Source organism: Lepeophtheirus salmonis, chromosome 14 (assembly GCF_016086655.4).
Source record: "Lepeophtheirus salmonis chromosome 14, UVic_Lsal_1.4, whole genome shotgun sequence".
NCBI lineage: Eukaryota > Metazoa > Arthropoda > Copepoda > Siphonostomatoida > Caligidae > Lepeophtheirus > Lepeophtheirus salmonis.
Genome location: NC_052144.2, coordinates 4175845 through 4464202, shown reverse-complemented (window position 1 = coordinate 4464202; position 288358 = coordinate 4175845). Strand labels below are relative to the sequence as shown.

Genomic DNA, 288358 nt, shown 5'->3' with positions numbered 1-288358 from the left:
ACCTTGGTCCCTAGAAAATTTAATAGCCTCTTACTGTGACCATAAATAATCTTTGAACCAAGTTTCATAAAAATCAATTTCTTACTTTCGTAGTTATCCTAATAACTAACAAAACAGAAGCCGAAACATAGCCTCCGTTCAACTTTGTTGCGGGGTAAAAAACCCTCAATCACATCATGAGGGATCGATTTTACTTTTTTCAAATACTGACAAGTGAGACGAGACTGTACAAAATCGGACCGGACTGGAACTAGGTCCTCGTCCATAAATAAGGATCGAAACAACATTTACCTAAAGTCCACAGGATGTGGGCTGGAAGGGCTATATCCCCCCTCCCTAATATCCAAATTTCCAAATAATTAATTTCTTCCAAAGGAATTTTCTATAAAATTAAATGATACAATTTTTTTCTACAATATTTAATTTGTTTAAAACAGCTCTGGACTTTTTGAATACTTTTCCAAAAAATTTAATTTTTTGTCAATAACTGTGGATTTAAAAAAAAAAACTTAACTATGTTTCCTCTATATTTGAAATTTAATTTCTGGTATTTTCTTCAAAAAAAATAACTTTTGAAATTTTTTGTGAAAAGGTATGGATTTAACAATTTTTTTGTAAAAAGCTATGGGTTTTTGAAATTTTTTTTGAAAAGTTACGCATTTTAAATTTTTTTATAATTTTTTTTTAAATCAAGCCAAGCCCCACTCAAAATATAATCATGTGGACGAACAATGAAGTAACAAGTATAATTAGTTAATTTAGACTGTGCAAAATCGTAATAATATTAGTATGCATAAATTTGACGTAAAAAGTTCAATTTAAAGTGGCCTACTTCTCTTCCTCCCAAACATAATTCTAATTTTCCTAGCTATCCTGTTAGCTTTTAGGTTTTTTTCTTAGATACCAAACATTTCTTAAGCTTTTACTACATCAACTATCCAGTATCGATTAAAGCCATCTTGCTAGATCATGCAGTGTTATCTTTAAACTCATAATAAATTTTGTATTTATAAATAAATTGTATATTTAAAAAATGATGGTTTTTTTCCTCAATACACAAGACTATATTTAAACTTATTTTCTTACTCACAGTCGTCTAATGCGGAACGATATTTTTTAACAATATATACAAATTATATGTATGAATAAATATTTGCAATTTTAACGTCGTAATACTCTAAATCTACACTTAGTTCAATTAAATCAAATATTACATAAAGTAAAGCATCATTGATGTATAAATTGAAAATATACTCTGTAAAAAAATCGGCCAGGTTGACGTCATAGGCATGTAAATATTCTATGATATCATCACGTTTGTTAGAAGACATGTTTTATACAATGTGGTAAAAAAAAATTATGGGAAGGGATATTGTTTCATACGAAATTAAATTCAAAACTTTAAAAAATTGAATATTTCTTTCCAATTTTCCTACTGACATCAGTTTCCTACTGGGGGAGGGGCTACTATAAAGCACGACTTCATGCCCGTTATTAATAATTATGGTTTCTGCAGACAAACGAGACCTAAAACAAAAATAAACGAGCTTTGATTTTTTCCAAAGTCTCTACATATAAAAATGTCGGAGCAACAACATAAAAAGGCAACGCGTGCTCAATCTCTTTCACGCCGTTGTCAATGCCAAGAAGGCTGACAAGACCTTTGGCATTAACATCTGTACTGCCTACAACATCAAAAAGCCTATACAGCCAAGAATAACCAAAACTTGTGCACCATAAATATGGCTGCCTCCATATGGCTCCTGACCTCAACCCTCTAAAGTTTGGTTTGTCGTCCAGAAAAATGTCTGCCGCGCCTTTCATCAAAATTTGGATTCGCTCTGAGCTGCCATCATGAGAGCGGAGTACGGCATGAATACAACCTTCATCATCAAGTGCTGCCAATCTGTTGGACGGCATGTCCAGCTGTTAGTAGGACATATTGAATATATAATATAGCTAAACCTCGTACTTAAATATATCAAGACCTGATTTTGAGTTGTATTTTCTTGACTCCATAAAAATCACTTTTTTCGTAATTTAGTGATGCTGTTGTAAGTTTTGGGTCCCTATTCTGTAGAAATAAAGTATGTTTATTTTTTCAAAAGGCCCTCTTAAAAAAAAAATTAAGTCACTCCATAAATAATCGAAAATTTTCGAAAATTTCCAAATTATATCCTATTTTTTCCGACTCGAATAGTCGATGGAGGTACCCTCCCCCCCCGTGGAACCAGTCCGGCTTACATAGTAGGGCTGCGGAGTCGAAGTTGGAGACATTTTCGGTGGAGTTGGAATCAGGAGCCGGAAAATTTGTACCGACTCCGGCTACCAAAAATATTATAATTTATATAAACAAACCTTATATTGAGTATTCGTAAATTTATTTTCTAAATGGTTATAATTTTTAGGTATTAAGTACTATTAGTTTATGAAACTTATTAAGTGACTTTATTTTTAAGTTTATTTGACAAATTTTAAACGTGCTCTATAGGCAATGCAATCACAATTCCCAAACCCTTCAATAGTCTAAATTATTATATAGTGAAGAACTTAGGTACTAGTTCATTACTTAGTCTTGTGAATAGTCAATGTCATCAGAGAAAAGTCTAATGTTGTGTATATTGTCGTTCTAAAGTTACGAGAACATAAATTATTTTTCGAAACTTATGAATGTATTATCAATAGATAGATTTTGATCCATTTCCTTTCTTGTTCCTCTAGTTAAATATCTTATACTCAAAATATTTTCTTTATACATAGTACAATTATTTACAACATTAACTAATAACTACCTATAGCTATAAATTAAATCTATATCTAAAGAATATAGACTTAAATGACTCAATAGTACTTATATTGGCTATAAAACATACTATTTAAAAATAATAATGGTTGTTGGATTTGGAATCGGTGACATTCAAAATACTGGAGTGGGAATGGAGACAGGCATTTTATGTACCGACTCCGCAGCCCTGGTTCTAAGTCAGGCTCAAGACCAGAGTACTTGATCTCGGAACAGTACAATTAAATACTATTTTAAGTACTATTAAATCTATCTTGCTTGTGATCAAAATTGACAGATTAAAAACCAAATAAGAATTTCGTTTGCTTAACCCTTAAAATATGGGACAAAATACTGCACTTATAATATCCCCTGGGTCTGTTACATAATTATTTACACAATATGGGTTTTATTACGAGGTGTTTTTCTTAGCAAAATATGATCGACTATATATAAGATAACATACAGAGTACGGCTACATAACTTCCTTTCTTATAATGCGTGGTAACCAGACTGTAGAAATAATAACGGCGTGGCCGTGTTTTCATTCTAGACACAATATTTTAAAGTTTTTTTGGAAACAGATTTAGTTGCTATAGCAGTAATGAGAAACGTGTATTTGCTGTCGAAAAAAAAAATATTGCAAAATAAAAAAAGGAACTGAAGGAGAATATAAATCGCTCCTGAGTTTTTATGGAAATCTGTTAATTGCTTCACCTTCTAGAGAGTTGATCTTATCAAGTGGTACACTTAATTTAAATTTTAATAATCGGTTTAAACTTCGTATAACGTCATTGTACTTGAAAAAACATATGATGTCATGTTATAAGCAATTTATCTATAAAATATGTACATAGATACTGTTTAAATCTACTGGACATAATAATACATTACAGTTTGATATCAGCTACATGTTATATGATTTAGGGGAGAACATTTAATACTGCTATACAGAGAAGAACATTATACACTTAAAAATAGAATTAGTGCAGGGAAAAGAATGTAATTATGTATATGTAAATTTATATATACTTATTTCATTATTCATATTTAAAACAATTTATAGCAAAAATACGTGAGAATGCTTACTTCAGAGGGAAGAGACTTAGTCCCCCTTATTCTTCTCTTTTCAGAAGGGAGAGACGGCATAATTAAACTGGCTGCGTGTCTGGAGGAACATGTAGCAGCTTATAATTTTAAGTATAACTAAAATACTAAACTTTAGTAAAATAAAGTTCAATACGGTAGCTTAAACAATGAAATTATTTGTTTAAAACTTTATTTGTACAGATAATTGTAAGAAAACTTCACTATTATTCTTATTTGAATCCCTTATTTGTGTTTCTTCACATATTTACCTTTATTCTATCTTACAACCTTTTTTTCTAAAATGAAATAGAGAAAAATAGGCCAAAAATCCTTTAGTAGTTAGACTATTCTTCCCAACTTTGGAACCGTTATTTGATAATTGTTGGGAACAGTTCAATGTTCACAACTTAATAAGGATTAATACTAAATCGAATTCGACCAATCCACGTTTGGAACACTGATAAGTAGAAAGGAAGCTAAAAAAATTGACAGAGCACAAAAAAAATTGCTATATTGTATGTTTTTATGTTTATAATAAACATTTTGCACGAGCATTTTCAACAGAATATCAAATTTTTGGTATTGATGCGTCCATAATATCTATGATCTATTTGAAATGTACATAGTACGTACGTAGGTATAGAAGAGAGGGTTTTGAAATTGCAAGCACTAAAGCTCTCTGTTTCTTTGGTTCGGCTAATTCTTTAGAAAGTCATTTATGACCTTAGATGTTTGTGGGGCATCAAGTAAATTCCCACTTGCAGCCAAAGAATCTCTTTTGGAGGTGAGAGTGGCCTTGCAGTCCTTGTCAAGCTTTGCAGTCAGGGCTCAGCTTCCTATATGCATATTGGCTATTTCTAACATTGAACTTTAATTTAATAACATCCCATGCCTCTCTAAAGCATGTTCGGCCTCTGCTTTTATACCATAGATATGATCAGGTTCCGGTTTAAACTCAGAGGATATTGTTGGAACAGCATCGGCTTTACATAGTTTTTGGCCCTTGGAATGATGTCCTTGATAGAGTAAATATATAATATCTTCTTATTATATTGCATTATCATGAAAACCAGGATTTTTTTTTTTTCAAGATATGTGCGATTTTCTAAATATACATCCCATTTATTTTAATTGGCTTAATAAACCATTGACATATTTAGGAAAAATTTCATGGACTCACTTTAGAGACTAAGAGTCCTAAGGACCGATAAAACCGGCCCTAAAACGGGACTGGACTAGACTGAATAACTAAGGACCGACAGAACACTGTGTACCAAATGTAAACATAACAATTAGTCAATAAATATTTTTTCATTATTGAATTTTGACGAAGAGGTTTTGTTACAAAAAAAACTTATATCCAAAACACAAAACTGTTTTTTGCAGCTCAAAGAGACTAGATAAGGGGGTTGAACTATAGATCAAAAAGTGATAGGCGGTTCAAATATCAACAATACGATTAAGTATGTTTTCTACATTCATTGAAAATAAAGAAAGTTAAGGGCAATTAAAGAAATCGGTGAAAATTGAAATTTCTTTTTTTTCAGGTGCAAAAAAAAAAAGAGCTTCAAATGAAATGTTGGATTAGTAAATAAAATAAATTTTTGTAGAAATTTTTCTGGATATTCCTTTGCATATAATATGACTCTTAAAAATTGATGTTTGACTGAAGTATCTGTCATTTTCTCAAGAATTTTTTAATATTTTTTTCATCAAACGTCAATTTTGAATTTTTTTAAAAGAAATTCCACAAAACTAAACATTTTAGACATAATTTTTGATTCAAACTATACATTATAGTATTTTTAATTTACGGAACATTCTATTAAATAATTTTTGCAATGTTTGCTCAAATGAACCAGTAATCGAGGTTTATTTTTTTAGACAATATTATTCTTGCAAAAGCAAAAAAAAATATTGGTAGATTCGTGTTCCCCTTTACAATTCCAAAATGCTATTTACAACTTTTTTTTTTGCAAAATTAGTACTTTTTTTTTGCAAAATTAGTACTTGTTTTTTCCTGCAAATTTCTACTTGGGAATTGTTTGAAGTAAATAAACAATAGACTTCTTATTTATAACATTTTTTATGCATATATGTTGGTATGTTATTTGAAGTTTATAACACAATATATACTTTTCTTAAATTCATAATAATACTACTAAGGTTACAAAAGCTAATAATAAGAGTTGTCAGAACACATATGGATTGATATAAATATTGAGTGATTACGTGTGAATGTGCTAATGAAAAAAGGAGAATTTATTAGACAGTTATCTTCTATATCAGCGTTTCCGAAACTTTTTCAGACTGACAACCTCTTGGCTTCAATATAATAAACTTCTAGCACCCCCAATAAACATATAAAAGTTTTTCAACTAAATATGATGAATGAAGAATAGTTATAAAATAATATATATTTTTACTTTATTTCATAATAATGAATAGAGGTCAGATAATTTTTTTGTAGGCAGAAAATCTTGGTATGATATCCTTTGGGCTAAGTTCAATGAAGCTTTTGGGTACATCATATAAGTTTGCCTACACGTTATCCTTATTCAAAATAGGAGAAAGTTACTGCACGGATAGTCTAAAATCAATTATTGCTGCCTTTTAATAATAATGATATATCTTTGAAACGAAGAATATATGATTAAGTCCATTAAGTACTTGTTTGATGTTTTAGGGTACATAATTTGGGTTTTAGTTTATGGATTTTACTTTTTTATAATTCCACGTTTTTAACTTAAGTATAAGTATTTATTCTAAAGTAGTCTGTATTTGAGAGTAATAATATACTGAGAATGAGATAAAATATAATGGCATCATTAATAAAGTACAATAGTAAGATCTCGATATAACGTACTTCTATCCTATCCACCAGATAATATTCATTGCTGCTACCATGTAATCACATTTTTTTAATTTTGTAGATCTAATTTTTGTTTTATGTAATCACCACTGTTTTGCTCTACCGCCCCCAATCGTTCCTTTTTGCATTACCCCCCCTCCCCAACATGGGTTGGTATCGCCCACTTTAGGAAACGCTGTTCTATATTATTAAAGCAAAGTTTGTCTATTAAAGGACGACTAATTAGTCTCTGTAATGTCGGGTCCTACCGCAAATTATTATTTCAATCTCTTATTGATTTTTTCGATAATAGAATTGAAAGCAAATCAATATGGCGGCTAGGACTAAACCTTCTCAACGTAATTTTTTTTAAAGAATAAAACGAAAATTATTTACGCTTCAAAAATAAATAAACAGTTTACTTTTTACCATTATATTTTATACTCTTGAATTAATAATCAAAAATTGTCATTCGAGAAAATCATACTCAATTTTTTACACTACTTTTTTGATATTCTACACTGCTATCGATGAAGATAACTACAATTCTTGTATTCCAAGTAAGAGTTTCTAATAGTAAAAGTTGTGAATGGTAGTATTTCGCCCTCTTGTAACTTTTGCCACACGATATAATTGCCGAATTTTATGTTGTTATATTATGGATGTGTACTTTACCTTCAGTCTTTATTGTTGTATCTCAGCAACTCAAAGCGTTACCTCGATCAATACCCTATAAGAAGAGTTACGTCACGAAATTTCAGCACCCCCTTGTGACAGATATCAAATGGCCCAAAAAGAACTTAATACAATAAATGAATACTAAAAAAATAAGAGGAGCTGGAGCAACATAGTATTGCAAGAAAAAATACAATTAAAATCACACCCCAAACTCATTGAGTTTACAATTTTTTTTTTTGAAATGATTTTCATAAGTTTTGCATTAAGTCTCTTTTTGCAAATTGATCCAAACAGTTCTTGGCGCAATAGATTAATTGGACAACATATAGCTCCTCAACGAATCTGAACTGAGGTGAATTCTCAATGGTTTTATTAGACCTAAGGCGGTTTTTGGAATGTGAAGACTTGCAACTTAAAATTTTGATATGTTTTGAATTAAATACCGAAGAGAGGCGTATTTTTAAATACTTAAAACTTTGATACTACGTCCCATATTTTGGTATCTTTCTCCTTCAACTTCTTCTTTAATTCCTTTATTTCTGCTTCATGGATTAGATTTGTATGCTGGCATTTATTTCATTTGGATGTTTTACCTCAGGAGAAATATCTGTAATACAACATACAATTATTATTTTCTAACGATAAAGAGATTAATGCAAAAAAAAAATATATATCACTATAAGACGTTTATTCTTCTATTGTTGATGAAATGCCAACTAAGTCTATTTCTCTATTTTCAGAAGTACGAGGTTCCAAATAAGGAGTGAAGTATGTATGATCCTGAAATTGTGGAGATCTTTTTTTGACCTGAAATTAGAAATAAAAAGTTGCTAGAGATTTCCTTCATTATTAAATTTTAACAAAATATACCTCCCTTGTAGAGTTCTTCACCTAAAATATAGTATTACATTTTGAATGTTTTGGACCGTGACTCAAACACATGAGGAAGTCAGCTATCGTCAAAGCGGATAGCCCGATGACAAAACTCCACTTATAGGGCTCTGACCTCGATAAAACCAAGATACAATATGTCTTAAGTATCTTGGATAAAACAAAAATACTCTATGAATTTTGTTGTCAGCTGTCTATTCTCTCCTCTGACTTGATACGTCATGGTTATTTCTTCATTTATTATTTTTGGTAAATAAACGAGGTAATAAGTTATTTTAAACCTATGCTCCTTTTCCAAAAGGACAGGAATACAATTTCTTGTTGATCCCTTGTCGCATATAAAGAGACTATAAGGGAAAGAGGAGTCATATATATGAATCAAGAATGTTTTTTCTGATTCGTCTAAAATTTAGTATATGCGCTTTGAACTTCTTTTGCGTTCCGGATAAGCTTATGTATTTTTCTTTAGAATCAACCAGAAGCATAAGCTATTAATTAAACCCATAGTTCATAGTATCTGAATAATAATTATGCTCTAAAAAATATCTAAGTTATTTTAAAACAAAAATACATAACCCTAATCATCTACGAAGGGGATTTGTATTCTACATTTTTTGAACGAGGTTACGTGAATCCTGAACATAGTTCATATAAATAGTTTTTGATTACTTTTTATTTCCACCGTCTTGTCTCCTCTTTCCTTTTTAGTCGCATATATATAACTATATTGGCCATTTTATTATTTCTATGAAGAAATGTTGACTATCATATAAAAATACAAATTACGCTTTTAATAAAGTATTAAAAAACAATATTGTAATACAGTATTGAATAAAATACTATGTCGGATTTTAATATTATGAAATATATAATATATGTCATTAAAAGTTCATTAAAAATAAGTTAAAATACCAGTTGGTATGATTGACTTATTTCTCTTTATACCATATGATTTTGGGCCTTTTTTTCTATATCTTTTGGGGGAAAGGTTGCGTGATGCGATGTACGTCGTTATCTTTCTTTTATCACACAACCTTTCAGACGAAATCCCTTTTGGGTTACCCAATTCTGGTCCAATTGTTCGTAACTATGAAATTATTATTTTAATTAAGTCCTCCTTTTAATTCAATGAATCAATATAAACATCCCTAGACGACGACGACCTTATTTATTTAAAATGAAGTGTTTCATGAATATTTTTGATACAAGATAAGGGGAAAATATTAGACCTATATGTTTTATTTTGATCTAATTTCAAGAAGATGTTCTCATAAAAATGCCTGGAAGGGAGAGAGAAAAAACCATGACCATGACTGAGTGGTGGTTCAATAACTTAGATATGTATAAGAAAATACGTACACGTTTCATTATTATTTCCATCTGGGATGCAAAGAATTTTAGGTGCTTGTCTGATTGTAAAAGTTATCTTCCACTCTCCCCTACCTGTTTTCATTCAAGAAGAATAGAAAATCTTCTTCCCCTAGTCAAAGATTTCATTCATATTTGCCTCCCCTTCTTTACAAGGCATCGAAACATCAAACATCCGTTGACACCTACCTTCCTCCCCTCTCCCTTATAATAAGACGTCTCTTATGTACATACTTATTTTTTTCTCCCTTTTTTCTCTTCACCGTTCCTTCCCTTTTAAATGGAATAGTCCACCTCAGTAGAGTAACATACATTTATATTTAAACTACTTAGCAAAGTGACCATCGTGACAGTCTCTACTAGTTATAACTTATACATAATGGATGAAGCTTAATTAATTGAATAATGACTACAACTTACTAACAACATTAATCCAAAATATTGGATATGCTATTGCAAAAAAACTTTTGTCAAAGGGACCAAAGTAACAATTGGGTCCAGAAAATGTCGAGGCTGCACTAGAATATCTTGATTCCCCTAGACTGTGATAGGCATCACATGCCACATGGGACAACCCTATGACAGAAGCAGAACACATGAAGCTTTGGGGGGCAAGTTGGATATTCTTGTGTCCAATGAGGCAGTCAACCCCAGACTGGATACCTCTCAAGATGCATGGGATAAAATTATGGTTATAAATGTAAAGATGCCATTTTGTATTGGCGAAAGAAAAGGTACTGTCATTGAACAATTCCCCTGACCCTTCCATAATATTCATCTCCTCCATTTCTGGATATGTCCTCATGCCCGTGAGATCGTTTATCCTATTCTTGAATATAGTTATTGATTCTTGTATTAACAGATGCTAGGAAACTACTCCATTAGTAAGACGTCTCTTATTTTCTCTGAGCAAAACTCTCAGCAACGAGTTGGTACCTCAAGGAATCAGAGTTAATTGTGTTGCGTTTCTAGCATCTAAGGATGCTTCATATATGACTCGAGAAACTATTGTTGTTTCCGGTGGAATGCATTCAAAAATATGATTACTTACTCATTAATAACCTATTACAATCAAGAATAAATGATCGCACAGGTGCTGGATGGGCCTTAACACAACATGATACTTTATTGGGGAATGCTCATTAAGACTTGATTATACAAACACAGTACTCCAAGCTGAAGTTGAGCCTATAAAAAATCCAGCAAGTAATTTACCATTTGACAAAACGAATGGCAAGAGGATATTAATATTCTCTGATAGCCTGTCTGCTATTGAAAGCTTATATATAAAACCAGGGAGCATGTTAAGAAAAGAAATGTCTTGGTGTTAAAATGCCTTCAAGAATTTCAAGTGGGATATCACAGTTGGATGAATCAAGGGTCATAATAATAGCACAGGGAACGAGTTTGCTGATGCCTTGTGTACGGAGGGTGCAGAAGGTGGTACCCCAATCTCACTCCCCAATTCCGTTACCAGGCTACGAAAGCTATCGGAAAAGCCACTTTAAAGGAGTGGTGAACTATTTGAAAATAGTTTGTATAGCTGCCGCCAATCTAAGCAGTTTATCGTCGGGCCATACATGGGAACTAAAGTTTACAAATACAAGAGAATCAAATCTCAAGTATAGTCGGTATGGTTAGTGGCCACATACGACTTAATAGTCATATTTTTAAAATGGGTAAAAACCTGAGTCCGATCTGTCGACTCTGTGAAGAAGATGAGAAAACACAATTTCATCTTATCTATGACTGTGGCTGAACAATGCAGGAAATAACTGAACTTGCTATGGAGTATGTGGAAAAGAAAATATCAATGGAGGAGCAACTTTTGAGGATTTTTAATATGTTGTGTAATTATAATTTATTATTATATAATAATAAAGTTGGAAACTCATAGATGAACCTCTACCGGCTGATACCAGATTGAGTTCCAATGTGGTGGGGTGTATCTAGGAACTAAACAAACAAAGAGCTAATTACAAAATACATAAATATATTACGTCTCTCTAATCTAATTGAATTAATTATAAGATTGATTTTTTTTTACTATCAACTAATATGTTTAAAAAGGCAGTTACTTTTTCCGACTTAATTTGTTTCTAGAGGATGTAGTATAAACTGGTCTGAAGTATCTCCTTTCGGCGTTCCTTTCTTTCTCAAATGGATTCCAGGAGAGGATGAAGCTTCGTGTTTTAATCGAGGAGAAGAGCGACGAAAAGTTTCAGTTGAGGGAGATAGAGACTTAGCCTCAATAAGAGGGGATTTACGTGAAATGGAAGAGTCCCGAGGTGAAGACTTATTATTATGGGGTCCATTTCGAAGAGACTCAATTCTTGTAAGTTTGAGGACAGGTATTTGATTTTTTGTAATTGCATTAATCCTTTCCTCAGGAGAAGATTTTTTTTGGCTGTCTTCCGATACAGGTGATTCTAATCTATTGGATCTTGTACTTATCTTTTTTACGGAACTTATGGTTTCTTTTTCACTACTCAACTCCTCAATTGGTGAAGATTTTTTCTTTCGTAGAAATTTTTCAGGTGTAGCAGTGGTTCTTGTTTTTTTGTTCGAAGACCTTACAGAAAACTCCTCTTCAGAAGAGCGATTGTCAAAGGATTTATTGAAAGAAATCTGGATACTTGAGTTCGTTCTTATGATGCTACTTTTATTTTTGTTCGGAATAGAGGAGGAGGATTGATTATTATCCTCTTCTGAATCATCAGAAGAGTCTTTCGTGTTTTTAGCTGTGAGTCTCTTTTTTCTGAGAGACTTGAATTTAGTTAAAAAGCCTGGAGTTAGACTTGGATCATAGTTTACAGTTTTTCTCCTATTTTATTAGCATTTTCTTTGTCGTTTTTACTGAGGCTCACTTTGGGCAGACTACGAGGATGAAAAGAAACTTCATCATCACTATCTAACAAGCCATCTCTTTTTTTGTGTTTTACCGAATTTCTAGGTGTAGGAATAACCCTTTCCATGTTCGTTATCCTGATCATTGTTTCTTCTTCTTGATGATCTTATTTCATTAGACAGCATATTGCATCTTACAATGGAGGAGCAATGCCCATTTTCTTTGTAATTAGAATGTCTCCCATTCACCCCAGAAGAATGATCTGTATTATTCAAAGAGGTGTCATCATTAGATTATTCTTCGTCTAGTTCTTCATTGGGTTTACCAGCTTTTGCCCTATTAGCTCTTTCATTTGCAATGTGGTCTTCTAATCCTCTCTCATGGGTCTCTTCAATTTTTCCTTCGAACTCTTCGATAATAATTGTAGTTTCGTTTTTAACAGTCTTTTTGGCAAGCACTAGAATGGAAGTTAGAGAATCATAGACGTCTTGAATGTAAAGTTTATCAATATAACAATTGAAATTATCACTGAGCTTTTTAACTACTTTATCATTAAAACTGAAGGAACAGAGGCAGTATGACAAATCTCTCCATTGTCTATCTGTTTTAGTGACTCTGAACCGGTGACACATTTTTTCAACAAGAGACTCTAAATGTTTATCCTTCTCAATTAGACATATAATAAATTTCATTATTTCCCTAAATTCTTCTTCGGGAACTCCAACTTCAGGGCTGGAGAGTCGTGAGACGATATCAGGCATAACATTATATAGAGAATTTCCTTTTCTAGCCAATTCAGTAAAAAATAACTTAGCCATGCAAGAAATTCGATCCACCTTGTCAATAATACATAGAGCCATATCTGATATTTGCCCCTTTACTTTTATCATATCATTTAAAATGAGATGAGTAAGAACAGTTAATGTGTTACTCCTGACAAGAGAGGATTCATCTCGTAATCTAGCATACATCCTGGGAGTCCAAGGTTCTAACGTATTAGGAAACCGAACGGAAAGATCTCCTGCTGCTATTATCATATTCGCACGAGTAGTTTCATTCTTACTTTTCTCCAAAAGAGTAAAAAAAAGACGAAGATGTTGATCACAAAATTCATTTGAAACTAGCATGAATTTGGATAAAGTTAAAGCTGCTACCGTTTTTAGAGAATCGTCATGCTCTTGAGAAGAGCAGAGACTTACGATAAATGGAACAAAGTGTGATAGCAGATTCCCTCCAGTGACAGTTTCATTTTCACAAATATTTCTGATGAACTCCGCTTCTGCATCATCTCCTTCGGCTCCAACAAGTTCATCATCATCATTATTACCATTTCTTGGAGTTTCACTTGCACTGTTAGGAATATTAGCAACGGACTTGCGTTTCCGTTTCTTTTCTTTTCATCTCTCTCAAATGGTTTCGCCTCTTCATTTCACAAAAAATGGAGATATCTAAATGCTTGAGTTGGCACACGGCAATTTGTCCTGCAACATATACTAATCTCTTTATTTCCGTCATATTAATGTTATTATCGTCGCAGACTGCACAAATTAAGTCTAATGCTATTTGTGCCATACGCCGATCTGGATGTTCAGAAAACTCGTAGATAACAGTTACAGCGACTTTCACCATGGGAATATAATTCTGACTCTCACAACGGGTTATACCCTCGACAATGATTTTATGTAGAGATTCGAAAAGTTTATCATCAGAATCGTATCTAAATGGAGTTTCAAGATCATCCGATTTATGTCGGGGAACAATTTTTAAAAGAGATTTACATGCTTCACAAACCAGTTGAAAATTATTTAGGCCTCGTTCTCCAAAAGCATGCTCAATAATGATACTAACATTACTAGACACAACAGAGGGCTCTTTGAGACCAATCATTCCAAGTATCATTATAGCATCACATGATGATTCCTCATTAGAATCTGGCATAACGAGTGTAAATATTTGCCAAAGAATCTGAAAACACTCCTTTCCTATATCTTTCGTCTCAACTAACATACCCACTAGAGCTTCAAGTGATGTACATTCGCCCAAAGTGGATCCCCTTACAAGAGCAATAATATTCTTGACTATTTGAGAAGCTCCTCCAGATCTAGTGCCAACATCAATATAGAGACGCCTGTATGCCTTGACAACAGCCTCCTTCACAACTGATTCATTCGACCAGATAAGAGACAACATTTTTCTAACGCCCATCATAGCATTTAAAATACCAAATTCAAATGCTGTAACGAAGAAATCAATAGCTTCGAGAATATCAGTGGATTGCTTTGATCCTAAAAGTTGGCACATAATAGGAAGTGAGTCATTCATAAGTTTTCCAAAAGAGACCGAATCTTTGAGATAAGCAACAAGAATTCTTTGTTTAGTCAAAGCTTCTTCATCGGGTTGATCATACATAGATGCAGAAAAATATATATCTTTAAGGCTGGATATTGTTTCCGATTCAGCCGAAAATTCATCGGGAAACTTGATCCTAGCATCCATTAAGAGAGCAATTGCATTGATATAAGTTTTACGTGTTATAAGGTGCTTAATTCTTCTCGAAACTTCACCATGAACCGCTCCATCCCAAACAACTTCTTTAGGAAGATTTTCTTTGTCATAATCATCACTTTCTAATATTTCTTTCAAATGCAACTCAATATCTTCATCATCCCATTTTTTTTGTTCTTTGTCTATCAATCCTTCCAAATCTTGCAATTTCTTAGATTCGGCATTTAGTTGAGACTCAAGTTCTTCAATAGGAAGGGAAAACGTATAAGGATTACACTGAAGCAAGGAAGTAAGAAGTTGAACGGCTTGTTTACGAACAATCGAAGATTTGTCGAGTAGCCGACCCATAGTTAACTTTAGTACACTATATTGACGACCCAATGGTATCGACATAGCCACACATAATTTACTCCATATTGAAAGTACTGACGATCTTACGTGGGCGTTAATGTCATGAATATGATCTTCCAAATATTCTAAGAATTGATTGCGATTGTCTTTACTTTTTTCATCGAGATCTTCTTTAGATAGAACTTTAATTACAATCTCTCCAAGTATGCCCAATATACTTTTACGCATCATGTAAGAATCCCCGTCCAAATGAACGATTTATAGACTTAATGAAGGTCTTACATACTCGGGGAGTTTTTCAGTGAGTTCAAATAAGAAAAGTGAATAGGATCTCGTAGCAGAAGTATCTCTATTTAGCTCCTTCATATCTAACCTCGAAATTTCTTGAATGATTTCCATGACGATAGACTTGCAATTGAACTCTTTGACAAAGACTTCAACCGCCTCTGCGAGAGGAGAGACCATATGTTCAAAAAGTTTCAATTCTTGAACTAGTTTAAAACTACATGATAAGGAGTAATCGAAGCGCGAGTTTAATGAACTTAATACTTGAATCACGGACATACGCACACTTCGATTTCGCTGATGGGCCATTACAGGATTTTCCAAAATTCTGAAACCCGCATTAGCAAAGCAATTAATAAAGTCCTCCTCTGCTACAGGTGGAGTAAAGAGTCTATTGACATTGAGTTGTAGAATTTTATACATAAAGTTAATAGCACTCATTCGGGAAGACTCCCAATTCATTCCTGCCCAGTCATATCCGCTCGTAGAGTTTTTCTTTCTTCCCCTTCCCGGAAGGGATGCAGCGGATATCTGAGATGATTTTTCAACAGTTTCCCGTTCAATGAGTTCCGTGAGTTGGGTTATAAGATAAAAAATCATTTTCATATCATTGAGGCATTCTAATTTCGCTTCCGGATCTGAAGAAAAAAAAATAGGATTAATTCAAAGCTATTAGCGTATTCATGGGACGTCAAGCATTTTAGAGGCACTAATTATCAAGTTTTATAAAAATAAAATCCCTCTTTGATTAGTAGTAAGGACAACACTGAACTATTAGATGTTGAATTGAAAGTATGAACTCTAAAGTGAAGAGGCTCTAGAAGAAAGGTTGAGGCACCTGGATCTTGTTCATTGAGGATGGAGTCCACCCGTTGAAGCAGTTGATCTCCTGCGTTGAGAAGACAATCATGGGCTATTGCTTTGATATTCGTGGGCAGCTCCTCGTGAAATCGGGAAATGACGGAATAGAATGAGTCAAGCCAATCCTTATGTCCAAAGCAAGATCCATCGTTACGAATATCAAACTCAATTTCCTATGATTATTATTGCAAAAAATGAAACGTCAAACTCCTTTACGAATTCGGATGAACAAACCTTCATTCGGGGCTTCAGTTCACAAACATTCAAAATATTTAAAACAGCATATTGGTCCAGAGATTCTGCTTTGAGGAGATCCTCCCTCTCCAATGGTATAACTAATGATCGTCATTTTAGACGATTCCAAATTTCACTCACTTATTTCGGAATTTGCCACCTTTTTTTTTCTCTTTCTCTCTCTCTTCCTCTTTTTCTTTCTTTCCTTCCCTCCAGATAAATAAACATCGTCTATGAGTAAAATAAGTCTTAGGACTTTGGGCACCATGATACTTGTATGTCTTTTAGAAAACAACTGCTCTATGTTAATTTACCTAAAAATCATTTGTTTGGGAAGAATCTAAAAATTATTTCGAATATTTTTTTATCATGTTTTATTAAAATATGATGTAAAATAAATCGAATTTATTTGAATATTATTGAATTTTGAAGTCTTAACCCTGTCTTCTTATCACTTGATGTTATAAATAATACTAATAGTAATATCGTATTCTGTAGTGTATGCCCAGAGAATTCTTAGATATTCATTGGTATACCTAAAGCATAAGAAGATTGAGGAAATCGAAGGAAGATACTTCTAACATGATAATCGATCTCAAGAGATGTTTGAATTGCGAATTTCATGAGGTACGACGGGATGAAAATTCATCTGAGGAAAACTACTAGGCTTCATAGGGGAGTAGAGTGGACTCCTTCCCTGGACAGAGATTCCAGCCCTCGAAAATTTCAGCTGCATTATATTTCTCAATATATTATGCTAATGGGTGTTCGGCAATACATGGGTAACGGGAGAATTAAGTGATTAGCATTTCTTCCATTCGAATTGGTATCGTTTGTTTTTATATTTCTTAGTATAAATTACATTGGGGATAGGTATTATATCAGTTTAAAAGAGTCTTGCCATTTTTTCCTAAAATTGTATTTGAGATATTCTTGTGTTCATATGATAGATTTTTCTAAGCAAATAATTCAAAATATAGCTGCTACCGAAGATTTACAATGTAATTAATCTTATTTTTCTATTAATTAAGCAAATATACACTCCAGAATATTTATAATAATTACACTCTTGCTTCCTCCAATCTAAAAGGATGTTCCATTAAGGAAATTAGGTCATTTCATTATGTAACCATTAATACAATTTGAGTATTCAGTGAGTTGAATCATCTTGACTGAATTGAGTGAAACATTTGTTCTTTCGCAAAAAATCTTGTTAATTGTTGAAAAAAAGTATTTAAAAAAATGTAACATTGATTCAAGTTAAGATCTATCTTGCGAGTAAAAAATAATGTATGTTTGTCTGTATGAAAAGAAGTGAGCGGAAACACTGTAATTATAGTGATCCCTAATGTATATCATATAACCAATACAGTACAAAAAAGGGTAGGCAACCTTTGAGACATGGAGTGCCAACCCCTGGAATTTATAATACAGAGAGAGCACTGTGTAAAGGGTATATAAAAAGTGAAGTACCATATATAAAATTGAAAAAAAAGAAAGGGACTTCAGATGAGGTTTATGAACTCTCTCCCTCAACAAATCAAATTATTATTTTTTTTTTTAAATTCTTGTCAAAATAATGGAAAACTGAGTTGACTTCTCAAGAATTAATTAATAATGATAACTGTCAAGGAAAAAAAAACATTCTTCAGATTACCAATTCCAAAAAAACGGGCGAGTTAAAAAATTCACAAGGTTTATATCAATAGATATGGCATAACAAATTACATAATATAGCTTAGCATTGTTTATTAACAAAAAATGATGAAGAAAAGACAAACACAAACACGTTATCTTAAACATAGCGAATGAAAAATTAAAAAGTTTTTATTTATATTTAGCTGATTTATGTTAAATTCTTTACTCAAACGATTTACTGTAAATTATAGTTATACAATAGGTAAATTTATATTGTAAAACCTCCTTCTATACAACATTCTTTGTTGTTTCTGTCCATTTGATGTAAATACAATCAAATCAGCATCACCTTTTGGCACTCTTGAAAATGCAGTATATAATTGAACTTGTTAAAATACTGATTTTGGTAAATATAAAGCAATTTTTCAAATGTTTGACCCTGTGATTTATTCATTGCCATTGCTAACTTGCCATGTTTCAACATTCAACCATAATTAAGATTGAAGATACATACTAAGATCAACTCGCTCATCCTCTTCCTAAATCTCTTTTTTAATTCGTATTTAATATACGTTCTCCCTTTTTCTGTTATACAATCATTCGTTTTTTGTATTCATTTTTCTTGTATATTTTCGAATCGACAACCTTAAAAAAAAACTTTGAGACACGGGGAATCAATCTTGTTTTATAAAAAAAAATTCAACTTATTAGCAAAAAGTCAAACTTGCCCTCCAGAGCCCAGGAATCTGGTCTAATCAGAAGTAAATCATAATTCTAAACAACTTATATTTTATGTCTAAAGTCTGTATCTGTCTCCGTATTCCAAATAAATGCGTTTTTATCATATTCATTGTTCTTCTAAGCGGGACGTACATCACACCCATAAATTATTTTAAGACCATGTAGGATCAATAAATAACAGAACGTTCCATTAGTAGGGGAGTGAGGTTGTATGTTCTTTTCTCTTCCTTTTTATAAAGAAAAAAATTGGACTCTTCCAAAGTAGGGAAGGAATCAATAGTCTTATTTTATTGTAGTCACTAAGGAAAGAGGAAAAAAAAAGAGAAGGGAAAAAGATAATAAGATCTACACACATGAATTAACAGGAGATGAAAACGGATCAATGTGGGATGTATTATATAAGATGTGTATAAGAAGATTTATTTATATTCATTCATAGAGTTAAAAATCCCTTGGAGATCTTTAGCATGGATTATCATAAATACTTAAATCCGGATTATTTAAAGCGTTAGATTTATTTTATCTTTTAATTTATAGAAAAGATTTACTCAAAGTAAGGGATAATGCAAAGTGGATTTTAGACAATTTTTGAGTCTTAAGCGATACTTAACTTGGATTCCTATAGATTATTTCGTGTGTCATGTCTTAATATGATAATGGAATGTTCCTTTTCCTTTCTCACTTACTGAGTGCTATAGATGAAAAAAGAAACGCTAATATATCCAGTAAAATCTTTATTAGAAATTAAGAACTAACTAGGGGGGCTCCAAGTGTATATATTTACATTATTCAGGTCTTCCCCTTTGACCGGACATATCTTGCTTTATAGTCTGACCGGTAAATCCAAGAAATTTCCGAGCTGATGAGTTTTAGTAAGATCCCAAATATATTTTCTTAAAGAAACCCGGAACTCCACCACCTCTGTACTCCTCGACATATTCAGAGTTAGACACAAAATGGCGAGAAAACTTTGCAATAAATCTCAGACAAAACATCGAAACTCACTTTTTTTTTTATAGTTCGTACCTTGGTCACTTGTATATAGTTGTCGTTGGTTGGAAAATGATTTCGGTACTCCACTCTATCGATTCTAGACGCTCCTTCCGAAACGAATTAATGTCGTGTTCCCGGATTTTATTAACTCTTTTTTCAAAATAAACCAATATAAAAAAATATCCCTTCCAGAAAAAGAAATCAAGAGTCAAAACTTATCAACTTTTAACTGGGCTGATCAATATATTATTTAAATGCTGTGTATTTTTTAGCTTCCCCTTTTTGTGGAATTGGTAATCTGAAGAATGAATTTTCTTTTGCCCAGCTGTTGTATTTATTATTTAACACCTGAGTAGTGAATTTCTAATACATTTAATCATATTCAAAACCTGATTGAACATTCGTGTGTGCTTATGACTGACGGAGAGTAGTAACCTTGATGATTTATTGCAGAGTTATAATTGTAAGTCCTTGTTGATATAATTTAGGATCGACACCGGAGTAATTCTTGCCAATGTCCTTGTATATTCCTTTCCCCTTCTTCACGCCGTTATCTTTATTATATTGCGCAACCATTCCTCCAAAAAGAAACAGAAAAGAAGCCGGAAATCATCTTGTAGTTAGCCAAATAAGTCAATCATCCCAGCCGCTATTTAACTCGTTTTAAAATAAATTAGACTTATTAAAATTTACATAGTATATTATTCCATACTGTCCTATAATATTGCTTAGTAATATTTTATTAAAAGTGTAGTTATGAGTAGTTCTTATATTATTTCTATGAAGAAATAGCCAAAATTTCTTCATAGAAGTAATAAAATGGCCAATATATATATGATATGATATAAACGACGAGGGATCAACAATAAATAGTACTCCTGTTCTTTTGGAAACTGGGTATAAGTAGCAGTCTGACTTGATTTTTTCCCGTCAATAACTTACTACTTTGTGTATTTATCAAAAAGAATACATTATGAAATAGCCATGACGCATCAAGGGAGAAGAGGGAATCGACAGCTAACAAAAAAATACATGGGGGATTTTTGTGTTAGCGAGGTAACACCGTGCCCTCCCTAATCCCAGTTTATTGTAGCTGATCGAAAGCATTAAGCAAGGTGATCTAATGAAACTTCATCACAGCTAAGCTTCTCTCATCCAAAACATTTTTCAAATTGTCAGTGTGACCATGCTGATTTTTGGTTGCTTTTTTTTTTTTCTAACATGTCTAAATACACACTATCAATATATACTTATAACTTCAAGTCATTAGACATAAGATTGTATCCAGAGTAGGGTTGGACCTGTTAATCCTTTTTCCGTTCATTTTCTGAAAGAGGTTCTGATCGTGGTTCATTCGTCCATTTTTTAACTGTGAAAAAAATAAAGGAAAATAAAGTTTTGTGGGGACGATAAATACTAATGTACTACGACAATGCAACAAATCCTGCAACCTCAACCTTTTAACTGATTTTGGTCCCAAGTTGTTTTTTTTATCAGCCTATATAAACTAATAGTTAATACAATTTATTATATAAATAGTATTTTCTATCTATTTTTTACATTAGGGAAAACTTGAATGAAATTAGTCAACCCAAGTATATAGGTTCTACTCAAACTAATGGTTTTTTTTTTCTTCTCGGAAATAGGGTTATTTGTTGGGTTGCCTTATTCTCCCGATACTCTCCAGAAACCACATAGTATAATTTTTTTAAATCATTAGTAATATAAATGGGAGACTGAAGGAAATATATATTTTTTAACTGGTTAGTTATGTCCACTGCTGAAGTTTCTTTTAACAGTAACAGTGTATAAACTCTCTCCAGAAATATCAGTCCCCTTTGTTAAACTTTCAAAGTTGGGTTAGGTTTTGAGAAGTGCAATAGAAATTGACAATCTAACCAAATTAATAATACAATTTTCTCACGAAGTTGATCATATAAATTATTAAGTAACATCCATCTATAATGATATAGCTGAGAAATTTTACCTCAACAAATTTTGGGCAGGAGAAAACGTGGAGATAAGTCCACATGAACTTGACGATAAATCACTTACAGACATAGAAAGATCTTAATCCTAAAGTTAATCAAATGAGTCATAATTATAACAGAGCATTAGCTATGTGGAAAAAGGTTCTGACTAAAGTTAAATCAGAACATCTATCATTAGTAAATGATACTTAAAATGACTTTATTAAAAACGGAATTGCGGGGAAAATTTCAACGCAATTACAAGAAAGAACGTATCACCAACCTACATTTTGTTTATTATCACAAATTGTACAATTAATTTCACATTCAAAAATGCACAAGTTTATTGCAACAATATATATACCAAAAATGTTTATATCCATACGAATAAAATAAAAAAGAATCACATATGGATATGTTAAAATTTCTTTTTAGAAACTTTAATTATGTATAGAAATAATAAGTATCATAAATAATAATTGAGAGTTTCCGATCCCTATCACTTTCAGCTATTACTCCGAACCTCCTTATTCATGGTCGTCAAAAGGGTGAAATAAACACTCCAAATGAATCAATCTTGTCCACTTTACTCTACGGTAATATGTGGTTGTCAAGGAAAATTTTCGTGAAATGTTTTTGGACAAGATGGAGACAAGAATATTTTAATGTTTAAGTAATAGCAGAAAATGGTTGAAGTCTTATACCAACTCAATCAAAAAGGGTCATACAATAATCCTAAAACCTGAATCAAGGAAGAAAAATTCATGGAAGTTAGCAAGGATTCCTGAAGTCCATAAAAACCAGGACAACGTTGTTACTTCAGCAACACTAAGCTTAACAAATAGCAGAATAATTTTACGCTCAATAAGACAAATTTCTTTATTAAAGTCTAACGTTGCTGAAAATGAAACGGCGGAATCTAAATTGATCAATCAATGTGGACGTGCTGGAAATCAAGAGCAGACGTTGATGGTATCTGAGTTGAGTGTACAATCAACTCAATCCCCTTAATCCTAGGAAATTAGATTATGCATTATTATAAATATTCATTGTATTTTAGATATCATGCCTAAGGTTGAACAATCAGGATGGCTAAGTATATATTTTAATTGAAATTTTTATACATTTTAGTATTAAAATTTTGATGGTGCATAGAACTCATAATTACTTTCCGATTCGTACTTGAAAGTTTTATTGCTCAACAACTGCTCCGAACAACCATAACATTAATTTATTACTTTGCCCCTCTATCATTTACTAACTGTACTGTAAACAATTTTTGTGGATTTAAAGTGCTACCCAAAATGGAAAAAGAGTAAAATAAAATAATGTGATGTTTATATAAACCTACAACAATGACAAACAATTACACTTTTATCATTGGGCAAAGATCGTATGAGTTAACCAACAGGAATATTATAAAAATGATGTTTTTCACCATAAGAGGCTGTGTGATTGGAGCTTCTGCTCCTTTTGGTAGTATTAAAACTCATTTATTATAAAATATAATTTATTATCACGGAACTTTAGAAGAATATCACTTAACCTCGTTAAATTAAATTTTAATTCGTATTCGTGTTTTATAACCAATTATTCTCGGAAATAAAAAAAATGATGCTCAAAACCAAATAACATTATTGCAAACAGTGTGGCATGTCCTACATTGTACTCAAATTTTTTTTGTTGATTTGCGTAATTTATTATCAAACTTTACTTATTTCTGTAGTCTATGCAGCCTCAAAAATTTTATTCTACTTTTATTTTATTTCCCTTATAAAACCTTTATTTTGTTTAAGATACATATAGGATGTTCAAATAAAGTCAATTAATTTATCATTCTTTAATTCTGATGACAACTTTCGCTACTATAAGAGTGTTGGCTCATATTAAGGAGTTTGACGCAACTCCTTTGTTAGATGTTTAAAGTCAACATCATCGTCTTTCGGGCCTCCGCTCTAATTTCAACTGCCTCAGTCACTGATAAAAAAAAAATACAATAGGCTATTATTTTTTTACTGTTTCGGCCAACATGAGATCAAACAATCTTAAACTGTCGCCAGTTCTTAACTGAGTTTTATAAACTTGTCATAGGAATTAAAATATGTACATATAAGCAAGTGTTCGTGTTTTTATTAATGGACCCGGGATAAATATGGATAACAGGAACTCGAATCAGAATGTATGGACTCGACTTCAGTTCTATTATAAACATAATATAATGTACCCAGCCTGAAAAACAATATTATTTAAGAAACATACAAAAACGAAATATTTATTGAAAAAGTTACTGATTGCCTTCAGAGTAAACCACACAATTTAACTCGTACCGTTGGGTACTTTTTAAACTACTCATGATACCATTAAAATGTATTATTTTTAAATTGTTACTATCAAGTTCAACTCCTGTACCAGCCTGTAAATTGTATAATCTACTGAAATAACTATCGATAAATTATAGTCAATTTGAGCGCAAATGCTTTTATGATATGCTTCTTGACTGCAAGGTTCTTATAATATTTTGATAATGAATTCGTTATTTGGTACCAAATCCAATTTTCAAAGAACTATTAGATATGCTAAAGATTTTCTTATAACAAAAAAAAAACAACAACTTTAAAATGAGGAACTTTCACAATTTATGATTAATATGTTGTCCATTCTGTTGTTATGAAAATATAAATGTGTATGTTTTAATTTATTACAATGTTTCATAACTTTGACGGACAAGATCGAATAAAAATCATCTATCTTTATAAATCTATATTCTATCTGCCTCAACTCCAATTATATTATTATATTGATTTATATATATTAATTTATCAATAGTTGATGTAATGTCGAATATACGAGAAAGAAGTTTGCTTATGTCATAAAAGTATATGGTATTTTAATGAAATATTAAGTATAGGACTTGATGACTATTTTAGAGCCAAAATTTAGTAATTTTTGCCTTGGATAATAATATAGGTGTAACACTCTAAATAAATATTCCCTTGACTCTCGTATAAATATATTCCTCTCTTGAGGCCTTTATTTCAACTCCGCCCGAAAAAGGGACATGTAAATAGAACGCCTCGTTATGTAAAGGGAGCCGAACCGGTTCGAAGCTTTCGAACCACATGCCCCCGTGATCTCAATATCAAAAATCAAATTTACAAATACTATAATAATAACAAGAAATAATTAAACTAATAATACACAAACAAGCAGAAAGTATCAAGCACCGAAAATAACATGTCATAGTACAAAATCCTTGAAATGACTACGCAATCTTCGATTGTGGCTGGGCCTACATTCAAAGGCATTATTTGGGCCCCTCTGCCCAATCTTGTCCACTTCTTTGGCACCTTGGGATTGAGGTGATGACTCAACTACCTTCCGCACGTCGTAAATGTGCCTTGGTACGCCATTCACGTCTACACTGAATTTAGAATTAATTTTTGTTATTACCCCCTCTATTCCATTTAGTCGAACATCGAGGTCTAGGAGGCTTAACCAATACCTCATCCCCTATCGAATAGATGTTATAGGGTGCTCGTTCACCGGTTCTGTGACTACTTTTCTCCCAGTTATTCCGCCATTTCATCTTAAATAGGCGTTCCGCTGGTGTTCTCCGTTCCATCACTGGTTCATATTGTACCAAAGCAGACACTCCTCAATTGATTATGTTTTCATGATCGATGGTGCCCCAAGAATGAATACATACATGTTCCTATTAAATTACATCGTTGCCTTATTCTTCCATGTCTCCTCTCTCCTCATTTCTCCCGGTTGTCCTGGATTCCTTTATTTAATACTTTGTGTCTCTTCAACCTCGTCAAGGCCCAACATTAATCTTATAATATAAATGGCCATCATCTTCGGCGGATTTGAACCCGTTGGACTTTGCTGTGTGGGGCATTTTAGAGAGGGAGGCTAACCGGACATCTCACCCTAACATGGACTCCCTGAAGGCCGCCATTGTGAAGGAGTGGAACAACTTGTCCGAGAATTTCACCATTATCTCCTGCAAGGCTTTCCGCCGCCGTGTGGATGCTGTGATTGCTTCTGAGGGAGGTCATATTGAGTGAACATGTTCGCAATGGTTGTGTCTCAAAGTTTTGTTAAAGAATTTCAAAATTATTGATATTTTCATAAAATCAGTCATTCAGTCCACGTTTTGCTTCCGAACCCTGTATATATATAAGTATCAATTCAAAAGGCATTATAAATATCCATTAATTACAATTTCAATTTACGTATAAGTATGTACGTAAACAAATCAGAGGGCGCCATTTATAAATAATATCTTACACTACTTTTGTGTACTTTAATTATATTTATTACTAGCAGATGGTGGTCTCGTTGCAGGCTAAATGAAGCATTGTTTTATTCAAGAAAGACTACATCTTATTATGAGAGAGAAGAAGAGAGTGAGGATACGAAAAATTTGTATTGGGTAAGTTTGTCATGGGATTACTGGCACTGGGAAAATTCGTATAGGATCAAGCTCGCCTTCCTTTATTAAATGTAAATAATAATCTCACTTAGTTATGTAATACTAATGACTTAGGTTGATAATTTTGTTAAGAATACAAAAGCGTCTGAGGAGAAAGGAAGAAATACTTATGGCATCATTGATGAAATAATAAACTGTATACATCTTCTTCTATTATGAACGTTATCATTCCCAGCCTTTATTATTCAATATTAATATAATTTTAGATGCTGATAGTCGATAGAGAACTGAATATAATGCCTAAAATAACGTCACCTTCTGTCTGGATTTCTGAAAATGGAGGCCCAGGAATTTGGAAATACTTATAAAACAGATGGCTTGTCGTTAATGATGAATACATCATTTTCCTCATCGCCAGACATGGATATTCATTTGATCTCACAAAGATGATTATTGCATGTAATATAGCCTTATCCATTGCTAATCATCCTACATTCAAAAAATTTATGGAGAACTACACAAGTAAATTCTTCCCTTCCCGAGGAACCATCATTAATTAATGGAGGACGTTGGTAATTATGTCATTTATAGAAATACCCCCATTGTAAATTGTGAAGTTAAGATAATTTTCAGCATGTTTATAGTCATCCACACCAAATTACGAAATGGAACTCTGAATTTTGTACCATCTAACAGTAAGTATTCATTTTTTTTTTTAAAATGTAATCATAAAATATGATTCTATTTTGCTAAAATTATTAAGAATTATGATACATAACTCATTAAATGGCAAAAACAATGGTCACAACAACGGGGGTTGTAGCTTTGGATGGTTCGCAACTAGTTTGTCTCACATTAGTAGATTGAAAATCAAATTTGATTAATGAAATTTATGTTTAATAGCGGCCCCTCCCTAATACATTTAGAGATATATATTTATTAGTTATCATTCCTCTATATTAATGTAGTCGTATGTCTATTGGTCTGAGTACGACTTTTGAGTGTGTTCTTAATAAACAGCGTAATTCCGAACGATGTCGATTACTATCGCTTGGTTAAAAAATTGAACAAAGATTACTTTTCAAACGAACTTGAATTAAATGTACACGTTGCACAAAAGTCAACATGTTTCTACTAAGTGTTGTCTGTGGAAAATTCTAAATTTCACAGAGAACCATTTTCTTGATAACTTAAAATAAGATAAACAAATTAAATTCTTACACATTGTTATGAAATTACCAACGTCCCTAACTTTTTTTATGTCTTTCTTAGAACAGCTCACCAGAACTTCACGATTTACCAATAACAATCGAGTCAATATTTTATTCTAAATTATATTACAATGATAGACCCCCGACGAGAACACGGACTCAATACTGTATACTATTATTAAATCATGTTATATTAAATGGACTCATTTAAAATACATCAAATTTGCTTTGAGATCAACTTTAAGAGTATGTGTTAAATATTCTCAGTTGTTAAGAGGCAGTCAAGTTCTTTTCATCACTTATATCTGAGTGAAGGGTATGCTTCTCAAGACTTTTTCTTCTGTCCGCTCTCTTTAGAGAGGTCTCTTAATAAAATCAAGTTCAATTCAAATAATTTTTTACTGGGCCTTCCCAATGTCAAGTCAAGGAAGTGAGATCCATATATATATTTTTTCCTCTTTAATTTAGTTTATTTTCTGAAGTGTTTTTTTCCCCCTGGCCTTTCCGTTCCGGGATTTTTATCGAGAGAGTGAGACATCTTTCTGTAGTAATAGCGACTCAACAACAAAGTTATATGAAATACACCGTTGTATTTGGGTTTAAAACTCAATACGTCATCCGTTGTACTAGAAAAACTATTAATTTGGGTATTTGTAGAAAATGAAAAGAAAAAAGGAAGAACTTCATTGTCCTCCTTTTATATATTCCTGGGCCTTCCAACATTATAAGAAAAATATGTTTAGTAGGATCATCAGAACATGAATCATGAGTTATTATCTTAAGATTTAAATATTCAGACTAAAACATTCAAGTAGATGGTTCTCTCGTCTCAGTATTACTTCCACAAGCTGAGAATTTTGCCAAAATGTAAATTTCCCCGAATTTCCCAAATCATTTTCATTGTGTTCTTGAATTGGAAAATAAATACCTACTTGTTCCAATTAAGCTTTCAATTTCTGAAATTCTTTAAATATTCAATGCCATATAAATACTTTATTGATATTTATTTAAATTATATTCTGGATAATAATGATATGCATAAATATACTGCGTTTGGATACATTATAGCACATCAAAATTAAGATGCAATTATGTTTGAAACCCTTATTTACAAATTATGTTAATATATATTTAAATTATACGTTATAGGTAAATGTGATAATAATGATATACATTGATAAAGCAGTGGATGAATATAAAATAGCAATTCAAAATTAAGATGCAGTATTGTATGAAAAACTTATTTGCAAATTATGTACATAGAGAGAGAGTTAGTTAGCGAAACCTGAGAAGGGCTGTGAATGAACAAGGCTGAGCACAACATTCATCCGTGACACTCTTGCTCGTTTCCTCATGTGAACACATAGTTACAATCTTTGACAAGTCGATTCAAATTCAATTTTTGGACAAAACTAACCGTTATAATCTTTATTCAAACTGTAGCAGAAGATGTATCAGTCATTGAAGCAAAAACATACAAATATCCTTAATAAAGGAGTCATATATAAAGCTAGGCTGTTTGGTCAAATAAATTACTGTTTTGAAATTAGAAAAGGTAAACAGTTGGTAGAATTTCCTTTTTTCATATTTATTCATTTTTTATCGAATTATTGTTGTGCTAACATCTCCTCAAAAGGGGTCTTAGATTCAAATGGCGTACTAATAGTGTGTCTAACATCGGTTTCTTCATGTTAAGACTATGATAAGTTATTATTGATGTATTTAATTATTCAAAAATTAATTAAACAAATACTTCTTCAAATTTAGAATTAGCATATAGCTACATGTTCACATTCTCCAAGACAAGGTGTTAGAGAACTACAGTAATATGGTCAAGAACAACATCATGAATGGCGTCAAAAGGGGTCTTAGCTTCAAATGGCGGGCAAATAGTTTGTCTAACATCAGTTTCTTCGGGCTAAGAATTGGGTATGTTCCATGGATTCCAACATGTTGAAGTACAATTTATTTAAGATAAGTATAAGTCGTTTTAAATACTGAAAAATGAGGATTCTACATGGAATTTGAAGAATGATAGGGAAAAGACGGATTTAATTTCTACTCATAATTAGTACATTTTTTTTCTGAATAAAAATGTCTCATTATTTTTGTGTATTTATAATTTACATTTGTCTCTAATAATTTGTTGAATCCATTCGTAATATTTAATTTAAATAACTTCAAGTTCGTTTCATTTGTCCCTAATAATTTGTTGAATCTATTTGCAATATACAGTGTCGTTTGTTATTATTAATTTGTTTTACTTTCTGTGTATAGCTACTATTAAAATTTCTAATAAATTCTTTTCGTTATAATTGATCGTTTTTTATTTTACCCATACTTATTTAACTTAATATTACAAATATGAGTTATACTACTTTAATTTATGGATTTACTAGTAATTAATTAAAAAAAATAGTTATTGCTACGCTTCATATTAAACATACAATCAGTACGGGCACATGTAAAAATAACTTGACCTGTTTTTTAAACTTTAACGATAGTTTGCCGGATTAGGTATCTTACTGCAGTCCGTCCTGAAGGTGTTCTAGGGATGATACATTGTTTAGCCAACCCATGATATCAAAATTCATTAAAAAAACTGGAGAGGCTGGAGAAAGAATAAAAACAATTTTTTTTTTACTTAATTCTCTCGTCTTTAACATAAGGGAAATACTTTTTTTTCAAATTATACCATTGTATCTTTCAACTTGACCGTTTCCTTGGGGATGAGATGGAGTTCTTTTACTCATTACAATTCCTTTTTCTAGTAAAAATTGTTTTATCTTTATAGACATGAACGATGCACCTTGGTCATTATTAATGTAGGACGGCATTTTAAACAACGAATATCATTCGGTAAGACAATTAATCACCATGGATGAGGTCATTTCTCGACATGTAAAAACAAATGGGAAGCGGGAATATTCATCTATGATTGTTCAAAATGTATCTTTTTGAATATCTGGAAATATGTAAAGGATCCTTAAAATTGATTCTAATCCACTACATAGGTTGACTTGTTTTAACTAATGTCGAACTATTATTACCTTTATAAAATATTGGTTTAAGTTCTAGACATACTTTATATCTATTTACTACTTCTCTTATCTCTTCTAAGGAATAGGGTAGATTCTTAGACCGAACAAAATGAGCTAATCTATTGATTCTAGGATGAGCTGGACTTTCATGTAAGATTTTGAGATCATCAATTGTTTGAGTTGAAATACATATTCTGGAAAATAAGTCTGCTGCAGGGTTCTTCTAGCTTGATCTAATGTGTAATCTGTAATATCACATGAAAACACGAAAGCTCGAGTCTCTAGCGAAGAATTTTATCATTTTTTATTCTACTTGAGTGTTATGGTTTCAACATAAAAGAGACGGCTTTTTGATCAGTAATTAACGTAAATTATTTTCTTATCAGAACATGACCCCACTTACGATTAGCCTTTACGATGGGATAAGCGTCTTTTTCTATAGATGAATGTCTAATTTCCCTTTTATTTTAAGTTCGTGAATAGAAGGCTTCAGGTCTTCCTTTTTGATTTAGAGCCGCTCGAATTTGAACTTTGATTAACTCTTCTGAGTCTACTTCAGCAAGAATTGAATTTGCAATTTATTTTTTTATTGTATTAAAGGCTTCATAGGCTTCTTTTTCCATTGGAAAACGACCGATATTTATAAGTGGGCTTAGCTTTTCAGAAAAATTATGTACCCATTTAGAATAGTGAGCAATCATTCCTAGTACTCGTCTTAATGTTGAAATATTTTCAATAACAGACGTATTCTATCGCGATCCGGCAGAATAGACTGATTTTCTATTAAATATCCCAGCAGAGTTATTTTCGATATGTTATATTAACTTTTTTTCTCCATTAATGACCAGACAATACTTTTCAACGGCTTGTTTAAATTTTATTTAGTTATTTTCATGTTCTTCTTCACAATTTCCAAGTACAGGAATATCATCTATGTATGCAAATGTGCATTCTAATTTTTTACTAGAAATGATATAATCTATAACCTTTTAGAAATCAAACACTCCATAAGTAACGCCTAAACGAATTTTTTGTGAATGAATAGTTTCCCACAAGCTTCAAAAGCTGTGTAAATCTTCTCTTTTTTTTCAATGGCTATCTGACGATAGGCGCTTTTCAAGTCAATTGTCCTGAAGTCCGAATGTTTGGCAATCTTAACAGGTCATCAATCCTTGGGAGTGGGTAAGTATCTAATAAAGTATATTTATAAATAATTTGAGAATAATATATCACAAGTAGTTTTTTTAATGATCGTTGGTAGTAACAAGGACCTGAGCCCTCAATGGGGATTTCCATTCTTCGACAATATCTACCTGTAACATTATTTCAATTTTTGAGTCCTTAATTTTTGATAAAGTTCTGAAAATCGCTGTGATTTGATAGTTTTTGGTCAAATATCAGGAGTTAAGTTTCCGAAGAGAGTTTGAAACGGGCCTTTCATAGTTGAAAGAGAATATATCTTTAACAATTTCTGGGCCCTCCGAATGAAATTTCAATTTTAGAATTTTCTCGGAGTATATTATGTCTGAGAATACTTTCACAGCAGAGCTTTGGCAATACCAAGAATTCAACTCTATCATTATGTTGATAACAACCATTGATAATTCACAAACTCCAACAACGACAGTTTGGAAAGAAGAAGAGGTTTTCTCTTTATTGACAACTTGCTAGCCCTTGAATAACGGCCTCTTTTATTACAGTTTTTACATACTGTATTTCTCGCTGGGTATTCTTCACGAGAATGTCTGGTGTACCCACAGTAATAGCAACTCTCCAGAGATGTGGATACTATATTATAATCTATTTCTTCAGTCTCCGAGTATTCTTTAATAATCTTCTTTCCAGGATCCCTGGTAACAGCATTAACCAAGGAAGAAACGTATGTTTGAGAATATGAACGAGTATGACTCTCTGCCGCTTCTAAATTCCTAGCTTGCTCGTACACTTTTTGCAAGCTAAGTGTTTCATTTTCCAAAATTATTTGTCTTGTATGTGAAGAACTAAATCAATTCATGGAGCCATGTCTTATATAATTTTTTTTTACTTCTTCAGTACTTACAGACTTGAATATACAATCTTCGCGTAGAAGTTTGAGGGCATGTAGAAGGTTATCCATTTTAAGATTCATTAAATTTTTAGTTGAATAAATTGTTATAACCGAATTTTGGTTTAATTCAACTATATCTACAATCTATAATGATTTAATAATAATAAAACTTAATTAATATAAATATGTACAACCTATATTTCATATCTAGCACATAGTCCACCGATGTTTACTACTCTTTTTTTATCTAGGTAACAACATTATATATGTATATTATAAATAACAAACGGAACAATTACAATATTTATCACAATCATATAAGGGATAAGTTTGGTCAATACTTGAAGATTAGGGTAATGAAAATTTGATTTATATAGATCAACATTAAGATCATCAATTAACAAGAGAGGACAAAAGTCACTTTTGCAGACGTTAATGATTGCCTGAGAGAAGGCAAATCATTTAATCTCGGACTACATGAATATAAGTGCTAAGTAATTTTATTTTCTCTCGGGTGAGGCTTACACGAACCGGCATACACTTTTGTACCTATGATTCCTCCTTCTTTTTCCTCTCCTCTGTTATTGTTTACTGCAATTTTAAGAGTTTTATTTGTTAATCGGCTTCCTCCCTGTAATCCTTGAACAAGGTCCCTTCTTTCACTTCAGGCAACCACTATTATGAAAAAACCAGAGGGTCTAACTTTTCACAGGTAACAAACTATTGAAAATTATCAAATATTTTAAGTATCGACATCCTCATTATAGATTTCCTCATAATCCAAATTTAAGAAAAACTTAAATTAAAGCAATCGAAGGAGCAAGAAAAAATTAGAAATATCCATCAAATTTTCCGTCAATTTGCTCACTTCATTTTCATTGAAATTGTGATTCCTCGACTCGGAGGAATAAGAAAAAAGGGAGACTCAAGTGATTCAACAATGGAGATTGAAAAAAGGGTAAATTCCATATATATATTCCCAAATGTACCTTTCTACTTCAGCTGAACTCTTCCTACAACTCGAGGAAGGAATAGTCTCTCCCAAAATTGAAAAGGATAATTGACCAATACCTGTAGTCTGTTCATGCTTTCAATTTTTGATGTTGAACAGCATTAGTAAATGCATCGATCGACGACTATAGTCAAGAAAATTATTGAAATTTGCCTAGAATAACCAATAAATTTTAAAACTCTTCCATATGCTCTTCCGAAGATATCTTGGTGGTGATAGAGCTAATTTTTCCCGATCTAAATGAGGAATTCACACGATTTTTACGGAATATTGCATTTCCAAATGTATATAAAAAGCAATTCAATGGTTATAAAGCCTCTAAACCCAATGGTGTGGGTGGAAGGATTTTTACCCAAGGCGTGGATGAGGTAGTTCCCTACTTAGTCCAACTGGGAAAGTCCATGCAAATCCATGGTAAACTTCCAAAATCAGTTACCAAATGCCGGATTGATCTTATCCCTAAGAAAGGTGTGGCGACAGACATTAATAATTGGAGACAGATGACATTGATCAATGAGAACTGAGAATTCTTTCTGGTGTTCTTGCAACTGAAATTGAACCCATTTTAAGTTCAAAAATAGGAAGTGATCAAAAAGACTTCTTCAAGGGAAGAAAGATTTCTGACATTTCAAGGAATGTATAATCTGCCATTGAAATTGTGCAAAAAAGGGAATTTTTTGGAGCTATAATTGCGGTTGACTTCATCAAGGCTTTTGATTCAATTCTACATGGTAGTAGAAAAACTCATTAATCACCCATAAATACTTTAATCCTTTCAGCGTTCTTTTTTTCAATAGAACATCAGTTATCTCTATAAGTAATAGGAAGAGTGATTTTATAGCTTTGAAAAAGAGTTGTCAGTAAGGCTGTCCTTCAGGTTCCTTACTATTTGTTGCTGTGCTCATCCATCTTGCAGGTTTTATTTTAAAGAAATTTACGGGTCTTGGAGTAGATTTTGTGAACTCAAAACATTTAATTGATATGTACGCCGATGAGCTCACGTTCATGTTAAAGGCTAATTCTGAAAGACAATTTACTAACCGGATGGAGATTGTAATGGCTACTGCCAAAATTTTGAAAGGAGATCCGGTTTAAAAATCAACAATAAAAAAAACACGATTCTTCCTTTTGGTAAATGGAATCCTGATAAAGATTCTCAAATTGCAGATTGTGCTGTGGGGGAAGCAATTGAAATTCTTGGGATTGGATGGGAGTGAAAAGGTACCCCTTTTTCGAAGTGGACGTTTCGGGATAAATATGTTAATTCAGCAATCTCCTCTTCAATCAACCTTCAGAAGAGAATCGATATGTATAACTTCTTAATAATTCCTAGTACAATTTACAAAGCAACAGCTATTCCATGGCTGGCCGGGCAAGCAATTAGAATGGAGTCTACCTGGCTTAATCGATTGTTTAATAGATTATATTTACCCTCAATAAAAAGACCCACATCTTCATTGGAGGAGGACTATCTCTAATCGCCAGAATAATCCCTAAAATATACCAAAAAAATTTAATTGATCTTACTCGACATCCGAACATTGAGGGGTGATCCACTATCCCATCAAGTCCGTGTTACACTTGGCTTATCCTTGGAACAGATTTAATAAATAATCAGATAGAGAATTTTGCTCTATCTTTAGCAGCAATTTAAAGGACTTTATGGGAAGGAACACTGTCCTTTTCATCCTCCTCGACCATTGACGTGGTGAGACAAAATTGTTATAGTAAGTTTGATTTTAAAAACCTTGTCGAACCCAAAAAAATGGAATGGTTGAATTTATCAAATAATATTGTTTGATTCACGATTTAAGCAAATTTTTAAGGAAGATGCTGAAGAAATATGCAACAAGTTTTTAAAAGTTTTAAACCTACCGATATCATTGAAAAAGAGAATTAATAGCTCAATTGCGAAAATTAATAATATAAAAGGTTTTATTTCGCAATTTCAAATCTCTGCAGGATGTCTATTTTTGAATGCTCCTTGCAAAGATTGTTGGGAATTATTTAATATAGCAATACATGCCTTTGCTGACTGCCTTGCTCTTTGCATTATGGAGGAATTCATTTTCCTTAACATATCTGGACCACGGGATAAGTTCGTAACTCCTCTGTTATTACTCGGGGTAACATCAAATGTCGTCAAAGGTCCAAAAAAAGACAAGAACCTTGGAGTTTGGTCTCTCGAGCTGTAAAAGTAGATCACATGGATGTTAACTGAAGGCAAACCAGTCAGAAAAGAAGAACTGAGAGCTATTTTTATTAGGACTGTTGCAAGGTATTCAGCATTCACCATCAAAACCCCTGATCCATAGAAAGTTTAAAAAGTTCTGCGCCTCAAAACATCAATAGTTGTCTTTGTTTCTCTTTTTTTAATTGTTAATATTTTAATATGAATTCTTAGGATTCTTTTAATGTTTGTTTTATACCTATGGACATATTTGATTCATATTTGAGAGAAAACGCATGTAATAATGTACATTTTCTGGTAACCATGTTTATAGTAATCAAGTCTTTTTAGTTTAGGGATTTAATTATTAACTATAATGTTTATTTGTATATTTTTGCCGTATGAAACTTCCCAAGACCAAGAAAAAGGCAAGAAAAAAAATCAATATCGGCTGTTTTTTATAAATTTGATGCCTATTTTAAGTTCAATATGTATTAATAAAAATGTGATTATAAAAAATAACCAGCACGATACTCAGTCTTCTCATTGAGGATTCCTAATTTGTTGGGGCATAAATGGCAATATGGAGTAGATTTGGTACGATACTACCCTTAAATATCAGCAAAATATTTGACTACTTTTACAAGAATTATTAGGTTTTATGACACTTTTGGGAAGTCATTGTATTCAATGTGAATTTTAGACTCATGTCTCGGTTTTTAGTTGCTGCTTTTTTAAAAAAAAAGTTTTATTCTTTGTGCACGTTTTACTCGCCCTATTCTATTTTTATTTGTTTTACTACATCTAATCATGGTTTATTAATCGCCCGAATTTTTTTATTGCCAAGTATCAGCACGTACTGAAAGGTTCTTTGGAAGGAAAATAATTATAAACTAAAATATTTATTTATGTTACCTAATATTTTATATTATAATATAAATGTTCATATCCCTTAATAAATAAAAAATAACATTTTGACTTCCTTTCAGACCATTAAATGATAAAAAATGCCTTAGGTGTTACGGATCCTTCTTTTGAATGTGAGATTTCAAATTAGGGTTTGTCATTTCAAAAATATCGGGTGGCAAATTAAAATTAAAATATAATTTGTCACACCATTTTGAATTTAAAAAAAATATTATTTTATTAATTTTGTGTCTATAAATGTTCATTTAGCCAAAAAGTCACACCCCTGCCTATGTCGTTTTATGTACCTAACTATAGGTGTGTATTTATGATAAGTACATTTTGATATTCTCTTCTACTTATTTAAGTACGTTTCTTTTTGTTATGACGGCTATTCATGTAGTCCAAGCATTTAATATTTGGTCCATATGCGTTGACTAAATAGAAACCACCACTTACTGTTGAACTAAAAATCTTACGGACTTGGGGGTTATTGATAGTTTTTGAGACCAAAAAAAGTATTCCCCGATGTGTCCCATCTCCTGTGAAAAAGTGAAGATAGTTTTTTGGAATACAAAACTGACACTTAAGTGAGCAAGACTTGGAAGCATCTTAGAAGCAAATAATATCAAGTTTTTCATAGAGTTGACTTTACATAAGAGAATGTAGAACAATTTGTTCTCTTCCAACTTAGGTTCTAAGCCGCTCTCTACCGCTTCTCTTAGATAATAATAAAAATATATTTAATGGACCGTAACAAAACTACAGAGAAACCATCCTTAGGTCCTTATGGACGATTCGATTCCTCGAAGCCTTTGATACGTTGATCTCCTTAGCCATTTTTGCCATTGATCTGTTGGGGTTTCTGTATATTTTTAATTTAACTTTCCGGACGTTATTCGGGTTCCGAGTGGACCTTGGGCGTCCACTTTTTCGTTTACATCAACGTTTCCAGTCTTTCGAATCTTTTTACGTTATATTTAACAGAACTGAGACTGATTGAAGGTCTAAAAAACCTATAAATTTGAAGGGATTATTTGCCAGCAGGATGAAGACTCTCTATCGCTTTTCTTAGATGATGCATTTTGACTAATAAAAATATATTTAATGGTCCTCTTTTTATGTCAGAAGAGAGGGATTGAACTCAGATTGCATAACAACGAATGAGATTGCAGGTAGTATATTTTACCACGAAAATATATATTTTATATATTCAAATATATTTTTTAAACTATATAAATTTAAATTTCTCTATGATAGCCAAAGTTTCTTCATAGGAATAATAAAATGGCCAATATAAGTATATTATATAAACGACGAGGGATCAACAAGAAATTGTATTCCTGTTCTTTGGAAACGGAGAATAAGAATAGAATAACTTATTACTTTTGTATTTATGAAAACGAATACAGTATGAAATAGCCATGACGTATCAAACGAGATATTAGATACGTTCTATTCCGTTAAATTAAAATAACAACGGAATACTTACCTCAACTCGGATATATTAAACGAAATCTTATCAAAATATCAGAGTGTTAAAGCTGAATAAGCCGGATACGTCTATATGAATAACCTGTTCATCAAGTCTAAAGCATCTACAGAAGTGCTTTTCTTGTTCAGTTGTGGAAAAAAGTAGAAATAACTTGGAATTTGCAAAGAGCGTACAAATAGACGAATTAGTTGAAAATTTTCAACCCGTCTCAAATATTAATATATTGATCATTTTCCTATGAAAAAAAAAAGTTTCAAAAATGGAAAATATAAGAAACTCCACCTCAATAGAGGAATCTTCGGAGAACTGGGAACAACTAATCCCAACTCACGAACAGGAAGTGGCAGTGGAACAAGAACTAAAAACCCTCTTCCCGTTATGGAAAACATTCTTCAAAGATAACGACCCAACAAACGAAGAGGTTAATGAAGTAAAAAATTAAATCTTAAATAGCTATTTCCATAGAAAAAATAGCTAAAAGATGGAGGAAATAAAAGGTGTTGTATCAAGAAATTCAAATTAGTATACAGCTTCTGGTTCAAATATAAAAGAATTTCAAAAAATTGGAAGAAAAAGCTCACATTGACCGTAGTGCTGAAGGAGTAGAAGATTGTTAAAGAAAGTTAATGATAAAACTTGGAGTCAAAAAATTTAAAAATGGTTGGATGAATCCTTCTTCAAAACAACTGAGTTGTGGTATAAGCCCAGGGAAGATCCGCTCCCAGAATTTTTTTTCGAAATAATCGAAAAATTTGACGCAGCAATTGCTAATTTGGAATACGAGGTTACACAAAGACCAATTATTGAATTGAAACTTACACCAAAAATTCAGGACCCCGCTAATTCAACAGTAACACTATTACAACAACGATTGTACAATTCAATGCTAGCAATTTAAAAGAAAAGTTTAAAGGCAACCCTGAAGACAAAAATGTGTTGTTACAATTTTCCAATTGGAAATAATCTTGTAATCATCTCGTATATATAATATATTGTCAAAAACTAAAAGATTGCTTAGAAGAACCTGCTCTTTCATTAGTCTCAGTATACTCTACTACATGCCTTAAATTATAGGAAGAAGCAAATGGAAGAGTTAACAAATGCATATGAAGATTCTATCAAATATTGACAATAAAAAAAAGATCACTTCACTTCAAGATATATTTAAAGAAAGTAACCTTTGCTTTAAATGTATTAATCAATAGAATAATGGACACCAATGTCATATCCTATATAAAAGGTGCCAAGAAATGGGATACTGATTTAATCATTCATCCAACGTGTTCAACAAACAAACTCAAAACGATTCCATTAAATATTAAACAAAACACCGAAGCCAAACAAAGGAAGGTAATCAAAAGAAGCAATGATAGGAACATCGAAGATATTACTAAAATAGCGAAAATAATGGGATTGGCTTCATTTCCACATCAATCAAACATTTCACCAAAGTCGGGAATGTCAAGAAAAATAACCAGAATTAGAATGATTCGAACAATAATAATACCGATATAAATAATTGTTAAATTGTTAAACATTTATCTCTAAAGAAGTCAATAAAAAATATTAATACAAAACCATTATCCAGCATTCATGGAGATAAGTTACAAATAAATTCTTTTTGTTCAAATCAAACTAAACAAATAAAGTTTATTATTTATAAAGGCATTTTGGGCACAATTATGTGTTATTTAGTAAATCCAATAAGCCAACAATATGTCAAGCTTAGAGCTTTACTTGATTCCGGGTCAAATGCATTACTTTTCAAAGAAAATAATGCCACAGTTTTAAAAATGAATGAGGCGGGTGATCACAATATTGCCATTCAGGAATTGAATGTAGTCTTTCAATTAATGTATATTGACAATTAATTTTTGTCAGAAATAATATCAGCTACTACTCTGAAACAAATTTGAGACCTCTTCACCCTGTAGCAATAAATCCTGAGAATTATGATCACTGAAAAGATGTACGGTTCACAGAAAGTTATCTGATTAAATTTAAAAGACCGTTTCAACTTCTGATCGCTGAGCCCTACTATTCTCAACAAATGGAGAAAGAACAGAGACTTTCTCTAGATATTTCAATGCCTTCAGCAAAAATTTCAAAGTTCCGTTGGGTTTTGAGAGGAGCAACAGGAATTGATGTACTAACAAATTCATATGTACAATTCGATCAAGAAGTTGACTACAGGAATTATGAAATAGAAAGTATGTATATATAAAAACAGTGTTGAAACTTTTGACTTTAACAAACTAATACTCATGTATCAGCCAACATGAATCTGATAATAAATTGATTTCAGCTATGGACTTCCAAGCAGAACAAAACATGAGAAAGTATGATTCCACACAAAAATGTTGGTTTTTTGAAATGCCCTGAAAGACTCCATAGTCGAGTTTACTCATTGGACATAATAGTAATGGATTCACATAGTTAAAAACACTACTGTTGACTTCTGGAGACATCAGATAAACTATGGTATCAGGGATGGAATATGTTTAATTTCGTGTAAAGAGAACGATTCAAGCTGAACTGAACCACTACTCATCTAAACTGTTAAAAAATGTAAACACCCTTGAGTTATGCCTTAATATTGATAATGCTCCATTGTTTAAAAGCAGCAAGACATCGATATGGCCTGTCTTATGTGCAATTCATTTAAGTCCAACTCGTGTTTTCCCTATAACGTTAACATACAGTCCCTGTAAACCGAAGAATCTGGATTTCTTGAACAATGTGGTGGCTGAAATGAAAGATATTCTTAAAAGTGGAGTAGGAGGGAAGAAAGTTATGATTCGCTGTGTTGTGTGTGATGCACTTGCAAAAGCAATGGTGAAAGTAATAAAATAAGACCTAAGAACAACTTATGTCCGAGTCTCCAATTCTGACTAGTGAGTTATAATTATAATTAATTAATGACCGAATAAGCCAAATATTACTTTCTTCATTTCACTTCTATGTATTGAGTTTAACTAAAGACAACAGCACGCAATTTAAGAGTTTGGGTGAGTCATTCAAGCTCTGAAGTAAAACATGTCTTTGGATTTTTATCACATAATGTGTCTAAAGAAAAACTAAGTATATAGCGATTTAAAAAAAAATGAGTTATGGTTGATGCATGTACTCTTTTTTTTTCTTATTCATTATTTAATATTTCTAAGTATGTTAACATCTCCCTTTAACAGAAAAATTATCCTTCATTTTTGGTGTAAATTGATTTAAAAAGGCATATTAAAATTATATGAATTTTAATATAAGTATAATATTTTTTCTGTACTAATGTTATTTTAAATGTTGAGGATTCTCTCATCACATTAATACGGATTTAGTTGGTCCTTTCCCCCCAGTTAATGAAATGATGTATTTACTGACCATGATAAATAGAAGAATACGATGGTTAGAAGCAGTGCCTCTGAAAAATATAACAGCTCCTGTCGTTGCTGAGGCATTCCAAATGGGATGGATATCGAGATTTGGATACCTTCTATCATAATCTCAGATCAAGGCATACTGCAAATACATCACCCCCTACCACCCACAGGCCAATGGATTGGTCAAAAGGGCACATAGAACGCTAAAAGTGGCATTAATATCTCGGCTTTCCGAAAATGACAAAATTGGATCACGGCTCTACATAGGGTATTATGGTACTTGGAGACAACTCCTCGATATGATTCTGGAATTACTACGGCACAGGAGATGTATGATGAGGATATTCTTTCTACTTGTCTCCCCGACGTATTTGGAAGGAAGAAGTTAGTTTATCATAATATCAAAGCTAATCATCACTCTTCCGTTGAACGAGGAGTCTCATCAGAGAAGAGAAAGTTACGCGATGAGTGTCGGTAGTGTCTGTTTTGTAATATGGAATCCCAAGGAGCTTCATTTACATTACCGATCAATACAGTCAATCCCACTGAAGTGATATAATTTCTTTCACTTAGCTCTCTTAAGCCATTAAAACAATTTTTATAGATTAGTAACTATATATTTCTAACTACCTAAAATTAAAAAAAAAAAACCCTATTTTCGAGGAAGTGTAACTTAACAATAATAATATTAAACACGTAAATCTTGAGGGAAAAAAAGAACCAAAAATGAATGTTTAGAATTGCTTGGCATTGTGATATAACCACATACTATAATATTCTCATTTCGAAATACTTAATGTGTCACCAGTAAAATTTACTTGAATTTTAAAATATTTCATACGGTGTGTTTTTATTATAAGTAGAACATTTTTATCATACTACTTGGGGGAGGGGCGTATGATGCACCACCGTAATGCCTATATTAAGATGATTTGATTGTACATAATAAGATGGCAGGCCGGTCAAAATTTACTCGCGGGCCCGACCTATGCACTATCACTTGCTACTTGCAGCATTTCAGTACTAGAGTATTATCTTAGTAAGTATCATTATCTTCTTTGTTTAAATAGTAGTTACAACTTGAAGTAAACTGACTGGTTAAAATTTTAATATGTGTTCGTATTAGATAAAAAAAAAATTTAATCAATTTTCCCTCTTTAAGGATAAATTTGTGTGACGAGTTTTTTAGTGATCAAAAGTGTTATGGTGTGTAAAAAGTATTCAGGGGAGTACAAGTAAAGCCTGTAATTCCTCGAGTGTTTTTTAGAAATATCGAAAATACTCATTTTCCAAAAGACATCTCACGGCACATCCCCATAAATATTATTTACTTTAATTAAAGGAAGTGGATTTATTTTATCTAATATAATTCTTAGAAATTGATAGGAAAGTAATATGTAAAATATTAAAGAATCGGAATAGCATCGAGATTGTTTACTAGAATCGCATCGGAGTTGGCATCGTGAATTTTTTTTGGAATTGTTCCATCACTTTGAAGTACACATAAATCCTTAGATGACCAAATCACTTATAACAGAAACCTTCTTCATTGAATGTATTATCCTGTACTTTAATCAAGTCCACCCTGTCAGAGTTCAAGTTCCGTTACCGATTTCGAGATTAAACAAAGTCCGTGTCCTCATGCTGTCTTCTCCAAGTTGTATCTGATTCAGAGTCCAAATCTATGATGAAATGCATCTCGGACCACAGTTCTATTAATATCCAACTTTATAGCAATACATGGTAACTTTACCATATGAAAATATACCACCTCATTCATATATATGTAGTCATATCATCTAAAGATAAATACGGAATGAAGTCTCTGTCAATACGCTATGAGATCAGAATAATATCCTTATTCTCTTAATAAACATACAAATATATTTTATAAAAATTACTCTATTCCAATGCATGCAATACATCATTATTGCGATAGCACAGAGATCTTTATATGGTCATAGCACTTATTTTTTCTGAGTTCAAGTCCACATGCTCCGTACCCGATATGAGTCCAAGTCTTGATACCTCTGAGGTCTGAGCTAAGTCGTCACCGAATCCAATATAGTTTATGTCATCATGCCCCGAGACAAGGAAATGAAAATATGAATTGAGAGACATATGGAGACGTCATCTGTCACTGAACTCACAAAACTTCTATCTGACTTAGGTGGTCATAACTCATACCACTAACGGAAGGACTACTCTACCATCCTCTATCATTGAAACAAATAACATTGATATCTGAAAATGATGACTTATTCTTCCATGGATATAATGTAGGATTAAATTATCCACCGCTGAGAGTCGTATGGATGAGCATGATGACCACAACTCAATTTACATTTCAGTTTTGTGGGGCTTTTCTTTTTAGAAAACAATCCATGAGGATTTTGCTCGTTCCTTGTCCTTTGTAAAATCAAATGTATTCTCGTTGTTAAATGAATAAACAATAAAATTATTGAGAGTTAGTACTTGAGACAGATTTTTGCTGTTAATTTTATATATTTATTTTCCTAAAATGAGTTGAAAATCTTTTTTGATTTGGCTGACATAATTTCGTTGCAAATGACAAATTGTGGTTTTTCTAGTTCTGCTTTAACAATGAAATTAAATCCATACTTTAAACATTACTCTTTATATTTTATTTTTATAATACTTGTCTCTCGATTAACCATGGGTAATATGAAATTTAAATAAATAAATTTTGGTTAAGTTGATTTTTGTATAGAGTATTGATATTAAACAAAAATTAAATACAAGGACATTTGGTATTAGTCAATAACTTTTTAAAAGGTCTTAGGCTATCCCAGGTTGGGAACTGATGGGCTAGATGGATACCAGACAAATACAAAAAAATAAAACATTTACATACATACATTCAGACCGGATCATTCAAAGAAAAGGGGATAAAAAAGGGTATCCTGTATAAGTTGGCCCACACGTCATACTTTCTCTTTCTATCTCCAAATTGGAGACAGCGACAGAGGATATTTGAAATCCAACCCTTGCAACCTTTTAATAATAAGTATATAAATTTGGTACGTCAAGCGTAGGGACGCAAAGTAAAGGGAAGAATATAATTCTCAAGGACTCTTCCAAAAATAGCTCTCCTAACTCTCTTGATGCTCAAAGTGGACAAAGCAATAATACCTGGAATATAGGGTCCCAATTTCAGTTAACCCCAATGATAACATAGTAATTATGTGTCGTTTGTATTTTCGCGCCATTTTTTCGTGTAAAAATCAGTTACGTCATCGAAACGGCAAAGCCGTTTCAATAGCAGTAATAGTTATGCAATACATATTTAATTAACATATGTAATCAATCATCAATGCCTTTGGAGTAAAAATGGAAAGGAAGAATAAAAAAAACTATTTGTGCCGTTGGTTCATGTAATTCTCCAAATGGGATTTCTTACTTTGGATTCCCTAAGGATCCTCATTTTCGTGATATATGGATACAAGTTTGCAGAAGGAGTGACCTTATGCCTCAGTTTCCCAAAATCTGTTCCAGTCATTTTACTGATGAAAATTATGAGAGAGATTTGAAGAATGAATTGTCGAGAAAGGCCACGTGGAAAAAACTAAAGAAGGATGCCATTCCAAGTTTGAAACTGTTCAACTCTTTGGTGGATGACGGAGATCCTAATCCTCATGAGGATGAAAGAGGTGAACAATGGGCTAAGAGACAGAGGAGAGAAATAGCTCATCAAGTCATGAGAGAAGTTGAAACTAAAGCCAAAGAAGATTCCATTTTTGACAAAACCAAGAGTGCTGAAGTGAAACCTAAAATGGCAACTACCGGATCCCAGACCGTCAAGGATTTTTTGACTAAGTTGCTGGGAAAAAAATAAAGTCAAAGTGTTGCAGAACCAGGTGCTATCACTTACAGAATCCCTCAATCTGTATAAGAAGGCAAATGTAAGATTCAAGTCAAAGAAGAGTATTAAACAACTCATGAGAAAAGAACTCCTTAAATGGTGCACACTTTCTCAAACAAACATGCTCATAGCTAAGGACAAATCTAAGACACGGTGGGAAAAGGAAGACATTATTAATGGCCTTGCTTCAATTAGCCTCTCAAGTAGGAGTTATAAGTACATAAGGGACAAGAAGTTATTTCCTTTACCGAGTTTGACAACCCTCAAAAGGTGGATTAAAGATTTTGAAATACTTCCTGGAGTACAAAGAGATATCTTAAAAGTTATTGAAAAACAAGTTGAAGTCAGTCAGGAGCCAAACTATGAATATGATGTCCTGTGTTTTGATGAAATGTAATTATCCAAAGAAGTGACTATTTGTCAAAGAAATGAGCAAATATTTGATATCAAAGCAGAGTCTCTGGTACTCCATTATCTTACTAAATGAAAACAGCAAATTTATTACTTATTGCAGATTTTTTAAATTATACAGCTTACCTATTTTATCATGATAACAGCCACCATTTGAATATTACTACAGCCATATAAAAAATAGAATAAGGTAATAATTTTTTTTTTTTGTATTTCCTTATCTTCTCTTCTATTCAACTATTTCCTATTCAATTATCTCCCTTTGCAAAACTTTTATTGTATTGAATTATAATATTTTGTTTCATCTTTCAGGTCATTATGGTTCGAGGTTTGATTACATCCTGGAAACAAGCGATTTTTTATGATTACGATAGAGCAATCACCAAATATTTATTGTTCGAAATTATTTCCGAGTTAGAAAACTAGGAATCAAAATATACGCAATGGTTTCTGACATGGGAACGAAAAATCAAAGATTGCAGAAACAGTTGGGGATAACGGTTGATCAAACGTCATTCGTAAATTCAGCAGATTTCAGTCGTTCAATTCACGTTTTTGCAGATGTTCCTAATTTAATCAAGCTATTAAGAAATTACTTCATCGATGATTGTTTCCAACTAAGAGATGGTGCAATCATAAAACCAGACTCTCTGAAAAGAATTCTACAAATTGACAATAATGAGTTACGAATTAATTATAAATTGACCCCTAAACATTTCAATTGCGTGAAAAATGATAGACAAAGTGTCCATTTAACTACACAACTGTTTAGTTAGAGCTCTGCTATGAGTCTTTTTTAAAGAAGACTCTCAAAAGGTTGCTAATTTTGTGGATTTAATCAATTCTTGGTTTGATGTTATGAACAATCCTTACAATTCCAACAATGACGTTGGAAGCGGATTTGGAAAGTACCTTGAAAAGCAAAAAAAAAAAGGTTCTCGTGGACACCATCAAGATTGTTTCATCCATGAGACAACTTCCGGTTACGAGCAACAATAAAACCAAATTAAAACCGTATCAAAAAGGAATTACCATATCATCCAAGTCTTTTATGATTTTGCATGGTGATCTTACTTCTCAAAATACCACAATTTGATATATTTTGTCGGCTCGATGTAATCAAGATATCATTGAAAAAAAAAATCTCACGTATCCCAGGAATTGGTCGATTTCACCAGCCTCCTAACTCTGTGAAATTTATAGATCGATTTCGTATACTAGTTATATCCAATTCATCACAATTTGCTGTTTCAACCGCTGTTGTTAAATGTCAATTAGAAACTGCATCATATGACTCCTCTATTTTGGATTAAATAAAAAGTAACCCTGATGAAATTTCTCTGGTAGATGAACCAAAAGAAAATAACTATGATGAGGAGGATATTGACATACGAAATGATATACAATTGTTGCTAGAAGAAGGTGAAATGATAGCTGAAGACCCTAATACTTATGAGTATGAAAATTGTAAACATGAAGATAAATACATTGATGATATTTTAGAAGATGAGGGTAACAAAATCAAAGATGATGAACTACTGGATCCATCAAAGGAATATGAAAAAGAAGCATTCACTCATATCACTGGATTTTTGGCAAATAAACTTCATGAAGAATTTCCAAGTCTCGGTACAAAGACAAAATGTTTAGATTTTGATCAACTCGTATCATGCAGCCCTCAGGAGAATTCTTGGAATTTTGTAAAGAAATTGAAAGTTACTTTTTAAAATTTAATAATCATAGAGTTGACTGTGATCCTTTTGTAATAAAAAGACTGACTGACTTATTGTCTACAAAATACCCCCACCAAAATGTCAAAATCATTTAGAAATTTGTCAGAACAAGAACATTTCATCGTATAAAGTACTTAAACTTTCTCAAAAAGGCTAAAAACTGCAAGATTAAAGCAAGAAACACAAGGAAATTTACTCATTACTAAGTCATACTCATATATCATTTAATTAACTCTTCTCTCAGCACATAACTAAATCTGACAAGTTATTTATTGTATGTAATTGTCCATACTATTTTATACCATTATATGTCTACTATTTTGTTGTAAGTCTGATGTTTTTAATAAAGTAATGAACAGTGTTAAACCTATAAAAATTGAATTCTTTTGTCCTCATTATTTGATTTTCATTTGTGAACGTACGTAAGTTTGTTTCATTTTTTTAAAATATGTATGTTATATTAAATGATCGAAATTTGCCGTTTCGATGACGTCACAAAATACTTTTTTCCTTTTTGCGTTTTAAACGCTGCGAGAAGAGGATGAGCCAACATTATTATATTATCATTGGGTTAACCCCAATATTTTTCACGTCGTTCTTTAATTGTACGACCTCTCACTATGAAGTTGTAGGAAGTCAAGTAATTTTCTTAGTTACTAACTCAAATTCAATTTTTCAAACTGTTGCAACCATCCCTGGCTATGAGGACAGTTGCAATCTTTGACAAGTCCTATTCAAATTCAATTTGTGGAAAAAACTGACTTCTATAATCTTAAAACATATATTTTTGTTTTGTTTTCTTTGTTTATTATAATTTTTGATCGAGTGCGTTGAAAAGTGTGTAGTTGTCATTATTATTTATTGCAAAAGTAAAGATCAAAGAGGAATTCGAATCCATTATATTTCACCAATTTCTAACGATGAACATCAAGGTTGTATGTAAGAAGACCTGGATGACCTTCTTAATTAGTCATCATACTTCATTCTTCCACCAAATGACAATAGGAATCAATTTCAGAGTCGTAAATCTAAAGAAAGATTAAACATATAAAATTTTACCCTGACTCCGGTCGTTGTGCAGCCCGGAGTAAGACATTTCTTCGTAGAAGGACATGGCATAATTCTCCCAATTATAAATTATCTATTAGTTATAACAGAAGGATTAGTCATTAGTCATAATTTTATAAAATTTTGACAATTGATAGAAAAAAGCCTAAAGTTTGTATGATCATTCCTTTAGTTTAATGGAGATGTCTGAAAGTGGACGAAAATTAACCTTTTTTTTTAATGTTTATTTTAATGTATTAGAGCTTGTGAAATACTAATTTATTTTAAACAGAGTTGTAGCTTGGCTTATAAAGAACAGGTAGCTGAAAAAAAACGAAAAAAACATAGTTAAAATTTGCAGATTAATTTGACATAAAAGAAGTTCATATGTCACTTTTTTTTTTAGAAATAAGTATGATAATTTTATTATAGCGCCCTCTATGTCTGTAACCTTCCTATTAATTTAACGTCCATCTTTTTTAAATGAAACATTAAATACTTGTCTACCATATAAAGTATGATACACCGAAGGATGAATAAATTATAAGGGTTTAAAAAAATCCTGTCCTTATTGATAATTTTTCAGACTAATTAAAATCTATTGAGTTCTTAACAAAACACATAGAGAATAATAACGCTTACTTAAGTTTTAATAATAGTCCTTTAATTTGGTGATTTTCGTAATGGTGATAAATGACACTAAACAATAATAGTCCCAAAGTACTCCAATCTGAGATATTTTCTGAAACTTTATGAAAACTGAGATTATTTTTGGTTTATGGGCTTAAAGATGAATTCCACCCTTGGCTTTAATTGATTAGTGCAAATTTTGACCCTGTAATGATTCCTTTGTGTAATTTATTCGTTGATTTTAGTTTTATTGAAATTATTTGTATAAACTAAAGTGATTTACTTAAACGTTTAATATAGACTAAATAAATAGCATTATTTGTTAATAGAAGTCAGTGTACCATTTTAATAAGTAAGTGAAGTGTGTATTTGAAGATAACAATATTATTTTTAGTCCAAACGATGAAAATCTCTACAAATACTATTATATTAGTCAATTTATCAATTAGTTAATTTAGAAGAAAAATCTTCCTTCTTCTTTAAAGCCAAAAATAGAGCCTAATATTCCTATGGTTAATCAACTTTCAAATATTGGTCGGATGGTAACAAATAGTCAAATTATTAGAAACCTTATCTTTCTATTCAGCCGTGAAAAGAAACGAAAGGATCAGATCAAAATTATGATTACAGATATGGAATAGCTTTGGAATGAAGTTTTTGATTTATCTCTCTCCTCCAGGGTTCTCATGAAAAAAAAAACTCAATTTCTTGATTGATATCACTCATAAAAAAAAAAGAAAAAGAATCCATCTAAAAAATTCAATATTTCATTCTCTCAATTATTCGATGTCATCACCATGAATCGATAATGAAAATGCGCGGAAGACAAGGAAATCAATCAGATTCAGAGTCAAGGCAAGGTAGTTATTCTATAGTCAGAGATGCACCTTTAAAATCCATGCACCCAAAAAAAATACTATGACCAACAAACCAAACTCAGCTTTCATATGCAACTGACTTTATGTATGGCTGATTTTTTTGCTTCATAATCCATTTATTTGTCATTGTCTTCATTTCCACAATACAATCCAAATAACATAATAGCAGAAACTGAAGTGCGGAGTCTTATGCTTCTCATTTTGATGCAAAAGACTAAGGGGAGAAGAACATCATATACTTTTGCTACAAAATGTCTCTTTGGAAATCAAACTTAGGGTCTTTAAATCTGAAAAAATTTCTGCCAAGACCATACACAATGAATTGAATAAATTAATTGATGACTACGAGGCCTGAAAAAATATTTGCATAATAATGGGATCGTAAACCCTATACAAGACAATTTCATAACTTTAGGCTTTCAGAGGCCATAATATATTGGGTTTCCTAACAATTTTACTAACTATGGTATTGAGAATGTCCTTTTTGAAATTATTACATTAGAGGGGGGAAATGTACAAGGAATTCTTATATTTCCTGGGTATAAAAAAAATTGTTGTATTAGAGCTTAAAGAAGCAATTGATATTGGAGTAACTATGTCAGATGTTGAAGATGAATTCGTCATCATTAGAGACGAAGGGAATTTTAAGGTACTTAAAGGAGCTGATAGAAGTCTAAAGGCTCAATGTAAGAACGGTGATGGAAATCAAATTATATATAATAAAAGTATTTTAATACATTATCGATATGAGGATATTACACTCAATGATATTGGAGATGTCATTGATGAATTTGGAAAGATATACCGGCTAGAGAATGTCCTACATGTAATAAACAAATTGTAAGAGAGGAAAGAATGAGTTCCATAAGTGAAGCTAATTCTCTGACTCAAAAGGGAGAGATTCATCAAATATAGATTCTCGGAATTCTTTTCAAGAAAACTCTTTTTTATAAAGAAATAAATTGCCTGCATAAATATTGTCGAAACCAAAGAAGTCAAAAAAGATTGCAACTAATATGTGAAGTAAAAAGTTCAGAGCGTTTTTTTGCTTTATTTTAACAATGAAACACTTATTAGCATATTATGTTAATATATATTTAAATTATACATTATGGGTGATTATGAAAATAATGATATAAACTGATGAAGCAGTAGATAAATATAAAATAGCAATTCAAAATTAAAATGCAATGAAGAATGAAAAAGTTATTTCCATATTATGTGCATATGTTTTTTTGTTGTTTTTTTTTAGGAGGAGGGACTTGTTTTTTGGAAATTTTTTTTGGAAAAAAATATAATTTTTTTTTATTTTTACAGCTAATAAACAAACATTGAAGTTTTTATAGTATAACAATTCAAAAATTTATAACTCCTATCAAAAAAAAAATCCAAAATCCACAGCTTTTCACAAAGAAATAATTTTTTTTTGAAAAAAAAATTAAATATTAAATTTTTCAGAAAAAAAAATTCGAAAATTGAAGGTATTTAAAAAAATTAATTTTTTGTATACAAATTTCAAAAATTAAATTTCAATTATAAAATTTTTGAAAAATAATTTAAAATATTACATTTTTAGTAGAAAAATTTAAAAATCCTCAAGTCCACATAATTCAATTCACTTTCAAGATTCTCCAAAGTGTTTATTGTCCAAATAACTCAAAAGAGTCAAGATCCTAAAATAAAACTCTGTGATAAAAAAAAAAATATTGTTCAAAATATATCTAAACCCATTGTTACTCAATACATAGATGTTCTCTTATCTAAAATGAAATAATAATAATAGTTTGAGAAAAAAATTATATGACTTTATGACTGATGAGTATTTCTTTACCCTCTATGACCAAAAGTGCCAAATTTGGAACATTTGGAAAAATTACTTATAAATCAAATAACTGTGAATGCATTTGTTAGAAACTTCCCATACCGGTTAAGTACACGTTTGGAAAAACACTGACGCTGTGAATAAAAAGTACCGTTTTTCATTCTAAAATACATACATAAATATAAATTATTATAAAAAAGTTCTATGTATAATAAAAAAATCCACGAATCTTCCTTCATGATCACGCTTTTTCCTATTCCTTGTTAAATCAGATAAATAATATGAACACAAAAATATCAATCTTTGACCCCTTGATAATAATTAATTCCAGCATTGAATTAAGACAATTAAGTTGAAGGAGGTGAAATTAAAGATAGCAAATTAAAAGTGAAAAACATATGTATTCATTAAATTCTTTATTTTTGGAAAAACTAATTACGAAGGTAAAGTTAAGTGTTCGTGTCAATGAATAATCTTTGTCAATGAGAGCAAAATTTAATTGCTACATATATAACCACTAAAACATTTGAACCAAACACAGTTAGTCTGCGAATCCATTGCAGCATACATAAAGTTTTATTAATCGTAAGAATGTCATACAAGTTTTACATTGCATAGTTCATTGGTCTTCTCCTCCCCATGACTCTAGGAACATCACTCTCTTGGTCAGATTTTGAGATAGGAAAACAAATGGATCCAATGCATAGAATTAATGCTATGACAAAATATTATAAGGAGGGAAGAGAAATGAGGAAATGGTACTCTGTGGAGACAACTTGTTCAATGCTCTTAAAGTTGCATGTTCTTCAATCTGAGCAAAGAGGTCTACAGATGGTTTTCCAGAAGAAATGATGGGTATGAATGATATTCAGAGTAACATGAAGAAACGAGCAGGGCTCACGGATCAATGTTGTGTTCAGCCTTGTTCATTCACAGCCCTTCTCAGCTTTTGCTAAGTAACTCTCTCTCTATGTACATACTTTGCAAATAAGTTTTCATACTTATTTGCATCTTAATTTTGAATTGCTATTTTATATTCATCTATTGCTTAATCAATGTATATCATTATGATCATATTTACCTATAATGTATAATTTAAATATATATTACTAAAGTATTTATGTGAGTATCGACAATTTTTTTGCTAATTGTGAAAGTAATATTGAGACGAGAAAACCATTGCTTTTTTTGTCGTAATTCTTAGAGAACATGAAGGTATTTGATGAATGAAAATTAATCCATGAAAATAAAAAGCACATGTAAATTTAAAGTTTGTCTCTCCGTCTACTCGAAAGTTTTTGTCTGAATGTTTAAATTTTCGGATAATAAATCGTGATTCATATTCATGTTCTGATTATCCTAATAAACATGTTTTACTTTTTATGTTCGAATAGCCCAAGAATATCTAAAAGGAGGACCGAGTAGTTCTTCGACAAACTCAGGCCTAAAGTTACCGATCTATATCATAACTGGATGCACAGCCTATATAAAAAAAAAGGAGATTTGCCCTTCAGCTGTCAGAAGCCATTTTATATAGGACAAATGTGTTTCTAAGAGTAATTTCATCAATTTACGAAGGATTCAGACAGGTGCTGGCAATGTGTAAGGAACCTCAAGTTGAAGAACTTTACTCCAAAGGAGCACTAAAGGATTTGTTCCCAACATTTTGATCCTGAGTGTTTTGATAGAACTTTGGATGTTATAAGGTTATGAGAAAACGCTGTGCCGACGATATTTAAAGCATTTCCACCTCATCTTCAAGAAAATGTAGCTAGAACCAATTTAAACCGCAAGCACCCAATGGAGAGATATTTATCATCCCCCAAAGTAGTGAAAACGTCTCCTGAGCCAGATATTAGGTTCCTGCAAGCTCAAAATAATGTAGAGTTGTCTTTCATAAACTCAAAACATCAAGAATAAACTCCAATGGTAAGGAGATATAATTTCCTACCTTTCATCAAGATCACAAAAGTTATTTCATCTGTAGCAGATAGGATCTGTAATTAGGGTTTTCAATTACCGGAACTTAGGAACTCTGAGGGAACCGTCAAGTTTCTTAGAAGATTTGATAGACTTTTTGATTTCACCAACAGCGGAAATCCCTTGGCAAAAGGGTTCAAATATCTTCTGAAAATTAGAAATTAACACTATTGAAAATCAATCGTTCAAGATATGTTTTATATATTTCTGAATTGAAGGATGAATTTGGTAAACTCTTGGTCAAAACGCATAAAAGCACTGCTTTTGTTGGATTCATGGCATCAATTACTTCAATTTGTGGCATATTTGACTCTGTAGTTAAATCTAAAAGGATGAAGTATCTTCTAACTTACAAACTATTTCAGGTAGATATTTATACATATTACCTAGTGTATAGGAATTCTACTTTAATATTGTTCCAATTTTTAATTCTTTTTCAGGTTCATATAAAGTTATTCTTTTGTGCTATAAAGTCTCATTTGGAAAACAATAATAATCCAACATGTGCAATGTTTTCCTCCATTTATAAGCGGCTATTAGTCAGTCATCATGTCTCTGACAGCGATAGTAATTGCACAAGGCTGGATGATACAGCGGCGCTCTCCACTACCTCAAAGAACAAGAGGAAACCAATCAACAGTTTTCCTATTCCTTGATGATGAAGATTTGTCATTGATCAAGAAGTATGACCTAGAGGAAAAACAATTACTAATTAGGGATCATGACTACATCGATGTGCCTCCTTTCGTCCCAAGTCTTTCTCAATTTAAAGAATATGTTGTTACTTATATTGGTGGATATGTTATCAAATCAGTCCCCAAACATTTAGTATGTGCTGAGTGCTTGGAATTTCTTTACAGCTATGTAACGGACAACCAGAATTATTCTTTTATAGGAAGAAAATCTAATGGTGGTCTTTTGTTTCCATCAAAAGACGTAATAGATCAATGCAAAGAAACAGACAAATGCCTTTTGAGACTAAAATACAAGGAGTTATTTACAAAATAATGTCGGTAGACCTAGATCAATATTGATGACTTTAGTTTTATTAACTTATGCTTTTCAAATGAAATTATTTTTTTTAGCTGGACAAACTAATCTCTATAAATAATATAGTTTTTGTGTGTATATGTTTTATATGTGCCACAGTGATAGACCTAGGAAGCTGAAACTTTACATAGGTGCCACTTTTGAAGCTGGCCAGGCTATGGGGAGTTTATTTTTAAACCCAAAACACAAAGATAGTTCTTTGGAGCTCAAAGAGACTAGATAAGGGATTTAGTTATAAATCAAAAAGTGACTGGAGTCATATATGAAAAGTTTCCTAAGTTAACTCAGAATAAAAAAAAAAATATATTGGGAAAAAAAGAAATCGCTGAGAAATGTAGTTTCGTTTTATTTTCAGGTGCAAAAAAATGAATATAGATATTGGATTAGTAAATAAAATAGAGTTTGTAGAAATTTCTCTGGAGATTCGTTTACAAATTAAATTGATGTTTAACTGTAATCTGTCATTGTCTGATGAATATTTTTCATCGTTATCCTCTTTTTTTCATCAAACGTCAATTTTCAATTTTTAAGAACATATAATTAATATATAATATTGTTAATTTCCCGAATATTTAATAACATAGTATTCGTAATATTTTTAAAAAAAAGGAACCATTTATAAATGGCACTATACCCAAACGAGCGTCCGAGCAACGCTCTATAACACTTTCCTAGTATTATGTTGGTAGAAGAATTAAGTTATAGTCTATAGATAACATAAATAAACATTTTAGTTTAAAATTATTCCTCTTCCGACGAACCTTTCAGTAAGTTCTGATACACAGCAATAAAAAAATTCGGACAATTAAAAAAACATGATTAGATGTAGTAAAACTAATAAAACTAGAATATGACGAGCAAAATGAGCATCCATAATAAAACATTTAAAAAAACGAGTCAAGAGTCTAAAATTCACATTCAAAACAATTACTTCCCAAAAGTTTCTTAAGAACTAATAATTATTTTCAAAGTGTTTAAATATCTGGCGGATATCTTAGGTAGTATCGACTACCGTACCAAATCTGATCCATATTGCCATCCCTAAACCACAATATGGAATCATCAAAGAAAAGGTGAGTATCGTGCTGCAGCAGATCTAAAAAAATTTCGTAATTTTTCAGCTTCCAGTCCCTGATAGGTGCAAAACTTGTTCGCAACAAGGGTTAACAAAGTTATTCCACCAGGAATGCATTTCCTTGGCCTTATGAGATGGGGGAGATATTTATGATGGAAAAGGGTTTTTAGACACACATTTCCTTCCTTTATTGTTTTTTTTTTCTGGCAAGAGGGTAACGAATGAGATTTGTATAACACCAATGGAGCAATGTGGATATTGTAAACATCAATCCGTCTAAGAATATTAAAACTTCTCCATTCCTTTACTTTTTTGTAGGTAGTCGAATTTATTGACATCCAGTTAGCTTGTGTTTCGCTGTTTCTCTCCTATTCAATGCCCAAAATGACAATTTTGTCAGAAATGGGACAGCCTTTAATTTTAGTTGATCTATCCGGACACCATGAACAAATCGGGAGGATAGCAGTCTTATCTTTATTAATTTTAAGGGCAGATCTATCTGAGTATTTCCCAAACACTTTCAGAAGAACTTCAATTCTCCTCATTAGTTGTCTATCTGAGTTTGCTTCAACAAATAAGTTAATATCATCGGCATACGCATCCAATAAATGGTTGTTGGTGTTGAAGAAAATTCCAAAGTCTCGATATTTTCATTGTAGGGACTTACAAAATTCATCAATTGCCGTAATAAAAACTAAAGGTGACGCAGGGCCATCCTTGTCTGCAGCTTCTCTCAAGATTGACTGGTTCACTGGAGTTACCCTTGATATTAATACTGGATGATCCATTATCAAGCAAAGGTCTAACTGGCTTAAGGAAGCGTTTTGGGATAAATTTTTTAACAGCCCTAAGAATGCGTTTGTGTTTTATGGAAATATACGCCATATAAAAGACTACTACAATATTAAATTTACTTCAAATTTACTTCTATCTATTGAAGAATCAAGGGATGTTCTTAGGTTTCGAAAAATGTCAATGATGTTTTGATTTCGTAAAAACCCCTTTTGATGGTGCCCAATCTCGATGTTGAGGATGACTTCTATTTGTTCTATAATGACTCCCGCCAGAATTCTATATGTTAATTTAAAATTGTAATTTGCCTCCAATATTCAAATTTTGTACGATTTTGGGATGATTTTAATTTTTCCATGAGTTAATTTGGGGGGGAGTTATCCATATTTCTCCATCGAAATACCGAACTTAAGAAGATAACAGAAGATTACATTTGAAAGAAGAGTAAAAACTTTTTCACTGATTCCATGGGGCCTTTAAGCTTTATTACTCTTAAAATTATTTTATATAGTTTGAAATGTTTTTTGATGTAAAAACAGAAATATGATGATTAGATTTTTTGTTTTTTGGGAAATTATATCCTTGCCCGCTAAGCATATTTTCAACCTTTTGATGGAAATATTTAAGAGTTTCTGATGTTTCCACAAGAAATATACTTGGCAACATTAGAGCTAAGTCTATTCTTGAAGTACAAGTACCCTTCCTCCAAGAGTAATTGTCCTCAGGACTTAGTATCTTGATTGAATCCACTATATGGATCTCTTGTATAAGCTTGAGTAAGAAAATATGTAGAGGTAACAAATTTTTTAACAATGTCTCCGTTCATGTTTCCTATAAGAATACAAGGGACTGGGCGACTTTTTAAATTGTTCAAAATTGACTTGTAAAAGGCGTGATTAAGTTTCACAAGTCTTTCCATTCATGCATACTTCTTTTTTCGATTTTTGTTGAAAATTGTTTTTATGTTACGACACAGCACTTATAATACTATAGAGAATGATGACCCAAAACTTGCAGTTCCATTAAATTACGATATTATCCCCGTTATTTCAAAATTATGAGGTTTCATTCTGCAACAAAACAGCACCTGACAACAAAAATAAACAAAAAAAAATCATCCCATGTCACTAAGTGCATAAATGTCGTAGCAAGAACAAAAAAGACAACTCACATGTGATCTCCTCCACGTCGATGTCAGTACTGAGAAGGCTGCAGAAACCATTGGCATCTCCATCCAGACTGTCAACAATATCAAGAAGTCCATTACAGCCCCATACAGCAAAGAAGAACCAAAGCTTATGGAGCAACAATATGGTTTATTTCTGGCGTGCTTCCATGTGGCCATCCTTCCTCCCTGATATTAACCCTGTAGACTTTGTAGCCTTGGAGACGAATTTCTACTGCACCTCTCATACAAGTTTGGATTCACTCCGAGTTGAAATGATTTATCAATACCTACCAATCTGTTCGCTAGTCTGTCGAGGCTGTTATTACTTGTGAAGGAGGACATATGGAATAAAAAATATAGCTAGATACATTATTTCAACAATTCACAGATTTTTTTTAAGTTGTCTTTCCTTGATTGCATAAAAATCAAGCTTTTCCTAATTTAGTCATGCTACTGCATGATTTAGCTCCCCACTCTGTAGTAATAGATGCTATGTACAAATAAAGTTATATAAAGATATATTATTCATTTTAATATTAGGTGGCTAAACATTTGAGGAAATTAGTTGCGTTTGGATTGGACGGGAAGTACTGGAGGTCTAAGAATCCCTGATTAACAGGGAGCTCAAGTGATCCATAATCGCTTCTTAATTGACATTAAAGCTGTTAATCGAAATAAAAACACATCTCACTTAATTTTTTTTTCTGAAAGTACTTATATAAAAACCTGCTCAAGACAACCAAAGTATTTAAAGAATCCTAAGTATTCTAGGGACAGCATCATGTTTTACATAGTAGGAGTTATAATAATAATTAATATGTAGTAATATGATACTATATTTTCATTTGGAAAAAAATGTAGGACTCATGGTCAGGAGTGAAATATGACAATAATTATCCTTGGATGATTATTATGATAAGAATGAGGGTAAATAGAAAGTGAATTCTCAAAAAGTTACTTGAGTTTTGTATAGCTTTTTTTTAAGTAGATAAATGATGCACCACCTGATCAATATTGGTAAGAGGCTATTACTGCATAAATAACTATACATACATTCCCCCATTTAATTGAATTAACAAGGTGCATTCTGCAGAGGGAAGAAAAAATAAGGGTATGGCATTAGGGAAAAGGACAAAAATTGATATAATGATGTCATATATGTTATCATACAACCTTACATCTCTCTTGGGTAAAAAAAAAAAAATAATAACTCAAAGGCCATGTATGAGTACCGAATGATGGCTGAGGAATGCTGATTGATTCTGTTTGTACGTAAATAAATTGTTACCTAATGACGGTCAAATTAATTATTTTGACCTCTATGAGTTCCTTTTCAAATATTACATCTCTAACTTAAAAACCAAAAATACTTTTTAATCTCCCCGTTCGAATAAAATATCAAATTTATTACTAAAGTATACCATAGTTTAAAAGCTAAATGCAATGATGAACAGTCTTCTGTTTTCATGTTTGTCAACCTTTACTTGTTCCTTTCTCTACGGCTAGGGAGTACATAGAGTTGAAGAAATAATTATTTGAGCCCTTGACAATTTTGCAAGTCTGCTCACTGATAAATATTTTCTATGGGAGTGAGGTCCGGAGAATGGTGGGCCCACTCCATGATCTTTATGTGCTTTTTTTATAGCCATTCTTTTGTTGCTTTGCCTGTATATTTTGGTTCATTGTCGTTCTGGAAGATCCATTACACCACCCATTTTTATTGCTCTAACCCGAGATTCTTCCTCTAAATTTACCCGCCCAGCATCCCTTCGATGCGGTGAAGTCGCCTTCACAAAGAAACACCGTCTAATGGTTGATGTTGTGTATAATGTTATAACTAAACATTGTCCTTCCTCCAAACTCTTTTTTTTTTATTCAAATAATGTCATTCACTGTTAAAATGAACCTACCATTACAATTATAGACACTTCTTTTCTTTGTAAATGAGCAAACTTACAAAATTGCCAAGGGATCAAATACTTATTTTCTTATATGTATACATAATAGATTATACTTTTTTTAAATGAAGAAATGTAAAAGTTGAGCCGTTTTGGTCAATGTTCAGAAGTTGTACACACAGGCTTTGAAGTTGTGAGTTTCATTGAAAATTTTATGGAAAAGTTGAATCATTACCAAAAAATAGTCATTATAAGATAAGACAGACCATTTTATCGAAGAAAAAAAATAACTGTTTTAGATGAGTAATATATCTTTCAAAAGTTTTAATATAGTTTTCCCCTAAATAAACTACTAAAGGGAAAAACTGCTTATAATGATTGAATATCTCCAATGGAGCATTAAGGAAAAAAGAAAGCATATATCCATATAAAAAGATTTAAAAATATTATTGCATCAGTTCTTGGTCTTTATGTTTGTTTAAGTTGCATATCAACAGGGAAACGCATGTTCTAAAATAATTATTTTTGAAAAAACGTTAAACTGTTAAACGTTGTTTCAAAATGTAAATACTATTTTGTACAATAAGGGGGTATGAGAGGAAATAAAAAAAAGAACTATCAGTGGGCTAGGCATCTTTAAAGTTCTCACTTGTATATAAAAGTCCTTTCATTAAAAAAATATTTTCCCCATACCCTATCCGATCCTCCTTTTTGTCGAGAAAGGTATCTGTATGAAGAAAAATTTATTCGTCTCATTAACAAAAAAGCTTTACCAGTTCAGAAAATGACTTAATCTATTCAGTAATATATTCCTTAAAAAATGTCACTTTTAGAGCATGATAAACATTGTACATTCCTGTAATTGTTCGAGAAATAGACTTACTGTTTGATTTACTTGATAGCCCTTAATGTACATATACCATAACTACCACTACGCTTTTGTGTCTTGTCTCGCTTGGGATTCGGTTCATCAGCTGATTGTTGATCGGATTCTGGAATGTAGTGATGCACACACGTATCATCATTAGTCATAAATGGTCTAAATAATTAATTTGTCAGGGTTGAATTTCGGAAAGAAAAAAATCTTGCTTTGATCGATTGTGAGCTCGTGCAATATCCGGTCTGAACACAGTTTGCTGCACGTCCAAATGTTCATGCACGATACGTTTAACATTATAAAGTCTCAGCTATGTTGATCGACTTCACTTGACTATCATTCACTTGTTTGATATTTTCGTGTGTAATTTCCTCTTTCGGACATTGACTACTTTTTTGACACAAGAAATTATTTTCTATTCCTTTTTCTTAATAATAACAAAAGTTGATTCACACACAATGCTATATCTCACCAACCAATTCTCTGACATACGGCAAACTTTTACAATTATCGTTTGAAATTTGAAAATAGCTAAAAAGAATTTGATTAAATTCTAGTGGTGGCATCTATGTTTCACCCCATAAACTTTTCAGGCGACCTAATATTAGTAAAAACGCTCTACTCTTACTCATTAAATAAAGAATGGTCTAACAGTTGGGGAGAATTGTCAAGGTATCATTTAATTTCGAGTCTTTTTTCTTATCCTTTCTGCTAAAAAGGCTTATAAACACAACGAAAAGTACAATAAGTAAAATGATATTTCTTCATTAAGATTGGTTCATGCCTTCCACAGCCTTTGTTGATTCTCCCTTCTTTTAATTATTGATAAAGACGTAAATAAAAACTACACACCGTTGCATGTAAAATAATAATAAGGATATCAGTTGGCATCCTGTTTATTCTAGAGGGATGTGATATCTAAGAAACAAATCCGTGTACAAAGAAAAAAACTAAGTATACTGATTAAAAAAGGAAAAACTGTCTTTTTGCAATCTGATCCTTGTCCATCAGATTGCAAATTCGAATGGAGTTACGAGTCTTTCACATTGAGTGCAAGTCAAATCTGATTTTTTTTTTTCTAGTAAGATTCGAGTCTTTGTTGTGTTTGAAGTCCCAATTTAATAAGAGCTAAGTACAACTCGTGTCCGAGTCTCCAATTCTGATTAGTCGATTATAATTATAATTAATTGATGACCGAATAAACTAAAGAATACTTTCTTCATTTCACTTGTATGTATTGAATGTAAGTAAAGATAACTGCACACACTTCCAAGAGGATGCGTGAGTCATTGAAGCTCTGATATATCTGGGTCCCGCCTTCTCCTCGCACTCTTCAAAAAACCCATCTCTAGTTATTACTTATTCTTTATTATTCGCTGTTCCTGTCGTATCATTGCTCAGCTTACAAAAAATAAGAAAACGAAAATAACAGAATAAACAAAGAAGAGAGCGCTCTAAAGTACTTTATGTTATGACTGTGAGTAGTAAAAAATATGGCCAGCCGGTATGTAAAATAAAAAAGGAAGCGAAATTACGTAATAAATACAAATTTTATGTTACATAGTTGACTACTATTACATGATTTATTCCCTTGAGTGAGGGAGTTATGCCTATTGACAAATTATATCTTAATTATTTTTTTACATGCACCAGTACACAGCTATATTTACACCTTTAATTAGCATTATTAACCGTCTGTTAATGAACATCCTCTTTTCTTATTTTCAATGTTTCCCTTAAATATAACAAATTTTAATTTTTTTTTAATTTGAAGAAAAATTATAATTAAATCGACCATATCATTAAGATTAAATTATGATTTTCAATGAATTACGAGGTATTTTTTGTTTGAATAATTTCATTAACTGATGAAGTTATGCAATTTAATTGATCAAATTAAAAATGTACAACATTCATATGACTCTTCCGTCCCCTCCCCACACCTAAAATAGATAAGATTACATACATTGCAACGATTGTTAATAGACTTGAGTTATTAATAGATAACAAGCCGGGTATAATATATATAAGCAAAGTCGTGTCCTTTCCTTTTGAGAAGTTGCCAAAATATGGTAATTATAATACTGATAAACTATAATCAAAATCTTTTGACACGTACGTAATAACTAAGTGAGTGATGACAGTAGACAGCAACTGGGCGTCGTAGGTATAGGGAGTTCACACCAAAAAACATGTACCATGCACTAAATTTTAATTTTTTTGACTTTTTATTTCTTTGAATTAATCAAAATGCATGTTTTTGTCTTTGTAGGTTCGATCATTTTGGGTAACGTTCATATAAATAAATATTTCGTTTCATATATCTTCCTAGTTCTAAATCTACTTTTTCTTCGATTACAGTGATCTTATTATGGAATCAATGTCTAGATAAAATGAGATAATACCCATATATATATATAAATATTTCATAATGTTATATATGTGTATCTTGAATTTAAGAAAAATAAAATATCAAATATTAAAATTGGATCCAAATGACCCCACTAACAATATTTGTACAAAGTCCTTTGTAGCAAAATTTTAATGATACAATATGATAATTTTTAATCAGATCTAATTTCGAGGTGTATTTAAGAAAAGCAAAGATTATTTTAAAAAGGTATTTTTTTTTTAGTTTAAACAGGGGTGTCGGGAGGGTAGCTGTAGCCCCCAGCCAAATTTTGCAATGTTTGCTTTTTACATGAAAATTTAATATTTGAAAAAAAAATAATATTTTTTTTTCAAAATATTTTATTTTTTATGAAAAACAGGATTTTTGAATTTTTTTCCACAAAATTTCATATTTGAATTTTTTTTTGAACAGCTGTAAATTTTTGAGTTTTTTTCCAAATTATTTAATATTTGAATTTTTTTTTCAAAAAATTTAATTTTCCAATTTTTTTCTGAATACCTGTGGATTTTTGAAATTTTCTTTGAAAAAATTTAACATCTGATTTTTTTTTTCAAAAAAACGATTTTTTTGTTAGAAGCTGTAGATTTATGAAATTTTTTAGGATAGATTTGTATTTTTGAAATTTTTTTCAAAAAAAAAAATTATTGATTTGTATATCATCTTTAAACTAATTCAAAAAACCAAGTCCCCAAAATATAATCAATCCTGTGGACATCTCTTTTAAAGTTGAAACTGCGTCAATTTGAGCCGTAGGACAATACGAGGGAGAATATATATTAACACATTATGTAGCGAGGGTCACCACTAAATTTTAATTAAAATCTATATACTTTGCAGACCAAAGTTTCATAATGAAGGAACAAAAGGAAATTATAAGTACACCATTGATTTTTAAGGGCCACTTTAACCTACATAAGATAATACCCTTATATTTCCATTGATAAAAATGAAGGTATGTCCAATATTACAATGTAGAGTGGGTCGAAAATCCAAATTTTAAAAATCGATGATAGGGGGACATTGGGAACTTATGTAACATACTAAAAGACTATTTGATGACAAATTTCAAGACGATTGGACAAGGTGTTATTGTGTCATTTCACATTTCTCCCCACATAATAATTATTAGTTAACATCAATACCTAATAAAATGTTTCTCCTCATAAAGATAAGTAGGGTGATCTTTTCTTTACAATGGAATGAATGGGATTTTAGTCATCCTTACAAAAAAAAAAAAAATTATATAAAACAATATACATATTAGAAATGTATTGGGGGGCCTCTACAACCTTCAGTTTCGAGGACATACTTTACTCAAATTATAAGTATACCCATACACAACTGTTTTCCGATACCCCTTTTTTCAAAACTCAAAAAGTGGATCCAGCTTCCTCAAAACGACACATCCTATTGCACAGTCGTAAATTTTGTAAGAATGAGTGATTCAGCATGCTCGTGTTATTGTTATTTGTGAGCGTGTGACCCACTATTTTGACGACTTGTTTTTACTTTCTCATTTGATTATGAAAAAATATAAGTCTAAATACGTATAAATATATATTTTTTTGAAGTACAAAAATACATTTATTACGTACGCAGATATGTTAAAAAACACTGAATATATATTTGACAAAGAGACTTTTGTTTTACTTTTTTTAAAAGTGAATTGTTAGAATTTATGCAGATATTTCCTGTCTTCCTTCAGGATGAAAAAGAAGCTCATTCATTCAGATTACTAGGGATACAAAATTTTGACGACCGGTCTAGTTCGAATCGATTGTAAAAGCTGTTCCACAAGATACTTATGAAATACATTTTTGACTAGGTGCATTAACAAACTACACGAATCCCCGAGAATTGCACTAAGCATTTGCATTCACCTAAAGTTACAGTATTTATCCTTTGGAATTCTTTATCCTTGGTTGTTTTTTTTAGTAAAATGAAGTTACAGTGACTGGAAATTCATATGGGTATGTTTAAATTACAAAACATGTTTCATTGCCTTTTGGAAAAAGGAAGTTATGTTGATGCACCCTATATATAGAGTTATATAACATCTTATTAGCTAATCCATTCAAATGTTGGAGTTCTTCAAATTATCCACTTATTTCCAATTTTTCTAACTCTAATATTTCAGAGCTATGTGAAGACAATCCATCAATCTAATTTTTCCTTGAGGGAGCTCCGGTCAAAGTGGCTTCATATCTATTAGAACTCCAGCTTTAAAATTGATATTTTAACAAAATAAAACTCTCTTTGTCCATGATATTTGTTACATATCGATGTTAATAATGGAAAATGTGTTTGTCTGCGAATGACTACTTTTTAACAACGAGTGTGTGTAAAATAAGCTCAGCACGTCATATAAAAAAGGGAATATATATATTTAAGTTTGTAAATCCTAAGCATTTTACAGCTAACAAGGTTTTTTGTTGTTGACGACCTGAAAGATGTTTTTTCCCCCAATTTTGAAGCTGTTATTATTATTGAAGAGAGAAACTCGAGGTAATGAGTAACTAAATGGGGGTGCATTTATGAGAAACGGAAACTAACACTGATGATTTGTTAGAGATATATTGTATGTATGTTACAAAAGAGGGAGTTCTCTAATTTTCTCTCACCCCTACGTTTTAAGTTACTCGAACAGCTGATTGATAAGAAGTTTCGTGACGTATAAAACGCCATAAATATGTACATCTTTTAGATCATAAATTTGATGAACTTTTTTTTAATGATATTAAAAAAATGTACTCTAATAATGTTCTAGAGGATTTAAACTAAATCGGCATTGCAAAAATTAAAGAAAAAGTCGCAATATACACCTTCATTTAATAACTTAAAATGACCTCCGAATTGGCTTCTTCGTTTTGGGCCAATAATGCCCTTCTAATAATTGATAATTTTTAAAAAATAAGGAAGCTTGAACATTTTTCTATTCATTAATGAAAAAAATATAAAAATTCATGAAGATCATTAGTTTTTATAAGATGAAATAGTTTGTAGTCGCTAATGAATAGGGAATGTAATGAACTGCAGATTTGTGTGGCGTTTTGGGTGAAAAAATCACTCCTTCCACATGACAGAGAAAACTTTATAAACACTTAAGAAAGCTTGTGAAAAAAGTATAAAGATTAATGTAAAGCATCAGTTTTTAATGGAATTTGAAATTTGTAGGCGCTTATAAATTATGAAAGGAGTGCCATGTTTGTGTTATGCTAATTCTTTTCTGGTCACTGAACCTCGTACACTCGCATATAAGAAAGTTTAGGTTTTGTGATTCAATCTACGGCAGTCCTCAATGTAGAAGGGCATAATTTGAGTGAGATAATAATAACAAACTCCGTGCGTCATATTTGCCAATCTTAAGAAACCAGTTCTTAGTACGTGTGATTCTAAGAGAGGACGGATTAAATTTTCGACTACTATTTTTCAGATTTCTCATTGAATAGGCACTGAATTTTAATAATTGAGGTATTTATGGAAAGAAACACTCCATACACAACGTAAGAGCCCCTTTTCAAATTCATATTTTGACTTTTTTCAGACTAAGTAACATACCCAGGTATTGTATATTGATGAGGCAAATTTTGTTTGTTTATCAACGCCTAATAACTCTGTTCAACGCCAAGTACTGTCGCCAGTGATAATATCAGCATCAGTGAACTAATTGAACACTTTTGTATTATTATACTTTATACCTTTGAATTCATAATCTTTAATACTGTGTATTTATAAATGTATTTGATGTTAGGTATATTAATTAGCCATACACTACTAAATAATCTCGGGAGAGGATGAATCAATTGCTACCAATTGCTTCTACCAGTACTAGGTAGACCCGGGCGACCTCGTGCAGACCCAGCTTTGCCATTGTAGGGTAATTGATTCTTCAGTGCCTCCCCATACGAATGATACTTGGCAAAGACCTCATGTTCGACTCTCCCCCAGAGATAGAAATTGCATTAGTTCAAGTCCAGGCTGTTTACAGTTCAAAAAATCTGGGCTCCAAAAGTGAGGATGTGGCCAGTACATTCTGCACTTTTGGGGTCTTGTGGGTGTGTGCATTGTCTTGTTGGAAGACCCAATTTCTTCCTTCGCTACTCCATCAATCCAGCGAATATAAATCAAAAGTGCTAAAACAGAACCAGTACAATGGCAAAGTTGGATCCACTCCAGGTCACCTGGGCCTGTCACAGCATGGAGATTCAGGAAGTCTCAAATCTGACTGGCGTCCAAAACCAGATAGTACAAAATATTTGTAAGGCTCTTCTCCAGACTGATTATCCAAGCTCATCATTAGTTCAGACCATGATCGATGATCACCCATCAAGAAGCTTCAGCTTCAATACCGAGGAGTTGTGGACCATCAAATGTGAGTGTGAGAGCCTATGTGTTGGATACAACACCTACAGAATGCAAACTGCTCTGTTTTTCAGTAATAAAGTCAAGGCTGCTGAAGGCTACGAAACTCCTCAACAGATTGAAGTATCCAAATAATAAATGAATGTTCTGGTTCTTCTCCAATGCGAAGAATTTCTGTCAAGATCACGTCTACAACATGAAGGATCATCACTGTACCGAGTGTGGTGAAAAAATCTTTACACTTTCAATCTAGAACTTTATCAAGATGTATTTCAGGAACCAGTTGTAATAGAGTGTGTAAATAAAATTAAAATAACTAATATGATGTCTTGGCTACCTTAATTGATGTAGCCTTACACCCATTGCAGACGTGGTCCTCAGGCATGGCATCCCAGTACTGGTTGATGGTGTACTTGAGGTTGTTGATATTTGGGGGACGGAAGGTGTAGGCCTTGGACTCAATATGCACCCAAAAAGTGAAGTCCAATGGGTTGGTATCTCGTGAGTAGGGGGCCACATTTTCTTTGCCCAGAAAGGCAAATTGCCTCCAACCACTTCTGGGTCTTTTTGGACGTGTGTGCAGGCGCACCATCCTACTGGAACACCATGCCATGTACGCGTAGTTGGTCTGAACCCATGGTAACAACTTCTCCTCATTTGTTTTCTTGCCAGGGTCCAAAAGTATGCGGACCGAAATTCGTTGGTAACATTCACATCGTATTTTCTCGCCTTCTAAGACACTTTTTTTAGTATGTGACCGGAACAATTTTAACGTATTCACAAAAACTTTGATTTATGTAGCAAAAACGAAGTGTAAAGATTTGTTCGCCGCACCTGGCATTGTAATGAACCCAAAGGACGTCCCATAGTTAAGGAAATGGAAGTTTCCAGCACTGCCATGGTCTTTGAAGTCGTCTCAAGTGAGGGTGATGTCATGCCTCCTCACATCTTCAAAACTAATCTGAGGGCCAGCACATATATGTGAAGGTGATGGAGGAAAGGGTGCTGCCTTGGATCCTGCAAATCACTGGAGATTGGCATTTGGTCTGGAAACAAAATTCAGCATTTTGTCATGTCTCAGACCGACCACTGAAGTGGCTGAATGAGCTCTGCTATGACTTGATTGGTAACGAAATATCTCCCTCCCCCCTCCCTCTTAGCAGTGTAGATCTTAATCCGATGTGTTAGTTTTCCTGGAGCTACGTCGAATCTAAAACAAATCTCATACTATCCAAAGCCATGAAAATATCGATATTATTCAGGCAGAGAAAGTTTTTTTTTTAAGTAGTGTTGTGTCAGTCCTTATTTATTTGGTTAACTCATCACTAGAACTGACAAAAAAGAGGAATAAAGTAGAGAGACGTCATTAAGGACTAAGCTTTATAAGTTTTATAACTGCAACTGGACCGGCCCAAGCCTCTACTGGTCTGTAGTCTTCAGTCCTAAATAAGGACTAACACAACACTAATTATATGTTGTACATATGTTTTCTTTTCAGGAATATAAGACTAATGATGACAGCTTTCGAATATGTAATGGAAAGTCCAAGTACAAAATGCCGTGCTGGGGCCTCTCACATTATTATAGCATTTTCATATAAAATCATATATGATTAATCTGATATTGGATGAGGTGTAGCAACAAACGTGTGCAGCGTTTCATTGAAAAAAGAACAGAAACAGAAGTACACATATATATAGGATTGTAAATCCTAAGCATTTCTTAGTGTGCGAGTTTTTCATGTTGGCAATCTAAACAATATTTTTCTTTCACAAACTCATTAATTCTAATTTCTTCGTCCTTGATTAGATAACGTCTAATTATTGAGTAATTACACGAAAGTGTGCTCATGAGCAACAGAACGTTACTGAGGACTTGTTGGGGAGTTATATTCTTCACTTTTAATAAAAAGTTTGTCTGTTTGTCAACGGCTAATAATTTCTCCGAACAATGCTGAGTATTACTGCTTTCATTACTTAAAATGAATATTTTATGGATAGACTTAAAAAACCATTTCCTGATTTATAAAAAAAAACACATGCAATCTCTGCAAACATTCTCGTTGGCCGTATATATTTTCTAGTATCGACTCTGGACCTTACTAAGCAATCTTTTCTGACATTGCTCAATTAGTTTTTTTTGTATCCGAATTCATTCCAGGAAAATAAAGTGATTGTCGACATCGTTTCTTATTTGCATCAGTTCCCTGATGCGTATAGTGAGATGCATCTTAATTACCTTACTTGCTCTCACGAGTATAATACTTCTATCTTCACATATTGCTAATCCATCCTCTGTCCATCATCTGTCTCGAATATTCTAAACTAATGGCGTTATTAAGTTGGATTTTGAAGACAGTGGAAAGTGTTCGGTAATAGCACATACCAACTTCTTATATTCATCATATTCCTGAGGAAATTACTGCAGTTTCTTCATCATTACGTCACTCGTAGTCTCACATATCTTATTGTCAAACATTGATATCCATGCCTTATCGGATATTCCAGGAACCTCTCTTAAGATTGCCAGAGTAAAGCAATTCTTTTCTTTAGGATACTCACGAGGAGCACACGATAATGCGTCAAGAATCGATTGATCCTTAGCTTTTTTTCAATTCTGGGTTTCTCTGTTAATCCATTAACTTAGTACGAAGCCAATGTATACTAGTATTTTCTATTTTATGTAATGTATACTCATTAAGAAAGGGAATCAAAGGACGATAATCCATGTCAATTGTAAATATATTTGGCATTTCTCCACTCCCCAAACAATGCCGTATAATTACAGTTCCATCATCGTATATCTGTATTCTGTCTCGTATATAAAACAAGACGCACAATTAATTAATTTTCAATTCTTGTCTTGCTGCGTTTGTAATAAGGCAAATCCCAGACCCTCTTTTCTTGAAACATTAGCGTGCAATGTTGTAGGACGAGTTGGATCCAGATGGACTAAAACTTCCTATGAAACATATCTTCACATTGTGAAAGGTTTTTTTATGAAAACTTGTCAACATACTATCATTTATTTTTTTAAGTAGTCCACGTTGTGGCTATGCTGCTATACTCATCTCCATTTAAAATTATTCCAAATGATTTACCAATCCTAAAAAACCTCTCAACTCTTTCCTTTTTGTTGGAGTGGGACACTTTTGGATTGCATGAATCTTCCCTGGATCAGGTATTGTACTACTGATCCCTATAATATAAATCAAACTTCTTCTTTAGCAAATATAAATTTCTTGGGCTTATTTTATATCTCTACAATGGTAAAGGATATCTTTAATCTTATTAAAATGATTGAAAAACTTCTTGTCGTAAGTAATGATGTAATCTTCCAGTTTTCGCTACAAATCCCATTGGAGCTCGTAAAGACATAAAACACCCCGAAAGCATCATGAATCTTGTTAATTTTTGACTATCTTGCCCATGCCTCGCGTCCATTGCTGTAAAAATTATATTTCCTGGTCTGATATTCCTCCAAGCTTCTCTTGGATTCCTAATTGGAGAAATGGGTCTTTTTACCTCTTTATTCAATTTTGTCAAGTCCGTACAAATTCAAACTCAACAATTACTTTTAAAAACAACCACCATTAGATGGTACCATTTGGTTGGCTCGTCAACCCTTTTTATTATCCTCTTTTTCACCATTTGTAGCAGTTCTTCTTTTACTCTTTCTTTCATTGTAAATGGAATTACCCTTGGAGTATATACAGCAAATTCTTTATAACCTTCTTTTAAATAAATTTCAGTGGATTACCCTTCATGCATTTAAGTTATTTCTCTATATAAAACACGCCTTTGTATTCTTTTATCAATTTTTCTAGAATTCTCTCTTTTTCTTCTAATGTTAAGCTGAATGGATTTTTATATTCTTCTAATTTGCTTATGCTAAGATGCAGCGGGAGTAAGATCCCCAACTCTTTCGATTTGCTCGTATTCAACCATTGCTTCCCCATCTATGGCCAATTTGGCTTACATCTGATCCATTATACTTTCTTATATCTTTGTAAAGTACTAACTATTTAATAACTATGGAGTTGGTAACTGTGCAACCAGTTCCCAAATCTGGAAGTGCTCTTCCTGAATTTTCTTGTCTCTGGCAATGAACTTTTGGATCCTTGCCGGTTCCTGATACCTTCGACTCGAACACATTTAATATATTTATAGATTTGCAACACATTGCAAAAGGTTCACTTCCTGCGCTCTTAATTGTAATTCGCACATTTCTACCTATCTTTTTCGTGATCCTTTATAAACCCAAAAATACTTTATCTGACCACTTTCATTATTCCTCTAGAACTTAGGAGTTTGATTAACATGACCTGTTGCCCCTTTTTGGGTCCCTTGGACGTGATACATTTTGTCATTACTTCCTGGGATGAAGGTATAGGGTATATGTCTCTTACATAGCTCCAAATCAATCAATCTGTCCACAATTTGAGATGCTAGGCGTGGATCCATGGTCTCTTTATTGAGCTCTACGAAATAACGATTTTAAAGTATTTAGTGACTATCAAAGGACTCCTGCTCTTAAAATCCACTTTATCCATGATAATATGTCGTTTCGTCCGAAAATGAGATAGGACAAGATCTAATATCTCTGAAATCCCCTTTTCCGTAATCAACTCGATATTCAGCTCATTTTGGGCAATTTCCAACATGTTCAGCTCGAACATCATTAACAAAAGTAAGACTTCCACGACTTTTACTACCACCCTCGTTGTGTAAAACATATTCCAATATGTATAGGAGCCATTGTTCTAAAGTAGCTTCGCTGGAACAAACTCGTGATCCATCCAACCGTTTATTGCTGTATTCTCCTCTATATTCCCGGAATTATCAGAATGGAGACTCTGAATGTGGTCCATTAACTCTATCCCTTGCTCGCCATCTTTTTTATTTTTATTTAGATCCGTCATTGCGCCATATATTTTAAGCAGAGATAGTCAGAGTCACGTCACTATATAAATACGACACAGAGTGTAGATACATAAAAACTTCAGTTATATTTTATAATCTTTATTTGATTTAAGAGTCTTTCAATTTTTGGCTAATTTAAGTACAATTTGTTTTAAAGCTTAAGGGGTCATAAGAATAATTTGTTCATAATAATTGATAATATATTACTAAAGAATACAAAAGTAATCCATATTCAATATTAATAAAATAATTCGATCTTGCTTTTTTGTTGACGGCCACATATTTTATTTATCATGATTACCTCATATTCAACCTTGAATGTCCCTGTCTAATTTATCAAAATTATCCAATGATTGAATAATAGATTATATTCCGTCTGCACTTTATTCTACCTATACTTCAAATCAGACCTGAATGCATTAAATCGTATATCTTAATAATAGTGACAATAAGTGTCACAAATCAAACAAAAAAAGTAGCAAAAAGAGAAAGTAGGCTTACATATTTATATGTATATAAGTGACCTTTAACTGTCATAAAATGGAACTTTTAATCACATATTTTCCTATTTCTTTGACTTTCAAACCCCCCAACTATGAAATGACATAGCAGTAATCTATCTTTATGTCCTGAAAATTCTTCTTATAGTCTATGTTGTGGGTTTGTACAAATGAAATAGATTGCAAATAAATATGAGCTCCTTCTTTTTTTTTTTCTAAGTCTTTGAATGGCTTTATTTAGCATGATCGAAAATATAAAAGAACATTTGATAAATTATAAATGGTAAATAAAAAAAGAATATAAATATCAATTTGCATTTCAGGATCTCGGACTTTTATAATAGCGATGTTTAACTGATGATCTTGATGCTCTCGTTCCAATACCACTAGACCCCGTGGATGATGAATTCGAAGATCCTCCAATTATTTTTTGAGCCGTTTCAAGAAGACCCTTCAAACTGTTGAACGACTCTCTAGAATCACTTGAGTAGTATGCGGAAGTTCTTGGAGAGGAGGAAGACGAGGAGTAATATTCGGGCTTACGGCGTCGTTCTAACAATAGATTTGATTCTTTGTAAGAGGCATCTAGATCTTTTAGTGCACGATTATTTTGATCTTCTGTATTTTGAGCCTTCCTTGAGGAGGAGGACGCTCTACTACGACTTCTTGGACGTTGATAGGAAATAAGAGATCCAATGCGTTGGGTAGGTACAGGCTTAGGCTCTGCAAAAGAAACAGTTTTTTTCTCACTTTCAATTCGTTTAACTGTTTCAGGATCTGGAAGGAAGAGCTGATATCGACTATCTGATACATTTTTAGACATTAATAAAGCCTCCTTTTGACGTTTCTTCTCATCATCTTCTTCCTTGACTCTTGCAGCCGTAGGAGTATCAAGTTGAAAATACCAAAATGTGTCAACAGGCTCAGCAATGTTCTCAAGCGTTTCGTTAGCTGCATTGGGACAATATCGAATATAGGGTCTTTCTTTTTTGATTCTCTGTCCCTTGTATTCTTCTTTCTCTTCCTTTCCTTGACTTTCCTCACCAATCTGGATCATATAGTGATCTGCGACAAATTTGAAACCAGTTATAATAGAAAAAGGCAATCTTTGAAGATAGCGTGAGTCCATATCTCCATCAATATTATCTGACACTTCTGCGTATACAATTGGTGCGAGTGTGTCTGCTATACCATGAAATAGTTCATCATTATATGAGGAATCAAATTCCACATATTTGGGCATTATTTCATTTGAATCCTTGAATTGATATTGTTCCTCAGTAACCTCATCTCCTGACTCATTTCCAGGACAATAAAGAACGTCCATAACCTTTTGTAGAGTAGGTTTCAAAATGATGTCAGACAATTCTGTGGAAATGATCGCCTCATTGTACTCAGGGGCGAACAATTCTGATAAGGAATTGGTAGGTTCTGAGACAGTAGGATGAACTTGAATAATAGGAAGTTGCAATAGTTCTGTGATTGCCACAAATGGATAAATTGGACGACCCGAGAGAACATACCTTTTAAAAACTTCAAACCAGATTTGTAATCTATTTAAATCTTCCTCTTTCTTGACATTCTCAACAAGTTCAGTAAATTTAGATGCTTCTTTAATTGACGGAATTTCCATGAGGTCTTCAGATTCCTTCCTCACTTCCACTTGGGTCACGTTCAGAGCAACTCGTCTTTGAAGTAATTTGTTCCCCTTGGTTTCCCGAAATAATTCAATTTTGGGCGAAGGCACTTTCATAACTCTTGGCTCGCAATATAAATTAGTGTACTCTAAAATCAGAGGTTTCCTAACATTTAATGAGTAAATGAGAGGGCAGTTACACATATTGGAAACTGTGCGGCTTGGGTATCGCGTCATTAGGAACCGTGGTAAAATTTTTGGATTCTCACGGATACTATCAGGAGTTGATTGAATGACTGCTAGGATTTTTGGAATGGGCGGCAAGTTCTTTGGAGTTTGATTTATGTAATGAACATCTGGTCTTGCTCGACAGAACTCAGAGAAGACATCAGCTCCATGATCTTTCCTTTCTGCTGCCCAATTTAACTTTGTAGTTCTTCTGTTGGTCTTCAATGTGAAGTGCCAGCAGGCTTCTACGACGGGTAGGACAACTGCTGTATGAAGAGAAGTTTGTACTCGTGCTCTTCTTGTAACAATGGTGTAAAAAGGATATTCTCTTTGAAGGGGATGATAAACTTGAGGTGGATCTTGTAGGTCTTCTCCAGAGAAATGTCCGATCTCACAGACATTTATGGAGTATTGAAGAGTTAATATGGATACAGCAGAAATGCTATGAATCCGGGAATCTTTTGTAAGAATGGATACTTTTTCAAGTTGAGGAGGGTGGATTCTAGAGGTACATAAAGTGAGTGCATTATCAGAAATGAGGATACGGGCTTTTTTGAGAGATGAAGGGCCTGAAGATAGTTTAAGACCCGTAGTCTTTACACTGGCCCTACTTTTAGAGAAACGAGATAGTATATTTTTTTGGGCTATTATAAATCCGTTGAGTTCATAAATTAATGGAAGAGTTGTGATTAGTGGGTTATTAAGGGAATATGAGAAAGAATAACTAGATTTGATCGATGAGGGAGTAGCATAGGCCAAGGACTCTTCTAATAAATTGCCTATTTCCGGTTTTCTTACCACAATTCCATGATGCATACGATCCGGAAGAGTAGGCCTACAAGTACAAAGTGGTGGATGACGATCCGGAATTGAATTATTAATGAACAACGAGGTTTGTAGATAATGACTCACTATGGATTTTGAAGTATCGTAGACGGCAGTGATTCGTCTTGCCCTTACTGGAAGTCGTCGAATGGCTTCTTTTTCTGCATTCTGTTGAGGTAGGAAGAGGAGCTCAACAGGGGTGGTGAAGTAACTCTCTGCTGAATTCATATCTGATACGACAAGTTTAGCTTTATGTGGCTTACCTAATTTAAATGAGGGAATCTCGTTTGTATTACTGACTTCATTTTCACAAAATTCTTCCGTTGCAAAAGACAAAAGTGTTGTCCGTGCAGAAGAAAGTCCCCTACTAATAACTGTCGATTTGGAATGATGTAATTTATGTTCATACTCTCGGAGTTGTCGCATGAATCCTATATTGGGATGAATGATGGGTCTCCTTTCCCTCACGAAATCAAAGGCCTCACTTACATTCATATCGTGGTATTTAATAAAATACGCGATGCATAATGTGGCAGAACGGGACATCCCTGCACGGCAGTATACCAATATCTTACCACCCGATAAATGCACAGAATGTATTTTATCAGCAACGAGATCAAAATAGACATAGAGTTTGGAGCAGATTCTATCTTCAACGGCAATTTGAATGCATTCTTGCTTTTGGTAGGCCATCGAAGGCATTTCCAGTGTGGCATTAATCAAACTCGTGATCCCTAGCTCAAGAAGCACGGCGGAAGTAATGGCTCGAGCAGCTGAAAGGTAGAGATTGTCCGTCAGGGATGAGGGATGAGTATAGTGCCACTCCGTCCCTCGGAAACGAACCATGTTCATTGAATGCCGTGGTGGTGTGGTAGTGTGGAGATGTATATATTCTTTACGTGTGTTACTTTTAATAACTTTGGCAACGTACTCCTTGGTTCAACCGGGAAAACACCTATTTAACAGCTGCCAGTATAAATATATATATCAACTATATCTACAAACACAAACGAAGTTGACAATTTAATAAGTTTGTTCATCAAGCATCCTACAAGAGAGAATTAAAAATACGTATTAATGTCTTCAAATGCAAAATAAAAAAACAATAATGATAAGAATAAACACGAAAATGTCCAAGAAATCAAAAAAGTAATAATAAATCTCACATTAAGGTTCTTGAGCCTAAAGGAATGTTAAATTTCGTAGGTCATTAATGTATTCATGTCGATATGTATAGATAGATACATGTATATATTTATATAAATATTTCAAGTACGATACAACACTCAAATAAAACAACACGCAACTTATATGTAGATTACCCGAAAGTGTAATGAGAGTCAACTGGTCAAAAATAAAGCTTGAAAAAAAAAAATGAAGACAAAAAATATAGAAGGAAAAAAAAGCAAGAAAAAAAAACAAACAACAGCATCACTCAGTTTTAGGCAATTTTCTGAAAGCATTTGCCAAGAATAATTTCACCACATACTATTTACATATGTATATCTTCTGTACAAGTTTCAACTCGTATAAGCTCATTGTACAAGTTACAATTTATACCCTACTCATGATGCATTTTTTATTTGTTATAACCGTCATTTATTGTTTCAATTAACAATTACTAATTATTGATGGTGTTATTTCATTTTGACATAGGGTCAGTTGTGCTGGTACGATAAGGGCCATTGGGCCCATATTTAAATGTTTCAATGCTATTGTCATATATTTTCTTAAATAAAGTGACTATTTCAAATTTTGTCTCCTCCAAAAAATTTTAGCTCTAAAATTTTTAAGAAAAAGTTTTATTGTCAAATTTAACGTTTTAAAAAATAAGTAAAAATCATAAAAATTGTCTAAGATTTGGCAAAATCCCCTTCCAAAAGATAAGCTATAGTGATAACCTGAATACACTCAAGTCTTAAAAAATGCTCAGGGATCTGTTTAGAGCAAGGATGTTCAACACGTAACATACGGGCGGCTCCCTTATTGTTAAAGGGCGGCCCACTACTCATTCTCACTTCCATTTGTATCTTTTGAAAAAATATCGCTCTAGGAAAAATAAATTATGAGAAAACCGAGAAAAAAATAAATAAAGGATTTATTTTCTAAAAAGAAGGTCATTCGTTCAAATTACAGAGCCGAGGAAAAAACCAGAACAAGGTCGTCCGATTTGTCTTTTTTTAAGCAGTTTGGCTTTGAAAAATTTAATTTGCCCCTAATTTTAAATAAATTTGTTTAAAAAAAAATTAAATTAAAGGAACTTTTGCTTTTTACTACATTTTTCTTTCAATTTTTCAAAAAAGTTAATTTTCGAAATTATTCTGAATAGGTATGGATTTTTCAAAATAAAATTCCAAAAAATTTAATATTTCAATTTTTTTTTTTAATCCAATATTCGAAAATCAATTTTTGAAATTTGTTGTGAACATCTGAGGATTTTTGAAAAAATTATAATATTTGGAATTAACTTTTTGAAATTTTTAGTGAACAGCTGTAGATTTTTGAAAAAAAAAAAATTATGATAAACTATGATTTTTTGAAATTTTTGAAAAAAAATTTAATATTTGAAATTAAATTTTATAAATTTTTTGTCAACAGCTTTGGATTTTTGAAAAAAAATTTTAATTTATTTTGAATAACTTAATATTTGAAATTAAATTTTTTTGTCAAAAAGCTGTGGATTTTGGAAAAAAAAAATGTAATTTTTTGTGAATAACTTAATATTTGAAATTAAATTTTTTCAAAAGACTTAATATTTGGAATTAAATTTTTTGTCTACAGCTGTGGATTTTTGAAAAAAATTGTAATTTTTTGTAAATAACTTTTTGAAAAAAAAATTCAAGTTAAATTTTTTTGTGAACAGCTCCGGATTTTTGAATTTTTTTCGAAAAATTGTAATTTTTTCAAAAAAAATCTACCTCCCCCCCAACATAATCCTGCGGACGCCCTTGACTAATAATACTACAAGTCCATGTTTAGCCTCTAAACTTGGCTCCCATGTTCCACTTCTGATATTCGAACAATGTAACTTTGAGTTTTTGAGCTTTATTGCCATTTAATCCGTCATTTTCATCAAAATATTCAAAAACCACAGCATTCATATATCAACTATCTAAAGAATAATCAATATTTGTTCACAAGTATCAACTCCAAATTATGTTTCTTCATCTATTTTTGCAACTTGTACAATATGCTTATGCATGTTACAACTTGTACCAAATCGCAACTCGTACACAACATAAATACATCATTGTATAAAAGACTTTGCGCTTTAAAAAAATCACACAACATATAAATATTGTTTTGAAGCTTAATATTACAGAACTCCCGCATAGAATGGGTATATATACGACAGGAGAGAGGTGCTTTCTAATAAAGCTAACATAAACTTACCTGTAAATACATATGTAATAATATTTGTTAATTTGGTTGATAATAATAAGTATGGACTTTGGAATTATTAAAAGATATATATTACACAGCTATGTGGTCATTTTTGCCCATAATTTAAAAGGTAAACACATTGTGTTAAATTGATAGTAACAAATCATTCGATGCTAAAGGTATATGTCCCGATAATAATGATATATAAATTAAATGACTTTACTGAAAGAGAAATAGAATTAGAAAGTATCCATGGCTTACCCCCTGCTCTTTAGGCAGCATATATTTGTGTCAAATGTATGCTTATATGTAAAGAATCAACTCAAAAGCAATATTGAACAAAAATAAGAGAAAATCCCAATTTTGTTGTATTCTTCATAAATATAAACGACCCATGTTATTTGACAAATATATTTTCGTGAATTATGAAGTATATACCAGGTTGGGGAAAAAGTAATTTCGTATTTCAAGCCCTTATTTGAACTTAGTATACCTTGTTCATTATTGGTCATCTTGGATCATACGATAAAGTGGTGTAAAGGAGTCAGTCTATACTACAAACGCTTTTTAGACAGTATTAAACTTGGCCAGTTCAGTTTTACCATGTGTCGAGTATGGAAGAAATTCGCCATTTTGTACATTTTTACTACCAGAAAGGGAAAAACCCATCGAAAGCGGCCAAGAAAATTTGCAATATATACAGTGACAATACTATTTCGGTTCGTGTTGCACGACAGTGGTTCGTGTTGTTTTGTTTTTTTGTAGTGGAGGTGAATGATGTGCCACACACTGGAGAGCCTGTCGTCGAAAATGTAGATAACGTTTTAGAAAATATAAAAATAGACCGTCATTTTAGCAGTCGTATTATGGCCCAGTAGTTGAACATCGATCATAAAACCGTTTTGAACCATTTGCAGATGGCTAAATACCAAAACAAAGTCGAATAGGAGAGAAATAGTGCATGATCTTCGATGAAGGGCCAGAATGGAAAGTACCCTACAATTCGAACGTGGCACCAAGCGAAAACCTCCTGTTCTTGTCTATGAACAATGCGCTTGTGGGTAGAAATTAGGCCTCAATAGGGGCCTGTGAAAATTGGTTGTCCGAGTTTTTACCAATAGGAGCAAGGGCTTCAACGAGAAACGAATTATGGACTTGGGTTCTAGTTGGAAAAAAGTTATCGAACAGAACGGAGCATACTTGTCTTAAATTGGATGAGTGTAACCCTTCTTATAAAGTATTAAAAAAAACAAAAATACGAAATTACTTTTTCCCCAGCCTAATTTATGGGATGTTAACTATAGTCTAAAGTCTAAATTTGATGTATAATATTTAGTTTGACTCGGATATGGTATTTCAAATAAAATGTGATGAGATAGCAACATATATTCATAATCTTGAAAACAAATGAAGAAAAAGATAAATATCTGATTTATTTTATAAATTATAGACATATTTCGGTCAATTATAGGCCTCGTATTCCACTTTCTGGGGTTTGAGGAGATAATCAATCATGTTTACTTTATTTTAGAGTCTTTATTTGATTTATCAGACTTTATTTTATCCAGATTTGTCCTTTTCAATATGGGGTGAGATAACACTTAAACAAAAATAAGAAAAAAGAAAAAATGTCCAATTATTTTTTTCATATCGTATATACAAAGAGCCAAATACTTTATAAACATATTTCAGTCAATTATAGGCCTTTTGTTCGAATTTTTTAGGATTTGTAAGTACATATATCCAATAACGTTAACTACTACAGGGTTGATCTTATCACTTTTTTTTTCTTCTTTTTTCAAGAGTAAACTTTAAACGAGAGGTATTGTGAGGACATATATTTAAAAAATCCTCTGAAGATAGTGCTTGACACAACTTTTATTCAATATGTGAGGCCTCAGTTCTGATAATTGCCTCAATACAAGGCTTAAATCCCTTGCAGACCTGGACTAAGTAGTCAAACTCGAACTTGGTCCACTCTTTCTTGGTGGAAGCCTCTATAGACTGGACATTCTTGTGAGAAGTAGAACACACTCTTTCCTCTAGACGCAGCTTGATAGAGTAATCCAAGGAGTTCGTGTCTGGAAAGGAGGGAGACCACGTGTTGAGGTACAGAAAGTTGTCTCTCAGGAAGGCTTGGGTTGTAGCAGCGCGATCACACGGACCTCCGTCTTGAGTGGAAACAAAGTTGTTCCCCAACTATTCTCTAGCCATGGTAACACTTTCTTAAACAAAAGTTCGATGTAGGCATTTGCATTGAGCTGCACCTTCCTCTCCATAAAAATGGAAGGGGAAACTTCGCCTGTGCTGGCCACTGGATGTTTTATTCTGAAGACATGTCTCACTGAAGCTGAGAGATTCGGTTATGATGTAGTGGCTGTTCAGCTTATTCACAACCGTGAAAATATTTTCATTGGAAAAGAGCAAAACTTTGGCAGAATTTTTATTGGCCTAGAGAAAATTTAGAATCATCTTTGCTCTTTCCAACCGTCTATGCTTGCTCTGTTCATAGATAAGATGGTTTGCGTCACTCTCTTGTATTCACAAGAAAACACTTTTGTGGTTAAACTTTATAGTTTATAAGAACATACACTGGCAAAAAAAAATTTGGAAAAAAAAATAATGGAATTTCACTTATTTTTCTATCTACCATCTTTTTTTATCCAGACAATTTTTTACGTGATAAAATATTTCCCAATTATTTTTTTTCAATCTATAACTTTATCATCAGGTAACACAGTAATTGGGCTACTTAAATGAATAAAATTAATGTTCCATAGGGTTATAAACATTTATTTGTAAAAAAAAAAATCAAAATATTTTTCTTTAAATTTTAGCTTCATCAAAAATCAATCCCTTTGCTGCTAAAACTACTTTACAGACTTTTGGCATTCTTGCACTTAGTTTTCAAGATAGGCATGTCTGATATCATTCTAAGCATTTTTCAAAATGTTCCACACCTCATTCTTACTTGCGGGGCACTTTTCCCAAACTTTTCTGTTCCACAATAGCTCTATTGGTTTCAAATCGGGAGATTGAGCTGGCCATTGCATAATAGATAACATGTAAGAGGCTATTTTTTCTTTTCCAATAAGTTTTTGCAGAGCTTGGATGTATGTTTAGGGTCGTTGTCTTTTTGAAAAACATGTTGTGGAACATTTTGAAGAATGCTTGGAATGATAATACAACTGCGTATCTTGAAAAACTAACAGCAAGAATGCCAAAAGTCTGAGCAGCAAAGGGAAGATTTTTTGATGAAACTAAAATATAAAGAAAAATACTTTGATTCTGTACAAATAAATGTTTATTTTAGCCATATTGAACCTTAATTTTCTTCATTTGAATAGCCTAATTACTCTGTTACCTGATGATAAAGTCATAGGTAGTTAGAAAAATAAGTGCCATTCCATTTTATTTTCAAACTTTTTGTCGCAAGCATTTATGTTCTCACCTAAAGAATGAAAAAAAAATTGAGCAAAGTTTTAGTAAATTAAAAAAAAAAAACATATATTACAGGAGCAACAACAAAAAGTCAAGCCTTCTTCTATTATAGTATTATTTTTATCCATGATTATGAGGTATATTGGTACAATAATACTCCAATGGTATTAGGATACTGATTTATTTAACCCGTTCACACTCTGGGGACATTGGTATTCCATTAATTCAATATTGATATTGCTTTTTTTAATTCAATTTTTTTGTAGTCAGGATGTAAAACAATGTTTTGGAATGATGAATTAAAAGTAAGTTTTGAATATTTTGTAGGATACTGAATATTTTCATTCTACCAAATTTAAAATAATAAAAACTTTAAACTGTACTATTTTTGATCTGTTAATCGAATGCAATAATTAAATTTCCCTATTTAACTAACATATTATGCTTTATATACACGTATCCAGATATCTACGTTTAAAATATTATTAAATTCTTATGTATGCATCCGCAATGATTAATGTCTGAATTATTTGGGACACTGGTGCCTATTGTGTGTGAAATGAATTTTATTTAATGCATCAACTGCAGGTATGTACCCGTTCACCCTTTTCCGTTCATTCCTTCATTGTGTAAAAACTTTCCGTTTGCCGTCCATTCGTTCATTTTTGAATTTTTATTTATTCATTTAGTATAAAAAGTCCAAGCTAAAATGATACTCTCAATTTTAATAAAATGGTGTCCAATTTCTTCTAATTGTATTTGTTTTTTTAACGGTCTCAAAATAGAGCAGTACTTTTATTCAAGACAACCTCCAATTTATTTTCAACAGCCTTCCTTTTTTTTAAAATAGCTTAACCAACATATTTTTTTCTGGAAAGGTTTACCCGTGGCATAGACAATATAGACAAATTCTAAGTGTGCCGTTCATTCAGGGGTGTCGTAATGGGTGCGATGAAAAAAAAGTGAATCCGTACCTTACTTGACTTTCGAGCCGTGCTCAATTTTTCCAAAACTATAATTGGGGTAGGTTGCGCCCATAAAACTAGGGTCTGGTAGGTCTTTAATTGTCAGGCCCAATCAGATTTAATTATTTTTATTTTCTGGTTGAATTTTTTTGGAGAGGCCTCTGACCAGTTTTTAATTGCTTTCCTGATTTTTTCAAAAGGTTGTAAATTCTTCATGTAAGTTCATCTCTAATATGCCCAGAGTGGTCTTATTTTATCTATATATACATAGTGTTAACCTCTCCAGAAAGGTGGGCTCTGTTGTTTTTATGATTATAATTCATTGTTAGAGACATTGATGCAAAACTTGGGGGTGGAGGGGGGTACCTGCCGTGTGAGAGAATAAAATTAGTCCTGAATCACTTGTCTATATTTTCGGCTACAACCCGACCTGAATGCACTGCTCCGACCAGTAAATAACTGCATTTCTTAGTATAAAAATAATATGTGCATGTCAACAGTGTGCACTATGCATATATTCATGCAGTTATAATATTTTTATTTTGTAACACTTGTCTACAGTTTTCTTTTTGTACATAGTTGAATTTTATATTTTGCATTGGCTAGGGATAATACATTTTTTTATTATTTATTATATTATTAGAGATATTTATACTTTCTCAGAATATAATAATTGTCAAAGACAATTAATATATTCAGCTTTGTGTAACAGTATAATATTGAATATACATATTATTGGCTAATATTTTGCTTAGGGCACCAAATTGATTCGGATTGGCCCTGTTCGATTACATGATTGATCACAATACAAGAATCATGAGTTAGTAGAAGCCTCAAACGTCTTCCATTCGCTTTTTTTTTATTTTCCAACTAGCTTTGCCTGAGGCCCACAAATGAGTAACTAAATCTAATTAACCCTAAGATAAAACTATAAAATCGACTAGAGTTATGTACTCAAAGACTCACAACTGCGAATTATATTTTAAGACAAATAATTTGAATTTATTATTGCAATAATAAATCTTCCACGGCTTACTAGGCCCATTCACCAAACTGTGTATGCTGCTGGGCCTTAAAAACATATGTCTCTCTCTAAGTTTATTAAGTAATTATTGGTGGGTAATTTCCCAAATATATGACGGCTTGATTTCATAGCACTCAGAATTTTTCTCTGCAGAATAATTGTTTTAGGCTCAATTACTCAGAGTTGGATTTACAAACACAAATTAAATTTTAACACAATAACCATTTATATTTCTGCTATTGTTTAAATCTATTTAAAGGTTATATTTTCAAAAAAAAAAAATAATAATGACAGCTCGATAATCAATTTTGTCTATTTTTACAAAAACCCTCACTCAAATTACTGTTACATAACAGCTGCAAATCCAAAATGGCAGAAACTTTGGTGAGTAACTTGTAACAGATGCTAGATAGATGTGACTAACTTTTATTTACAAGTGCTGTCATCTTGACGTTGAGTTCCGAAACTTTTTAGACCATCCTCTTATATCATAATATACGAGGGTGGTCTGAAATGGTGCTGATGATTTTTAAATAAATTCAGTTGAATCAAATAATCATAATGCTAATAAAATATTTTCTCAAATTAATGTGAGTCTAATCAGTGACCAAATACGTACTCTTCTTTATGAAGTGGATAATGAGACAAAAAAGATATTGATAATTTGGTAAATGTTTCAAATACGTAAATTATTGTTGAGTAAGATATACGGACAACAAAAACTATTGATAGCAATTCAGTTGTAATCCTGTTGTAAACATTATCGCAAAGAGTAATACGATTTGAGTTGGACTGAACTCCTCAAATAAAACTACAACAACACTACTTAATTGGTGGAACTCTCCTAGGGGGTATCAATGAAAATAAACATATTAGGACGTATTTGTATTACTTACTCCAATGAATAAAACTGAAAAAAGTAACTATTAAATAAAACTAGAATGAACGAATGAACTGTACAAGAAAACATAAAGAAAATTTTGTCAAGTACCTTTGTGTTTACTAAAATATATAAATTTTTTCAAAAAATATCACCAGTAGAATTTTGCAATTATTTTTTTAGAGAAAATACAAAAATATTTTGATATTTATGACAAATTACTAATAAATTGAGTTCAACAGGATCATCTATGATTGACTAGTCAAGTAGAAATAAAAATGAATGGACTCATCGATATAACGGATATGAAAAAATGTGTAATTCAATGTATATTTTTAAAGATACAAAAAATAATTTCAGACACAGGGGAATACTAATTTCCTAAAACTATTTCGGAAAACGGGATGTGTTACAGTTTTTTTGTTAAATTTAAATTTAAAAAATCAACCTTCAACACAAGATACTTTGGGAACTCTAGTGGTTTGAAAGAGTTAAAATGGTTGTATACATAATTAATATTGGAACCGGTTTTATGCAGCACCATGATGTACTTTTTCGCTGACGTCATAAATTGCATCAAAATTGTTGGAAACACCATCTTGTGTGTGTGTGGAGGGGGGGGCATGAAACTTTATCAAATGGCTTTAAGAATACACAAAGACTTTACACATGCATTGAATACTACTTGATGCCGATAATGAACACTGATAATGGAATTAAACCAAAGTAATAAGTACTAAAATCCCTACAATATGGCTAGATTTATAGATTTTTTTTTTGGATCCATTAAGAATGAAAAAAGTATGATAATTAGGGGAAAATATCTTATTATTTCCTCTTTTTTCTGCACTATGGAGGTATGTAAGTTTGTATAACAATGTAAAAAACATAATTTTAATGCATATTAGCTTCTTATCTATAATAAAAATAGGCATTAGTGGGATAGATTTTTGATAGACAGTATGGTTTAAGCCCTTTTATTTGTTGATCCCATTTTTACATTCCAAATTAAGAGCAATAGTTCGCTAACTTCCTCAATATTAATGAAAAAGTGTTATAGTTTTATACAACTTGTCTGTTTCAGCCCCCCAATATGCCCGACATCAACAATACTGGCGGCACACGGAAGCACAATATATAAATTGTCTTGCTCCAAAATTCTGCGCTAGAAAATTATTTTTTATGAAATAATTAAATTAAAATATTTTATTAGTAAGAATAAAAGGAGTTTTTTCTACTTTATCTAGTTTATGACCTTGTATCCTTCTACTATCGTGACCAGAGCCGGTGGCCCAGGGAAGGGGGTGGTGTGTTTTTGAATTCTCTCCCCATTGATTTTTAGACTTTCAAAATTTTGTATTAATTAAATCATGGAATTACTTGAATAAATATACCTCTAAAAAATTGTTATTTCATATAAGAGTCGAAAAAGAGTAAGAAGACCCTTAAAAAGAAAGATTACTTTCCAAATAAAGTCATTCAATGAAATATTACAACGTTTATTAAGCATGCCTTTAAAAAGACTATTTTAGAAATGCATTTTATACTATTTACGGGATTTTGTGTTTTAAATTGCATTTATGATTTATCCTAACATATACTTATAAAAAGACATTTCTTCCTTTGTCAAAACATTTTTTTTTCCTTCCTAGGAATGTTTTAAAAAGAATGTTAAAATTTAATGTTTGTCAACACATTCATCAATATCTAGGATATGGGTAAAGGTATAGATATTGTTGCCATTATGATAGAAATAAGTTATGAATGAATCGAAGGTTATCATTAATGCTGTTCTTTAATAAATAGACTAAAATCTGTCCCATAACTAGGTTTTTATTTGTGGTAGATAGGGCTCATAATTTGTCATTTAAGTAATGTTTTCTATTTATTTGCTCTCTTTTAATAAAAGAATATTTTCACAAATTTTGGGTGGCATTTTTTTATGATTGACAAATTTTGATATTTGTATTATTATCAAAAAATGAATAAGCTCACTTTTTAGCAGTTAATTAACTAATACATATATTTAGGAAGTTGACAATATAATATCACTTTTCGACATTGTGTTATGCAATATCTAAAGAAATTTCACCAAAAACATCAGGAATTTTTTTTTTTTTTAAATGTTGAAAAATTCTTAAATATTAAAAATTTTGACAACCTAATTTCACTTTTACAAATCGTATTATGCAATATATTTAGAAATTTGGCAATATAACTTCACTTATCACAAGTAATTATATATTTAGAAACGTTATAAAATAGATTATTTTATAACTTTTTTTATTTCAAAATAATTAAGAATTATGATGTTCTTTAATAATAAAAACTTTGATAACATTTTTTCATTTTTTGACAATTTATTAAAGTTTTTACAAGAGCCAATGTCTTTTACAAAAATTATTATGAAATTTAACTACAATTTTTTTGCCATAAGGAGTATTTTTTCTCCCCCCCTTTAAACCTATAACGCCTACTATTTTAATGTATGGTCAAAATTGACTGATTTTTGATATTAGAATCTTTGTTCATTTCTAAGAATAAAATGATGTTTTTTTTTTTGTTTATCCATCAAAATCAAAGTGATTTGAGTATATGGTTTTTTAATATATATATATATTTCAAAGTAACCTCCAGCACTTATAATTTCGATTATCTCCGAGCTGGCATCATGACAGCCATGGACACGTCCTTCATCGTCAAGAGCTCCCAATCTGTTCACCGGCGTGCTGAGTATGATATTGCTTGTGAAGGAGAACATATTGACACCAAAATATAATTAAATAATGGATATTTTAACATATCTATTATTAGTTTTGAGTCATCTTTACTTTATTCCATACAAATATTGTTCCTCGTAATTTAGTAATGCTACTTTTAAGTTTTGGCTTCCCAGTCTGTAGATTTATAATTTCGCTTGGTTTTAGCACTTTTTCGGAGTTACAATATGTTTTTAGCAATACTTGAAAGCCATAAGGGCTGAATTCGTCTTTTTTCTCTACATAATCCACTGATTATAATTCATTTAGCAATGTATCCATTATGTTTCTTACCCAAAAAACTGTTAAACTGCTCAAATGGAGGATTCAAAAACTAATTAATCAAATATGATGCAGATGGCTTTATAGGATTAAAAATACACCCATATTAGTCTCGTGCCTGATTAGCTGAGTCAATGTCTAACTCTACAATGGAAATACCTAGTCGAAGAAAGAGAAACTATTATTTTATATTTTTCTAATTACTTTAATTAATTTTTGAAGAATATTCATAAATATAATTCTTTGAAACAAGACAAAGGAATATTATGAATTGATAGCGATATGAAAAACAAGTATTTACCTATTTTGTTTTGTATTGCATTCGAAAAATTGAAAGGGCAAAGGAGAAAAAACCGGGATATTCCCCTTCCTCCAAGATCAACAGGAGTTCTTATTGGACACCTCCCCTTTCTCAATCCACTCAGTCTGGCTGAATCCTTTTGTGAATAATCACAAACCTACAGGAACCTAGTCAGTCTCTCATCGAGTTTTCAGATGTTTTGGATGACTTTGAATCTATTAAATCAGTATTTTTATGAACAGAGTTTAATATCCAACCTGACATATTGATGATCCAACTTTTTAACTTCGGCATAGAGGGTGCTGCAAGTTCCTTCTTTTCATAAATGGAGAATTCAATTAATCCTTTTCCATAAGCATTTAAAATCCATTACATGTAAAAATAAGATTCAAGAGAGGAATTACAAGAATTCATCGAGAGATTGATCGCTAAAGCAAATAAGAAACAATATGTGGACATCAGTTCTGATATAAATATGTGTCAGGATTAAATATTGTGTGGTCAACAATATTTAGTCAAAGAGCCTCTACTAATGATCCTTCATTCAAAGCTCTATTCAAATCCATGAATTAATGCATTCAAATCGTTTCAACCTCAGAAATTCTTCTTTACATGCCTTGACTTATTAATTATCTACCTGAGAGTATTTTCTGAATAGATATTATGAGAAAATGGCGAGAGAAAACCTTTGCCTACATCGATTAAGTAATTAAAGAGTATAATAACTATTCCACCAATTCTGATTTTGTGGATGCTTTCCTAAAAGAAATGATAAATCATTCACAATTAAACAATTAAAAGTTATTTGTCGTGAGCTTTTAAAATTGACATTGTTAATTCAATTAAAAGTGTGATTTCATGTAGCCAGCTTAGTTACTTATAAGATATTATTGGCTCTCAATCCAAGTGTGACTCGAATAGTGGAAAAAAAAAAATTGACTAATCTATTGAAAAAGATAGATTCCTTAACTTTAATGACAAGGCCAAGCTAAATTACCTACGCATTTAAGAGCTCATCCGAGTTGAAGAACTTGGCGTATTCAGGAGTCTAAGGGGAGATATATAAATGAATAGGATGAAAATCCCAAAAGGAACATTTTTGTTTCCAAACTTCCATGCAGTTAATTGTTATTCCAAGTACTGGACATATTCCTTAAGTTATAACCCATAGACACTGTCTCAATAGTGATGATTCTTTCATTCCAAGCCATAAGGGGTTCGTTGCTTTCAGCATTGGTGCTCGTAACTGTCCAGGATAATATTTGGGTCAGAACAGCTGTTTATATTGTTGGGTAATTTGCTACAAAGGTAAAACTCTAGCCTCCCTCCCAATTACTCTAGGAAAGTAGAAGATATTCCTGAAATACTCTTTAGTTCTTCGTGAATATTCGGCCTATTGTCTTTGTTATTGATATATTAAAATTCATTGTTATACGCTTTTAAAGTTAATTCTTGTTGATTAATGAATTATTATTGAAATTTATTTTTAATAAATTGTCAGAATTACATTGTTATGATTATTGAATAGTTTTTGTTATTGAAAAAATGAATATGTTAAGGGTTGCAATCATAGAATAAAAGTAAATATTTGTTTTGACTTTCAGTATGGAAATTAAAGCTTGTTATTAACTTTGTTTAATCGAAATAATTCAGTTCTTAAAAGAAATTCAGTCTGGATTGATCACATAAAAAAATCAAAATATATTGGTCCTACAAACAAAATCGATCTTAATTAGTCTTATTATTTTCAGTTTGGACCGATTTTATAAATGAATTATTGATTTTTTTGTTTCCTAATTCTAAACATTGGTATAATATAGGTAAGGGTGATAATTTTGGTAAGAATAGAAAAGCGTGCGAGGAGAAGAGAAGAAATACTTATGGCATCATTGATTAAATAATATACATCTTCTTCTATCAATCAAGAACGTTATCATTCCTGCCTTTATTATTCAATATTAATATAATATTAGATGGTGATAGTCGATAGAGAACTGAATAAAATGCCTAAAATAACGTCGCCTTCTGTCTGGATTTCTGAAAATGGAGGCCTAGGAATTTTGAAAATACTTACCGGATGAGAAACAGATGGTTTGTCGGATTTGTCGATATAAATGTGCCTTTAGTCCCCTGTTTAGAATTGCACGCCACTCATTATCCTCATCTCATAACAAGATTATGGATAGTATTCATCTATAAAATCAATTTAACGATGAATACATCAAGTCAGACTTTAACTTTGATCTCACAACGATGCTTATTGCATGTAATATAACCTTATCCATTGCTAATCATCTACGTTCAAAAAATTTATGGAGAAATACAAGGGTAAACATATCCCTTCCCGAGGAACCATCATTAAATTAATGGAGGATGTTGTTACTGATGTCATTTATAGAAATACATATAAAAATGTTTTGAGTCATCCACACCAAATGACGATCAAGTTATCAGTAAAAAGTATTTACGAATTTCGAAATGGAACTCTGAATTTTGTACTATCTCACAGTAAGTATTCAATTTTTTTTCAAATCTAACCATAAAATATGATTCTATTTTAGCTAAACATATCAAGAATTACACAAAAATACACAACTCAGTAAAGGGCAAAAACAACTGCTTAAATGGTCACAACAACGGGGGTAGTAGATTTGGATGGTTTGCAACCAGTTTGTCTGAGACTACTTACTTCGCTTTAAGACTTGGGTATGATAATTAGGTTTTCCAATATTACATAGTCAATAAATATTACTTTTTTATCACTTAAGGCTTAGCTATGGTTGATGGGTTCCAAGAAATGGTGTTCAGAAAACTCATAAAAGGCAAAAACAACTGCTTAAATGGACACAACAACGAGGGGAGTTACATTGGGTGTTGCATTATAATTAACAATTGTGTATATCCATCATGATAATAGTATGTTGTTATATAAGCATGCCTAAATAACGGGGAAAATCTTTTTTGATGCTCTTAATAGGGAGTAATATCGCCGGACATTACTACATAATTAGCTATTGCTCTAAATCTTTACGATGAATTTATTTCTAACATTTTATTATTAATATATTTATTGTCTAATTTTATGATTTTGACATTTACTTTATTATTAATAATTAGTTAGATCTCATCGGTAGAGATATATCTATCCTGTGCACAATTGTATATAGCAACTTCCACATGAAGAAGAGGGGTGATTATCTTTTTGATTAAACTCCACGTCTCGCTTGTGTATTGCAACCTAAAGTTATGACATATTTAACTGAATTCCGATGTTAGAACAAGAAAAGATTATCTGGATCAATCTATTATTTCAATATTCTGTATTTATAATTTATTATTATTAATAGTTATATGATTTTAATTGTTTAATTTTGTATATTTAACTTAAATGTTTAATGGTTTATTTTTTAGTATGTAGATTATATTTAATTAAAACCTTCTTTTTTAAACTTTAAGCTTCAAATATATTTCAAATACTCTACTTTGTCGTTTCATTAGCTATTATTCTGAGAATAAGGTTCAGTATGAATTATAATTTCATGGTGTGTGACGTTTTCAAATTTACAGTAACGGATAAAAAACGTCGGAGTCAATTATACGTAGTATATCTTCATTAAACATTTTACTAATAAATACATTCGTAATACCCTCAAAAATCATAATAAAGCAGGCAGATGATAATCACATCAGTATTTTAAACAATGATACCATATGTCTTTTTCCCCCCTTCTCCTTGCACGCGTTTTTCTCTACAATATTATCAACTATAAATATAGGTTAATAGAAATGCAAGGTTATACCATAAAGCTTTTCGTATTGATTTTTGACTTCCACCACGCTTTTTAATAGGCACGCCAAAGAGTATACATGGTTAGTATAAATCATATAATTTCTAATATTATATGCTGTTAATATACCGTTGTTATACACTAGGACGTGAAAATCTGTCTGTCTTACCCAGCATTCGGTACGGTACATTAAATTGAACATTCTAGCAAGTCCGATTACATGATGTTCTAACCTTGTATTTCAATTAACCTTCGGCACAATGACCTCAGAAGAAATTTAAAGTGTTTTATTCATATACATAGCTAAGATGGGGGAAAACGGTCAATAGATTAAGACCTTAGATAACTGTTTTAATGAGTAATCTAGTTGTGTGAACGTAGATGTAAGAAATTCACTATCAAGTCAGCTGGTGGTACTACATATTACAGCAAGAAAAAAAAGTGTATATTAGTGGGTAGAAATTCATCATAAAAACTCTTACCTGTTCTTTTTATACTCCCAGCAGTTGCTGTTATTTAATACGTGAAATAAGTGAAACAACAGTCAAATTTCTGTTCAATTTTTGTCCCCTGTCCCTATGGCTTCATATATGAATGTCATGGTAAAAGGTATGGAGAAAAATAACAACATAGTTAATGAATATATATATTTAATATCTATGTATAGAATCAGCAAGATATGAGCTCGTTACAATAAAAATATACTGCGTATTTTGTTGTCGGTTGTCGATATTGCTGCTTCTGATCAGTGAACATTAGAGTGAGCTATTTTTAAGCTGCAAACAATTTCATGTAATCATTGAGCAATAGTTTCATACGTTAACTACAAACTGACTTTGGACCTTTATTAGTTTCTTTTCGGAGGAAAAGTTGCGTGATAAAATAAATAAAAGGACGTGTCAGAGAGAAATATGTGATTTATTAGAATAAATCATATATTTTTTGATTGAATGTGTTTCTCTCTTTCTCCCCCCTTGCTCGTATGCATTTCAGTGTATGATATATAGTCAAATTGCGTAAAGAATACAAAAAAAAAATGTGAAGAATTTTTGTTCCCCGTTCTCTCAAACGCCCTTGACATAATCATACAATTCAAATCTTCGAATATTATTCACATTAAACGCATATTTATGAATTGTGCCCAAGTGCTCAAACTACTTTAAGAATATTCTATCCAAGGGGATTCAAAATACATATTATGTTATAAAAAATCAGATAAAATGGACTTAATATTATCATTATATAATAAATGAATGATATTTGTGATGTCATAGATAATTCTTGAACGTGTAGCAACTGATGCAATGGGGTGCTGAGGATTCCCTTCCTACCCACGGACCTATATAATTAACTGGATGCTCAACTTATTCAACAAAAAGGAGAAAAAAAGCAACTCGTCTTTGAGCTGTTGACTGCGACATTACTAATCGTGGTTTTTTTATTACGTAGATATATATAGCATAAAATGTCAGCTGACGGTTGACTCTCCTTTTCTTTGCCTATTGAGTATCCAGTTAATAGTTATCATTTAGGTCGGTGTTCCTATCAATTTAAAATAAAGTGGAGAAAAGGTCCTTTTAGCTAGAGTAGATTCCTTAACGTACTCATATCAAAATGTCATTTTTTGCGATAGCACAAATGACGTCACTTTATCACTTTCCTTCATGATGTATGCTACTTTTTAGTTATTTTTTTTTCTTTTACTTACATGCCAAAATTCTTACGATTTGTGATTCTATATATATTCAAGTATACTCAAATATCCTAACCAAAATTAAAAAGTTTCTTAGAAAAAGCTTAAAATTTTACACTTATACTTTTAAAAAAAGTTTTTGTCTCTTCTAAAAATAGTTACTAGTCAAATTTGGAACTTTTAAAAAAAAAAACCAAAAAAAACAACACATTCTATCATTGTCAACAAAACAAAATGGTTGTAATCAAACTTTTGATTAGTTTGTCAAAAATAAAATTATATCTCTTGGACTTGATGTGTGTACGTTCGTGCCCCGGTGATTCCTAGAGAAAGAAATATACTTCATGTATATGGACTTCAAAGAAGATTCCTAGCTAAGATGGAGTAATTGTAATACTATAATGTTTACTTATACTTAATCAGTGCAACTCCATCTAACCAATGAAAGGAACATTTAAAAACATATATTCTAAAAACATTAGAAAAGCCAATTTTTTGTCAAATTTCAAATATCAAAATTTGTTATTATTCTAACTACAAATATAGTATAAAATAAAGAAGTAAAAAATGTCTTTACGTTTGTAGGCGCGTTATTTCTGAACTTGTTCAAATTTAATATAGCTACCAATATTTATTCTGAAATTACTTCGTATCTAAAGAAGAATTTAATAAGATATCATTTAAATCATCCTGAGAATCATGAAAAAAAAAAAAAAGTTGAATCTTGAAAAATTCTTATATATAATCTGCTGGTCATCGTGCTCGGGTCCGTTAACATGCTTCGACATTGTAACAATCATCCAGATAAGTTTTATTATTATTTTATTATTATGCAGTCAGTTCAAAACAAAAACCCAGCGACGAAGTATTACATCTGATATAAAGAAAATATACAACCTATACTTTGTTTGCCATTTAGGAGACCTAGGTAAACCATGGACACCATATCATATATGGTCGGATTGTAGAACTAGATTATGGGATTGATTTAACGAAAATAAATCCTCAATGCAATTTACTGTCCCCATGATATGGAGAGAGCCAAAAAAATAATTATGCTGACTGTTATTTCTATAGTGTGAACTTAATGGGGGTTTCTGCCAAGAACAAACACTTGATTTAATATCCAAACATGGAGTCAGCACGTACACCATTAAAATATGATGACTCATTGCCAATTCCAATCTCCCTAGATTATATCGGAGATGACATGGAAAGTCTTGGAGGTGCAACTTGCGTTTCCGGACCATCTGCAGATACAAATTACACTTACGAAGATACAACTTTAGACCCTAAACTCTTCAACCAAGAACAGTTGAATGATCTTGCTAGTGACTCGTGCCTACTTAAGAAAAATCAGAACTTCTTGCTTCAAGACTAAAGAGAACAATTCACTTGAACATTAAGTTCAATTCACTTGAAGATGTAAAAACCAAACAAACATATATATATAATATATAATCCTGTGGATGCCCCTGATGGCGACATATAAATATCGTTAAGAGTGAGAGGGGATAGTTTAACATCCTTTACATTAATGACCACCATAAATTAAAATATTTATCCCATAAAAAAATAATATACCGTATTTAAAGAAATATAGAGCGCATACATTGCACATTGTAATAAGTACATATATTTATAACATATATTTTTATAAAATAACATATAAAAATAAAATCACAGTTTAAAGTGTCAATAAGTTTGTCACTACCATCAAGGATTTAGCCCAATGCTTCCAAATTGCCTGAATACAAAGGAAACAAATATTCAAGTCATGTCCAGTATACAATATTACGAAATAATTTATAAGAATATTTATAATTTACCTATACAAATGGTCATCCTCAATAAACTCTGTTTTCTTTCCCCCAACAGCTTCCAATTTTATATCATACTGATGGTCTAGTCCAAGGTATGTATCTGACATTATATAAAGCGTGAGTATTAATCTCTTCGGATTGACTGGTGTATAAAAGGTTAGTTGATCACGTTTATCTTTTGATGCAACCATACATCGCTTAAGAGCCACTAATTCTCCACCTATACATGCCTCAGTATCACCCAATACAAGGAACCATCCCTCATCTTTTAGTTTTGGAAACCTAGTAAAACAGTTGAAAATTTGAATGAGGACAACGTGAGCCATTATACGAAGGTAACAAAGTTCAACATGCGTGTGAGAGATAACTAATTTATTCGTTTAAATACGTATCTGAATTATAAGTATTATTTATCTGTATACTCATCCTCTCTTTCGAGAACCTTGTTCCAGTAATTTTCCCATAAGTAAAAAGCCATCATAAAAGGTTTAAGACCCAAAACTGTGGCCCGGTAATCTTTTTTTTTACTTCAGGAGACAAAAAAAAAGTCAAATGGGACCAGTGTGGAATTTAAGAAGATTGCCACGACTGGGAGCCCGCACCGTACAGAATTTGGAAAAAAAAAAAATTATAAAAAATGTTATTAAAAAGACCACGAAAATATAAATAGAAAAAGCATTGTAATTTTTAAAATTGGAATTAAATATTATTTTCAGTCTAGGTCTTTTCTAAAAAAAAAAAGTCAATCAATTGATCTAATTAAAAAATGCCCGAAAAAAAAAATGTCATTTGAAGAAAAAGGCCACGCTCACGCTAAACCGAGCCTGGCTGGCACCAAGTCTGGACTATTGTTTGGATACCCTTATTTGTACATATCAAAAGCATTATTGATGCCCATTTTTCACATTTTTTGAGAGACCAAGATTTTTATGAAGCCAACTTAAAATTGTACCTACAGACTCGATAAACTTAATTTCAGATGTTTCTAGAGGATACACCTCCTTGATCAGTCAGGTCCTTTCCTTTCCCAAAGTTCGATGCAAGTATACTGATTTGGCCTATGAATAAGCTCCAATTTCTATATGACTCATTCATGATGGTCTTGATCTCGGATGATTGCCCTGATAACTTTGGATAGTATATAAGAGCAGTTAAATATGGGAATTAAATCATTGTTAATATCTGGGATTCATTTTCCATAAAAGTATAGATATATTTAAAAATTCAAACCAACTTACTCTTTAAGTATCGAGATACTAGAACGCTCGCATAATATACTTTATTACCCTCGTTTATCTATAAATTTTACTTTGGAGCAAATGCATGTTTGCGGCTTCTCGTTGTTCTCTTAATTTCCAAACATAATAAATACTCTTCATCTGTTGCAACCTCAATCCAATCTTCTCCAACAGGGAATATATTACCACGAGAGTCCTTTAAACTTAAATTTACTGTCATCATAGGTAAGTTGGAAAGGATCGTGTGTATTTCACGTATTTTTGCTTCATCCAAATGAGCTGCTCCCTTCAATGTCTTTGAAAGTCCATTAAAATCTCCTAAACATGGAAAAATTATTTTAATACCTCATCTTTTTTTTTGACTTTTTACCTTTATAACAGTGAATGGTGCCAGGCAAACCTCCTCCCGGAACATTTTTGAAAAAAACTTCGTCTCGAGATTCCATGTAAGGTAATATGCATGTTGCATTATCACTGTCCCATCGAGCTTGAACAACCATTTGCATAAAAGTTTGTATCACTAATGTTGAAGATAAATATCCAAAATCCGCAGAAATATCTATCATGGCTTGCAATATACGAATACTTTGATCAAGGACAGACTTTGTGTCTGTATTATAATCAGAATTTGGAAGAGGTTGTCTAGAAAAGTGACAAGCCAGTAATATTCTAACTTTAGTATGAGGTGATTCCATTGCAAGTCGGGACAAATTGCAAGGTAGATTAGCGGCAAGGTCCGTGTTAATAGTGTCTTCATTATGTCGAACGGGTAGCTCAGAATACTCTTTAACATCACTTAACGTACCAAGAACATCGTCAATGGACATATCACCCTTAATAGTATCTAAGGACCATAATAATAATTTACTATCTATTAATCATTTAATCATGCACATAATACCTTTTAGAAGGCCAACAGTTTCATGAGACAAATAGTAGTAAGAAGCAACTTTTCCCAAGAAACTCGCAGATAAAACAGATTCGTTTTCATGAGAGTTGTCTAAACAGCCGTAATTTTGAAGAACGATAATAGCTTTATCAATAATCTCAGTCAAAAAAGAATTAAAATTCGAATCATCAACACCTTCCAACCCATAAAAAGCTGGATTCCGAATGACTCTTCTAAAAAAATAAGTCCATGTGATGTAATCTAAAGCTTCTTGTTTTGTAGAAATAGTTGTAGCAACTATTTCAGCGTTTAAATGATCAGGTAAAGCACCTAAAAGGCTAGATTCAACAGGGAAAGGTTCATATAAGAACTTTTTTATAGAAATTCTTTTTAACATCATGCACAAAAACGCAAGCCACTCCAACATCGTCAAATTGTGGACGCCCTGCTCTACCCATCATTTGAAGAACATCAGTTATAGGCATATCAACATATCGCTTGGTTTTTCCATCGTAATATTCCGTACCTATCAAAATAAATATAAGATACGTAATTCAGCTTAACTTGAATAAATTAATATTACCTTTAATTATAACAAGATGTGTAGGAAAATTAACACCCCAAGCCACGGTTGATGTTGCTATTAATACTTGTATCTTCTGATTTACATACAATTCTTCGACAATCTTTCTGTCATTCTCTACTAAACCGGCATGATGAAATCCAATTCCAAAGGCGAGTGTGAGTCGCAAATTTAAATCTTTTATAGAATGTCTTGTGATCTGTTCCATTTCATCTCCTCCTAAATGTAACCACATTTTAGGATCATCTTCTGCAGCTAAGTAGGAAATTAAATCTAATGCTGTTAGTCTAGTTTGTCTTCTTGATGATACGAAAATCAAGGAGGGCTTATAAGGACTATGCATACGGATAGCTTGATAAGCTGGTTTATTCATAGTAGCCATTCGAGGGCAATAATGCTTTCCAGGATAACCATTAATGTGAACTTCCAATGGAACAGGACGAACAGAAGGGCGAAAATTATATAATCCAACTTTATCAATATTTAGCCAATCCGCAAGATCTCTTGCATTAGCTAATGCTGTCGACAACCCAACTATTCTAAGGTTTCGTTCAGTATGTGAGGATATAAAATTTGTTCGAGAAACGACTACTTCCAAAACAGGACCACGGTCAGAACCCAAAAGATGTATTTCATCAATAACAATAAGGGCTACATTTTGAACATACTTCCGCGTTTGCCAAGATCGGGAAACACCGTCCCACTTTTCAGGGGTTGTTATGATAACAGTAGATGATTCAATTGCTCTAATGTCTGGAGTTACGTCACCAGTTAATTCCACGACTTTTAGCCCAAGATGTTTCTCAAGTCGAATTTTCCAATCAGACATACGTTCTTTAACAAGAGCCTTTAGGGGGGCAATATATACAACCTTGCCCTTGGGATAATCCCTAAAAACTTTAAACATGGCAATTTCAGCCGCAATGGTTTTACCAGATCCAGTAGGAGCACCAAGTAACAAATTTTTATCTGTATGGTAAAGGGAATGAAATATTTGAGTTTGGATAGGATTGAAATGACTAAATGAGTAAAGAGACTCAAATTTCGGATTATTGAGAGCTTTAACAGGCAAAGGTTGTAGATCTAACAGATCTGTGTGAGGTGGATGGTGATCAGGAAGAATAAGATGTTTAAATGATACTGGACATACAGTCTCACTACCTAACCATTTATCAGAAGTGAGTCGAAGGTAATACTGAGTTGGAAGAGGTTCAAAAATAGGAATAACGAAAACTAGTTCCATTGGTATGATATTGATCACTTGTTTTTTAGTAAGCGTAATGTACTCATGATGATAAATAAAATTATTTTCTGGATCTTCAACCCAAATCCAGAATGATTCTCCCACATAGCCATGTATTTTGTCGTTCCACTTAAAATCTGGAGTTATTGTCAACCTGATTCGAACAACTGTTCTTGTAATAGGTTGTAAATAAGCATCCAAAGTGGCTAATGGGACTTCATGGGCACAACGTTTAATATCGATGCCTGCCTTGACATGATGTATCAGATGGCCAATATCTTTTGCATTGCTCTCACGAATGTTCTCCAAATTAATATTTCGATTTTCAAGTTTGCTAAGAATTTCGTACTTCATATGGGGATGTTGCTTCAATGCTGATTCAAAGTCCCACATTTGACGCTCAATCATCTTGGAAAGTTTAAGTAAACGGCCAGCCAGAAGAGGCCAATTTTTACGTAATACTATTTCAAATAGTGCTCTAACGATTCTAGAGGCATTTGTAATGACATATCCTTGATCCGATACGAGTGAAAATGATTTAACGTATCCACGAGAAATGTACGTTTGAATCAAAATGTTCACTTTACCATGAACATTTTCTGAGCCACCTGCTACAGGAAGCATTTCGCAATTTTCTCGAGTTAATTCATCCAATTCCTCTAATTCCTCATCTCTAACTTTTAATTGCTCAAATTCTTGAGCCTTAGTTATCATTGTCAATATTTCTCGTTCGTTCATTATAGGTCTCAAATGTTCGTTGAATATTTCGACAGTATCATATTTAATATAAAAATGTGAAGCAGTTCTACCCAAATCAGTAGAGTTCAGATAGCTGGTACGCTCACAGTATCTCACCATCTTCGCACGATCCAGCCTTTGAGATGCCTCAATAACAATTTCTCTACGTTTTTCTTCTAAAAGTGGATCATCATTAAGTTGCTTATGAGTAAGTCCATACACGAGAGGATTGAGTCTCATTCGTACAAAAAGGTAAGTATAGGAAAGCCAATTTATAGCTTCTTCTACCGTAGATACTGTTCCTAGTGAAACTTCGGCATTTAAATTGTCAGCAATCAGAGATATAAAGTTTGATTCTATAGGAAACTGATTCGTTAAAAGAGACAAATATAGGGAGAGTTTATCATGTGAAGTTAAAATGATTCCGTGTCCTGATTTGGAAGGGGGAAAGAAAATTATTTTTAAGCCATTTTAAATTTTAAAAACTTACCAGACTTATCAAATTGAGGCCTTCCAGCTCGGCCAAATATCTGTAAAACATCTAATATACCAATATCAACGAAACTACTTTTTTTAGCATCATAAATTTCAGTTCCTTTAATAATTACTCCATGGGCTGGTAAATTAACTCCCCAAGCCAAGGTGGCAGTACATACCAAAACCTATGTATATATATATATATTGGTTAACAAAATTAAATACATATGAAAAAACAAAACCTTAATTAATCCTTGAGAAAAAAGCTTTTCAACTATATTTCTATCGGATCGCAGCATTCCTGCATGATGAGTACCAATACCCGATTGAAAGAGCTCCATGATGTGCTTGTTACGAGATTTACTTAGAGCTTTCATCGCAATACCAAGTTGAGAAGTATTTTCAGGTTCAAAGAGAGCAGCATGTCCATGATTTTGAGCAGATTCTTTCAGATTTAATGCAGTTTTAACAGTAGCATTGCGAGCATGTACAAACACCATGACTTGTTTATCTTTTCTTAGAAATTCTACGACTTTGTCATAACATATTTCATTCATGTCTTGAGATTGTTTTAATGCTTTAGTTTCTTTAACACCAATAAAAGTTTGAGCAAGGGGAATGGGTCTAAACCTTCCATCAAAGAAAAATAGCCCCTTGAACGGATCAACCCTCAAAAAACGAGACACGTCTATATAGTTTGGCAATGTAGCGGAGAGTCCAACAATACGAATAAGTGTTTGAGAGCTTTCCACTAAACGAAGAGTTCTTGCAACTAGAGCTTCAATAACAGGACCTCGATCTCCATGAAGTAAATGCACTTCATCAATAATTAATAGACGAACTAACTGAGCCAGAGACACATCACCAGGTTTACGTGTAACCACATCCCATTTTTCCGGAGTAGTTACAAGCATTTGCGTTTGAAGAATTTCAGATTTAGTTAATTGCATATCACCAGTCAATTCCTTTACCGTTAAGCCTAAATTAGGCAATCAATACTATAATGAGTATACTTATCATCAATCGAAAAATGACTTCACTAATATTAATTAAAAAGAAATGTGGTCAACACAAAAACAAGCTGGAATGATTTTTCTCAAAATAGAGTCTAGATATCATTTGTTAACAAATTGTACTTCTTAAACGTTTGGAAGCGCCAAAAATTGAACTAAAAGTAGTCAAAATTAATCGTCACTATGAAATAATTAGAAATTTTATTTGTAAGAGCCATATTGAGGTCAAATTAAATCACATAAATCAAATAAAGGATTTAAACTATAATTAGTACATTTGGGTATCTCAACTCATCCCATAAAATTGAATAGAAAGCCTATAATTGATCGAAATATGTCTATGAAATTTTGGGCTATATGTATTTATATGATTTTTTTTAAATCTACTTTTCTCAATTTTCGTTCAAGATTGTTTTTGTGTTAACTCACTATAAATAAATTTTAAGGGTAAAACAAGAATTTATATATCAAGCATTTAGTAGTCATTGCCTAATGGAGAAAGTTTTCTTGAGAAGTTTGTTGTCATTTCAGCTGCTAAGGCCTTCATTGGCGCCACATATACAATTTTGAACTTGTCCTTTTTAATTATTCCATTATCAATGAAATTTTTAATTGTTTGAGTAATACACAGTAGAGCAACATTAGTCTTACCCGCTCCAGTCGGAGCGCAAACAAGCATGTTTTCACTAGAGTTATATGCTGTATCGAAAACAATAGACTGAATACGATTCAGACTTTCAATACCATTAAATACAGTTTGTCCAATATCATCAAGAGTTTCGATGGGAATAAGATTTTTACCAACATCTACTGGAGCTTTTTCTGATGCTGGAATATAGACCTCTTCAAATTTCTTGTGATCTTTGCGCTCAAAACCAACAGGGAGAGCTATTTTAGAGCCATGGATAAATCCTGAAGTTTGTTTAACAACTGCCTTAGAATCAAAAACAAATGGATAGCTTGGCTGAGGCGAAACAGATTTTCTAAAATCATTATTTGTTGAAAGGACAGGCATAGGCTTCATTATCGTTGAGGCAAGAACGGCTCTAGATGCAGCCTTTGATTCTTCTATTTCAAAGTATTCATCATCAGCCATTTGTTTCATGGCTTTACCAATCTTTTTTTCTTCCTTCCACATTTGCTTCCGAAGTCTCTTTTCTTCTTGAGAATGAACCAGAACCTGACAACCATACATGGGTCGCTTGTCGTGCTCAGTCATTGCATCTGAAATTCAGTTAGGGAACTGATTAAAATAGAAAATACATCAGAACTGAAACATTTTTACCAGATAACGTAGTGGCAGCAGCAAGTTCTCTTATAAGAAATCTCTTGGTGTCTCTTTCAGATTTTGTAACTTCGTCACGATACTCCAAAATTAAGGAAATGAGATCAATCCTATCAAATCCTATAAGCTCAAAGAGCTCATTTTGTAATTCGTCTGATGACTTTTTAGAAGTAATAACTTCTAGCAACGTCTGACAAAACTCTTGAATAGACATACCTAGAGGTTCACTTTCCTTTCCATAGAATTGGATTACCTTTTCTTGAAGCCATTTTGCGTTCTATTTTTTTAAAATACATAAACAGAATTGATACTTCATATTATGGAAATAATTCATTATTTATCGCTAAAAAATTACTTTGAATGAGGTGTTGTTTTCTTTGCCATTCGTAATGGATTTAACATGATCATAATTGAAGGACAGTGATTTGTCTAAATTAAACTCATTCAATTGGGAGAAGTCTGTCAAATAATCTAAATAGATATTATCCGTATCTTCAAAATGTTTCAGGGGAGAAGAGAATTTTAATTGTTGTCCAAATAAGATTTTGTTGTTCTCATTTTCCCTAGAAATGAAATACTCTGAAAATTCCTGTGTAGTTTCATTAAGAGAGCGAATTAAGCGTAGCAATTTTGTTATTTGAGAGGATGTGATATGGGGGTAATCCTTTTTCAAATCTGTTAAAAGGGAATTTTCAGGAAATTTGTCGGAAATACGCTTGTAGATTCGGCAAACGAGGTCTAGGGAGGTTTCATTGATGAGATCAAAGTTGGAATCGGAGCCAGATATCTCTGTTGTAAGAGCCTTTAATTCTTTCATATCGCAGGATTTCTTTAGTGTTTTGATGAGATTTCGCCATTCGTCGCTCCTAACCCAAAAGAACATGAGATAATTAATTCAAATAGTTATTAAACACAGTAGTGTGAGATACCTTCTAGAAGCAGGAGTTGCTTCGGATGAGACAGAGGTTCCATTCTGAGGAGGTGGCCGAGTAAGAGATCCCTCATTTCGAAGAAATCGACTTACTCTAAATGGCTCGGGACTCATGAAGAAGCAAATTAATAATAACTAAAATTATTACTTTAATACTTTGGAGATCAATGTACGATTAAACCCGAGGAAAATGAGATAAACTGTAAACGGAGTAATTATAATTTATATAATAATATAAATTATAACTAACTAATAAGTAACAAATCAATGAGTCCAACACTATCTTGACGAGCAGGTGCACCAATCACGCAACCTAGTGTGGTGAAAACATCATTTTTGATGAGAAATTCAACTTGATAAACTCATAATGAACATTGAATAATTATAAAGATATAATATTTGTCGTAGTTGTAGTTTATATCACCGTGGCATACTATTTCAAGCACCTCTCTTCCATTTTGGGGTAATATTTGAAATATCAACAAATTGTTCTCGTGGCAAAAGTGATGGACTAACTGAAAACCAAAGTAGAAATTATACTTAAAGAGTTTTATAAAGTAAATGTTAAAAAATCAATATGTATTCATTTAAACTGAATAATTATTTATTGAAACTGAATAACAATCTTAGATATTTACTAATTGAGTTTGGATTTTGAATCAAATCCAAACATGAAAAAATGGGTTTGGGCTATATACTTCGGTTCTAGATATTATAGAAAAAGGCCTAGAGGACCCTTTGTTCGATCATTCACAATTATGGATGAAATATAAAATAGTTAGAAACTCTGTTACCCTGTCTCTGGGTAGCATGGTTTATGAAGAGAGAATTTGATTCTTTTTTAAGGCATCAAAGGAAACACCTATGCACTTTTTGTTTGAATGTAAGCATATGTGATATAGAAAATATCTGGGATCACTTAAAGTTTGTTTTTTAGTTGAATTTTTAAATATTATTAAATACTAAAGATGTTACATATTTTTTAATTGTCCCCAATCAAAAAGAAATTATTTAATGAGTATCTAAACTTGAGTTCGTGTTTGTACTTGATTATTATTTCGTAAGTTTTATTCAAATAATTAACTAATATTAAATATTTTCCACTCTGAATTGATTTTTTTTAAATGTAAAAACTACAATTACGATTGTTCTCCAAAATGATATTTTTCACTATAGCAGGTTGCGTGATTGTAACTGTTGCTCCTCCAATTAGTATAAGAACTCATTTGACAAATACTAGGGATGTGTTAATTTTTATTTTCAAGTTGCCAGCGGCATGAGAATGTGATTTTGTATAAATTTTAACTTGTATTTACAAGCAAATTTACGTTTCTAAGCGCCTTATTTCATTACAACATTTGAAATAGGATTGTTTTGTCAGTATAACAATGTAATAACATATTTTTAATACATTTTAGGGTCATACATATAAAATAAAACTAGACAATAAAGGATACAATTTTGAAAGACAGTAGGGTCAAAGTACTTTTATTTGTGGTCCCATTTTGACATCCAATAGTTTACCATTTTCCTTAATATTAATGAAAAAAGGTGTTTCATTGCTAAAAAAACTTGGTTATTTAGGCCCTTAAAATTGCCACCATGAACTATGATTACATCACGTGAAGACGATCTCAATTATTGCATCATATTTATCAAAGGTACTCTAAATTATTCATCTAAAATTATAGATTTTATAATATAATTTTGGTAGTAACATTTGCTTGTACAAGTTTCAACTTGTACAAAATAGCAACTTGTACACAACAAATATCGTCTATCACGTACTCTGGTAGCGCAGCTGCATTTTATTCAACTGACATGAAGTCAAAAAAGAATGGTGAAATCGCATAAGAAGTGACGTCAAATGAAAACAAAGCCTAAAACGGAAAGATAATTATAATGACGTCACATATTTGGAAGAGTCCAATGTCGTCGTCGCAGCAAGAAATGAGCTCCATTCAAATTGAGCCACATCGACAAGAGGCGTCTCTTCGTGGTGCTGAATCATGTCAGAAATAGGGAGAGCCTTTTAAACTGGAATCGGCTATCGGGGAAAGATGCTCCTGGCTCCGTTCCAAACGGTTTTCCGGTTTCTGTTTCTGAGCTCTGCCCTGGCTTACACAAACTCCGTTTATGATATTTTTGACATCGGGAAGTAAGTTGACTCGCCCTTTTATCTCTCGGAGTTGCATCCTATGATATGATAATTAATAAATTAATGTTTTTTTTGGTGTTATAGAGACGACTGGAGCAAGAATTATGGTGTTTTCCCTGAGTCTGAGCGATCCTCTGCTCTGAAAGAAGTGAGAGAAATGTTCACTTTCGCCTACGACTGCTACATGAAATGTGCCTTTCCCTTGGATGAACTGGATCCCATCAAGTGTCGAGGAAGAGGTCCTGATAAAGAAAACCCCTCCAATATTAATATTAACGATGTTCTTGGAGATTATTCTCTCACCTTAATTGATGCCTTAGATACTTTAGCCCTCATGGGCAATGCCACTGAGTTTCAAAGGGCTGTGAGTCTTATCATTGAGCATGTCTCTTTTGATAAAGGTAGTACGGTCCAAGTATTCGAAGCTAACATTCGCCTCTTGGGGGGACTTTTATCTGCTCATCTACTCATGGAAGATCCAAAGTCACCCTTTGGTACTCTATTAATTATTATATTTCATATATTTAGGGATATGAAAATGTTTCAAGTCTTCTTGAGGATGTATTTAAAAAAATATAAATGCTAGTAACCTGCAATATATTGTAGCTCTCATTCATTATTTGTCCCTATTTTGAAAATTTAAATGTGTAAGGGAGCAAGGAGCTTTTATATAATTTTAATACTATGCTCTCGGTCAGCAGATATATAGCTCTGTCAACATAAAAGTATGCTCGAATTATTTTTTTACAAAATTGAATGTACACTTTCAGCAGCCAAAATGGATCGTCACTATAAACGAATGATAATTTGATAGATTTTATTTCAAATGCCGTATGAGGGCCAATATATGTATTAAATTTTTTGAGGTATCTAAATTAATCCAAAAAATTTGAATACAAAGCCTTTAAGTGACTCAAATATGTCCTATAAATATTGTCTCTTATGTAAATATGAAGTAAAAAATCAATTGGGATTATCTCCTTTCCTTGATTTTTGTTCAAATTGTTTTTATGTTTACTCAACTCATTTCTCGTTTATCACTTACCGGCATATACTTTTTTTTTTACATTCACGAGGATTAATACAATTTTCACTTCTAAGCATAATACTTATTTAGTATTTTACTGATTTTTTTTTTTACTCATTGAAGGTAATTTAACTCCAGATTGGTACATGGGAGATTTGTTGTTTCTTGCACATGATCTGGGAGATCGCTTATTATCTGCCTTTCTAGATTCCAAAACCGATCTACCTCATCCACGGGTTAATTTAGTTACTGGTGTTCCTAAAAATAGCAGAACGGATTCCTGTACAGCCGCTGTTGGGAGTCTTATTCTAGAGTTTGGAGTGTTAAGTCGATTAATAGGTGATCCTATCTACGAAACATATGCCCGTAAAGCTGTTGCTGCACTGTGGAAAAGGAGAAATAATGTAACGGGCTTATTTGGTAATACTGTTGATGTAGAAAGTGGAGAATGGATATCTACGACATCTGGGCTTGGTGCTGGTCAAGACAGTTTCTATGAGTATCTTCTCAAGTCATATATCTTATTTCAGGAGAAAGAAGACTTAGACATGTTTGTGGAATCATATGAATCCATTAAAAAGTACTTGCGTTATGGGCGATCCGAATGTAACAGTGGGGTTGGTCCTCATCCCATGTATTTAAATGTTGACATGTCAAGTGGAAACGTTGTTACAAATTGGATTGACTCACTTCAAGCAGCTTTTTCTGGATTGCAAGTATATGTTCAATTTGTTGTTTGAAGAATTCAGTTTTTATTTATTTTTCTAATATCAGGTTTTAAACGGTGATATTCAAGAGGCAATTTGCCAACATGCTCTTTATTATGGGATATGGAAGCGCTATGGATTCCTTCCTGAACGTTACAATTGGAAATATAAAGGTCCTGACGTTCGATTTTACCCTCTTCGGCCAGAATTTGCTGAGTCTACATATCTTCTCTATCGTGCAACAAAGAATCCGTTCTATCTCCATGTTGGAACGGATATCCTCCATAGTATCAACACCTATACAAAAACAAATTGTGGCTATGCAACAATTCATGACGTCAACGATATGAGTTTAGAGGATCGACAAGAGTCATTTTTCCTCTCAGAAACTGTCAAATACCTATACTTACTATTTGATGATGCCAATCCCATGCACCAAAGACCACTTGAAGATAAATATTTGTTCACTACTGAAGGCCATATTTTTCCCATTTCAGTACAATGGAGAAATAAAATTTGGGAAAATGATGGACCTTTCCAGTTTTATAAACCTAATTTTGTTAGCAATAGAACTCAAAATCCGTCCTGTGAAAATTCTGGTGTTTACTCTAAACATCTTCTCCCTTTAAGACCTCAATATCTCAATCAAGTGTTTTCTCACTTCAAATCAGATTCATGATAATTTAATATTATTAAATGTCTGAAGCTTTGTATTTTATCAGTCTCCAATAAATTGATAGAAAGTGGTTTCCTCATTTGTCATAGATTAACTGTCGTCTATCCTACTTTAGGTTATTTGTTATAAATTAATATTATGTTTGTTTGTTTTTTGCTATTAAAGATTTGTTAAATTTTCGTGATCCTTTATATTAATGCTTACAGTCGAAGTCTTCTCGTCCCATAGACATAATACTTTAAATTTATAATGTAACTTAATATGATTATAATTTATATAGAAAATATATTTTGTGATTGTTATTCATTTAAATTTTTTTGTTTGTATATAATTTCAGATTGTTAAGTATTTAAAAAAGTTAACTCTGGATTAAATATTTCGATTGTGTATTGATAGGCGTATGGTATATATAAAATTTGGAGGTTTGTACGTACACGTTTCGCTTATTATTGTTCTGTTGATTATTTTTTTAGCTTTTAGCCGATTTTAGCGTTCCATTAACAAAGCAGACAAAATAAATTGGGTTTACAGGCTATATGTGAGGCTGAATAGGTAGCTTGAGGTATATTATCTTATGAAAGCTTAGTGAAATAAAATTATACGTCTGATAATAAGTTTTTTGAATTTGAAACTATCCTAACAAATCCCAGTTTCTAGAATTTTATCAAGTTAACTTATAAATTAGCTTTAATTTATTTTGTTCAAGTCGAGTGTGTTAGGAATTAGGAATCCTCCCTGTGGATTTAAGGTTGATTTATATCAAAGATTTTAACACAAGCTAATTTCATTTATCACAATTTATAGGCATTTGTTCTTAGCCAAACTCCAGGAAATAACATTTTTAATGCTACTTTGAAGCATTTCTTCTAGTTTAGGGTACAACTACTTTCTTGCAATAACAATATAAACGAGCCAGTGAAGTCAGAGAATATTTTAACAACTAAAAATCTGATTTTAAAAAATTTTAGTAATTCGATTCAAATCACATAAACTTATTTATATACGACTCAACATTTCAAATTATTTTATGCCTACTCCATACCTGTTGAATTAAATTTTATAATATAATCAAGTATCTGTGTAGTAATTCATTTGAAACATATATATTAGTGATGTAAAGGTTGGCATTTTTGACAACCCGCCTCACCTGCTATAATAAAAGTTAAAATACGACCTGACCCACTATCAAATATATTTTTTTAGATTTTGACAAATTTTTTGGGTTAGAAATATATGATTTTGTCCATACTTCAGGACAAATCCGGTGCTTTCCTCGATTGTACACAAAACATGTTGAAAATGGCTTGAAATGTAAATAAAAAAAAGTCTGGAGTATAATTGTATGATTCTTGGCAACTGTTAATTTCATAGAAAATTTTGAAAGAAGCTCTCAAGGTTCCTTGGAAGACACTATTTATTTATTTTTTTGAGTAGAAACAATGATCGTGGAAATGATTTCAATTTTATATAAAAAATGGTTTTTATACATACTAAATGTCTTTATAGGAAAATGTTTGATATGAAGTTACTTATTACCAAAAAAGATAGCAAGATAATTAGGACACAAACTTACAACACCTTCATAGCCTCAAGATGGTGCAGAAATACTGAGTCTAGTCAAAAAACATAAACAAAGATGATCCAATTACATTAAACTCTATCTAATATGACCATTACTAGTGATGTTAATCGGTTGCGTTTTTATCCTGCTTTTTTTAAAGATGGCGACCTGAAGAGTGAATTTTCTTTTCCTATGCGGCTATCATTATTATTTAAATCCTGAGGAGTGAACTGCCTTTTCTACTACATACAAGATTATATTGATAAATACAGAACAGGATTGAATATTTGTATGTGCTCATAGAATACGGAGAATACCCTGAGGATTGTTGGACTCGGTTCACTGTAAAATGATTGTGTAAAAAGGTTGCGGACAAAAACGTGGGGATAAGATCGTTGTGCACATTATCAGTGTGAGATAAAAACGCTGTGTGTAGTATAACCGTGAAGCAACATCATTGTAAGCAATATGATTGTGATTCATTTCATTGCAAGACAATATTATCGTAATTCATACTATATTCGGAGGATAAAACTATTGAATGATGAAGAAACATGGCAGGATAGAACCCTTCTAATATGCTGGCCCAAAGGTTGTGTAGGTGAACTGCTGGACCCCGAGGCAAGTTAATTTTATCTACCTCTGCTTCCCTAAGCATCAAGGAACCCTTCTAATATCCCCAAATGCACCTCGTCCCTCGGGTTGTACAGGTGAAGTGCTGGGCCTCAAGGCAGTTTATACTCCACCTCCTCCATGTTTCTAAGCGCCAAGGAACCCTTCTAATATGATATAATATACCCCGACCTAAAATATTAGTACATTTCGGTTCTTGTTTATTTTGAATTATATTTTTTCCCCCATTTGACAAAGGAGGACTCTTCATCATCATAAATTAGACTGGGATAAATAAAGATCTCTATATATCCCAGAATTAGACAAGAACATAGACAACTTCTACTTAGACTGATCGAGGGCCCTGTTGTTGCACATATTTCACGTATGAATCAAAAACAGCTGGTGAGTGTATGAAAAGAACTAGTATACAAATTAATATTTAATTTATAGCATTTTGAGTTTCTTTTGATTTGAGGAGTTTTATAATTGATTTAATTTATAAAATCAATTGTTTCTACCTACTAGTACACTTTTGTTGTTGTTGTGGTATGTAATACTACCAGTGACAGCTGTATTGAGAGTGCGTTTTTTTTACAACTACATTCAAAAAACTTGACCGTTCTACCAGTTATCTATGGACAAGGCCTATAAAATTATTTTCAGATCTATTGCTATGGACCTTAAGATATAAAATGCTTGGGCTTTCTTGAAAATATGAGAATATGATTTTCGTCATACCTTATTGTTAGTTTGACTTTTATTTTAAGTCAAATCAACATTAACTTAACCCACAAAAATCTAACATGAATTGATAACAAATGTCCCAGAAGCTCTGGACAGAAGGTAAAAAGAGAACACTAAAAAGGTCACCCTAAATAAATAATAACCCCGTATTTTTGAATAAATGGATAACCACCAACTGATTATGGATCTTTTATCTGTTTCCTTTTGGAGAACAGGTTGCAAAATACTATAAAAGTAACAAAGTGAATATTAAAGATATTGTCAGTTATGAACCATGTGGGGAACAATTGCTCGCCGAATTAATACATAATACATAAACACTGATTTACAAAATGGCCTAAATATGCAAATGAACCAACCAGTGCCCCAATTTACATAAATTTGTCGTAGTTTAGCTTGAAGTGTTTCTATAAACATAAAATTCTGTATTTGTCACGTCGTTAACTTTATTTTATCTCATAAACTTTCCACCAAGAAGAAACAGCAGAAAAAGGGACTAAAAACAATTGAATTATTTTCAACTATGGAATTATTTTCAATAATTGTTAAAAATTGTTCTATGATTAACAAGAGCTAACATAGATTCTATCAATCAACATTCAGAACACGGATATGGGGAAAAAGAAGCCGAAAGATCGACAGATGAAAAGAAAATACATTGTATAGATACGTAATATAAAGTAAATAAAATTTCCGATCTAAAATAGTAATGTTCATTAAGGTGTACCAAAAAAAGGAAAAATGGTTTCGCATCATGGTACCTGTGCTGTTTTATTATGAGATTTTTCATTATATAACTAACCTAACAAAAGCCATACAAATATTTTAAAAATTCAACCATCCCTACAGTATGTCCAAAAATTGATGGTGGTATTAAAAATATCCGATTTAGAGTGAAAAAAAAAATTATTTTTGGTCGGAATAAAATGAAATTTGGCTGATAGAAACATTAGGCAATATTAAATTTTTCTGATGAAATAATTTTCGATGATTGCATCATACATCATTATAAAAGGGCTCAGAAAACACCACAGGATGTTAGTTGAAGTTCAATTTCCGAAATGGTGAAATATCATTCTTTGGATAACAGGGCCAAGGCTGTTGGCATGATAGAGGGTGGATCAAGCCAGAGAGACATTGCTCAAAGATTACAAATTCCTTTGAGGACTATTGAGAATTAGTATAAGAAAAGGAAGGATGGACAAACCCTTGCAAATCAGAAGAGTCGAGGAAGGAAGAAAAAAATTAGCTAAGTTCCCAAACTGGCGATTTCAAAACCTTTGACCAAAAAGAGGCTATCCACAAGGAAACTTTCAGTAAGATTGACTTCAAAGGCCTATCCAATATCCAAGTCATCTGTCCACAACTACCTGAGGCATTCTTTGAATGCTTTGCCATAAAAACCTCGTCTGCACCCAAGACTTTCAGAAAACCAATGGAAGGCCCGGTTTCAATTCTGTCATGACCGGAAACACTGGACTACAGATGACTGGAAATGTATCCTTTTCTGTGGTGAAAGTCCATTTGAGCTATTTAATGCCCCAAATCCCCAAACAGATCGGGGTTGGGCAAGAGATAAGGGAGATGTGGAACCCACTCCAACTTGAAATTTCCTCTGCAAATTCAGGTTTGGACCATTATCAGCCACCAGGCAGTGTCAGATCTTCACCTCATTCCACGAAACCAAACTGTGACGGCCAAAAACTACGTAACGGAGATCCTCAGCAAGTCTCTGATGTCAGCTTTGTCTCGTACTAAAGAAACTGGACCTCATAAAGGAGCATGTCTTCTTATTGAAAAAGCTCCAGAAAAACCTTTTTTTAAGGAAAAATTTAATTGGTTTAAATCCATCGTCAAAAAAAGAGAAGCAATCGATCATAACGTGGTTCTAGGGCTTTAAACTATCAGTTAGCACAAATTTGTTCATCCTCATATACTTAACTACATTTTGACCATTTATTTTTTTGAGAAAATTGACCGATTTTAGCCCTTAAATTTCATGAGGGGGGCTGAGTTTTACACGTATTTTTACAAATTTTATGTAAAAACATAGGTTTAGGCAAGGTTAATAGAAGTACAAGGTTATACCATGAGTCTATAGTTGATAATATTGTAGAGAAAAACGCGTGCAAGGAGAAGGGGAAAAAATACATATGGTATCATTGTTTAAAATACTGATGTGATTATCATCTGCCTGGTTTATTATGATTTTTGAGGGTATAACGAAAGTATTTATTAGCAAAATGTTTAATGAAGATATACTACGTATAATTGACTTCGACGTTTTTATCCGTTACAGTAGATTTGAAAACGTCACACTCCATGAAATTGTAATTCATTATGAACCTTATTCTCAGAATAATAGCTAATGAAACGACAAAGTAGAGTATTTGGAATATATTTGAAATTCAAAGTTTAAAAAAGAAGGCTTAATGAAATATAATCTACATACTAAAAAATAAACCATTAAACATTTAAGTTAAATATACAAAATTAAACAATTAAAATCATATAACTATTAATAATAATAAATTATAAATACAGAATATTGAAATAATAGATTGATTGTTCTAACATCGGAATTCAGTTAAATATGTCATAACTTTAGGTTGCAATACACAAGCGAGACGTGGAGTTTAATCAAAAGATAATCACCCCTCTTCTTCATGTGGAAGTTGCTATATACAATTGTGCACAGGATAGATATATCTCTACCGATGAGATCTAACTAATTATTAATAATAAAGTAAATGTCAAAATCATAAAATTAGACAATAAATATATTAATAAAAAAATGTTAGAAATAAATTCATCTTAAAGATTTAGAGCAAAAGCTAATTATGTAGTAATGTCCGGCGATATTACTCCCTATTAAGAGCATCAAAAAATATTTCCCCCCGTTATTTAGGTATGCTTATATAACAACATACTATTATCATGAAGGATATACACAATTGTTAATTATAATGTAACACCCAATGTAACTACCCTCGTTGTTGTGACCATTTAAACAGTTGTTTTTGTCTTTTATGAGTTTTCTGAACACCATTTCTTAGAGCCTATCAACCATAGCTAAGCCTTAAGTGATAAAAAAGTAATATTTATTGACTATGTAATATTGGAAAACCTAATTATCATACCCAAGTCTTTAAACGAAGAAACTAGTCTCAGACAAACTAGTTGTGAACCATCCAAAGCTACTACCCCCGTTGTTGTGACCATTTAAGCAGTTGTTTTTGCCCTTTACTGAGTTGTGTATCATAATTCTTGATATGTTTAGCTAAAATAGAATTATATTTTATGGTTAGATTTAAAAAAAATTGAATACTTACTGTTAGATAGTACAAAATTCAGAGTTCCATTTCGAAATTAGTAAATATTTTATACTTTTTACTGATAACTTGATCGTCATTTGGTGTGGATGACTCAAAACATTTTTATATGTATTTCTATAGATGATATCAGTACCAACATCCTCCATTAATTTAATGATGGTTCCTCGGGAACCAATATGTTTACCCTTGTATTTCTCCATAAATTTTTTGAACGTAGATGATTAGCAATGGATAAGGTTATATTACATGCAATAAACATCGTTGTGAGATCAAAGTTAAAGTCTGACTTGATGTATTCATCGTCAAATTGATTTTATAGATGAATATCCATGCTCTTGTTATGAGATGAGGATATTGAGTGGCGTGTAATTCTAGACAGGGGACTAAAGACACATTTATATCGACAAATCTGACAAACCATCTGTTTCTCATCCGGTAAGTATTTTCCAAATTCCAGGGCCTCCATTTTCATAAATCCAGACAGAAGGCGATGTTATTTTAGGCATTTTATTCAGTTCTCCATCGACTATCACTATCTAATATTATATTAATATTGAATAATAAAGGCGGGAATGATAACGTTCTTGATTGATAGAAGAAGATGTATATTATTTAATCAATGATGCCATAAGTATTTCTTCTCTTTTCCTCGCACGCTTTTCTATTCTTACCAAAATTATCACCCTTAACCATAACGCATGTACAACTAATGTTTGAATTCCCCCACGCTTTTAATATGGACGTCATAGTAGATGAGTGATTGTGTGTTTTGTCAAAATCTGTTTTTCTTGCCCAGCAGTCAGTACGATACATTAAATTAAAAATTCTAGCAAAAGTGACATCATAGTCTATGAGGGGTTGCGTGTTTTGTCAAAATATGCCTGTATTGCCCAGCAGTCGGTACAATACATCAGATTTAAAATTATAGAAAGTCGGATTACATTATGGTCTAACCTTGTATTTCTATTAATCCTGGTCCAACCTTGTATTTCTATTAACCTTGGGCTTAGGTAAGCCTCACCATAAAATAGCAAAGGTTTCATAATATATATATTTTTTTTGTTAGGATACCCAAGGAATACTAAAACAACTGGATGTGCGTCTTAAAATCGCGCTCTCTTTTTTTCTACACGAGGAGGCTGAAAAATTCTTCCTTTGTTTTATAAATTATAATGAAGGAAAACGTGGTTCACAAAAGTTAATTAATTTGATTTGCTATTGCTTAATAAATAATGGTAATAAGTGTTCTGCAGCTGAATGAAAGCAGGACTATGACGGCATTTCAAAGGATCCGGATGTGAGCTTTCACAAATTCCCCATGAAAGACTCCAAAAACCTAACCAAATGGTTTAGGGCCATGCCAAGATATGTGATTGATACGAGCTGTCAACATTGCCGCTTTTCTGGCTCCACGGGTGGGTAGACAGAGAAACAGACATTTAACAACATTTACGGAGAGCGACTTAATTTTTATCTTGGTAGAAATTGACCAGATTCAATTTTCCAAGCTCTCATTCATAATTGAGCAAATGTCTCATCTCTTCAAACAACCTAAAGGTAGAAGATATTCTTTCCCTTGCTTTGAAATGGCACTATGTCAGTTCATGACTCTACGAGTAAATACATACATACAATGCTCTATCACTTCTGTCTCTCAGATATCTTATAACCTTATCTAAGTAGAGGTAGAAACAGGATTACATTCATCCACGAAAAGTTACTTAAAATCACGAATGAGAGGCTTGAAGAACAGAAAAAAAAATGAAACACTAATGATCGGCAAGATTTATTCAGCCTAAAGAGGAGAGTTTGTCAGATGGAAATTTGTGGGAACTACAAATAATAAAAAATTCTAAAAATGTAATCAGCCTCATTAACAATTTAGTCTCGGGGAAATAATGGACGTTGTGCCCTCATTCCAGTGTTAAATTTAGCAGTGGAGTTACTGTTTAGTCAGTACAATCCCATTATGGGACTCTTTAGGAAATAGGTCTGTTGACAATCACACAGAAAATAGAAAATTATACATCCGTAATCTCTGTGTATGTAATCTTCAGACCTCAATTCCTTACCCTCTAGATAGTTCAAAGCGAGTTCATCTCCTCATCGATGCAGTCCACAATTTTAGAAACATTTATAATTGTTTTCAGGGAAGGGATAACTATGCCCAAATATTTACCTTCCTGGATCACCACCTCTGCGCAGAATAGTATTTTATATATATCACAATTATTATCAATACTCTAATGTAAAATTCTACGGAAAGGAAAATCAAACTTATAAAATAGTTTTATCATTTACAATAACAGGAATGTCTTGTTGTTACCAAGAAATAGTTAGTATGCTGCATGCATCAATTGGAGATATCTTCCTCTTATATAACTAAATGATTCTATGAAAAAAAAAAAATATATATATATAAGTGAATTCTTCATCGTCTAATCAATCTATGATGGCATATCAAAAAAAAAATTAGTGAATATATTTAGTAGTATTTTAGTGAAAAACTTTTTATTTAATAAATATCCAAAGGATACTACTTAAACGTAAATAGATTCCTTATTTGACACAATTCAACTCGTTTAAGACGATCCATACAAACCCGAAAAAATAATCATTTCTAAAATCTTATCCCTGAAAGTAGATCAATGTAATATACAAATTGAGAACATTATCTGCACATCTCTCAAAATATAGACCTTAAATCAAGTAAAATAATAAAAGTAAATACTGAACTACCATTAGTTATCATAATACCTTCAGCTGGAAAAAAAAAATTGTTCATAAATTAAAGAAACTTATGTGGAAGTGAGATACTTTCAAGTCTTTAACAATGATCAAAGATTCCTTTTAAGTCGACAGATCTGTTTACACTAAATGTAGTAATATTCTTTAATCACAGTATTTTTAGTTGAGGGTATTATTATAGTTTATTAACAGTAATTAAGTATTTACCCTATATGTTATCCAATATCCTGTGAAATACTATAAACAACTTTCAAATCTGGTCACTGTTTCTCTACCTATATTCCTAAAATAGTCGATAAACTTTTCCACGTTGTGATGAAGAATTTTGTGTTGCATACGGAAGATAACATATTTTCCATCACAGTACAACAACAACAAAGTTCCCAAACTTTATTCGACCTAACAATGATTTTACTTCCAATATTATATTTTTATCATTATATACGGAATAAAAACTATTTTTTAATTAATGTAAAAAAAATATGTTAAATGAATATCTAAAGTAATATTATTTAAGATTTACATTGTCTGGGTATAAAATAAAATTATTTAGTTAAAGGATAAATATAATTTAGAATAAGTTAAGAAATTGATTAATTTAAGAACGTATGCATTGTTATCAAGGTTATACCATAACGAGTGTATTATGATTTATGAGTTATGACTGATGTTTGACTTCCCCCACGCTTTTAATATTGACGTCATAGTAGATGAGTGGTTCTGTGTTTTGTCAAAAACTGTTTTTCTTCCCCAGCAGTTGGTACCTTGGTTGGTAGGATACATTAAATTGAAAATTCTATCAAGTCCGATTAAATGATGGTCTAAACTTGTACTTCTATTAGCCTTGCATTGTTATGAGTCAGATAAATTTATCAATCAATATTCATAAATCATCCTAGTCATTTCTTATTTTTGTTGTTACAGAAAACATGTACATCTCAGTACATTTGGAGTAAGCTAGAACTGAAATCCAGAGAGATGTGAACGATGTTCTTCGTCTTTTCATTAATCTTCCTTCTTATTTGAAGAGTAGGAAGCAGGCTGCACTACATAGTTACTCAAGGGACTTGAATCACCAGAGTTATATATCTAGAACTGGTGATTCATCCCTCAAATGGATCTCAATCTAAGTATGAAACCTTAACAAATGGCTTATGCACTCCTTCAACGAATTTTTGAATGAATTTTCATAATATGATACAATGACATTTGAATATGTGGTTTGTTAAAAAAAAAGTTGTCAGGGTGACCACGTTAATTTTCGGTTATTTTTTTTTTTTAACAAACCAGTGGATGGTATTATTTTCGTCTATAGCAAGGATACGTTTAACATTGAGATTTTCCCCCCAACTTGTAACCTCGACTGTCAAAAGGGAAAGGAAAAATTTGGAAAAAAGATATTGTTCTATTTCATGTTCTGTATTTTACATACTGCCAACTGCTCATTATTATCTAGAGATTTATTATTATATACATTTGATTGATCATTTTATCAATATAAGTATCAATGACCTTGTATGAAATGACACACATTCAAAACTAAGGTCCTTGATCGGGGTGTCCGGAGGGGGAGGACTGGAGGGGCTGTAGCCCCCGAAATAAGGGATTTTTTATTCTGACTTTTTTTTCAAAAGTTTTATAATTGAAATTTAATTTTAGAATTTTTTTTCGAAAAATTTCCTTTTTTGTAAACACCTGGATTTTGGATTTTTTTTTCCAAAAAAATTAATTTTGTGTGAATAGCTGTGGAATATTTAAGTTTTTTCCAAAAAAATTTAATATTTGAAAGTGAAAAAATATATAAATTCGAAATTTAATTTTAGAATTTTTTTTCCAAAAATCATCTGTTTTTTGTAAATAGCTCTGGATTTTTGTAATTTTTTACCGAGAAATTTAATTTTTTGTGAATAACTGTCGAATTTTGAATTTTTTTTTCCAGAAAAATCTAATTTTTCAAAAGAATTCCAAAAACTAAAAAAAGTAAATATATATATACGACTACAAAGGACCTTTGTTTATTTCAAAAAGTTAGTTTTTGCACCAGAAAGATGAACACTCCTTTATAGAGATGTTGTCATGATAAATAATTATACATTTTGTAGGTAGAAAGATATAATTATAAATTATTTATTTTTCTTTCTTTCTTACGCTCTCTTTCTCTATAATTGCAGTAACTTAAAGATTGACCAAGAAATTAGATTTGATAAATGAATCAGTGATATATACCTATAGCATTAATATTCTATATTTTAATACTATATACTTAACAATAAAAATTAAATTTAGGACTGGGACATGGAAATAATTAAGCAAGGTACGAGTCTCGACTGAATATGATAGATATCCTCCTCCATTTTATTATATCTAAATCTTTACTCAATCTGAGTGCGTTTCTCAATGCATGAGCTATTGTTCCAAGTCATTGATATTGAGTTGTTGTAGACGAGGAACACCATTTCCAAGATAGGCTTGTCGTCTAATATAGATCATATTTTTTTGCAGATCGTCTACTAGTTCTTTTTCCTTTTCATAATTCTTCTTGTCATCTGAGACAGAGCAAATCAGTTCCTCTTCCACGAAACGGCAAGTCCCTGAATACATATACACATATTAAAAATCTTATAATATTATATTATTGAAAAAGGGAACCAAGGGGCTATTCTTCCTTTTTGATTATTATATTGGCACATAATATGATACTTAAAATTGGTAGAAAAATTTAAGTACCTTTCAAGCTCAAGAACATATCACCATAAGTCTTACTTTAGGACTAATTAAAGTAAATATTTATGCTTATAAAATTTGGTGAATTTGATTAAATGGTGACGTCATTTAGTATAAATTGTTCTATGGAACGGGTTTTGCATCCGATTCGGAAGCGTCCTTAAGATCCGAAAGGATTTGGGACGGATCCATCTCCACTTTTTATGGACCAACTAAAATTTATTTAGTTTATTGGTAGAATAGTTATGAAATAAAATAAAATTAATACAATCTTGTAATAAATGCGGAGGGTGCCCAGGTTGGAGTGCGGAATAGAAGGAAATAGAAACAAAGAATAAAAGGTAGAAAAAATGAGACACAGAGAGGGATGTAGAAAGAAACAGAGGGAGAAGAGGAGAGGGTAAAGACAGAGACAGACAGGGAGAAGAGAGATATAGAAAGAGAGAAGGGAAATGAGCTTCTATTCACCAAAAACAGCCTCTTAATAACCTCAAAAATATCATATGAGCATGCTTGGTTATTTTATTGCATTTACTTGCTAAATTTACGGCTAATTTGTTGGACTGTTTTGGATTCCGTGTGTAAGAGCACAAAAAACAGACTTATAAATATATATGTATAAGATTATTTTGTTTTCATAAAATAACTTTCTATCAAAACCAAAATATATATTAATTCCTTAAGACATTAATCACATAATTATATTAATTCCGGTAAATATTTCAATTGATAACTATTCTACTACACAAATAACCTTTAGTTAGTTAAAAAAGAATGAGTATGATAAAAGAGTGAGTATTCCTTTCCTTGAGTCAAAACTTTTTTACCTGAAGAATTACAGCAGTAATTGTCGAATACACATTGACCGTTTTTGAGAACGGAGGAGCAAGACTTCACGTTGTTCTGACATGGTACTGGATCATAGGCTTCTGTTTGACATGGATTTTTAGCAATGTCATTGGAATAAACAAAACATCCGAATTCAGAACTACAACATAGACGAGGTCCAAAACATCTTCCCGTATTATTGGGCCCGCAACTTGAACACTATATAGGCGGAATGAATTAAATAGTTAATACGTATATAATATGTATGTACAGTGGGGTTTCTAATTTCCCAGGGAACATATTTTGGTATCCCAGGAAATACAAGGATCCTGTTAGTAAATAATAAATACTGTGAAATTTATGTAATGCTTTTTTTTAGATTTGAAGAAAAAATAATGAATTATTATAAAGCATTGAGCCAAGTATTGAAATGAGGACCCACGAGACCAACAGCTGAAAAATGTCTAGGTCAAAATTTACTTTTTTTGTCTGGTAGAGGCACTATTTTGTTTTTATGTCTAACAAAAGAGAATAACCAGGTAGAAACTGGAATATATTCGTGTATAATAAAAAAAAAATAGCTAGAGTGAAGTTATTGTCATAGACGTACCAGAAGGGACCTCATGTGACGCCCTGGCGCCGGTCTTAAAGTGGGTTCGCTCTTATTTTCAAAAGGGAAATATAGGGGAAACGGGAAGAAGAAGAAGAAAAAAAAAAACGACGAAAAAAAGAAGAAAAAGAGAGAGAAAACTTTTTTTTAAAAATCACCCAGTATATGTATTGTCGGGCTTAAATGGTCGTCGATGTTAAAATAGGCTGTGACGTCCCTAATGTCATAGCTCCTGTACGTCTATGGTTATTGGAGTGATAAATTATGTCCAGTTGAAGAATTAGTATGAATTTCTAAATATGGAATGAATTATCCGAGGATAGGAGAGAACGAGTCTTTTAAATTTGAGTACCATTTTAAGTCACTCAGACTCTGAGATTACAATCTGATTGATGGCTATATAAAGAGAATGATAGTAGTGTCCTGGTCTTTTGGAGGGTTTGGTTCAATCTTTCCTTTCTGCGTATTCTTTAGGAAGTCCATTGTGACCTTAAATATTTGGGGTTGGGGGATCAAGTAACTTCCCACTTGCATTCAAAAAATCTCTTTAGCAAGTGACAGTGGTCTTCCAGATCATGTCTAGCTTTGCTGTCAGTATCATGGCTCCTCTGAAGCATGTCTTGATCTCTGCTTTCATGTCATAGATAGGATCAGGTTTGCAGTTTAAACTCAGTCCTTATGGTTGGAACAGTATCGGCCTTAAGACCCTTTTTGGTCCTTGGTTATGTTCTTGGGAAAATTTTTTGCAAATTTATTTTTTTAAATTTTGAAAACGTAAGGTAAATAAATGAGTGACCTCATAGAAAAGCGACAATTCGCGAAAAAATATTAAAATAATTACTAAGTTATCTCTTCGAGCTAACAGTCGCGTTTCACTATTTGGTTTAAAGCTTTGGGCTAGTATAATTGTGAAATACACGAACCAGCCTCCGAGTTAAAAGTATTCTTGCGCATCAATAGAATATATTGAGCTCTTTTTATACAAATATGATACGTCTGAAAAATCAGACCTCATACAGCTTCAAAAATATATAGTAATTTTGAAATACTGAACGTTTGTGCCGATATGAAGCAGTTAACAAACTATTTACTGACAAATTTGTAACTAATGTTTGAATTTGTTGAGTCGATTCCTACTCTTTATTTCCTTTTCCCAAGTACTAGGTTTAACTCAACAATCATTTCACAGGCGTATACGGGGAGCTCAATGTGATTTATGAGCTAACATGACTGCAATACGTTATTTAGTCACGCTTTGATTTATATTTGTACTCTTATTTTTGTATATATTTTTAGAGTAGAGTTATTAATTTTTTGCCCAGCATTTGAGCACTAACATATATTATGTACTTTTTGCTCAGCGTTTTAAAGCTAGGAAATAGCTAGTAGTTTTTTGTTCAGTATTGGAACGCTTGCATATATTTAGAGGTTTCTTGATCAGCGTTTGAACTATAGCATATAGCTTAGTAGTTTTTTACTCAGCATTTTAACGCTAAAATATATTTAGCAGTTTGTTGTTCAGCTTTTGAAGACTAGTATATAGTTTGTGGTTTTTGCTTAGTGTTTATGGTATATTGTAGCCCGGAACCATTGCAGAAACTCATTGTACTGAATAAATGCCAAACTTATTTATTCTATGATAATTAAAGACCAATATTTGGACAGTTAACTTCTAGTTATTTTATTACAGTGGTGTTTGAACGCTAGCTTATAGTTAGTAGTTTTTACTGCTCAGAATTTGAACGCTAGCGCATAGCTAGTAATTAGTTACTCAGCGTTTGAACACTAGGATAAAGCTATTAGTTTTTACTCAGAATTTGAATGCTATCAAGTAGATATCAACGAATAGAGATTTTGACATCTTTCACATCGCTACTACATTTCAAAAGCTTAAAATTCTTGAGCAACCATGAACATTGGAATATTTGTAGGGTAAATGTATAGACGGACTTTGCGAGAGGGCCAAACTACAAATTTCAAACTACGCTTATGGGTATACAGGGGCTTATGCAGGATTATAATTGTATATATATATACTTTTTTTTGGGGGCAGGGGCCCTGGGTTTTTGCAAAACATTCAAAAAAAAACTTTTTCTTCTAAATCACACAAAAAATATCAAATATTAAATTTTTGGAAAATAAGATCAAAAGTCCTCAGGTGTTCACAAAAAATTATTTTTCTTGTAAAAAAGTTTAAAAAATAAAATATCAAATATTAAATTTTTTGAATTTGTTTTTTTGAAAATCCACAGCTGTTTACAAAAAATTCTAAAATGAAATTTTAAATATTAAATTTAAAAAAAAAATTGTAACATTACATTTTTTGGAGAAATTTTCGAAAATTTATAGTCATTCACAAATAATTGAATTTTTTGAAAAAAAAATTTGAAAAATTAATTTCTTTTGCAAAAAAATTTGAAACAATAAATTGATTTAAAATATTAAATTTTAAATAAAAAAATTAAAGTTACAAATAAAAATCAAAAATTCCTTAATTTTGAGGGGGAAGGGGCAACAGCCCCTCCAGCCTACTCTTCTGCGGACGCCCCCGCTATATATATGAGATATATGATTTTTTACTTGTTTATATTGAAATGAAGAATTTAAGAATCCCAAATTTGTTGAACCGCTTCTTTTCTTTCCACCTCCGACAGGACAATTTGTGATAAAGCAGGCGTTTGCAATTTGAAAGATGAGAAGAAGAGTAATCAAAGGATATCCAAAAGCCATTATTTTCCCTTCCTGTAACAAAAAACTAAAATTGACCCATTGTATCAAAGAATACTCTATATATATAACGCGCACTGTTATTTTTCCCATCCTTTTTTTTGACCAATTAACTACTATTTTTTTAGGGAGTAGTATAGTTATGAAATGGAGGAAGGGATTGAATTAAAAAAATCATATAGTAAATATTTAGTTGTTGTCATCAGAATAATAAAACCATCTAGTCAACAAAAATTTAAATTTTTTTTGCTCTTGGATAGAGATGGTTGCTTTTGCATGACAATCTATAAAACATGAAAAAACTCCAATTTTTTTTTAAATCGGAGAAAATGTATTTAAGTTTAAAAAATGACACTCTCTGTAGAAGTATAATAAATTCCTCATTTTCGATCACAACCATACAAATCATAAGTTTGTTGAAATTGAAGACATACAACTTAAGAGCGTCTTAAAAAAATAATATTTGAAAAGTTATTTAGTATTGATTGCTTAAAAAAATATATTTATACGAGGTGTATTCAAAAAGTAAGATGACTTTTCAAATTTTTTGAGCAAGGTACATTGGTATCATTGATTTTTTTATGTTGGTACACTCAGCATAAAAATATATTTACTGTTTTAGCTATATAATATGTTTAGTTTGTTTGTGAGAGGGATGAGTTTAGAAGTAATTTTGCTGTTCAGTAATTTCTTTGCTATTGAAAAACATGGATTAAAGAATTTGCATCAAAGCTTGTGTAAAAAATGAAATTAAGTGTTCCAAAAGACTAAAATAATGGCATTGTCATATAGTGAAACGTTTCTGAGTAAAAAAAAATAAATATATATATATATTTTCAAGAGGTACAAACTCTTCCAAGATGGCCGAGAAGATACAGTGACGAATATTGTTTTTGAAACTAGTTGAATCACTATCAGGGAAGTTGCTGAGGATATTGACATATCGATGGCTTGTCCTATAATTTTTTTCTCGAACATTTTAGGTGTGAGACGAGTGGGAGCAAAGTTTCTTCCGAAACTGCTTAATTTTGACCAAAAGAATCGTCGCTCATGAGCTGTTGACAGATGTGAACGGTTATCCAAAATTGCTCAAAAGGGGCATAATTGGTGACGAATTACGGGAATATGGTTTAAATAACAAAGCCCAAACGTCCAAATATCGTTGATAGCAAAAACTCGCCTCACACAAAAATACCTCTAACTGTTATGTCTCTCACAAACAAACTAAACATATTATATAGTTGAAACAGTAAATATATGTTCTTGAGGAGTTTACTAACATTTAAAAAAAAAAAAAAAATAATAGAGATTTGAAAAGTCGCTTTACATTTTGAATACACCCTATTCATTAAGCTTTAAAGTTTTATTCATACTCTTGCTCTCTATAGCCTACTGTTATGTATTCGCGCCTTGTCATTAGACATAACACCTACAAAAGCAGAATTTTTGGGATATAAAGGTCATTTTCATAATTTTCAAGGTAAAAACAATCAGAAACCCACCATTTCAAGACAAGGGCAAAAGTTGAACAGTGTATAATTAGTGTTGGTGAGGTCTAAAAAAACTAAAAGGCCTACAGCCCTATGAGTTTCGTACCAATAAAATGTGTCAGTCCCAGGACCAATCCTTATTGTTCTTTTATGGTAACTACTACAGCTGAAATAACATAGCTACTAATTACGTCATTTTAGTTATTGAAGCTTTATCATAACCTCTTTCAGAGGGACAAGGTATCTGAAGGTTGAAGTAGAAGGTATGGCTAGAACATTCTATTATTATACATTCTAGCTTTCAATAATTATTTTTTTTCGTTTTTAATTTCTTCAATTTTCACTTAGAGTGAAGAAAATAAAAAGATAACGAGAACTGAGGGACCGACTTATTGGTCCTTGGGACGACCGATAAAAAAAAAGACTGAAATGTTTGTGTGTTGAGGGGGGGGGGAGATTGAGTCCTAAGACCGATCCAACATTATTTCAATCAAGAAGCTGTTTTTTGTGCAATGTTTTGTATAAAGAAACTTACCTTAATGGTTCATGAAGTAAAAAGATGATGCTCTCCGTGTGGTTGTGATTATTGTGTGCTCTGGTTTTTTGACTTGACTGATATTTATAGTCATTTTTTGTTTTTTATTTATTTTTCTGCTACAAAATATGTGTTTTTCTTATTTGATCTAACAAATCTGTACTTAGCATGAATAAATTATTAATCGAATAAATGTTTCTTGTGGGGATTTGATTCATGATAAGATAAGTAAAACTAAGTATACAGTACCTCCCTTATTAATTCTTTCTCAAAGTTCCCTTCTCAATGGAAATGTAAGGATGAAATAAAATATGAGAGAGAAAGGCTTGCAATTAAGTGCGAAATAATTAATGGATATCAAATGTACCGTGAATTTTCCTGAGTTCTAATAATTAATAATCAATAATGAATAGTAAGGATTTTAAACAACTTTTCTCACTCAACAAACTAGAAACTCTTTTACTCTTGAACCTTCCATGGATTTTTCATGTAAGTTCATGTTTAAATAATTACACAAATCAACAGAATATAAATATTAGGATAAAATTTCAAGTTCCATATTCAAAACTGTTTTTATACGCGGAGGAGACAATACCTTTATTGAAAACACATCACATTTTTATTGTTATAGGATAATTAATTGTACATTCTCAAAAAGTGGGGAGGTCATGGCCGTTCTGATGCACGGTCCCTGTTCTATGATAGTTGTACTACATTCGCCCAAATAGAAATAAACTTATTATTTGTAAAATTTATATTAATTTGAAATATGCGTTTATATCAGGGGCAGTGCAGCTGGAACCAGAGGGGTTTTACATAATTCGAGTTCAAGTTTAAATTCTTTAACATCTTTTTGTCTGTACAAAAACTTTTTTTCTGAACAAAAATGGAAAGAGACAAAAAAACAAAAAAAAACATTTTTTTCCTAAAGGCCTTTAGTTAGAATTTACAATTATCATAGATATAGGTGCAAAAATATGTGTTTTTGAAAGTAAAAATGTGACTTATTATGTGGGAGCATCCAATTTTGAGAAACTGCAATTGAAAGGCCTAAATTTCATTTTGTTTTAATGGTTAAGCCATTGTTTTTTCAATTGTTTTATGCCCATGTGGTTTATTTGAAGCGTAAAAAAAATTGGATTTTATTTATAAAGAAATGTGAATTACAGATTTTTCCCCGCCTAAAAGTTAGCTTAAGGCGAAAAAAAGATAACAACAGTAAAAAAATTCTAATTCAAAATTCTCAAAAATCCTATTCAATACAAAAAAACTCTTAAGCGGACTAAGGGCCGACTTTTTTTTTTGGTCAATTTCCCAAATGACATTCCGCCGGAAGACAATTTTCCGAACGGACAATTTGCCGAAGGACCATTTGGACATTTGGTCGAAAAATTATATTTAATATATTAAAATTGTATATTTTAATGAATATGTCGTTCGAATCTTTAGTTTTGTAGTGCTTTAAATAAATTAAATTATAAGCATGAAAGCGATTCTAATGGAAGAAGTGCTAATCACTTTTTCGTTATCAATTTGACATGATGGATTATTTGTATTGGACAATACTCATGGATTGACGAATAAGCATAATAACTTTTTCTATTGGAGATGCTGTCGTGTTTGTTTATTATTTAATTTACCTAAAGTACTACAAAAGTAAAGATTCGAACAACATTTGAGCTACATATTACTGTGTTGTGTTGATATAATGAGCATTATGAGTAAATTAATATAATAAAGTTTTTCTGCAAAATAACACTAATTAATTTACCTTTTTGATATATATATATATAGCATATGAAAAATACATATTCATTAATAAATCATTTTAAATTTAATTCAAATATGCATCGCATATTTGAATTGTTTATAGTGCAAATGTCCCAAATGGTCCATTAGCGAAATGTCCGCTCGGCAAATTGTACTTTGGTAATTTGTTTTTTCGGTCACGAACCGAAAAAACGAATTAGAGATTCGTATTCAACGTGGTCAAGTAAGTGAGATATGCTGGAGTTGCAACATTCCACTTTTCTCGAATATCAAAAAAATTATAGTCCTAAAATTTAAACCACAATTTTATAAACAGGAACATCCGCAGGGGGTGGTCTGGAGGGGTTGTAGCCGCACCTTAAATTAAGGAATTTTTACTAGAAAATTGAATATCGGATTTTTTTTTTCACAAAAAATTTAATATTAAAATTTTTAATTTTTCAATTTTGTTCCAAAAGACTTAATTTCCTGTGAAAAGTTATAGAATTTTGAAATCTAATTTTTGACATTTATTCCAAAAAGTTTTTTGAAATTTTTTTCCACAAAATTTGAAATTTAAGGATTTATAAAAAATAATTAAGTATAACATTTAATTAAAAAAAAGTTCTAAACCCCCTCCCCCGCCCTAAATATATACACTTTTGAATCTTCCTCCTCCTCCCCTGTTTTTTTTCTGGCTAGCAACAGTTTTTATTCTTCCTTCTACTATTAAAAATTAGAAGGGAGGGGAGATTGCATTAACCAGTTAATTCGTCTTGGATTGCTGCAATTCAAATAAACGCTTATTGTTGCAATTGAAATGAACACTTATAAGAATTTAATCTGTTCAATAAGGCCAAATAGTGACATTGTATAACTTATTTGACATATTACTTTGGTAATATTTTGAATTACATATGGTCCATAAGCATTCTATTGAAGCATTGGATATTATGTAGGATATTAAATTATTTAGAAATAATGTAATCTTTATGTAGTTGGTGCATGTATTAAGCGACCTTTATTTAAGGCTAGTTAGGAGTAGGTTAGTTTACTGAATTGCAGTTGGACAGAGTTTAATTTACAAGGGTCATTATAATAAACTTTTTATTTGTGATTTAAAAAAAAAAAACATCAACAAAAAAATCTAATAAATTATTAATTATAAGTTTGGTTTAGCTACATACTGAAATGATTCTTACGTATCTATCTGTTGATTGTTTACTGTTACTGATATTTGATTTACTGAACTGTAGCAATCTGTTGGGTTGTCTTCCAAGTATCCGTAACTGTGGGAGTATCCCCATATCCAATCCTATTCATGAGTAATTCTGACGAACTTAACCTTTTTTATCAAACATAGGATTTTTTTTTTTTTTCTGGGAATAAATTAAACACTTCTACATACCATTTTTAAAAAGAGAAATATAACCATAAATAACATTATTTATTAGATTATTTGAGAGATAAAACGTAGACTATAACACCACCAGCGTTTGTGTCCAAATGCACCCCCTTGTGTGCGTAGTTGTTTTGTTATTTTTGTAATCATGCAGTCAGGATATCATTCTCTTTGGTCTAACTTATGTCATTTGAATATTATTGTTGATTTTACTATTAGTCGATATAATTAAATCCAAATTCTAAACTTCTAAAACGTGGATCACTAGTGAGGTAGACTAACTTATCCAGCTATTGCAAGCAAACTGGTCTACGGATCGCACTTGGCATCATGATGAAAAACAGTACTGCCAACCTTAAAAATTAAAAATTCCCAGTACTTTTTTTCTAGAATGTTCATGGAAAATTAATACTTACAATTATGGTATTTCGTCTCATTTTTTAATTTCTAACTCAGATGAGATGTTTTTTATCTTTTGCAACCTTTCCTGGCTACGGGAACAAATTACATTCCAATCTGCAGTTTGTAAAAATCAAACCCGCTAAGAGTAATGAAGCCAAAATCAAAAAGTGTTTTAATTATTCCCGGGATTTCTCTACGTACTCCTGTAATTGAATATGGAATTTAAAATATATTTTTGGTTTTTGATTTCTACATGTTTCACAAGTCAACAACTTATTGCTTCGGTATTTTTAATTAAGATAATGTTTCTTGTCTTGAAGAAAAGATTGTCAGTGGGTCAACTGAAGTATTGGATCCAGAGGAAAGAAGAGAACAATTTCATGAAATATTGTTACCCACTTTTGCCTCAGAAGAAGGGACACAATCTCCCCCAATGATGATAGATAGTACCACGACCATGACAACAATATATCACTGGAATCGTTCATTACTCATTGATCCCATATCCCGGATACATAGAACCAATTTTCTTAAAGGAAATGATACCACAACAAAGGAGCTATGTCGAGTGTTTGGGAGGAAGCGTATTCATTGTTTAAAGGCCCATTTGGGAAATATACACAAGGATCATCATTGCTTGTATCACTACCAATGCCAGTATGGTGCGCATTGCTTCCCTTCAGAGGACAAAGCATATGTATGTGCCAATATAAGCCTGAGTACTCACTCAAGCCATAAAAGGACTGCATCGAGTGAAAAGGATGATCATTGGAGGCAAATTGCTGGCTTCCATCTTGCTCTGAGGAAGGATGATGGTCAATGTTACAAAGAAATCCTGAATCTTCCATCAATTTCCTTCAGTAATATAAGTCATTTATATCCTTTAATGAATCAAATATTGTCAGTCGTGATGGACAAACAAAATTATTCATTCAACTGTTTGCTCGACTCTTTATCAAAACAAAGCCGAGGGTTCTTAAAAGAAGTGCTCCTGAAAGTAATCGAGATTGATTTCATTTGGACTGATGTTCTTGATCTACTTAAAGGATTATCCCTCATGACTATTCACAAAAAGGCTCTGAATAAAATACGTAGTAGAAATTACGCCAATTTTTCAATCATCACAGATTTAATGGAGTTAAGTGTAATTACAGAGACAATAGTTGGGAAATACTATCCTAGATCGGACCTTATGGCGAATAGATTGGATGTACTATTATTCATAACCCAAATGTTTGTTGGATTTAATATTCCGGCACCTTTTATTTATCGTTTAGTCGATCTAAAGATAATTGATCTTAGGGTTGAAGATCTTTTGGAGGAACTCCAAAGAAATGAGGCTATTCTTGATATTCTAACAAATGGGAACTTTTCATATTTACATGCCATTGAAGTGATATCGTCAATTGCTACCCCCAACAAAGAAATAAATGTCCATGACTATGGAATCAATGACAGTTTGGGTCCAAAATGTAGATATGACAGAATAAATTTGGAACGAGTGAATGAGTTATTCAAATCATCTCTAATTCAAGGTTTCAATACGGATGAAACAATTCATTTATTGATTTCTAATTTCACATCTTGCAACGGGATTCGAGATATAATCATGTCCATGAAAGAACTGGAAATCCCTCTTAGAAACATAACAGAGTACATTATTTCTCTTTATCAAGATGAAGCAACAAAGGAGTATCAAATATCATTGGATAATTACGAGCTTCTTTCGCCAGTTGATAAAGGTTTTTCATTTTTACGCAGGCTTATTCGTCATCTTTTGCAAAAGGAATTCATCACAAATTCCGCTATGAAAAAAGTTCTTGGGACAGAGATATTCAAAAAATATGTACGACGAGTTTTGCCCACGAATATTTATGCAAAGTACAAACAACGCACATCCATTGATAATTTTTTAAAGAAAAATTTAAATGCCATCGATAGTTCAATTCGTGGTAATGAAACCAAAGATAATTTTCTCAATTACACACAAATAAAAAATCTAATCTATAATCTAAACTCTGATGAATATCCAAGTAAATAATCCCTATTGTTGAAAATTTCTCTTAAGCCATTTAAAAAATTTATTTTTTTTAGACAAAAAAACCATCTACGCCAAGGATACAATTACTGGTAGTAAAATATTTTCTAATAATCTTTAGAGAATGTTTTTATACATTTAATTTTAGGGACGGGTCGGACACAATCAACTCCATCAATAGGTAATATTATTATTTGTATATAGATTTGCAATTTCATAAATATTATTAATAAAAAAAATCACGTCTTGAATTAATTGACTTAAATTTCAGAAACTGAGAAACAATCAACTTTTTCAAAATCAATGAAGCTTTTTAAAAGTAAGTAATAATATTTTACTAAAATATATGATTATAGGATCGATGCAAATAGCTATAACACCTGCTGTCCTCTCACCCCAGTCCTGATTAATTTTAGTAGTCCCAGGACCTATCTTTATTGGTCTGTTAGTAAAACGACCTTTCAGCTTTTAGAGTTTTATGAATATAGCTGCTATCAATAATACTTAACAATAACAAAGCCAATCATTCATAATAAAGCATTGAATACATTTTGCTCTAATATTTTATTATTTAGCTATTATTCATTCTTTACTTTAGTCTTAGGTAGGACGTAGGCCCTATTAATTGGTTGTCTATTGAATGGGAGAAAAAAAGACTTTTTGTATACTTATTTGTTTAGTACGACAGCTTAGTACATTTGCGCCATCTTACAGAAATTGATGTTTTTTAGTTTGCTCATACCGTATTGTAATACCAATAAGGCATGAAACTTTTTGATGCTATAGAACAAGGCCCTGTTGCAACTGTTCCCGGTCTTCTGATAACTATTGATAAAGAATAATAAAAAAATAAAGGGTTGTTCCAGTAAATCCGGACCACATTTAACTGCATTCTGATCAATAAGGGAAGTAAGTAGAGGCTTGAAATTTTATTTAAATGTTCTAAAAATACAAAAGAAAAAAATTATTTAATGTGTCTGCCATCTTTGCCAATCACTCACTCGATACGGGGCAAGTTTTTGCAGACCTTGACTGCGTCCACGGAGGAGAGTTTGATTCAGTACTTGATGATGGAGGCCTTCAAGGAGTCTATGCTGTTTGTGAATTGGCAAGTACCTTCCTCTTTAACTTCTAAAATAATTAATCCCTGGCATTCATATGGGGGGAGTTAGTAGCCCAGGTCTGGGGGTTAAAAAAGGGTACCTTCTCATCTTTCAACAAGTGTTTTTTTAATGTTCCTTTAATTGGCTAGATGGAGTTGCACTGATTAAGTATAAATAAACATTATGCCCCCCATGACCGATACCCCCACGAACTTACAACAATTACTCCATCTAACCTAGGAATCTTTTTGTGAAATCCACATACATAAAGTATATTTCTTTCACACATCAAGTTCAAGAGAATAACTCCCGAGCTATTAACTATGACGTTTCATTAACAAGTTTTAGGTCTTATGGGCCTTGTAAGATGGAGCTGAGTCTTATTGAAACAAGACTCAGTTTTTATCCTAGGTACAATATGGTTAGACAGGAGTTCACAGTACCTGTAGGCACACACCCTCGCTTTTGGCTCAAAGAAAATGGGGGGGGGGCATAACATTGTTGTTACTTCCCATGACACTAAGGGTCCTGATATATTTACGGATATTTCTTTTGTAGAGCTGGTATGACTTCATCCTCAGATCAGTGTTTATGGCCCTGTAGAATGTTGCTTAGCTTACTTGGCGCTTTTTGGCAAGAATGTTAATTGGAGTCACAGGAGACGCCTTCACAAACCTTAACATACCTATGAGGAATCTGGTAGTTGATTTTTTATCACGCCGGGACTTGTGGGTTTTACTCTTATCTCTTACTCTCCTCCTTTCTGTGGTTGTAGACGTCACAGACTGTGGTCTTTGGATACCCGATCATCTTCTTGATGTACGCTGGACTGTGTCCCGTGCAAGTAAATTCGATGATGGTATTCCTTTGGGCTCCTCCATCGTAAATACTTGTCTTGAATTAAAAGTTGTGGAACTAACTTAAAGTTAACGCCCAACCTCTTACTTGAAAATTGAAATAGCCGAGTTAAATGCTTTCCTTATTGTTTACGTTGTAGTTAAAGAAGGTCCGGATTTATTTGAGCAACCCTGTAAGATGGTACCACTATTCTTGGGTATAAACGAACTTTTAATGAGTAAACAACGCCAGTTTCCCATTATAAAAGATGCTGCAGATTACAAAAATATTTCTGTGAGATATAGGATAAAAACTGATTTTGAGGGGTAGAAGTAATTTTTTGGTAATAATTTAGTGAGTTTTACGCTGTTTTTGCTCTAAGGCTTATCATTTGAATAATTGATTCTTTAGTTATCAGTTGATGTAATTTTATCCAAAATCAAAGTTCACCTATTGAGAAGGAATTTGAGATATTTGTAGAGTTCAGTTCAACTGAAGTCAATTCCAAAATTTTTTGTAATTTCCTCGTATTGATTAATTATTAGTCTTCTATATATATTTGTACTTCACCGAAAACATGTTTGTTAGACAGGGTAGGATCCTGAATAAGGCTTTGAGATTGAATAAATCCGATCCAAAAAATTAGGAAAAAAAAAATAAAAACCCTAATTCAGTCAGAATGTAAGATTTCTTATGGGTACATTTTATTCATACATTAAAGAATATTTCATTAAACTTTTAGTGCCATATTGATTTTTCTTACTATGGCTAAATAGTTATTACAATTTTTTTTTTAAATGACTTAATAATGATCAAATAAAAAATATTATGACAAATAAGAGGAAAACTTTAGTGGAAAAATATTTTGATATTAAACAGCAACGTGCATCTACGTTCTATATCCAAAAACTCAGCATTGAGATCCCCTCCACCCTTGACCTGTTTAAAAAAAACTTTTTTTTAAAAATATTGTTATGAAATGGAACTAAAAAATACCATTGCCCGATAAAAAGATTTTGCTCACATAATCAATCTAGGCAGATCCGAATACATTATAAATGTATTCTCTATTATGCTAATTTTTTTCGTATAAAACTACACAACAGAACAAAAATTTGACCTACTACTCTGATGAATAAGATTCGTAAGATTTTTCTAATTCTTAACTCTTTACAAGAATGAATAACTAATAGTAAGGGCTTGAGATTTTTTTTGAAATATGATGGGATGACTGATGATGAGCCAGGGAGTATTTTAGTCTAAAGAGCGCTCACTGGCTGTAATTTACCTTGTTGCTAACCCTCAGTACATTTGGCATTCAGTATTTTTTATTTCATATAACAAAATAAAGAAAAACAGTTATCCTTGTATAGATATTTTAAGCTAATGATGTAATATTTCATTCATTTCTTAGATCAAAACGATGAATATTATATACACCAGGGAGCACTGGTTCACTGTAAAATGATTGTGGTAAAAAAGTTGCAGAGCAAATCGTTGTGAGGTTATATGGTTGTATACATTATTATTATTAATATGTTATAATACACCTTGGCACACAGGTTGTGTATGTTAACTTCTGGGCACCGTCTCAAAATGATAATGTACACCATGAGATTACCACACAACGGTATTACCCCAATCTGCAAACTTTTTACGGCAATCATTTTACCGTACACTAGGGAGCACTATATTTAGTGTACCCTGTATACACGCTCTATGGTATATACACACGCCTGTAATATTTAATTAATATGACTATATTGTTATTTCTTAGACCAAAATATATTTATAATCAATATCAGAGAGCGCTATATACCCACATTCTATATTGACGCTCGATGTTACATGCTAAACAACTGCGAGATTTACATTTACTACATTTTTATGTCTTTGATCTAAACATGTCTTAAACGTATGTTGACAATATCTTGCATTTTACATTTTATTTTTATTTTTGACAAATAAAAAGGCTAAACGTCTTTTGGCGTACCTAACATTTAACATTTTTCTTATATGCAAATATACTGTTTTGAATTAAGTAGAAATATTCTCTTCATAAAAATTGAATTCATATAGCAGAATCATAATTTATGATTCAGTTCATGATTTCAAAAAACAAACATATGCTAATAGGCCTCTAGACATCAACAGTTAGTTGTAAACACGTTATAACATGTTTATTTAAATTGTCGAATATAATTTAATTGACTTTTAAAAACTAGTAGTGAAGTTATGAAATTTGTATAGAAAAAATGTATCCCCGTTATTTTTATGAAAAAAGTTATTAGATATGTTAAAAAAATATTTTTTTAATATTGAACCCAACTTGCAACAATTCCAAAAATTATGAACCCAAGCCTACACTGGTGGTTAAAAGACAATCATGATTGTCGATACTTAAAAAGGACAAATGTTTATAGTCCTTAACTTATGAATTTTCTCACGGTTACTTTGTAAATTTTTTAGCAATGGGAAAGGAAGCTAGACAAAATTTTTGTCTGCTCGGGAATTCTATTAATTCAAGACATGTTTAAAGCAAGAGTACTTACTCTCTTCTGTACTAGAACTGAAAATTAACTCTAAATGCGGATTACCAGTTACCAAATCGATCGTGTATGTGCCAGTGATTGGGTTTCCCCCAGATATTAGGTTTTACAGTATCATCTTGGATTTTAGTTTAAAAAATGTATTGAATCTTGGATTTTTCGTATATAATATGCTAATAAAGAACAATAACAATTCTATTTTATTACAAATATATTACATAGATTTAGTTTCTTGATTCAAGGTATACAGGGATGGCAGAAGTATCCGTGCATATTGATCACTTTTTTTTAAAATCTAAAGGTTTTATCTTGCTAAGCTTTAACTTTACCTTAAAGTACTGTCCATAGACAAAATCTTTCATCTTTATACTTAATCTGTTCAGTTTCACCATGAAGCAGGAAGAGGACTAAGGGGCTTTCCCATTCCTCATGTGATTCACACAAAGATAAAAAGTGGACTGTACACTTCCTGGTTGGGCTCAAGAGGTCCATCAGAACAAATCGTCGGATATCAATAGTTGTTCATGCTCTGTCCAAGATAAAGGTGTTTGGCTTGATTACCAGTAACGGGAAGGATGTGCCTGCTCACATTTTTGACAGCTGTCTAAAGTGGACCTCCTCAGTGTACTTGGACCTTCTTCAGTATGTTGTGCTTCCAGGGGTGGAAGCCACCTAGCTTCCAGATACAAGGTTCATTTGCATTTAAGACTCTGCGCCTTGTCATATAGCCAAAACGGGCTTACATTACCTCAAGAGCCAGTTCCACGTCCTGATTTATAGTTGTGATCAGAGCTGAGAAGGAAGGTAAGCGAATATTTCAATAGCTCCTTGAGATCCTTGAAGCTCTTTAATACATAAACGAATATACAAGAAGTGGAACATGTCCTGCTTTATCAAGAAAGATGTAATAAAAGCCTTCTCAGCATTTAGTCCCGTTTACAGGGGGTAATCAATGCTGAGGGGGATCATATTGAATGATACAAAAGCAAATTGTTCAATTTAAATTTCAAAAGTTATAATTTTTTTTAAGATGCCATCTACTTTTATATAAACTTACGTGAACATATTGTTCGGATACTTATGGCCAATCCTCTATAGTGGATGTCGTCTTGTGCTTTATATTACATACAGATTCGAAGTTCTTCCAAACATGTAAAGTTTAAAACGTTTTGAACTTGTTTTAACATTAAATGAAACATTTTCAAATTATAAGGATGCTATGTCCACTTTTCCGTCACACTTTTCAGACATTTATTGTTTGAACTACTCTAAATGTAAAATATTTATGCATGCTCCTAAATTGACCGCATAAATACCTGATAAATATGTAAAAAAATTGTCACAATTAATGTAGTTACTGCTACAGACTTCTTTTTTTATATTACATTTAAACCTTTTTCAAAATGTTTTGCGTGGAATTGGGGAAAATACCAGATTTGTGTGAACGTATGATCAAAAACCTGTTTTTCTAATCCAAAAAAATTGCAGGATTAAAAATAAAATGTATTTAAAAGCAGGTGGGGCGGATTATCAAATATTCTAACCTCTGCATCACTAATATATACGAATTAGTACCCAGATACCTGATTATCTGATATAACATAATTTAATAGATATGGATAGGTATAGAATAATTTTATATGTTAGTCGTAAATATATAATTTTAAAAGATTTAAATCGAGTTATTAAAATTTTAAAAATCAGATTTTGAGTTGTTAACTTCAGATCTTTTAATGCAGGATTACATGTGTTTCGTTTATATTGCTATGTTATCAAAGAAGTTGAATACTAAACTGGAACGAATGCTTTGAAACGGTTTTATAAATTTTGTTTCCTGGAGTTGGTCTGAGACCAAATGCGTATAAATACATAAGAAATTACTTATGTTAAAATCTTTATTATCAATCAACCTTACAACTAGAAACATGATCCCTAATTCACAACCCTCTATTTGAGCTAAATAGTGTCAGAGCTAATTTATTAGTTCACTTGATAAAATTTCTAGAAACTGGGATTTGTTTGGATGGTTTCAAATTAGTTCAAAACTATGACTATATTTCACTTAATTTTTTTAAGAGAGTATACCTCAACGTATAATTCAGCTTTATATTTAGCTTTTAAGCCTAATTTATTGTTTCTACTTTATTAATTGAACGCTAAATGCTCAAAAAATAAATTGAACGGCACACTTCCAAGCCTACTTATATCTATTCATTTGACTCTTTCTCTCTTCAAGAATGAAAGAGTAATAATAAGAGATTTAGAAGAAAAAAAAAATCTGTTGGGGTGACTGACGAGTACTTTAACCTATAGAGAACACTCACTAATAAAACAAACAAAATTCATTTTAACATACCATTGTTTATATTTTATTCAAATTTCAACAATTTCACAGATGAATTATGAAATATGATTTACCAAAGATACCAATGACAGATAGAAGCAGTACTCTTGTTATACATACATTCGCCTGCAATATTTCATCAATACGATTACATTATTATTTCTTATATCATCGAGCGTGTATACTATACACGCTCGATGCTATATGCACACGCCCGCAATATTTCATTATTACAATTACATTGTTATATCTTAGATACATATATGTTTATGATATACATCAGGGTACACTATATACCCGGTGACATGTTCTTATACATTCCAACAGACAGAAAGACAAATGTTGCTTTTTTAATAGAGAGATAACTTTATATTTCAAATTAAGATGGTTAATTTAATCTTGTAGACATTCAATTACTGCTTCTATATAAATCACGATAGGCATGAATCTATCAAAACCAATTAATGATATTTCACAAAAATTAGCACAGCTATTACAATGGCTCATCATATTGTGTTTGCGAAACGTGCTTCTTTGGACTATGACATCTTTGGTATTTTATCCCTTGTGAAACTTCACTTACATGTTTTAAAAATAACAGTCCTTTTATAAACGAACTCCACCATTCGATATTTTCCAGAAGTTTTAATTATATTTTTGTGTAATATATGAATTTTGTTTTATTCTATCCCTTCGATAAAAATTTTAGCGCAAATTTGACAAAGAAGAAAAAAATAAATTGACATTGTTCACTCCTTAAAGATAAATATTTTTGTTTAAATATATACTTATTATTTATTACTGAACAACAAGAGTTTGAGTCAACTAGACAATATTGACATTTGAAATAAATCAGAACATGCGTTTGCATGAAACACTTAATAATTTATAGGTAAATAAATAGCTCATAATAATACATTCTTTTCATGGATATAATCGTGAAAGAGTTGAGTCGGATTTTAACTACTACTTAGTTCTTACTATCTTAATGAGAGGGTAAAAAGATCTGATCTCTATTCATAACTCATGTGTGCTTGACTCATTTATCATTTTAAAAAAAGGAGCTAAAATACTTCCCTACATCCCATAGTTCACGTATTTTTATAATGAGAGTTTAATTTGGCCTCTCAGAAATATAGATATTTTTTTAAAAGATTGGCGTACCTTTCGATAACAGGAAAAGGTGAGGTTATGCACATATATACTTATGTTTCAAAAGGTTTGGGGGACGGGTTTTGAAATTGGAAACACAAACTATTATAAAGTGAGTAGTTATTTACAAAAAAAAATGCCAAAAACGTTCCCTTTCAATTGTTCCGAACAATAGCATGTCTAGTATAGAAAAAGACGTTTGCAGAATTTTTTTTGGAGGTGGAGGGGGCTGGGGGGGGAAGGCTTGGTTTTTGGATTTTTTTTTTCACAGAAAAGAAATAATTTTTTTTTTTGAAATAAATGAAATTATAATATTAAATTTCTTTTTGAAAAATAATCCATAACTATTCTCAACACATTAAATTTTTGAAAAAATAGAAATTGCAATTTGGAAAAGTACCAATTATAAAGAGAGTGTGATTCTAAATTTTATAAATTTTTGATATGAGTATTATAAATTTAAAATGAATAGTTAATTCACTTATTAGAACTAAAGAGACTCTCAGGAAGTCGGGAAAATTATATGAACGAAGTAAAAATGATCGCATTGAATTCTGATATGTTTAAATTTGATTAAGTGCACTATGTTCAGACTCGTGCCATTGTCATCAATGGGATTTTATAGCTACAAATTACAGTTTTATTATTAGTGATGAAAATTGTGTGAATTTTGGGTATGTTATGAAAAGAAACCGAAAATCAACATGTAAGTCTTACAATTTGAAGAATGTTTTGAAGTAGATCCGCTTTGCCGATGTTGATCTTCAATTCTACTCTGAGTTCAAGTCTTTTATACGCAAACACAAATTTTCATACAGTTTTAATATAACTGAATGTAGTAGAAAATGAAGTTAACTATTCTGGAGTTAAATAATAATGATAACAGCTGAGGAAAAGAAAATTCATTCTTCAGGCTAACAATTCCAAAAAAAAGGGATGATTAAAAAATCCACCGGATTTTCATCACTATGTATTATCCTCAACCTCTCCACAGTGCCATTCCTTGTCATTTTTGAACGAGGTTGCGTGAATGCATGAACATAATTTAGGTTCTGTTTTTTTTTATTTCATTATTATTTCCTCTGGTTTGTCACTTCTTTACCTAGTCTCTTTTTAATTCTATTACCCCATTTCAAAATTTCAATAATGCCATTTCCCAACGATTAACTTTTTCAAAAAAGATTTTTTTTTTTTTGGAGGGAATATTTAATTGACATTTTTTTGGAAGTAAATTGTTAGGATCTTTTTTTTAAGACAATATATATTATTTCCTTTTTTTTGTATGTATATAGATGGTGTTTTATACGATACCTCCATTCCTATCTTGCACAAGGAAATACCACTTTTCATGATTCTCAGCCTATGTTTCTATATTTTGATTTCCAAAAAATACAATTTTTGACCCATTTAGTGTCAGTTTTAGGGGAGATGGTATATTTTAGAATTAGTAAAATTTTAGGTTCCATTCCTCTATTATAATAAATTTAAAATACCAACCGTCACATCCTCTCTCACGTCGTTACATTTAATGTATCACGCAACCTTTTTCCAAAAAAGAAATAGAAAAAGTCCTTAAATGATCTGAAAATAGCCAAATAAGTCAATCAGACCGACTGCCATTTACATTCTATGTTCTCCCAGAATTTTACTGTCATATCATTTTTTTAGCATTTTTAAAATGAATTACAGATTATTAAAATCTACACTGTATTTTATTTGATCCTGTATTTTAATATTGCTTTGTAATATTTTATTAAAAGAGTAGTTATACATTTTTATTCGTGTATGATAGTCACAATTTCCTTAAAGAAATAATAAAATGGCCGATATATTTATGTGGAACGAGGTATCAAGAAGAAATTGTATTTATGTTCTTACAAAATACATAAGGCAAGATTAATAGAAATACACGGCTAGACCATCATGTAATCGGGCCTGCTAGAATTTTAAATCGGATGTATTGTACCGACTGTTGGGTAAGACAGACAGATTTTGACAAAACGCACAACCACTCATAGTCTATGACGTCACTATTACTAGAATTTTCAATTTAATGTATCGCACATACTGCTATGACGTCAATATTAAAATGGTGGTGGAAGTCAAACATCAGTCGTACACGCGTTATGGTATAACCTTGTACTTCCATTCACCTTGACATAGGGGTATTTTCATGTTTGCGAGGTAACACGGTGCTCTAGGACAAACATGAACTTATAAAAAAATAAATGTCAACGGTTGGTCCACAACATATAGCTGTATTTTTTTTTTTTTATTACAATTTTTGGCCCCTCCACTTTGAAAAACAGTGTGTGGAGCCTGGCTAAGAGTTTCTTTAATTAGAACATGTATAGAAATGTATTTTATAGGGTTACACAACCTCTATATTAATTAGATAAGGCAAAATCCATTCTAAGGTGGACAAATTAGGTCGATTAATTGATATCCAGCTGAAGCGGGTTCCACAATCTAATTGTAAATGTAATATACCAGTTACCAATATGAACATAGATTTCTGTTGTGCAATACCTTGTGGAATTTGAAACGTATAATTTTGTGGAGTCAAACTGAATGCGTGTGCTAGTCATTGTATAGTAATAATTCTTATCATATTTGTTTTCTCTTTCAGCTGAAACTAATCGACTTAGTCCCCTAATGGGAATATTATATTTCATGCAAAATTAAAAATTGTTATATAAAGGTGATATCATGTAAGGAACTCTCCAATATAAGAATGAAACCTCCACTTTTTTATTCTTGGTCATAATAAAGTCCATTTTAAAGTAGAATAGTTACAAAGAGATTGGAGGAATTGAATTACAACCATCGTTTAATGAATGTCTTAAAGAATTACCGTATTTCTTTTGTTCATCTATTTATTTGGTGTATTCAGAATGATAATCTACATCAATAGAGTAATGTATTTCTGTACAGTATACAGTCATTTTTGAAGAAAATGGATTACAAGGGACCCTTGTTTATCGCAGTTTTTGGGAACAAAAAAATCCGTGTCGTTCAGGGAACTTTTTAGTACTTAAATGCAAGAAATTATTTTTCAATGTCCACTGTTTACTATTTTTCCTTTGTTTTTTTGGTATGGTTAGGACAATGAAAACATTTTATTAATCATGAATTATTTAAAATAATGTATGACAGATAAGATACTTGTATAATAATTACACAATTCAATCTTAATCAGGATTACTTACTTGATTATTAATCCGCTCATTTCAAAAATGTAAAGTTAAACTAATCGGAACCTGACCAATATTTATTTAGCAACCTCTTTAATCGCAAGCTTCTATAATATGTTAATTAAAAGTTTTAATTCTATCCAGGTATCAAATCAAATACTTATGGAACACTCCCTCCTATGAAAAATTATACATTTCTGTTATATTTATTTATAGGCATAATATGAAAGAACTCATTAACAACGACAAAAATTCTTGTTCACCTCAATATTTAGTTAATTATTATTCATTATCATAATATACAAATAAACATGATATGAGGAGAATAGACCGCACTATACGTGGAGTCAGAATAATTCCAAGTACCGCATTATTTGAAATCCGCGGTGTTTTTTACCATGTCATACGGGGGGGGATATATTTATGTAGGATAAAATATGAGTTAACCTAAATGCCTGCGGATTTTATTATTCATTTTCATGATACCAGCGGTTCATATTTAAGACAGTTTTAGGACACTTTATGCCGAATGACTTTGCCGAATGACCAACTTCCCGAAAAAAATAATTTAATACAAGTTTTAACATATATTACATAGAAACCCACGCAACAGGTCTGAATAGACCGAAATAGAAATAAGGAATGAAGGTAGAAGAAAAGAGACAGAGAGAGGGATGAAGAAAGAGACAGGGAGAAGATAAGGCGAAGGGGGAGAGGCAGAGGGAAGGGAAAGGAATATTTAAAGAAAAAATGAAGTAGATACGTATAGAGTACAGTCTCTATACTAAAATACTCTTTGACTCATCATGTCATAAAAAAAATTATCCAGCTGTTTTTATTATTCTTTCATTTTCGAGGAAAGAACATATAAGTATTGAGTAACCACGAGTAAGTGTGCTCATGAAAAAGAGAAAGTTAGACTGAGAATTTCATCTGGAGTTATCTTCTATATTGTTCGAGCACAGTTTGTATGTTTGTCGACGGCTCATTATCCCAGGCAATCTCGAGTACTACCGCTAATTAATAAATACAGTTATTAAAGTTCCATAAGACACTCAATGCAGAATTCTTTTAATGCAGTTCCCTCTTTCATTTCATACATATTCTACGGGGTTAAGTACTTTCGCCTTAAACTGTTTTGACTCAGGACATTTTGCCTTAAGCAATTTCGTCATAGGAGATTTTGCCTTAAAGCCATTTTGCCTCAGTGATATTTGAACTTTATATATAAATACATGATTTATTGTATTTTTTAAATTATGTAATTTATGTTTATTAATATAAAAAACATTCAATGGTTATTTTATGTTGAAAAAATGCTGGAATTATTACCAAAATTTTAATTCATACATATTATTGAAATCCCACTATGTAATGAGTTCGAATCACATATAAAATATGTTATTAGTATATTAAGAAAAATATAAATAAACAAACAGGACAACGATTCGAACTAAAGAAATGCTAATCACTCCTCTGTGACTAATTATCATATGATATGATGGATTATGCATACTAGAAAAGACTGATGAATTGACGAACAAGTATAATATGAGGAAAGAGTATAACTTCTTCATTATTTCAACAAAAAAACAATCATTTAATGTAATTTATGGTAATACACATGGTATATTTGATTTATAAATTCAAAGGAAATATCCATTTCAACCAAAAATAAACAATAACGACGGATAAACCTCATAAATGTATATATAATAAGGCGAAAGTACAGGGCATAATATTTTATTAATAGAAATAAAGAAAAAATAGCCTTTAGTTAGGTTAAAAAAAGGAAGGGAAGAGGTATTTTTAAGAAACTCAACCCATATGCTCATATACTTTCTTACAAATGCCAATTTGTTTTTGTTTTATATTCAAACCTATCTCAATTTGCCTTTAGAATAAATTTAAATTGAATTTTTTTCATTATTTATGCAAAAATTTCAAATAAATATGCATGTTGATGATTTGATACTCAACTATCAATCTTTCGAGTTTATTAAAAGTAATCATTAGTGAGTATTTTCTTTGTAATTTTTACTTTTATAAAACCTAATTCGTACAAATTTAGTCTCTTCCCAAAAAATTTAACTTTTATTTTTCAAATATGTTTAGTGTGTCTCTAACAAAATAATTATTTTATGGCATTAAAAAAAACATTATGTCAAAAAGGTCTACCCCTAAAAGAAAAATCCTAGTCACCCCCACTTGCAAATACATTCTAGCGCCCTGCTTGGTACCACTGTAGTACCAGTATATCTAACTACACTAAAAAGAACACCTATATTTAAATCATTTTATTTGAGTGTTTTTTTTTTTTTTTTGCAATCCTTTGTTTACATTCACAAATGCTTGATTTAATATATTCGTGAAATTATGTTCAGAAGACATTTAACAATGACATTTAGATTTTTGAAGTGTTATGATTGACGAAACAATATATACTGCCAAATGTTTGATTATATATCTTCTTTTTTGAAAAGAGGAGTGTTGTGTATTCAGTTATTTCTAAATTCATCTTTAAGAAACTCAAATGAATGAATAGAAAATGAAAACTTAAAACCCCTTGAAATTACGTCAAATAGTCCTAGATTGATTAAAATTATCTTTATTGAGTCCATTTCGAGTATTTGAATATTTTTGGGATGTTTTTTTTTTCAAAAATCCACTGTTATTTAGAAATAACAATGGATCTATTTTGAATCAAAAGTATACGACTCACATATCATATTTAGGACAGCACAATAATTTATGTATGTATATTTTTATCATTTGTCGATTTTGGACTTTTTTTAACGATTTTTACTTGAATGTTGATTGCTCAAATTCAAATTACATGTTGTTAAGCTCTAAACAATTCCCTACTATTAAATAAACCTGAAGTATGTATATTTCATGTACGATAATAATTTGCGACTATCCTTAATTAAAGTATTGATCACTGTTGTAAAATTTTGATATGGATATTAATAAAAAAAGTTTGTCTGTCTGTTTAATTGTTCAAAAAGTAGCCCTGTTTAACAGCAAGTGTGTGTAAATAGCTACTGCTCATCACGTCATATTAAAAAGAAAAGAAAGTTAATATATAATTTCAAAGAGGGGATGTGTGTAAAGAAAAAACAGAGATCAGCGATTAGAAAAGGAAAAACGATTGATGCGTGTGCTCTTTCTTTTTTTGTTTCGGTATATACTAGGCGTATGTCTCCCTCTAAAAGAAAAATTATCGCTTATTTTTGCTGTAAATTGATTTAAAAATCGTACTAAAATAAATATATAGGAATTTAACCAATGAAATCATAATTCATAGTAAACTTTGTAATTCCGTTAGTAAACTTCAAAATATACTTTTTCGTGCCATTTTCAAAATAACAAACAAGAAAGATTTAGTTTCTCCTTAATTTCCCGACGTAGCTCAATTTGCAACGCGCTTGGGTAAAAATATTCCATTGAACTTAATTGGCATTGAATCGATACTCTATCGTAAATTTAATTTTTGATATTTTTTCCCAAAATATTTAATTTCTTATGAATAGCTATGGATTTTTGAAATTTTTTGAAACAAATTTTAATTTTTGGATTTTTGTTTTTCAAAAAATTTATAATAACCAAACATCCCCTCCTAAAAAAATAAATATATATATATAGTCCAGTGGACTCCCATGAATGTATAAGGCATTCAAAAACCATTTTTAGGTCAGATAAAGTTACCAGTGTAGGAATGTATATGCATGTGTGTAGGGAAATTATATATTGGTTACGTCGTTAGGGGAGTATTTTTTTTTTTTTTTTTTTTGGGATTTGGCCTTTTTTGAAAGAAAGTTTTTTTTTGTGTAATGTCAAATTTGTTCTAATAATTTTTTTTTAGAAGAGATAAAAAAATTATTTTTAAATTTTAGTGTTAAGTTTTTTAGGGACAGACTAAATTTGAAGGAATAATCATTTTTGAAAATTTTTAAATTGTGCTGTTTTTAAAAATTATGCAAAAGTGGGGATGGGCAATGTCCTTTGTCCCGGCGCCACTGAATGGAGTAATTGTAAAACTATAATGTTTCCTTATACTTAATCAGTGCAACTCCATCTTACCATAGGACATGAGCGTTGTTTACTTGTTTAGTTGATAAAAAAGCGACAGAGAGTGATGCCATCTTGCAGGAAAATAATAAAACTCCCTTAATAATAATATTATTTCTATATTACTAACATAGAGGAGGCTGTGCAAATTCGTATCAGCATGTGCCTGGTTTTTTTTAACTAGAAGCTACAGACTGTCACACAATCTTGCGAATAATAATTATTTTTTAGTTTGTTCATACCCAATTTTAGGAACATTAAAACAAAAAAAATTGAGAAGAGTCATTTGATGATAATATTTGCAAAATTAATAGACAAAAATGTCAATTAGTTATCTTCAATAATTATACGTGTCGGAACGTTAGACATGGGATGATTGCGCAAGTTCACATTAAGTTTGAGAAAACTGTTAATTGTCTCATAAATTCCCTCAATTTACAAATCTTTATAGATGACTACATACATCTATGCAAATGGGAATCATTTAGTGTTTATAGATAATTAACTTTTATAACAAATAATTAATTAATATCTAGTTTTATTAGTAATTGTAGTTTGATCGTCTCATTCAAGGATGATTATGTTTTTTTCAAACGAAATGAATTTTGAAATGATATTTATTTATTATTTGTTACAACTGACATATCTTTAACAAGGTTCTACGTGCTTCAAAGACAATCTCCCGTTTTCTCATGCTTAAAAATCTATTGAAACAGGACAAGAAAATCAATAAATATCAATTATATTTGATACATCTGCCATAGAATGAGCTGAGGTAGAAGGGGGGAGGTGGCTAGTTGGTGTACGGGATAAGTCAAGGATCTCCATATCTTCAATTCATAGCAAGTTCCTATTAAATGCATATGACTTTTGCAAACTTCATTTGTCTTTCTTTTTGTATGAATGTATGGCAGACAAAGTAATTTTTGTTCCAAGAAATAACAATACTGTCATATTAATTAAATCTTGCAGGCGTTTTTATGAAACATCAAGCATTTAAATTGTATACAGGGTGCAATGTATATAGTACTCCCTGATGTCATATTCATATTTTTGATCTAAAAAGTAACAATGTAGTCATATTAATGAAATACCGCTGGTGTTTTGCATGTAGAATCAAGCGATAAACAGGATGCACAGTACATAATGCTCCCTGATGTATAGGATAGGGCAGCAAACGTGGATTGTTCATTAATTCGTATTTTTTCTATTATTTTGGAAAGGTTTGGTGATCATTTTTTGATATTCTGTTTCCACTGTCATTTTTATATAAACAAATTATACTACTCATTTAGTCATTTCATTATCATGAGCGAGCAACAAGCAAAAATATCTCCTAGATGCTGAAGCTGATGTGACGAAAATTACTGATGTTTTTAAGTGCTCTACGAGACTGGTTTTTAAGTTGGCCAACATGCTAAAAAATGGAGAAGACCTCTCCAGGATGTCAGGAAGTGGAGGGCATTATTTAAAGAGGGATACTAAGTTCTTTTTATGTTCGTAGAAGAATATAAAGGAGGCAAACTTGTCAGATGCATTTTCCATCAACTCCGGCATAGTCTTCAGGCTACGTTTAAAGGCTATTATCGATAATGAAAGGGTTCATATTAAGTGCAAAAAGTTTTGGAAAAACCTTGTTTTGTTAACATTATTTTTTTCCTATTATTGAAATGATGAAATTAATGATATATTTCCAAATCCATCTCTGGAGTCCACGTTTTGATGCCCTATCCTGTAGAATGAACACCTACAAGCATTCTGCATGTAGCATCGAGTGTGTCTAGCTAAGCTCAGCCATATTTTTCCCTTTACAACCAATAACAGCTTCGACACACCAGCGAACAGATTCACAGCTCTTGCCAATGATGACAGTGTTCATGCTGTACTAGGCTGTAATGATGGTAACTCGGAGTGAATCCAAATTTGGTACAGTAGCCATTATTTTCCAAGACGTTCAAAACTACAGAGTAAATGGATTGAAGTCAGAGCCGGAGGTAGGCCAAAAGACAGCCATATTGTTGCTGTAGAAGTGTTGGTTCTTCTTGACAGTATTAGGCTCTAATGGACTTTTTGATGTTGTAAGCAGTCTAGATGGAAATGCCAAAGGTCATAGCAACCATCTTGGCACTGACACTGGCGCGGAGGAGTCTCAGACGTGTTTATTTTTATCCTTGCCCCAAAATTTTTAAATTTAGAGATATGGATTATGAAGAAAACTTGTTAATATTTTTTTCAGCTGTCATCTAGTTATGTAATGAAATCTTGTAATAAAAATAATGGGGATAAAATCGTAACTAAATGTTATTGCAAGTTTTCGGGTCTCAACTTTGTACATTAAATTGAAGTCCTTGTTATATATATATATATATATGAATAAAAATCCTAGTATGTAATAACCCTTTTTGAGTTCTTAATACGCAGAGTGAGCTACTTTAAATCATACAAGATTCAACTCATAAAATAGTTAATGAAAGGAGCAGAAAGAAAAACATACTTAATCCTTCTTTATTTGAAAAAACTAACTGTGTTTTTTCACTTATTTGTTTATATATTATAAATATCCGCGCCATCTTGCGGTTATTAATGTCCTAATGGTATATCTACATAATATGTATTGTTCATATATTTATGATTTATGCATAGGTGATATTTGGCCAAGATAAGATACCTTCTTTTCTTTATGTGCAAAAAAATATAGAATTTTTATTTTTTGAAACTGGATCCCTTTTCGAAATGTAGGGGCTCCTATAACGACTCTTTTTATTTTATATCCTATTAATTCAATTACGTTTTACCTTTCAGAGAATAAGTGCAAATATGAAAAGGAAAATAGCCGAGCACTTAAAGGGACACATTTCTACGAAACCTGTAGGAACGGAGTATGGATCAAACGGAGTTGCCCACGTAGGAACTCAATATTTTGGACATTATTAAACTGCTGTGTCAACCTGACACAATTCCCCTGTTCAAGAAACTGTTTGACTTAAGGGGGGTAATAAATAAAAAGAGGAAGACAAAAGATTTATTAATATATCTATTGCAGTTTTAAGAATCACATCAACTCTGTCAATAAAAATAATTTGATTTATTGAATTTTTAATTATTTTGTTGCTGAAGCATGAGGTATACGAGTATGTAGATACTTTATTTCGTGTCTGTGATTATGTACTTGATTTTAGTATTATCCCTGAGTTTGTTCATAAATGGGCTTCAATCTAGAGTGATTCATCATCCATTTCATCATGCAAAAGGTAGTGCTTACTCCTTATATTCCACAGAGGGTTTAAGGGTTTTTCTTTCCTTATTTACGTCTTAATTTGTTTATTCTAAGGAAAATAAGTTAATTTGTTATGCGAAAGGATTGTGTGCTCAAGGGAGTTTCATTCCTTTAGATAAAAATATTATTATTATCATAATTTTCGTATTTATTAATCTCTTAAGACTACTATATTTACAGATATTTTTTGAGTTACAACCTCTCTACAATATTTAATCAGATATTACATGTAAAAGAGTAAAACCGCAGCATCACGTCGTTACTTTTATTGTATCATGTAACTTCTCATACAAAGAAAAAAAACGCAAAAATGGCCCAAAATCAGTTGCTATCAATTATGGGGCAATTTTCCCCAAATATGGAATGATTATTCTATAATTGTTAAGAAGTGTTAACAATATAAACGAAAAAAATCTAATTCCCCCAATCAATGTTGATAGCAGTGACTAGCACATATATCGATAGCTGACACACTGTTTGTGTTAGTGAAGTAAGGCCGAAGTGCTGCCACTCGTAGGAAATTCAATCTATCTTCGAGATTAAATATAACATTGAAGCAAAATAATTCCATACGCTTATCCGTAAATAGGGATTTTATATATTTTTTTTTTGTAACTAGGAATTTGAATAGCCACGAAACTTCGTAGGGTGAAAATACTTTTTGAGTATGTGTGATAGGGAGTAGTTTCAATTTTGTTGGTCGATGTGTCTGGTTTATCGGTTTTTTTCTCCATATAGATGGATCCTTCCGACGGAATATTCGAATTTATTGATATGCATCCATTCATTGTTTCAATCAATTAATATATTTTCATTAAAATATTCTTGCAGAACACCACTTACTTTTAACTTAATGTTCAAGTATCTTGTCCCTTTGAGAAGGATCTTTGGCACACTCCTTAGCTCTCATCTTCATTAATGGAAGGATAATGTATTGTGGAGATACAATTTAACATAAAGGTTCATCAAAGTGACTTCTAGTCTCGTAGATCATCTACTCAAGAATGTATCAGCCGATTTAGATCTTATATTGTTTTATACTCCTGTGAGAACTGACTACTGAGGAGTGATGAACTCGATATAGAGCAAGAAAAATCATATAAACACAATGTGAGACATAGAAGGAGTTCTCATACACCAGCTATTTCAATTAAACTACTTAATCTATTTCTTCTAAAGTCAACTATCATTTGTGTTTGACCCTAAGAAAACTCTTTGATCTATTTGAGTCCTTGAGTGTCCTTGATATACATAACAAACAAATTAATCAACCTAAACATATTTATAAGTGATATTAATTCCATTTATAAGTCTGAATTTGTGCTACACAGTCCTTACGGACAATTACACATGCAGTACACTTCAATTTTTCACTTGTAATCCCCTAATAGTTATTACTTCAATTTCTGAGTATCTTTTGTGTTGAAAAAAGTGGAAGACGATATTAGACTTTCAAGATCATTCCTAAACATATGGATGGAAAGTAGGACTCTTTCTTTTTTTATCCAAGAAGGTTATCATTGCATTTTCATGAGCAGTATATTAGAAATTTCTGACATAGTCTTAAGATGAATGAAGAACATTATTATTGTAAAATTGGATTTATTTTTTTGAAAATACGCTCCAAACAACAGTAAGGCTATGAATTATCTGAATTATTATTAAATTTCGTCAAAGATTGAACATAAAAATACAAATTTTTATATTGGGTAAAAATAATACAAAGATTATCATCAGATAGGACAACTAAAGTGATATTGGCATCAGTGTTGAAATAAATAAGTTATTTAATTGTATTTATACCCTTATTACTTCGTGTCTTTTTTTATATCAAGCTATTTGTCGATTTCATATTTGGTTTGAGGAGGCTAAAGGTCGTATAATTTAAAACTTGTATAAAATTCAAAAATGTATTTGAAGAGATTATTTTTGTATTAGAGAGCTTTGAGTTAATTTTAATACAACCCATTAAGTTATACCTACTTATAATATATTGCAAGCAATCAAATAATATATATTCAAATTATCATGTGTGGGGATTTTTCTTCCTTAATGTGTTTAGTACTAGTTTAATTATGAGGTTAAAGACAAATTATATTTACACATCCATAGGAAAAATACAGAAATGTATTAATTTGGTCGAATAGTTTAGTCTTAGAATGATTTTCTTTTGACTAGTTGAAGGAAAAACCTTTTGAAACCACGAGCTGGTCATATCAAAAGTTGTATTTCAGTCTATCATTGCAAATCTTCTTCTTCTATGATGGAGATATAAATATTTAAAAATTCTTCGGGTTGTTGCTGTTTTAATGTCTTGGATAAGCTTGGCGCATACTTTCACATTCTTATCGTACAGAACGAAGAACATATACCTCTTAACATTAACATTGATCTCAGTTTGAATAAGTACTAGAGAAAATTATAACACGTATTAAAGTTTAAGAAAATCTTCAGTTATATTTATGAATAAACGTTACATGGAAGAGTTTTTTTGAAAATCTATGCAGAAATCTTAGTCCTTATGAATAAAGCTTTATATGCTTGAATAATGTCTACATTTTCACTTGATACCCTAGCAGGGTTCATTTTGACGTTTTGTTTCTGAGAGGAGATAGATTTCGGAAGATTTATAAATCTGTATACATCAAAAGGCAGAAAATAACCTTCTTGAAGCTTGTTCTCCTGTATGTGTCTAGTATTTTCGCTATTAATTTGTAAAGAATAAATCCCAAAACGTTCAATCTCCTCCCTAAATCCTCTCAATAGAAATTAAAATATTAACTGAAATTATAGGTGCAGGCGTTTTTTTAAATGTTACACCCAATTTGTTTATTTACGTCATTGATATACAAATACATTTATGACCTAATGTATTCTGATTATGAGGTTTTAGGATTACTGAAGCTTGAAGCAAAAAAATAAATGTGTGGATCCCTTTTTTTCTTTTTTTTTTTGACGTTTATTTATAAGAATTAATAAAAGTTTCATAATATTTAACAAATGACGTTTTTTTCCCTTAAGAAAATAATGCTTTATTTGATTTTTATAATGATCTTTTTCAGGAAAAGGTCAAGCCTTTTTAATAAATTGTCCTTATATTTCATATATTGACATTGTTTTTAGGAAATAATATTTTTCTATTTAAAAAAACCTATATTTATGTACTTTTATAAATTTCTTCTTATTATAAATATTTAATTTTTATATACAAAACATCCAATGCGGATGAACTATTCAAGAACAGTGCCTCGGATGCTTTTGTATTTTTTCATTTTTAAAGGAATTGACGTAGTTTTTTCATGATTTATTTCGGGAATTTCTATATTTTATTTATCCTCAATTATCTTTTAAACTTCAAAGGCTGCGCAAGTGATGAATATAGCACAAACATTACATATCTTCGTTTTATACGTTAAAAAAAACAATTTTTGGACTATGTATCCTCAATATTTTCAAAGTAATCGTTTAAAGAACCAGTCTAGTGGACACTAAATCAACTATTACATTTAAAAAGATAACCTAATTTTCCTCTATTGATACAAATAAAATTAAATCTAGCAAAGGATTTTCAGTACCTGGATATTTGATTATTATTTTCAATGATCACCGTTCTTCCTTGGCATCAAGCAGTATTTAATACAGCAACGACTACTAGAGTTCATGACTGGAAACAGAATTGAGTCAGCTGTTTACTTTAGCCCTTTTACTTCATTGCTTATAAGAGGGAAATAATAACAAAGAAATCAATTATGAAAAAATAATAAATGAATTGAGTTTGCGGACTGTAGTAACAGTTGTTTCCAATTCTTCTCTTTTTTAAACCTGAAATAAAAATTAATATATGTAGTTTCTTTATGATTCATGTAGGAAATTTGTCGATTTTATTTTCTAAATTTATAAATCATTCTTGACACCAAATCCTAATAATGCAATCTGTGACGTAAGTAAAAACACTGTTCAAAGATTGAGTAACTCCCATGATAATATCTAATGAATATGAAAATGTAGGCTTTACATAATGTGTCCATACACTCCATATTTAGATATTTACTATCAGTACTTCCATCACGGAAATATTGATCGTGACTAGAAAAAACAACAAACCGAAAACAGAGCTATTTTCTAATACATACTGTATATTTAATATTTAAATGACCCGCCCTTTTCCCAATTTTGACCAAAAAATGTTTATACTCAAAATATAATTATACCCACTTGTGTATATAATATTTGTGAGAGGTTACATTATAGATAGATTATAAATCTTTAACATGTATGTTTTTTTTGTATCATAAAACATGCAAATAAAACAAATGATCCACAAGTCAAGGGCTTCCACAGGGCGTGGGCTGGAGGGGCAATAGCTCACCCACATTAAGGAATGTATGGTTTTTATTATTTAAAAAAAAATGGTGATAATTATTTTTCAAAAAAAAATAAATAAATAGTATTTGAATTTTTATTGCAAAAAATTTATTTTTCTGTCACTAGCTATGGATTTTTGAAATCTTTCTGTAAAAAAAAAAAATTTCTAATTTAATATTAAAATTTTTTTTTTAACTGCTGTAGATTTTTGAATTTCTTTTCGAAGAAGTTTATTTTTTTGAGAATTACTTTGGACTTTTTGCCAATAGTTGAACATTTTTTAATTTTTTTTCCAAAATTTTTGGATTTTTTCAAAAAAATTCAAAGTAATTCTCAAAAAAATATACTTCTTCGAAAAAAAAATCAAAAATCTACAACAGTAAAAAAAAATTTCGAATATTAAATTTGTAAATAAAATTTATTTTTGATTTTTGAATACTTTTTAGTTATTAAGGATTTGTTCTTAATTGAAAAAGTGATTAATATTTATCATTGTAAATTTAATTATTTATTTTTATATTTTAAAAAGAAAAATAATAAATTATAGGCTATTCTTACCAGTAATATATTATCAATTCTCATTTTCTTAATTTTATCATTATCACTAATTGTATACGGCTTTTATTTTTGGGACCTGTTTTTTTATGTTTTATTTCGTAATCTGATGCGACACACAACAACAAATTTTAAGTAATGAACGAGCTAATTTTTGGTAAAGATGGGGGTTGTATAATTATCAAATACACAACCCGATCCGCGTACTAATAGTCAGCCCGTGCATCACTAGAATACATTTAAATATTTTAATAAAAATGTGAGATATCTGAAAAGTCACATCTGATACCGCTTCAGAAACATTTTTTGTGGAAATATCGAATACTTTACAAAATCATTTTACATACACATAAATAATGTGTGAATTTTTGGGTTGAGTCTTATCCTTATTTCATAATTCCAAGTATTAAACGCCCATTATCTAAATATATAATGCGAATGTCTTTGTGTGGGGGTTGTTTGTGTCCGGCCAACACAGTTAAGCCAATGAATGGTTTTTGCTGATTTTTTGAATGAAGATTTTTAAGGGTCAAGTGATGGTTCTGGTAACTTTTTTGGCCTTCAAGGCCACAGTGGCCTTAAATAGCATTATTCTAGATAGAAAATTTTTGACTAACAAACGACTACTTCTTTTATCTTCCATAAAAATGTAAAAATAAGGACCGTAAAATTCTAAAGCTTTTTGTAGCTGCATATTGGTATGCATCTTTGCCGACTTTTTTTTAAAAAGAAGATACAATAAAACAAAGGATTTTTGACAATAACATGAAAGTTAAGCGAACTACAATTCGACTTTAATATTATTTCTTCTCTAAACCTTATAATTTCCTTTAGAATAAAGTGTGCAAAGATACATACCAACAATCAGTAAAATAATTATAAAAAATTTACGATCTTTATTTGTTGTTTTTATAAGAAGCAGAAGTGTTAAGATTTAATTAATTGTATTGCATCTTTAGCAGAAAATTTTAGATTATTTTAATTTTCATTAATTATTTTTTGTTTAAATTAAGATATTTAAGAAAAAAAAAATTATTTCTTAGTGGGCAGCACTGGGCAAACTTACCCTAGTATATACAGGGTGAGGACTAAAAAATTAGAATCCTCCTCAAGGCTGTCTAGCTTCTGTTCTAAAAGTATGGCAATTTTGTACTTAGTGTCATTCGAAAGAGCTGACAAAAAGCTACAACTTGATGTTGTTGTTTTTTCCGAGCAACAAGCAAAACGGCAGAGGGTGTGTGATCTCATCCACGCACAAGTCGATCTTCGACAAGAAGATCTTCACGGATGACGCTGTTCTGAACAGGATAAATAATTGCTCAGGTCAAGGGAACCTTCAGAACCTAACATCCCGCTCAGGGCATGGTGTCGTGGCGTCTGACGGTAGCAAGATGCCTCCCCACTTCTCAAGGCGGTCTACTACAAGGTCTTCAAGTACCACGTCTTTCCATGGTGGAAGAGCACATTCCCGTGGGACAACTATGTGTTTACACAAGACAGCACCCCGGGACACACCTCCAAGAAGGTGCAGAATTTCTCCAGGTAGAACTTGGCTTAATTTTGGCCTTCGTCTTCTCCCGACATGAACCCCCTGGACTTTGCTGTTTGGTACATCTTGGAGGGATAGATGAACAAGACTTATTACCTGAATGTTGATGTTTTGAAGGCTGTGATCACGGAGGAGGGAAACAACTTGTCCTCAGACTTAATCAAGGCCGGGTTGCTTCTTTTCGTCCCCGTATTGAAGTTTATCATTCAGAATGGAGAGGGATATATTGAATAAAAAGTGTGGAAAATTGTTGAATTACCAACTTTTGCTTCAAAAGTTTGCCATAAAAATGGCACAAAATAAAAATATTTATATGTGAAAACGGCCTTTCAATTTTTTTTTTATCCCTTACTCTATTTATAATATATATAATATTAGTACTTATTATCAACCAAACAGACGTACATAATCCTTATTCAAGGGAACAATTAGAGGGGGGAATAGTGTAAAAATGAATATTAGCCAATAATGGAATTTATATTTGAGCGCAGAATCCAAGATTGATCTTAGTTTTTTCCTCAGTGGTCTGAATCTGAAATATCTGGGATTATAGTCATTTGGGTCATTAAAGAAAATCACTGAATTAAAAGTACAATTAATAAAACCTATGATAATATTGTCTATTTGCTAGTATATTACCATAAAGAAATGGGATCACTTAAAAAAATACAAAATCTAACAAAAATCCTTGTAGATGCATTTATTTTTAATTAAATCTTTTTAAAATTAAACATTGAATATTAATCGATAATAAAATCATAAAAGAGGAAACATATCAAGCTCAAAACAAGAAATAAAATCGCTAAAAACAATTTAATAATCATGAAAATACTTTTGACATTAATCGTATTTTAATTTGGTGATTTTTCTAATGATAAAACCTGAAACTGGACAACAATAGTCCCGAATTACTATTATCAATATTTGAGGCCTGTTTCTGAACAAAATACTTTGCAGAAAAATCGTCAAAAAGGCTCTAGTCTCTTTTTGCTCTTCCCAGAACAATCTTCATCTCTTGCATAAGGAAATTATCCTGAAGTTGCAGAAATCAGGAATGATAGGTTTTGCGCTCTGATTATGTATATTTTAATTTAAAATAAACTTTTAGAAATGAGTGTGTGGCTTCTTTTGATAATGTTATAGCATAAAATGGTTTCACCAAGTGAACGTCAAAGGTTCCTAATACAACAAAGATTGGCTTCGAGTATTCTACATCCTGAAATATGCTATCAAGGCAAGACTCTTAGCTTCTATCATTTCATCAACATGTCTCAGATTCCTTGGATGATGTAGTGTATTAAGATCAAAACTCTGTCTATTTTCTCCCAATTTGAGAAGCTTCAGATGTAAAGGGAACAAGTCAATTCAAATAAGCAAAGTCTCATTTATCTTATCATTTATTTCTGACGTTCACACGCGCTGCAATGGAAGTAGAATAATATATTCGGATGATTGACTATCATAAATGGGTGTAACTCAATGCTTCTTAGCTGATAAAGATAAGATATTTAAACATTGGCTTGATGGACGTTTTCATCATTGGATGAGGTTTTACTATTATATCATGTTCAATTTATTTCTGTTCATGTTATGTTATTAATTCATCCATATCTCCAAGCATATAATCAATTTCCTTAGTGCCTGCAAATCTAAATATAGAAAACTGAAAAAAGCTACATTGAAAATAGTCCTACATTTCAACAAATAGCAAAATGATTATCTAATTCACAATCTCAGGTAAACGTTTAGGCTAGATGGGAGATCTCTCTGATTATAGGTTCTTCAAATCAAATTTACTAACTCGTTAATATAACTAAATAAAATAATACTCCCTATTGAAGGAAGCTTTTCGTATGTGCTTACATCGAAGCACTTAGTCTTTTCTCTGTGAAGTAGCTTGGTAGGGGAAAATTTATCCTCAATAACCAAGTTTTATACATTTTTGAAAATGTTTTTTTAGAGTAGTACTGCATGGGATTGGTACAAGCTTGCTTTTTACACATTAAATTTTATCCTCCCAAGGTAATTATCTGGTTCACTTGTATTTATCATTATAGATGTATATGAGGATGGTCACGATGCCACTATTTTCGTACCGGTTTCGGTAACAAATAAGGTATTGATATTTTGATATTTTTCTGTTAAGATTAGAAAATTAAGTTAGAAAATATCAATGAGGAAAATTCACTTGCACTCATATGAGGCTTCCCCCGAATTTGGTTTAGAGTGAAGCCTAGCTCAGAAATCGGATGAATTATTTTATAAAACATTATTATTCTCGCTTCCTTATAGAAAAAGATTTTGTTTGGGATAGCTGAGAAATGCTTAAGGTTATTTAGGTTATTGGCAAGCCATTGATTTTTTATAAGATAGTGAGGCTGCAAGTACTGGTTTCAACACAGATTTAGTATACCGATATAATGATGAAGTACTATGGATTAAAATATCTCAGTATCGCTATAGAACCGCTCAACCGAACAGTACTGCTGTATGGAACTGTATGTATGAAGTAAAAAAATAAAACGGCTACAGGATTTACCACACAAACACAAAAATATACAACGTATTTTTGTATCCAAAGTCGATATTTCAACTTATTTTCTCCGAATCAGTGTTCTGATTGAATTATAATTAGCTTTCTTTAAAGTGTAAAAAAAAATAATACTCATTCCATAGCTTGGAAGAATGGACTAATTACCAATTAATGTTGATCCTTTTGTTTGTCAATTATTGGAGGATAAGTTGCCTGATAAATTAAATTAGGAATTTCAATATAAAATGGAAGTAATTATCACTGAAGGGAGAGCTCCTATAAAATAAAAAGTTTTAAACTTCGAATGACTTTGTCTCATTGTCAATAAGTCTTTTCAAATTTAATAAGTGAAACCTACTTTTTTCGGATATATATGGATTTTTTATTATGCTTAAGCATCCTGTAGTTGTACTGATCGCATTAAACCCTCTACAATACTAAACATACATATATTGGAACTGATACTTGCAGCTCTTCCACGTCATAAAAAATGGTTATCTGTTTACGCAAACCTCACAAATATCTGACCTCAGCTCCAACTAAAACCAAATTGTCCCGTTTAAAAAATGTAATAGTTTATTTTTTCCAAAAAAAAACCGTTCTCAAATTTATGAACCAACCCCCACTCCAAACAAACAAAAAAAAATTGCCCTTAAAGACTTTTTTTATTAAAATTTGTTCGAAAAATTGTCGAAAAGTACCACAATACCAAAGTCTTTATTGGTAACAGAACCGATACGATAATATTATTATCGTGACAATACTATTATAGAGTAATATTAAACGTTTCTAGCAGTCGAGAACTACTTTGGAAGAATATTGATAATGTAGTCAAGTTTCCTAACTTGGTTTATAACTTTGATTATATCCGTGAGAAAAGATTGACTGACTACCAAAGGTAAAACAATTTATCTAAGTATTCTATATGTTCTAGTATTTAATTTGATGGTTCATGCCCTAACGAGTGCACATTAATTTTCTTTTTCAAATCATACTAGAAACATTATTATGAAATGAAAGATAGGATTAAATATTATTTTAGTGATGCTTCTACTTTGTTCATAGAATAATAAGATATATTTTCTCTAAATATATTCGTATTGCATGCAATACTTTCCCCCCCCTTCCTTTACTTAATAAGTAGGAAAAATTTCATTCATACTTACAAATTTTAATTCACTCTACATTGAAACTAGTAACGCCACCTATTGTTGTCCGAAGCTTTCTCAAAGTGCAAAAATGATAAAAGCGAGTGACTTTTTAACTGCTTTTCAAAATATATTAAATACTTTGTTCTTGCAAAATGAACAGGTTCGTGAACTAAACAAACCAAAAAGAATGAAGAGTCGTCATTCATTTTCTGGGATCCCTCCTTCGTTCAGACCAGAGGCAATTAGCCCAAACACACTCTGCCCGATAGAAAAGATAGAACGGATCCACATTTTATCGGATACGGGTCAGTTTGGATCTTGAGCATGAAATATTCGAGTAAATTTCGGGATCCAGATCAAAAAACCAGAATTCGACGGATATTTGTCTCAAATTCTATGAACATTTTACCAAAAGTTCGAACCTACATAAATTGGGATCTCGATTAATGTCACATTTTTCCTGATTGCAGATGCCGAAAAAATGAATAAACCAATGCCATTACCTCTAGAACATAATTATTAGAATTAATGTTATAAGGACAATGAAATAATCACGCGATGCAACTGTTAATGTAGATGCCACTCCAATTACTAATTAAGATAAATAGAGATGCTACGTACGGCATAAATCCTTTCTCCTTAAAATGGATTAAGTATTAAACATTACTATAAGCTTTGGAAGATCCAAAAAGATAATTAGTATCTTCTTTAAGCTCTGTAAAAGTTCATGTAACCAAAGCCTCTTCGGATTTTTTAAATTTTTTTCCAAAAAATTTAATTTTCTGTAAATAGCTATGAATTTTGATTTTTTTCTTCAAAAAAAATTCAAAAAACCAAACAGCCCTACAAAATTATCTTGCAGACGCCCCTGTTACCATACCTGAGTACTTATAACCGTTCTATCTTTGTTAAACAATGCTGTAAGCTTTTTAAGACCCGTAAAATCTCAAGTATCCGAAGCCAGCTCGAATCTCCGATTCTTTTGAATAATAAAAGGTTTACTTATACCGTATCCAGAAACCTCAGATCGGGTTTTAAGATCCGTTTTATCGTTACTCATGGCTAGTCCGTGACTTTTTGCCAAAATACAACATTAACTTTCTAAAAATTAGAGAAAAACAAAAATAATGAATATTTTTTGACTACCCCCCTGAGGGTATTTCCCTTAGGGATCGCCTTTGACAACAGAAAGGGACCTGCCTCTACCCCTTCTTGCTCGTCTTTGGCATTACATAGGTACAATTTTTACAGAAAAAGTGGCTAAAAATGTACCAGATCTCCAGCTTAGTCGAAGAACTGGGTTGGAAACAAATGAGAACCACTAAAATTTAGATGATGCTCCATGAAGGACGTGGAAACGTTATATAAAGAACCTCAATGAACCAAGAAACACCAAGGCCGATGTTGTGACGTAATAATGCTACAAGTATTAGAGAAGGATTACATGTATCGCCCACCATGGTACACTCAATGAAGATGAAGTATAAGATACTGTGTCTTTAAGTATTTTGATTGAAGTCAGAACCACAATTCAAGGATCCGTTACATCACTACAACCTACTTAACGAAATGATAAAAAATAGTTACATACAAAAATTCATAAATATTTATGTAGTAAAAAAATTATACATTCAGCAATCATCCTATTTTGAACGATTTATGCAAATTCGTTTAAATATGCGTAAGAAGGTCTTCAAGAGAAACCTTTAATTGCCAGCAACTTATTTGTAAATTATATACCTTCAATATACCAAGTGAAGTAATTTTTCTTACAATTACTAAAGTATGAATTAGGTTTAAGATTTATTTAAGATGTTATACTTTTTTTTGTACAATAAACTAGATATTATGTGGCCCGTCAACACGAAATCAAGCTAGAATATTTTTATCAAAATTCAATTTGTACTCACCAAAGACTAATTAAGTACTGTCAGTTTTATCATCATTTTCTTATTATTATTATTTTTCGAATGGTCCTTAAATTGGTGAGACGGAGTTGCACTGATTAAGTTTGACATATTGTGTTGTAGGTATGATGGAAAAAATAAATTGGATATTTTATTATTGATTTTGATTCATGACTGTTTTTGTCGTAGCTCACTACATATATAAATAACCAAAATAAAAAGGAAAAGTTTTATTCTTATAGGATAAAATGGCGTTTGAACGAAACAAATTCAAATTCTTTCGCTTTTGGAGGTAGTCAAGAGACTACAAAATTTTTTAGGCAACTTAGGCAAGAATGACCTCAAAATGAATCGTGAAAGAGGTAGAGAGACTACTCATCTTGTTGGTCAGATTTGTTCATCTTGAAATCCCCTGATTTGATTCCACTTTGTTATCGACTGACTATATGAATGTGTTGGCCACCACTTTTAATCTATAAGATTGGAAAAACTTCCCTGATGGTCAAGTGGTACTTCAAGAGGATGATTCCCCTTTATATTAATCTAGCTGGAACAAGCCTTCCTCACGGTACAGATTGCCATGAAGGAGAAGAAGATATGACCCTGTCAAGTCTTGATACCTAGGGTATGTGACTAGTTTGATTAAGAGGGGGGGGGGAGTGCTATACCGTCTGTCTAATAGCTTGTTGTCTAATTTGTTGAAAATATATTTTTTTGTAATTTCTATTTGTTGCTGTAACAATTTTTAAATTAAGAAATTTCTCTAATTTTTTTTGTTAAATTGTTCAAAAAGTGATTGTTTCTTGTAAAAAAATTTAAATATCAATTATTCAAAAAAAATAAAAAATATTTCGTCTGCATTATCTTAAAAAATAGGTTATTAGTCCAATTTTGTATTTTGTCACTTTCTGAAATTTTATTAGTCCAATTTGGCATTTATGCAAAAACAACAAAAAAAAATTCATCAATACGAGGTGTATATTTACTGTTTCAGATATATAATATGTTTAGTTTGTTTGTGAGAGACTTAACGGTTAAAAATATTTATCGTGTTTGACGATTTTTTCTTATTGAAAAACAGGGATCAAAGAATTTGCATCAAATTTTGTGCACTTAAAATGCTGACAGAGGCATATGGTGAAACTGTTTCGAGTAAAAAAAAAAAAAAATGTTTATACATTGTACTGACTCTTCAAAGATGGACAGGAAGATGACAATGTTTTGCTCAATGTTTCTTTTTCGACTACCGTGACGTCAGGAGATCTTACCATATGTTCGTAAGGTCAATAAAGAGTATTATCTTGGAGTTTTGCATCGTTTGCAAGAGGTTATACGAAGAAAACGCCGGAATGGTGGAAAACAATTCGTGACTGTTACATCAAGATAATGCCCCTGCTCACTCATCTTTGCTTGTGAGGTATTTTTTGCCCAAGGAACAACACCAAAATCATGTGTCAGCCATCAAATTGGCCGCATTTGGCCCCATGTGACTTTTTCTTATTACCAAAACTAACGATATCTATGAAAGAATGGATATTTGTAATGATGGAGGAGATAAAGACTGAAGAGTGGCTATACCGAAAAGTACATATGATAAGTGCTTTGAGGATGAGAAAAAGCACTGGCACATGTGTATTCTATCTCAGGGGGATGACTTTGAAAGGGACAACATAAATATTGATGAATAAATAAACATTTTCCCCTAAAAATACAAAGTCACCTTACTTTTTGAACACACTTTGTATTATTAATGATTTGTCAAAAAACCGAAACGTCCTCCCCCGCCCTGTTTATTAATCTATTTATTTATTATTTATTGTGAGGATCAATTTTGACTACCTGAAGTACAATTTGCAGGAACGTCAAGAAGATTTAGTTTATAAAAACTGACAATATAAGATTAAAAATGTAATTGAAATTCAATTTTTTTTTCAATTATTGTCGGACTACAATTATTCCCAAAGTTTCTTGAGTCAATTGCAAAGAAATTACCTCTACACCCGGTACATACATTTTATAAGACATTAACACCTTGTTCCGCCTTTGCAAGAATGACAAACATAGGGAAATTGCAATTAAATAGCATGGGCGGTGTAACAAGAAACTGTCACACTTTTTTCAACATTCAAAAAGAAAATACAATCTTGATTCATGTGCCCACTACTTGAATGTACTTAATTTAAAGCTAATTTAATTGGCAAATATTTAATTCAATTTCTTTTCAATTTAGATATATACTTTATAGGGTGTCTCGTTAATGCATTTTTTTGAGCTATGCTAACACAAGAGGTATCAAAAATGTGCGTAACTTTACACCAATGACCACAGAACATAAAAAAAATTGTGCATCATTTCGAGGGCTCTACCGCTCTTCAAAGTTTGTAAGGATTTATGTCTTCACAGATTTAAACCATATGTCTAAAATAGTACAAAAATGAATTTTGAGAGTTATTCTATGATTAAAATCAATGATCCAAAATATAGAAAGATGGTATAAGTAATGTAGAGGTTATAATCCAGGACAAAAAGTGAAAATTTTAAAATTTAGCAAAATCAAAATATAATTTATTATATTTTTATGTATTAGATATACGACAAATTGATATGCAGGCAACACCACGTTCCAACGGCAAATCGAAATAATTTGGCATTGCCAACAGTTGTACAGGTCTGCGATAGATACGGTTTATCAACGCAATCTGTTGCTGCTGTTGCTTCTGCAGTTTACGCTGACTTTGGCTTAGTTTCTGTCAAAATTCAACTCTCGTCATGGATAAAATCAAGATTCACAGAGCTGTATCTAAAGCTCGTGTGGAAGCTTCAAATTTTTTGAAGGATTTGTCATTAGAAGTATTTACTCTGATGGACGAAAAAAACCAAACTCAGATAAATAAGAAAATAAGGGTCCGTTACCATCGCAAAGAAGTTATAGAAGATCACATCTGAGTTTTATCAGAAACTGGATCATTTTATTTGGGACACACAACGCAAGTCGTGCTACAAGTAGGACCATTTTTACTTCCATCACAACTTTATTAGAGGGACATGGTTGGAATTTCTATTGAATTCGACAGAACTTTAGATAACACCTGTTGGAAAGGTGGGGCGATTCAATATTTAGAGAGACCGTTACAATGGTACATTTGTATGCTTCTTTCCAATGAGTTTCCCATTTGTCATTTATTTTTGTGCTTAGATGATGGCACATTGGGTCCTAATAATATTACGGACAAATTGGCAACACGATTGGCTGTCTGTGGAAATAAAACTGACGTTCCTTTTTCTGCGGTGACTGGTAATTTGCATAATTTGCCAAATAATGTGGCCAATCAACTAAGTAAGTTTCAAAAATATATGTATATAATATGCCAGTCGTTTCAACTGGTTCCTGTACTCCTGAGCTGGCAAACTTTAAGCCTGGAAAATTGGCAAACTCAAGATGGCTTACTACTGCTCATCGTTTACTTAGACTATACGCAATTACTCATAATCCATCAAAAAACTTGCAAGTGCTTGTCAACTACGTGCTTAAAGTCTACGCTCCAGTATGGTCCCTAATCAAGCAAAAAACGTATTTTAAGGATGGACCTAAGCATTTTTTGAGCTGCATTGTTTGCGCTAAATTTTTAACAAAAAATCTTAGGACTGTCGTGGACCCTCTTAGTGAAAGAAATGCTTTTTTTGCGCAATCAGAAAACCTACTTGTAAGTATGTTGTTTGACGAGCGGGAACACATTCAGGAGTTATCATTGCAAAGAATAATAAAAGCCAGTGGAACTGAAATTTGCACTAAAAGCAGAATATTTAAAGCACCAAAAGTAAACTTTTATGCAAAAGACTACACAGAGATTATTGTGTGGGACACACGTCAAGTTACAGCTACACCGGTTCATCGAAATAATTATAATAAGGACCTTCAAATCATGGACAGAAATAAGAAATTATAGATTTTCCTTGTCACACGCCATCAGTGGAAAGATGTTTTAAACTGGAAACAGATGCTTCACAAAATGTAACTAACGCTAGTTCTAGAAATGGGTTAATTAGAAATAGATTGCAATCTTGAGCAGAAATTACAAATTTTGGACATACAAATAATATAAAATTCTGAGTTTTGTCGTGGATAATCTCTAATTTACTTATATTATTTTTCTATATTTTGAATCATTGATCTTAATAAACAATACCTTAAAATATTCATTTTTGTATTATTTTAGGTAATCAGTTTAATTATGGAAAAATGTAAATGTTTGCAAAATTTTAGTATCATTGATAATAATGATAAAATAATATTTAATAATAAAAGTTACGGATCGATTTTGATCAAACTTGGTGCTAAGATTATATAGGGTCACAGTAAGAGATCATTACATTTTGAAAGCTCAAGATCACACAAAAAAATGAACAAAACTGGAGGTTTTGAGAACTAACAAGGACCCATCCTTGTTTTAATCAGGAAATAATTCTTAAAATTCATTTTTGAATTATTTTAGACATACATTTTAATTATGTGTTGACTTAAATTTTTAAAATACGTTGAAGAGTGGTAGAGCCCTCCAAATGAAGCATAATTTTATTTTTTTACTTTTTTCATAATTTGGGTGAAATTACGCAAATTTTGATGCCTCTTGTGTTTGCATAGCTCAGAAAAAATACATTAACGAAACACCCTATTATGCAAGTGGGCTCCAAAATAGAATGAAGTTAAACAGTGATTCCCAAACTGTGGATCTGCAAACTATTGCTAGAAAGAGTGGATATGGATAATATGTAACCCCCATTACAAGATGTTGCCGTCAAAATCTTAGAAATACATTTTTAAAATGGGATCATTAATTAAATAAATGTTATGAAATAAATAAATACCATGTCTTTTATCAGAAGTACATGAAAAAATATACATTCTATTCAAAAATACCATAAAAAGATGTATTTTTTTTAAATAAAAGGTCATTAGAAAATATATGTTTTTTAAAAAAAGTGAACAAAATATGTATTTTCTAAAAAAAAATGTATATATATATATGCAAAGTTGATCTGAAAAATTTCCAAAAGAACACCGATACAAGTCATTTTTTCTGAATTATTTATTTATTGCACTCATCTCTGTAACCCGTCGAAATAGTACTCGGCGTTATTCTTTGCAAAATAATTGCCACGAAACACTTTTTGTTTTTGGCTCAATTACTTCGAAGCTGGATTGACTGAGACGCCTCAAATTTTAACACAACAAGCCTTGATTTAAGTCTGCTATTGTTGAAATCTATTTTAAGGTTAAACTTAAGAAAAATAATATAATAATGACTACTCGATACTCAATTTTGTCAATTTTCACGAAAGCCCTCACATCAACTCACAACCCGGCCAAAATGGCTGCAACTTGGGTTGCAGATAGATGCAGATGCTAGATAGATGTGAGTGGCTTTAATTAAATAGAGAGCTGTTATCTTCACGTTGAGATCAGAAACTTTTCAGACCACCTTCGTAATGGTCATCAAACAAATAGGTCTTATTTAAAAAGGTCATCAATATAGAATTTTCTTTATTAAAAAAGGTTATTAATGAAATATGCGTTTTATTTAAAAAAATTACAAAGCATAATTGCATAGCTTCTGTCTAAAATTGTGCTGTTTAAAAAAAATGATTATCAGGGGCTGCGCTACATGGGTCCATAGCCACCACATTTTTTGAGAATTGACAATTATCATTTAGCAGGGAGTGGGGGAGGGAATGTTCGTTTTTTGTTACAGTTATTGCCGTCTTCCCTCCATCATGTCTTCATTGAAAACCTTGATATTTTCTCATGGAATTAGTTTGAGAGCCATAAATTTATTTAGAGAGACAATTTATGCTTAATGGTACATGAAAGTTGTTTATTTATATTTGTCTGTTGAAAAAGCGGTAGAGAGTCTTGCAGTAAAATAATACAACTCCTTGAACGTTATAGATAATATTTTTTTTAGTTCGCTCATACCCTAATCCTTTATTTATTTTATTCTTCTTTTATTTTTATGGAAGGTGTAGGAAGACTTACAAAAAATACTCAAGAGAATGAATCGATTGTAATTCCAACACAAGAACAGGATTCAAATGAAATGCAGGATGATAAGTTCATTGATCTCAATGATGAGAAGGAGGAGTTGGATAATGAGTCTTCTTTTGAAGAAGATGAGACAGTAGAGGAAGGTGAAAATGAAGAGGACGTTAATGAGGGTACACGTCGTTCAATTAGTAATTAAGATTTCAGGGGCGTTCGCAGGATTATATATATATATATATACATTTCAAAAAATTATATAAATTCAAAAATTAAATTTTAAATATTATATTTGTTAAAAAAAAAATCAAAAATCCATAGCTATTTACTGAAAGTTAAATTTTTCATTGAAAATTAATTTTTTTTGACCAAAAATCCATAGCTATTCACAAAAAAATTTATTTCAAATTTTAATTTTTTTCTTTTGCTCCATAATGTGTCCGAATGACCTTTATTCAAGGAATTAAATCTTTTAAAAAAATTTACCCCATGTTTTGTAAAATTTTCCATGCTGACCAAAAAAAAAAAATCTAGTAAAAGTAAAAAATTACTTTTTTTCTTTTTTTATTTTGAGTGGGGCAACAGCCCCTACGCCCTAATCCTGCCTATACCCCTGGATTTTTATCTTTTATTTAATATATAGCATGTATACAAGTTGCAATGTTTGTACAAGTAATAACCATTTAGTTTTCATACATCAAATTGAAATGAAAGAGTCATTTCGTTTTGATAAGTTAAACTTATTGGTTATAACGTAATTATGAATAACATTCATAAATGTGCTACTTAATACTTATATTTTAGTTATTTTGTATTAAAATAGCCAAAAATTGCGGATCATAAATACATTGATCATCCATGAAATATTCGATCATTGCATTATCTGCATCTCAAGTTTGCAACTTGTACAATTTGCTTATACAAGTTGCCACTTTACTAAATATTAACTTATACGAAATTGCAACGTGTACACATCCTATAGATATGTATACAGTCAAACCGGATCTAAAGGTTACCCGTTTTAAACGTGTCACTGCACTAAGAGATCATACTCGGTTGTCAAAATTGTTTTGAAATAGGAAACCTGGTTTGAGGGGGTCACCTGCCTTAAATTTTTTTTGATCAGTTTCCTTTGGCTGATTGCTATGTACAGATTTTACTGTATAGAGATTTTGTTATAGCATAGTTTTTTAGGATATATTCCCAGATACAAATGTTTTCATACAACAACAAATATTTACTATGCATTGTTCTATTTTTTTTTTTTTTTTTGCAAGCAACACATTTAAAATGAAGAACTTATTTACCCTACAGTTTAATTATATTTGGAAAGGTTTTAAGAAAGTTGGACCCTTTTCTTTGTTTTAAATTTGATTTTGAAAGAAAATTTTCACAAAAAACAACCCAAATGTACTTAATGTATATGGACTTTAAAAAAAATGCCTAGGTCAAATGGAATAAGACGATAATGTTTACTTATACTTAATCAGTACAATTCCATCTGGCCAATAAAATGAACATTGCATAAAAAATATACACATAAAATACATATTCTATGTACAGATTTAATTTTACATACAAAATGATGTCCAAAACGCAGCAGCCTTAATTGGTTTGAGAAGTGCACAAAACTGGGTTATTAAGAATAAATGAAATGCAGGCTCTTAATAGTGTCTTTATAATATATGATTATATATATATATATATAATGCAATAACAAAAAAATATAATGGATGGACAAATTCATACCTTGTAATTTGTTGAAGACTTTGGGTGTGAACTTCTTTGGTCCATTTTATTTTTTAGTATTTGCAACGCAGAGAAACGATTATTTTCTTATTTATTATCATAAAATCATATTTTTTAAAAAGAATTTTTTTATTATTGTAAGACAAAGACTTCAGTGCTCGATTTGTAACCCTGAAGCACTTTAAAGCCCATTGACCGTCATGAATAGAGTCACTAATTAATTCAAACTTACCGATTATATTCTTTTTTTTTTTACTTTATTTTTAGATTCAAATGAAAGTGATTTGCTAGGTGAGTTGTTTTTGCATGTGTGGGTATTTATTAGTGTTGAGACTTGGTCAGAGACCGAACTTTTTTTCGGTTCGGATTTGTGTAATTCTTTTTAACAAATTTAGAGTGATATTTTGGTCAAATCAGCTTGAAATTCAGACTGCCGACCGAAATTTTTGAATATCATAACTCAACCCATGCCTGAAATTCAAGTCGAAGACCGTAATTTCTTTGACTCAAGTTTCTTTTCTAAAAAAATTAAATCAGACCAAATCAAAACGGATTATTTTGCGGACTGAATTTTATAATGAGACTGGTTCAGATTATGAACGGTCCTAGAATGCCCAAGGATTTCCAGACCGAAACCGATCACTAATGTTGTTCGTTCCAGTGCGGTCTAAGGAACTGTCCCATCAGTCCTTTGGACCGCTTCTTAAGACTGTTGGTCCTTCAGACTTTTAGTACTATATATATTTAAAAAAAAGAAAATTAAAGTTGACTTACTTCTTCAATAACTTAACTTTATAAATCTTTAGAACTAAAATGTAGGACTGAACTGGACTGGACCGAGAGTGAACTTGAGTGAACGGAAGGTATAAGATATAATTTTTATTTTTATATTAATTTACAAACGTACATCAAGGACTTTTGTTTATAATTCATGTAACTTCATACTCAGTCATTGATTATTATATTTATAAAATTATCCAATCGAAGTATATAACAATTAACAGTAACTGTTGATAACAAGAAAAATACAGAAAGTTATCTACCATATGTTTTTTATTCATTTAATATTTTCCTTTCCCTTTTGACAGTCAAGGTTGAGAGTAGATATAAAAGCACCTTTATTCAAAATAATGTGTTGTTTTTAGTGCTCTTTAATGATTTGATTTCATTTTTAAAGATATTTTAATATTTTTCTGAGATGAGAGTATGTATCTAATATTTAGTAAAATATTAAAAAGAAAGATAAGGTTTTATAATAATTATTACATTATACAATATGTGATGCGTTACTTTGTTGAGCCCACTTGTCAAACAATTCGGCTTATTAGGAAGCAAAGTCCATTATGGCCTCAATACAAATGTTTTCTACATATAACTATACCATTGCCTACAAACTTTCTATCATTTCTTGTTAATCAGAAATACCCGATATAATGATAGTTATTATTAGATACATTCCAATTTATGAGATCATTTATTTTCAGACTCTACTGAGGAGGAATTTGATGAGGAAGAGTTGAAGGATACTAATGAGTCTGGAAAGGACGAGTTTAAGGAGAATGAAATTGAAGGTGAGGAATTTCTCCCCCCCTCCTCTCTCCACCCTTTTTTAACAAAATGATTTATAAACCATTGCTTCTCTGATAACCTCTAGGCTCTTTGGAAAATTATACTAGCTCTGGGGATCTTACAATGAATTTATCAGGTTCTATATATTTAAATAATTAAGGGCGTCTATGGGGTGGAGGGGCTATAGCCTCTCCATCGCAAATGAAGGTTTTTTTAACATTTTACTAGAAATATTTTTCGATATTTGGCCAAATTATTTAGTAGACCCAAAAAATTTTAAATTTTTTGTAAATAGATATGGATTTAAAAAAAAGATTTAACAGAAAAGATAATATTTCAAATTTAATTTTTTGTGAATAAAAACGCTTTATATGGATTGTTTGACGTGTCACCATCTAGTCAAAATCTGACAGGATCTCAAATTTCAAATAGTACAAGGAAGTGGTTGTTTTGTCGAAAAATTCAAATGACACCGTGACGTATTTTTGTTTTGATCTTCGATTTTTCACATTTCATAATGTTTTTAGTTATTATTATCGTTTAAAATCCTATTGAGTTTTGAGTCGATAATAACGACGTCCATCTTCAGGCAAGTCGTGCCAGATATTGAACAGTCCATATAATTGTCGTGCCGTCTTGGAACTAATAGATTGACACAAAATACATAGCATATTTGCTAGTACACACACAGCTAGTTCGCTTTTGAGATTCTAAAAATGACAGTATTTTATTAGCTTTCCTCGTAACTTATGCAAAAAGAATTCCTTTGTATAATTTACCATGCATTTAATTCAATGGGACATAAGCGTTGTTTATTTATGCTACCGAGTGGTACATTAAAATCTGAGCAATTTGAATTTTAAACTTCAACAAGATTCAATTTATTAATTAAGAATAGAATATAGAAAAATTAATAAAATAAATAGATGTGTGTCTGAGCTCTCTTAATCATTAATGTAGCCGCCCCTAGTGGCAATGAAGGCTTCTATGTCGCGGCAGAAACCCTGGTATCCGCTGAGGATGTAGTCCTCTGTCATGATATCACAGTGCTGGCTGACAGTGGCCTTAAGGGCCATGTTGTTTAGATGATGGACACTAAAGGCCCTCCAATCGACATCCATACAAAAGGTGTAGTTGAGGGGTTCACATCAGGGCTGCAAAAGGGCAGGGGGGGGGCAAAAGAATGCAAAAAGCTCTCAAGAGAGTCTTGCAACGGAGGAGCTGGTTTTTTTCTTTAATGGTGTCGAAAGTGGCATCTCTACCCTCACAAGGGCCTTTCCACCCTCCTATTTGATCGTTTTCTGAACATTCTGTAGTGAAACTCCGAGATCTTTTGCATGAGCCCTCATGTACTTGATGGAATTGTCCTGGGCTGTTTTCTTTAACTCCTCCGGATACAATTTGATCTTTTTGACATAGCCCTTCTTCTCCTCCAAAGTTTCGGACTTGCTGACGGCGTAGACGGTGGTCCTAGAAACGCTTAACTGCATGGAGTGTGCGAATGGAAATTCGTCAATCACGTAGAAGTGTCATTTCCTTGACTTGTACGTAAACTAGGGAGCTTAAATTTTTTTTTTGTTTTGTAACTAAATTTTTATTCTTTAATACATCAAAATATTTATTAATGTCAATCACTCAACTATAATTAATTATTGAATTAATAAATGCTCAGATGTCAATTGACCACCCAGTTATTTGTACTCAAGGAAACAGAGAGTCTTGTTGCAAAATAATACAACTCCCTCAATGATGATATTATTTAATATAAAATATAGGTGTATGTTTACTCACATAGAGTGCTCTTAGAGAATTCTTGGCGAAAATAACTCTAAGATGAAATAGTATCAGGCAAAAAAGTTGTAATACAAAAGTACCTAGAACCATTTATAGAGTTTATAGTGTCATACATCAATACTGCATATCCCTTATAATATCCAATGTAGAGAGTCATTTCTGATATATATGTGCTACTTACTCTTTAGGCTCAGGAGAGTCCTTGTCGAATATGGAGAGTCTTGAGGACGATGAGGATGAGTTTATCTATCAAGAAAACAGCAATACTAATACTACAAAGGAACAAACAGATGAATCAGAATATTCTCAAGAAAACGACTCTGAAGGTGAGTATTTCCTTTTCTAAAACTTTACATAAATTATTTGTTAAATAATTTAATGGCTCCATATAATAATGTCTCGGACACATTCAGACTCTTTAAGTTATACGTTCTTTTCTGAAAAGTTTAAGTTCATACGTTAATTTCTTTCCTTTTATTCACTAAAGAAACGACCACCACGTGCTCATTTATTGCCTAAATTTATTTATTTACAAAATAACTTTTATCTCCACAAAACGTCCCTTATTTTAGAGATATAAGAGACGTAACTCTATCACTTCCTTCCGTTTTTATGGTACTTTTTCCACACCTTGTGATTTCAATTAAAAGAGTGACCTAATAGAAGTCGCATAATATGTTGTATAGCGATTACGCACTCATTGTTCCTAGCGACAAAAAAAAAATGTTCACCTAGGCAACTATATTTGGGGAAATATTAATCACGTGATCTTTGTTTCAGCACTTGGTTTAGTAATATTTTTTCGTTTATAGCTCCATTTTTTTTTGTTCAAAATGTTAATCGAATAAAACATTATTTATATGCTTATATTGTTATATAAAGGCCGTAAACCTTGAGCATATTACTCTACTTATTGATTTTGATGAAGTTATTTTTTTTTTTGATTGATTTGTTCGATCCTGTATTTATTTCCATCTTTTATTAAATCCTTCCTTCAGATTAGTGTCCTATTGACAGAGAGAAATTGATTGTACGATTATATATAGGTATCTCATCTTAAAAGTATATGATTTAAATAAAAAATAGATAGTACAAATAAAGAAACCACTCAATCCACCCTTTATTTTCTTAAAAGCTGATATATCCGTCTGAAGGGTGAAAAAATACAAATCAATGTATTTATAAGATTACTTTTATAAACATCATTATGGATGATGAGATATACGTCAAATCGGCGATTAAGGGGAGTGGATAGATTCTCAATGATGTATGTATGTATGTATTTGTCAATTACCTTATTGTGGTTAGGGTACACCCTTTATCTGATTAATTATATTATTCCACCCCTTTCCCGATATATTTAAAATTATCTGTTCAGGGGTCAATCCAAGGTAAAGTTGAGTTTCTTCTAAATTACCAACATTCCTCAACTATAAAAAAATCCCTATAGGTCTCTTAAAAAAATAAAAACATTTATTTAGGCTTTTAATAAATACGAGTAAATAAGCGGCCCCCGTCAATACAAAATCCAACTATTATGATTTTCTCAAATGTGAGTATGGATAATATTTGTGTGTGCATGGACATAAAACAATTTTGAAAGTAATTAAAGAAACGGATAAGTACTAAATAATTTATTTAATTCATGGATACATATAAACAATGTTTCATAGACATAATTTGTGTCCATTGTCTGGGGACTTCTCAGGATTCTTTTTTGGCAGGGTGAGATTAGGGGCTATGTTTAAAAAAAAAAAAAAAAAATCTTTAGCTATTCTTAAAAAAACTTATTTTTTTTGGGAAAAAATTTATAAAATTAACTTTCAAATATTAAATTTTTCATAGAAAATTTTAAAAAACCATATAGCTATTCACAAAACTCAAATTTTTGAAAAAAATTCTAAAACTAAATTTCAAATATAAAATGTTTCGAAAAGAAACTCAACTTTTTGGAAAAAAAATTCTAAAACTAAACTTCAAATATAAAATGTTTCGAAAAGAAACTCAAATATTCAATTTTTCAGAATAAAATTTCAAAAATCTATAGTTATTCACCGAATATAAATTTTTTGGAAAAAAAATTTCGAATATTAAATTTTCTAGTGAGAATCAAATATTGCTTAATTTAAGAGAAGGGGGTAGACCCCTTCCAGCTCTCCCCCTGCTGATGCCTTGATTGTAGACTTTATATTCAAATTACTGATATAAGATAAGATTTGCGGTGTGTCTAATTTCAAAGGGTTAATTAGAAAGGAATTGACAATAATTCGCTGAACAGCTTGGCTTGCTTTTGTCTTGACGAGACACATATATATAATGATAGCTTTAGATTAAGGTAATATTCGTGAGTATACAAAGGCGTCCACAGAGGTTGGGCTGGAGGGGCTAGAGCCACACATTCCCCTTAAAAAAATGAGAAATTTTTGTTTTGCCCTAAAAAATGTAATATTTTAAATTTAATTTAATTTTCTGTGAATGGCTTTTGATTTTTGATATTTTTAAGAATAACTATGGATTTTGGATTTTTTTTTTTCCAAAAAACTGAAAAAACCAAGATCCCCCCTCCCCCTACCCCCAAAATGTATATATAATCCTGTGGATACCCTTGTGAATCCTTAAAACTTTATTTCAAGATAATTTTAATCACCTTCAGCTTTTCATTTAATGAATTAAATTAGGAACCTGATATTATGAAATAAATAAATGCGATATTTTTGGGTTAAAATTACTAATAAATCCCGGGAATTGAAAAACCTTAGTTTAAAATATATTTCATATTGTAAGAGTCAGTTGTGTATCTGTCAAGTCAATAACATATGGAATTATATATTTGATTTGTAACATGATGATACGCTACAGTTTCTTAATGGATTTAAAAAGAATCAGTTGGTTTGTCAATATGTCTCTGGGAGAACATATATATTTATCATTTCTCGAACATATTTTGGAGTTTCATCACATTTCACGTTCACCACTCAATATTTAATCATTACTTTCAAATTAATAGAGAGTATAATTTGTCAATCCTTTGCGTAAAGTATATAAAAATTTCCTATTTTTTTTATCCTACCAATTTTATACTAAAAACTACTTTTACTCATGTTTAATTATGTTTGTTATTAGGGAATATCCACCCCAAAATTTAGTCGTCTGTTTTTTTCTATCCCAAAGAAAAAAATATATATCTTCAACGGACTTTTATTTACATCATCACATCTTTTTGTTGCTATATCTATATTATAAACTATGAGGATTTTGGTAAAGATAAAATACATAGAGTGATGATGTGAAAAATTATTTGACGTTGTTAAAAAAGAGAAAACAGTTGACCAAAACCTTCGAATTGTAGTAGTTAGGTATGTTAACAACATAGGGCGCTTCAATTATCTTTATTTCTTTAAATGTTTTTTTATTATAATAATAATTTATTACATAATTATATGATTTAGAGAAGTCCAGTGATTAATAAAGTATTATTAAACAGATTATTTTATGAAGTAAATAAATATTTTATTCCAATTTTTTAATTTAAATATCATTTTATTTAACCTTTCAAAATATAAGTGATAAATTTGAGAGATTACTTTGATTATAATTCAATTTAAGAATAAATAATTAATGATTGTTAAATTGAATAAGGTTCTTGAATATGCCATAAACATTGGTTCCTTGAAACTTCTCACTTTCATGTTTTCCCAAAATACATAATTTTATGCGTTTATAACATTTTGAAATAGATTTAATTAGCGTGAATATATGGTTTGATTTAGGAGATGAATCAAAGATATAATCATTAATCGATGTAAAGACCTAATACCCCTCCAAATTAAGGAATTTTTGTTATTTTACTAGACAATTTAATATTAGTACTTTTTTTTTTCAAAAAATTGATATAAAAAATTTAATTTTTCAATTTTTTTTCCAAAAAAGTAAATTTTCGGTAAAAATTTATGGTTTTTGTAAATTTTTCTCCATAAAAATAAATATTTGAAAAAATTTGTAGGTTTTGGAAGTTTGATTTAGAAATTAGTTACAAAAAAATTAATTTTTACTGTACAACTGTGAGTTTTGAAAAAAAAATTTATGAATAGCTGTGGATTTTGGAAAAAATTTAATATTTGAAATTTATTTCCAAAAAGTTTTAATTTTTGGAGGTTAGCATATTATGATATCAAAAATGAGAACACCGTGTCAAACTTTATCGCGATAATATTTTAAAATGAATAAACTCAAAGAAGAAATATCTTAAACATTATTTTTTTGGGAAAAATTTGTTTCTATGCTTAATTTTAATTAAATTATTGTATCTCGATCTTCAAAAAGAGGCCATTAAATTAGGAAAGATTGAGGTCAAAGTTCAAGATTATAAATTTTTTTAAAGTGCAAATCGACATAATTTATGAACAAATTGAGATACATCCCTCAAATTAAATTTTTAGCGGTCAAGGTAATATAAAACGTTAAAAACGCATAATCGACAATAACTTTCGAACAATTTGAGATACATAGCTCAAGTGAATTTTAATTTCATGGGAAATGATTTTAAGCGGAGATTTGCGTTCTACCGAGTTTCCATTCCAGTTGGGACTTGTTTTTGTATTATAAAAAAGAAGTTAATCAGGACTTTATGTATGAATATTCTTTTCTCTCTCTTAATTGGTTAGATGGAGTTGCTCTGATAAATTACAAGTAAACATTGTAGTACCACATTTTCTCCATCTAAACTAGAAATCTTCTTTGAAGTCCATATATGTACATAAAGTGTATTTCCTTTTCTAGGAACGACCAGGGCACAAACTTACACACATTGAGTCCAAGAGAATAAATTCTCCCGAGCGTGTTGTCCATTGAGCTACGTCATTATATTTTTGTTGTTTAAAGATAATATTTTTGATTTATGCATTTCTATTATTTAAATTGTAATTTCTATTTAAGTCGATATTCATGAATTGTTTTACATATAGCTGGAAATGTATCTATTTATAAAAAAAAGTTACGAAACAGAGTGTAAAAAGTGATCATTTATCACCCTAGTTTACATAAACAATAATGGTGACACAGTGTTGCAGCTAAGATATTCAAATAAATCTTTTATACCTGCATAACATTTTAATATAGATTCTATAGATTCAATTAGTGTATGTGCCCATGCATGGAAACATTGTCATCGTCTTCCTCGAGGCCCAGTCTAATCCTCGATGACCTTCTGGGATAGTCCCGCGCGGAGGAGCGTTACTATCTCAATCCTCTTCTTGTACTGTGTGCTCATGGTGGTGAATAGAACAATGTTTTATTATCAATTGCCAGCTAATTATGTGTTCTACAATATTGCTCATGGGAACATTGTAAAAAAATGACTCTTAACTTCTCAAAATTTGCATAATACAGATGATTAAATAATAACAGCCCGGTGCAGTGTGCTACAGCTTAAATACCTTTTTCCAAAAAGCAATAAGACCAGTTTTATAAATAAGAATAAGTTTTATTTTCGTTTCATAATGATTGTACACGTTTAAAGTTTTGTTTTACACTAAATCATATCAGATAGGGGACGTTCCCCATTGTTGAATAAACAGAACTTTGGTAATTTAATAACCGGTGATTTATTCTTTCTTTTTTTCATTAAAAAGTTTAAGACGGATAATTATCATATACAAAAAGTAATGAACAATATATTTTATTTTGTAATTGTGAATAATTAGAGGATTAGGAAATTAGCTATAGGCAATTACAGAAAGTTCTTAAATTTTTTGGTTTCCCCAGAATCAATTGGGTTTTCAATTACCCAATTTAGACAAATTGTGCTAATTTTCATGACCCCACATCTGATAACATCAGCTATAGCTCACCATTATTCTTGGAGTTTTTTGTTTTCATATAATTTTGCTAATTTCAAATTATAAAAATGAATCAAAAAATTGTTTTTCAGTTAGACTTGTCCTGTTTTTTAGAGAAAAAAAGAGTAGGACCATGGATAAGAACAATTTTAATTCCTAAATTAAGGACCAATACAACCCACATATATACATACATAGGTAAAGCCTTCTCAAGAATTTAACAAACAATGTCTTGGTTGACTATATACAATACAATGAAGGATTTAAAATGAAAATCAATGTGCTGATGACATCAGAGCGTTTTTATTATATTTTTAATCTGGTTAGGATTTCATGCAGCTACGCATTATATTCATCAAAACTTAATGATCTTACTTTTTTAAACTAGTATATACATATATAGTGTAAACCGTATACTCATATTATATTTGTCTTTCAACACCATATTTTCAATCCAGTTTTTATTTTATTATTTTATAATCATTAATATTTCCAGGACATACATCGGATCATCATTATAAATACAAAATGTCCCCCCAATTTTACTTCACTTCACTTCTCCCTCCTCCCTCTGTGAGACATAATCCGGTATTATGGAGATAACTTACTTTATTTTTTAAAACCTATTTATATTAGTGTTAGATTCGAAAAATTACTCGAACTTGAATAGAACTTTACTAAAGTCGACAACTTTCTAAAAATTACTTTAACTACCCCGAAATATTATATGCAAAACTAAACTAAACTTGAATTATCAAAACTCTAGTTTACCAGATGTGTAAATATTAAACTGGAATTTTATTATAGAAAATACACGTTTATTGCATGGAGGTAATAACAAATATTTTATGCAAAGGATTGCCCATGGCTAGTTTTATATTTTCCTCACCTGTTTGACCATTTATGGATACCAAACCAAATCAATTTTTGCTCTTTTGAGCTAAATTATCCATCTAGCCATTTTCGATCATCTTCGTATGAAGGGGAGCTCTGCTGAGCAAGTGTGCATCCCATCAATGCAAACAGGTGGTAATCGAACGGAGTAAAGTATTGTGAGCAAGCTGCATGCGAAAGTACTTCCCTACCAAACGTTTTTATCGTTTCCTTTAGCAGTGTTGCTATATGTGAGGGTGCAATATCATAAAGCAAAACCACTTCCTGATATTCCGGTCGTTTTTTACACAAACCTCTATTCAAAATGTGCATTTTTTGAAGGGTGCGAGTTATTGTTAAGTTTGAGCATAATCTTCATCAATGTCTTAAACTTTTTCGGTAGTTTTCCGCGTTTTTCGTTTGTCACATCAAAGTTCCCACTTTTGAATTTACAATGAGAATGCTCACCATCAACTTCGACAAGTATTCGATACAATTCAGCAGCAGTTTTCTTCAAATCAAAATCAATGCTGTCCGCAAATCGTAGTTCAACACTATTAAAAATATAACAAAATATACTGCTGTATTAAATATGAACTGTGAGAATATAAAATCTTTTTCCCAGAAATCAATACAAAGGAATTGGTGCAATGGCGTTGTCTGACGGCAGCTATATTGCCTGTTTTTGCCATCTATTGGTAAATTCTTCTTTCATATTTACATACCTTGTAGAGTAATCTAAAGAATACAAGAAAAAGGATATATAATTGATCATCAGTTGACTGTAGTCCTCTAACTTTATTGGACATTATTATTTGAGACGTTATAACAGTGTAACAATAACAAATAAATCGTGATGAGAAAATAATAAATGATAACTGAATTTGAAGACTGCAGGGAACAGCTCTGTCAATTTTGTCTCCAGCCCTTCCCTCTAGTATTCCTTGACTAATATTCTCTCCAATTGTTTCTAGATTTTTATACATTACTTTTTTTATAAATTGTGTTGTCATATTTTAGACAGAATACATTTTCTTTAGTCTAAATTCCCCCTAGTTTTTTTGTTTTATTAATATTACAGCTAAAATTATAGGGCTAATTTTAAGCATTCATAGTATGCTGCATATAATACCTAATTTGCCTTCTTTCTTTCTCCTTCTCTCTGTTCCTCCCCTTTTCTCTTCTCCTTTTGTCTCTTTCTACATCCCTCTCTGTCTCACTTCTTCTACGTTCATTCTTTGTTTCGATCCCCCTCTATTCAGCCCTGCAACACGGGCACTCTCTGCTGGCTGATTCTATATTCAACTTTAAGGACGAAAAACAAAACAATTTTGACTCTAGGAACTTACTTGAGTAATCAGTATTGGTTCGAAAGCTTGAAAGTTTGGAGTTGTAGTCTATGCTTTTTTGTAGTGATTACTTAAAATAGTTTCTATTATTACCGATATTGTTTGTTTAAATATTGACTGCATTATAGAGGTCATCAAATTGTTGAACATAGATTTGATCAATTTAATAAAACAAATATTCTTATTTGTCTTATGTCTTTGTTCAAACCCCACTTGCCTCAATGCTCAAAATAGAACTGTACTCAATATTCAACGACTCGAACTTAATAGTTATAACTCGAGTCCAACACTAATATTTATATTTAAAGAGATAGAATTTAAGAGTGAAAGTTGTAGACTTACAAAATACTTAGTTAATTCTTTTTATTTTCCTGTCATTCAATTAAAATAAAATCAATTTGGAAATGATATTTGAGAAAATTTAAAGAAGAAGTTGTCGTGTGATAATTATGAAATCTATTTTAATTAGACATGGGATATGTTCCTTCTACTGACATCTTGTTGGATAGGATTATTTAAGAAAACAAAGTCAAGGCGTTCATTTATAAAATCCATTCATGTAGAAATTTTGTTTCATATATTATCCTTGGTAAATGATTTCATGAAAACTCTTATATGTGTCCCATCAATACCAAAGCAAGCCAGAATGATTTTTGTCAAAATGGAGTATAGATTACATCTGTAGTCTGCAACAACGAATATTTATCATAAATATCTGCAAACAAATTATTCAGATTAATCCTCTACAGGCACCGAAAATGACTCATGAAGTAATAAAAATTCATTTTAACAATGAAAAAATTATAAATTGGCAGATTATATTGCCAAATGAAGTCTAATATATCAAAAGAAGGTTTTAAACTATAATTTACATTCTTGGATATCTTAACATTCCCGAAATTAGAATATAATACCTATAATTCACCGAAATATGGCCATAAAATATTGAGTTGTACCTTGTGTACATACATGGTGAGTACTCAAAAATTAGAAAATTTTAAAGGCCGTTTTCACATCGTCATATTTTTATTTTGTACCATTTTTTATAGAAAAACTTTTGAATCAAAAGTTGGTAATTCAACAATTTTCTAGACTTTTTATTCAATATGTTTCCCTTCTTTCTGCCTTCAATACAGGGACGAAGAGAATCACAATTGGCCTGGATGAAGTCCAAAGACAAGTTCTTTCACTTCTCCGTGATCACAGCCTTCAGGGCATCGAAATTCGAGATTGTCTTGCCTCAAAGGCGCACCAAACAGCGAAGTTTAGGGGATTCACGTCGTGTGAGGACGAAGGCCAGAAGTATACCGGACAGAAGGCAGCCATTTTCTCTTCAGAAATGCTGCACCTTCTTGGGCGTATGTGCCAGAGCACCGTCTTGGGTGAACACATAGTTGTCCCTGGAGAATGTGCTCTACAAACAATGCAAGAAATGGTAGGTGAGGAACTTGTAGAAGACGTCCGCTTTGACTTTTTCGTTGGCCTTGAAGAAGTAGAGAGGCATCTCGCTGCCATTAGACGGCACGACGCCAACGACCTAAGCTGGATGTTAGGTCCTAAAGGTTCCCTCGACCTCAGGCTCTTGATTGAGCCAACAAGCGATCATTTATCCTGTTCAGAAAAGCGTCCACTTGTCGACTTGTGCATGGAGGAGATCGCACACCCTCGGCCGTTTTGCTTGTTGCTCAGATATTTTTGATCCCACAAAAACAAGACAAACATAAAAGATAGCTTTTTGTCAGCTCTTTTGAATAGCACCATGTACAAAATCGTCAAACTTTGATAATTAAGGCTAGACAGCCAAAGAGTCATCACCCTGTATTTCCATAAAATACTGGGTTGTACCCGGTATGCATATAGTATATCTATGAAAAATAAATCGATCATTTTTCCAATAGATGGTTTCAGTAATGTGTGTCTTGCGTTGTATAAGTGCTACTGGTTTAGGCTGGTTAGTGTTATAAAGATATTTTGTTTAAAAAAAATTATGGACAGTTTTGCAATTGTTTGACTCAGTACTCAGTATATTGAGTGTGCGTCAAGGACGGACACCAGTAAAGAGATGATAGGGCATATTTTACATTTTTCTTCAAAAATGCCAAAAATACAAGCCAGGTGGCTTAAAATTTGATTAATTTTTATAGTCCTAATACTGTAACAGCCAATCACGAGCAATTATGATTTTATCGATTGCTTCACGGTAATTTTGATATCAAAGAGGCACCACGCTTTGGATAAAATAATGGAAATCGTCAACTTCGACAATCATATAAGCACTGTTTTGATTGTCAAGGAAATAAGCATTAATTAAAAAAAAATCTAAAATTAAAAAAAAAAAGTAGATAAAATAAAATTGATTTCTTTTTTGTATGCCCCAAATTTTGTTTGGGACATTTCTCCCCTGTCTTGATTTTTGGTCAAGATTGATTCTATGCTAACTCACAACATATACTCACTATATCATTTTTTTTTCTTGTTTAAAGGAATAAGCATATGTACATTTGCTTCGTAAACACTATCTGAATTAACACCAATATATGATCATTCCAAGCCAAATCAATCACTCAAAAACAGCACCATCTGCCTTTTTTTTTAAATTTAGGACATATTTTAATATTATTTAAAAGCATAAAATCCAAAATTTCAGCTAGACCTGGATTTCAATGGCTTCTAAAGTTTTGGCCTTCGCACCACTCATCCTACTATTAAATCGCTGTATTTTGAATGTTTTTGAAGATATTGATCTACTTTAAGAACCAGATATTTGTTTTATTCTTTTGTTGTATTTTATTGTATAAGCCTACAAAATGAGTTTTTACCCATTGGGTCACGATGTCAATATTTTGACCTAAAAAAAATCAAATATAATCATTTTCAATTTCCTTCAAATTTATATAGGTTAATTTGTAATATATTATAAACAATAAGTTTTTTGAAATACATTCAATTCCACTTAAATGCTGCAGATGATAATGTGTGCGTAGGTAGAGTTAATTTCTGAATATTTATACTTGAGTTTTGCAATATATATCTACTTGGTTTTTAGCATGTAGTAATTAACTGGAATCAAATGCATCCCTAAAAACCTAAAAAAAATGATAATCCCAGATATATTGCCTATAATTTAAACCCTTCATTTATTATTGAGGCTTTGTTTATCTCTGATATGGTCTTTCAATAGAATCTATCAAATGCTTTATCTTTAAATGTTCAAGGAAATGATACTACTGTAAGAGAAATTTCCAGCACCTTTAAAGAATACATCAAAATGTTTTATTATTCGAAATGTAAGATAATTTATTTAAAAAACACAAAAGTAATCCAGATTCAATTTTCAGAAAAATAATTGACGCTTTTTTTGTGTAGACACATATTATTATACTTTTGAAATATCCTTGATGGCGTATATTGATCTCATTTGTAGATAGTGTGTTACAAAAAATCAATAAAAAATATAATCAAGGGCTTTAAATGGGTTTTTATGATATCAAAATAACCAGTATTTATTGGATAAGCGCTATGTTATTTTACTTTTCTAGGTCAAGAATTAAATATTTTTCTCACACTTCCTTGCAATATGTATGACGTTACAAGATTCATTGAATATTTTTCATTTGTAGTTGTTTTTCTATAACTTTGCAAATTACAATCCTCAAACCTAAACAACTTTCTCTTTCGTTCAAAATAAATAAGTTCTATCACTTGAAATGCATTTTGTTTGTAGGAGAGGAAATGTCCTCATAAGTTAAGTTTTAGATGAGGGAAATTACGAATCAATACACTTTTTAAATCAGAGAACCTTTTAATTTTGGAAGGGATATGCAGACTTGAGAAAATTATTGCCTTTTGAAACCAAAATGTCTTAAAGGTTTTGAAAAACCAGAAATAGCTTCAGACTCTAATAAATTATGTAAAGTGAAAAGACTCTGTCGAAGAAGAAGAATCAAAGCTCAAGTTGTTTTGAAAATACGAGGGTGAAATTTTATGGGTAATATTTTTAAACGAGAGGGGAAAGTTAATCTAAGAGATGTGACAAGATTAGAAATGGATACTCCACTATCCCCCCCCCCCCCTCCCTCCATTTATCAAAGATAGACTCCTCAAAAGTACATTTTTTAATAATTGTAATTTTCCATTGTGTCTCGGATTTAGACCTTCACATGAATTGAATGATAAATAGATCCAACACGTAGAGCTGTGCTTTGAGTAAGGGGTTAGTTTTTCCTTCTATGGGCCTCTTAGTGAAACTAGGAGTGACGTCTATCCTTCCAATGTTTCTATAGAATGTTTACATGTGATGTAGATATTGTTGAAGTTGGCCATTTTAAGGGTCAAAACATCCCATAAAAAAAAACAACACCTTTTTCATTAATATTAAGTAAAATAATGAAACACTGGTATGTATTTGGATGTCAAAATGAGACCAACAATTATAAAAAAATATCCATGTATTGCTATTATATATCATACACTAATAAGTGTAAAAATTGTTTGTAGGAAAACTACCCATGAGAAATTTGCCACTGGATAATTTCCACAGAAATTTTCCATTAATTTCTAGTCAATTACAAACAAAATCAGAAATCTCTCCCAAAAACAGGCCCACCACAGCAGAAAATATTCTCCCATGAAAATGGGAATGAACGGCCCTGTTATGTATTTAAGGTAATGAACAGTAAATAACTAGATGTTTTCCGTTTAAAAGAAGAAGGGGTTAATCTATGAGAAAATGATGAATTATCACAAGTTCAAACTTTAAAATTTTAACTCGAATTCAACACTAGTACTGGGAATGAATTGATTAAGAGAATATTTCCAAGTACCCCATATAACATTAAGAAAAAACATAATCATTAATTATTATAAAGGTAAAAATATGTTTTGACGAAATATCCTACACATTTAGAAAATATCTGGACATTGACACTCCTCCACATATGTCCATATAATCCTAATTTACTATAGTATAGATACTCCCAAAATCAAACCTTCCTTTTGAATGCTTGCATTGAAAAATAAATGCGCACATTAACTCCGATCAAATCCAAATATGCAGTGACTACCACTTATTTCACGTTAACCCCTCCTACACTGCCTTAAATGGGCCTAGGTAACATGTCTTGACTTTATTATTATGTCTTTCATTAATTCACTATGAGAAAAATGCAAATTTGATTTAATGGAAATTTAATTTCCTTTTATGGGACACATATATTTTATATAGTATAATATCTCTTTGTATGTGAGTGATTAAAATTGTTACTCATTTCAGGTTCTAGAAAAACTTCTTCTTTGAATCAGGACGTCATCGAAGATGAAGATAAGAGCATCATAACCTGTAAATTTAGAAATATTTTTTTTCTATTCAAATTGTTTTTATATTGCTTTAGACTCGAGTGAAGTTTTGGATAGCAATATTGACAAGGTGCTTTATGGTAAGTTGATTTAAATTCATTTACAGGGGCGTCCACAGGGGGTGAGTTGTAGTCTCCACCCCGAAAAAAAGTGGAACGTTTGATTTTTGCTGGAAAATTTAATACTTAAATATTTAATATTTGAAGTTAAGTTTATTTTTTCAAATTTTTTAAAAAAAATTTTCCACAAAAAAATAATATACTTGAAACATAATTTTTGAAAATATTTCAAATTAACTTTGATTTTTTTCTTCAAAAAATGTAATTTTCAATTTTTTTTGCAAAAAAAATAATTTTTTGGAGCCATAAGAACCCATGTAGAAAATTTCAGCAAAATATATCCATTGGTTGGCCTTGATCGAAGGACAAACTCAAACACGATTAATTATGTATTGTTAAATGGTCCCTATATTATGAAATAATTAAATAAGAATTACCCATAGGTGTAAACCCCCAGATACTCTCTGGAGAGAAACTCTAGACCGAGACAGTTGCAAGAGGCTCTTTTTTAACCTCATACTAGAGTTACAAAATTAATTTTATAATATAATGCAGATTATTGTGAAGAAAAGTTAATGCTTTTTTGTCAACTTTTCCTCAAGATACTAGATACAAACTAATTTTGAGGACCATATGTTTGTTTTTGGAAGGGAAATTTTAATATAATTGTCCTCTTATTGTTTACTGTTCCTTATTATTTTATATGCCTATTTAGGCTTCAAAGAAAACATTTTGGATAGACAGAGTATGACCCTGAGGAGGGGTTTGAAAGTTAATATATCCAAACATACTACATTTTAATCTATTGTATTAATAAATCAAAATCTGTCGGTCTGTATGTATGTATGCTAAAAAAAGTCATTTTTGAGTGTAGATACATGATCTAAGAAATAACAAGACAATCGAGCGTGCGCTTCATGTTAAAATGAAAGAGAAAGTATATGTATTGAGTTATATAATAATGGTGTGTAAAAATTAATAAAATCTTGCAGGCGTTTTGGTCAACTCATATTAAAAAAAAAAAAAAAGAATGTGCCTTTAGATAAGGATTTTCAACGAGATAAAGTACTATCTGGCTCATAACGTTATTTAAAAAAGTATTTCTGAAGCGGTTATTATTATCTGTTCATTCTTAAGGAGATAAGTTCTACTTATTGAGTATCTACGCGTAAGTTTGACACATGAAAAATGGAGAATAAAACTGTGGATATCTCCGGGATTTATCTTTTAAATTGTTAAAACAATGTTGGTCTGTTTGTAGACACCTGAAACGGACGGCATTGTCGGGTATAGCCGTTAGTTAGACAAGAAGTCCATTAGAGCCCCATAGAGCCAAGAAGAACCAAAACTTCTGCAGCAAAAATCTGGCTGACTTCTGATCTGTATACATGTGGCCCTCTTCCAGCCTTGATCTAACCTTCTGGCTTAAGGTGTCTGCTTTTATGACAGTGTGGTACACCATGGACTCAGCCTTCATCGCCAAGAGCTGCCATTCTATTCCCCGGTCTGTCGAGGTGTGTAAAGTTTGTGAAGGAGGACATATTGGATAAAAAATATATATTTGGATTTGAGTGATGTTTTCTTGATTCCACTAAAATAACGTATTTCGTGATTAATTCAGGCTACTCCAAGTTTTGAGTCCACGCTTTGTATCATGTGTTAAATTCTGACGTATCTGAGTAGAGGAACCAGCGTCGGGTAATTGAGTTATAAATAAGAAATATTGCAAATACCCCGACCTTCCTAACATATAGAAGGAGGGAAATATTAATTTTTATAGATTTCAAAAATGTTAAGCCATTATGATGTAATAGTTTGATAATGATGATAATCTAAGGTCTATTACTTATTCTTATGATGTTATATACATACATTGGTATGTGAGTTAGAGATATATGAGACAATAGGCTATAAATCAATGGATAATAATATTACTTTTATCTTTCTCAGTAATTATCTGTCAAAGATTGGAAGGGAAGATTTTAAGATACAAAAAAATTCACTCATGCTTTCCTTTCCTTGGAGTTGGATTGTATCAAGTGATAAAAAAATGGATATCATGCATATTGTTTACTCTTTAAATTGTAATAAATACATATTAATGGGTTTAATAAGTAAATGCTATAATTATAATTATTAAATGTTAAAAAAGAAGAAGTCAGATGAAGAAAAATTTCAAAAATCATTATTACAGCATACTCTCCGAGTTTCTTGAGCACACTCACTCGTAGTTACTCAATACTAAGATGTTCTTTACTCAAGAATGAAAAAAAGAATAATAACAGCTTCAGAGAAAAAAATGACTTTATGACGGATGAGCCATGGAACACTTTAGTCACTAGAACGCTACCTGGCTGAGCCTTAGTTATAAATGCAAACTACCTTCGAGATTTCATCAATATGACTATATCCTCAATTCTACAAGTCCAACAAGGACTTATAATGATAACTCTGCAATAAATCCTCAGGGTTACTATTTGTCTTTTATGGGCACACACAAAGTTTCAATCAGGTTTTTTATAAAATTGAGTTTAGAAGGAAAGGAAGTTTACTCTTCAGAAATTAAATAATAGGGACAACTGACAAAGAAATGAAATTTCTTTCTTCAGATTACAAATGCAAAAAACAAAACAAAAACGTACCGGCGAAAAAAACACACGATTTACATCACTAGTTACCATCTTTTCGGATGCAAAAAAAAAAAAATTGAGTTTAAAGGAAAGGAAGTTTGCATAAGTAAATATGGTCTGGAGAAATTACACGATTTACATCACTAATTCTTCATATTTTCGGATGCACTCAACGACTGCTTTATATATTTTTGAACTGATGAACGACTACAAAAAGACTAATTACATCAAATAACTGTAACATCCTAATTACTATACTGAAGTGATTCAAGACATATTGCTTCTTTGGGCGGGAATCTGAACTACATACGCAAAACTTGCATTGCTCCCGAAAGAAGATTCTTTCTGTAGTCATAGCTGATGCCAACAGAATTGAATAAATATATACCAGCCATTTTTTTGAATAAACTGTTATTAAATATATTCTTTTTTGTAATATGAATATTATTAGAAATATGAAGCAATTATGCAAAAATTGAATAATGGGTAAATTTTAAGTCTCCAACCTGTGTGTGGAAATTCTCAAAAACTCGAATTTGACTAAATTGAATTATTTGTAAATAACTGAAATTGACACGTTATGGAAATGAAAACTCTTGAAGCGATCTGGCTCAGCGGAAAATGCACTCAAGACAAATAATTCTCCTGAAATCAATCTGTAAGATTCAATACATAGTCGCTCCTAGAGAAGTAAAGATACATATACTAATACCATGTATATTAACTTGGGTATATTTCCTAGTTCAGATGGATTAAATATATTTCTAAAATTTAAGTCCATCTCACTGATGAAGAAGAACTAAAACTTGAACAAAATCATATGTTTTTGACTCAAGCCAAACACTATAATTATTCATTATGGGATGTCCTGTGAAAAAAAGGAGAATCAATAGAAAGACTTGAATTGATGTATCAAATTGTGAATCATTCAAAGACTTGAAAAATAATAATTGATGATGTTGTATATACGTAAATAAATTACCTACACAATATGTGTATATAGACATATCCCACACGATGTCAAATTAACAAAATGATTATTCATAGTCTCTCTTAGCATTTGCTTATATTGTTAGTTAATTTGATAAGGAAAATGCCTACCACAGTACTAACCGGGGATTGAAAATGACGGTTCACGGTATGGTAATTAATAATTTATTTTCTAATTGGAAGAATTCTGTGATACCATAATCTCATCTGAGCGGGATTTTCCAAGAAGGCCGTCAAGGAGAAGACTGTGGCCTCAAGAAAGACGATTTACAATGTCTTCCATGCATGGAGACATCGTAAATCATCTTCTCGATGGCCTTTTGAGATAATGTCACCAGAATGAGCGCTACTATCTCAATCCTCCTCTTCTCACACTGTATACTCATGGTGGCGACTAGGACAATGTTTTTCTTAGCAATCGAGACCTAATTATGTGTTCTACAACATTGTTTAAAGAAAAAATTTAAAAAAAATGACTCTGGACCTATCAAAATTTGCATAATAGAGAGTAGTAAATCATAACGGTTGACCCGGTAATCCACAAGATCCGTATATGTATTAGACCTAGGACAGTACGGTACATATTCATAATTGATTTTGTAACAGGTGGTGTGGTATTAAATTATAATTTCAAATTCATTTTATTAAAAAAAAAAAAATACAAATAATATGGAGTAAAAACTAACTAATAACTATTTTTCAACCTGAAACAAAAAATATATTTGATATATATAGATATTTTAATAAAGAATACCGAATCACGATTTAATCTTGTATCTATATAGTTTAGCATTGGAAATTTTTTACTACTTTAAGTACAATTTGCTAGGCTCTAAAGTATTAATCAGATTAATTCTTGTTGGTGGGAAATGGACGATAATTATTCTTCGAAGACTACAAGTGTAATCCAGACTCAGTTATGAGAAAAATCATTGCAACTTGCATTTGTGTTGACGGAAAACAATTATAAGGTAACTAATGTTTGAATGCATCGTAATATAGACCTAAGTAGTTCTTTGCAATTAGTATGCAAAGAAAGAGAAACGTATTTTAAGCAATACCTCTATTATATGTATAAAATATATTAGATTAAATCTAATTTTATTTTTGTTTTTCGGGAACTTGAATATCAAGAATTTATTTATTTTTATTAAAGCAGAGAAAGTAGATGTATTATAAAAGGAGTTGGTTGACATACTAGATATGTGCCTCGTATGTTTATTATCTACATAAATATTAGTGTTGAGTGTCGGTCTGCAAATCCTCGACTGATCTCAGCCGATATAATTTTGTTGGACCAAACTATGTAATTCGCCCATTTAAAGATATTCTATAAGATATGTGCAATAATCTTAATAAATATTTCATATATATTAATTGACTTAATAAACCATCGATATTTTTATTAAAAATCCCAAGGACCGACACTTAAGGACCGACCCCAATGATCGACAGTCTAAAGGACCGATTGGACTTGTCCTAAGACTAGACTTGACCGAATAAATAAGGATCAACACAACGTTAGTGTTATGGGATTCTCATAAATTATTCTCTGAGTCCAATCTAGATTGAAATCCTTATAGAAATAGTTCGATCTATAACTTTGTACTAGAACGTTCTCCGAAATTTCCCCGTTTTCAAATCATGGACTGATTCCTTCGGTCTCACCGTAAGGAACCAACTTTTGTTCTCACTTGATGGACCGATTTTCTCCCCATTCTAGTAAACCTAGTTGGTGTTGCATATAAAGTACTTTAGGTTTCGCGTGATTTCATTGCCCCGATGGATAAAATATGCTAAGACACATTAACAATTCATATATAAAATCAATCTATACCTAATTTTAAATGCGACTTATTAACACCGAATTTTACCATGATATCGGTCAAGACCAAAATTATCATATAACCTGGTTAAGTATCTGCACCGTATTTGGTATTACTAGAGGTCTTTGAAGTATGATCTCCCGGTATGTAAAAATAACCGAAACCGAAAAAAGATATAGCAGTTCTGACAATATGAAGAATGTTTAAAAGGAGAGCAACTAAGCTGTCATGAAGCTTTATTAGATCAGAATCCTACTCAGTATATAGCTAGCACAAATTGGCAGGAATTATTCTGATGTCGATCCTCAATTTTAGATATTTTGGCCATTTCTTGTCCATAATATCAACTGATAAAAATAAGAGAAACAAACAACTTTTGAGAAACACATTTCTTCATCAGATAAAGAGCAACTGAGATGTAGACCTTAAGATATCGTTAGTCAATGCTTCTTGACGCATGGAATGCGTTATGACGAGCTTTCCCTGCTTGATCCCTCCCCCAGCTCCAATGGATTAGACGAAGCCTGAAATTGGTAGGCAAAACTGGACACCTCTATGGCTATCGTGATCTTGCTCTCCATCAGCATGAGGACCTTTGCTAAAGAGTTCAACATTGGACCATCATAAGGGCCGTGAATGACTTATTTCCTGTGCCACGACCAGATCCTGAAAAAAGCCAGAGTGGGTTCCGGCCCGTCAAGGACAAAAGGCTTATCCATTGGATCGAATTTGTTTGTGTGACCGATCTAGAGGGAATTTTACTATCAGATCGGTCCAGAACGAACTTCTCTAAATGACATAGTTTGGTGCAACAAAAATTATAGTTATTTCGGATCGGTCTAAGATTTTCAGACCGAAAACCAAACCTACTAATCCCTCTCATTTTCTGGGTAAAAAGAAGACCTTGACTCTTCATCACTCTCCTGTTTCTTTGAACTCATTATGCATTTGTCATGAGAGGCTCAAACACTTTACTTTTTCATTATGAATAATAATAATGATAGTCTAGAGATTCTCATAACTAAAAGGATATGATTGTCTTCAATTCATTCTCCCTTGATGTACTTGGATAACTTTTTCTTCTTAAAAGTAGGGGAGACCGAGTACAGTTGCAACACTTTCTGTATTTGCTTCAATTACACGAACATGGGTTGACTTCAGCAGGGGTGTCCACAAGAGGTGGTCTAGAGGGGCTGTAGCCCCCCCCCCCAATGATGTATATGCTTTTTACTCGAAACTGACAATATTCTATTTATTTTACAAAAAAATTAATTTTCTGTGAATAACTATGGATTTTTGGAATTTTTTGCCACAAAATTTAACATTTGAAATTTTTTTACAAAAAATTTTATATTTGAATTATAATTTTTGATTTTTTTCCCTAAGAATGAAATTTTTGCAAAACACTGTGGATTTTTTACTCAAGAAATTTAATTTTTGAAATTTTTTTCGAAAAAATTTAATATTTGAATTTTTTTTTCAAAAAGTTTATTATTTGAAAAAATTATTTTGAAATTTTTTTCCAAAAATTTTTTCAAATGATAATTTTCGGATTTTTTTTTCTCAAAAATTCCAAAAACAAACCCCTTCCCTCCTCTTAAAAAATATATATTTAATTCTGTGGACATTCCTCTTCAGACATACCAAAATTTACCACAATATACCACCATACCTACGTCTGCTATTGTTGGTATCTATTTAGATATTATATCTACCGGTGAGTATTCTAAAAAACCCATTTGAGAATGAAACAAGATTTTACTAAAAAAGTCCATAATGATTAGTTGTATAAAAATATTTAATTAATATTTATCTCGTAAAGGTATTTTCTATATGATGAGTAAATAAATACAAAATTTGGATACTGAGATATCTATTTTTTACTAAATGTGTTTGAATGTGCTCGTCATTGTATCATAACCAAGTGATTATTTATAAAATCCTTACAGATTCTACATATCATGACGCCATGAGTATCAGTGAAGTCACTATTACGTCACATAAATATAAACCTAATATAAATATAATATAGTCATATATTGCAACTGGTTCCGGCACAATTTCGGTTGCAACAACAATGAAAATCAATTTTGAGTGGGAAAATTAGATACCCGGTACATTACCCTTAAACCATTTTACCTTAAAGCCATTTCTTCTCAATGATATTTCCCCTAAATATATATAAGAAAAGGTTTATAGGTAGTTATTATTTAGTTTTACTTGAAATTGATCCTCCATTTGAATTTTTTTATTCAAATGTAATGTTTATTACTAACAAACACTTTCAATTGTTGTTTTCTGTTGGAAAAGTGATAGAGCTATGTTTTCACCTCATATTATGTTTGTTTGACAATCCAGGAATCTTTTCTAACATGAATAATCTATCATGTCCAATGATAATATTTAATAAGTTTAATAAATTGAAAGTAATTAGCACTTCTTTCGTTCCAATTATGGTCGTGCTTTTTTTAATATTATAAATTATTTTTAATAATTTATTATAAGTTTTTATAGAGAGATTTCGACAATATGTATGTATTAAAATTTGGGTTCATTATTCAGCATTCCTACAGAAAACAACCCTTTAATACGTTTTATTATATTTATATATTACGTATTTGGATTGATGAGTTCAGAGGGAACATCAATTTTAACCAAAAATCACAAATTATGAAAAATAAACTCCATTTATATATATTTTAAGGAGAAATATATTAGAGTCAAAATGGGTTTAACGCAAAATAGGTTATGGCAAAAGTACATAACACCAAAAATTAGACAAAAAAATACCTTTTTCGAAAACGTAACTTAAACTTTTCAATTATTTGACTTTCAATGTATTTATTGCGGATTAAGATTTAATGACTTTTAAACTATAGATGTCTAATCAATATTATAAATCGGAGAAATTCACTCTAATACACCTTTACTGGGCCCTGCTTTGGCTAACATACAAGCCCATACTGAAATATACATTGTAATATCTCAATGACTTAGTTTTGAATTTTGATATAACGGTATCAATTTGATTGCAAAATAATCCTGAATTTGAATGATATCAGTCATTAACCAAACAACGAAAAACTAACCCATTTACCAGGGCCGAAAATTTGCGAAGTTGTTTTTATACCACTTTTGAATTTTTTCAGCCTTGAGGCTTGGGACTTCCTCTCAAGGCTCTTTGTGTAGTCCTTCAGATTGTTAATTTTGGTAATGCGATTATTGGAGGAGGGAAGAATGCGGGAAATATCGTCATAGCTCATTCCGCCTTAAAAAGGGCTGACAGATCATTTCTTTTGGCCTCTATTTCAGTTGCCCTAGGTCTCATTAAGATATTTTTTCTCACAAAAAATGATTCGTTCTTATTGTTCTAACAATTGATATTTATTACCAGAAGAGTTGGAAAATTACTTAGTAAGTCAATGAAATCGTTCCAAAGTTTCATTCACCATTTGCTAGGACACGCTGTTTAAAATAAGGTCTGGGCAGTAGAAAAAAGAAAAGTAATTTCAAGACATCTTCCCAAGTAATGACGTCACTGTGGTTAAAAGTACGGAATATTGGTTTAAATCTATTTATTTCCAAAAAAGTATATTTTGTTGAATATATTCCTCATTAATATTCAGGAGGACTTCATTAAAAATACATTCTTCAGTGACATCATTAAAATATTGTTTCATTTTCTACTGCCCAGACTTTATTATGTAGACAATGGTTGCAACTGTCTCCCCTACTCATATAGGAGTAAAATCAATACATGAGTTAACTGCACTATATACGGGTATATTATATAATAGACTTCTGACATCTCAAAGCCTTTTTATAGGCATCATGACTCTTCAATATCTATTGACTCATTGTTTGAACTGACTTGATATAGGTAGATATGTATATTGTAAATATATGAATTTGTATGTGTATTAGGGCGGTTTGTACTTCAACTTTTTTTCAAATTTCGATGATGACCAGTGGTGAAAATTTGTCATGTAGCATCAAATAACCACTTTGAAATTTCATGTATCTTCGAGGTCATTTTTAGGTTGTACATATAGATCAAAGTTTGAGACAGGGCAAAAAATATTTATTTTGTCAATTCAGATTGAAATAAAGCATTATTCTTTATTTTACCAATAATCACTTTGATTGACATTTTTCTAACATATAAAAATATTACTAATTTTTATATTTCAAAAGTAATCCAACGGAGCAGAGAGGAGAAATTTGGAAATTAAAAATTTCATGACTTTAAGGGGATCAAATATTTTATCCTAAAAAAAAAAAAAGATCTTTACTCTCTTTTGATAACATTATATGGGTAACTATAGAGTTTTAAGCATTTGATTTTTACATGCATTTGTTGTATCACGCAACCTTTCATACATAAAGAAATAAAAATAAGGCCCAAAATCAGGCGGTGGAAGACCAATTCCTCCAAACTATCGAATTCTGTTTGAATAACTTTTGGAAATTGTATTCAACTTATCAAAAATAATTGAAATTCAACCAATGAATGTTCAGAACACTGATAAAGAGAAAAGAAGCCCAATCATCTGGAACTGTTGTAATGTCATCATCATCTTTCTTGAAAACTCATCAAGAAATGCTTAGGATTACCTCACATATATTTGTAAATATTTAGCTTCCGTTGCTCTCATTCATCATCAGAGGCACCTGAATCAATTAATGGAACTTGAACAAATATTTTAATCTTTCATTGCTGAAGATTAAAAAAACAAAAACATGCACACAATACGTGGATCGTCAAAACGTCTAAAATCTCCTCTTTTGCTCTATGGAATGACTTAAGAAAAAAAAATATGAATATATTTTTTAGGTGAGATCTATCAAAATTACTTTTGGTAAATTAATGAATAATGATCCATTTTAATATAACTTACTAAATATATAATTAATGCCTTTTTCAACCTTTGATCATATTTTACAATTTAAGATGCCATCGTATAAGGCTCAGAATTGATGAGAAAATTACAGTGATTAGAATTAATATATAAGGCGTAAATAAATCTATTATTTTTAATGGATTTTATTTCATTATTACTTTTATTAAATTCTATTATTATTTATCTTCTTGGCAATTAAAACAGTGATTAGAATACGGTTGGACCCAACAATTTTCATTATTCTATCCATATTTTCGACAACTGGCCTTCCAAAAAGTGGAGCCGCTTTGACATCAAAATTACCAGAAAGAATCAACAAAACCAAAATTGCGTGGCATTGGCTATTACAACAACAAAACCATAAATACTATTCATATTTTGAGCTACCTACCTTGCATTTTCGTCTGTATCGAAGAAAAACGATTATTTTCTCAAACAATCTCAAAGCTGTAGATAAAAACTGTTTAAAAAAAATTTATATAGTACGAAATCTGAACTTTCTAACGACATCTAGTGCATATCAATCGTACTTAAACAACAGAAAAGACACATTACTAAAGCCGTCTATTGGAAAAATAGTGGATTTTCTATTATAATAATATTCAAACGTCAATGACTTTTATGACATTTACTATCATTTATTAGTGAGTCTTGCGAGATGATTTAACTAACACCAGAAAACTGTTGTGAACACCTGCTGCTGAGCAATGGCATTTTCCATGGTTTATTATCTTGCTAATTGACAACTTTTTCTGCATTAGTCGTACTCGAAATTCGAAGAAAATTGAAAGTCAAACCACCATATTGTGTACGGACATTAGGCTGCTTGTTATTCAACTTTTTTAACTATTTTGTCGAGATTTGCGACCCAAAGGTGACCTTGTAGGCCAATCCAACTTGGCAAAGGTAATTTTTATAACATATGACAACTATTCCATACTATTTGTAGTCGAAATTTGAAGGAAGTCAAAACACAAACCGCCCTAGCATTAAATATATAAAAGATGAAAAAGTCTTGAATTATTACTAGAAAAGTAAATATAAATAGAACTGTACATAGAAGTTATTATTATCAAAAAAAGTGTATGCAAAACTTTCGCTTCTCTCTCTCTCTCTCTCTCTCTTTCTCTATCTGTAGAACATCCTTGACTTGAAGAAGATGATGATGAAATTAAAACAATTATTATTAATAATAATGATTTAAAAGACTCATTATCACGAAGAAAAAACTATTTTAAAAGAGAGAAAGATAAAACTCCCACACAACGATTGCAAAAATAAAAAAAAATATACGAATTTTATTTGAAAAATCGGAAAATTATATTTGATTCCTAATAATTATTCTACGTATTTGTATGTAGATGGAAAAAAGTGAAAACTCATAGTATTTCTCAACAAAAATCGTCGTGGGTCATTATCAAAATAAATCTTGATCAAAAATCAATAGATACAACTCAATATTTCATAGACATATTTGAGTCAATTATAAGTTTTGGGGTCAAATTACTGGGATAAGATAAGATACTCAAGAATTTTTTCTATAGTTTAAAACCTTTCTTTGATTTTAGAAACTTATATTGGTTCCGATATGGCATTTCAAACATTCTTTCATTGAGGTGATCAATGTGTGTTACATTAATTAGTGGCAATTGCGGTGCACCCCAAGTGCTATTAAGAATAATTAGTTCATAGAAATTGACGATAATTCGTCAAAGAATAAAAATGTAACCTATATTCAATTTTGAGAAAAATTATTTTGGCTTATTTTTATGTTGACGGACCACAAATTTGGAACTACTATATTGAGTCTTACTTTCTTATAAATACAGATAAGATTTGTGTTTGAGCACTAGAATAAGACAGGAATGAGACATATGGTATTACTGAATTAAGACCCTTGTTAATATGTTTGTAATGACAAAAAAAAACCAAAAAAAAGAAAAAGAAAAAACACTCATAAAGTTAGAAAAGGAAAAACGGTTGTTGCGTGTGCTCTGTTTTCTTTTTTTCTGTTCATTATTTAATAGTTCGTTTTGGTATTAACTTCTCTTTCTGATAAAAGTATTCTCACCTATTTTTGGTCTAAATTGTTAATAATAATATTTCCCTTTACAAATGATCATTTAAATGTAGAAAGTTCTTCTCTTTATAGCAGTAATTACTTTTATCGCCCCAAATTATTCAACAAGCAGCTGATATTAACAAATATCTTAAGTTTTTATTACTATATGTCTCGCTCCTACCTTTCCCTCGTGCTCTTTGTTCGTTACAAGCATGTCAACTTCATGTCATGGCTCTGGATTATTGTTGTGTCGATCCATATTTATTCGGTTCAGTCTTGTCTTAGGACCTATGGTTCTTGAAGACCAGTATTTAAGACTGTCGGTTCTTAGAACCGCTACTTAAGATTGTCATCCGTTGGGACCCGCATATTACCTATAGAAACAAATACTCGAAGGGTATTTACTAGTTGATGGTAAATTTAATAAATAAAGGTAGGTTGTTATTTATTTATTATCGAGTATCAATTTTTACACAGATATTTGATATATATATATAAATAAATTTTAATATCACGGCCCAAAATTAGTTCGTAGTTAGCCAATTCTTTCCAAAAATGCAATTATTATTAAAGAATTGTATATTAGTGTTCATAGGCTCAGTAGAGCTAACTCTAATTCAATCAATAAACGTTCAAACATATTTAACGGGAAAAGAAGCAGACACCTCGACAGCTGATAACAAAATGCAATGTGCATTTTTGTTTTAGTGGGGTAACGCCGTGATGAGTACTTATGTACAACTTAAAAGTGATGACTATGCAAACAAAGTAGTTCGTATTGTTTGTGACGTCATTATCTGTTCTGAAAACTCATCAAAAAATGCGAATAATTACGTAACATATAATGAGTAGTTTCATAAAAATGACGTCTATATTGATGGCAACATTAAATATCAAACAACTTCTCACTGTTGTTGTCTTTCAAAAAACGAGTCGCCCTTCCCCTGATGATAATTAATCGCTCATAAGAAACTTTGTTGGTTTAATGCAGTAAAACTTCTGCATATTCTGTGTAATTAAGGCTAAATTGCTAAAAACTAACAGTGGGTATTACAATACACGGTTAAATACGGGGATTTCATTTTCCGCACAAACTCCAATATATTAAAAATCAATTATTTATTGGATTACTAATAGGGGTGTATCGGTGTTTAATATGGGTCTTCAAACTGATCCCATCCCATGTCTCTCCTTGGTCATTGAAAAAATTTCCAAAAATTAAAACCCCCTTCTACAAGGCATCATTTCACAAATACTATACAAAATTAGTATATCAGTTTAAGATTTGATTTAGTCAAGTAAAACTTGAAGGCCCGGTTGTACAAGCTCGACTTAATTTTAAGTCGATCGTAGTTTTAAGACAGCTTAAATCTGATGATGTCATGAATTCTAAGTTTAAATTTAAGACAAGTATCCTTAAAACACGTGATTTGGTTATTATTCTTAATTTAGGTATCTTTAAAGTATAATTTAGTCTTATTAAAATAATAACAGATAGATTTATAACAACGTCACTGGTTGATATTTTTGTTGACGACAATTATCAAAGACAGTTCTTTGAGACGATTTTTGCTTCAAATTCGGGCGCGTCCCTTAAACTACCCCAAAAAACATGGGGATTCAAATTTTTGAAATAACCAGAGAAGAAAGAGGAAATATTGCTAAAATCAAAAACATATAGGAATCCCGTCCATCCAAGCTTTTTTAGCAGTTAGTTTATTGTCTTGAGGCGGATAACTTTTTAAAGTGAGATAAGTGTTGATTTTTTAAGGTTTTGATGGGACTATGAGATTAATACGATTTAATATGTGATATATTTTCATATATTTATTTTGCAACAATTGATAGCAGAATAATTATATATTTGTTTAAAAAAAAAAATTCATTCGCGATTATACAGATTTATATATTTAATATGTATTTAATTTATCTTAATTAAATTATGGAAAAATGAATACGTGTTAGGACAACTAAAACTTCAAAATGATTGGTCGAACAAAGCTACCAAGAGAATAGGTATATCTAAATTTGACATTTTTGTAATGAAAAAAAAAAGGCAAGGAGAAGCATGATATAAATATATATATGGTACTACTGAATTGAGACCCTTGTTAATATCAGCTGCTTGTTCTATAATTTTTGGGGGGAGAAAATGAATTACTTTTATAAAGAGGCGAACCTTCTACATTTAAAATAACATTAACAACGGAAAAATATTATAAGTATATTTAAATTCACGTATATTTATTTTATTATGCATTTAAAAGAAATACACCAAGGATAGGCGAGAATGCTTACATTAGAGGGAGAACTACAGCGACATCTAGTGTAATGAGTGTCAGATAGCCTATTGCCCTTGGACACTTAATCATTTCATCTTCTTTTCGTCAAATCTACCTGATCCGGTTCAAAAAAGGATGACTGATATACCATGTTCCTAAGTATACTGCGTCTGACAAAAACAAACACCAAACACTTCAGCTGATTACTATAGAGTTTATATGTAAACAAATTTATTTCAACTATAAAAAAACGTTCAGAAATGATAACATGTGAGTGAAAAGGTAGATGGGCATATTTGTAAATAAACATCTACATTCTTAATTAAATACATTGAATTCAAATGTAATCGATAAGAATGAGATACATAATGGTGTATCAGGGCCTAAAGGGGTATCATTGTTAAATTCAACAAATTATATAACTTTGAGGTTGCTTCATAAGTTTTTTTATCACACCAACTGTTTCTTAGTTTTACTTATAATTCATAATTATAATTGTACCTTATTATTTTTGGCAAATATTCTTCAATTGGTCTGATGGGGTTGCACTGATGAAGAATAAGAAAAATTATAGCAGTATTACTACTTCATTTGACTTAAGAATTGTCTATGAATTCAATATATACATAAATAGGGATGTGAATATCGCCTAAATAGGGGCAACTGTATGAACCACACCGAAAATTTGTCAAAACAAATATAGTAACATTAAGAGACCACATATCTGCAGAAATAAATCACTATTAGCTAAAGTGCTCCTTGCCTGTAGATTACTTATTTTTAACAACGAGTGTGTCTAGCTAAAGCTCAGGGTGTCATATTAAAAAAAATAAAAAGGGTAGTACCTATTAGTAATAGAAAATAATGAATGTGACTTTAATTAGGTTTAGCGTGTGTAGCTAGAGCTCAGCGCGTCATTTTAAAAGAGTTGTAGTCATATCTATTAGTGATGGTACGAATAATTGGAATTGGGAATCGGAGAATCGGGTGTTTCTTCTGGAATTGGGATTTGCATCCGGAAAATATTGTTTAATTTGCAAAACTTATTCTTATTTATTACTCGTATATAACAATTTATTTAAGTTCAGAAAAATAAATAAACCCCCCTACCCCATTAATGAATTTTGCTTTTGACCAGAAAATTTACCATTTGAAATTTAATTTTAACTTTTTTCAAATTTTTACTAAAAAATTTGGAATTTTTTTTTGAATAACTAGTCAATTTTTGAAATTTTTCTCCAAAAAATTTGATTTTTTTAAAATTTTATATTTAAAAAAAAATTAATTTTTAGATTTTCAAAAGACTCCAAACCCCCCCCAACAAAAAAACATCTTTCTGTTGACGTCCTTGATAATAAAATTGTATTTTTTGATTATTTTTTAATACAATAGACAATCATAATCGGCATCGGGAATAATTAATAGAATCGCATCGGAATCGGCTGAGGAATTTTTTTTTGGAATTGTCCTATCACAAATATCTATATTATTAAATGAAAAGTTTATATATGCATATATATATTGTCTGTCCATCAATCCATCAATCCCTGATAACTTTGAGTAATAATAGTAATAATTTCACAAGAAACCCAACTCACCTATATCACTCAAATTTTGCACAAATACCCTGATATAAATAGGAGGAGGGGAGTATTTCTCAACATCAATATTTGGGACATCTCCTACTACATCGATCCTTACTTTTTATATTTACACATTAATATATCCGTCCAGTGACTAGGAGTTTTCTTTCAGGAGTTGACAAGTTTAGAAATTATTATTTTTAATTGAGGTAAAGTTTTTATTTATTTCAACTTAAATAGGAAAAATATTGAATGATTTTCTTTTCTTTGTAAATACAAAATATCATACTATTTGAAAAAATATTTTGCAAGCATTTTTTTGATGACTTTTTAATTTGTATTATTACTGAGGGTACATTTTTGTTCAGCATCTTTTTTTTCAGGAGAAATTTGAAATGATATTTAAAAAGAAAATACAAAATGTGACATTTTTTTATCAACTTTGACTACAGCAATATTTATTTGACAAACTTTTTTGGTTTCACAATTTTATTTGTAGTTTTCTTTATTATTGTCAAATAATAAATGACAACGTGAATTCTTTACTTGACAAATTTATTTAAAGATAACCATACATGATTTAATAAAATGGGCTTATTCGATCAATTATTGCTCCCTTGAGTGTGATTGTGCATGGATGAACTAACAATAATAAGGTATTGCTAAAAAAAATCTGATTTTTAAAATTTGAGAACCACGAGGGCCCTTTTTATGCTAGACAAGAATAACCATTGTCTCTTATCCTAAAGAGGAACAAAGTTTGATCAATAGTCTCTTTTTTTTCAAGCCGTTTTGCTTTGGTTTTTAAAAACAATATGTTTGGCTCTTTTATTAAAGTTTAAAAAAATAATACTTTATTTTAAAATGCATAAAGGCTCAGTTTTTTCACGGCCATTTTTATTAAATTATGTCCTTATTTCATTTTATGACACGTTTTTTTTTTTTAATTTAAAAAAAATAATTTCTTTTTTTCTGATCTTTTATATCAATTTATTCTTAGTCGATATTTTTTTGGTGTTAAATTTATCCAGTGCTGGGCCCATTTCCAGAGCAGGCATGAAAACTTACCTTTAGCACCTCTAAAACCGGCCGTAGTTAATAGGGGGGGGGGAGATATACATCTCACTTTCTTCCATCTCGAACCTGGGTCGATTAATCCTTTAATTTTTTATACAGATACGACCCTTTCTACCTCTCCAACGGAAACATCAGAAGTTAGAGTGGAATCCCTTCCAGGTGATATTAAACAACATCTATTTAGGTCACGTGGAATTCAATATTATTTCTTATCTTTTTATAGGATCAAATACAATAGATGTCAAATCCAAGACTAAATCCGGATCCCCTTCACTTCAAAACATATCCAGTTCGACATCGTTTTACCTCGTAAATAAATTAATCAATGAAGGAGCAAAGGCGTCACCATCCAAATATACATCCAACAGGCGTTGTAGTAATAATGGATCACGGCAAGTTGCATCCGGAGAAGCCTTTAACGTTTTTGAGATCTGTATTAATAACGTGTGGTCCAGGGCACACTGCCCAGGGATTTCCATTTTTTATACAAAAATTGCCTGTTGTGTTCATCCCTTTGCCTTTCCATGCTTTGATAATTGTGTTATTGAGAATCCCTAAATATGGGGCTCATTCACGTAGAAGATGATACTTACATTTTGACCGAATATTTGGGACAAGGATTTTTTTAAAGATACTTATTTTTTTATATTAAAATAATTGATTCATTTACTTTTAAAAATCAATTCCCCGAGTTTGCCGAAATTTGGAGTGGGGGTCAATTGCACAACCTGCCCCTCCGTCTCCTACCCCTATGAGAAAACTTACTTAATGTTGTATACCTATGTAATAAAAAATATTTTTTTAAAGGCACATGCTTTTAGGCTATTATTATCCTATGTTTGTGTTTTTTAGTTCCTCAAGGGTTGGTTCCCTTTGTGATGTTCTTTTCTTCTCCCTTATCAGTAATAAGTAATAAATGGTAAAAAAGTAAAAAAAAAAGGAATGTTTGATCCACAATTAAGGATTTATTTGTTCTCTTTTTTTTGTATGTCTCTCGTTGTTGATTTTTTGTGGCAAAGGCCAGTCCAGGAAATTGATTGAGTTATTAGGATGCTAATCTACACTTGTTAGTCAATAAAAATTGATAAGACCTTATAAGACGAAGTGGTTTTTTATATGAACCAGCTTATCAATGGTCTATATATAAAACATAAGTATGTTACATCAATAGAGTGATTGTATATATATATATTGGTTACTGGGTGTCATATAACTATTTCCACATTATCAGTATAGCTATTACTATTGTCTATATGGAGATTGCATTACTCAAATACAATAATTCAACTCAGCCTGATACGTAAAGAAACGGCACTTTATTTTTTGAATACAATTTCGATCCAATACAACCATGGAAAAGATAGAGGAGAACAATTGCATAAAAATCACTGAACTACTATGCACGAGCCATTCTCAGCAAATAGATTAGTGTTGACGGAAAGATCGTGGTCAACTTCTCTGATGGTAATATTGTCTTGCGGCAAAATAGTGGCTTACTTAACCTTTAATTGCTTTATTTTTTTTTTTTGGCCTCAAAATAATTTCGTTTCATTGGACAGCAAAAAATTATTTCTTGATTTCTTTCTATTAACTAATTACCACCTTAGATTTTTTTCTGATACAAAATTATACTAAAGTTTACTCACACTTACAAAAAAGATTGTTTTAAATGTTAAAAAAGTTGCAATTTGACACATTTTATTTAAATGATATATAAAAAGGTTTTTGTTTTTTTGTTCTTGTACATATACGTGCAACAAAAAACATTTCAGGGTTAAACTGCGATGCAGCTTTACCCTCAAGCTAAACTCGAAGGTGAGGGTCTCTTTTATTTCTTTAGTGTTTTTCGAAATATTTTCACTTTATTAGAAAATAAAATGTAGGGTCCATATTTTTTCTGAAATGAACTAAAAAAAATTGACATAATCTTTCTTGTGTACATGTTGAGATCCATGTCTGCCACACACACCACCCCATTACCAATGTTCCAATAATCTCCGTCACTGAGGTGTCTGAAGAAATGGACGAGATCATAAAGAAGATGTCCTGCACCTCCTTCAGGTCCCATTTCGATACAACTATCGAGACTGAGTCTAGTGTCTAGTGCTGTCTCAGTCTTTATTTATTCGGCTCAGTTCAGTCTTAGGGCAGGTCCTACTGGTCTATGAGATTGGTTCTTAAGACTCTTTGTCCTTAGGACTGTCAGTTCTAGATTAAATTAAACAAAGAAGAAATAAAGCTTAATTTACGTCATCAAAGACAAACTTCATAAGTTTGGATGACTGATATGCAGGTCTGGAAGGTTGAACTGGATAGGACTGCATTCTTTAGTCCTAAATAAGGAGGAATGCAACAATTCAGTATGTATTTGTTAAGTACCTACCATTTGACTATTGAATTACAACTTTTCTGGCTAGGTCTTGATGAAGTTTTTATTGGGTCATGAACAAATAGTTATTTAACACCCGGTGTGTGTGTATGTTAATAATAGAGGATGATAAAACTCATCATTATAGGTTGTTTTTTTCAAATCATCTAACTAACAGTACTTTTGTCAAAGATAAATTATTCCCATGGCTCTAAACCCCCCCCCCAGCTTTACATATTTTTGTTTAGTAGCAAAAAAATAACCAAGTACAAAAAATAAATATTTACGAGGAAATAAACGAAATGGAACAGGGTGTACAGTATATATATATTGTACCTGAAAAGGATATAAGGATAATTTATGGATGTATCGGTCCTTAATATGTGACTTAAAACCGACTCTGCCTCGTCCACAAAAAATGCTTTCGTCATTCGGGCAAATTATGCAGGAGAGCAAAAAGTTTAATATTTAATTTGTTTTTTCCAAAAACCTAAACCCTCCCAAAATATAACCCTGCAAACGTCCCTGAAAGGGCATCTTTTGGGTACATTGTACAAGTTTGGATGTAAGTCATATTTTCTATTTCAATCTGGAAGTTGGAAACAGCGAGAGTGGAAAGTTGAATGCGGAAGCCCAAATATGATGCCTTACATAGTGAGATGTGATCTGCTCGGGCCTCATCCTTCAGTCCCCGCATCGACTTCTCCGAGTCGCCCAAGACAAAATAACAACCTATTCCACACAATGAGACCTTCCATCTACTTTTATGATCCTCCAAAGTGCTAATTGTTCGAATATTTCGAATAAGTCCCTCTCCCCCCACTCTAAAGCTATATTTCTTCTCCTTGTGTTAATTCCTTATTATCCAAAGGTTGTGATCATTGAATTACGACTTTCCACTTATGTGCTCTCCAATTTCGAGATGGAATGAGAAAGTGTGATGTAGGGGTAAAAATGTACACTGTACCCCATCCTTTTTACTAATATATGGTAAACTTCCTCAGTTTACCAATTGGATATTCAAATGTTGCTTAATCATAATAGTATATTTACATTGCGATCGAGACTCTCTGAATGTTAATATTAATTAATATACTTATTATTTGTAAATTCAAATTCAAAACTGTTTATATTTGGAGGGCAAGAAAAATAAATAAATAAAGAATAACCTTAGTAATTTCTTTATTTTCCACTCCAAAACTACATAGGTACTGTGACACCACCTAGCGGTGAATAGATTATTATTAGGTTCTGACAATAGAGTTTTTGTATGATGGTATCATTGAGCAAAGTTGGATTCTTTTGACGGCTGTTGCTTCCGATTTGGATGCATTATTTAGATTTAGGACTCTTCTTTATTGTCATACAAATTTGAGAATTTTTTTTTGCTATAAATTTGGCATATAACCGTTTTTTTAGACAAAAAAATGCCAATAATGAATATTGTTAATCTCAAAGTTGTGACCATAATTAAAAAACAAAACAAAGTTGACATACAATATTTTTTAGTTACGAGTTTGATTAGGAATAGGGACTTCAAAATGTTCAGAACCAATACAAGGATGTATTAAACTTGTACGATGATGATCAAGAAGGAAGTTTTAACCTATCTTATACTAATCTCTTAAAATAACAATAATACTGATTATAATCATCTTTCAAACTATTTTTGTAGCCCAGAGATAGAAAAAGGCCGAATATGTTGTTATGTTATTACACATATTCCATTGATACATCATATATTTTGAAAATACATAAAAATACTGAGAATATAAACATAACATTTATATGTATTTAATGTTACTAATGTGTAAAGTAAAGAGTTTAACGGAGACGAAGTAAAGAAATAATTAATTAATTGGTTCTGAGCTACATAATTAACTAACTCAATGTATCTATAGAGACCTGTAAATGTCCATTACGTAGTATCGGGCAAAAATTCAATGGGATTTAAAAAGCTAATTATGACTGAAAGCATTATCAAATCTGAAAAATACAAGCTCAAGGCAAATTTTTTATCGAAGAAAATTATGCCATGGAGTCATTTGATTTAAAAAAAAAAATATATATTCAACTTTTATTAGTATAGAGGGCGCCCTTGTGGGGTTCTTGTACATCAAATAGACCCTTTAGTGTTTCATGTGACATCGCATTGTTGATTTTAGCCATTTCGGGAACATAAACAACCCAATTTTAGCAGAATATATGGGGTAACCTAAGGTCAATAGAAATACAAGGTTAGCCCATCATGTAATCGGACTAGCTAGAATTTTCTATCTGATGTATCGTACCCAATGCTGGGCAAGACACACAGATTTTGACAAAACACCCAAACACTCATAGTTTATGACGTCACTATTACTAGAACGTTCAACTTAATGTATCATACCGACTGCTGGACAAGAAAAACAGATGTAGACAACAGACGCAACGACTCATATACTATGACGTCAATATTAAAAGAGTGGTGAAAGTCTTGTTATTCGTTGGTCCTATTTTTTTAGTTCACTATTTTCATTTTATATTAATGAAAAGATACTTTTATTCTAGTAAAACTTTGTTGTTTAGGACCACAAAATGGCTGACATTAAAAGTGGTGTTGTCCATGAAAATGCTCTATATCGGGACATATCAGTCCATTTATATCATAATAAACCACTCAGCTATAAACCTTGTCATAGAACTGTTGATAATTATTTAAAAAAAACATACCCTAAAAATTAAAATATTGCTGATAGGATTATTTATGCAAGGGCTCTTACTTTATTTACTCATGCTACGTAAGTCCCACAACAAATACCCTTCCCCCTTTAATAGGAATTGCTTTAGTAGAAAGGGGGGAAACCCCAAGGTGTTCGAGGAACCTTGATATAAAAGTTGAAGAAATCAACCCTAAAATAATAAACACAAAACTACTTCGTGGTCACAGAAGTTGAAGACGCTTTGGACTGATTGTATTGTTGTGATTGAGTGAGACCTCTGATATCGACGGTGGAGAGTATCATAGCCCATAGATTTGGTATAAGTTTCAAAGCGTCAGAATGGCTCATTTCTCATACAACGAAAGGAGAAAATGATATAAAAGTGGATGCGATAATATCAAAGGTTCATACAATTATATATATCTTCAGAACAAAAATCACTCCTCTTCTTGTAGGTCTGAACAAAAATATCGTGAAAATAGAGTACTCAATGGATTACCAAATTACATTTTATATTTTTATGATATAAGGGGGACTTTTTCCCATATTTTAACTAAAAAAAGTGAATTGAAATGTAATTTTATGAATAGCACAAGTCAACCAAAAAAAAATATTTAATTTTATATCTAACAAAAATCTTTCCAGATAAAGTGCTAAAATTTTGATATTGAATTCTATTGTAAAAGAGGTAGAAATATATTAGTACCTATATATACTAAAAATAGCATATTACATCTTTATTCATACTTACATGGTGTAGGAAGTAAATTACAATGGGTCTACTTTCGATTAATGATGCAATCTCTGACGTCAGTAAAAACTCTCTATACAAGGTTCAGTAGATAAATACTACACGAGGTAGATAGGATAGAAAGTAATGCACATACATTTCTATCTAGGCCCACTCTATCCACAAACTGAGCCAAAAAAAAATTACAAATTATGAGAAATAGTCATGCTTATGTATGGTATAATTAATTACGCAATGCTGACTAGATTAAATTTCATACTCATAAGAGACTCACTCAGGATTGCAATACATTACTATATGTTTTAATTATTGTAAATTCGTTGTAAGAGCATCATCATTCGCTTGAAAATATATTTTCCATCACCTACATATATTGAATTCAATTCAATGTATTTAAATACCATTACTACAAAGCATTTTACGCAGAAGAAAAAACTATAATGTATCAGTTGATAGATGGTCAAAAAAAATCCCTTCACATCCCAAGGAATACCAGTTTTTCAAAGATTACAAACATGAATAACTTCTGATAAATACATGATAACTAAACAGTATTTAAAAAAAAAAAAGTTTTATACTATGTTAATAATCATATATTTCATTAACAGATCATTGCTTTAAAAAATAATTGTTTTATAAAGGCTTGAAGCTTTTTTTTTTTTCAAATGTCCAAAAATTATGAAATTCAGTATCTCAAAAAATATTTAAGATTCACTTTTTGATTAATAGTTATGAAATATTGAAATAGAAAGGAATTTTCTTTTCTACATAAAAACGTATTCTAATTAAATATGGCTAAATATTCTTTAGCCTCTATACAGTCAGTATTTGAATGCGATGGACTTTGGAATCTGATTGATTTTTAGGGATAGGGTCTGAAAGAAGCCCCATACTAATTTAGATGTTCTGATAGCCTCCCTTATTAGGGAACTGGTCTACATTTCCATGGAGATGGCCCGTGCCTACTGTGATGTCTTGCCTAACAGACTCAAAGCTACCATTTTGAATTTTTTTTTTGTCGATTATTGTTATTATATTTTTACAAAATTTTAGGCTAATAATCATAGAAACAAAAAAGTCATATGAGATTATTCATTTGACAGTATGTAGGATCCACTCTGGTGACTCCATGAAAATATTCAAACACTCAAAAATAACTTATTCATACCACTGGTGAAATCTGTACGTCGCATTCCCATTCAAATTTCAAGTGTTTTGTCATAAACAAAGGAAGTTGTGTTATTGAGATAAGTTTCTTCCCCATAAAAGCGTGAATTCTGTTCTACTTTTTAGTTAAATACAGTTATTTATAAAATTTGTTTTTTTATGCAATAATAAGTTTTCCTGGCAGGGAATTGTATGGACCACCCTTTAGTTATATCTATAGTAATAAAGATAATTAATGAACGATATAATTATATAAATATTAAGGGATTGTCGTACCTCCTTTTAAAAACATTCATCATCAATATCAGTCATTTTGGTGGATCTATTCAATGAAGTGAAAGATGGGAAGAAGGTACACACTAGTGTTGGAGTGGAGGATTACTTGAACTCGGAAAAAACCCTCGACTTTATTATAGGATGTAAATTGAAAAAATTTGCTTATTTATCCAGTAAATAAAAAGTAGATTTTCTTTTGATTAAAAAAAAATCATTTGAAAAATACATTACAACATTACTTGCTAATAAAAAAAACTCGACGCAGAACTCAAAACTTGACTGAGTTCGAAATTTTTGACTCGAAGGAAACACTAGTTTGCATACACACACACGAACACTTAAATGACTTAAATCATGTATTACTCTTTAAATACCCATGTACTTTTGTACTCCTATGAATGTAGATAATAATTTTGTAGTCTCTTCTTCTTTTAAAATTAAGGATTTTGAATAACTCATTCAGATGAGGTGGGGGGGGGGGCAGAAGAATGGTTTTTGAATGCTACATACGACTAACAGATATTGTACGGTTGTTCATTTATTGTTAGTATTACTAACAAACATAGGACTGTAAGGTACAAGTATGTACTTTGTAGTATATCCTATTTGAAATTAACATATGTATGTACGTGGATACTTTAATCATTTGTTCCTTTTATCTTCTTCAAAATATGAAGAGAAAAAAAATAGGCAAAAAAAATTGTTTATTTATTTATTTTTTGTAGAAGTTCATTTCCATATGAAAGGATTCGACGTGTAATGTTCCGTATATATATATTTTTTTTTTGTAGTACTCAACCATAAGGGAACTTTACACGATTTACAATTATTTATTATAGTAGCAAGAAGGAACTCCAGCAACCACTCTTCAAAAAACCCTTTTTGTTCATCCTCCTCTTAAAGAAAAAGCTCGATATTGTATTGTACAATTCCGTGTTTCGTAGTCAGGAAGAAGTTTATTTTGGTTTGCAATTTTAAATATAACATTACTACAGTTCTCAATCAGTGGATCAGAAGCAAGCAATTAAGCAGTACATATCTACAAAGGAATTGTTCCTCTAATTACTTCTCAATGATGTACATAAGGCTACTCGTAGAGGAGACCGGAGATAGTTGCCCTTAAAGTTTGAAAACAAAGTGGCGAAATGTGCCACATTGTTTGAGTAGATTCAACATTCTTTGTGAAATCATTTTTCCACCTAAGATGTCACAGATGACGTCATTTTACCATTTTCTTTCAATTTCCATCATGACTTACGCAATTTTTCCTTTCCTTCGTATATAATTCATTTTGATTACTCAGTTATGCAATATGATCAGATTTATGTTATAGATCCCTGATCAGTATTATCAATCGGATAAATTCACTCTCAGAAACATTTTATGTTGCAGCCTAACAAATAGCTTACTATTTATAAAAGAATATATAATGGGATTAATATTTTAACACTCGTTGGAATTAAACCCTCTGTGGTGAGTGTTAATATGTCTCAAATTTATCCTTCATAAGTTAGTTTTGAATTTTGATATAATTACATCAATTATTTAAATAAAAGTTGATTTAAATTATTAACTTTTTTTTGTAATAATCTGCATTATTTTGTATAGGTCGCAGCAACATGATTTTTTTAGTAATAGTAGCGTAGTGAATGGTTTCATTTCAGAGGTGATATCCCAAAGTTTTCTTGGAAATTAAGGTAGTCACTATCATGTGTTGGAGTAGTGATGAACATGCGTTTGCAGTCGAAAAGAAATATTGCAGAAAAAGGGTTTGACTTAATATTTTATAAAAGTAAACTCATTTACAAGAAACTAATTTTTCCATCCATTTCATAATTTAAAATTTGCAAAACGCAAATAACTCCATAGATAATAATGCTTAAGAGATAAAATTTGTTGGGTCAGATTTGGTGTCATGCAAAAATTATAAATTGGTGCAGTTTGTACAAATCAAATGTGATTTATTTGATGAAAACCAACATTTTTAAGACCTTTACAAAATTACCAATAACGAAACAATAAAAAACTAATCATCCAAAATTATAAAATTAAATATGTTGTTAATTAAATTTTCATCTTTTTATAAAAAATCACTGAGTAATGTATTAACAAAGTTAGGTTTATTCAACGGTGGGGGACGTCACCTCTTTGAAATTATTTCCAAAACTACATACAACAAAACTTTTAATTTGAACTATCATAGCTAAACAAAAATAAAATAAACTTATAAATTTATTAAGCTGATTTGATTGAATTTTGGAAAAAGAAATGTATGTTGTTGCATACTTCACAATTGTAATTTACTTTTTGTGGCCTGTTGAAACTGCAACGGTCTCCCCTATTTGTGTAATTGAAATGATGATCAAATTGGTATTACAATAATACCTTCTATTTGCTTAATGATTACCCAATGCCCATGCACTTTGCCCCATCACATGCGTGTGTATGATATATATATATAATATGAAGAGGATTTTTGAGTGCTTTTTTTCAAATAGTCAATCATTACATGATAATTATATCCTTCTGAGGGATGATTATTACTTTTTCAGAAGTTATAACCATTAAGAATACGATTATATGATGGTTACAAGGTATGCCATCATTATAATTTGGTTGAGTATGTGTAGATACATCTCCATTTCCTATATCTAGTGATAAGGTTTATCATACATGATACAGGGTTTTCATGAATGTGAGTCCAACAATTAGCTTTACCCTGATTAAATTGAGAGGATTGTGCTTAAAGATTTCGTTAACTTAGTCAAAAATATTGCAACAGCAATTTGTCAGATAAATATTGCACATGAAGTCAAAAACAATTTAAAGCACTTTTAGCCTCCCTCTTCACTTGAGCTTAACCTCCTTGACTTTTTAATGTGGGGCATGTGTCCTCAACGACTGCATTGCAAGTCATTAAATACCATGCTGTAAAAAAGCGTTCTTTTTTCGTTTTTTATTTATTATCAGTCTAAAGATCTTTTATTTTTAAAAGTGACTTATTTGCAGAATAACTCAATGACTAATCAATCTGTGCCGAGTGGTCTATTGAAATCTGAAAACTTTGTAATTCAGTAAGTAATGAAGGTTGAGTGATTGAAATTAATTTGTATTTTGATATATTAAAGCATAAACAATTAGTTACAAAACAAAACTCCAAACTTTTCAGAAAGTGATAAAATAAAGTGGGTCGGAAGAGCCTTGTGAGGACGGAGAGGCATCTTTTGACACCAGTAATGAAAGAAACCCATTTGTTCCGTTACAATAATCTTTTGAGTTCTTTTGAACCCTTTAGACACTTTTGGCATCCCTACAGTCCTAATGTTACCCCCCCCGAATAGACATTTTAGGTGCATGTCGAGGGGAAGGCCTGCAATGTCCTTCCTCCAAACACTGAGGCCCTCAAACCACTATCAGCCAGTACTGGGACGCCATGACAGAGGACTACAACCGCAGCGGGGCTAGGCTTTCTGTCGCCTGGAAGCCATCATTGCCGCTTAGGGCGTCTACATTAATTATTAAGAAAGATCAAATACGCATGTATTTATAGTATTGATTTTGTTCAAATTATATCTTGTTAAAGTTTAAAATTCAAAGTGTTCAGGCTATAATGGACCACTCAGTGTGTGTCTATTTTATAAAAATAGATTTGCATTTCAGGGGTGACAAAACGGTGTTTGATATGTGGGAATATACAGAGAGGAACCCAAAACTTACAGTAGCAATTAATTACGATTGTATCCCCGTTATTTTTATTTACCAGTTTTCATTACTAAACCAAACAACAAAAAAACAAGAATCTCCCCTGGTAAAATTACGTCCGGCGTCACCGAGAAGGCTGCAGAGACTGTTGGCTTCTCCAATTGGACTGCTTATAATATCAAGAAGTCCATTACAGCTCCACACAGCCAAGATACACGAAAACAAATGAAGGTTTGAATCTACAGTTAAAACTCTTGTTTATCTTCACTCATCATAGAAAAATTTAACTGCAACACCTATAATTGACTCAAATATTTCTATGAGTTATTGACCTATATGTATACATACATGAAGTTAAAAAGAAGGCTTCTGTTTTTTCTTCATTTTTATTTTAATAATTATCAAAAAAATGAAATCGGCCAAATTCGAATCCAACACTAAAAATAAATAGGTTTGTTCTTAGAGTACGTAGTACAATTGTTTTAGTTTTTTTTTAATATACAAAATATTTGCATGATTGAAAATACTCTTATGAATAAAGGCATTAATAATATATAAAATAAATAAGTATGATTTGTCCGACAAATGATATTTTAAGAAAAAAAAAAAAAAAAATAACCTCAAAGATTCATATCTATGTACTTATACAATTTCATCATTTTTGCATTAATAGCTAGCAAAAAAAAACAATCAAAACATGAACAGATGATGGAAATTCATTCATCTTTTAGTAATTTATTTTTAATCATTACTTCATTCTTAAAACAGAGTCGTAACGTTTTGTACTCGTACTTGGAAATAAAATTATTCTTTAAAAATATTAAATAAGATATCAACTCATCGAGGTCATTTCTTTGACATGATGACAACTTTGTATTATTTAAAATTATATTTATGTTCACTGTAGCGGGTGGCCCAGAAAGAGAGTCCCATAAAAAAAAATCAATCATTCACAGATTAGTGTTGTTTTAGAATTTATATTAAAACTGTTTTAAAGGACTCGCAGCTCAGTGGCATTATATTCATTCAAAATATTTTAGTCACATTACCTATGCAGATACCCCAAAGAGAGACTTTGATGAGTATAATAACTCAATTCGTCTCCTTTTCGATCATACCCTACACCAGGATGTTCTCAAACTTTTATTTGAGAAAAGTTTCATTAGAAAAATTACATTAGTGACCCAAGGTATATTTCAAATGTAGGACAGTCGATATCATGGTTACTGGCTTGGCTCCCCATTTTTTATGGATAATATATTTTTTACGATTTATATTATTTTTAATTATTAGAAAAGTTAAACAACTTTTGTAGGGAGTCAACACAAAAACAAGCTAAGAACGAATTTTATCAAAATTTTGTTTGGATAACATTTGTATTCTTCAACAAATAACTAATAATTAACATCAAATAATTTTTTTAAAAGAACTTTGGATTTTGAATTTTTTTCCAAAATAAATTAATATTTTTAATATTCTTTCCCAAAAAGTAAATTTTTTTCCAAAAAGTATTTTTTTTTTTCCCCAAAAATTTTTTTAAAAATTTTTTCCAAAAAAGTATTACTTTTGAAATTTTTTTCCAAAAAATTTAATATTTGAAATTTTTTCCCCAAAAATTTTAACATTTAAAATTTTTTTTCCAAAAAATTTAATATTTTGTCAAATACTGTGAATTTTTCAATTTTTCCCGAATGTTTCCAGTTTAACTTTTAATTTTTTTTTTCAGAAAAATTTAATTTTTGGATTAAAAAAAAAAAAATACAAAAAGCAAAACCCCGCCCCCGCCCCAAAAAAAAATCTAACCCTGCGGACGCCCTTGCTATTGTTAAAACTCTTGAGTATCTTCACTCATTCCAAAATTGGTGAGTTCGAAGTCCGGTAGTAATATATACTGAGTGAGGACCCAAAACTTGCAGCAGGATGATTTATTTACATTAAACGGGATTTATTTAGAATTAAGAAAAGACAATTCAAAGCCAAACTATGATATGCTTAAAAAATATATTTACTTATATTCTTTATTGTTATGTCCTCCTTCACAAGGAATAACAGTCTCGATACGCTGGCGAACAGATTGGCAGCTCTTAACGATTAAGGTTGTGTCAATGGCATAGCACGCTGTCAATGAATTATGAATAACCTGCTCTTCTCCCAAAAATTCTTCAAATTGTGAGGGTATTTCCCTCATATCGACAGGTATACAACTCTACAGGGTCAGAACTCTAAAATTAGAAAATTTTAAAAACCGTTTTCATTTTTCCTTATCTTTATTTTGTGCCCACTTTTATGACAAAGTTTTGAAATAAAAGTTGGTAATTAAAAAAATTTATTCACTTTTTATTTTATATGTCTTCCTCCATTCTGAAAGATGACTTCAATATGGGGACGAACAGAGGCACAGCTGCCCTTGATGAAGTCAGGGGACAAGTTGTTCCACTCCTCAGTGATCACGGCTTCAGAGCATCGACATTTAGGCGAGAAGTCTTGTTCTTCTGGATCTCTAAGACACTACAAACACCTAAATCCAGGGGGGTTCATGTTGGGTGGTGAGGAATAAGGCAAGAAGTCTGCTGGCCAGAAGGCAGTTATGCTCTCCCTGCAGAAATGCTGCATCTTCTTGGACGTGTGTGCCGTAGTGCTGTCTTGGGTAGACACATTGTTGTCCCTGGGTAACGTGCTCTTTAACCAAGGCAAGAAATGGCACCCGAGGACCTTGTAGTATTCGTGAGTGTTGACATTCGCTTTGACCTTGAAGAAGTAAGGAGGCATCTTGCTGCCGTCGGACGCCACGATGGCGGGGACCATGACATGAGCTTGATGATTGGTCCTGAAGGTTCTCTTGACCTGAGCTCTTGATACAACTAAGAAGCGATCATTGCTCCTGTTCAGAAGAGCGTCCACTTGTGCACAGAGGAAACCACACAACCTCTGCCGTTTTGCTTATATCTTGGCCATTTTTGACCCTATAAACAAAGCCAACATTAAATTGTAGCTTTTTTCAGCTCTTTCGAATGGCACCATGCATAAAATTGTCAGTTTCTAGAACTGACGCTAGATGGCCTCAAACAGGATTTTAATTTTTGAGTCCTTACCCTGTACATACACATAAACTTCCTAAATTGGATTGAAAGAAATGTAAAATATGGAATATGAGTAATGCCGATTCAACTGTAACTACAATATATTTTGTAAATTATGCACTTAATATGTTAAATTGAGCAATTTTCTTTTATATTTCTTTTTGGTGATGGTTTAAATGGTGTGTTTTCTGCACAAGGCAAATGTTGGATATCCTTGAGTCCCACTAACATCCATAAACATGATGGCAATTACAATTCAAGCAAGGCATATCATTAACCTTTCCCAATAATTAGATTGAAGAGCTTTTAGTACATGATGTAATAATCTTTAAATGGGACTTAAATGTTTCTTCAATTTATTTTAATTTGCTGTGATTTTAGAACAGTTAGAACTAATTACAGAGTGTGTCTCTCATTAAATATCAACATAAATGTAATGTGTCAAATCAGATATTAATTACGTAAGTAAATCATCTTTTATGGATTGGATATGGTTAGCAATCCTATGTTTTGTGAATTATATTGGAACTGTATATGTAAGTTTAATGGAGTGAAACATAGGAACAAACGTTTTCACTCATATCTACATGGACTTGAGTAACCTTTTCGTGGATTTGGAATCAAGTGGACTCGAAAATGACTTGTACTCCATATCATCAAGGTCAGGCCAGTTACTACGGGGGCGGTGGATGGGTGGTACATCCCACCTGACTAAAAGCTTGTTGTCAAGTTTCTGGAAAAGAAAACGTTTATTATTACCACAATTAAAATTTCGTCTACCTTCAAAAATTTATTTAAAAAAAGAAAAGAAAAAAAGTAAATCTAAAAAAATTTAAATGGTTAAATTTGAAATCTAGAAAATCTTAACAACTTCTGATAAATTTTGAAAGTTTTTTCCAAATAATAAATACATATGAACTAAAAAGGTAATAATGCATGGTATAGCATCATAATTTCCTTTGTTATAATGCGCGGCAAATAGGCTATATTATTATTTGTCGGAGGGGGTCATTCTAGAGTCAATATTCTAAAGGGTTTTTTTTTTTTTTGAAAGTGAGTCAGTATAAATATTACTAAAATGGTTTTAAAGAATTCTTTAAAAAATATTATAATTGAAATTTAGGTCCTGAGTTTTTGTGGTACGATTTATGAAAATCAGTTAATTGTTTTAATTTCAAATTTACAAAAACGATTTTTTTAAATCATTTTCATAATTTGAAATTTGCAAATGCATTCAGCACAAATAACTCAACAGATAATTATTATTATAATTCCTGGAGAGAGAACAATATCCAAGTATAAAGGGATCACTAGTGCATGTGCTGATGAAATGCGGATTGTACAAATTTTAACATTTTAAAGTTTTATTTAAATTAATTTGCTTAAGGGTTGTGTTTTATCGATCCATATTTAGGACTGAAGACTGGAGTCCCGTCCAATTCCGTCTTGGTCTGGTCCTGTATATTAGTCATTAAATGGAAAAAGTTCGGAGAAGTAGTCATACAACTTTATTTCTTCATTATTGATCAGTTCTAGTACAGATAGTACAAAGGAACGACGATCTTAAGAACTGTTCCTAATACTGACTTGCACCAAATCAAATAAATATGGACACACAAAACACTACTTAAGGGTATTAAACTTTACCCTTAAATTCTATAAACGAATTGAAATGCATTGTTATTTTGGATCATACATGTTTATTATATTTGATGTAAATCCAGTGTGTGTTTTTTAGCTCGCCCGTTAATTTGTAGTTGATAGTATAAAGAAGGAATTTTATTTTCCTTAGCAGTTGTCAATATTATTTAATTCCTGAGTATTGAACATTCTTTCCTAAATAGATTCGATAATATTTAAAACCTGTCCTGTGTGATCATAAAAGACGGAGCGTAACCCTGAGGATTTGTTGCGGTGTTATAATTGTAAGTCCTTTTTGGACAATTTAAGAATTGGTTGATCAACAAGAGAATAATTCTAGCAAATGTCCTTTTCTATATTATTTTCTCTTTCCTCTCTTGCCACAAGAGATTGTAGCTGATCTAATAAAATGTCATGATCATTATTCTTTCTCTCCTCCAAAACAATTTTCAAATTGGCAGGGTTACCATATTGATTTTCAGGCTTTTGTTTTGTTTCTTTTTTCAACATACCCATTCTACACTGGACCTTCATTATTGTTTATTATCCATCCAACTCTCTATCACAATTTACCATGCATTTGGAGTATTTGGTTCTTAAATGAGTATTTCTCTCACGTTGTTACTTTATCACCCTAACTTTCTTCCGAAAAGAGCTAGGGAAACAATGCCAAAAATCAGTGGTAGTTAGACAACTAGAATCAAATATGTAGTATGTTTGTTTTTGTTATTGTATACAAATCATAATCCATAGACATTTTCAATATATGCTATGATTTGAATAAAATATAAGCATTAGTATGTAAAAATGAATGGACTCTCGCAGGCGTTTCCTTTGTAGCATACGGGGAGCACTGCTTTGTTTGTTATTGTTTGTGAGCACTCTAGAGACTAAAGTACTTATCAGTAATCCCATCACATAATTTATGTTGTCACGAACTCTTACTCCTCCTCTTTCGTTATTGAGGAGAGTACAAGTCATATGAACGGGTATAAGTATTGAAAAGTTACGTTTCAGTGTGCTCATGGAAAAAAATAATAGAGAAGAGTATCACTGTGGATTTTTGGGGGAGTCACCCTCTATATTATTATAGCAAAACTTGTATTTTAGCCGATGCCTTATTACTCTGAGCAGTGCTGGATAATTCCTGCTAGTTATTTAATAATTGTAGGGAATTGTGCACAGCTTAAGAAGAGCTCTAACTCTAATTCGTTCAATCAAGTTCAGAGAAAAGAATCAAACACACCGATGCTGAAAACAAAATACAGTGTAGTTTTTTGTAAACTAGTGAGGTAACAACTCCGTGATATATGTAGACTGTACATATTTATAACTTTGATCAGCAACTTCCTTTAGGTAGATATAAGTTGTATGTACACATAATATATTGAGCGAATGAGTGAAGGAAGGAGGTAGAAACCTTGAGAATCCGTGATACATAAAAAGGCGAAGTAAATTTCCTAAATCAAATTTAATAGCTTTTGTTTTCATACTCTTCTGTCTACTTACGTGTATATAGAGATACAAACCTAGAATGAATTATTAAGATATTTTTTCCACTTGGTGGTTATCAAGGGCTCAATGCCTATATACAAAAGTACAAATAAATATTAACAGTTTGATGGTACAATTACACAATATATTTAGTACAAACATTCATACATGTATTATACCCATAAATGCACATAAATTTCCACATTGCTCTTTGGGGGATAATACATAGGTTTTACATGATATATGCATTAGAGTGATCACTATTTTTGAAATGAAGTAGTCGGACGGTGCCACTTTAAAGTTAGTGTTAGTTCGGATGGGGTATCTGCAGGGGGTTGGATGGAGGAGATATAGACCCACCTCAAATTAAGGAATTACTGCTTTCTCCTCGAAAATTTACTATTTGAAATTTTCTTTCAAAAATTTTAATAAAAATTTTCCATTTTTTTCCAAAAATATAATTTTCTGCAAAATTTATAGAGTTTTAAAAGAAATTTGGAAAAAATTTAGTATTTAAATTTTTTTTTTCAAAAATTTCATTTTCTTCAAGATTTTTTGTATTTTTTTCTGAAAAAATTGAGTAGTTGAAATTCAATTTCTAAAATTTTATGTGAACAACTGTAGATTTTGAAATTTTTTTCTAAAAGAAATAATATTTGTAATATAATTCTTAAAAAAATAATTTTGATAACAGTTGTAATTTTGCTTTTTTTTGCAAAAACTGTAATATTTGAAATTTAATTCTTCCATTTTTTTTGTGAATAGAAGAGAAAATTTTTTGAAATTTGTTTAGAAAAAATTTAATATTTATATTTGTTTTTCTTATGAATTTTATAATTCAATTTTTTTCTTAACATCTCTGAATTTTGAAATTTAAAAAAAAAATTATTTTTTTGTTAACAAGTGTGGATTTTTGAATTTTTTCCCAAAAAAAAATTATATTTTAAATAAGTTTTTCAATTTTTTTGCAACTTTTCATTTTTTGAAAAAATATCCCCCCCCTCCCAAATATATATAATATCCTGCGGACACTCTTGTTTGGTCCTTATTTAGAACTGAAAACTGTAGTCACGTTCATTTCTGTCTCAGTCTAGTCAAGTTCATTCCTTCATGTCATTCCTACAACTTATAGGGTTCGATCCTTGATGACGTCACACAACATTATTTCCTTTATTTTTATTAAACAGTTCTAGTATTGACAGACAGAACTAAGATATATCAAATAAATAAGAACTGCCCCAACACTATTTAAATTTGTTTGAACGTGGCATTAATAAAGATTAAAAAAATAGTCTTGATTTACTTTAAGACTTTTCAAAACTTGCCAACACCATTTTAAAGATTTTTAATAATTTTAATATAAGGTTGCAAGAATCGTGACTTTTAATTTTGTTGCAAAATTTTTTTGCCTCTCTCTTGAAGATGTTGCCACACGAAAAATTCACCTCCTGCTATGTTTTTATAATATTGATTCGAACTTTATTTTTAGAATTTACTCTTGTATACATTTCAGCCATAGATCTGAAGAAGAAGAGAAAAGGAGAATATTGAGGATATGTAGAAGGAATAGTGTTCATAAGGAGTCACGAATCTGGGCTCATGAGTCTACTTCGAAAGTATTCATTGACTAGTGGCACCTTAATGATAGTAATTATCTTAGTTGAGGCTTGAAGGAATTTAGGACATTCCTTCAATAGAAGGAAAGGAATGTTTTAATAGTAAAAACTATTTTTATATACATATATATAAATGGTCTTCGAACCAATGGTATAAGAGCATAAAAAGAGCTAAATCGGGCAACATCTCTAAGATGCAAAATTACTAACGGCGAACTTGTATGCCTCGAAATTACAATGCAATCGAGCAAGCAAGTTATATAATCAAGAAAAGAAGAAATAAAGATATTATTTATATAGAATTGTTTAAAAACGGTATGTAAAAAAGAATTAAATTTACAAGGTGTTTGTTTGGGTCAGCTCAAATTAAGAAGAAAAAACAGGATGAACTTTATATTTATTAAAAAATGAACATGACTTTAGATGCGGTTTAAAAACAAGCTAAAGTACAGACTGGCTCAGCACGTCGTATTATTCATTTTTTCAAGGTGTTATGATTATTCTTTTATTCTTGGGGAGAGAACATCTAAGAATTGAGTAACTACGTATGAGTGTTTTAATGAAAAACGCAGAGTTACACTTCAGATTTGTTCTTGAATTATTCCTTTATTATTAACCCAAAGTTTTTCTGTTCATCGACCCCTAATAGCTCCAGACAATACCGGGTACTGCCCCTCATTATCAATAACTCCATCATCCACTTTGAAAATGTCTCATGAAAGAAGTATATCGTTTAACAAGAATAGTGAACAATTTATGTGAACATTAGACAATGAATAACTTGTTTTCTATCATCAGCATGGTTACATATTGCTCTAATTCACCTAAAATCAATATATTTTTGTATCATGATACTCAAACTAGCCAAAATCTTTAAAACGACCCAGCTTGATTTTGTAAAGACTTAATTTAAAAGTAAAACTATTTTTGAAGTAAGAAGGCATCTGAGTCATAGTAAAATGGTCACATAATCACCCAAATAACCAATCATATCTGAATGTTTTGATCTCATGTATTTTTTCAATTCGATTTGAATCACGCAAAATGCTTCTTTTTTTGTGAATTTTGAAAAGTTTATGATTGAATTTTTGATAATGTGTACAGAATCCACTTATTTTTGTGACTTTTCTCCAAAGAGGATTTGTTCAAGGAGTGTAGCCAAAACTATTTATACAATTCTTAGACATGTCATTTTCAAACTATAAATGGGTGCCTTCATAATATTTCATTTCTAAAATAGTGATCACTATAATATACATATATGTGTGCACATATACAAAATGCCTGAGTGCAAGAGCTGTCCTTGACATCCATCCAATTGATTATAGATGTAGGTATCATACACTATACATATTATTTAAATATCACAGAATTTACCGTATTAAATTAGCATTTCTAGTTCATTAAAGGAATGAAAAATACATTTCGTTAAACCATTTCTTGAGCATTAGTTTAATTGAACCATTAAGGATTTTTACATAATTATGTAGGAAGGAAGAGCGCGGCTAGTTAGCACGCGGGTAAGCTGATACTACTGTATGTATTAATGGGTATATCAGTATTATTAACATATGACCGTTAGAAATATTTAACTTTTTGATATAATGTTTTTTAAAGAGATATATATATATTTTAGAATTAAATAAATTTGAATAACTTTTTGTTATTCTAGAAAAGACGTAAAAAGCTCAACAATTGAGAACAATGAATTATTTCTTTTTAAATGCATACAAAAATATATTGAAGTTTTGACAATTTTCTTTAATTTTTGACAAATTTGACTTTTTCATCATGCTGTGTTGTATAAGTCCCAATTTTTTTGGAAAAAAAATATGTAGGACAGGTCTTATTTGGTCGCCCAGTCCTTGAATTTTCTGTAGAAATGTCAATAGTGACATTGAGGTAAATAAAATATATATATATATTAAGAACATTGCACATATCTTGCAAATATATTCCTGTTTTTATTATGATGCATTGTAGAAAATAAAATAATACCCTCAATATCGTCACGAAGGATCGGTTTTTGTAAGACTGACAAGTGGAGCTGGATTAAATCGACACTACACTAGTGATGAGTACACCTAATCCTAGGCTCATGCTCATTTTCTCCATTTACAACATGAGGGTTATTTTTTTCATAATTCATTTTCTATATTAACAATTAATTAGAGAATTATACGTAGTTAATCAACAAACTATTTACTGACAGGTTCGTCTTTGAAGTCGAGTTGCTGGGAGTAAGTTGTACCAATGCTAGTTGGGGCGACTTGTAACATGTATAAAAAAGGGGGAAATGAATAAATTTTTTTGAAACTGTTGTGAAGGGATAACATCAACGGAACTTTAAATATTGTAATGATTCAAAATGATAAAAGGATCACAAATCAATTAGTACTAAAATATTTTGTTAATATGTATATTTAATTTTGTTTCATTTATATTGATAAACACTATTATTTTCTACTATCATTTATTGGTAGTTATCATAAATGGCTCAACATCTTCCAGAGCTGTCTGAACTTGAACCATCTATGGGACAAGTTGACATAATAATTGGGGGAAATAAAATTGATAGTACAGGTAAAGTTGGTTATTATTTTAGGAAATCAAATTAGTATCAAAAATTGAACATTGTTTTGAACTTTACAAATAAAAATATCAAGTCTTCTACAAGTTGAGTAATATGCCATATAGTGAGTTAGTTTTCAATTAACCCCTCTCCCCCTCTACAATTTATCATCTTATTCAAACCCTTTGTTTCTATAAATAATATAAACATAACTTTGTAAGAGTAACTTCTCCTAGAGGCGTGTTGCCAAAATCAGATCCTATAAAAGCTTAACAACTGAGAGAGGGGGAAGGGTCCTTTAAACTGAAGGTTCAGTTTGAGTCCTTGAATGTTATGATCGATTCTAGTTGAAGTCTTCAGATTTCTTTGGTTTCTTTCTTTTCTTTATTCATCTAGAAAAGTAACATCATACGGAGATAGATCAACATTTTCGTTTAAAATTACTTTTGTAGAAAAAAACACAACAAAATTCTAGAATGCACTCAAATACAAGTGTTTAAAACGTTGACTAACCAATAAATTAAGAACAAGTTTCTGAAAGTTCAAAAAGCAACCATAGAATTAACAAAAAATAAATAGAATAACGAAAAATACAAAACAACAAAAAACAAGCAAACTACTATTTCGAACTAAAAAAATTGATCTTTTTAAAATTGCAAAAAATCTTACTCAAAGCCATTAATTATCCCACTTAGCATGATGGATAGAATTTAATAAGATCTCTAGCAAACTTCCAAGTTGAGATGCTTCTCCGCGACCAGAGCATTGCAATTTAAAATGACATTCTCTATTGCTTTTTCTCATTTTAAGTCTATGAGTTAAATGTTGAAGGATCTCCTCTCTATAGCAATAATACATTTTCTCCCTCTAAAATCCTATAACATGCAGCTGATATTAATGGAGTCCAAATTTTATAGTGTTATAGTATGTCTCACTTTTGCCATCTTCTCGCACTCTCAAAATGCCCGGCCCTAAGAATAATCCCATATTAGGACTTCATTAGATAGAGCAATTAACTCATAGTGTTGAGTTTACAATAGACTTTTGAGTCCAAATCTAGTCTATAATCGTTGGTTCTGAGATAAAATCCATTTTTCTGGAACCATATGAGCCATTGCTGCCCCACTTTTGCGATTTTTTTTTATGGATATCCTTGTAAAAGAAATTTGTTCTGAGAAAAAAAAAATATATATATATATATTTAAATAGTTTTCGGAGAAGTGATTATTCGTTCAAATTTAGTCTCTTCCTCAAAAAATATACTCATCAATTAAAACAAAAGTTATTTATTAAATTTACTATTTATGAGAAAAATATTATATTACAATTGTTACCAAAAAAAAAACCCTCTAAAAAAACCCTTAGTCAGGACCATGTCTCCCCCCCCTAATATCCTGTGGATGCTCTTGATTAAGTCACCCACTTGCTATACATTCTGGCACCAGTGAATCTATTTGAGTTACAAGTTTTTAAAATATGGACTCTGGTCCAATTCGAGTCACAAGCCTCGATTTCACGTTCCCATATATGTTGAATAATATTCTCAAAGTAGTGGAATTTCGTTCGCTCCTCCCCAATCTGCAAAGTGATTTAATTATAACCTTAAAAACATGTACATAAAATAAAGACCTACGATCCTTATTTGGACAAAAGGCAATGCACTCTTCTCAAGGATACACGTGTATGGCCTCGTCACGGGATTTCTAGATCAAGTCCATTCATTGCAATTTTGAGTCATAATAATTTTGTAATAAATTTTAATTTCTTTTTTGTGCATTAATTGGCTTTCGAGTAGTCCAGTCATCAAATGAGTGGAATATTGATGATGACAAAGTCCAAATTCATATCCTTGGATTGCATTGCATTAAGGATTTGCTTAATATTTTAAACTTACCCCTCTGTATGAACATTGAACTTACAAATTATGTATATATAAAATATAGGAAGTAATCTCCACCCACCTCATGGTCAGACAACTCCTACCAGAGCGTCATAGGCATTTTTAATAATTAGTACATACGTTTGCTTTACGTACATATATGCATGTACCACATTAGGGTGGTTTGTTTGTCAACTTGTTTCAAACTTTGGTTACGACTAATGAAAAAAAACCAAAAAAATCGGCATGTGGTGATTTTTTTTTTTGATATTCTATCTACTATAATATAATGTTATAGCTGGATGTAAACCCTAATGAAACGCATATATAAAGATTGTTTTTTTGTAAGAGCGCAAGGAGAAGGCGGGAGTGAGACATATGGTACCCCTGAATTAAGAGTATTTTTAATATTAGCTGCCTGTATTATGATTTTGGAGGGACAAAATGAATGATTTCTTTATAGAGAAGAACCTTCTATATTTAAAATATCATAAGTGCAGGGAAAATATTATAATTATCATTAAACTGATATATATTTAAATAAGTTTACACCAGAGATAGGTGTTAATTATTCTTTTAAAAAAACGTACACACGACTTATTAAACCGTTTTTCCTTTTCTAATCTCTGTAATACTTAGTTTTTCTTTACACATATCCCCTCTTGAATAATAGCACCAACTCTCTACAAAAACAAATCTCATGTCTTATTGGTTATTATCTTTCTTGGAGTTTTATTGTATCTTGTAACAAACGGCACCACTCTCTGGAGCTAAAAATATAAGTTAACAACCCTGATACCCGATTGGAGCATTTCATTATGTGACCATGAGATACAATTTGAGTTTTCAGTGAGTTGATAAAATTTGAATGAACAGAGTAAAACATCTGTACTGTGGAAAAAAATCTTGCTGATTGTCGTAAATATGTCCTTAAAAAGTAACATTGACTTAATTTATGAGCCATCTAGCGAGTACAAAATAATGTATGGATGCATTTATATGTCTTATACATATTTTTAATCTAAGAAATAACAGTGTAATCATATTTATGAAATATTGCAGGTGTTTAGCATGTAGCATTGAGCGTGTATAAAGGGGGCATAATGCTCCCTGATGTATATCAAATATATATATATTTGATATAAAAACTAACATTGTAATTATAGACGCTTTGGATAGAGCTTCGAGCCTGTATACAAGGAGCAGTTTTTTGTTAGTAAGTGCTCTAGAGACTTAAGGATTCTTTTTCTCATCAGTCATCCCCAAATATTAATTTTTTTTTCTCAAACTCTTATTATTATTATTTCATTCTTGAGGCAGAAATACTTATGAATGAATTGATATATGTATTAATTAGCTACGTGTGAGTGTGCTTATGAAAAACGTAGAATAACACTGAGGATTTTTTGGGGTTATATCTTCTATATTACAATTAAAGCAAAGTTTCTATATCAGCCGAATCCTAATTACTCCAGGGAATCCCAGGTACTTTTTGCTAGTAAATAAATAGACAATGCAAAATTTGAATGTTTTACTATGTCACCTTTTTGGTTTACCCCTATATTATTAATACCTTGAGAGATAAACGTAAATCCCGTCATTGCTCTTCTTCTGATATCAATTATGATTCTTTTGCTCACACCAAATTCAATTCAAATCTACATCCGTAATTACAATAAACAATTTTCTAATGCCCTCATTCCCTTCACCGGATATCTTAGTCTCACCTGTTTCAAGTTTAGCTCTAGATTGAATCCCACAACAATTAGAACGAGGAAAATAATTTATTGGATAATACTGGAACATAAACCGTATGACGTCAAAAATATCCCTCTTCAAAGTGGGAATGAAATTTCCCAAGATGAACTTTGTATGGAAGGAATTTACTGGAATTTACAAAACAGGGAATGACAGGCTATTTTTATAGGTCTGAAAATTATCCATCAAAGTGATTTTATATATTTCTTTACAGAGAAAATAAATAATTTTTACACTTTTTCGAGGTGTGCAGCAACCTAAAGATTAAATTATAGATCAATAAAATTTTTGTACTAGCTTATTTTTTTATCACATGAGAACTTTTCTCGCTAGCCATAACTTAAATTGATTTTTTTGGAAAACAAACCACCCTAATTCATTCAATTCCCCTTGAAACGTTTCTCAACTGACAAAATATCATATTAATATGTTCAGTGTACGTATTATATGCAATATTTCCACAAGGAGAAATACATTTTATTTACATGCCCCGAGTTAATGGACAAATATAGTTGATCAGCATTGTTAATGTCGGCCATATTGGAAGTCAGAAGTAATAACAATCAAATTTTACCCGTATAACAAGTCTTATTTTATTCAGATGAAGGAAAATGGAGAACTCTGTATTTGGATGTAAAAATAGATTATTGTACACTATACCCTAATATATATAAACATATTTTTTTTCAATTTTATCTACTTTTGAAATCCATAATTGATATAAAACAAAATAATTGTAAAAATCTTGCCATTTCATGGGAACTTGAAGTCTCTATTTTTAGATTGAATTCAAATATCACTATTTTCCTTTGACATTAAATTTTATTACAATAAAGGACTTTAACTATTTTTTGGAAGCTTGCTCATTATATTTGATAAGTATTCAACTTTAATGTGCCAAGATGACATCACTTCTGCAGAGCTGTAGTATACAAGTCCAGACTAGTATTGATCCGTAAACCTGAACTACAGGGTGCAAAATAATCGTGACTAAAACTTTGGAAAGGTTTAATTGCCTGATTAAATAATTTACAAATTTTTTCCTTTAATTTTATGTAATAGAAGAATAAAAGAATACAATTCTTGTGAATCAAATTTCTTCGTCAGATCAAGGACAACTGAGATGGAGGCCGAAACAAATCATGTGTCACTGTCTTGACGCAGGAATGAGTTATGACAAGATCTTCTGGACCCCCCTCCCCTGCTCCAGGGTATGATTAACATGATACTTGAATAACGACAACAAGATCCTTTAGAGGAAGCATGGAAGCAATAAGGCCAAAAAAAACTCAAAAGTTGTGTGGAATTTTTGGTACTGGTAACTTTACCCTCTGTCCTCTCACAACTGCAACCTCTTGACTATGGGATCTAGGCTTCCATCGAGAGGAAGGATAGTGCCATCTGCCACGTAAATATGGATGCCCTAAAGACTACCGTTCATAAGGAGTGGGATGAAATGTCGAAGGGATAAGTAAATAATATCTGCAAGGCGTTCATTCTTACAATCGAGACCATGGAAAGGTCTAAGAATGGCCACTTTGAGATTAGAAATAGTAGAATAAATAAATATTGTCTCAATGTCTTACTACTTGGACTTATTGAAAACCTTGATAAAGTTGAGCTTAGGAACATTCGTTCACTGGAACACACACAGTATAGTAGTACCAGGGTACTGGCTCCTTTAAAATGATATTATACTAAAACTTTATTGGAACTGGTACTTCAGTATGTCAAAAAAAAATTGACCCACTGATGACGAAACCCTTCTAATTTATGACCCCCTCCCTATCCCAAACAAAATTGTACAGGGTTCAGAAGCAAAACGTGGTCTATATGACTTATTGTAAAAAATTTTAATAATAATTTTATTTTTCATTTATAATTTGAAAATTCTGTTTTACAAAACTTTGAGACACTACATTTTTGAACATATTCCCTCAATATGGCCGCCCTTAGCAGCAATCACAGCCTCCAAATGGCAGTGGAAAGACTCGCAGGATTTGAAGATGAACTTCTCGAACAAGTTGTTCCACTCCTTCACAATGGCAGCCTTTAGGGATTCCATATTTGGGTGAGATGTCCGGTTAGTCTCCTTCTCCCAAGTGCCCTATACAGAAATTTATAACGGGTCCAAATCCGAGTAAGATGATGGCCACATGTCCTTGTACCAAAAATCAGCTATCTTGTCGGCGCAGAACTTCTGGCATTTGGCCGATGTGTGTGAGGGTGTACCATCTCGGATCCATACATAGCTATCCTCTTTCCTCGAGAGGTTTTTTCCATCCTTTTTCATGTATGGAGAACTTCACAATGTCCATTATCTCTGTTACCTCAGTTTTAGCATCCAGAAGGTTTGAGATTCTCTACTTATTTTCTTCTTGCTTACATATGATGAAAGATTTGACAAATGTTTATTATTGTTTACTTATGCCAAAAGGACAGAAGATACAAATATGTAGGAACAAACTACAAAACCTCTCTATTTTAATTATATAATTAGTATTTATTAACAGTCCACGTTTTGCTTCCAAATCCTGTATATCCAGAAAATCCAAATAATTTTGTTTTACGGCATCAAATTTCTAAGCTAGCCCCTCCCCCAAACAAAAATACAGCAAAGGCTCATGTAAGTGCTTGTTAATTGCCAATAACGACTTTTTTGTTGTATATTGTTACTTGAACTAGTATCAAAATGTACTAAAACATCGATACATATTAAATTTTTTACTCTGCGGCATAATTTGATTCGAATCATGGTTAATAGAAACACAAGGTTAGACCATCATGTATTTGGGCTTGCTTTTCAATTTTCAATTTGATGTATCGTACCGACTGCTCGGCAATGTGTACAGATTTTGACGTCATAGAGTATGACAATGGTACAGTCAAGAAAGGCGATATATAGCCCCTCTTGGAAACAGTTATACTCTTTGATGTCACTATTAAAAAGCGCGGTGCACGTTAAACTTCAGTCAGAAAAGCGTGATAGTATAGCTTTTTATTTATATTGACCTTGGATTCAAATGACCTTTTTTCTATAAAGGACATTATAATTTTATATTTGTCTTTATTTCTCTACACTCATAGTTGTTCACAGGTAATTTAATATAACGCCATGACAGTTAAGCTGCTCATCTGCCAAAAATTCTTCAAATCGTCAGGGCCACCACATTAATTTTTCGGTTTCTATTATTTTTACATACCTTCAGCTCATATTTTATACAACTCTATCTATCCATCTATTATAATTATTTCCTCCTTCTTTATATTTTGACAAATCCTTAATCTAATTAATTCCACAGACTATTTCTTCATTTCCTCTGAAAAGGTCAACCAAAATACAAAATAATGATAGTTAGTACATAATATCATAGTTGACAAAGGGTGCAGAGACTCTCATGACATGTTTCAGTGTATTTGTACTGTGAGTATGCAAATTGAATACTAATAACACAAATACATATTTAATTTTTTTGTATGTATGTGATGTTCATAATATTTGATTCGTGACTCCTTTTCGAAGTTTTTATGATATATAAAGTACTAGTGTGCGTGTGTATCGTTGTACACAATAAATTGTTAAAATGAATCCTATACTCTATAACCCAAAACTTGAAGTAGAATTTAATGATGATTTTATCCACGTGATTTTTCACTACGAGGTTTAATTACTTAATTAAACGACAGCTGAAACCAAAATAAACAAGTTTTGCTTTTATCCCGTGTCAATAGTATAAAAATATCAGAGCCACAACATGGAGGGACAACGTGTGTGCGATCCCCTCTGCGCCACAATCAGTGGTGCAAAGGCTGCAAAGACTGTTGGCATCTCCATCGGGACGTCTACAACATTTATTTTGGGTGGTATTGTTCATTTTTTTGAAAATCACTAATGAAGGAGTCCTATTTTGATATATTTTTGCATGTATAATCCACAAATGAAGTTTCTAGAATGATTAAACAATTCCAAACTACATCGAGTTTAGCTTGAAAGTATGTTCAATATTTTTATTTATATATATTTTCAAAAATAGGCTCTTTTTTCAATTTATTTTTAGTTGGCTCACACTACTGAATAGACTTTCATATTTAATAGATGGTCCTAAATTTTGTTATGTTGTTCTATTATTATAGCACATATTAAATGTTAGAATAAAATTAAAGAAAACATAATTTTATACGGAGTCTCTACATGTAAGAGCCCCGAATCTTTAGTCTATGTTAGTATAAACTATGATCCTTACTTCCTTTGATTCGTAGACCAATTGAAATAATTCAATTAGATGTTTCTTGCTTAATAATGTATATAAATAAGTAAGCAAAGATATCAGTGGAATCGGCATTATTGAGCCAAGTCTAAAGCAGGAGGCGTTTGGCTATAACTTATCAATATATGTTCTAGATATCATCTATTTTTTATTTTTATGTTATTCAATCCTAGCTATAAATATAGCTAGGACCACAGGACTGAAAGACCGAAGTATCGACTCTTAGGACCATTGAATGATAAAAACGATCGGACCGATAAAAAAAAAGACGGATTCGGCATTCAATCCTGGGAAAACTAACTTTTATAAATATTTTACCACACTATGAATTTTTAAGTTCCCTTCCAATTGTTAGATTGTCTCCATCAAATAAAGGATTTGTTTTTGAAGAAGGTATTCAGGTATTTATTGGGTGAACATAAAGGACAAGAGCTTTGGATGTCTCCCATAAGAAAACCTAAAACCATCAAATGTATATATTTACAATGATTTTTCTAAAAGCCTTAGCCCATATCTAGATAATGAATAAATAAATTCGTCATTTGAATTGACCTCATCGTGAGTAAATTTTGACTATATTAAAGATTTGCAGAAAATCTATGGATATGAGTATTCAAAAAAACATTCTTTTATTTTTACACGGATAAAACTTTTTGCATCCTTCACCTTTTGACTTCTTCATCCTTTTTCAAACACATGGGACTTTAATTCTTAATTATCAAATATTTTTTAGATATTAGTATGTACAATTTATGTACTTACATGCTTTAAGGATATTCCTGGGCAATGGCTCAAGTGAAAGAGGTGACATGAATATCATTCAAGAGTCGTCAGTTTTTTATCCTTTTAAAATAGCTTAAAATTGCGTACATTTTAAGCTTATTCAATACATCAAAAGATAAATCTTTAACCCAATTTCAAACAAAATATTGAATAAAAAGATTAAAGATGATTTTTTAATATCTATATTAATAAAACAATGTTTGTTTTTCTGCCTACCTGAATATACGAAAACAATTCACGGGGTGCACTGTCTATAGTGCTTTCTGATGTATATCATAAGCATATTTTGATCTAAGAAACAAAAATATAGTTGTTTTATTGCAATATTGCTGTCGTGTACATATATCATTGGACGTGTATACAGGGTGACCTGTAGATAGTGCTCCTGATGTAAATCATATAAATATTCTTGATATAAATAGTAATGTAATCGTATTTTTAAAATATTTCAGGCGTGTGCAATTAAAATAAGGGAACTGTTTCTGTTTCTTGTTATTGGTCTCTTATATACATATATTAATGAAATTCACGTGCATTCTTAGTATATATTAAGATATGAATTAAATATAAACGATTGTATGTTAAGAGGAATTTTGTTTGTTTTTTGTTGTGGAGGGCTCTAAAGATTAAAAATAATCATAAGTCATCCCAACAGATTTTTTCCCCTCAAAATCTTATTATTATTCTTTCATTCTTGAGGCGAGAATAAATATGAAATTGAATTGATATAAGAATTGAGTAGTTACGTGTGAGTGTGCTCAAGAAAAAAGTAAAGTAACACAGGAGATTTCTTGGGAGAGATCTTCTATATTATTAGGTATTACTGCGAGTATGTAATAAAATAAATTATACGTTTTATGACTCAACTGCGGCGAGCATGCTAGTCATAAATTCTCACATTTATATCTTGAGGTTGAGAATGCTACAGTCTTTTGTATCTTTTTTTAATTTGATGCTGAATCTTATATGTACTTATGCTCTTTCTATAGAGTCCTTTAATTCCAAGTATCCATTGTGCTCTTCTATTTTGAAAAACAATAACAACAAAGAAAAAATACATGATTTTGATGACATCAATAATGTGTGACGTCATTTTTATGAATTATCCCCCCCCCCCTTGCACACAAACACTGATTAATTTGTTCACGCACCTCTTCTGAATCCCTTTAATAAGGCTGTACATACTGTAAGTTTTAGGAGAGTAATTGGAGGTATTTTCACTAGGCCCCGCGCTTTAATCTAAATAAGAGGGACCCTGCAAATTATACATATTGGGAATAAAAAAGCCAATTGTATGAAAAAAGTTGTTTACGAAACCCCTACCCAAAAAAATCATAATTGCGGCCCTGAATAGGCTACGTATTGCCAATATTTTGGAGACATAATTTTACGTTATCCCAAAACTCCAATGTTCTTATGTCGCTATATTTATCGACTCTCACAACCTTTCTCTCCCCAACAAATAACAAAAAATAAAACATAAATCAGTTCGTGCCAGTTAGCCCATTCGTCCCGCAACCATAGATTTACTATTCAATTAACAATACTGGTCAATTATTCAGAGTCCTTAGCAGGAGGTAATCCGTATTCAACTAATTAACTTGTGGAACACAGATAACTAGTGGAAAAGTAGAAAAAAATTGACAGATGATTACAAAATACACTTTATATTTGTATGTAAGATGGGTATACATTCAGAACATCTCAATTATCTATTGTTTGTATGATCAAAATGAATAAAACGGACGCTCATTTACATATGTTATACTAGAATTGCATCGTTTCTCAATAGGGTACTAAAAGTGGGTCCCATCCTGACTAAATTCCGTCTCCGTCTTTGGTTGTTGAAAAGCGCCCTAAATTTCCAAGCTCCTTAAAAAAGGCATCATTTTCACTAATAATACAGTAAAGTACTTCAATTTACCAATTGAATTAGTCTAGTAAAACTTTTACTATCTTTCAAGAACAAGAATAACTTGCCATTATTCCAAATTTACTTCCTTTTTCCAGAAGGCTATAATAAAAGTTTTATTTTTGTTTCATAATGATACTACACATTTTAACTTTTGTTTTACACAGCTGTGAAGATCATATCAGATAGGTGACGTCCTCAATTGACCATATTTATAACTTTGGTATTTTAATACAGGGTGATCTTTTCATTTTTTTGGTTCTCTTTAAATAACCTTTAATTAAGAGATTTTAGAGATATCAATAGTGTCTACAAAAAGATGACTAATTTAATAAGTAACATGTCTTATTTCATAATTTTGGATGATTGAGTAATTACTTACTGGCGATTACCAAAAAGTCTTAAACATGTTGATTTTTCTGGTATAATTACTTGATTTGAACAAATTGCACCAATTTAGAAACCCTTCGATGACTCCAAATCTGACGGCATCAATTTCTTTATTTAGCATAATTATTTGGTGAGTTATTTGCCTTTAAAGAATTTTGCAAGTTTCAAATTGAGAAAATATCTTGAAACATACTTTTTTTTGTATACATATTAGAAACTGAAGCTATTAACTGATTTTCATAAATCGCAATTAGTTTAATTTAATAAAATATTCTGTAAAACTATTTTTTGGAAATATTTATTGTCGAAAGCAACCACAATTCCCTTCTTACTCCAACGGAAATAGCTACTGACTGAATTTCCAGAATAAAACAACTTTAGAATCTTGCCTCTACAATGAAACTCACTACTTCTTCTACAGCCGTGATGTTGCCGTGCTCTATATATTGGATCCTTGATGGTCATGATTTATTAATGATGAAGTTACCAGTTCTTTCTTATAATGACGTCATTTAGTAAAAGTATTTTATAGAACGGCTTTGGCATCCAATTTGGACACATCCTAAGATTTAGGACGCGACGTCAAGTTTTAGCGATCGAAACATCCCTACAACCTATCCATATCAATAAATATGTTCGATCTATACTTTTTATTTTTGACAACAAGCCATTTGTCACAAAAAAGAGTATTTCAAAACATCATGTACTTACAAAATGTCATAGATGATAGGGAAAAAAATATGACGAAACAAGACAAAAGATAGAAGGGGGGGGGGAGTGAGGGGGGCCCTTAATCATTTAGAAATTTCGAACTACGTATATGATGATTATTACTTATGTAAGGATACAATGTATATGTAGGTATATACTCTGTTTTTCTTTCATCTTTGGAGTCCCAAAAACCATGATTGCAAGATTCATAGAAAGTCTATGGGAGATGCAAGACAATAACTTAGTGTTGTTTCGTCTCCCCCAAATATCCACTTGACTCAAATGATGAGTCGATTTTCAAATTCGAAAATAACTAACACAACTTCATATTTTTTTTTTAATCAGCTAAATCCTTCATCAAATGCGTACGTAGACACTTTACCGAAAAGTGCAAATTTTCGGCTGACCACATTTGTCGAATGGATATTTGCGGATAAAAATAATAAACATATTTGATCATAATTCATGCTGCACTAATATGAACATATGACTCCATTCGTGTTTCCCAATTTTTAAAATATAAAAAGTTTTAGTGTATTCGACACTTTCTGTAGTGATTACGTATTGATTAATTGATAATTGATTAATTTCCTTATCCGAATGTTCCAAAAGTTACCTTTTACTACTAATAGAACAAAAATCATCACAACCGTTTAATAAAAATAAATTTGAATTAATAAAAAAATGTTTAAAAATGAGAGGGAGTTATTAAATTAATCAATGACTGAAATCCAATGGACAATCCGAATGAATAAGTTACTTACATCGAATTTTTTGGAGTCCTGATCGACACTCTTCTATCCCGAGGTTTGTCTCTGACTATAATTATCGTCAAATATATTTATTATTTTCCTTCGGCAAGGTGTCCGTCCTGCAAAATGATTATTCGGCAATATGTCATAGAACCAATCAAATGATGCTTTTAGTTTCCTGAAACTGTCCTTCCAATTTGGGATTTGTATACAATTTCAACTTCTAATAAAGTTGTTATAATTTCTGAAGAAGCCAAGTAGACCTATAAATACTTAAAACATTAGTTCATTAGTCCACTTAGAGGGGAAAATAGTTACATAAAATGTAGTTAATTCATACCCAAAAGTACACAGTAAAAATATTTTATTGCATATAAAGCAATAAATGAGGGGTGGGCATGTGTAATGACTATTGTTGATCAGTATAACGAGATAAGTGAGATATGGAGTGGGCAAACTATTTGAGGGAACGTCAAAGTCTTAACATTTATCTTATATAATTGTTACACTTAGTCTAAAAAAGTAAGGCCCAACTACACATATGGCTCTAACACAACTGGCACCGAGTTACGGACGTACTTAAAACGCTCATGTACTAAATTGGTATTTAAATCTGTACTTGCAACAGTGACATTAAATCATAAAAATCTTGATTTGTCGATGATGTAATAAAAGAAAAAAGAAAGTGTTTTTCTTGTATAACAAGTCCTTCAATTTCTGAGCTAGCTAACAAAAATCCTTCAGGAGGTCTTTCTTGTAAGGCCATGTTAATTTCTTTAAAATCCTTTTCTTTTAATTTGCTTAAGAAAAGGATCAAAAAGTATCGTAATGCCAATTTTGGTACTGGAACTGACACGAATATATTGGTTTAGTGTTGGACAGTTGTTTCCAAAGTGGGGGGGTCGTGGGACACAACAGAAGGGTCGCAAAAAATAAATACAGATTGCAGCTTAACGTGGATACGTAGAATATACCTGTTTTGCTCAATGCACTCTTTACATCTGTCATATTAAGACCTTGATTCGTTTATAAACCTATTTGCACCTTCACAGCCTGTAATATTATTTGTATGTGAGTCTCAATTTTGACTCTATTTACCGAAAAAAAAAAAAATTGAATGTCTAGAAATGCTTCGAAGTAGTACATACATATATCGCTGATTTTATATATACGATTATTTCTTTGTAGTATTTCATATTTTTTTGATATTTTTCAATATGGGTAGAGTTAAAATATTTTTTTTTGATCAATATTATGAAATAATTTATATTATTTGCCTCGGGTTTGAACTTTATAGGGTTGGTGTGGCCCTTAAGTCATCTTTTTGCATAAAACGCACTCCATATTTCATATTCATCTCTCATTGAAAGGTGTAGGGGTCGCACATTGTCTAGCCACATATTTTAAGGGTCGAACTCAAAAAAGTTTGGGAACGACTGGGGTATGAATGGGATTAAAGTTTTTTTTAAACCAAATATACATAGATAATGGAGCTTCAGACTCAGTTGTTTTTTTATACCTGCGAGAAATTAAAAATTTGTACTTTTATAAGTGCAAAATAATATTCTAATACAACAATGTAATGCACCGAATTTATTGATGAGTAGAGTTGACATATTTGTAATGAAAACAATAAATGGGGGTTACCACATCGATCGTACGTGTACACATCTAAGATTATATATATATATATAAAATTATATCAGGAGAACAGTTGCTCTCACAAATAACTACTATTTCTCAACTAACATGCCTTAATAATGTATATAAGTATACGTATATACTATACAATAGATGTAATAACCTCCCTTAAGTGTAGAAATTAGAAGAGGAAAAATGTTCGTTGCGGTTGTTTTTTCTTCTTCTAGTTCAGTTTTGATATGTCGTTGTGCTATCAATTTATCCCTCTTAAGTAAGCATTCTCGCCTATCATTGGTATAAGTTGTTTTAAACATGGACAATTAAATAAATATATATAAATTTAAATATAATTACTCAATATTTCCCCTGCACTAATGATAATTTGATTGTTGAATGTTCCCCTCTTTATCTCAGTAACCCAAATTCTCCGACCAAAGTTACATATCAGGTAGCTGATATTAACCAGGGTCCTAATTCAGTTGTACGATATGTCTCGCTCCGGCTTCTCATTGTACTATTTTTTCCTAACAAAGGTGTCAATTCTACTGAATATTGGTAGGGCCCAATAACAGGGGGAGGGGAGGGTCAGGATATAATTGGATTACTCACAAATTATAAAAGTTGTGTGTTAATGTGGTTTCAATATCGTACGTCCTTTTCATAAAACTGCATCCAGCTTCTCACTTTTTAAAAGTGTTTCCAGTGCCCCGAGTATTGAGAGTGCAGGAAACAAAGAATGTGTGTGAAATGTATAATGTCAAGTGTATAGAAATACGCGAGTATTTTTAGCATTAATATTCTGGCTATGAGTCTACAGGTACTGGTATCAAAAATTATGGTTACTTTTCCCCACTAATGTGTGTGTTGTTGTTTTTTTTTATTCGGCTGGGTTCGACTCAAGCCGACACATCTCCATAATATATTTTGTGGAAAAAACCCTACTAATTTTGCACAATGTGATTTTTTTTTTTACCAAATCATCAATTATTATCATCTCAAAAAGAACACACACATACACTCAAAATGATTAAACATCAATTGTCAAATTTGCAACAATGGAGGATTTCTTCTTATAAATTAAAATTATTTCTTATGTCTTTGTATGTATACAAAAGGATTTCACATTGTTTTTTAAAGGGAATTGCAAAGGTTGATGGATAAAGCGTTGAAGAATGAAGGATTTGAGTCTGACAAATATGAAACTACATATTATATAGTGATAAGACTCAGGTTTTCTCCCAGTTCGGTCTTAAATGATTTTACCCCCTATTGAGTAGAAAGAAGTTGCGCATCAATTAATAGAGTTGTAGTAAATATGATCTACCGGTGCTTAAAAATAAAAGAAACCGGAAAATGATATGGTTACCCCGACAATTTGAATGATATTGTCTAAGAAAGGAGCTTAGATGTCATAACATTTTTATTAAATTAGCTGCAAGGAGCTGTGAGAGGAAGGAAGTAAACACAAATCCCACTCCAATGTAAATCCACAATTCCAGTCAAACAACTCTCCCACAAATTTGCAATGTTACTCACTGTTAATTATGATTACACACACTAGTGGTTACAAGATACTTATACATTCCTAGTTAATTATGAATTAAGGAATCATAATAACTGCTTTAAAAAACAGAAAACTAAAAAAATATGCCACACGTTCTTAGGTCATATTTTATACAGTTTTAGTTATAACAACTAATGGATTTTTCTTAATTCAATACTAAGTTTGAAAGAATAATCATTATATAGCTAGGACAAATGCAGGAATGACACCTTTGTCAATCTTCAATTCTACTATGAGTCCACCAAAGACTTCAGCTTAAAACTACACAACAAATCCTCAGTTGTCTAGGGAGAGTTAAATAAATTATATGTATATATCCTGCCATAGCAACGATCGGCTATCAAAATTACGCACATTCAAATTTAATGGAAATACAAGATTATAACATAACTCTTTTCCAACTGAGGTTTGACTTCCACCACACTTTTTAATAGTGACGTCAAAGAGTATGTTACTATTACTATTAAGACTAGTTCTGTTACTATTAATCATATAATTTCTAATATTATATGCTGTTATTATACCATTACTCTATGACGTCAAAATATGTCTGTCCTGCCCAGCATTGGTACCACACATCAAATTGAAAATTCTATCAAGCACGATTTCATTATACTAACTAATTTCATTACTAATCTTGTATTTCTAATAACCTTGTGTACATTGAATTCAAGAGAATAATTATTTCAGAGCGTGCTGTTTACTAAGCTACTTTGTATTCAATTATTTAAGTGATTTTTTCTACACCAATTTTGACAGATAAAGTCTATACCGCTATATCAAACAGTGTACCGATATTCTTCCTATAAAAACTCGTATTTTTTCGGTTTGACTCTATTATGAACCGATTTTCTCCCTTACCCATCTATATAATTTGTACACATACTAAGTGTTTTAAACTTCAAATGAAGTATTTGTATTTGAAGTCATTGTAGCGATGTTCACAATTTGGAAACACATATCGTCATGCTATCAACAATACATCCATGAAATCCGTCAAGACTGAATTTTTCTATACAACATTAACAATACCTAAATTGCTAAATTAGTTAGATCTAAAGTATGTATCGATTATAACTCCAAAATAAAAGACTGGATTTCAAAAGTATTTAACAAAATCTGATCCACAATCAAAATTTTATTAATGTAAAAATGTTATGGATAAAATGCTGCCCTTTTTTTTGGTACCAAGGTTATTAAACTATATTTAAATCTATGTTATTCCATCTTCTATATAAACATCAAAGTAGAATATTGATTTTCTAACTTCTAATAATAGCAAAAAATAGTACGAAGTAACAAACTAAAAAAAAGCAAAGTAGAAATAAATAACCATTAGAACACATTTTTTAATTTTTTAGAGATATGATTAAAAAAAAAATAACACCTCTTTAAAAATTGTCAACAATTTCAATTAGGCATATTGAAAGAAAGTGGAGTTCTTGATCATCTGAGCATTTTATGATAGTGATTAGCAAAGTTACTACTTTTGGTTCCTTATACTAATATTCCCTGTTAATTGTGAATATTAATGTGTTTCCTTTTTTGTAATTATTATGTTGCTTTTCTTCGTGTGTGCCAGCGAGTTGTGTTATTTCTATTTTTATATACTAAATTGTGTGTGTGTGCGTGTGTTGAAGGTGACAGAAGGTAACATTTTATAAAATCATAATTACAGTCCACTAATTATTTGTGTTGCGAATTAGGCCCGTCCTTGACTCCGATAGGAAAGAAAACGCTTAATCAAGGTTATATTTATGGTCCTCCAAGCCGGGTTGTAAGGAATGGAATGAATTTGGGATTGCCAATACGACAATATCATCTGAAATCTTCTGTGTTTGTGTAACCACACGTGGTGTTAACTAATTGAGATATGTTGTTTAAATTTGTAAGATGTGCCGTTTAAACTCACTCTCGCCATTCTTCAAGAGCATAAGGGATATATTGAAGCAACTTTTTTCTGAAATACCAAGTAAAAAAAAAGTGTTTTGTATTATGTTACATAAATAGATGAACATTCTACTAATTTATTTTAGTGGGCTTGCTGAACACCTCGTATCAGTGCTTCTAGAAAGAAGAAGAAGAAGAACGACACTGAACATGGGAAATTTATCTAACTAAGAAAGACTAAAACAAATAAAAAAACGGAAAAATTGTTCAAGGTTGTAAAAATATGATTATCATAATTTTTTTATAATTACTTGAAACCTACATACTAAAATGTAAATCTAAAAACTGTTAAATATTTATTGATAATTTATATTTAAAATAATACGAGAATAACTCTATATCACTATTATTTAGAGTAATTGTAAAATATTTTATAATATAAGGTATAGAAAAAGAAAATACACTTAATGAAAATAAAAAAATACTTCAAAATCTATATATATGTAAAAGAATGATGATAAAAAAACGAGGGTCTAATTTTTTGAATCATCCTTATGTCAAAGAGAATCCAACATTTTTGGACAAACGTAATTGTTCAGAAATGTAACAATTCATGAAATACTACACTGAGTTTGACATTGACGGCAATGAAGAGCTCAACATTAAACAACTCTAAGAAATTTGTGAGTTATACACCATCGTCTAGAAACACTTTCCATGTGAAACCATATTTTTTTTGTTCGGCTACATTTTGATGAAAATGTTTTGACTGCAAAAGTAGCACCATGTCCCAAACTCTTCTTTAAAAAAAAATGTTCCAGTGTCATGGTATTTGTGACAACCCGATATATAAACCAGTATTTATACTGTATTTCTATTTTTTTAAATCTGACGCCCTCTCCAACGGATACATTTTGACCTACTGCATAGAGTTTATTTTTTATTTGCCTGAGGTATTAGACTTTTAAACTTGCATAATACCTTATATGTTATTCCTTCTCAGTTTTAGTTCATTTTAACGATGTACATAGACTAGGGCTGTCAAAAAGTAAGACATTGCAATATATATAATTATTGAAATTAATTGAGAATATCGATACATATTACAACCGGTTTTTACATAGATTTATTGAAAATAAGTGACGACAAAGACATTTTGATGTGAAATCATTATTTATGAGTAAACTAACTCTGATGACGCTAATTAGTAGGCTAGTTGATCTGAGTTTTTTATGATTGGCGATCAATAGCAAAATGGAGATATTATTTTGCTGATCGTAGTATTGCAATTGGTCCTGATTTTTATATCGCTATATAGCTGAAATTGCAAAAAAAATGGCGATCCGATCAAACAGGTCCTGAGTAGGACTAGACAGAGGCTTAGAGATGACATCTTTGATAATAAACTCCTGTTAATGTAAAGGAGAAGATAAATAATTTATGTAGATATTCGCGTGCAGACTATTTTTTTAGTTTTTTCCTACATATACATATATTTTTTATTATAATAAAATATTTAAAATTTGTAAATAAATACATTTGAAAAGGTGTATAAATCGTTTTATTGCATGAAAAAGGTATATATATATATATGCATATAGATTAGAGAAATTTTATATTTGAATATGATTGGAAATAAATTGATTGGATTGCAATTTTTTCCTGATCACTCACAAGCCAGCTAAATATTAATAACTAATATTAAAAAATAAATGAAAATAGACTCCAATTGTTTTTGTCATGGAAAATCTAAATGCCAATAATTTGTGTAAATGATATATACTAGGTGAGTTTGGTGTTTGCAAATCGTGGGTTTAAGGAAATAGTAGCTCCCAAATAGGGTAATTATTCTTAACAATAAAGATCCATCATTTGTTATTATATTCTAGATGACATCCTTCTTGATGGAAATTCTTTAGATGATCCTCCTTTGAGTGGTATTAAAGATCGAAAAAGAAATACCCAAGAATAATTAAGTATAACCAAAGATAATCGAATAACCTATTTCTTTTGGAATATTACCTATTGAATAATCCATGGACCTATTTTGTAAACTGTTCGAATTTCTCAGCTCATTTAAAAACAGGAGGGTGTATTTTTTATTGATGTCTTCATACGTATACATAAAACTTAATTAATTATTTGTAAGTATTCCTTTTTAAGTCCTAAAGGCAAAATATATACATCTCTTTATATATCATGTATGAAAGTACCTCTTTCATGTGTACTGGATAACGTTATATCCGTGATGAAGATTGAAAGGCTTAAGAAGGAAGAATATTTTTCATATAATAAGAGTTCTCCAATATAAGACAAATTATTCATCTCTAGAAATTTTAATTGAATGCAGACGAATTGGAAAAGGAAAAATTTACACATCCCTTCATTACCACTCTATCCACTTAGCAACATTATATTTCAAGTATAAATTATATCAAATCAATGTTACAGTCTATCCTTCGTACTACTTTTGACCAGAGTGGATATGTTTTGTTATACATTGGTTTGTCATTTTTCATTAGCACAGTCCATGGTTACTGGAATCGGAAAAATAAAAACTCGCATGGCAAATAATATCATAAGGGATTGGAATCAGAAGTATGATCAATCGGACTCAATAAAGACCTTAAAGGTGTATCATACTTTAAAAAATTCTGCACCTTTCACAGCAGAATTGACTTTATTATTTAGTTTGTCATCAATCAATTATTAGCTTTAATATATAGTATAATTTGGTATTGTTATCGTTGTTTTTAATATTTTTAGAATCTAATACATCGTGTATTATTAGGTTTTGAATTATACTTTGTGTGTACAAATGTATTAGATATACAAAGTCTACTCTTAAGTAAATGAATCAGAATTGATTATCTTGGAAGAGTTTGTACTACATGTAAACATTTTTTTTAACTAGAAAAGTTTCACCATATGCCACAACATTTCAAGTATTTTGGAGCACTTAATTTCATTTTTTACACAAAATTTGATGTAAAATCTTTGATCCATGTTTTTGAATAGCAAAAAATCGCCAAATACACAAAATACTTCATACCTTTCACAAAAAATTAAACATATAATATATGTTAATCATTATATATATGTTCGTGGCAAATGTGCTAACATAAAAAAATAAAAAAATTGAGCATAGCAAATGTACCTTGCCCGCGAAATTTGTAAAGTAATCTTACTTTTTGAACACACCTTGTTAGCTGAATTCTAACTTAGATGGATTATTTATCTTGATGGACATCTGAATCCAACCAAACTTTTTTAAAGAGTAAAAAAATGTATTTTTTTGGGGGGAAAAAAATTAAAAATCCACCAAGCCTGTTCAAAATAATGTAATTTTTTTGGAAAAAACTTCAAAATCGATAGCTATACACAGAAAATTAAGTTTTCTGAAAAAAAATTGAAGAATTTAATTTTTCGGGAATATGGCTATTTGAAGGAAGGGGCTACAGTCCCTCCAAAATTCGCCCTGCGGACGCCCCTGAAAGTTGTCATACCGGTCTAGATTTTCAGACCGAGTTCCAACACTAATACAACCTAATACCTATGATCTACCTCTATGTACATACGTACTTTTAAAAAAATTTCGCTTTTCATAGCTAATATAAATAGTCATCAAATATATAAATGTTTGTTTGTTTTTTCCTGTCATTTCAATTCAATTTATCGTAATGAAAGTTTTTTTCGTGTGTGTATTTAGGTTTAATGCACATACTTCAAGATAGATGGCCTCTACCTAATCCAACTATTTATATGATGATAAAATAAAGTACATAATAATATAATATAAGTCTAATCTCTTTAGTCTCTATTAGAAGTACATAATATATTGTTATCTTTGGAGAACGTAAAAATAAGTCTTGCGTACGAACAACCATTAGGGGGATGCTGATTTCCCAAATGTATAAAAAAAACCCTACCTTTTTGATTCACTGTAATGAACTAGTTGTGTTCGGTATACCAGTAATACTATTGTGATATCCGTATATTGATTGACCCATTTAAAATGATTCTAGACTATATTGATATGTGAACCGATATTTGTAGGGTCATTAATTCATTTAAATATTGTCCCACCGATAATCTAACCCACAAATGTCTGAGTTCAAAAATTGTCATTTATATAGGGTGCTGCAATATATTTTCATTTCTCCGAAACCTGAAAAAAAAACAACGTTTAAAGTTATGTTTTTTGATAGTTTGGAAAATCATTTCTGATAGGGTCCTATTGTCCATAAATGGAATAAACATAATTTAGGTACTTTAATGTGTAGTGATTTTTTGCATTCTTTTGTTCCTCTTCAATTACTTCAATTTTTTTAATACAAAAATCTTTTTTTTTTGCATAGCAAAGTTGAAGTGACTTTCATAAATCGCACCAATAGAAACTCCGGAGCTAAATTGCTATTGGCTTAATTTGTTTAAATATTCTGTCAAGCCATTTTTGGTAACATTTAGTTTCGGCCGGAAACGCTCGTATATTAACTGACGGCATTTCCAATAAAACTTTAGATTCTCTTCTCTAGAATAAAATCCCGCCCACACTGCTACTAATTCTACAGCCTGATTGGTACTCATTACAAAAAAGGAACATTTGTTGCTGCAACAAGTAGACCAAAGGGAGAATGAAAATGCACAATTGCACTAACTCACCTGGTGCTTTCCTATTGTTCGATATACTGGCACATAAGTGGTACCAGAGTACTATAATAAACCGATATTGTAAGAAATACATGCAACTCCATTATGGGACAGCAATATTGAACCTTTGATGACTTAATCTATAAATTTCTCTACTAGCAACGCCCAACCCACTGCCTAAAATAAAGATCCTACAGACACCCCCGATAATACATGTGAATGAAACTTTTTTTATATATTTTCAGTCAAAAAAGGTGTAAAAAAGTATTAAAATACCCATCCAATTTTGGTATTGGAACCCATACAAAAATCTCCGTTCCATGACAATAACAGTTAAGTATATATGAAACGAACAAAAATTCAACTTGAAATTTTTGAATTGATATGGGCAGGCTTTATGGAAAGGAATTTAGAATCTCCCTCCGAAATAGTGCTTATATGAGGGCAATGTACAAGTTTTAACTAGTATAAGTAAATGGTACTGGTTGCAACCTGTAATGAAAAGAATAGTTTTATATAAATAATTTAAAGTCCTACTTTTGATGAGGATAAAATAATATTTCTTTGGATGGTGGGTAACTTTATTATGTTATTTTTCACTTTTTCACAAAAATTACTTTAAATGTTCTGTGGCACATTATAAAGCTCAAATTTCCACAGTTATATTATTTGTAAATAAATGATTTTGGCAGTATCAATGTACATTTGAATCGATCCTTGTATATATGCTATTTGTTAGTCATTTGGAGTGTAAATACTTTATCTAAGAAATAAAAATGCAATTGAGCGTCCACGTCATATTCAATAAGAAAAAAAAATAACTGCTCACAACTCCGTTTAAAGAAAGAATTCTTCCCTATCTTTGGTGTAAATTGATTTAAAAATGCAAAATAAAATAAATATATATGAATTGAAACAAAATTAAAATAATAATAAATAATATAATTAAATTATATTAAAAATGGTCTTAATTCATTTACACCATATGTTTTGCTCCCGCCTTCTCCTCGCTCTCTTACAAAAAAAAACCATCTTTAACTTTAAAATATGAGTGGAGCACAGTACAAGGAAGTACTTTGGTCACTAGACTAAAGTACTCCCTGGCTCATCAGATTATAAATTAAAAAATATCAAGCAGTTGTTATTATTCTTTAATTTTTGGGGAGAGAACATCGTAAGAATTTAAAATTTTGAGGGACTACGTGTCGATTGTGCTCATGAAAAACTTGGACCAAGAATTAGTAGGGGAATTATCTTTTACATTATTAAAGTCAAATTTGTCTGTTCACCTACTTCTAATAACTCTGGTTTTATTACTGGACGTAATGATACAAAACGTAATGATACGTAGAAATTTGATGTGGACTAGATTCACCCTAATGTACTTACATATATAGTTAAACACATTCCTCAAGAAACATCAATAAGGGCTTACCATTCCTCTAATGACACTCCATTCATTTTGATCTCTATCATTCAAGGATGATCTACCAATTATTTTTCCTTAAATCACTAACCTCTTTTCCCTGTATCTAAGGATTTAATAATTATTTATATTATATCACGATCTCTGGAAGTCGTTGGGAAAACAATGGGTGAAAATATGGGAAGTTCATTGTCTTTTTTTTATATGTAATGGTCCTAAATAGTACTATGATCATTTATTAAGGGAAGAGTTCTTGAATTGTTCATTGATTTCACTTCATTCTTGGGATTAACTTATTGATGATGTAAAGAGGAGACAAATATATATTTTCTAATTGTTGTACCTATAAAATACAGGCTAAAATACACACAAAACATCCTTTTTCTAAAAGGCAATAGAACAATTTGAAAAATAAGGTAAAAGGGTGGTCTGAAAAGTTTCCAGCCTCACCTTGAAGATGGCAGCACTTGTAAGTAAAAGCTAGTCTATTAAAAAGTAACTCACCAAAGTTTCAGCCATTTTGGACATGCAGTTATTATGAAACAGTCGTTTCAGTGAGTGTTTTTATAAGAAAAAAATCTGAATTTTTATTTCTTTTTTTCAACATAGTCTCCATGTAACTCGAGACACATCTCACAGCAAATTTACGGATGGGACGGGTACCAGAGATTGGAACATCGATGGGAGAAGTGTGTTGAGTTCCAAGGAGACTATTTTCAAAAATAAAAATAAAAATTTGGAATATTTTTGACAAAAAACCCACATTAACTCACTCAAACAACCGTTACAAAAGGGATGAAACTTGAGTGACTAAATGTCAATAGATTCTAGATAGATATGACTAGCTTTTATTTACGAGTGGTACCATTTTCACGTTGAGGTCAGAAACTTTTCAGACCTCCCTCGTATGATTAGTTAATTAGTGATTGACAATTTTGTAAAAGGTTCTAAAAATGTCTGTTTCTAATTCCAATTATCTGATTTGAACAAACCTAACCAATTTAAAATTATTGCTCTCATGTATATAATCATCTTTGGAGTTATTTCCGTTCATAAAATCTTTTTAATTATGAAAATAAATTGAAAGGCTTTTAGAAATTGAAATAATTAACTAAATTTCATAATTACACCATTACAAACTCAAAGGAATTAGTTTATTTATATATAATATTATGTCACACTGTTTTTTACCAATATTTATTTGCGACAGCAAACCCACGTTCCTCATTACGCAATCCATGATAGCAATTGACTGTATTTTTAAGAAAACTTTGAAATCTCGCCTCTTGAATGAAACTGATCTCACTGCGCTACAACCTCTTATGCCACGTTGCAGGGGCGTCCGCAGGATTATATTTTGAGGTGTGATGTTTTGGGGGTCTCTTTTTTTTTTAAGTTTAAAAATTAAATCTTTTTGGGAAAAAATTTAAAAAATTACGTCTTTTAAAACGAATTAAATTTTGAAAGAAATAATTATATTTCAAAATAATCTCAAATGTTAAATTTTTTGGAAACTTTTTTTAAAAATCCACAGCTATAATAGAAATTTACATTTTTATTACGTTACTTATATAATATACAAACGAAGAAACTCAAAATTCTATATTCTTCATTTGACCCTTGTAAGGAGAAGAACAATTTTGAACGAAAATTAAAAGGGGCGTCTACGTATGCTGGAGAGGATGTAGCCCCCTCAAATAAAGGAATTTTTGCTTTTTACTGAAAAATTTTATATATGACAATTTCACAAAATTAATTTTTTTAAATTTTCTTCATGAAAAATTTAATATCTTTATTTTTTTCCCAAAAAATTTGATTTTTGTGAATAACTATAGATTTTAGAATTTTTTTTCAAAAATATGTATTTGTTTAAAAAGAGTTGTGGATTTTTTTTCAAAAATATATATTTGTTTAAAAAGAGTTGTGGATTTTTGGATTTTTTTCCAATTTTATTGCATAGCTGTGGATTATATTTAGAAATTTAATTTTTTTAATTTTTTTCGGAAAACTTTAATTTGGTAAGCTGTTTTTCAAAAAAAATTAAAAAAACAAGCTCCCTCTCCCCCAAATAATAATGAAAATATATATAATCTTGAGTATGCCCGTGATTAAGGAAATAAAAAATTTCCAATTTTCTTACATCATATAAACATACAGCCAAATACATCATGGACATATTTCGATTAATTCTCAGTTTCCATATTTGAATTTTCAATTAGACTTGATATACCCAAGAATGTGAACTATAGTTTAGAACCTTCGTTTGATTTATGATACTTAATTTGAGCTGGATATGGTCTTTTCAATAAAATCTATGAATGTATCATTTTTCCATTGTGATGATGAATTCATGTTTTTATGTTTTTTATGTACATATGTACTCGAATTTCGGTGTTTAATTTTTATATATACCATCTGTATTAGGGTTTTTCATTTTCCGGAAAAGCATCATTGAATGGGACAAAATTTTAAAGAAAAGTTTTAAAATAAAAACAATCTTGAAACAAAAAAAACAAAAAAAAAGAAGATTTTTTTACTGAATATATACTAACATCCCATTATTTCAAGGACATATTTGAGTGAACGATAAGCTATTTATTAAAATTTGTGGAAAGAGTTAAGGTACCCCAAAAATTGTAATAATAGGATATTACCTTTTATTTGTTAAAAAATACTTCTATTGGCTTGCTATGGGCCCATTCAAATTCATTAAATCTATCTATTTCTCATTTTTTTATTTTGACAATCAATTTTAACTACTTCAAGTGTAATTTACCAGATACCCAAAGGGTGAGTAAAAATAATTTATTAATATAATCGACGATAATGAGTCAGAAATAGAAAATGTAATTAATACTAAAATTTGAGAAAAATCGTTTTAGTATGTTTTTGATTTGACGAGGCACATATAGACAATTTATGAACTAATACAAAAATCATTTTCAGCAAGTTATCCAATTTCTCCTTTTATTTAGATTTACAAATATGTAGACACGTTATGTAGATTGAAGTATTATTGCTTGTCATTAAAAAATATCAAATATCTTTGCATACTTAAGAGCTGATCAAAACGATTTTAAGACCATAGTTTGAAATTTCATCGTGCATCGAACAATATATAGGGTGTAATTGCCTATATATTAATCAATGGTTATTATTTTTTTATTTTCACCATAAATCCTTATCAGCTACTTTGGCTCATAGAATTATTGTTCGTTAGATAAGTTAACTTTTGATTATATTAATAAATAAAAAAACAACCTCAAGACAATTTGCAGTGTTTCCATCATGAATGTCTGAGAAGAGCATAAATTCGTAACCTTCAATATCCAATAGGCTATTCCTGACTTATTTTATTTTGTTGTCCCTCCTCGGATAGGCGTCCTTGCATCCCTTCAACCTAATGCTGAATATTGAATGCACAACTGTGCAACTTTTTACACACATGGCCATCCAATTCTGCATGATTATGTGAATCAATATTCCGCTTTCTTTGATTGATTAGTGATCTTTCAAAACTAGGGAAGCATTTTTAGCCACTATGCTAGTTAAATACATTTGTGAAGTATCAGCACAAAATCGATCTTAAAAAAAATCAAGGAAATCATGTCCAACTTCTATTGGACATCATATAAATGTCCTATATCCGAATATTTCATGGACGTACTTTAGTCAATTATAGGCTTTGAATCAAAATTTTTGGAATGACGGAAAAACCCAAAAAAATATTAAATATAGTTTAAAACCTTTAATTGATTCATGATACTTATGTCCCTAGAAGGACCCTTTCCAATAGACGAAATTTATAAATTTATGTTATTTTGTGCTTTTCCAAAGGATAAATCGAAATAATTTGTTAAAGAAATAGACGACATTTATTCAAGGAAGGAATTATCAATTAACATATACCTAGGGTGATCATATTTTCCTTCACACAAGTGGGCATGTGGCCAAATTATCAAAGGTTTTAGGAGGGGAGACTTAAATATCTTGAAATGTGTCAAATTTAAGATTAAATATGGTTTCTGTTAAATATTTTGGATTAATAAAAAATATGAGTTGATATTTCTTTATTTTGAGTTGACTTTTATTTAAATACTGTTCTCTTTTCATATTTTGAAAATCGACTACCCCCAAAAAAAAAAAAAAAAAAGTTCTCCGGATGATCTGGACAGGATGCACAAATAGGAAATCTCCGGACAAATGTGTACACGTGATCACCCTACATATAACAAGATTTTTTTAAAATTTTTAATAACCATTTTTTTGTCCCTTTCCAAAACGTTACCCAGACCCTCCAAATATAATCCAGTCTCAATTTTGAGGAAAGTGCTTCTAGTTTGGCTTTTTGTTGACGGGTAACATATATTATTCAATTCTTGGGAATTAATAATTATTTCTTAAGCGTAATTATATTGTATTTTTCCCTGGAACAAACTTGATTCACAATTTTTTTTATTTTTTAAACTACTAAAATATTGCAGCGTTAGGGAAATTTGTCTGACGATATTTTCGCTTGAACCATTTCACATTAGGAACTTATGTCTTAACTATATTTCGCCTTAATATATAAATAAATGAAATTTATCCATCTTTTAATATTTGGTTTAAATTAACCCTCCCTTGGAATTTTTAAATCATAATATGTTTTGAGTATAACTGTAAAGCACATGAAATAGTTGTATTCTATTTGGCAAAATGATAGAGTTATGCTACAAAATTTCAATACATAGAGTAAGAAAATCTCAGCATGTTATGAGTTCGAACCAGAGACAAAATAAGTAATCAAATTATTATAAGAAGCAAAACAATACTAAATAAACACGACAATCGTTCGAAACGAAGAAAAGCTCATCACTTCTCTGTTAGTAATCATCAATAGACATGATGGATGGTTCATATTAGAGGAAACTCATCGATTGACGAACAAGTATAATATGAGACAAGAACATAATTCACTAAGACAACAAACATTTAATGAGTTGAACCTAAAATAAGCAATAACGACTTATTAACCTCATTTTTTATCTACATTCAGGCGATATATCTTTAAGGCAAAATTACAGGGCACCAAATTTGGGTAATGTATTTCCGCTTTGAGTAAAAAATAAATATGTAATGTTGTGAGACTCTCTATCTCTCAATAACAATAATAACTTTTGTACAAGTCCCTAATGAACACATATGTATCGTACTTCATCAATTGTCGTGTCACTTAAATATTTTTCTCGCAAGCAGACAATGGGTGTCAATAAATTGGGAAGGGAATAGGTTCATGGTTGTATACGTACGAGTACAAAGTATATATACAGTAGACTGGCCCTTAAAAATAAATAATTTACAGATACTTGTCTCATCCCTCCATATTGATCATTTCATAATAAAAATTCGCTCTGCATAATATTTTTGTGATTAATCATACTTAATGGTGGCTCTCGCTGCCTCAATGTGCTGCCTGATATTGAAAAATTAGTTTGTTATAATAGCTTTAAGTACTAAGTTTGTCTGTAATCATAAAAACCTTTTATACAAATTCATTTACTGGTTTAATAGTTCTTGTAGTTTTAATACTCAATCTTTTTTAACATCATGCCCTGAAGGACTTTTTGATTACCTCCATCAAGGATACGATGACCAAGGAACCACTTTTTCAACGCCTGCTTCTCATTCTAGGCCTGTATACAGGTGGTGATTGATGCTGGAGGCCGATAGATCCAATGAGCTCTTTTTACACGTTCATGTGTATAATTGAAACCAACTTTTAATTAAAATCTGTCGGAAAAATGTGATCTCAGTGACAATTTAAAGATTTAAGAAAATTTCCGATTTGATCTCAACACTACCATGAATATGTTCAAATTAAGAGACCTTTAAATTTTAAGAGCTCAAGGTAGTAAAAACATTAAAAATACATAAGCAGCCATAACTTTGGAACATATTGAGGCACATAGCTCAAATTGGTGTTCTTTGATGTGTGAAGTACAAAATAAGAGCCACTCTAATATATGTACACGTAAATGAGTCTGAAGACAGTTTGTAGATGAATAAAGAATCAAATCAGGGAATAATAGCAATCACTCAAGCATGGCCCAAACAACAAATGATTGGATAAGAAGAAGAAAAATAACATCAGCATTAATATTATCAATTCTGAAACCTCAATAAAAAATATCAAATCCTCCTCCTCCCTTCCCCACAGTGAACTCAATACTATATTGAAATTGAGTGATCGACATTAAAAATCTCATAGGTTAATGTGTTCAGACACACATACACATATTTTTTAATCAATTTATTCATATATAAATATTTAGGGAAGACCAGGGACAATTGCAACTAGGGACGGAGCAACACTCCCTTTATTTGGAACATCACGTTCATAAATTTAATATCATAATTGTAATCTCTACAATCTTCTCCAAATGGATGCTTCCTCTCTAGAACCTATCCAAATAGTACTCCACGTTTTTCTCTACAAAATAAATGGTAAGAAGACACTTTTTTGTTTATGGATCAATTACTCTGAGTTGGAGTGACTTAGACGCGTCAAATTTTAACACAAAAAAGCCTTTATATGTCTGCTATGGGGCGTCCGCAGGTCGTAGACTGTAGGGGCTGCAGCTCCCCTTTATTTTTCTCTGAATAGCTATAAATTTTGAAAAGTTTCTCCTAAAAATTTGATAATTTTTTTGTGAACAACAATGTATTTTTGAAATTTTCTTCAAATTTCTTGAGAATAACTATTGACTTTTTAAATTTTTCCCGAAAAATTGAGTATTTGAATTTTTTTTGTGAAACAGCTGGATTTTTGATTTTTTTTCTCTTTAAATTTGATATTTTTAAATTAACTTTTAAAATTTTTTTTCAAAAAATTTCCCTTATGGGTCTAGCAGTTCCAGTTATTGAACTGGAAACAGTCCTCAATTCCCCCTTAGACTCCCCTCACAGCCCCTACATTGAAAAAAATTGTCTTAAGGAACCTTAGTTTTCAGGGGCCCCGTTGGAACTTGGGACACTACGCACTCTACGTATAAGGTAGATTTGGCCCTGTTAGTATCTAAGGTTATTTCCTGGACCAGAATTTTCTGTCGATTCCCCTTGTTTCAAATGTCTTTGACCGAAACTGAGGCTCTTTAAAAAAGAATATGGACAGAGGCTCATCAAGCTGAACCGATACGGAAAGCGTTGAAATGAAATAACTGATACCGGGAAAGATATAACCACTGAACCTGAACTGGCCACAAACTTGCTCAGAACTAGGGGGACAGAACTGTAATAATTGCTCTAATTTTCTTCGAATTTGTTATTCTTTTATACACTTCACATCAAGCGTGTTTTTTGCCATGTCTTAATACCTTTGAATGGAATATCTCAAATTTTTCCTTAATGAGTGAGTTTTGAATTTTGATTCAACATTGAAAACTTGAGCTTATTATTATAAAAATATAACTTCAATAAAAATAATTTTTTATCCAATAAACTCAAGGACCAGTTGAGAAAATTGGTTTTTTTAAACAATAATTTGCATTATGTTAAATTATACAATTGTAAATTTTTTTGATGTGAAAGGAAAAGGGCTCCCAGGAAGTGTTCATAGTCTCCCCTAAAATAAAAAAAATATTACATATTGATATTACACGTTTTTAAGAATTCGTATTTAATTTATTTCATATGAGTGCACTACTCAACAATGACTTCTTCCTAATGATCCCCACTTAACAACATCAAGAAACATACAAACTAGGAGAGTAGATGGATTCTTTCCTCACGACTAATGGATTGGATGCCTTTTGTTCTTTTTAGGGGCCTTCCTTCTCTTCATTATCATTTTCAATAAAGAATACACCGACATTCACTCTACATAAATATACAGAGTGCGGGAGGTTATTTTTCTCTCCAGTGTTTTTTATTCTATCATTATCTGACAGGGTAAAATAAAGATCGAATTTAAACAGCTGACAAATTAGTTCTTCATTTCCCTTTAAAAATGAAATTTTTCATCCATCAGACGATAAATTTATGTACAGCAACCAAAGATGAAATAGGTGCTGGATCATGTGAACAGTAGAATTTTCTCAGGGAAAAAGATCTTCACTATGGACCAGGTTCCACACCTCTGAAATAGCATTTTTATTCCAAGATCATCCAAAAAAATTAAAGGGACCTTCATAGTAAAGTATCCAATTGCTCAGGTCTTTCATTTGTCCTTGAGTCTGATGACAATAAGATGGACCAATATTTCTTCTTCAAGCATAAGTAAATAGTGGTTGTTGAGGACTATGACAAGGTTTTGAGATGAACTCTCTTGCCTAGGTTGAAGATCGATTACCATTATATATGGATTGGAGATTGTGCTTCAACTCAGACAGATTCCTTCTAATATGGGGGTTGAATTTAAGTTAAAACATCCCCCCCCCCAATTACTAAAATCTGTTATCAAATTTGTCAAAAAAATTGCTTTTATTGTCAAAAATGAGGTATGCACACATAAATTTGATTTTTTGTCAAAATTTGTCGTTTCTGAAAATAAGTCCTTTAAAAGATAAATAAAGCAATAAAAAAACATTTCTGTCCAAGTTTTGTAAAATACTTCTAAGAAAAATAAATAATGGAGAAAGGATCCAGAAGACATGGACCAGGCTTTTATATAAAGACTTTAATTGCAAATAAAGGAGGACATAATGAATAAGAAATCATGCTAAATAAACTATTTAAACATATCCCAAATTGATTCTGAGTTTTCTTTTCTGGAATCCATGCAAATCAAGTTTTTTTGTAATATATTCATGCTACTGAAAGTTTTGGATTCCCTTCTGTATAGTTTAGAAAAGTCGCTAAAACCCTTTTTTTTGGAAAGGATAAACTTGACAAATACTTTTTGGTAAAAATTGACAAGTAACCCTTGTTAAGAAAAATACGACAAATTGACACCAACGATTAATATTGTGAGATTTTTTTTTCCTTAAAGAAATTTGACAACAAAATTTCAGTTAGAGAGTATAGCCACGGCTTCTTTGTCAGGGGTCTGCTTTTATTTACTTATATTGCGCATTGCTTTTAATTATGTTTGCCTAAATTCCTCCCACACCCTGTGATATATATGTATAGTTTCATTTTAACCCCTTATTTTTCAATGAAATGGAATACATTTAAGACACTCACAAAGAGCCCAAATTACAAATGAATTTGTTAGTTTTTTGTTTTTTTTACAATACACATAGTTATTATGTTGTTGGTACCTAAATAAATTTACCCTCCATGATGTTAAATACTTCCTTTATCGATTAGAGGGTTGCTAGCAATCATCAACTACCACGATGTCAATCCCACAACGAGTCTGTATAAGGAAGAAGAAAATACAAGGATGATGATCTTTGTATGTACTTGGTATTATTATTTAAGTATTTATCTCCACAAATACAATGCTTAGTTCTTATAGGTAAATAATTTGTATGTACTTTGAACAGGCGTTAAGATGTTCATTTAGATATCGTATTAAGGCTCAGTAAGCTTTGCTCCATTTTTACAAGATCAAAGATGACGAAGAAAAACGAACAAGGTAATTGGTAAATGATAAATCACTTTGTACCAAAAATAACAACAAAAATGAATACCTATTTAGGTACAAACAACACGCGTTTCCTCACTAACACTAAAAAATATAATGTAGTTGGTTATCAGCTGCGGATTTTTTTCCTTCATTTCCTACTATCAGTGTTCTAAACATTGATTAATTTAATTTGTATTAGCTCTTTAAAAAGCTGTGAATAATTATTTCCATATTATCGTCAATACGACATTACTTAACAAAAAAAAAAGTTACTATGTATTTAATAGTCAGCTGTCGATTTCTCTGTTCTTTCCCCCTCTTGATTTGCATATTTGCTATTAATATTTTATCTGCTCAGAGTTGTAGTACGAGAGTCTGGACTGGGAAAAGATGGACTCAGAAAAATATATGATTTTGGATTTGACTCTGACTAGGAACGAGGAACCAGGGATGCTAAGTCAGAGTCGTGGAGTCGGAGTCAGGAGTATAAAAATGTGTACCAACTTCTACTCCGGATACAAAAATTATCATAATTTATATAAAAAAAATTTCTTATTATCTAAGGCTTACATTGAGTGCTTGTAAAGTTTTTTTCTAGATGGTTATGAATAATATGTACTATTTATTAAATTTGAAAGTCGAAATTAATTTAAATGTTTACTTCAGAAATTTCAAACGTGTTCTACACTTGCTCTATGGTCTAAACAATCCCAATTTCTGAACACCTTTAAAGTCGAAACTAATTTAAATGTTTACTTCAGAAATTTCAAATATGTTCTATACTTGCTCTATGGTCTAAACAATCCCAATTTCTGAACACCTTTAAAGTCCAAACTATTATCTTGCGTAATGGGTAGGCACTGGCCATACCATTTTATAACCTAGTAATTGAATAGTTAATGTCATCAGTGTAAAGTGTGACGTTGCAATGAGAGGTTTTGTGTATTGTCTTTCCTCGGTTACGAGTCCATAGGTTATGGCTAAAAACATAGGAGTGAACATGTAATACATAAGTTATATAATTTTTGATCCATTTCATTTATTGTTCATCATTCAAATATTTTCTGTATACCTGGCACAATTATTTACTACATAGAACTAATATCTACTAATAGTTGTAAATTAAGTTCAAATGGCTCAATAGTAATTATAAAAGCCATAAAATATATAATTAAAAAATTGTGTGTTGGAGTCGAAGTTTGACATTTTGTTGTACAAACTTCGAAATCCTGGTAGAACCAGTTGGACTTGGAGCATGAGGACTTGGACTTGAAGTACAGCTCTGGAATGGTCAAAAAGCTACCAACAAAGTTTGGGCCTCTCTTGACTGTTTATTTTTTGATGAAAGGTTGTGAGATACAATCAAGGCAGAAATGCTAAAAATCGCCATTATCAAGGAAGACGAATGAGAAGAAATACACCCCATCAAGGAGATCACTGTTTCTTTGTGTTGTTGGGCTTAACAATAACTGAGGAGTGAGTACCTATTATATCAATGTAAAATGTACTCGTAGGTAATTATTTTCTTAATCTCTGGTCAACAAAAAGAATAATAATTCATCAATTAAAACCGTATTTTAATTGATACTCGTGTCATTGTCTCAGTTTTTTTTTTACTATGAATCTACTACATACAGTGAAGGGAGTAATTAATCACACATTTGATTAAGGCCTCGTTATTTTGACAAATTTAAACGTTAATTGTTTTAAATATTATGTATGTATATCTGTGAGGTTTTTTAAAAATATGCTTCTTTCTTGAGAGATAACTTCCGAAGTTATAAAAAACCGTACATCTGTGGTGCGTCAACACAAAATTTGGTTTTTGGAAATTTTTGACAAAAAATTAAAGTTTTTGGGAAAAATTCGAATAATTAAATTTTTTTGAAAAAAATCTCAAAAATTAAATTTCAACTATTAAATTTTTTTGAAAAAAATTTCAAACATCGACAGATATTTTCCAAACATTAAATTTTTTGGAAAAAATTTCAAAAATATATAGCTATTGACAGAAAATTAACTAAAGCTTTTGGATAAAAATTTGAAAATTTAAATTTTTTGAAAAAAAAATCAAATATTATCTATTTTCTAGTAAAAAGGTAAAAATTGTTTACTTTTTACAGATATAGTTTTACAGTGAGTTGGACCAAGGACAAAGATAAATATCAAGTGCAGTACATGGGCAAATGACCGCCAATACCCCTTCCTCTAAAAACAACCCTGGCTTTATATTCAAATTTCTAGGATTAAATGAAATATCAAAAAGTGTGTACTATAGTTTCAGAAATTCATTTAATTTGTGAGACTATATTTGGCCCAATATGGTATTCTAGTAGGTGGAATCTATTTGATTATTTTATTTTAATTTACGATAGGGAAGTTAAGTTGCAACATTTAAGTGTAACTTGCAAAGTCTCCAAATGATTTACTAATTAGTTGAAGAATACAAATATAATTCAGACTCTTTTTTGGGATAAATGATTATGGGTTGCTTTTTTGTGGGTTGTGCGCAGATACTTTGACGGGAAAAAAAGAAAGAAAATATGTATGATGATTCACGCTGTTATGTTCTATGCTATTTGATCCCAACTAATGTTAATCCAATTATAAAATATAAAATGTTCACCTATTGGCTACAAATTGCAATAATTTTAGTGTTTATTAATTCATAATTAATTTATTTCATTATTAGAACGCTTGTACAGTTTGATGGAACCGCTATTGGAATCATAAAACAAAAATCATGACAACCACCAAACAATCTTATAAATAATAAAGAGAAGGAGTCTAAAATGGACCAATTATTAGTTAATAAACACTGAAACAGTTTAACTATTTGCCACGAATCGCAATCATTATCTTTTAAAATCCGAGTGAGAGGATGGGAATCATAATTACATAGTATTGCAGTACTAATCATCATCAATTATATTTAATATTTTTTTTGCAAAAAAGTTCCGACAAAGTGTCGTAGAGCCAGTGTGGACAAGTCGCATATATTGTCTGTCCCCCTAAATCGGAAAGAAATTTCTCCAAGTTCAACTCTATCAAGATTGGGAAAAAATACAAACTGTAAGACAATGAGACTCTATACTTTTATTTTACTTTATATTAACAACTAAATCTCAAACTGGACACCCTAGTCCTCCACAGTAGCCTCAATCCTAGGCTTGAATCCCTTGCAGGTCTTCTTCACATATTCATCCAGCATGTCAGCCCACTGTTTCTCGACAGCAGCCTTAAGGGCGTCTGTATTCACATGGTAGGTGGAACAGGCCTTCCAAACGATGGCACTCCAGATGCTTTAGTCAAAGTGGCTCCAGTCTATTATGGACAGAGGCAGATTGACCAGTAACAAAAATTTGCCAAGTTATTTTTAAACCATTTCTGAGTTTTTTTGGCCATGTGGCTTCCAGGCTTCTTCTCAAAGCTCTTGTTGTCATCCTTCAGCTTTTACATATTATGATTTGGGTCTAAAGAAGAGTGTTGTTTTCAGTTCAGAACGATTTACAGAATCAATACAAACACTGTTACATAAGTTGTATTAATCCTACTTTTAATTTAGGTATTGTTTTAAGGGTAAGGAATGACTCTGAACGAACATTTTTTTGATAGGCCATAAATGAATTATATATTATATTAACGTATGAAGAGTTAAAAACCCGCGTATCCACTATCCAACACAGTTATTCGAAAATGGAGCAGAAAAACAACGATGCAACTCAATTATATCATGATACTCGTAACAGTAATAATATTGATCATCTATGTACGTATCTATGTAGTTTGCATATAATTATTCTTGCCTTGCGGCGAATTCTTGTAGCGATTGTTTGATTTTATTGTAGAGTAGATTTCACATCGATTAAGAGACATCAGCAATGATAGATCTACTATGTATTAACTGTATATCAAACTCATATGTATATATATAATAGGTTGGGAAAAAAGTAATTTCGTATTTCCCGCCTTTTTTTAGAATTAAGTATACCTTGTTGACTATTGATCAGATCGGATTATACGAGACAGCGCTATAAAGGTCTGAGCAAATAATACACACACTTTTTTGAGAGTATTGGGCTTGAAGCTGGTGATCGAACAAAAGCAGACCTAGCATCAAGTAACTACCACTTGTTTCTGTAACATTTTCATGTTCAAATTATAAACACATATTGCTTAGTTTTATTTTATATCTGATCGTAAAATGTATTAAAAAAATGTAATTACATCCTTATATAACCTTATTTCCAAATTGTATATAAAAATTAACTATTAAAATCGAGGGAATAATATATTTTTCTACAATGATCCTAATTTTCTCGTCTCTAATCGATCCAAAAAGAAAAAAGAAATCTACAAAATCTAGACATCTTTAGGGATTTTTAATAAATATTACTTTTTTACATTCAAATATGCATCAAGTTGTATTCAGTGCAGATGTTAAGCCTTTTTTTTAATTTTTAAAACTCTCGTATGAAGTTGTTTGAAGATTTATTGGTATTTTTGATCATTTTATATTGTAAAAATATCAATTATGTGCTTCCAATATCCTTCATTATGATGCAATTTATGACATCTGTTAAAACGCTCTATAGTTAATTGATTGTCTACCCCATAAAAACTAAATTACATAATGTTTGTCCTTTATTTATGATCAAGTTAGATGCAAAAAAAGATATACAGTGTGCTTAACCAAAAATTAAACAGACATAAAAGGTTTATAATGGAGAATAAGGAGGTGAGTTACAAGTTTGAAAGCTCTACTGAGTTTTATAAATTTACGAAGAAAATTTGCGAGTAACTTTTTCCAGATTTTATTTGAATTTAAATCATGGAACAAACAAAACGAAACAACATCCTGATTTTGCTGTGCGCAGGAGTAAAGCCCAGGAATAACCATTTGGAGTGTTCCCCCACTACTGTGTATGCAGTTAGGGACAGATTTGAGGCAACTTGAAAGCTTAAAGTCCAAAGTTTGGCTTGAGTATCTGAATTTTTGGTCTGCATCACCAGATCTGAATCCATTGTATTACAGAATATGGATGCTTCTATGACTAAAGCCTAGAACAAAATGGATAAGGCTTACATCAGAAATGACTTGCTGTTTCTGCAAGATCCGTCTGGAGGCTCTTCTGGCAGCTAATGGGAATCATATTGAATAAATTATAACTTAGTTATATGATGATTTATTAAATAAAATTTCAAATTTCTAGAGATATATGATCCAATATTGTTATACGAACATTTGTTCATATTTCAGTTATCAGACTGTATTTTTGATATCTAGTAAAGGTTTAAATTCATTTATTTATCTGTTGCATTTCAACATCCAAATAAAAAAGGCTAAATAGTTAATAATTTTCCTCTTAATCATAATTAAATCTAAGGTTTTTATTCCGATAAAATTTGATTCATTAGCTTCCCTTCCATACAATTACAGAGATTAACAATCCTGACGTCACATCATTTTACTTTTAGTTGTATTTGACTTAATAAATTGCATTATAATTGAGACATTTTCGGCAATAGGCGATGTTTGAAATGTGTTCCATTGTGGTGGGATCCAAATTGTTGAATATAAGTTTTACATACAGGGACGTGTGCAGGGAAAGGGCTGGAGGTGCTGCAGCCCCCCTATTAAGGATTTTTTTAATTCTTACTAAAAATGTTATTACACAAAATTTAATTACCTGTGTAAGCTATGGATTTTTGAAATTTTTATCAGAAAAATTTATTATTTGAAATGTTTGTTTTTTGAAATTTTTATCAGAAAAATTTATTATTTGAAATGTTTGTTTTTTGAAATTTTTATCAGAAAAATTTATTATTTGAAATGTTTGTTTTTTTTTATCAGAAAAATTTATTATTTGAAATTTTGTTTTTTGAAATTTTATATTTGAAATTTTTATCCGAAAAATTTTATACTTGAAATTTTTTTTTTATTTAACAGCTCAAGATTTTTGAATTTTTTTTTTTTTTTTTAAATAATTTTTTGAGAATAACTATGAATATTTAACAATTTTCTAAGACAAATGTCAAATTAAAAATTTTTTTTCCAAAAAATTTTATATTTTAAATTTATTAAGAATAGTTATAGATTTTTGAAATTTTTTCCCAAAAAATTTATATTTTTGTGAATAGCTGTGGATTATTTAAGTATTTTTCCAAAAAAATTGATTTTTCAATTTTTTTTTCAAAAATTGCAATTTCAATACAACACCAAGCCCCCCTCTAAAAAAAGTATATATAATCTTGTGGACGCCTCTCATTTAGTATATCATGAGGTTTAGAGGGGAGGACCTATCAAACTCCCCCAACTTTGCCTATGTCTTGAGGGATCATAGTCCATATTTTTACTACATAAAATGAACAAACTTCAAATAAATCATTATTAAACTTCATTAAATGGCTTAAGAATGAAATACTATCTAATACCTGTATTGAATACAACTAAATGTCAATGATAAACCCCGATATTAGAATTAAATTCAAGTAACAGATAATAAAATTCTATGATATGGGTAAATTGTTAAATTGATTTGGATTGATTTGGGACTAGAAAAGTAGAATAATCATTTGAGAAACATATTTTATTTTAATTGTTAATTATTGTTAACGATGTAATAACATATTTAAAAAAATTTTAAGAATAGCCAAGCACAAAAATGTTATCTTAAAGATTTCTGGTATAGAACATGTTTTGTTATTTCTGTCCTTTTGTACCTCTTGAACATGCAGCATATAATTGACCTTGTGAAAATACTGATTTTACTAAATATATATCATTTTTTTCAATGTTTTACCCAGTAATTTATTTATTGTCATTGCCACTGCCAACTCGCCACGGTCCTTCTTCAACCATAATGAAGATTGAAGATGCAAACTAAGATTGACTCGTTCAATTTGTGTTTAATATACGTTCTACCTTTTTATGTAAGTACAGTAATTCGTTTGTTGGATTTTTAATTTTTGTGGTTTATCTAATCGACAATTTATACCTTAAGACAAAACTTCGAGACACGGAAAATGGATCTAGTTTTATGAAAAAAATCAACTTTTTAGCAAAAAATCAAACTTGCCCTCCAGAGCCCAAGAATCTGGTCTGATCAGAATTAAACATGTTAATACATAACTCAAAATTTTGAACGACTTTTATTTCATGTCTAAAGTCTCTTTTGTTAAAATAAATGCATTTTTATCATTGTTTTTCTAAGACGGACATACACCACACTCACACATAAATTATATTAATACTATGAAAGATAAATAATAAAACTTGATATCAGAGGAATATGTTTTTGGAAACAGTAGAGTATTTTTATTTGTTGGTCCTATTTTGACATCCAAAAATTGTCTAATTTCCTTAATAAAAATGAAAAATCAGGGGTTTATTTCATTGTTATAAAACTTGGTTGTTTAGTCTATGACCAATATCAATAGCCCTGCTGACGTCGTATCAAAAATCTCTATAGGAGTCGCTGATATTTTGTGAATACTCTTCTGACATACTGCGTACATTCTTGAGTGGCGCTAAAGGACTAGACTTCCGGAATCTATATACACATTGTGTACATAGTAATTAAGACATGAGAGTATTGTGAAATTTGCTCTTTAATCTTTTAGTACATTTTTTAAAGGGCATTCAAACACGTTTGGTTTGTAGAAGTTCAAGTATTTTTGAAGCAGTAAGTGTCATAAATGTAATAAGGAAAGGATTCATAGAATCCAGACCCATTTGACCATAAATTATTATCAAAAAATGGGCTTGTTGAAATTCAAAACCGAAATATTAAATATTTGCCATTTCCCTGTAAGAACAACCACTGACGTATCACGTCATTGACATTCCTTTATTCATTATGAATTATACTTATTGAGGTGAGGAGAGATAAATTAAAATATGAATTATGTGGAATGTATGGAGTTGAATTTTTCACATTTTCATTTCATTTTGTATCTTAAAAGTGTGGTCGGTCAACACAAAAGCAAGTTAAAATAGTTTTCTTAAAATTGAATCTGGATTATATATTTTGTGGTATTATTCAACAAGTAATTATAGTCCATTTTTATATACATTAGTTAATCATAAGAAAACGCAGTGTAAAAATAAATCGTCAAAATCAAAGAATTTATAGATTTGAAATGGACATGATAGCAACCCATATTAAGTCTAACAAATCAAATGAAGATTCTAAACTTTGTAACAGGGTATTTTCATTAAGTTTTTTTCAGAACAAGGGCTGAAGTTTCTAGCCATTTATTTCTATAATGATTTAATTGTAAGAGAATATTAAACCTGTAAAAAAGTATTTTAATAAAACATTCCCTCTTTCTTTCTAAAGTACAAGCAGTATTATAAGAATATCAGTAAAAGACGAAATCAAATATAAGAACAATCTTAAGCAAAAAAACACTCAATTAATTTGTTTTATGACTGATTACATAAGGATAAATTTGGTCTCTACAGAGCTACCCGGCAGAACTGTGACTACACACGCTCAATACTACAAGCAAAACGGCGGCAAGATTTCATTAATATGACTATTTTGCTATTTCCGGGATCTAAACGATATATGATATGTATATATATATATACATCAGGGAACATTATGTAGAGGCTCTTGGTTCAGGCCTCCAAGAATGATTGGTTGATTTTTCATCCAAATTGTTTTTGTTTCTTTTCAAATATCTATAAAAAACTTTGCAACAAAATCGAACTAATCATATGAAAAGTCCAACTTGTTCTCCACGTTCAAATGAGGCCAGGATTCCTACAGGACTTGGTAATTTGGTCAGGAAAGAACTTAATATTTTAAACAGGGCGAACGCATTTATTCATAATATTTAATTGTAGAAATATTAAACCTTTATAAAAATATTTGAATCCCATTATCGACATATTATATATGTGAGCGTCAACATAAGAACAATCTTAAACAAAAATCAATTCATTTGTTTTAAGGAAAAAACCAGTGGGCCTCTTGGAGGCCTCCAAGAATGATTGGTTGATGTTGTCATCCACTCACTATAAAAACTTCAACAAAATCGAACTAATCATATGAAAAGTCCTACTTGTTCTCCATGTTCAAATGAAGCCAGGATTCCTACAGGACTTGGTAATTTGGTCAGGAAAGAACTTAATATTTTAAAGAAGTTTAGTTCATACATACATAGAACTCAATTTTTCATAAAAAACGGTTGAAGCGTGTGCTCTTTCGTCTTTTTTGTTCTTCTATTTAACATGTTAACATCTCCCTCTAAAAGAACTCTTCCTATATTTGATGTATATTGATTGAAAAATTCATAACAAAATTAATAAATGTGAATTTAGATATAATTATGATATTTCCCTAGAACTAAGGCTATTTTAAATGTAAAGGTTCTCCTTTTTATAACAGCAAGTCATTTTATCCCTCCAAAACCATATATCAGGCAGCTGATATTATAAAAAGTCTTAATTCAGGTGTACCATATGTCTTTCTCCCGCCTTCTTCTCGTGCTCTAACAAAAAAACAAACAATTTCTTCCAATTAGTGCCATTGAGGTATTTAAACAATTTAGCATTCAAACTACTTTAACATGAAATATCTCCGATATTTTTTTATTTTCTTTGCAAGCCACGTTCTTTATGACCCAGATAATATCTTATTTGGTAAATATATAAAGTACTTTGAACATTGACATTTGTAGCTTTATTCATTATATTTAATTAATAAAAGGCTCATCTAAAAGTATATTTTTTTAATTATCTTATAACATTCTATATGAGCGTTATTAGGGGATACGCGTACAAAACTTAAGACTTATAAATCATTTTATTGTTTAAAAATATCCTTTCAATAGAAACAGGTGCTGAAAAATATGTTAAATATTTTATTTTGGTTTTCTGGGCTGGTATATTTTTTCATAGGCCTAGTAAAAAAAAGACAACCCCTGTTGGCTAGTGGCTAATTTTAACGATTATCGTACCCTGATTATAGGTTTCGTATTCCATTTTTTTTGGATTAAAATAAAATACTCAAAGAAATTTAGCTAACTTAAAAATTAGAACTGATATTTGATTTATTTTGTAACAAAATCTGTCAATTTCTCAATATTTTATTGTGGCGACCAATTTTGGTCACGTTTGTATAATAAGGATAATAAGAACAATTTGTTTAAAGAAATAAACGACAATTCGCCATAAATAGAAATTTTATATACACTCAATTTCGATCAAAACAATTCTAACTTGCTTTTGTGCTAACAGGCCACATATTTATGATGTACATAATTAAATTGTTCATATTTTCTTTTTTTAATCTTAATTTATCTTCCATATACTTTTTGCGTTAACGCATTACTATAAATGTACAGGACGTTTGGAAAGTTTTCAGAAGGTGTATATGATTTTGATGTGTAATTTTCTGAAAAAAACCCCGAATAATTCATATTAATTATTATTAAATCTAAAATGATACGTAATGGAGCGTGTATATATATATATATTTTTTTTTAACACTAAAAAATACTTCCGTCATTCTGTAAGAATTATGCAAACGATAAAACATTAATTTTCAATTAATAATAATTCAAAAAATATTCGTTTGATTTATTACTCAATAAACAGGAATGATGTTGGAGGATCGTAGGATAATTTATTAGTTTTTTTTTCTCTATATCCATCCCAATGGTTGTCGTCATTGATGGAGTAAAGAAGATATAATAATTATCTCTTTTTTTTTTTTTTTTTTGGTCTACATAGGTACATAACCAGGAAATAGTAGGCTTTTGATCTGATTATAATTATACATCATCCGTACATATATATAAATTTATATGAACATGATAACACAACTGATTAAGTTTAATCAGTGCAGTGACAAAATTAATTTTGAAAAACATTTTTACATCAATCATTCATTTAGACAATGAAAAAGAGACCTTCCCGGCAAGCGACAATCACTACACAATCATGTTCATTTGCAAGTTGTATCTATATATAATAATCCCCTTTCGTTTCCTACATTTTGCAATGCAATTTCCGCTGATTTCCTTGCTTCCATATGAAACCCTATGAAATATTTTTTAGATATAGTTGCCTGCCGCGCCATTTTTACTTCTTGTACTCCGAGTAAAATGGAGGATCGATATCAGGATAATTCATGTATACATATGTCTTCACTTGATACGGATTGGGATTTCCGTTTATTTTCTTCATGTCATAGCTACTTGCAACTAATCTAATGGAACGTTATGACAGCCGAAGGAAATTTTTAAAGACTTGGAGATGAGAAGAACTTCTGTTTACAGTATTCTTCAGAGTTACAAAGAAGGTATTTTATATGATTAAATTATAATGACGTCACATGGAAACGCTCCATTCAGTAAAAAAATAAATAATGGATATTTGCATCATTGAAAGGGGCGTGAAATTGCATTTTATACTGATATTTTAATGAATGAACCGTTATGTATAATACTAAGTATCCAATAAGGCTCCAATGATACAAAAATCGTATTAAAGGGAGGCCTGAGGTACTTATAAATCAATTTTTGTAGACTATATTCAGCGTGTCATTGTGATTATACCGTAACCATATTATGTACTAGAGGTATTTATGGTTATATGTTTTGTTTGAGTCCTAAAATAAGGGGTCAGTTTATTTGTTTATTTGACCGAGGATTGTACCTATGTAGGTGGATAAACATATTCCTAAAAAAGCAATTCACTTACATCAAGGCCTTTGTATCCCTGTTTTATGTCTTTATTGGTTATTTCAGAATGTTTATGTGTGATTGCAGGGGGCTACCAATAAAAAATATAAATGAGGTAGACTCGTATTATTAGGGTAGATTATTAAAAGGAGGCAAATAAGGATTTTAGGAATAGGATAAATACCCTCATACAAAGTAACTTATTTCATAGAAGTCAATCAAAAATGAAGAACTATTATTTATATCTAGGGTAGATCGAAGCCAGTTGCAGTACCTTTTTCTTTTGTCTCAATAATGAGTCCCTATAGAGTAGGGACTCAAAACTTAAATGACTTAGTTACAAAAAAAAGAATTTTTGTGGAATCAAGAAGAGACAACTCTAAACCACTTTGTGATATGTTTAAATTATATATATACCGATATTTTTTTCATTCTCATTCAATAGTAGCCTCAGCTAATAGATTGACAGCTTGAGGAGAAAGGTTGTGTCCACGACGTACCACACTGCCATGAAGGCATGTCGGAGCGAATCCAAATTTGGATTAGAGGTGTGGCAGACATTCTTCTCCAAGATTCTTAAGCCTGCAAAGTCAAGGGGGTTGAGTTCAGAGCTAGAGGAGAGCCACATGGCCGGAAGGCAGCCATATTGTTACTGGATAAGTTTTGCTTCTTCTGTTTTGTATGGACTCCTTGATGTTTTAGGAAGTCCGGAGGGAGACGCCAACGGTCTCTATAGCCTTCTCAGTACTGAAACCGGCACGGAGGAGATTGCACACGCGTTGCCTTTTTCTTGTTACTCTGATACTTTTATACATAGAGACATGGGAAAAAACAAAACTTGCTTATTTATGGTTCAGCTGTCCTTTGGTGGTGTAATGAAATCTCATTAAAAAAAACTAGAGGGAGAGAATAGTAGTTTAATACTCCTGCAAATTTAAAAAAAAAATCACTTTTTAGTAAGACATTAAGAAAATTCGATTAAATAATATTTTTTAATGAATAAATAAACAAATTTATTGAATAATTACTTTCAATATATGTGTACTTATCTTAATATAATTTATAAGATATTAAGATGCAAAATATCTTTGATCAGCATTAATTAATGTTCAATTTAGTGTACTTGTCACAATAGCAAGAGCTCTTTTTTTTGTATATCAATGCACAATAAATTTTTGCAACCATACTGAACTTTCCAATATATCAATTTTTCCCTCCCAAAATGAGTTTTGAATTGTCATAATGTTATATCAACTGATAGCAAAATAATACATAATTCAAGTGATATTAGTTGCAGCAAAAAACAATAAAAGACTTACTGTTCAATTAAAACTAAAATATTGTTTTACACCTCAAAATCTATTTTTATCCGATATCCTGAAGGTAAGTTCGTAAAAGTTATTGAATTTTGTTCACAATAGGATGTGTTTCTATACAAGGGACTATATCTGAGAGTGAGGAAGAAAAAACAGGTTATAAGGATTATACGGAGCTAGCAATGATTTTAGAACCTTTCTTTGACCCGTCTTCTTAAGAAAACTCCAACTCTAACTTAGCCGCTTCTGACATCACCGCTGTATTATAGGGAGAATCAAATGTAAGATTAATAGTTATTTCATTGACTCTTTCAATACTCCTCATATGTTCTTCTAACTGACTTGGTATAATGACAACGGTAGGGCTATTTGTAGAAGTCAAGGTCATTAATACCTCCACATTATTAAGGGGAAATAAAATAATAGTGGTCTAAATTATGTAGAGTAAATACACAATTACTGTTTACTAAATTTGGATTCGAGTTGAAATTCTCGAGTTCAATATTTCGATGGGTGAAGTCGGGACGAGTTTGAGTAAGGGGATTAACTTCAAGTTTGCTATCAAGAAATGTCAACAATAAGATATTAGTTCTATATATATGTAGGTATATTTCATTTCATACCACTGGCTCAAGTTTAGTCACAAACAAAGGAAGGTATTTAAAGAAATTGATGCATCAGTTATCGCATAAGTATTGAATTATCTACACTCTAATAACACATTAATCAAGTTTACAATGAAGGGTGATGAACATGTCTGCAACATCGTAATTCATCATGTTTCTCTTCTAAGAAACTATATCCCAGCAGATGAGAAGACCCTTTCACTAGGAATTGAAATTGCGGGGAGTGATAAATAGTATTTTGTGTGATCCAACGTTACCGTTAACTAAAAATATAATCCTTAATGTGCATGGGTGAACTTATATGTAAGTGAAATACACTCGAGTCTATAGTCATGATCAGAGATTCTTATTATGACGACAAATCTATTTAAACTAAATATAAAAACATTTTCCTAACATTAACTTTTTATTTCATGGTATTATGATACTTAAGAGTAACTGAGTATTCACACTAGTTATATATGTGGTTTTTTTAGGTTGCAGCTATTGGTGATCTCCCCTACCGACATACATCAATTCATTTTTATATTATGTACATTTCCTCAAAGAATACACGAACGTTTGATGACTTAGGCAATAAATATATCGTAGATTCATACTTAAAATATTTTTATACGAAGGATACAAATCATAGATGCATAAATCAATTTACAGCCTTTGCCATTCATAGATTTAGGTGAAAGAGCCGTTACTTTGCATGATTAATGGAATATTTTATTGCTTTTAAAAATGATTTGCATGTTCACACTTTATATCTAAATATATTATGTACAAAGACTCATTTGCTCAAATTCTTGGTGAAGTATTAATAAGTATGTACATCTTTAAATATCAAAATATTTACTAAAACGAGGGTTGGACCCGTTCAGATTTTGTTCATTCATTTGTTCACCCGGTTTTTTTTCTGAATTTCTTTGTATTGGAGAACATATTTTGTTAGTTTATTTATAAAAGTAAAACATATAGAGTAATGATAATGGGCAATAGCAAGAGAAATTTTTTAGTTGACCAAAACAATAAAAAAAATAGTATTTCCCGCTATAACTTCCAACAATTTAATATTATTACTATAGCCGTTGTAAAAAATATCAGTTTAGATTGAAATAAAAACCCACCCTATTTTTTTTTTTTTTTTTTTTTTTTTATTCGGTTCCTTCATATTAATATATATATATATGTAAACAAAAAGGATAATATAAATATAACAATTATAAAGTCCAAGGCAATTAGGTACAGATACATAAAAAAACCCTTATAGTTTCAATTTAGTGTGCCCGGAGTTGAACCACATCTACTATAACTATGCATGCAAAATGAATACATTAACAAGAAATAAAATCTCCAAATTAAATGTAATACAGAAAAGTAAAACGATAAAATAGGATACTATGACAAGCTTTTGCTAAAATTCTTAATTATTCTGTTAAAAACTCTTCCCTTGGTGGATCCCATAGATGAATAAACTTGATCACTTCTGATGCTGTGGACAAAATATCTGTTCCACTGTTTGGAATTTTCAGAGATAAGGCCGTATATCACGCAGATGCAACCAAAACTATACCCCTCACTTCTTCCACGAAAATTGGTTCATATGACGTCAACCTGCTCGTAATAACATCTTTTGAGTTTAGCAAAGCAAAGTCAATTGCTTTGGTTTCGCGTGAAGCTTCTTTTTTTCTTTGTGAAAGTCCAAAAAGCACAATCGCTTTCTGAAACTTTTCTTCTCCACCCATCAAACCTTTTACATTTAATTTTACAAATTGCTTTAGAATGGTTAGAGACGGGCAATCTACAAACGTATAGACTGTGTCATTGAATATCTTACCACAGTCATTACTAGGTCTTTCAATCTATTTATGATCCTATATTTGATTCACATCCTGAATCAAAACATACATTCAAACTAATTAAATCTATTTCAAAATGTTATAAACGCATAAAATTATAGTATTTGGTAAAATGCGAAAAAGAGAAGATTTGGAGAATATTCAGGAAACTTATTCAAATTAAGAATCAATCATTATTGATTTGTAAATTGAATTATGGTTTAAATAATCTCCCAAATCCATTATTAATTTTTGAAAGACTAAATAAAACAATATTTAAATTTGAATATTGGAAAAAATATTAATATACTTCATTAAATGGTATGTTTAAAAATACTTTATTAATATATTGATATCTATAAATTCATATAATTAGAATAATAAATTGTTCTTAGTACTATAAATATTTGAAGGCCCCTCTATGTTTTTAACATACCTAAGTATTATAATTTCAACTATTTCTTCACTTTTGATGGCGTCCACTACTTCTTCACGACGTCCATGTGATCAATTTTTGCCAAGTTTATATGGGTACTAGTGTTGTGCTCGCAACCCAGTCTAACCTCCACTTTTGGTCATTAAAGTTTGTAAAATTGATTCCTCAAGACGTCATTGAGAGCGTTTATGTTTTTTCCCTTATTTCATTATTCAGTTATAAAATAGAATAAATTATATTACTAAGTAAGAATGTAATAAATTTGTATCACTATGCAATATAATGAAAACATAAATATTCTTTGCAAGGTATATGCAATGCTTTTAATAAACAATCGACCATTTTATTAAAAAATCCAAAGACTGAAAGTTAAGGAATGATACAAAAGTACCGACGGTCTTAAGGGCCGATAAGAACTTTCCAAATAGGGGACTGGACCGGATAAATAAGGAAAGACAAAACTCTACTAGCTACTATATTTTTGTGAATTCACTGAGGTTGCTTATTTAGTTAGACTCTTAGCGCCCTTAGTGGACAAAATAGTTATTCAAGTTGACAATTAAATTTTGATAAAAAGTGATCAAGTGTTTTGCCATATCGTTTTACCTTTTTACAAGTGTAAAATAGATCTTTTGAGAAAAATAAAAAGGAAGTGAAATAAATTTTGCAATTCCAACACCTTGTTCGTTAATCTTTCAATTTTCTTCCGTTTAAGTACACAAAATGAATGAAAAAAATGATTTTTAACTTAATACGTCCTAATCATACTGTCGAATAGAAATACACTTTGACAAACAAAGTTATCTAAGATATTAGCCAGTGACATCATCCTTAATCCATCTTGACTTTCATAGATGCCATATTCATAAGAATAGAAAAATGTTTACATCAGTTAGGTCTAAATTAAGAATAATAGAAAACCCTTCTCGTGTATGAAAGACACTTAAAGTTTGCTGATGAATTGTTAGAATGAGGTACTTTATTTCAATAGTATTGAAAATATTCCCTTTTAGAAAGTTTTAGATAATTTAGAACGTTTTACAAGGACCTATAAAATGTTTTTACATCCCATATTAAGGACCCATACAAGCCTTGAGTAAATCATATCTTTTGCAGGGAAAATAAATATCTAAAAATACAAATTATTTTATTGGGAGTGAAGTATAAATTCGTCCTTGATGTAATATGATCAAATGAATTAAATTACGTATTTTCCTTGACTGTATTTAGCAATCTTTCATCTGAAAAGAAACAAAAAGAAATTCCCAAAATCATTTGGAAGTCAGTCAACTCCTTCCAACCATGGAATTATTGTTCAATATTGTTTGGATTATTCCCTACTGAAAAGGAGCTAATTCTAATTTAACCAATAAGCAGTCAGAACACTGTTTAGGGGGAAGAAGAAAATACCCCCCGATTTTAAGTCTTATATTAAGAAAAATCGATGAAACCATATTAAAACACACTAGATATTATCATAGATTAAAATAATACTATGATGGATGAGTGCCTTTTTTTTAGTTGCTACATAATATAAGTATACCTATTTTTTTATTATCTAAAGCTGTTCTCATTTTTCTATCATTCTTGAGGAGAGAAAATATACGTATAATAAACTATAAAGTGTAACCACGAATGGGGGCTATAAGTGTATTGGACTCAGAGTAGAATTAAAGATCGATATCGGAGTATTTTCTGCTTATATCAGTGCTAGATTAAGGGTAAACCTTCTTGTTTATTTCATTCATCTCATAACTGTTCGCAGCTATTTTAATGAAACGTCATAACAGCTAAGCTGCTTTCCCCTCAAACATGCTTCACATTGCCAGGATGACCACGTTCACTTTTGAGTTTTCTTTTTAACATGTCATTGAATAGTATTAATTTAATCTATGTTCACATCTATTCATTTATTTGTATTGAAACAGAGAAGAATAAACACTCAATGATCATGTTTAACAGGTAACTGATATTTACTTATTTAAGTCAAATATTAATAAAATAATTGAATTGATTCAATCACGATCGTTATGGTTCTTTAAAAAAATAGAAGGTTCAATGAATTTATTATGGTTTGATAGAAAAAAAAGTATATAAAGTTTATCCCATAACATTACTATATTTTATCATGCCCTTTTTTGTGTTTAATGTCTAATGGGTGTTTGTGCATCAATTGCACTTTCAAATCTTACTTTTGCTACTACACAAATATTATATATAATGAAGCTATTACGTACTTGATTTCGTCATCAATTCATCTTTATACCATTCAAAGTGAGCGTCTGGAACAGGGAGAGGATCTCAGAAAAGTTACAGGAGTGGTCGTCCAAGAACATTGACTACTGAAGCTGTAGTGAATTCTGGGATAAAACTCTTGGCTTCCCCAATCACCAAATCTGAACCCTTGGATTATAGTATCTGGTGGCAAGTAGGGTCCCAGACCTGTATAATCCAACATCCAAAAATTGAGACCGTAAACGAATGAGGAGTGGGCTACAATGTCAGAGGCTTACATCAAAAGTACCTGTAGCAAATTCTATCCCCAACCTAGAAGTTGCTATATGGTGGTTTAAGAACCTTGTAATAAAGTTTTATTAGCAAAGTACTTCAACTACATAGATACACATATAGGAGACTGAATGATATACTCAAAACATAAGCTAGATAAAACTCTAAGATCTTTTCAGGTGGTCATATTCAAGATTAATTATCTTTCTTTCATTATTATCAAATATACTAGTAAAGTTGTTTTAGATATTAAATATATATTAAATTAAACACCATTGCTTAATGCGTTCAACAACCCAGTACAAGCTAAATATTAGACTAAAAAGGCTATCCCTTCTCCTCCAGCACCAACCAGAGGCGTCAACAGGATTATATATATATTCGGGGTGGGGACATGGCTTTTGTTTTTTTTTCTTTGAAAAAAAAAAAAAAAAAAAAAATTTTTTTTGAATAAAATAAAGTTAAAAAATTCATAGTTATTTCAAAAATACTCCATTTTTTGGAAATATATATATAAACATTTCCAATATTATACTTTTTGGAAAAAAACTTCAAAAATTTATTTTCAAATTTTAATTTTTTGGAAATTTTCTTTAAAAAACATAGCTAATCACAAAACATTGATTTTTTGGAAAACTATTTCAAATATTCAACTTTTGGAAAACATAAAAGCAAAGATTCCTTTAGGAGCGGGGGCTACACCCTCACCAGTCCACCCACTGTGAACGTTTTGCCACTTCAATTTGAGGAGTTTATTGAGAAGTTACAAATTAAACATTAATATATTCAACAATTAATTGTGATTTAACTTATTTGGAATGAATGGTTCGTCATTTGTGTGTATTTATGTTTCATATAAGTATGTTACTTGCTTGCAAACATTTAAATAACCCATAACAGTCAAAAGTATCATGTTGTTATGTAAATCCATTAACAATTGACTTATTACTTCAAACCAAATGTTTACTTAAAGTTATGTACAGAGAAATGAAAAATAGTGTATTTTTGAGGTTTTGTGGCGAAGCTTCAATTTCCTATTCCCAATTCGTGTTGGTAATAGTAAACCCACTTTAAAAATGATATAGGGTACAAAAATTCCCTTATATGTATTTTCAAAATAAAGTTCAGATCAACAAAGATCCATTTTCTTAAAATTACTGAGAACAAAGATAATGATGAACTGCATTCAGATTTTTTTCTGGAGCTCCAATCTGATTTCGGCAGGATGCAGCATCCGACCACATTGCTAAAATTGTCCAATTTTGAGTATTTTTTGCCCAACTATTTGACTTTCTTCTTTTCCTGGTTGCAACCTCCTTTACTTCTGACTGAAAATTTATTATCATACTGAATGACGTCATTGGGATCACATATCCTAGAAGATAACTATTAAGAATAATAATTAAAAACCCCTAATATAACGTTAATAAATAGTTAATCAATGGGAAAAAAACAAATTTAAAATACTACATTTGTTACTATTTATGTATCGCATTTACCTTAGCAAATGCGCCCAATGACATCACTAGAAAGAAAAAAAGAGATACTTAATAAATCTGTTGTGTTTACCCAACGATTCTCCTGTTGCCAGGTTTTGTTCTACTATCCCTTTTAGCATATACATATGTATCTTCGTGAGCAGAATATTGTGCAAATCATTTTTGCGGAAGGACATTTTGCCGAATGACCATTTTACGAACGGACCTTTCGCCAAAGGGCCATGTTACGATCGTATATTTTAATTCAATTTAAAATAATGATATCATAAATAGGTATTCTTTACATGCTAAATATGACAAATAACATAAGATAAATTTTTATGTGTTCTTTTGCTGAAAAATATTATATTATTATTAATTAATAATATTTACGCAAATACAAAACAGTAGTATGTGGTTCGAATGTATTATGAATCCTTAACGTTGTACTTTAAATAAAGGAAATAATAAAAAAATAAGATAGCGATTCAAATTGAATCATTGCTAATCACTCCACCGTAATCAATTAATTATCATTCGACATGATGGATTATGCATATCAGAAAATACTCAAGGATTGACGAACAAGAAATATCTTTATTATAAAATAATCATTGGAATATAATTCATAAAAAATATGAATACGAAAAAGAACACACGTAAGTTAACTTATTTCACATATATAGCAATACCTATTAATCATAATACTTTTATTCTAAATTGAATTAATATAAATTATCGAAAATATTAAATATCATTGTTTGCAAAAATGTCCCGAAGGGCCCTTCGTCGTAATGTCTGTTTGGTAATATATTAATGACGGCATATTAATGACCTAAGCTGGTATGAGCTAATTTTGTTAGTACAAGAAATTACAATTACCCTTTACATTTTTAAAGACAAAGGAAACATTAAAAATAATCTTAAAAGTAGCAATACTGCTATTTTTATTTTTTTCAGTTATATTAAGTTTATGAAATTATTTCATATAATCCAATAAATCACATAAAAAAGGAGTTTGCAAAAAAATATCAGGTGTAAAAGTGTCTGGGATAAGATTGATCAAATCATGAGGTCACAAATGTGATTTCTCCTTTTCTCTAATTATAAAATAATTTTTTTAATGGATATCATGATTTCTACTATTGTAGCTGATTTGATTGAATTTTTATGGAAGTATATATTTTATAACACATTGTTAATGAAAGAGCAGTGAAATTTTGCTCATGGCTACCATCAAGTCATAGCTAGTTATTCATCATACGGAGAAAAATGATTTTATTACCTTTTTTGAAGGATTTTAATATTGTATCTATTATATATATATATAAAGAGTGGGGATCCTAAACTTACAGTATCATTTAATTACGGTTTTTTCCCTGTTATTTTTAATTTCAAGGCTCATTACAAAACAAAACGATAGAAGAAACACAAATAAACAAGTTTTGTTTTAATCCCATGTTTCTAAGTCTAAGAATGTCGGAGCAACAGCCAAAACAGGCAACGCGCATGCTATCTCCTACGATTCAATGTCAGTACCGAGAAACCTACAAAAACCTTTGGCACCTCCATCTTGATAACCTACAACATCAAAAAATCCATTGCACCCCAAGCAACATTAGAATCAAAGCTTCACCAGGAACAATATCGGCGACTTCTGGTCTGCTCCATGTGTCCTCTTTCAGTACTGACCTAATTACCAGTACTTTGCAGTTAGCAAGGTTTTGGAGAAGAATATCTCCTTCAACTCTCATTCAAATTTGGATACGCTCCAAGCTGCTATCATGACAGCGTAGTACGCCCTGGACACGGCCTTCATTGTCAAGAGCTGCCGGAGTGTCGAGGTTGTTATTGCTTGTGAAGGAGAACAAATTCACTGAAAAATGTTGTTAAATCTATTATTTAAACTTATCACAAATTGGTTTTGAGTTGTTTCTTCTTGATTCTATAAAAAATACGTTTTTTGTAATTAAGCCATGCTAGAGCAAGCTCTGGGTACCCATTTTGAATATGATTAATATTATATGTATGTAGAATAGAAGTAAGGATTTTGTACAAGATGTAACTTGTTCAAGCCAGAACTTGTACTCGGACACAAGTGCAACTATATTGATAACTTTTATGACTTAAACTTGGTGCGGACTCGTAGTCAAAATACTTCGAGCTCGATCTGGAATCGTTGTCAAAAGAAAAGGTCAAACCCATTATTGAACTAATAAATCTTTTTTGATTCGGACTCGGTGCCAAAAGACTTCCAGGAATATGGGCTAAAATATTCTGTCAAACATCAGTTAATACTTCTTTAGATATCTTGATTGAATTTAAAACTATTTGATATACATAATAAAAAAATTACCCATATTTTAATAAAAAATAGCAAAATATATATTTGAGGAATTTAGGGGCTAATTTCATTTTAACACGTTACAATTTAACATTCATAAATAAAGAGGGCTTCTTTGTTTTATAGGCATGTATATATATCTATATAAATTAGGTTTCATATATCAAATAAAGATTCTAAAGGATAATACCCATTCTTAGGTATTTCAAATAATACCATAAATTTCAATACAAGGCCTATATTGATGAAAATATGTCCATGAAACATCAATTAAAATAACATTTTTTATGTCTATTGTTTCTCCTATTGATGCCAGCCAACTAATTTTGCATTAAACTGCAGTCTAATATTCTATTTTATATACATTCTAATAAATTTCATATAATAATAACAATGGGTCCACAGGACCCATTAAAATCTAAACACTTATTTACAGGACTTAAAACCTATTATATGGTATGTTAAGGAACAGTACAAAGAATAAAGTTTAGTAATTCAAACTTTTGTCAAAATAAACTACAAAAACTAATTTAGATGTTGCTTCTCCAATAAGCAGGTAATTAGCTACTAACAGGAAAAAAGTAATTTTCTCTTTGTACACAATTTATTTGCTCTTTTGGATATGAATCGGTTAATTTATGTTGTATAGTATGCATTATAAAATGAATTTTTAATTCTGTATGTTTGTGGTGCATCAACATCAAAACAATCTTGAACAAAAAATAAGAATTACATATAAAAACTCCTACGTCAGCATTCGTAATGCGTAAATATATTTAATCAGTGCAACTCCATCTGATCAATTCATGGAACATCAAAAATAATAATAAAAAAATTGATCATATCTAATAATTTTAGAGTTATGGGAATATAATCGGAGTTGATGCTAATTAAGATTGATTCTTTAATCAAACATGTTAGATATGGCTAGACGTAGATATTGCTCGATATGTTACTTCAATGTTTATAGATCTATATATCGACTCAAATACAGCTCGTATCAAAGTTATGAGACTTGACTTGAGATTAGACTAGAGAATTTCCTGTATGACTCGAACTCAATCATAAAGACGTGATACTTAAGATAATTACAAGGTTTTTTTCTTTTGGATGGGTTGTGGTGTTACTTTTTTGAAAAAGAAATTGTCAACTTTGATGAAATGTTTTTTTAAACTATAATTTTAATCATTTGAAAAGTTACATTTAAAAACTTAAAAAATAATTGAAATAACTTTTGTTTAGAACACAACGTAAAAACTAAAAAATTGACAATAATGATCAACTTTTTTCAAGTTGTGACAAAAGATTAAAAATATTGACAACATGTTTCTATTTTTGGTAAAAAAAAAATAATCCATGATGAGATATTTTGACTACCAAATTTTCTCAAGTTTGTCGTTCATACAAATTGATCTCTCTCTTTTTAACTGGTCATCTTGCTAACATTACTAAATCGGGATTAAATTGATTAATCTATTTTTTATAACTCTCACAAGTCAGCCTTGTTGATAAAGTAAGGCATGAACCAATAAGGGCTAAAGGAAGATGCAAACGAAACAAACCAATAAAGACAAAACAAAACAAATGCTTTCAGGGATGAGTGTAAATCAAATCATTTGTAAAATATTGGATGGGAAAATTATTATTTCTTGTTATCGGATTCGAATTTATTTTGATATCAGTCCATTTTTAGTTAACACTTCTGTTAAAATTTATATATTCCTAAATATTTCTTCTTTATAAACAAATTTTAAAGCATCTTCTGCTAGGCATCAATTTTAATTAGATGCCATTATTCAAAATGCAATATTATGTTAAGTATTAACATAATTTTGTTACCATACAAATTACATCATTCTAATAGGGAGAATAATATCCGTATATCCGTCCATAATATGAGATTTAAAATGTGTCCTGTTCCTAGTATCGGTCCTTTAAAAATTTCCAAAAAAAAAGTACTTAGATGGCAAGGGTTTAAAATATATTGCAGAAAATTTCCTTAGTTTACCAATGAAATTCCTTCATTAAAACTTGAATTATATCCCTAAGGTTCTCAACTCGTATCAAAGGTAGAAATCGTGACTTTCGAATCGATTCAAAAAAATTCTGAAAACTCGAACATATGTATTCGGTACTTAACTTTGACTCGTAAGAAATGATAGTGAACACATCTGTTCACTACATATTGTGTTAAGGTCCTCAACTCGTATAAGAGTTTAAAGTCTTGATTATTGACTCGTCTCAAAAATTTCCCTTTAGACTCAGACTTGAGTCTACAAATTAGATACTTGACTTTGCACGTAAGAAATGACTCGTGAAACCCTCTGCTAAAAATATATCGTAGATGTTAGAATTTTTATGTCTTGTAAAATGTTATTCAAGGCTGCACTTGAATTATTTTATACATGTCCGATTCAAGTTATAAAGCAGTCTTTGAACTCGAGTTCAAGTCAAGTCTGACGTCACATTTTAATTAAAGTTATCATGAGCGACAATCAGCCTGCAATTGAACCACTTAAAAAGATAAATATGAATGTTTGCATACAATCATGTGTGCGAGAAAATTAGGTTGAAATTTCACAGAGAGCTAAAATAACTGTAATTAATATAAACATAATTATTAATGAAACAAATGTTTTAAATATATATATAAAAAAGATAATATCACACAATGCAGTACTTTTCCTTGTGATGTATGGTTCCGATGGAATGAAACGAAGCGTATGAACCCAATTTTTCATACCATTGAATGAAAGAATTTCGTAGTTTTCTATGCGCCTAGAAATTGCGAGTGGAAAAAATCCCGTTACCTCAATGAAAATAGTACATTTTTAATATAAATATGAGGTGAAGCATACTTTGTTCCGATTCTTATACCCTTATTTTTGAGGAGTCACTATCTTAAATGCATAATGTTTTGCATGAGCAGGAATTTTGAACTAAATATTTTTGCAACATACCTTTCTCCTCATGGTAATTTTGCCTCTTGGAGATTTTGATGCATAAAATATTTGCAAACTTTTTATTTTTATAAAATAGATTCAAACTTTACGTCGCTGACACTAAAATATAAATACAATGTATTTTGTTGTCAACTCTTGATTTTTCTGTTTCTTTTTCTCCAATCAGTATTCTGGACATTGAATTAGAATTAGATCTTTTTGCTGTTAAAATTCCAAACCATAATTGAACACTAATTCCATAGTTGGAAAAAATTTGGTCTAAAGTTACCAACTGATTTTGGTCTCTTTTTTTATGTTTCTTTTCGGAGGAAAGGTTGTGTGATACTATAAAGGGTACAACATGTTAGTTTTTACTATAGAAAATGCTGAGAAAATAAAAAACATATATACTGTTTATAAGGACGAAGGAGTAAGAAGCAATGGATCCTGGATCATGAGTCTATTTCGAAAAGACTCATTGACTAGTGTAACCTTACCTATAGTCATGATCTAAGTTTAGGCTTGAAGAAATGTAATAAACTCCAGAGATGAGTAGAAAGGAGTCTTTCCACAATAACGACTTATGATAAATTTCGAACTTATAATATAAAAACTAAAAAAGTTCGAAAATAGTCACATGGTAAAATCTCTATGAGGCGAAATTGTCGGTAGCAAAAATGTTCATGGCAAAATTACCTTACCTAGAACCCTTATTTTGATAGTAAATGGTAAGGTTGTATTGTTATTAATATGGGACTTAAAAACAGTTCCGTCTCATCTCCATAATTGAAAAAATCTCATATTTTAAAATGCCATTTACATGACATCATTTTATGAACAAAATTTCTTAGTATGTTTTTGACGTATTAAATCCTATTAAACTCAGATATCTTGATAATGCCTTGTTTAGGATTTATTCATATATTTAGCAATTTTTAATCGAGGTTTAGGGAGTTTAATTAACTATTTCCTTAAAAGTTGTTCCTATTTTTTCCACTTTGAATTCTTGGATTCTTCTTTCCTTTAGTGCGAGGACTGAGGTGTTCAACAGTAGATACAAAGATGTAAACTTAAGCTTTTATTTTAAATAAATCACACAGACTTATCAAAACGGATTAATGTTAATTCAATTTTCGAAAATAGCATAGAGCAGGGATCGGCAACCTATGGCACACATGCCACTGCTGGCACACGGAGCCATATTCACTGGCACCCGCAAATTCAAACATATTCCCCTAGTTTTTGTGGGGTGTTACCATTATTATTGATAATGGCACAACCATCGATTATAAATGTTGAAGTTGGTACTCAATGTCTCAAAGGTTGCCTAGACCTGGCATAGAGTAATGAAAATTTCATTATTTTTTTGATGAAAAATAAAAAGTTAATATTGTTAACGTAAGAATAGCAAATAATGTCTTATTGAAAGCTCAAACTCATGATGTCAAGATTTGTTTCATGTTTATTATGTAATTAAATACGTTTTATTTTTGGGGTTTACTTTTTATCCACTTCACGAACCCCGTCATAAAAAGGATGCTCATTATTTAGATTGATGATGTGGTCAACAATTTAAATCTATAATGATATCATTTATTAAATATTATTAAACGCGTTTGATTCGGACGTGTCCCTTAAATTTAGTATGTCAAACTAAAGGGACGGATCTATTCCTAACTAATTAGAGATAGATGTATGATATCAATCTTAGATAAAGTAATACATAAATTGGACTTTCCCAAAATAACGGAAGCATGGGCAAAACGCCCCACTCATCGTTGTTCATTATATTGAGCTGTTTTTATGGCAAGCTTACATTTAAGCTGGTTCCTAGGTGAATAATATCTTCTTATTATTAAAGCAAAGTTTATCTATTTTTATGTTCTGCAAAACAGTTACAGGGTGAACTGTATATAATGGTCGCTGTATGCACGGAAAACTGCGAGGGAGAAAATTGCCCATGGAAGATTGCCCTGCACAAAATTGCCAGTTAGGAAAATTGCCCGTTTTTTCTCCAAACTTCATGATGAATAATAACACATTAAAAATTTGACTAATATTATTTACGACAATATCTAAGCATATTAGTTTGTTCCATCCACCAAGGGAGTACCTTCAAGTGTGAGTAGGGGGGAATGAATAGCTTAGGGTCCCTTCAAATATGGTTGAATACCCTCCGCCCTCGGATTGGCCCGGCGGTAGTGTAGGATTACTAAAAAAACCCGCTGATACATCCAAGGAACCCCTCTAATACCAAAAACAAAAAAATAGTTCCAAGCCCTCGGGTTCAACCATATTTTTATGAGGTTCGAAGCTATTTCTTTCCCTTTTCCCCCTCCTCACCAATCCTCCCGATCCATTTTTTAGAAAATTGTGTACTCCATTGGGGGATATAACTAACAAATATGTTTGGATATTTGTCGAAAATAATATTAAGCAAATTGATAATGTGTTATTATTCATCATGAAGTTTGAACAAAAACCTGGGAATTATCTCCCGGTAATTTCCCGAACGCAATTTTCGTAAATGGCAGTTTTCTCCAGGGCAGTTTTCCTAGTAAATTCTAGCTTGTATGTAAAAATGAATGAACACTCGCTGTTTTGTATGTAGAATACGGGGAGCACAAGTTTCCTTGTTTTTGTTAGTGAGTCACAAATTATTGACAGTATTACAAAGGCAAGTTTTATTCACACGGCAACAGCTGATATTAAAGTATGCATAGAAGCAAGCACCCTCAAGTAAATTTCGTCACTCTACTTACATATTCATTATGACTGAGTTATATCTTCTTATATCATTTTTATCTCGTTTATCAATTAATAATTGATCTGTTGGTAGTGGGGGGGATTGTCTAGGGATGTAAATTGTAAGCATTTATCTTACCTAGTAATCTTCTTTGAAGTCGATATACATAAAGTATATTTCCTTCTCTAGGAACGACTGAGGCGCGAACCTACGCAGATAGAGTTCAAGAGAATAATTTCTCCCAAGAACGTTTGTCCATCGGTCTATTTTTTAAATGTTCCTTTAGTTTCGAATGACGTAGCTCAATGAACAACCTGCTCGGGAAAAATTATTTTCTTGAGCTCAATGTGTGTAGGTTCGAACTATTATATTTCGAATTATTTTATTAATGCTTTCAATAACTCAAGAATTTTGTAAAACTTGTCGATAAACAACATAATAATTAGAAATGTGTTCCTCCTTCAACCATAAGTAACACAAAATCGTTAATCCTCTCGAAGATTCCCTTTTTTATTCGTAATCAATATACGATTTTACCATATTTCATAGTTAAATAATTTTTTTATTTTTTGGTGCGTTTTCGAACCTACAATACATATTCAAAACTTTGAGAC

The 288358-nt window shown here is 31.2% G+C and overlaps 7 protein-coding genes and 2 long non-coding RNA genes across 15 annotated transcripts; 3 read left to right on the top strand and 6 right to left on the bottom strand.

The window, feature by feature from the left end:
* Positions 1–7113: 7113 nt before the first annotated feature.
* Positions 7114–8530, bottom strand: LOC121129740 (uncharacterized). The gene is made up of 2 exons (XR_005868500.2): positions 8271–8530; positions 7114–8207 (listed from the first exon to the last, which is right to left on the bottom strand). It is a non-coding gene; the product is annotated as an uncharacterized lncRNA (long non-coding RNA).
* A 4270-nt stretch (positions 8531–12800) lies between these two features.
* On the bottom strand, positions 12801–16749 carry LOC121129511 (condensin complex subunit 1-like). The gene is given in 4 exon segments (XM_040725233.2): positions 12801–13905; positions 13907–16286; positions 16487–16682; positions 16744–16749. Coding segments are annotated over 4 exon segments (3687 nt in total).
* Positions 16750–73424: 56675 nt separating this feature from the next.
* On the bottom strand, positions 73425–77332 carry LOC121129053 (uncharacterized). 2 transcript variants are annotated; one of them, XM_040724720.2, is made up of 2 exons: positions 77232–77332; positions 73425–76957 (listed from the first exon to the last, which is right to left on the bottom strand). In XM_040724720.2, the coding sequence occupies exon 2, from the start codon at positions 76759–76761 to the stop codon at positions 73540–73542; it is 3222 nt and encodes a 1073-aa protein (XP_040580654.1). In that variant the 5' UTR covers positions 76762–76957; positions 77232–77332; the 3' UTR covers positions 73425–73539. The 2 variants fall into 2 exon arrangements, with proteins under 2 accessions (XP_040580654.1, XP_040580653.1); XM_040724719.2 differs by having other exon boundaries at positions 77076–77272.
* Positions 77333–88425: 11093 nt separating this feature from the next.
* LOC121129494 (uncharacterized) lies at positions 88426–90481 on the bottom strand. The gene is made up of 3 exons (XR_005868437.2): positions 89943–90481; positions 88946–89704; positions 88426–88803 (listed from the first exon to the last, which is right to left on the bottom strand). It is a non-coding gene; the product is annotated as an uncharacterized lncRNA (long non-coding RNA).
* Positions 90482–96014: 5533 nt separating this feature from the next.
* On the bottom strand, positions 96015–104966 carry LOC121128938 (activating signal cointegrator 1 complex subunit 3-like). Its single transcript, XM_040724555.2, is given in 13 exon segments — positions 96015–96173; positions 96256–96531; positions 97559–97805; positions 97858–98331; positions 98389–98752; positions 98754–98902; positions 98960–101371; positions 101431–101602; positions 101660–102396; positions 102920–103654; positions 103716–103992; positions 104071–104581; positions 104645–104966. Coding segments are annotated over 13 exon segments (6501 nt in total). The 5' UTR covers positions 104761–104966; the 3' UTR covers positions 96015–96142.
* A 1575-nt stretch (positions 104967–106541) lies between these two features.
* LOC121129122 (ER degradation-enhancing alpha-mannosidase-like protein 1) lies at positions 106542–109526 on the top strand. Its single transcript, XM_040724800.2, has 4 exons — positions 106542–106804; positions 106889–107298; positions 107955–108547; positions 108606–109526. Exons 1-4 carry the CDS (start codon positions 106707–106709, stop codon positions 109215–109217), a joined length of 1713 nt encoding a protein of 570 aa, XP_040580734.1. The 5' UTR covers positions 106542–106706; the 3' UTR covers positions 109218–109526.
* A 10914-nt stretch (positions 109527–120440) lies between these two features.
* On the bottom strand, positions 120441–127424 carry LOC121129816 (oxytocin-neurophysin 1). 2 transcript variants are annotated; one of them, XM_071893475.1, is made up of 4 exons: positions 127381–127424; positions 124960–125121; positions 121769–121988; positions 120441–120808 (listed from the first exon to the last, which is right to left on the bottom strand). In XM_071893475.1, exons 2-4 carry the CDS (start codon positions 125107–125109, stop codon positions 120624–120626), a joined length of 555 nt encoding a protein of 184 aa, XP_071749576.1. In that variant the 5' UTR covers positions 125110–125121; positions 127381–127424; the 3' UTR covers positions 120441–120623. The 2 variants fall into 2 exon arrangements, with proteins under 2 accessions (XP_071749576.1, XP_040581468.1); XM_040725534.2 differs by lacking the exon at positions 127381–127424 and adding an exon at positions 127132–127346.
* A 77-nt stretch (positions 127425–127501) lies between these two features.
* LOC121129512 (uncharacterized) lies at positions 127502–151060 on the top strand. Of its 3 annotated transcripts, none has more exons than XM_040725234.2 (5): positions 127502–127620; positions 131010–132717; positions 132779–132903; positions 132994–133041; positions 150775–151060. In XM_040725234.2, exons 1-3 carry the CDS (start codon positions 127537–127539, stop codon positions 132841–132843), a joined length of 1857 nt encoding a protein of 618 aa, XP_040581168.2. In that variant the 5' UTR covers positions 127502–127536; the 3' UTR covers positions 132844–132903; positions 132994–133041; positions 150775–151060. The 3 variants fall into 3 exon arrangements, with proteins under 3 accessions (XP_040581168.2, XP_071749563.1, XP_071749564.1); XM_071893462.1 differs by having other exon boundaries at positions 127532–127620; positions 130984–132717; XM_071893463.1 differs by having other exon boundaries at positions 127550–127620; positions 131005–132717.
* Positions 151061–151077: 17 nt separating this feature from the next.
* Positions 151078–206221, top strand: LOC121129513 (uncharacterized). Of its 3 annotated transcripts, none has more exons than XM_040725235.2 (10): positions 151078–151223; positions 169328–169522; positions 171363–171386; positions 172580–172666; positions 172750–172800; positions 174647–174784; positions 187790–187855; positions 187908–187952; positions 205382–205441; positions 205506–206221. In XM_040725235.2, exons 1-10 carry the CDS (start codon positions 151136–151138, stop codon positions 205838–205840), a joined length of 1089 nt encoding a protein of 362 aa, XP_040581169.2. In that variant the 5' UTR covers positions 151078–151135; the 3' UTR covers positions 205841–206221. The 3 variants fall into 3 exon arrangements, with proteins under 3 accessions (XP_040581169.2, XP_071749566.1, XP_071749565.1); XM_071893464.1 differs by having other exon boundaries at positions 151085–151223; positions 169334–169522; XM_071893465.1 differs by lacking the exon at positions 171363–171386.
* Positions 206222–288358: the final 82137 nt, after the last annotated feature.

Bases quoted from the DNA above. Each gene is read 5' to 3' on its own strand.
- LOC121129053 (XM_040724720.2), bottom strand. From the start codon at position 76,761: ATGAACATGGTTCGTTTCCGAGGGACGGAGTGGCACTATACTCATCCC.
- LOC121129122 (XM_040724800.2), top strand. From the start codon at position 106,707: ATGCTCCTGGCTCCGTTCCAAACGGTTTTCCGGTTTCTGTTTCTGAGC. The intron at 106,805-106,888 runs GTAAGTTGACTC...TTGGTGTTATAG, and splicing joins GATATTTTTGACATCGGGAA to AGACGACTGGAGCAAGAATT. The intron at 107,299-107,954 runs GTACTCTATTAA...TACTCATTGAAG, and splicing joins AGATCCAAAGTCACCCTTTG to GTAATTTAACTCCAGATTGG.
- LOC121129816 (XM_071893475.1), bottom strand. From the start codon at position 125,109: ATGGCTTTTGGATATCCTTTGATTACTCTTCTTCTCATCTTTCAAATT. The intron at 121,989-124,959 runs GTAAAAAATCAT...CCGCCTATATAG, and splicing joins CTTCATTTCAATATAAACAA to TGTTCAAGTTGCGGGCCCAA. The intron at 120,809-121,768 runs GTAAAAAAGTTT...ATATGTATTCAG, and splicing joins TTACTGCTGTAATTCTTCAG to GGACTTGCCGTTTCGTGGAA.
- LOC121129512 (XM_040725234.2), top strand. From the start codon at position 127,537: ATGAATAGTAAGGATTTTAAACAACTTTTCTCACTCAACAAACTAGAA. The intron at 127,621-131,009 runs GTAAGTTCATGT...CTTGAAGAAAAG, and splicing joins ACCTTCCATGGATTTTTCAT to ATTGTCAGTGGGTCAACTGA. The intron at 132,718-132,778 runs GTAAATAATCCC...TATTTTTTTTAG, and splicing joins AAACTCTGATGAATATCCAA to ACAAAAAAACCATCTACGCC.
- LOC121129513 (XM_040725235.2), top strand. From the start codon at position 151,136: ATGTACTTGATTTTAGTATTATCCCTGAGTTTGTTCATAAATGGGCTT. The intron at 169,523-171,362 runs GTACACGTCGTT...CTTTATTTTTAG, and splicing joins TGAAGAGGACGTTAATGAGG to ATTCAAATGAAAGTGATTTG. The intron at 174,785-187,789 runs GTGAGTATTTCC...TACTCATTTCAG, and splicing joins TCAAGAAAACGACTCTGAAG to GTTCTAGAAAAACTTCTTCT.